General features: G+C 42.6%; 4 protein-coding genes across 5 annotated transcripts; 1 reads left to right on the forward strand and 3 right to left on the reverse strand.

The window, feature by feature from the left end:
- Nucleotides 1–23,500: 23,500 nt before the first annotated feature.
- LOC115388120 (putative leucine-rich repeat-containing protein DDB_G0290503) lies at nt 23,501–29,490 on the reverse strand. Its single transcript, XM_030091062.1, has 4 exons — nt 25,219–29,490; nt 24,695–25,153; nt 24,171–24,629; nt 23,501–24,076 (listed from the first exon to the last, which is right to left on the reverse strand). Exons 1-4 carry the CDS (start codon nt 29,488–29,490, stop codon nt 23,501–23,503), a joined length of 5,766 nt encoding a protein of 1,921 aa, XP_029946922.1.
- A 16,405-nt stretch (nt 29,491–45,895) lies between these two features.
- On the reverse strand, nt 45,896–59,015 carry inka2 (inka box actin regulator 2). Its single transcript, XM_030092191.1, has 2 exons — nt 58,594–59,015; nt 45,896–48,511 (listed from the first exon to the last, which is right to left on the reverse strand). The coding sequence occupies exons 1-2, from the start codon at nt 58,666–58,668 to the stop codon at nt 47,258–47,260; spliced, it is 1,329 nt and encodes a 442-aa protein (XP_029948051.1). The 5' UTR covers nt 58,669–59,015; the 3' UTR covers nt 45,896–47,257.
- A 9,779-nt stretch (nt 59,016–68,794) lies between these two features.
- Nucleotides 68,795–180,447, reverse strand: LOC115388790 (potassium voltage-gated channel subfamily D member 3-like). 2 transcript variants are annotated; one of them, XM_030092063.1, is made up of 7 exons: nt 180,255–180,441; nt 178,201–179,360; nt 94,031–94,193; nt 80,364–80,465; nt 74,346–74,438; nt 72,366–72,625; nt 68,795–69,346 (listed from the first exon to the last, which is right to left on the reverse strand). In XM_030092063.1, the coding sequence occupies exons 2-7, from the start codon at nt 179,301–179,303 to the stop codon at nt 69,109–69,111; spliced, it is 1,959 nt and encodes a 652-aa protein (XP_029947923.1). In that variant the 5' UTR covers nt 179,304–179,360; nt 180,255–180,441; the 3' UTR covers nt 68,795–69,108. The 2 variants fall into 2 exon arrangements, with proteins under 2 accessions (XP_029947923.1, XP_029947924.1); XM_030092064.1 differs by lacking the exon at nt 74,346–74,438 and having other exon boundaries at nt 180,255–180,447.
- Nucleotides 180,448–209,281: 28,834 nt separating this feature from the next.
- On the forward strand, nt 209,282–225,614 carry LOC115389243 (CTTNBP2 N-terminal-like protein). Its single transcript, XM_030092726.1, has 7 exons — nt 209,282–209,369; nt 213,712–213,816; nt 221,404–221,637; nt 222,131–222,238; nt 222,426–222,614; nt 222,732–222,902; nt 223,904–225,614. Exons 1-7 carry the CDS (start codon nt 209,331–209,333, stop codon nt 224,843–224,845), a joined length of 1,788 nt encoding a protein of 595 aa, XP_029948586.1. The 5' UTR covers nt 209,282–209,330; the 3' UTR covers nt 224,846–225,614.
- Nucleotides 225,615–252,736: the final 27,122 nt, after the last annotated feature.

A 252,736-nucleotide genomic window follows, 5' to 3' on the forward strand; every position in this document is an offset into this window, starting at 1 on the left:
ATAAATAACACCGGTTTTGAGGCCTTTTGTGAGACATGACTGGAAAACTTCTGCTTTACTAATGTTTAACAGTAAAAATACAAATAAAAAAGCAGACGCAGTAACTTTTTTCACTGCTGTAAGCAGAATGCAACATTAAACATGTCGTGTTTTGAATGAGGACTTTGATTTTGATCTCCAACAGGGTATAATTTTATTTTTTACTGCGGCGGTTTTGCCTCTACATGAACTACAGTTAACATGTTTGGGCAACTTTTGTGACTTTTCATGACACATATTGTCAGAAATGTAGGAATTCACTCACAAATACAGACATCTGGATTCACCGCGAGATAAAACCACTGCAGCAGATGGAAAAACAGAAACCACAAATAACTGTGGTCACGACTGGAGCCCACAACAAGACTGGAGCTGTGTCAGCAGCTCTGCGAATACTCACAGAAACAGAGAAGCGTGAATGTCAGTGTGTCAACAAACTGATTTTTCACTTATCTGATGTTAAACAAGTAGTTTTTCATAATTTTTCTGAATTCAAACCTCAATTTTGGGTCTTAAATACAAATTTGTCACACCAGACTTACATCTTTATTGAAATTCTGGGAAATGAGGCATAGCGCTTAATGGTATGTACTAGTGGGAAATAAGAGGCATGCGTGAATGAATACTGATGGTGGGTCTCTCAACCATCAATTTGCCTGGATGAAGATATTGAGCGTAGTTACGATAATTCCAGTCTTATGTTTCAGGAGGTTTCAAAGGGATTCGTGTAAAATAGATCTTTTGGTAAACCTGAAAAAAAGAGAAGAAAAGCTTGAAGATGCCTCTTCATGCGTGGCTTTTTGTTTGATTTCCTGTCTTTCAGATGCCCTGCAGCAGAGCTGGGGAAAAAAGTAAAACAGTTATAACAGAACAACAAAATGCAAAGTTTGCATGGACAGCAAAAGCAGCCTTTTTACTATGGTTTTAACTGTTGACAGGAGTTTGCATGAACGTAAGTGTACCTCCTACACGGTTTATGATCTGTGGAAAACTCAACATGCATCAGAAAGCAGAGATTCACCAGTGTGTCACACTTCAGTGTCATCCTAAACACACCGTAACGCTGAACTGCTAGATGATTAAAGTTACAGTTATCTTAGTTATCTAAAGGTGGGCTGATGCTCTCACTCACTTTGACAGTGCTGCAGCCACAAAATCTAAATAAATCATGTCCATCCGGTCCTGCACAGGGGATGAGAAACTCAGCAGCATCTAGTGGCTATGCTGCAAATTGCAGCTACATAAATAACGAACACACACTCCGTATCAGTGTGTAGGAGAACCGCTGGCGTTTAGCATTAGAAAAAGTTAAGCAGATTTGTGTTTGATTGATAAATGTTCCTCACGGCATCATTTAAGCATCAATCAGGCTCTACAGAGTTACAACATCTGTTACCAAGAAGCAGAGTCGCAACAGCAAAATAAATAATTAAAAAAATATCAACCAAACCTTTTCAATCAATTAAAGAAAACCCACAAAACAAAAACAAAAAAATAAGACAGGATCACTGTAAAGTTAGCTGGATTTGTTCTCTGTGGAGCACAAATGTCAAAGGTGTTGAGCTTTCATCAGGAGATGGTTGTATTGTTTAAAAAGACAAGAAAATCAGATTCTAATTTCAAATAAAGAACATATCCCACAAAGCAACTCCTTCATATTTGCACCAAAACCCAATGTAGATTATTGCTGCTTTGCTCTGTTCACAAATGTCTCACTGCCTTTTGATCCTCCTCAGTCGTCTATATTTGTTCGAGCGTGTTTTTATTTAAAAGCCATTGAACTGTTTCCTCTGTGTTTTCATATCGTCTTTGCAGTTCTAAAGTCAAATCCTTGTTATTGTTTTCCAGGCCTGTGTTTATTGCGTCCAGCAGCTGAGTGCGTCTCCTTCTAAATCATCATTTCAAAAAGTCAATAGCTCATTAGAGGAGGCTCTCCTCCTCGCTCCCGTCTCCCCTCCTCTGGCTTTTTCATCATTACCTCATTCTCTCCCTCCTGCACAACAACTCCCACGTGTGTGTCGGTGAGTGTGTGCGCGCTGTCTATTAGCCCGGCCATTAGAGGCGAGGTGATGGCTGCCGAGGCGTTAGTGAGATTTCAATATCAATTCGCTCGGAGGCCCAAGTGTGTGAGGCTCCCTCTCTCTGCTAACCTAACCTTGTCCTCGCCCCCCGTGATATAGTAGCAGGTCAATGGCCCGCTCTGTTTTTCATGTAGCAGGAGAAGAGGAGGAGGAGGTAATGCAAAGGCTTTTATCCAGCAATGCTTCTTCTTTTGTGTGTGTGTGTGTGTGTGTGTGTGTGTGTGTGTGTGTGTGTGTGTGTGTGTGTGTGTATGTGTGTGTGCATATTTATCAGCTGGAGTGAGAGACTGACAATGGAACTGCTATATGGCCCTTAATAAATTAATCACATATTTATTTTCTCTAACCTCCTTTATATACTTTTTATTGAGGTTAAAATGGGCAATATGGCCGTGGCAGGATATACGATAATTGAGGGAAACATAATGATCTGCGGCTTTCACCAATATTTATTGGCTTCATTGTACGTGTGTATGTTTGTGTGTGTGTGTTCGTTCTTCGGGCACTCTGGGTTCCTCCCACAGATCAAACGCAAACCTCCCACAGACGAGTGTGTGAAGTTGTCTTGCAGCATGTGAAGGACTGGCGACCGGTACAAGGTTCATTGAGCCGCAGTGATCTGGGTCCGCCGCCAGCATCGATCACTGAGGGACAGAAGTACAGCAGATGGATGGATGGACGGACATTCAACTGCAGCTGCACAGTTTTTGTGAACTGATAAAATGAAAGTCCATTCACCTTTTATTGTAATTTTTTGCCAATGTACTATATTTTGCAAACAAATACACATGGAAGTTTAAAAAAACAGAGAGGACGATGCACACTACCGCACTACTGTTGGAGAGTAGACTCTGTTCATCGACTCTCGGTGTCATTATCCACCCTGAACTGGAGTCAGGGCTGCGGAGCACTCTGCGCTGATTTGAAAACCTCCCAGATGAGCTGAGGGGAGCTCATATTATCACACCGCTTTACATTACAGCGATAGAGGAGCATTTTCCCTCATGGATGAAAACACATTAAGGGCGAGAGCGAGCCGGCAAATAGCGCTCCCGTCTTCTGATGAGACAATAACCCTCCCTTCGCGGGCGTCTCGTGGAGTAGAGGTTCACCCTCCGCCGCTCGATGGCCGCTTCCCGGCCTGCAGTCACGTCCGCGGGCCGACATTAAGGAGAAAAATGGTGGGACAATGGGAAAAACGGGTGGGGGCGGGGAGGTGTGGGCTTCTGCAAGCAGCGGCATGAAATCAGAGCCACTGGAGACGGCTGCTCGCCCATTGTCTTCTCCTCCTGTTGTGCTGACTTGGAGGTTTTGTGGCTGTAATGAATATCTTGACTGGGATTGTGGAGGCTTCCCCAGGCCGCTCGGTTCCCCGACCGAGCCGCCTTTGGCTCTTCAGACGGATGGTTCGGTCTGTTTCTTCTCTCTTCCTCTTCTGTTACCTGATGGGACTCATTGCTTGTGTAAAACGGGTTTTATTGTGCGGCGGCGGGGGGTGCATAATCCACACTCAGTGCAGATAAATCAGCCCCCAGAACATAATTTCAAGGTATAATTGCTCACACCTCCAGTTCTCACCTGGCGTTTTCCATTTAGCTGCATGGCGCCTTTGGCAGGAAAAGAACAGAAACAGTGGTGAATGCGTGTCGCCATGAGGGATTATCTATTAACACTGGCTGTTATTAACTCTGCCTTTGTCCTTCCGGTCGGGAAGGGCGCTTCGAAAATTGAATTCCTTTTATGACGCTAACCAACAAAAGGTGTTTTACATCAATGCCTCCTTCTACTCATCATCGCTGTAATCTGATTACTTCAGGTAAATACAATGGCCACCACATCATATCGCTGAGCTGCATAGAAGGTGAAGCAAACTCAAAGTCTCACAGTTTTTGACTTATTAAGAAGCATTTCTTCCAAATTACATAATAAAGTCTTTCTTGCTTTTTTTTTTTTTAAATGAAATTTTCCAGTGAAGGTAACATTTAGCCAATTGTTTTTAACATTAACTTCTTCACAACTCCCTCTTTCTGCTATAACTGCAATAACTACACTCCAGTGCACATGTTTTCCTCCTCACCCCGAGATAGCTGTGTTTAATACTCTGCAGATTATTGGAGCATGCTCGCACACTGAAGGACCTGCAGCTAGATATCGCCCAGATGAACAGACCATGTCCTCACAACAAAGGCCGATTGAACACAGCGGCTCTCCCTTCAAATGCCGTGCTGGGGCCCGCCGAAGCAGCGCAGGTTAATATTTCCCTCAAAAAAAGAAACTGAATAACTGAGCGTTCGCAGCTGCCATCTGCGGTAAGAGGCCCGAGCGGCCCTAATTTCCTGCAGCTCAAAGACGACTGGATGAAACGCTGCCGGTTCGTCCCCGAGAACCTTTGAGGAGGAAGAGATTTTGATAGACGATCCTGCGGAGTCACATCAGAACGGAAAGACGTGAAACTGCAAAGCACATGTGAGGAAAATCACCACCAGGTGCTGCAAAGGAAGCGCTGCATCATTTTAACGGCAAAGTCCCGCAAAGGCAGAAAAAATTCTAGATAGAAACTCCAAAAAACAGGACTTTAGGACAGTGAATGAAAAAACTACCGTATTGACCAATTTATAGTATAAAAAATTGCTGAAGGAAAGGCTCAGTGCATGTGTTCAGGGCATTTCGTAAATTAAATGCAATTTAATTGTTTGTTTTTAAGAGTTGAGTGCATTAGTTGTGCCACACTAAAGGCATAGAGGCATCTGTCTAAGTGTTTAGCGTAAATGTTTAATCTTTTAATCGATCACTGATTTGTTTTTATTTTGTGCGTTCATTAATTATGAATTTCAAAGAAATCGAGAAAAAGGAGACGTTACTAAAACATGGTCATTCGCCTGATAAATGGTTAAATCTAAGCTGGGATGAACGTATGTGTCTGTTAAATAAATCTGATTTATCCAAACTGCTTTGCAGCAGTTTTTCAGAGCCAATCCCAGCTGATTTGTGGTGAAATGTAAACGACTCTCCAGACGTTTCATTCAATTTAGTTTTATTGTTTTTCGTCTGTCTACAGGCGTCCTGGAGTCCAACATTAGGTCAAGGCAGCTTCTGGTGAAGGGAGTGAAAATTAACCCACCTGTAATATTTATTATTTGAAGTGCAAAACACACATCCCTGTCTCTGAAATCTCCATCACACTCTGAAACAATGAAACTTCACCGTGAAAAGTCTGCTTTTCGCAGCAGGCACTTGTAGCAGCAGAGTTGCACTGGATTGCATAACTCCATTGATGCTGTTGTTGCGTCCCGCTGTGCTCCTGCAGCTCTCAGTCAGTAATGGCTGCCCAGCTCTGATATGGGAGCTCAGTGTGGCATCGGAATGTTTGGCCTTGTCGCGCCAAAGTGTGGAAAATCTGCTTCCATGGAGCCGACCTGGAAGCATCAGACTGTCTGGAGTAACTCTGGAAATCCCCGCTGTATGTGTACGCGTGCACGTACGTGCATGCCCGTATTTGTGTGTGTGTGACAGATAAGCAGGAGCGGAGTGCCACCGCCTTTCCACTGCACACATGTGCATCTCAGTACGAAGCCATTAATGGCTGCAGTGTGCAGTCATGCATAATGATGAGTGTATTTTGGGTGTGTGCACGCGTGTGTGTGTATAGATAGATAGATAGATAGATAGATAGATAGATAGATAATAGTGCACTGGTTCAGGTGAGCTTGCGGTTCCCCCTGAGTGGCGTGAAGGTCGATGGCGGCTGATTTAAGCCTCCAGGGGTTTCTGTCAATCTGCCTCCTCCCATCATGTCTTTATCTTCATAATGAGGAGACATGGCTCCTGTTCAGGCAGTGTGGACTTTAATGCATTCACTCATTTTTGCAGCCACACACACACACACACACACACACACACACACACACACACACACACACACACACACACTTGCACAGTTATATCTGATGGCTGTTTTTGCTCGTTCGGTTCCCCTGGCTTCACAGTGATACTTTAATATTACATTTATGGGAGGAAGCGTGTTTTGTTTCACCCGCCTTGATTCCCCATCAGTGTGTACATTTTGTCTCTAAAGGTCATGCTGATGTTGGTCTTCTCAGTTCGGTTGTAAAGACTCAGTTAAGCGGAGGTGAGCAACATATTCAGGATGTATATCTGAGACGCGGGCACGGAGCTCATTAAACACTAATTATTTTTAAATGCTAGATTCTGACATGTTGGTAAACACAGACATTAACCATCTGGGATGGAGCTGATTAGTCTTTCAGTATCTGAGACGCTGTGATTGGTTGAATGAGATCCATTCATTTTTAAAATGCCACTCTTCTACTCCAAAGGTTACCCAGAAATAGATTGCATTGCACATTTATAGATTCTTTATCCTGTGTTAGATTTGCAGACAGACCAAAGTGACGGTTCAACAGGGCCAACAGTATGTCATTTTGGCAAAACATGTAGTTTAAACTATTTTGTCTTTCATGGCTAATGTAATTACTATATTTACAGTGGTAAATTGAAAATAGCTGCATACTCACTTTGGACATACTGGAGAGCCATGTATGTATCATTTAGCATGATGGATTTAAGGCCCTTTTCTCACCCTGATGGCTTTAAGATCATAAAAATAAGATTCACTTCAGTTATGTTTCACTTCAATGATGCAAAAGTGAGATGAAATGCAACATACCCTTTCAGACTGAAGTGCTGAAAAACACCTTAAATGTTTCATCAATTCAGCGCCACGGCCTTTGATCTGATTTTGAAAAAAAATAAAAAGATGTGTGTTGTTAGGAGGGTCATGAAAAATCAGAAAATGGTCACAAACGGACAGAAAAAGACGGATTTGAGCCACATGTAGTGTGAACGCAGCCTCGGAGTCAGACTGCAACAAAACGCACTGATGTTTAAAACTGTGTCGTCTGGTAGAATCATCACAGCAGAGAGAAGCACCACAGGGAGCATGTGAACCACCGACGCAGTGCGTGACGGAGAGCAAAACACCATCCGGCTCCTCTTAAAAAAACCCAGCCTGTGCTTGACTCACCACCTTCGTTTGGTGTTTTCCTCGTTAGAGACTCGACGGAGGGAACTTAAAAGAGTTTTTTAATGGAAGAAACAAAGCGGTGCACAGACCCCTCTTCATATTCTCCCTGAGTTTATGGCCTGGGCTCCTGCTTCGTAAATAACACCAAACAGCCGCTGCTCTGCTTTTACTCCACCGGAGGGAATATTTCGGGCGTGTCTGATGAATGCAAATTCGTGTTTGCACATGTGTATGTGACTTTTCCCCTAATTAGTGTTTTAGTTGGCTTTTGTGTCTATTAGAGTGCATGTAAACACTGTGTGAGTGTGTATATATATTTTTATACGTGTGTGTGCTTCTCTTGTAGCATAATAGCAGTCTTTTCTGCAGACAGGCTCCAAAATACTTTCTTGTCATGTGTTTTAAAAGACTTGTCATGTTTAGCACGTCAAGTCCCTTCTTTTGAAAACACAAGATGTTAATGACAACACTTGCATCCATCAGCGCTTCCTTATTATTAGCCCGCACCGCTAAGTCATTGTTTTTGGAGCTGAAAAAAATGACAAAATGACACAACATTTTTGCATACACGCCTGCACAATAAGCAGGAGGAACAATAAATCCGCCTGTCAGTCATTTCTTTAGAGTTACAGCTCAGCTACAGCTGCGAGGAAGAAAGACAGGCCCCGTTTATTTGAGGCTGGTGGAGCTCGGTGGGGGGATGGGGAACAGCTACTGGGGTTTTTTTTTTTTATGCACACTGACTGTCACATGTCCTCCCTGCACCCCGTGCCGCCGCCGTCGCCTCGCTCTCCTCCGGAGCTGCCGGAGACACGACGAGAACCGAGAGCTCTCCATCTGCCGCCGCGTCCAAATGCAACGCGAGCGAATGCCATCAGACAGCTGGATCAATGATGAATTTGGTATTTAAGGCACGCTGACAAACAGAGGCGTAATCAGTCAGTCAGCAGGAAACAGTAATGAGGGCATTTGATAAATAAGAAGCGGGTATTGACAGTGGAGACTCAGTTTTAAATAAAGCAAGACAAAAAAGGCAGTATGAAATATTTTTCCTGTTTGAGCAAAAAAAAAAAAACAAAACAAAAAAACTTGTATTTTCTAGAAAAAGAGAAGGCCTACTGCAAAATGAATCTAAACATTAAAAACAATGAACAAAAAAGATCCTTTGTTATGAGACTGCTTCATTTTTCTTGCAAAGAAATGCATTTGGGAGCAAAATTTGAGCGTTTGAACAAAGGAAATATAATGTATTTACTTTTTTTGCTTATTTTCATTCAGGGTCATACAATCACAGTCTGATCAGAAGAAGTCCAACCAATTAATCGCACACATCAGTGAATAGGAGTGGCACAGTGGTGTAGTGCTGAGCAGTCCGCTCGCACTGCATATGCTACGCCGACCCTTTGAATGTTTTCCCTGCTCTGAAAATGAGTGACTCCAGTTGTGTTAGTGTGATTTTGTGCGTCTGTGTTTGTCTTCAGGGACATTCTTTCATGAATGTGTACATTTTTGTTTTTGTATGGATGTAATTGAATTGACTTTAATTAAATTTGAATTAATTCAATGCACTTTTCATAGAAAGAAACAGTTAATATCATCCTATTTTTACGTATCGTAACTCAGAGGATGAATTGGACCTAATGATGGGCCAGTTGCTGCACATTTTATTATTGGTTCATGCGATATTCTTTTATGCAGAGTTGCTGTCTGACTGTCGCCTGGCTCAGAGGAAAGCAGTGCTGATAGGAGCACATTCCAGCGTCGACTGAGGGGACAGACGGAGACATGATTCAAAACCGGACGTCACCGCGTGACGCTCCGCCGGCCGAGAACAAGCTCAACTGTGTTTTCCAGTGGCTCCGAGCAGCAACTGGTTAATAAAATCAGTCGGACAGTCTGTAACTCTACGAGTCCCCTGAGGACACAGCCTGCACTGAACACACACACACACACGCACACACGCACACGCATGAAGACATATGGCTGCAGGCAAACTGGGTTCGTGTGTGTCACATGCAGGAGCAGCAGCTTGGTGCATTTCAGGCCAGGTGAGGTTAAAATGTTTATTTAAGCTCCGCTGGTTTAAGTGAAATAAGGAGAAAGGAAGGACTCCTGTGAGAGATTTTAACTTTCACATCCAAGCGTTTGACCCTTTGAAGACTGTCTCGTGCCCCCTAGAGATAAAAATGACCGTGAGCCATTTTTATGTAACAATATCAGTATTATTGTAACCTCATGCTGCTATTCTTAGTCCCTTCAGAGGCTTAGTGCTGCATAAAATTAGGAATTTCTTCTAATAAAGCATCTACTCCATATAAAACATTTACAGCTGAATAAAAGAGATAATTTTAACTCATGTTCTCTTTTGTATCAAGTTTGTTTAGTTTTTTCAAGAGTGTCATGCTGAATTTTCTATTTTAGAATTTTATTAAAGCACTTAAACTTCACGTTTAATGGTTTTATCTGTGTTTTTATTCTTTAATCTCTCTGTTTTATGTGTGTGCTACACTGCATTCATATGGAAAGAGCTATAAAAATATAAATATCATAGAGATTAATTTATTGATGGGTTATTTGATTGATTTCTGTGCGCAGATATATTAACAGTGATATGTATCAATGATAAATGCTCCTATCCCATCACAGCTTCATTCATTAATTCTTTCTATTCATGTTCAGATGTGCAGACTTCATTGACAGAGTCAACACTGCATTCTGCACACGAAGAAAACATTTTATTCATTTTGTAATACATTATTGTCTACAATAAAACATGCATTTCCTTCCTTCCTCGTAGTTTTGCTCAAAGGATTTCTAGAATTCTATCACAGGTGTCTCCGCCACGTTTCTGGCCCCTGCTTGTCTTTAGTATTGTGACTCACTTTTGCAGGGGTCGTCACTGTGACACTATGCTGGTCACCCTTCATTTAACAGATTCAAACACTTTTTTGCGTCTCCTCATTGAGCTTACCATCGTGTGTCTCTGTATCAGTGGCAGCACTTCACGTTGCACATGTTTAATTAAAAGCAGCCCTGAGGAAGCACGCAGATTTCCTGACTCCGTTTCATTTTCAAATAGGGCAGCGGGAGCCTACAGGTTAAAAACAAGAGTGTATGTGACGGATATTTATATACCGACTGGCAAAAACTGGGGGACATTATGAATGAGTAATACTGTGCCATGCAGAGTAGCACTGTGGTGCCTTTGAGCAAGTCACACAACAGCGGAGCATGTGGATGTTTCTGGGCAGCTCCCTTCGCTCTGCGTTTGGAACTGACCTCATTTTTTTTTTTTTTTCGCTGTGGGTTGTTGGATTTCTGCGTCACTTCTGTTTATCGCCATCTGGGGCACAGAAGAGCTCGCTCGTCCGTCCCGATACAGACGTTCTCGGCCGATGTTTGTAAAGCGACATCGGTCATAATATTGATTACAAGATTGTACAGTGAACGCATCGATCGGGGTTTTCAACTCCATTCAGAGCTGAGTGAGTCAGAGGTCAGAAGCATTAATCACTGCAGTCGGTGTGTCTTTGCTGTTTCGGCCTGTAAAGTCAAAGGTTCCCTCAGACACTGCGGCCCGGACTGAAGCGCCTCAATAACTAGTCTAATACAAAATATATCACAAACATGAGTGAATGATTTCCACAGAAGTTACCCTGGTGATCAGCTACTGTTAGCATTGATATGAGAGCTATGCGGTCCTCCTTTAACGCTAAAGATTAACACGTATTTCAGAATCTTTCCTGAATTACTTCGTTTTGCTAAATGACAACGTGCTGAAATGAGCTGTTGAACACAGAAACATGAGACCTCTGTGTCTAAGTATAACTTCACTCCACCATTAACTACACTCTTACCTTGTTCTTCTTACACGCCAACTGCACTTTAAGTCCCAGCTGCGCAGCGTGGATTAACTATTTAAACGGTTCCAGATATGTAAAAATTAATTAAGCGGAGAAGTCAAATATTTCTTGATGTCATTGTCAGTTTGGATTATTTTCCACATTATTGTTAGAAAACATGCTGATGCAAACTGCTGCACGAATGTGGCAATAACAGAAATGAAGAAAGACGTGCAGCCACTGTTATGGATGGAGAGTGTTGGGTCTCGCGAGCGTCCAGCAGCGGCAGAAAGAAAAAGCATCTCTGGGTCCTGAGTGGAGAGACCGGTCCATCTGGGGCCCGCCGCCGCACGACTTCCAGCTGATGACACAGAAAAGGAAAACGTGACACAGAAAGAAAAAAAAAAATAAAAAAAACCCGGCAGAGATTGTAGCCTAATGGGTTAGTGTGTCTTTCTGCACCAGGAGATGATGTGATGTAATGCTACACAACAGCGGCTTTCAGCCAGCAGTGTAACTGTGACCTGGCCTGCCTCCGCATCGCTCACGCAGTGACAGAGTCTTCCTGCATATTTATGCGCTGAGGGAAAAGGATTTTGTTGCACTGAGAAAATAGTAAAAGTCAGATGTTAAATCTTTAATCGCTGCTGCTGCGTTGAACTTTCGGGATGATGGGTGAGGAGAAGGAAGAAGAGGAACCCTCCCGGGGCAGAGGTTATCTCCGAGACATGACACACATATTGTTTGGAGGAGAACCAACAAACAGATAACAAAGATCAATTTGTTAAAAATAAGGCTGATTCAGTGAACATGACAAATGTGCTCATCTGTAGCTAAAATCACCTGCAAATGTGAAGAAACGGTTTAAATCTTCTTGCTTTCCCAGAGCAGTGAGCTTGATGACATTCTACATGATTATGGGTTCACCAAGTTCATCAAACCTTTAGAATTTTAAATCCACGTAGAACTCAATACAACACTGCCACCATGCAGAAAAGGTACAAAAAGTTCATATTTAGAGCTTTCTGTACCTCAGAAAAACTGTCCTGTAGTGGTCCGGTTTATCAGTTTATTCGATGAGGAAACTTAAAGTATTTTTTTTCTTCACAAGCGAAACTCAATTTTATACACAGAGGAAACATTAGCAGAGTAGTCTGTACGAGTCACTGAGAGAGTCGACAAAGTTAGACGTGGTGTACAGCGACAGTAAAACACACGTCACGCTGTGTCACCACGAGGAAAACTGGACTCACTGTTCTGGAAACTGCGCCAAGTTTGGAATGCCTCGTGGTATTGATGCAAAACAGACAAATCTCTTCTGACTTCCACGAAATGAACTTGACTTTACTTGAACAATGCATCCTCCTCAAACTTTGATATGTGACATTCAAGGCCATTCCTGCAGACCTCAGATCTGCCTCCTCTCTCAGCCTCAGGCTGGTATAACCAAAGTGGGGGTCCAGAACCTTCAGTCTCTCGGACCCACGGCTCTGGAACTCTCCTTTACCCGACATCCAAAACATTATATCCGAACTTACTATTTAATAAACATACAGTACATTTTCCTCAAAATCCTAAAAAAAAAAAAAAAAAAAAAAAAGCTAAAGTGAACCTGTTTGCTTACACTCCTCATCAGTGCGTTTTATGGTTATAAATGTCAATATTTCCCTCCAAGAACACTTTTTTAACATCATGGACGTCCTCGAAGCATTATTTGACCACATAATACAAGTCTAAACATGAAAACATCCTCAAACATCCCAAACCAGAACATCACAGGACAGATGCAGCCGCTCTCAGTGGGGAAGGTCACCCAGCGTCTAGTGATATTTTGGGGGTCCTGTCCAGCTGCATCTTTCTTTGACTTCATCCTGTATCGAATAGCAGTGCCCTATAATCGACGGGCCGCAGCAGCTGCGGCGGCTGTGGGCAGGGCCATCACGCTGCACAGTGCCGAGCTGAGCTGCTCAAACGGGGTTAAAGCTGAAATCCACATCTTTAATTTGGGATAAATGTGAGGGCCTTAATCACAGAGCTGGGAAAAGCTGAGGTAAAGAGGGAACCAGTCATTTCTCCACACACACACACACACACACACACACATACACACACACACACACACACACACACACACACACACACACACACACTGTCCTCTTTGGGGGCGCACATCAAAACACCCTACTTTCGGGAACACCACTTTCTGAATGGTTTAGAGAGATGCCGGTAAGTGGGATGTATCACCGGGAATACCCAGATGATGAAAATCACCTGGGATTTTAGTTTAAAACAACTTTTGTCCAACTAGAATTTTTACCTTGAGATTGGGGACAAATAAGTTTAATGTCAATTTGGGGACTTCAACTGTACACAGATACACAAACTCATAAAAGTCACTTTTAGGTGCCTCAAATTCCTTTGGGGACAAAAGTCTATTAAAGTAATTCTAGCATGTATTTTTGCTATGTTTGAATTATGAGAATATTCAACCCTCAAATTCAGTCTCAGCACTGCTCCTGAGTAGCTCTTGGCATCTAAAGAAATGCACGAACTTTTCTTATTTAACTTTTTCAATAGAAACCAAAACAACTGAAGGACGATGGCTTAACTAATGGCCAGTCCTTGCCATATTAGCAATTTTTTTTTTTTTTTTTTTTTTTCTCCCTTGTCCTGTTCGGCAGCTGGGGCGTGCAATATTGTATGATTGTAGCCTTTTACTATCCGAACAGATTTGATATTAGCAGCAGGACGAGACTGAGTCTCCTCCTGCTGCTGCCTTTATTTAAAGCTGGCATCCGGCATGGCTGCCGGACAGGACCGGGACGGAAATGCTCAGAGAGCAGGGACAGAAAGAGAGAAAGATAAAGAGAGGGAGAACGGAAGGGGGGGGGGGGGGGGGGGGGGGGTGGGGGGGGGGGGGGGGGGGGGGGGGGGGGGGGGGGGGGGCACAACCTATGTACAAAGTCACAATACAAAACAGTGTTGTCGACGCACCACACGCAACCTAGAACAATCCCAAACCCCCAATCTAGACAACACCAAAACAGAGCCGACAACCAACACAGAAAATTACAGAACCATACATACATTTTTTTTTTCTTCTTTTTTTCCGAACCATATTAGTGAACAGACCAGGCCACAAAAATAAAAGGAGGTGTAGGGGAGGAAGGAAATGCAAGGACACCACAAACCGTATTTTTTTTTTTTTTTGAATATAGCTAGTCGTAACTAGTAGTAAACTAGGGGCGTGCATCAAGAGAGGTCTGCTACAGATCACCATTATTCTAACCACCACAAGAAGACAAGGTAACCCCGTATGTAAAGAGTGATTAAAGATCAACGTGATCATGTGAATATGATGGTGACAGTGATGGTGATAGTGATCATGCATATATGACCTCTGACCTCTGAGAAGGCCAGAAGCAGGCCAGAGAGGCCCTCAGAGCCCAGACAGCCGGCGGACATCACAGAGCCCGGATCCAAGCCGCCCCCCCAGGCAGACGCCCACGCTCCAGTCCAGAAACGGGGCAGAGGAAAGCCCCGGCCGGGGACCCCGGCAGTCCCGGGGCCCGGGCCCCGCGGAGCCATGACCGGCAGGAGCCGGTCCACCCCGGGCGCCGGACGCCCGGGGCGGGCAGGGCCGAGAGCCCAATGCCCTAGAGCCCAGGAGCCAACCCCCCACCCCGGGCGGAGGGCCATGACCCACCCGGGAGAACCAGCCCACACGGGCGGCTACCCACCCCGGGCCAGTACACCCCCCAGCGCTCCGGCCACGCACCCCGAGATCCAGGGCATCACCCCCCCCCCCCCCCCCCCCCGCCCCCCCCCACCCCCCCCCACCCCACGACCCCCACCCGGAACCCACCCCCCCGTCCACCGCCCGGCCCACCCCTCCCACCCCCTGTCCTCTCCCGCCTCACTCCCCCCCGCCCCAACCCAACACTCATACCCACTCACTCATACTGACACACACACATGCACACACGCACACACACAACCACTCATCCCCAAACCAAACGCACACACACACACACTCACATTCCAACACACTCACACCCTCTCACGCACACGCTAACAAGCTCGCACACGCACGCACACACGCACGCACGCACGCACGCACGCACACACACACACACACACACACACACACACACACACACACACACACACACACACACACACACACACACACACAGTCCATCCTACCCCAAACACACTCACATTCCCGCGTCATCCAACTGTCACATCCTGTGGGAGACACCCCCGGAAGGCAAGGGAACACCGAACCCCACATCCAGGACCCCCCGCCACCCACAACTGCCGCCCCCACCCCCCCACCCCCCCGCCGCAGACAGGTATGCACCCCCCTGAGCCAGCAGCCCCCCAAACCACAGCCGCTCCAAACCCCCGGCCTGTGGGGAAAACAACAGCCCCCCCCGCCCCACCCCCCACCAGAAGGAATCTGGAAACGGGGGCGCAGAAAACCCCATTGCCCTCCCTCCCCCCCCCCCCCCTCCGTCTCGTGAGTGTTGATGGAGTATATGTTGTTTGCGATTAAAATTTGAGGGTCAGTAACCACACCGTGCCGCGAGTGAGGCCAAACGAGCAGTCTCATCCACCTGAACAGCCCCACCCCCGACACAGCGCGCCAAGACCCCCCGACGTGTGTGTTTGTATGTATTTGGTCGTGTTAGATGACTAAGTGCAATTAAGACTGAGAGGCGAGCCACTGAAGCGTGCAGTGATTGGGGCCACTTAGATGGCCCCCTCCACCACACCCAACTTGATAAGCCCGCCTCCCAAAGCCCTATGTGTGTGTGCATGAGAGCGGGGGGAGAGGGGGGTCCGGGGATGCCGCAGCACCCCCGTCACCCAGGAGCCCCCCGATGAAGGACAGGGCCAGGAGCGCCACCCCCCCCCCCCCAGGACCAGGGCGGACAGCGACCATGGCCAGAGAGCCACCGACCCAAGAAGCACACACCCATCATGCATCAGGAGGAGTGAAGGTGAGGACAGACAGGGGGCAGCAGAAGGACCCAGACCCAGGGCATATTAGCAATTTTTATGTTGTCAGGACTGTTAACAACAGTTGAGCCTCAGGTCATCTGATCAGAACTTTCTGAGAGTTCCCCGTACTTGTTTTAAAACCAGGGGTGAATGCTCTTTTACATCCAATGTGCCTCGCCTCTGGAACAAGCTTCCTCCGGACCTGCTCCCTGGACTCAGTGGATGCTTTCAAGAAACTCTTAAAACATATATGTTTCAGAAGGCTTTCTAGACCTCTGGTCAGCACCGTCTCGGCAGTAACACATACTGCCTATATGATTTCTAATCTCTTTGTTTTTATGTACTGTGTAATGTCTTTGATCTCTTTGTGATTTTTACACTGTGAAGCACTTTGTGATGGATGATCTGTGAAAAGCGCTATATAAATAAAATATACCTACTGACTTACTTGAGATTCAATAAAATTCTATAAGAAACACTTCGTTCTAAATAAGATTTAGACTGAATATCTTAGCCACATTGGCACCAGAATCAAATTTGGATGAAAATAAACATCACCCAAAAAACTAAGGTATGCTGTCAAAATGCGTTTTACTAAAACAATGTGTAAACATCAAAGCTCAGAACAACAATTTATGTGGTTCCAAACATACAGGTAGCGTGTAACAAGATAAAACGATGATATGATAAATTACTGAAAACTAACAAAAACTGGGTCTTATTTTTGTGGGTAGAAACACATAGGTAACAGGTAAGAAGTGTATTTATTCCAAAAGACAAAAGGATGATTTGATGAATGATCTGAAAAGTACCAAATACTGGCTCTTATTGTTTAGCACAAGCCTTTTTCTTCATAGCAGTGATTTGATTTCTGACATAATTTTTTACACCAGTCCAGTTGCGGTCTCTCAGTGCGTCGGGCTCTGCCCTGATACACTGCAGACAGTCCATCTTTCGTGGTACCTTGCAAGTATGTATGAAGCCCATCATTTGTCGTTCGACAGCACATACCTCAATGTCATCCCACTTATGTTTAGAGTTGACTCTTTTAAGACGTATCTGTGAAATCTCTATAAAGAAAAGAGAAAAGGTGATGTCAAGTTACTCTTCTGTCAGTACCAATGTTAAATGTACAAGGAAAACAGCAATGAAGTGACAAATAATGGAAGCCCATGAGCAGCAGGTTTTACTCCACTAGTTTTTAATTTTTAAACACTCCTAAAAAGGTGGCATAGTTTTTGATTCATCCTTTGTTCAGAGTTTGAGCGATCTAAAAAGTCACTCTGAGGAGCCCTCCTCAGAACAGGCTGTTTCTGAGCCTGCTTTCCGGTATGCACTTGAACAGTGGAGTTATATCCGCTCATTTCAGGATAAGCAGACCAAACTAAAACTCAACTGTTTCAGAATGCATTTTCAAAAAAAAAATGTGATGTGGCAAGACAGGGAGGAAACAGACAGTTTTCATAATGAGGCTATGGCAACCCAAACTCTTCATAAAGTGAAAAAAGCATAATATGTCCCCTTTAAAGGTGCTGTAGGCAGGATTCAGCATCTCCGCCATCTTGCTTAGGGTTACCTAAGCAAGATGGCGATTTGACCCATCTAAGATGGCCATTTGAAACCCAGCACAGCCAATCCTGTCCTGTTTTCTCTGACATCACGCCCTTATGCAAGTTAAGCCCCTCCCACAAGAACGTGCGACGAACGCCCCTCGACCAATTGCGGTTAGAGCCTCAGGCTCTTCTGATTGGTCAAAGATACCTGGAGCTGTCAAGATTCCTTTTCAGCTCAGAACAGAGACAGATGGAAATGCTGTGCCCTCGTGGTAGTGCAATTATGCTACACTCCTAAAGGATTATCAATGGATACTCTAACATTTAATCCAAAGAAAACACAGAAAAATTAGCATTGACTAGCAAAATCCTGCCTACTGCACCTTTAACTACTTTTACTAACTAGAAATTGGCACTCAGAGAGCGCAGACCTCCGCCACAGCTCAAATCAGTCACCAACAACCATAAGAACACCATATATAATCGCACAACATTGTGATTGGGGGTGTGATCGGAGCAGAGCGCTGCAGCGTGCGGTGCCTCTCTCTGTCGCCCTGTCGCCCTCTCTCCCTGTGTGTGTGTGTGTGTTTATCTGAAAAGGAAAACCGAAAAGCGACATAATTTATGTTATTTTACTTCATTTTAATTCAAAAATTGACCGGATTCTCTCGTATTTTCCGTTCCCGACTTCCTCTGTGGTGCGATCTGCTCTGTCCAGCTTTACAACTGGCAGTGCACAGCGCGCAGCTCACGGAGAAAATAGAGAGGAGCAGGGCGGCCGCAGTCCACGGTGCGAGTTGCTTCGGACACCGCGGTCCCCCGCGTCTCCTGTATGAACCGGCGCTTCCCACTTCCGCGTCGGAGGCGCTGCGTCCTGTGTGAACCAGACGATTGTCGCCCCCTGTCGGCGGGCCTGCCCAACCATGTGAAAGACTCCCTATCTCTCAGTGATAAAGAATCCTTTAAAAAAATCCTGGATCCAGACAGTGATCCGGATCATCACCAAAATTTAATCAATTCTAAGTTAGCCCAAGACCCACCTTTCCACAAAGTTTCATTGCAATCCGTCAATGACTTTTTCCGGGATCTTGCTAACAAACCAACCAACAAACCAACAAACCGACATGATTACATAACCTCCTGGCAGAGGTAATAATAATTACAGTTCTGTATTGCCAACAACTTAGGACCATTTCAGTGTTGTTGATGATCGCTTTTCCTTAGAAACGAACATATTTAAGCACCGTTTGTGACTATTTAGATAATGAACAAGTCCATTTTGGCCTGGAGTTTAACAATGACATGTAAGTTAGCAGATACACACCTTAGACTTTACAGGAACGTTGTCCGTGTTGCCGATTCGATACTGTCCCAGCGCTCCACAAAGCCAGGAAAAAAAATACTTGTATGAATCCAGGCTCTTGTACGCAGAAGAACTGTCGATTAGAAAACAGTAAATATCCGCGTCCTGCAGACGGGGAGTTCTGGAGTCTCAGCCGTGGATACGGGTCCTGCTGCAGTCTGAAATCCGTAGTTTCTCCTGGTACCGGTCTTTGTGTGTTACGTCACTTGATCTGACAACACAACAACATCCCTACTCTCCTTATCAGTCGACATTTTCAACGTTAAAGAACACCGAGTGTGCACTACTCTCTATGGATGACAGCGCGTATCGCTGTTTGTTTTCCTTCCAACATGGCGGCGGTCCCCCGGTTGCCAACTTCCGAGTCACGTGACTGCAAATACTCTATAGAACACTTCTGCCTATTTAACCCCACCACCCGTACAACACACCTCCAAACTTCACCAAACCCCGCCCCTTCTAATGCGAGGAGACTTGCTCTCAACAGACACCACAGTACAATAATTGTGAGTAAACTATTTTCAAACTCTTCTGTATCAATATTTGCGAACCCCACAATTCAGAATTGTTTTCTTTTACTTTGAAAGCCCTCACAGGACATCCTGCTGCATTCACGGGTTGCCATGTCTGATCCACTCCCACAATCCATGCAAACTCTCAACACTTTTTGCCTGGAAACAGAAAGCGTTGGACTTTTATCTACCAACGCACGTCACCCTTGTCCAAGCGCTGGAAGCGGCTGTGGAGATGCAGCAGTGGATGCTTCCATGGCTGTGCTGGGACAGGGAAAACATAGTAGATCTGTGTTCAGAGGACAACAACAATCCTCTCAAAACAGGTCAGGACACACTGGTGGATGTACGGTGTGTAGTCGGTGTAACACTGAACACACACGGACCAGAGTCCCGATGACCAACGGAGAAGTGTTCAGCTGGCTCTCATAAAAGTCTCTTCATATCATAATATGCTTATGACCATTTCAAAATAAAACACCACTTTGAGGCACTATTCCATGATTTTGAATGTAAAGTTTTATTGTGAAGGAGAATTCAGGGGTTTGCCCATTGTGTGTGTTATTTTTGATTTGTGCGTAGAGTTGTGTGAGTGTGAGGGAAGCTTTCAGAAACCCCCCCATCCTGGTCCTCACCTTCTCATCCTGGTCCTCACCCACCCATCCTAATCCTCACCCTCCCATCCTGGTCCCCTGGCCCCCATCCTGGTCCTCTGGCCGCCATTCTGGTCCTCAGTTCTCCCATCCTGGTCCTCAGCCCCGCCCAGCATGTTTTTGCCTGCTGTTTCTTTTTGCTTGTTTGTTTCTTAATGCCTGTTTCTGTTGGTTTGTTTCTTACTGCCTGTTTCTCCATCCATCTTCCACCGCTTATCCGGAACCGGGTCACGGGGGCAGCAGTCTCAGCAGGGATGACCAGACTTCCTGTCCCCAGACTCTCCTTCCAGCTCTTCCGGGAGGATACCAAGGCGTTCCCAGGCCAGCCCAGAGACATAGTCTCTCCAGCGTATCCTAGGTCTTCCCCGGGGTCTCCTCCCGGTGGGCCATGCCTGGAACACCTCCCCAGGAAGGCATCCAGGAGGCATCCTAAAGAGGTGCCGAGCCACCTCAGCTGTTCCTCTCGATGTGGAGGAGTAGTGACTCTACTCCGAGCTCCTCCCTTGTGACTGAGCTCCTCACCCTATCTCTAAGGGACCGCCCACCACCCTACGAAGGAAGCTCATTTCAGCCGCTTGTATCTGGGATCTGGTCCTTTCAGTCATGAACCAGACTCAGGACCAGAGGTGAGGGTGGGAACGTAGATTGATCGGTAAATCGAGAGCTTTGCCTTTCGGCTCAGCTCCTTCTTCACCACGACGGACCGATACAACGACTGCATCATTGCAGATGCTGCACCGATCCGCCAGTCAATCTCACGCTCTATCCGTCCCCTACTCGTGAACAAGACCCCAAGATACTTAAACTCACCCACTTGGACCAGAGTCTCTCTACCGACCTGGAGAGGGCAGGCCACCCTCTTCCGGTCGAGGACCATGGCCTCAGATTTGGAGGTGCTGATCCTCATCCCTGTCGCGTCACACTCGGCTGCGAACCACCCCAGTGCATGCTACAGGTCCGGGTTCGATGAAGTCAACAGGACAACATCATCTGCAAAAAGCAAAGATGAAATCCTGGGGTCCCCAAACTGGACCCCCTCCAGCCCCTGGCTGCACCTAGAAATTCCGTCCATAAAGATTATGAATAGAACCGGTGACAAAGGGCAGCCCTGCCAGAGTCCAACATGCACCGGGAACAGGTCAGACTTACTGCCCGCAATGTGGACCAGAGTCCTACTACAGTCCTGCAGAGACCAGACGGCCTTTAACAAGGGGGCCCGGACTCCGTATTCCCGGAGCACCCCCCACAAGACACCATGAGGGATGTGGTCGAATACCTTCTCCAAATCCACAAAAAACACGTGGACTGGTTGGGCGAACTCCCACGAACCCTTGAGCACCCTATGGAGGGTAAAGAGCTGGTCCAGTGTTCTATGACCAGGACGAAAACCGCATTGTTCCTCCTGAATCTGAGGTTCGGCTATCGGTCAAATTCTCCTCTCCAGTACCCTGGAATAGACTTTCCCAGGGAGGCTGAGGAGTGTGATTCCCCTATAGTTGGAGCACACCCTCTGGTCCCCCTTTTTAAAAAGGAGAACCACCACCCCAGTCTGCCAATCCAGAGGCACCATCCCCGACCGCCACGTGATGTTGCAGAGACGTGTCAACCAAGACAGTCCCTGCGCATCCAGAGACTTGAGGTAATCAGGGCGAATCTCATCCACCCCCGGTGCCTTGCCACCGAGGAGCTTACCAACCACCAGGGTGACTTCGGCTTGCGTGATGAACGAGTCCACCTCTGGGACCTCAGCCTCTGCTTCCTCCATGGAAGATGTGGCGATGGGATTGAGGAGGTCCTCGAAGTATTCCTTCCACTGTCCTATGATATCCCCAGTTGAGGTCAGCAACTCCCCACCTCCACTGTAAACAATGTTAATGGAGACCTGCTTTCCTCTCCTGAGGAGCCGGATGATTTGCCAGAATTTCATCGAGGCTGACCGGTAGTCATCCTCCATGGACTCTCCGAACTCCTCCCAGACCAGAGTTTTTGCCTCCACAATCGCTCGGGCTGCAGTTCGCTTGGCCAGCCGGTACCCGTCAGCTGCTTCTGGAGTCCCACAAGCCAACAAGACTCGATAGTAGGGCTGGGTACCATTAGATATTTTTCGGGTACAAGTACTTTTTCGATACCTCACGTACGGTACCGGTTCCTGAATGGTACTTTTTTCGGTACCTGCCTTCACGGCGCACAGACGACACCATGACTGCATTTGCACTTCATGCCACTAGGTGTGCTGTTTGCATGTTCAACCTTATTTTACACAGACACCACAGAGGAAGAAGGGCACTGCAGGTGCTGCAGGCTCTCTCTGCATGTTGTTAAAAAAAGAGTGAGAGCCGGCAAGATGTGGTAATATGTTCAATGATGCGATGCACCGCTTTTTCAGTAAAATAGAAGAACTGTACGATCATTTCCACGCATGTTTATTGACCGCGCAGCCACTTTAAGAACCGAAACTGATACCCGTACGCACGTCTCTTGTTCAGTAACAGTATATACCGAAGTTTTTCGGTCGGTACCACTGAGGTACCGTTAAACGGTACCCAGCCCTACTCGATAGGACTCCTTCTTCAGCTTGAAGGCAGCCCTTACTTCCGGTGTCCACCTCTGGGTTCGGGGGTTGCCGCCACGGCAGGCACCGGAGACCTTACAACCACAGCTCCGGGCAGCTGCTTCAACAATGGAGGTGGAGAACATGGTCCACTCGGACTCAATGTCCCCAGCCTCCCTCGGGATATGAGAGACGGTCTCCCGGAGGTGGGAGCTGAAAACCATGCTGACAGAGGGTTCATCCAGACGTTCCCAGTAGACCCTCACAACACGTTTGGGTCTGTCAAGTCTGTCCGGTTTCCTCCTCCGCCAGCGAATCCAACTCACCACCAGGTGGTGATCGGTCGACAGCTCTGCTCCTCTCTTCACTCGAGTGTCCAAGACAGGCGGCTGGAGGTCAGATGACACGACAACAAAGTCGATCATCGACCTCCAACCTAGGGTGTCCTGGTGCCAAGTGCACTTATGGACCCCCCTGTGCTCGAACATGGAAACTGCCTGTTTCTATTTGTTTGTTTCTCACTGCCTGTTTCTTTTTATTTGTTTCTTACTCCCTGTCTCTGTTTCTTACTGCCTGTTTTTACTTGTTTGTTTGTTTCTCACTGCCTGTTTGTTTCTTTTAGGTTCAACTCATGTTTGAAGTTTTCCACTTTCAGTTCAAGGTCGCTGGTGGTTGCTTGACAATGGATCAGGTGATCCTGGTGATCCGGTGATTGATTGTTCCAGGGAGTCAACAGCTGACGGATTTCATTGTGTCGTGTCTTCAACAGCTTCTTCTCTCTGTGACTCCTGACTGTTTCTTAAATTTTGAACCTGGTCTTCCTTGTCTCTCAAGTTCAGGTGTTTGTTCTGGAGCTCAGACATCAGGTCTGTTGAGTGTTTGAAATCTGGCCAGGTGTTCCTGGTACTCATTCCTCTCACACCTCTGGACTTTCAGCAGCTCGTCAACCTGGCTGTATAGAAGCTCCTTTTCCTTCAGCAGTTCACTGTACTGAGCCTTTCTGCGCTTCAAGTCTTCTGTGAGTGATTCTATTTTGGAGTTACGGTTGTCAGTGTCTTTCCCCCAGTCTTCCAGGCTCTTGTTGTGTTTCAGTATCTGATTACTCAAGCTACGGTAAAGCACATTGACTCGGTCAGACTGCTTTTGCAACGCCGTCTGACTTTTTTCAGCCTGTAACTTGAGACTGATTTTCAATTCCTGAACCTTATTCTGCTTGGCTGTCAGGTCTTGATCTATCTGTCGGAGCTCAGAGGTCAGCTTTCTGACCTGCACCATCAAACTCTCCTTTTCTGTGATGGCTGTGACCTCATCCACCTGTTCCTCGGCTTTCTTTGTCAGATTAGTGGACTCCGCCTCCAGGTCTGAGGTGCTTGCGAGGGATTTGGCTTGCGATTGAGGTCTGTTGGAGTCGAAGAGGGCCGAGTGCACCTCCTGCCAAGTGAGCTCAGTCATCCATTGAGAGCATTGCTTGTTGACTCTGTCAGACATCTCCTGCAACTCCCGCTGACTTTCTTGTCCCTTGTACCTTGTCCCCCTGTTCCTCGAGTTGCTTTTTCACGTATTCTGAATTTGCCTCCTCCATTTCTAATGTATTTCTGACTAAATGCACTTCTTCCTCTAGGGACTGAGTGTTTGTCTGACATCTGGCCAGGTGATCCTGGTATTCGTCCCTGTCACGCCTCTGGACTTTGAGTAGCTCATCGACGTGGCTGCATTTAAGCTCGTTGTCCTCCAGCAGTTCACCGTATTCATCTTCTTTGCGCCTCAAGGCACTTCTTATTGAGTCCACTTTTGATTCAAGGCTGCGAGTGTTTGAGTCACAGGAGATCAGGTGGTCTCGGTAGTCGTCCATCTGACCCATCCAGGCAGAGTGTAACTCATTCACTTGGTCACATTTCTTTTGCAGCTTCTTCTCACTTTCTTCTCTCTGTGACTTTAGCTCCTGAATCTCATTTTCCTTGTCTCTCAGGTTCTGGTTTTTTTTCTGGAGATCAGAGGTCAGATCTGTGACCTGAAGAATCAGATTGTCCTTTTCCGTGTTGATGGCACCTTGTCCCCCTGTTCCTCGAGTTGCTTTTTCAGGTATTCTGAATTTGCCTCCTCCATTTCTAATGCATTTCTGACTAAATGCACTTCTTCTTCTAGGGACTGAGTGTTTGTCTGACATCTGGCCAGGTGATCCTGGTATTCGTCCCTGTCACGCCTCTGGACTTTGAGTAGCTCATCGACGTGGCTGCATTTAAGCTCGTTGTCCTCCAGCAGTTCACCGTATTCATCTTCGTTGTGCCTCAAGGCACTTGTTAAGGAGTCTACTTTTGATTCAAGGCTGCGAGTGTTTGAGTCACAGGAGACCAGGTGGTCTCGGTAGTCATCCATCTGACCCATCCAGGCAGAGTGTAACTCATTCACTTGGTCACATTTCTTTTGCAGCTTCTTCTCACTTTCTTCTCTCTGTGACTTTAGCTCCTGAATCTCATTTTCCTTGTCTCTCAGGTTCTGGTTTTTTTTCTGGAGATCAGAGGTCAGATCTGTGACCTGAAGAATCAGATTGTCCTTTTCCGTGTTGATGGCACCTTGTCCCCCTGTTCCTCGAGTTGCTTTTTCAGGTATTCTGAATTTGCCTCCTCCATTTCTAATGCATTTCTGACTAAATGCACTTCTTCTTCTAGGGACTGAGTGTTTGTATGACATCTGGCCAGGTGATCCTGGTATTCGTCCCTGTCACGCCTCTGGACTTTGAGTAGCTCATCGACGTGGCTGCATTTAAGCTCGTTGTCCTTCAGCAGTTCACCGTATTCATCTTCTTTGTGCCTCAAGGCACTTGTTAAGGAGTCTACTTTTGATTCAAGGCTGCGAGTGTTTGAGTCACAGGAGACCAGGTGGTCTCGGTAGTCGTCCATCTGACCCATCCAGGCAGAGTGTAACTCATTCACTTGGTCACATTTCTTTTGCAGCTTCTTCTCACTTTCTTCTCTCTGTGACTTTAGCTCCTGAATCTCATTTTCCTTGTCTCTCAGGTTCTGGTCTTTGTTCTGGAGATCAGAGGTCAGATCTGTGACCTGAAGAATCAGATTGTCCTTTTCCGTGTTGATGACTGTCACCTTGTCCCCCTGTTCCTCGAGTTGCTTTTTCAGGTATTCTGAATTTGCCTCCTCCATTTCTAATGCATTTCTGACTAAATGCACTTCTTCTTCTAGGGACTGAGTGTTTGTCTGACATCTGGCCAGGTGATCCTGGTATTCGTCCCTGTCACGCCTCTGGACTTTGAGTAGCTCATCGACGTGGCTGCATTTAAGCTCGTTGTCCTCCAGCAGTTCACCGTATTCATCTTCTTTGCGCCTCAAGGCACTTCTTATTGAGTCCACTTTTGATTCAAGGCTGCGAGTGTTTGAGTCACAGGAGATCAGGTGGTCTCGGTAGTCGTCCATCTGACCCATCCAGGCAGAGTGTAACTCATTCACTTGGTCACATTTCTTTTGCAGCTTCTTCTCACTTTCTTCTCTCTGTGACTTTAGCTCCTGAATCTCATTTTCCTTGTCTCTCAGGTTCTGGTCTTTGTTCTGGAGATCAGAGGTCAGATCTGTGACCTGAAGAATCAGATTGTCCTTTTCCGTGTTGATGGCTGTCACCTTGTCCCCCTGTTCCTCGAGTTGCTTTTTCAGGTATTCTGAATTTGCCTCCTCCATTTCTAATGCATTTCTGACTAAATGCACTTCTTCTTCTAGGGACTGAGTGTTTGTCTGACATCTGGCCAGGTGATCCTGGTATTCGTCCCTGTCACGCCTCTGGACTTTGAGTAGCTCATCGACGTGGCTGCATTTAAGCTCGTTGTCCTCCAGCAGTTCACCGTATTCATCTTCTTTGCGCCTCAAGGCACTTCTTATTGAGTCCACTTTTGATTCAAGGCTGCGAGTGTTTGAGTCACAGGAGATCAGGTGGTCTCGGTAGTCGTCCATCTGACCCATCCAGGCAGAGTGTAACTCATTCACTTGGTCACATTTCTTTTGCAGCTTCTTCTCACTTTCTTCTCTCTGTGACTTTAGCTCCTGAATCTCATTTTCCTTGTCTCTCAGGTTCTGGTCTTTGTTCTGGAGATCAGAGGTCAGATCTGTGACCTGAAGAATCAGATTGTCCTTTTCCGTGTTGATGGCTGTCACCTTGTCCCCCTGTTCCTCGAGTTGCTTTTTCAGGTATTCTGAATTTGCCTCCTCCATTTCTAATGCATTTCTGACTAAATGCACTTCTTCTTCTAGGGACTGAGTGTTTGTATGACATCTGGCCAGGTGATCCTGGTATTCGTCCCTGTCACGCCTCTGGACTTTGAGTAGCTCATCGACGTGGCTGCATTTAAGCTCGTTGTCCTTCAGCAGTTCACCGTATTCATCTTCTTTGTGCCTCAAGGCACTTGTTAAGGAGTCTACTTTTGATTCAAGGCTGCGAGTGTTTGAGTCACAGGAGACCAGGTGGTCTCGGTAGTCGTCCATCTGACCCATCCAGGCAGAGTGTAACTCATTCACTTGGTCACATTTCTTTTGCAGCTTCTTCTCACTTTCTTCTCTCTGTGACTTTAGCTCCTGAATCTCATTTTCCTTGTCTCTCAGGTTCTGGTCTTTGTTCTGGAGATCAGAGGTCAGATCTGTGACCTGAAGAATCAGATTGTCCTTTTCCGTGTTGATGACTGTCACCTTGTCCCCCTGTTCCTCGAGTTGCTTTTTCAGGTATTCTGAATTTGCCTCCTCCATTTCTAATGCATTTCTGACTAAATGCACTTCTTCTTCTAGGGACTGAGTGTTTGTCTGACATCTGGCCAGGTGATCCTGGTATTCGTCCCTGTCACGCCTCTGGACTTTGAGTAGCTCATCGACGTGGCTGCATTTAAGCTCGTTGTCCTCCAGCAGTTCACCGTATTCATCTTCTTTGCGCCTCAAGGCACTTCTTATTGAGTCCACTTTTGATTCAAGGCTGCGAGTGTTTGAGTCACAGGAGATCAGGTGGTCTCGGTAGTCGTCCATCTGACCCATCCAGGCAGAGTGTAACTCATTCACTTGGTCACATTTCTTTTGCAGCTTCTTCTCACTTTCTTCTCTCTGTGACTTTAGCTCCTGAATCTCATTTTCCTTGTCTCTCAGGTTCTGGTCTTTGTTCTGGAGATCAGAGGTCAGATCTGTGACCTGAAGAATCAGATTGTCCTTTTCCGTGTTGATGGCTGTCACCTTGTCCCCCTGTTCCTCGAGTTGCTTTTTCAGGTATTCTGAATTTGCCTCCTCCATTTCTAATGCATTTCTGACTAAATGCACTTCTTCTTCTAGGGACTGAGTGTTTGTCTGACATCTGGCCAGGTGATCCTGGTATTCGTCCCTGTCACGCCTCTGGACTTTGAGTAGCTCATCGACGTGGCTGCATTTAAGCTCGTTGTCCTCCAGCAGTTCACCGTATTCATCTTCTTTGCGCCTCAAGGCACTTCTTATTGAGTCCACTTTTGATTCAAGGCTGCGAGTGTTTGAGTCACAGGAGATCAGGTGGTCTCGGTAGTCGTCCATCTGACCCATCCAGGCAGAGTGTAACTCATTCACTTGGTCACATTTCTTTTGCAGCTTCTTCTCACTTTCTTCTCTCTGTGACTTTAGCTCCTGAATCTCATTTTCCTTGTCTCTCAGGTTCTGGTCTTTGTTCTGGAGATCAGAGGTCAGATCTGTGACCTGAAGAATCAGATTGTCCTTTTCCGTGTTGATGGCTGTCACCTTGTCCCCCTGTTCCTCGAGTTGCTTTTTCAGGTATTCTGAATTTGCCTCCTCCATTTCTAATGCATTTCTGACTAAATGCACTTCTTCTTCTAGGGACTGAGTGTTTGTCTGACATCTGGCCAGGTGATCCTGGTATTCGTCCCTGTCACGCCTCTGGACTTTGAGTAGCTCATCGACGTGGCTGCATTTAAGCTCGTTGTCCTCCAGCAGTTCACCGTATTCATCTTCTTTGCGCCTCAAGGCACTTCTTATTGAGTCCACTTTTGATTCAAGGCTGCGAGTGTTTGAGTCACAGGAGATCAGGTGGTCTCGGTAGTCGTCCATCTGACCCATCCAGGCAGAGTGTAACTCATTCACTTGGTCACATTTCTTTTGCAGCTTCTTCTCACTTTCTTCTCTCTGTGACTTTAGCTCCTGAATCTCATTTTCCTTGTCTCTCAGGTTCTGGTTTTTTTTCTGGAGATCAGAGGTCAGATCTGTGACCTGAAGAATCAGATTGTCCTTTTCCGTGTTGATGGCTGTCACCTTGTCCCCCTGTTCCTCGAGTTGCTTTTTCAGGTATTCTGAATTTGCCTCCTCCATTTCTAATGCATTTCTGACTAAATGCACTTCTTCTTCTAGGGACTGAGTGTTTGTCTGACATCTGGCCAGGTGATCCTGGTATTCGTCCCTGTCACGCCTCTGGACTTTGAGTAGCTCATCGACGTGGCTGCATTTAAGCTCGTTGTCCTCCAGCAGTTCACCGTATTCATCTTCTTTGCGCCTCAAGGCACTTGTTAAGGAGTCTACTTTTGATTCAAGGCTGCGAGTGTTTGAGACCAGGTGGTCTCGGTAGTCGTCGATCTGACCCATCCAGGCAGAGTGTAACTCATTCACTTGGTCACATTTCTTTTGCAGCTTCATCTCACTTTCTTCTCTCTGTGACTTTAGCTCCTGAATCTCATTTTCCTTGTCTCTCAGGTTCTGGTCTTTGTTCTGGAGATCAGAGGTCAGATCTGTGACCTGAAGAATCAGATTGTCCTTTTCCGTGTTGATGGCTGTCACCTTGTCCCGCTGTTCCTCGAGTTGCTTTTTCAGGTATTCTGAATTTGCCTCCTCCATTTCTAATGCATTTCTGACTAAATGCACTTCTTCTTCTAGGGACTGAGTGTTTGTCTGACATCTGCCAGTTGATCCTGGTATTCGTCCCTGTCACACCTCTGGACTTTGAGTAGCTCATCGACGTGGCCGCATTTAAGCTCGTTGTCCTTCAGCAGTTCACCGTATTCATCTTCTTTGTGCCTCAAGGCACTTGTTAAGGAGTCTACTTTTGATTCAAGGCTGCGAGTGTTTGAGTCACAGGAGACGAGGTGGTCTCGGTAATCGTCCATCTGACCCATCCAGGCAGAGTGTAACTCATTCACTTGGTCACATTTCTTTTGCAGCTTCTTCTCACTTTCTTCTCTCTGTGACTTTAGCTCCTGAATCTCATTTTCCTTGTCTCTCAGGTTCTGGTCTTTGTTCTGGAGATCAGAGGTCAGATCTGTGACCTGAAGAATCAGATTGTCCTTTTCCGTGTTGATGGCTGTCACCTTGTCCCCCTGTTCCTCGAGTTGCTTTTTCAGGTATTCTGAATTTGCCTCCTCCATTTCTAATGCATTTCTGACTAAATGCACTTCTTCTTCTAGGGACTGAGTGTTTGTCTGACATCTGGCCAGGTGATCCTGGTATTCGTCCCTGTCACGCCTCTGGACTTTGAGTAGCTCATCGACGTGGCTGCATTTAAGCTCGTTGTCCTTCAGCAGTTCACCGTATTCATCTTCTTTGTGCCTCAAGGCACTTGTTAAGGAGTCTACTTTTGATTCAAGGCTGCGAGTGTTTGAGTCACAGGAGATCAGGTGGTCTCGGTAGTCGTCCATCTGACCCATCCAGGCAGAGTGTAACTCATTCACTTGGTCACATTTCTATCCTAACTAAACACTAGTTTAAACAGTTAAGTATCCACAAAGCTGCCCTTGGAGCTGGAATGCTGTGGGAAGTACGGTGCACTGAGCCCTATCCTCTAATATCTGAATGTTATTCCCTTTAGTCCGTTCATTGCTTTTCACCTGTTTTCCCCGCCTTCGAGGGGGAGTCTTCTCCAGTTTCAGTTGCTGACTCCATTACTACGAGGGCCTACGAACAAGCTCTGGCCGGACCGGGAGGACACTCCTGTCGGTCCTGCCCGTAGACTGGCTTCGGTTCTACTGCTGGGATCTGTGGTTCTTGTGCTGGACCGTCCAACGGACTGTACTCAACATTGTCCTCGGCTTTACTTCTTATTGTCTCATGCTAGCTGTTGCCAAAGCTGTCCGTCCCTGGGAGAGGGATCCCTCCATACTGTGGTTCTCCCCAAGATTTCTTCTTTTCCCACTGGGTTTTTGGAGTTTTTTCTTGCCGGATGTGAGGGTCGAAGGCGGTGGTTGCTTCGTTCTGTCTCGTTACTGTGAATATTGACATATTACCATTATGCTTATTCATTGTTTTTACTTTTACCGACCAATGTAACATCTTGAAGCCTTCTGAGGCAACTGTTGTTGTGATACTGGGCTATACAAAAATAAATTGATTGATTGATTGATCTTTTGCAGCTTCTTCTCACTTTCTTCTCTCTGTGACTTTAGCTCCTGAATCTCATTTTCCTTGTCTCTCAGGTTCTGGTCTTTGTTCTGGAGATCAGAGGTCAGATCTGTGACCTGAAGAATCAGATTGTCCTTTTCTCTGTTGATGGCTGTCACCTTGTCCCCCTGTTCCTCGAGTTGCTTTTTCAAGTATTCTGAATTTGCTTCCTCCATTTCTAATGCATTTCTGACTAAATGCACTTCTTCTTCTAGGGACTGAGTGTTTGTCTGACATCTGGCCAGGTGATCCTGGTATTCGTCCCTGTCACGCCTCTGGACTTTGAGTAGCTCATCAACCTGACTGGATTTTAACTCATTTGCCTTCAGCAGTTGACCGTACTCAGCCTCTCTGTGCTTCAAGTCTTTTCTGAGGGATGCTACTTTGGAGTTAAGGTTGTCAGTGATTGTCCGGTACTCATCCAGGATCTTGCTGTCTTTCAGTACCTGCTTCCTCCAGGCATGGGACATCTCACTGGCTCTGCCAGACTCTTCTTGCAGTTCTCTCTGACTTTCTTCTCTCTGGGACTGGAGACTGTCCTTTAAGGCCTGAATCTCATTCTGCTTGGCTGTCAGGTCTTGATCTTTCTGTCGGAGCTCAGAGGTCAGCTCTCTCACCTGCACCATCAAACTCTCATTTTCTGTGATGGCCGTGACCTCGGCCGCTCGTTCCTCTGCTTTCTTTGTCAGATTAGTGGACTCTGCCTCCAGGTCTGAGGTGCTTGTGAGGGATTCGGCTTTTGGTTGTGGTCTGTTGGAGTCACAAAGGGCCAAGTACACCCCCTACCAAGTGACCTCCTCCATCCACTGAGAGCATTGCTTGTTGACTCTGTCAGAAATCTCCTGCAACTCCCTCTGACTTGCCTCTCTCTGGGACTGGAGACTGTCCTTCAAGACCTGAATCTCATTCTGCATGGCTGTCAGGGTTTGATCTTTCTTTTGGAGCCCAGAGGTCAGCTCTCTGACCTGCACAATCAAACTCTCCTTTTCTCTTTTGATGTCTGCGACCTCGTCTGTTTTTTCCAGGAGTTCCTCTTTCAGGTGCTTGGACTCGCTATCCTTCAGGCTCAAAGCACTTCTCAGTGAATCCACTTGTGACTGAAGGTTGTGTTTGATCAAACATTCAGATAGGTCCTCGTGGTGCTCATCGAACTCATCCTCGGAAGAACACTGCAACTCACTGACTGGCTCATCTGTTTTCTGCAACATCCCATCAGTTTGTTCAGTTTGTGAGTGCAGACTATTCTCCAAGTCCTTAAGCTGGTTCTCCAGGTCTCTCAGTCATGCATCCTTTAGGTGGAGCTGACGTTTCAACTCTTGTTGTTCATCTTTCAAAGCTCTGGCCTCGATGGACAAACCCTGATTTTCTGTCATGGAGGCTTTCACTTCGTCACTCTTCCCCTGCAGATCCATTCTCAATGTTGCACATTTGCTCTCCATCAAGTCCAAGGCCTTAATGAGGGATTTCACGTTCTCTTCAATGTCACCCATCATTGTGGAACAGAGGGTCAGGTATTTCTGTGCTTGTTCATATTCCTTCTCTTCTCTTCTTGCCATCTTCTGTTCTTTTCTGATCTTGTCCTCTGCGTTTTGGATCTTCACTTGATGCATTGTGATCTTGGGATTCCCGTTGCCAGCCAAGGACACATTCTATGCAATCTTTCGATTTCCGTTAAAAGACCCAGAATGGCTTGATATGTGGAGTTAATGTATTCCATCCATTCCTCCTCCTTGGCCATCAGGCCCAGCTCTGCCTGTTTGTGCCGTTCCTGCAGCTTCTTCTTGTACTTGATCTCACCCTGCAGCTCTTTGTTTAGAGCTTTACGTGACCTTCTCCAACTGGCCTCTTTCTCCATCAGTTCTGCCCTTAACCTTCTAATAACTGCCTCACAGTCACAGCTGTTCTCCGTCATGGCCGTGACACTGGAGACTCTGTCCTGGTGGCTCAGATCCTCCACTTCTCCCTGCAGGTCTATCATGTTTTCTTCAACTGCTGAAATGACGCTCTGACTAGAAGAATTCCTCAATCTGCTCATATTAAATCAAACGCTGGACTTAAATTGCTCTGCTGTGTCACCTTCTGCCAGTCAATAAATGACTGACACTGAAACTGCAGGTTCCTGATTAAACCCTCCCAGATAAAAGGCACAGAGATAAGCTTTCATCTGTGCACCCATCAGAGATTGGCTGTTGAGGTTCCTGATTAAACCCTCCCAGATAAAAGGCACAGAGATAAGCTTTCATCTGTGCACCAGTCAACGATTGGCTGTTGGTTACCACGGCAACGGCACATTTTTTCCCCCCCATATATTCCAGATGAGAGTCACCCGAAAAACACAAAAAAAATAATCTCCGAACAACTCCATCGTGCTTTGCCATACTTTCAGGTAGAGACGTCATTAACATCTCAAAACGTAGCCATTTTTGTCCTCTATCCACATGTGAAAACCTAATTTCAATATCTTTTACCAAATTTAAACTCTGAGCCTTCACGTATGGAGAGTGCTTCAGCTGTTTCATGGAGTTTATAATGGGTGTGTATTGGAGAGGCACAGAGTGGGAGCTGGGCAGTTAGAGTGTGGGAGGCTCTCGATTCAAACCTCCAAAAACTTCTCTCTCTCGTCCCAGAGGCCACACTTCTGGCTCAATCTGCACAAATCATACCTCAAAACGTAGGGATTTTTGTTGTGGCATCCTCAATCAGGTCATTTTCTCTCTATCTCAAACGGTTCTCTGTGCAGATGCATTTGTTTGAGGAGAGTGCAGAATTTTCTCCCATCCACTCCAATGCATTTTGGAGAGAGATTTTCTTGCCTGAATCCAAAACTTCACACATCTTTACACACTCGCCGAGGCTGAATGGATGATCCTACAGACATGAAATTTTCACCATAAATCCATGAAAGGCTTGTGATGCTCAGAGTGAAAAATAATTTTTAGAATGATCATTCTTGGTTCCTGATAAGCGGCATTTCTTCAACCATGGGCAATGCATGAAAAACTGCTGACTCACTGTCATGGTTAGTGTGTGGAGCTTGTTTCCATGGCAACAGTGGCGCAGCTGCACACACAGAAGGAGTGTGGAGGAGTTACACACAAACACACACACACACACACACACACACACACACACACACACACACGCGCGCACGCGCACACACATACTTTTGCATTCACATCTTATCAGGCCTCCCCATGCACTGCTGCTCCTCCTCAGGGGCTATAGTGAATGTCTCATCTCATCCCATCACCCTCCTCTTGCTCCTCCTCCTTCTCCTCCTTTCACCCCGTCTTCATATTCAGACTAAAATAAAGTGCAGCGATGCCGATCCTATGCTTTTTCTTGAACCTATGCATTTTTTTTACATTCACTATATGAAAACAATGAAAACATGTCTGAAGCAAAAGATGCTGAAAATCAATTAATCTCCTTTATGGATGGAGCTCAGGAGTTACTGTATCGATCATCTGCACTGATCAGTTGTTTCACAGATATGCAATTAAGATCCTAATTTGTCACAGATGTTTAGGGAACGTACAGGAAAACACAAAGATTTATTGCTCGGATGAAATATATTATATTTTGACAAATATTCCTACTGGCAGGGTAATGTTTCTAAGGAGATCCCACTGTTTATAGATTTGTCATATCACCACTCTGGCTTGTCACATTTAATCTTTCCAGTCAAACAAAAACTTTTTTTCTCTCTTCCCCTACTTGAGATAGTTTTCTTTTTAATCATCATCATGCAGCGGTTCTCACAACTCCTCCTCATTTCCCCTGTAGCTCGCTGTGCCCCAAACCTGCACTCTGCTTGAACCTCCTGAAGTCAGAGCGCCAAAAGTCCCAGTGATCTCTTCCAGATTCACAACTTAAAAAAAAGTTCTGTTCAACAGATTTTTTGCATTTTCAACAGATAGCTTCACCAAAATATTTTAATATAGCACTGAATAATAGAAACAATGTACAAAAATAATAAAGAATGGACCTCTGAGAAACTGATATGACCTCACTGTTATTCAAATCCAGTCCACAGTCACATCAACACACACAGAAACAAACAAAAACACTAATGAACAGAAATATCCAAAAGCATTTTGCTTGTTTGTTATTTTGTATTCTGCATTCATGCAGGGAGCTTGAGTCACACACAACCACAGGTTTTATCCAGATGCCGACCTCTGCTATGGATGATCGCACTGCACAGTTGTTTCTGTCCATCTGTTGGCAAACTTTATCTCTCTGTAGGTTTATTAGCTTGTAGCTAAAGAACAGCTTCTCCCTTGAAAAACAACAGAATCCTTCTATTCAAACATGCCTAATGTGTATTCATCATCGTTTGCATACGGAGCCTTTGATTCAGCACCGAGCTGGATTCTCCAGAACATAAAAGACTTTTTTTAAGTCAATCTTTGCAGTTTTCTGCAAGCTGCTCTAATTTAGCTCACCATCATTTACATGAAAATAGTGGGCTGTAACAGAGCCAGAAGTTGACCGGGCAGCGATGCCACGTCATCCTGCAGCACATTCATTCTCTTTAGTCAGATTTTGGCTTTCCATTGGAAGAGGAGTGTGGGGGAACGGATGTGCTCGTAGTTAAAGCAGCCAGCTCCGGCGTGACATTTCAGCCGTGACTATCAGCATTCATCAGACCGCTGTGAGACATTTTTAATGTGCTTTGTTTTCACTTGAGGCAACTGTGTTAGCAAGCACAATGGCTTGTCTCAGAAGAGGCAAACAGAGGAGATAGAGGAGCGGACAAGTGTGGAAACTCAACAAGCTTCGGATGGAAGAGGAAATAATCAAAAATGCAATGAAAGTTCCTGCATGAGCAGTACAACAATCAAACAAAGTGAGCAATACGGAAATAGATCCCAATTATTTCAACTCAGACTTTAAAATAATCAAAATCACAAAACCCCTGTGATCTTCTTGCTTCTGGTGTTGTTGTGTACGTGGCATCATCCTTTCTTCATCAGGGGCAGCATGTGCACGGTCACTTTGTGATACACAAATCAGATTGTCCTGTTTACATGAAAACTGGATAAAATGATCTGCTTGATGTGCATTTGTGTGAAAAATCAAGCTCTCTGACCAGAGAGAAGTGTTTAGATGATGTAAGTTGAATTGACTTGGTCTGAGGTTAAAAAAGACTCAGAATACTTCTGAGGCAAAAATACGAAAACAATGTTGAAGCTGATGATAGTTTCTAGCCTCGAAGAAAGGAATTGGTGGAAATGAAAGGTGTATATAGGTCACCTGAAAGGCTAAAGACCTGCAGAGCGACACTGAGGATACTGTACTTCTGCGTGTGATGTTGAAATCAGGGCACTCTTTTGTTGTTAATCCAGAAGAGAGTTGAAACTTTAAAACTTTTATTTGATCTTCTTCTATCAATAATTTAACCCTCCATCTGCCTCTCCTCCAGAGGCCACGAGAGAATGTGGTGTAAAAGGTTAGGATGTGGGTCACTGCTGAGTCACACGAGTAGGAAGAGACAATGTGAATACTGAACCAGAGAGCCGATCCCCTCTAAATAAAATTCATAAACTCTACCTCCATTTATTTTTCAGTGGGTTTTAGACACTGCGTGTCCATCTTAAAAAAAAAAAAAGTGGGATTGCAAAAAACTAAATCCATCCAATGCATCTTGTGTTAGTCATCTGTCTGGGCTCTCTCTGCGGGGAGGCAGCGATGCAGAACCAATGTTCCAGCATGCATGATGAGGACGGCTCTGGATTTAGTGGGCCACACGTCCCCGGGAACAGGAGGCGCTTGTGATACCAGACAGAATTAGGCTTGTGTTTCGTGAGTTCCTCCCTCCAGGCCACACGCTGGTGGAGGGAGAGACGATGGGAGGAAACGGTGGAAAACATGCTCTCCTCGTTTAGCCCTCTTTGATACACATTATACACGTTCAACACTTTCACTTTAGCGATTTATGATCACTCGTGAAGTTTTCTGTCGGTGCATAAAGTGCTTTGAAGTTCAGAAGGCGGTCTGGCAGGTGCTTTCCTGCAGCAGGGCGTTTATTTCATATGAGCCTCTTTTTTCAGAATCACAGTGAGACATATTCCAGACGTATTCCAGTAGTGAAACAAATTTCAGAATTTGGGCTCTGCATGCCACCATATTAAAGTTAAATTCAAACAACTGAGATGCAAGAGAATTACAGACTTTCTTTTAAGAATTGCAACAATTTTTAATACAAAATCTCCAGATTTTAGGGGCTTAACTGTAATTGGACAAAACAGTATAACCAAAAAGAAGTGACCGTGTATTAAAGAACTGGAAAATAGAGATTGGTTATATGACTTTATCATGAATGTGTTTTGGTAAACAGCTAAAATGAGTGAAATTGTATCAGCATCTCAAAATGTAGCTTGAATTAAATGGATGTTGAAAAACTGAAAGAAAATATAATTGAAAATTTAGTATGTTGATAACAAATTAGTATGTTTACTTCCTGCATACTTCCTGCATGACTTACATTCAGGCATATCTGCAGCCCTGAATGTGATCCAGGTATGTGCTAACTCCAGGAATGTAGGTCTGTGGTTCATAGAAACATTAAAAATGAAAAACCAAATCAACATAAACCCAGTGAATGAAGTAAAATGTTTTCATGAATAGCTATAAAAAAAAAACCTTGTGAAGGTGACAGCGTCCTTCTTCCTGGCCCATGACATATGCGATGAGAATATGCTCTTTTTTCTGAAATGATTGAAGCCATGTTGATCTGAGATAGAGTCAGGAGGTGACACAGACCAGTGAGCCTGACAGAGGTGAAGAAATGAGACATTTTGCTCCACATATCAGATTTTCCATTTCTTGATAATCTTAGTTTTATTGCTACTAAAGTCAAATATCTCCTTGAAACACAAACACAAATTTCCCCAGCAAGCACAATTTTATTCTTTTGATAAAGTGTGTCTCCATATGTGTTTTATATATTTGTAGAATCCAGATGTGTAACTGCTAACCTTTGTGAAATTATTCTAGAGATATCATGGGGATTATTCGTCACTCTGGTGCATGCTTTTCTTTCTTCTGATTCTTTTTTTGTTTTACTGTGGTGGAGAATAAAATCTATATTTGCTGTATTTGTGACAAATATCGAAGCTGTAAAGGTTACTTCAGCTCTGTTGATTATTTCATCTGTCCATTACTTTTATCCTTTTGATAAAGGATAATTTAACTAAATTTGTTGGATCCAGTTGGTTTCACTGCAGCACACATTATTTTCTACTTTACTGAGATCCACACTCTGTGTGTGTGCGTGTGTGCATGTGCATATGTGTGTGTACGAGAGATTGTGTGTGTGTGTGTGTGTGTGTGTGTGTGTGTGTGTGTTTCCTGTGAGACCCACGCTTCAGTCCTACAACTTAATAAAAAGTCCATAAAGCAGATTGCTGTTATTGATGCTCACGTCTACCTCCTGAAAACGTTTTGACTGCTGGAGTATATAAACCACAGGTATCTCTCGCTTTCATATATGATACATTGATTTCTTGAAAAAAGAAAAAACAAACTCCCCTATCAGTGAGGCAGACATGCTGTAAAATGAAGGGAGACAGCAGGGAGGGTCTTGTTGGCCGGTTCGGAGGGGGGCCTTCTTATTGAGTCTCATTCGGCGTAGCTCAGTGAAAGGAGCTGATGAAGCTCAGAACACTTTGTTGTCCCACTTATAGATGTTTGAAATAGCTTCTGATTTAGGTTGAGTAACAGGATCCAGCGTTAAATAACACTCCGTGGGTGTGAGTCAGAACTGGAGATTTATGTTTAATCTGGATTAATGATGACGATGAACCGCCTTTGGTCTGCAATTTATGACTTAATGAAAGCAGGACCTCCTGGGGTGGTGTGTGATATCTGTGATATCTGTGTGTGTGTTTGCCAGAATGACAGAAATCTAGGAGTGAATGTGGATGGAGGATCACATGCATGTATGTGTGTGAGTGTGTGTGAGCAGGCAGCCACTTCATGAGCGAAACACCCTGCAGAGATAAGACCGGCTAAGTACAAGGCTCAATTATTCACCGTTTGAAAGGTTTAGGAGAATTGTGAAGGATTGTTGGGGCCTCATGAAAATTGATGCTTTTGTTGTTAAGCGGGTGGTTGGAGTTTAAACGGCGGCCGCTGTGCCATTAGTGAGGGTCACCTCCGATCTGAGTGCACGGCGGTCCTGGAGATGTTGGAGATGTGCTTCCCTCTGACTGGGGGCCGACCGCAGCGTCTGACGGGAGGAAGCCGGCTCCTGTTTAATGATGACGAGTGATTAGGGCACACTGACGAGAAAATACAGAGAGCTGCAGGCCGCGGCTCCGCAGGTGCTCAGATCGGTGAGGCGATCTCCCACATTCTGGCTGAGAAGTGCTGAATGGAAGCAGCACTTAATGATATGTTGTGATGTGCTCAGTGTGGGAGGCGGTGGGCTTCCTGCAGCTTCTGTTGACAGAAATAGAACAAACAGAAACAAATTAATCGTCATCTTTTCCCACACGCTCACTGTGACTAATGTGAGGCTGGATGCTGTACATTAGAGCTCCATGTGAAAAGCTCCACGCCTTGTATAGTTTTTGGGATATAATGTGGATTCATAAGTGATGTTCAACATCTCTGAAGTTCTTCTAACATCTTGACAGCTGCCGTCCACACTGAGTGTACACAGATGTGTTCATTTTGGGAAAAGTCAAAGATATTTTCATTCATTATCAACCATCCCAGATTGACTGAGCCAGTGTGAGTGAATTACATAACATTGTGTAGTGCTTTAGGGGCTGACCAATCATTTGCACCATATTCAGCAATCATATATGACTGATTAAGGAGGATGCTGTGTTAACAAGACAGTTAAAACAGTAACACCCTCAGACTGGAACTGTTATCAGGCTGAAAGTAAAGCAGTTCACAGTCATTTTCTTTAATTTTTCTAAACTATTTTCTGTATTGAACAAACATTGATCTTTTGAGCAAATTGGGGGCAAATATGTGATACAGGCTAAATGTAAATGTATGTTCAGTGCAGATAAAAATCTCCATATTTCATACTCTTATTTCTTTTCATTCCAAGAATGCAAATAGTTTGACATTTGAATGATTTAAGAACTATAAAAGCCTATAAAATATAAAAGATTCAGAAATTTTGAAACTTTAGCATCTGAAAACTACTCAAGAAAGCATTTATTGTAATATTGGTGAGTTTATGAACAGGCAGTTCCAGTTCATCATGCATATAAAGAAATCATGGAGTATTTTGACAGTTCCTTCAAGCTTTTGCTGCTTTCTTTATGTTTTCTTTTAAAATAGTTATAATTTCTTGATACAGAACATTTCAAAACTCTAAAGTGATATTTTAGAGGTGTTGCAACACACATTTTACTAAATGAGCTGCTTCTGTGCTTCAACGACGTCAACTTAGAATTTGTTGTGGAATTGTTTCCCAACTTTGTACCAATTTTGAAAATAAGCTCTAATTTATTGTAAAATTTTGACTATTCTTTTCATCATAAACATTTTTCTTGAACTAGTGTTCCACTGTGGAATAAATCCCTGCTACATTGTCAGGGCTCAAACCATCTGTGTGTCAGAGCTCACCCCCCCCCCCATGCAGACGACATGGGGAGGACACAGCAGGAGTCAGACAGCCTACAGTCCTGAAACAACAGCAGACGGTCGGAGGTACTTAGAGCAACATCAGCCTTCATTTGTACCGCGATACTTGAATTCCTCGGGTTCAGACTTGCAGGCTGGATGAGATCAAAGCGTGGAGACACGCCCCTGCCAGGTTCACCTGCCAGACACTTCAGAGCTGCAGAGGAGGCTGGTCTGCAGGGAGCTTCCTGCTGCAGTCCGACCAGAAACTAAAGAGAGAAACAAAAAAGTTGTTTCTTATGTAGAGTTAAATTATTCAAGACTGCTGGGATAAAGCATCAGAAATCCTAGTTTTGCTTTAAGACATTTTAGGAAGGTCAAACTGTGAATTTAGCTCTTATACATCAGCCCAGCAAGACACACGGTAGACGGCTTGAATACCCGCTTATTAAACATTCTATAATGATGTATTTAGCATTATCAGTTGATGGCACAAATTCATCCGTCTGCCCTCTTTACTGATTTATCCCATTTGATTTAGTGAACACTGGAGCCAATCCAATGTTCACCAATTCACCTTGAACACATGTGAATTATTATATTCAAAAAATAATCAAACAATTTAAAACAGTCAGAAAGATTTTTTTCACTGTTGAAAATAATGGTTTAAAAGTTTCTGTTTTACTCGATCATGCAGTCCTAATCTAAACATGTTTCAGTACTTAAAACTCTGAAACAACGTTCATATATCTGCAGAGGGGAGAGGTCAGTGCACAATGGAGTCAGCTCTGACTCCAACTATGCAGTCGCTATTAAGTGCTTTATTGCTTTCATCTAAACTATCACATGCAATTTTTAGGTACTGCTTCTGCAAGTGTGCACAATATTTAGCTCTTTAAATGCATCCAAAAAAAAGAAGAAGAAGGAAGAGTAAGTATATCTATGCTCATAAGCATATGAATAGTGGTTATTAGAGTGTCTAAAGCATTATGGATGCTTTTAATGCAGTTCTCCTTTCACCTCATTACAGCACTGGGTCAATAATGTTTAATGCATCATTTTATGTGTGTGAAGTTCCACTTTGCATGCATTAGCCGAACAAGAGAGTGTGAGACTTATCTCCCACGATAAGCGTCGCACCATAAAGCAGCCAGATGTTAAATCCCAAATAATTCGGTCTGGATTTAACTCTTGCATTTATCTCGCTGCCAAATCTGGCTTTGCTTTGTGGCTTTAAGACGCGGCCTTTCATTTCCAGAAGTGGGGGTGTTTATGTGCTACTACAAATGACCTATGATTTCTGCCGGCTTTAGCATGTGTGAGAGTGTATCCGCAGAGGGCTCACGTTTCTGGTGGGAACCTCCAGAAAGCCGCGCTGAGTGACGATGCTGGACTTTTTAGCTGCTGACGATGATAAAAAGTGAAATGTGAGCGCATTCCTGAAGGCCGAGGTGGAGCTGTTCGCCTGCACAGCTGAGGGCTTATTGAAAGATGAGCCGCTGAGCAGGAAATTAGCCGACGGCCGGATCCGGAGGGGTCACAGATAGAAACGATGCATTCCTTATTACCCTTCCCCCCTACTCATAAAATGGTCCTCTTTCCTTTTTATCATCATCACGCATCTCTTCATTATACCCAGGCAATAAGTCACAGTCGGCTGCTGCACTGAAACAGGACTCGCTGACTTGTAAAGTTGTGCGACTGCGCTGTGCTCGGGCACCGAGTGCCCCAGATCTGGGGAGGGAGTCGTGTTGTGAGGCTGTGAGAGAACGACAGCTGACTATCCGGGGCCGGGGAGGGGAGGGAGGGAGGGAGGGAGAGTGGCGGAGGCGGTCAGACAGTCAGCGTCCACTGCTGGGATCCCTGGGGAAACTGAACCACGGGAGAAGGGACTACAGCTGCAGCTGTTGCTGCACACATGGAGCCATGTCTGCATGTTTTCTGCTAACATTACATGAGTCTACACCGCTATTCCAGAGAGTCGCTCCAATCTTCCCCATTTTCTTCTCCTCTCCATTATTCATTAACTGTAACCCTAACTCCCTTGTTTTTTAACCCAAATACTGAATGATGCTGCAGTATAAGGACTTTGAACTGAACAGATTATTCATATAATATCTCATTTCCCTCTTTTTAATCTGACATGCTTTCTGACCTGTTAACTTAGTGTTGTATAAAGTTCTGATGTGTTCTGGGAGTTGGTGTTAAACGTTAGTTTATTTCAGAGTGGTGCACAATTGTACTCTTGAGTATGATAGGTTTACATAAAGATTGACATAAAGGAGAGGCTGCAACATTTCTCAGACAAACTGATACGAAAATCTGAAATAATGGGTGCGTTCGACGTGAGAAAGCCAGAGGCAGACTTTTAAGACTTTTGAGCCGCCCCGCCCAGATTATGCCCGGTGTCACTGATACGTAGGACCTACGTAGGGCATTGAAAACTCGTGAGACCCAAACGAGATCGGTCACAGAGGTAGCCGCTGTGAGCTGCTCGAGAGCAACTCACCGCGGCTACCTGGCCCACCTCTCTGTTTCATACAGGTAGGGGATTGGACCCGAGCCCACTCGTCATGAATGATAACACGCTTCATTTACATAAATAAACACCTCCCACGGTGGGAGTCATGAGAAACACAAACATGGAGAACCATAGGGCTGTCCGAGTTGGAGGCAGACTTATAACTCCGCCCCACGGCTGCGCCATCTACTTCGCCTAGCTCCAACTACCTCTGGCTTTGCCATCGTGAACGCACCTAGTGACATACAAATATGACTAAATTGAGTCTGGGGGTCAAATGGATCCCTTTAACTGGCAGGTTTTTATTTTTTGAGGAACTCAGGATAAAAATTTTTTGGCATAGGTTGAATTTCTTGGACGTTATACACAAATTAAAATGACGAAATGAGCTTCAGTGTAAAACTATAATAATTGTTGCAGACCATATTTATGAAGGCTTATCAAAAATAGGAAAGCCTTTAATCAGCTTGAGAACAGCTTTTATTGAGAATGACAACTAACAGCAATGATATCTATATCGATATCTAGCATCTAAACTATAGGTTACAACTCGGCATGAGAGAAAGGATATGATAAGAGAGTTTGAACTTTTAAAAACAAACACATCAATATTTGATTGTGAAAAATAGAGAGGAATTCTCCATCCATCTTTGATCAATAGATGTGCTCTCAGAGTATCATGCTCGGAGGTTATTTCTGCTCCTTTAAGTGGAGCAGTCTGGCAGAAGCTGAGGGTTCCAGCTGTAGGTGCTGCGAAGTGCTGAGGGACAGATAGATGAACGGACTGATGTGGTCGGATACGTATCTCCTGAAATGTGTCTCCTGAATCGAGTGTCATGAAGAGCCTGTGATGAAATGCAGAGCCGCGGATTTCATGTTGGCTTTTTATTTATTTATTGAAGACCCTGATGGAGCAGTGGTACATTTTTAGAATCGTTTTAGTGCACGCTCGCAGCGCCGGCTGCGATTGACTGACTGGCTTTACCCTCGATGAACCTGTTAGTCATGCAGCAGCACTTTACTGTAGTGAGGATGCTGAGCAGAAACAAATCAGTGTGAGAGCAGCAGCTGAAAGCTTCACATTGATGCCAGAAGTGCTTTGATACGGGCCCTTTAGATTCTGATATCAGGGAAAAGTGGATATGCTAAATACTGTACCTTCTTCACAATGCAGCCATAACAAAAACATGAAAGTCGACAATGATGGCTGTCTGCAGAGATCTGATGGTAACCATAGAGATCACCCCTGAAAACATTTTTCAAAAAATGATCATGCTAACCTTCTAAAAAGCATGTGCTTCAAACACCATCAAACATTATTCAGCAGGACCAAGCAGGACTGAAAAAAAAAAAAAAAAAAACGAACAAAAAGCCCTGCCAGATTATATCCTGTTCATGATTAACTGGGAAGTCAGGATATTTTGTGTGAGAAATACATCTAAATACATCTAAATGCAGTCAAAAAGCTAATTAGAAATCAGTCAACACGATTCATGGTGCTGCATCAGAAATAGATTTTTTTAAATTCATGCACTCTATAATGTACCGACGTTTTTGTGGTTAAATTAAAAGCAGCCCGATTTCCTGAGCCCGGTTTAAGCAGATTTGATTGCTCAGTCTGATGTTATTTGCTTTGCAGATTATAAATTATAGAAAATTTTCATTGACATGAACAGGATATGGTGATTAATGGTTAAAGCCATCTGAGCATTTACTCTGTCTCTGATATCTCCTATCAGTATCCTGCACTATTGCTGTCATTTTTACTACGTGGACATTTGGTCACACTAGCAATTATTAATATTGACTTTTTTACACACCAGTAAACATAAAAGAACAAAAACCAAGCCCTGCTTGTGATGCCAAACAATACCCTGACCTTTTCTTCATTTTTAATACAGTAGTGTATTGAACTGAAAATTTTCTGGCATGTTAAACTACTTAAGATTAGTACAAGAGAAGATACAGTGTGACACAATAAGAGATAAAGAAACTGGTTTTATGTAGTGATGCATGAAATTAAAATCAGGAAACAATGTAATGATGTTTTTTTCTGGAAACAAGTTTAATTTACAAATAGTCAGTGACAGTTTTACAGTGCACATGACACATAATAACCACTACTGAGGGTTCGCAGAACCTCAATGAAAAATATCAACAATGGTGCTGAAAAGTACATCCGGACAGCTTGAATAGAAAGAAATCAAGTTTACATTTACATACACATACTGCGAGATACGACATCCCAGACTGCGCCTTATGGCAGGACTATCTCGGCAGAAACTGTGTGAGTGTGTGTTTGTGTGTGTGAGTTGGACCCTCTGAATGTGCAGTATGTATTGACCTGAATATTGAGACAACACCATATGGATCGGCTGGCCAAGACGCTCGCAAGACCTCTGAGGCTTAATCCCTGCTGGCTGAGTTGATTGGTCTGGAATCACATTTAAAACTGAGAGAAATGTGGGGTTTTTTTCAACGTTAGAGCATCAGATTGTCCTTTGCATAACAGTGGTCCTCTTCAAAAAGTGTTTTGGGTTCAAAGCGGGCAGTGAAATCTGGAATCCTGAGAGAATTTATGAAGGAAATTGTAGTTTAGGATGAAATGTGGTTCAGTTTCAAACAGAAGAAAAACACTGAAACAAGTTTTTGAGATACAAGATAATAAATACTGCAGGTCAAAGATTAATTAATGAGTTTGTGATTTAAATACAAGTGCTGTGGTATCGTTTGCTTTGATAAAAAGAGCCGTTCTGTGGTATTATTCAGTGCAGAGTAGTGAAATGATGCCATGGGAAATCACAATGAATGCTTCTTATTGCTGCTTTTTGTTCGATGACAGATATGTACAATGGTCTGTACATTTAGTCAGCCTGTCCAACACAGATTATGGGTTTTACTTCCACTCTCATCCATCCCATTTCTGCTAAAGCCCCGTAATCTATTCTCTCGTGTATATACAATATGTAACACCATCGTTTCCATGAATCCGTTCAAAACATTTTTTGGGATTAGACAGGCCCACGGAGCATGTCCTTACAGATGCATGCTTTGCAAAATGTCTGCGTACCAGATGGATGACAGTTAGTCAGCACTCGGCAACAGGCGGTGCCCTCTCTGCCTCCTCCTCCCTCACAGCAACCCAAGAGGACTTTCAGTTGGTTTGACATTCGCCACGTGCACGTGGCATGACAGCAAACACATCGTGCTAAGTTTAATATTCAACCTGTGAACGAGTTACTATTGCTGTGATATGTTTCTGGGCAAGAAAATCTCTGGCAAGACAAGATATGAAGTCCATCGAAATGCGGCAGTGTCTCGTTTTTTTATTACCTTCAATCATTCCCTGAGCAAGGTGAATGAGATGAGTCCTGTTAAACCTGAGTTTCCAATGAGTTAAAACCTTTTGGAAACAAAAAGGAAGCTTAGGACTTTGAGTGGCAGTGCGTTCGATAACAGCTGTTGGTAGCTTCACTTACTAAAAAAAGAAAAAAAAACAGTAACCATGCAGTTCAACACCTGGTGTTACAATTCAGAGATGCAAAAAAGTGAGACATTAGATATGTCCGGGTGGAGTGATGTGGAAAAAATGTGTTTTTCAGAAAGATCTTCATTGGTGGAGGAATTCTGAGAAAGATGTACCGTCTTTTAAGACAACCACACAATCCACTCATTCGTGCAGACACGTAGAGACGACAGAATACAAAAGAGTCAGCGTACATACAGGAAAAGTCTCCGACGCTCTTCACCACACAGACACACACACACACACACACACACACACACACACACACACACACACACACACACACACACACACACACAAACACACACACAAACACACACACAAACACATGCAGAAAACGAGGTTCAGGTTTTCGGATTGTCAGAGAAAACGTTGCCCTGATAATCTCTCTGTCGCAGGAGGAACATGGCGGATGAGAAGTTTATCAGTTCATTTTTGGAAGATAACGGCATCCGAGCATCTTGTTTGTTCATCCGTCATTCATTCATTTATTCATTCACTCAGTCCCCTCTCTCGCAGCCCAAATCCCCTTGCACCTGTCATACGCTCAATCTGGCATCCTTGGCAGTCTGTTGGCTCGAGACTCACTGTCAAACCCACACAGCTGTGTTGTAGTCAAACAAGGGAGGCATTTTCTGCAGGCCCGTCTCTGGCTGCCTCCTGTCTAAATAGATCCCTGCAAACGGCTGCTGGTGGAATTGGGGCAATTGTTGATGGTGTTGCTGATGATGGTGATGGAGGTTCTTCTCGGTCTCAGCCAGGTGCAGGCCCGGCCTGCCTTTGCCCTGCTGTCCGTTTGCCCAGAAGGGCAAGTAAAAGCTGCCTTTCGAACTTTTCGGGGCCACTTTTTTGGGCCTCTTGAAGAGGTCGCCCTCTGACAGTTCCGGAGCCATCCAGCCGGGCCTCTCCTTGAGCAGCTTGTCCCTGTCGGGCCGCACACTGCGCAGGAACTTTTTGAAGATGTTTGTGGTGAGAGAGAATTTCCTGCAGATCTCTTGTGAGCGGCTGAGGCGAAGAGGATGAGCTGGAGTGTCCGGTCTGTCCATACCACTGTCTCCTGTCCTATCCTCTCTCCTTCTCTCGTCTTCCTCTCCTTCCTCCCTCTCCACCTCGGGCAGATCCAGCCAGTTTCCCACCAGGTCCGCAAACACATTGTCACCCAGCACTAAGGGCTGACGGTTGCGGCTGCGGCTCATGAGTGAAGACGTCCAGTCGCTGGCATCGTCTGCGCTGTCCTGGGAGTAGTCGCTGTCCATGGAGGGCCCCTCCCTGGACAGACTGTACAGGATCCCTGGCAGGTCAACGACCTGTGCACGAGGAGGAGCCTGCGGGTGAGGGTAAGGCTCCGGTGGAGGGTTCCCCACCACTGGTCCACAGAAATCCACCTGCGGGGCCATGTATCCGGACCACCTCCTGGGGATAGATTCGAGATCGTTCTCACTTCTTGCACTCTTTGCGCTTCGTTCACTTTCACTCTCACTCTCCAGACTGGACGTTGAGGAAGAGGAGGTTCCCAGACTGCTCCTGTTCCTGGATGCGCTGCAGTCATCTTGACTGAAGGAGCTTCTGCTTCCCAGCGACAGCCTTGGACTTGGCGCTGGACTTGACTCTTGAGGCATAGTTTGTCTGAACTCGTGGGCGCTTCCTGAGGCCGACGCCGCGGCAGCAGTTGGTTCGGGAGGAGCCGCTGCAGCGGGATGTGGGATTCCTCGGTTAATAGGCCGCCCGGAAATGTCGAGGCTTTCTAACGCAGTCTGGACCTGAAGGAGCTTGAGCTCTTGGAGGGCGCCCATCATCGAATTCATCTGGGCGTGGAGGCCATCTCCAGCTTCCTTCATACACAGCTGCGGAGAGAAGAAAAAGATAGAGAAAAATTAACTCACAAAAAGCTCAACAGCTTCAGTTCAATCATCCGATCTCTCTCTCTTCATAAGGACCCTGCTGATCATTCATGACTCATCATATAGTGATGATCGCAGAGACATTGGGTTGGTATTAATAAATAAAACTGCCTCTCAGTTACTCTGTGCTCTTCTCTTGTGGGTTTCAGGCTCTGCACCTTGTTTAATTATCTGATCATGTGACCCAGTTTTGGACGGCAGGCCAGGGTCCCATATGGCCTGCGTACGGGGAGAGAGGATCCAACCAGTGACAGCTGTAAAACACACTAGCTTTCCGTTTTACCCCCCCTCACTCATCTCTCCTTTCTCTCTCCGTTTTTCCTTTTTTGCTTATCTTCTTTATCACATATTTTCTTTTACCTTTGAGCCCTTTGTGTGTGAGTGAACTCCCCTCTCTGAAGCAGTAATCATACACTCTACTATTCACTTCCTCTGTCTCCTCTTTTTTTCTCTTTCTGTTCTCATTTGTTTAAGGGCTTCTGTCATGTGACCTGGACCAACCGTCTTCTCCTGAAGGCAGACAGAAAGCCCAGAGGCAGCATCCTGTCCCGTGTCTTGACTTGCAGGCTTCAGTCTCTGCCCTGAACTCAAACTATGAATAACTTATTTCCTGTAGCTGCAAAAAGGATTACTTTCTGTCATCTTGGCCTCAGCACAAATGGCAAAGGTATCAACAGACTGATGAGCAAAACCTGCTGGGAGCCCTGCCCTATATGTTTTTCTTTCATCAATGGGCAGGCGAGAGACGGCATGCAAGGTATTTAGAAAAACGTGCCGGTGTGAGAACCCTGCATCGCACCTTCCCAGAGGAGACTGAAGTTTGTTCAGCATATAAATAAAACTATCAGTCAGGTTTAAAAAGTTCAACTACAGCCAACAAAAACTGAGATTTCAAATAAACAGAACTGAATTGAAACCAGAGGATTTCCATTCTTTTGCATTTAAAAAAAAAAACTCATAAATAAGACAGCTCATTCTATGACACAAATATAAATCTTGGACAGTTGAGACCTCCTTACCTCCTGTGAACCTATAAAGCAGCAGGTTTATCTATCTCCTGTCTGTCTCCTGTGGTTGTTGGTCAGCACCTCCTGCAGCCTGCCGCCGTCTCTCACCTTTCAAACGGATCAGTCTGACTGCTGCTATATGTGACACTCTCCAATGGAGGGACACCGCTGGGCGTGACAGCCAATCAGCGCTGGCCCGCTACACTATAATCCCCGAATGGCGGGGAGGAGGGGTTTGGGCCACTCAGGCGGAAACGAAGTGACAATGAGAGGAGTAAGAGGGGTGGTGAGAGTCAGCCGGATGAGCGGGGCTGGAGGGAGGAGGAGGGATCCCCCACCATATGTTTATATGTTGAAGAGAAAACTGTTGATGGATTCAATTATGGATGACACCATAAGAACATGTGAAGGAAGGGGGGGCAGCTGAGTGTCGGGGCAACAGCACCAGACGGTCATTTTTAATTTTGGTGGAGGGATGATTGTGTTGACCCCGGGTGGGAAAAGTGTCAGTCGGAACAACTGACAGCAAAGCATCATCAACAAAGAGATGCATAAGCACTGTGGGAGATGGGATCGTTGTTACAGGATGAAAGTTTTATGGGAAAATGGACAAATGTAGATGATAAACACTGCTGCACCACGTCCAAAAAGATTACACTAATCACAAAATGATCTGCAAATATCTCACGATTGCTGCTGCGGCAGACATTGTCAGACTCACAGTGAATTCTGACCTTAGATATTGACTTTGATCGTCATTGTAGCAGAATTGTCCTCAAGTCAGGGACATCTTTGGTTATTCCTAGTTACCTTTGAGGCAATAATTAAATTGTATTTTTTATCGGTCAAGTGAGCACTCTTACTGTACTGGGTAATATTGCCTTTTACTTCATCTCAGGTTGGAATTAGCGACTCCTGACATTCCTGCATGTTGAGTTATACTGTTCACCTCATAAACGTTGAACAATCACCATACTTTTACTGACAACTGGTCAACATGCAGCATCTACTAAAAAGTGCAGTAAAAACAGCAAATGTTTACACAAATTTATACTGCAAAGGTCTACAAGGGTCCCCATAATGGTAACTCCATCATCAAACAAAGCTTGTGGACTTAAATGTGACCAATCTGAAGCTAAAAAGTTATTTGTATGTACAGTGTTTTCACTTTGTGCAGATTCTCATCATATTTTCCAATCATACCTTCTATGGTAGGACCCAGTTGTACTCTATAATGAAGTTGGCTAACTTTTCTGGTTAAATGGTCTGTTGTGGACTATTACTGGGGTGTTCAGTCATCTGTTCCTAAAATAAATGTTTGACTCAAAAATGTTCTTAAACGGAGACAATAAGCCACCTTGTATAAGAATGCCACAACTAAACAACACCTTAACATCCCTATCCCCAATTTCTGCTTTTTAATGAACTTTATAAATGAAAAAAGTAAGGTCAGTTAGATTTTGTAGAGGATTTTGATTATTTTTTTAAAAAATAAGCTTTGAGACTTTAACTGAGTTTATCTCTTTTGCGCATTATTTTGATGATTTTCTTTCAACTTGATCAAATATCACTTCCTTTCAAAAATGAAGAGAAATATCAACTGATTAAATATCCTGCATAAATAAATAGTACATCACTTAAAGGTTTGCAAGAGATAAACTGCAACTATGATCGTCTTCATTCCTTTAAGTACTCCCTAACAAGTCCTTACAGAAGAACCAGCGGCACTCATTCCCTAACCATCAACCCTAAACCTTTGGGTTAAAACAGCTTTCTCCTTGCTAACATGTGTTTGAGTGGGTGCACGGGGGCGTGCATAACCTCCGAGATCAGATAATAAGCCTATCGATGCACATGGTGGGAACAAAAGGCTTTGAGTTCCCCGCTGGCTCGCCAAATTAGGCAGCGAAGGTACGTGTAATTAGCACAATCAGGTTGTCTCTTGTCTCTGCGCCTTCCACATATGGCTGACTTCATTAGCTTTAATTGTCTGCGTCCTGGGAGAGGCAGAAAAGGAGCATATAATTATGGTTTACTTTCTTCCACATCAAAGGTCAACAAGGCTGGAGATACGCTGACATCCGGAGTTATTCATTGTTCTTCGGAGACGAGCACGCAGCTTCGGTGAAGTTTCTGCGGGGGATCAACGGAGGGATTACTGCACTCTGAGCTGCTGGTGAAATCGGGAGCACTTAAACGTATTAATTTGGTTTCTGGAATATTATCTCCTAAGTACACAAATCTCATACTCTGAAAAAGCTGCACCTGTTTGCACAAGCAAACCAAAACCGCCTCAGTTTCACGATCACATGCAAACTTTTCCTTTATCCTGCATGATGCAGGCACTCCTTACATTTTTTTTGAAAACACATTTGCTTATTGGCATTTTCTATTTAAGGCGGTATTAATAATTCATAATGTGCTCTGGGAAGAAAATAGGAAAACCAAACACTGTTGTTCTACCTATGCCATGCTGACTAACTCCAGGCGCTCCACTGCTGCCATTTCAAGGGTGAACTTTATGGCCCAGATATGTCAGCCTTTCAACTTTTATTCTGCCATTTTCCCTGGATGTGAAAAGTGGCTTCAAAACAATATCTTAAGGCATTTCCTTCTTTAGATGCAGATGGAACAAAAGTCCTGAGATGTCTCACTTTTACAACGTGCGAATCGGCCGAGGGCCTCATTAGGAAGCGTGGCGCAAACCCGAGAGGCTCTACTGCTGCACTTCCAGGTCTTAAGTTAAAAAATTAAGATGAGAAATAATGTCTGTCACATTTAATAAGAGAACTGGGATGAAACTGAGGCTGGAGGGGATCGGCGTGCTGCCCAGAAACACCAGCATCATTAACATTTGGTTTGCTTAAGTCTTTTGAATCAAAGCCTTTGAGTATTTCAGCCACTTAATCCATCAGGCGTGTATTTCTACAAAAAAAGATAATCTTAAAAAGGCAAAGAGAAAAAGAAAAAAAGAAATCTGAATGGATGAATGAATGAAAGGCAAGCATGGACGGTCCAAACTCTCTCGTCCCTGAATCCCCCATATTTTCTTTGGGCTGCAGTGATGCCAGCCAACCAGACATAATTGCCAATCAAGGGCTGAATGCTTCAAAGTTTAAGAACAAAAGACACTGGCAGCCTTGAATTAATGCTGAATGGAAGCTTATTAAAAAGTTCTCGGTATTTTAATTAACCAGAAAAAAATGTGATTGGCGACTCTTTTTGATCCTTGTTTCAGGATCCATCTTCTGCACAGATGCATTCAGAAAAGCTTTCAGGATGCAAGTGAATCAAAACCACAGGGTATAAATAAATCAACGCTCCTCCTCTCCTGTCGGCCTCAATATTACCTCCGTCAGTTATGGAGGGAAAATAAATTCACTGTGTACATGTTCAGACATGCCCAGACACGTCCCACCTGAATGCATCCAGTGTTTCACGCAAGTTGCGTTCGCTGACTTACATTAACTGGATTATTAGGTGAAAAATAAACACGACAACAAGAAATTAAAAACAACCGTGTTCTCTATTCATGCAAGCCATTCACTTTTGTTTATATGGAACTGGCTGGAGGGGGAGGAAAAAAACAGTGGGGGCAAGGTTATCAGGCCAATAGGGCTTCCTGTTTAGAAGGAGTGGTGCAGCACCAACAGCAACAGCAGCAACAGTGTGCTCCACCCTCCCTCCACCTCTAATTAAAAATGAATGTAGGCCTGTGTGGGTCAAGGACACAAACGGGGGTCTCTGTCCAGGGGGACACAGAGCCGGTCTCTGTGGCTGGACTGCTGCGGACAGCCCGGAGGTCAGGATTAAGAGAGCAATAAAGCTGTGCAACATTCCCCCAAAGAAATAAATGAGTGTGTACACCGCGATGAATGGCCCTTTGACGAGATACGCTTACATGGTGACTCTGTTTGGTCCGAATGTCCTCGGGGGTCACTCTCCAGGGACGAGTAAGTGTGAGTAATGTTCACCAGGAGAACACAGGACACAAGTGGATAGCTGTAAGTGAACACCTCCGTTCTGGATGTAACATGTGATGAAAAAGACCGTAAATTTAAATGTTTTTTGTGCTTCTTTTAATGAATCTTTACAGAAAGCAGGATTTATAGCTGAGGGAATTCTTTTTCAACGACCGGTATTAATCTTGTGTGACCCTGTGGAGCTGTAGGTAGTCACACCTTTTAATGTAGCTGTTGTGTTTTCTTTTTAATATCTGATGACAACCCTTTCTGCACATGTTCCATATGGTTAGGAACATATACCTATCAGCTCAAATAAGCTATATTTGACGTATGGTAACAGTTATGCAATTGTATTTGCATAAATCAGCTCTGGGACTCGCTCCTTGCTTTCATTCACACTGTCTATAAATCTTTAGGCGTGGAGTAGCCTATTAGGATTGCAATTCCTTGCATACAGCACAGAATTTGATGTGCCTCCGCAACTAATCAGATTAAAAGGAAAAATCAACATTTAGTTGCAGGAAAATGCACTTCTACTGAGAACAAATTGACAACCCCTTACTTCAGTGGCTAATACACACTGGAAACATTATTGATGATACGAGGCCCACAAATGCAATCAGTCACTTCAAATTGTATTTAGAGTAGTGGCAGAAATATCTAAACATGTAAACCAACAGATTGAAAGGAAATAGAAGACTGGGTGAAGTGTTCCTTTAAAATTAATTGAATAAAGACCCAGTCTATCACTGTTCCTGAGACCTGCTGCCCAGCAAAGACTCCCTGGCGACCTCTTCAGAGACGGGAGGTGGTTTAATCACTTGTTTCCTGCTCAAGCTCATTTATGCTGTCACAAACGATGCTGCTGTGGGAGAAACCGGATGATTACTGTCCGTATCGTCTTTGGCAGATGATATGTGGAGACAGTCTGGGAACAAATCTGCTGTATTCCTGGCTGCAGATCTTCACCGGAAGCAATAACGGTTACACGAATGCCTGATAGCGCTGCAGTTGACGTCAGCGCCCAGTGCGTGGGCAACGTAGGTGCTCAGCTAATTCTCCAGCTCACATCTTAAATGGTGATTATGATGCTGCTTTTTACAGAGACTCCAGATCCTGCTGCCTCAAACATCAAATGAAGGCTAAATTCACACTCATTCAATTCTTTTAGTTTACCACAACAGCCTTACTGTTGATTTCTGACTCATTGATTCTTCTCAATCACAGCATGCAGACTTTTCCGTCCCTAAAGCTCCAATAAGCCGACTATGCCAAATAGGAGGCTAATTCATTGACTTGTTAGTGAACACGTGGGATCATTTAGCGGCTAAAAGGGACAAACCCCCGAGGATATGATGAAGCTCAAACCAGAGCTGAAAGGAGAGTGAACTCGGTTTTAACAGAGGTCAGGCATGGCTACTACTGCTACTACTGATAGTACTGCTTTGCTGGATGTGTAAGTAAATAAATTAAATGTTTTTAATCAATCAATTACCCATCGATGTTTTATCCAATTTAGTGTTGTGGGATTGTGGAGCCGATCCCGGCTGACTTTTAGAGGAGCACACGTGAGAAATAACGTATTTATTTTGCTTTGAAAACAAACAGATGAGACAATGGGCAGGAGTCGATTTGACACCAGTGGGAACTCATGCATGGCCACAAAAGTACTACATAAATCTGAAATACTGGATCGTAATTTCACATCTCATTCTGCAGGCCATGAAAACACAGGTTACATGCACTGACCTGCAATGATACGCGGGCTTTGTTGAAGGTTTGTGGACCTTAAACACAATGATCGTACTCGACACAGCTGCCACTTACAGTTTGGCCATTTTTAGCCTGGGGGAAGGAAGGGCTGCTCGGAGAACAGGAGCCATGAGGGGGCTCAAAACAAGCCATACTACAGTTCAACCACTGCCATGCATTGTGTGTACTTTTCTGATTCAACGCCCAACAAGGTAACAAAGCTTGTGGAACTTTCCAGAAGACACGAAAGGCTGAGTGCAATTCTCTCAGATTTCATGACTACTTGTTTGCGGGCTTTACTGCTGAATTCCAAGGTGACAGTCATGCTTGAAATGTGCCTCAGGTGTGTGAAGCGGATAAAAGAGCATGATGTATGTGAAATCAACTCCAGCAGCAACGATATCAGAAGCTCTGATTTATGTTTTAGTGTTAGAAGTGACGCTGCTGAGCAGTGGCGAACCCTGCATTTAGAAAACGTGAGTCAAAGGCATGTCAGTGTTTGTATTTTCAACTCCAAGTAGGCAGGAAGGGCTTATGTTGTCTTTTTCTTGACTCTTTGTCTGTCTACTGCATGAATAGTGACTCACGCACAAGCTTAAAATAATTCATTGTTGCCTCTCAGGATTTCAGTGGATCGTCGTCGTGCCTGTTTTGAGAATGAATTGAGAGCCGCAACCTCTTGACAACCTATTAGTTATAGCAGCAAGACCAGAAATGTTTTACATTAGTCTTAATGTCCGAAGTTACACAACAGCGAAAGCAGAACTCCACAAACTCGTCTCCTTACACCACGTGAAACTCCAGATTTTGAGCCACAGCGACAGATATTATCAGTTTTGTTAATCTGAAAAGGCAGAGTGCGCAGCCAGCATTCAAAGGTGTGTGGAGTTTGGTAAAAGAAAAAAACCAAAAACACTCCAGACATTATCAGGCTTCGGGTCAAATGTTCCTGACCTGACTCTGACCTAACGCAGATTGATACCCATGACCCCTGACACAGTGCTCACCCTCTTCCTCTTTTAGAGCTGAGAGGATCTGAGATCTTGAGTTTCGCAGCGTCTAGTGCTAAATATTGACTTCACACTTGTAATTCACATGACTTTAACACGGATTTTGAATGCCGTGTTCCAGTTTCATTTTGATGTGTCATATAACGGTATATTAAGGGCCGAAATAAAGCAATATCAGAGTTTATTCAGGTGATAACTGCAAATGATATAATATATAATATCCATATAGTCTATCTGATGTATAGTTGTGGTCATTCTAATTTCTCTACTCATGTACCTTATAACATTTAGGAGTTTGCTTTTTCATTTTTCCTATTCATGTTGGCTGTCTTAGTGATCTAAAGTTATCTTGCTATAGATAATACTCTGCACACAAGTGGATTTTGTGCACATTTGTCTTTGAAAGTTGATCTATAAATGGGAACGCCATCTTCTTAATTAAGGACTGAAAACAAAGAGCATGGACAGGAAAAAAAAAAGTCACATAGTTGCTGCAGCTGTCCATGTATTTAAAGGTCACTCAGCAAGAGCCACATTCGAAAGTGACATACTCCTTTGACTTGTGTAAAAGCCGCCCTCAACACTCCAGATACTGTGGGGACTGAGAGCGCCTGCAGAGCGATGGGTATGTTGCACCCTGCTGATGAGTTGTGGTAAAATGACTGACCCCTCCCAGCAGTAAATGGTTTACATAACCACGGGGTCAGTAATTAAGTGATGGCAAACGGCTTCTCAGTCTGATTATCAGGCTTCTTGACACGGTTCCAATTGCACAATCAGGCAATTGACGGTCAAGTGTTTACATTAACGTTGAAATGCAATTCAGACAAATCAATCTGCCATTGAGTTGCATTGCAGCATAAAAATGATTGCATTGATTGTGATGAATTGTTCAATTCATTCAACGTCCAAGACTTTAACAAATCCATGACAAGCATGAAACACTGCAGCAGTGATTTCAGATAATTGCAAAAAAAAATTAGTAAATGGTTAAAAATTTTGCAGAGCAACTAGTTTGGTTCTAAGAGCGACTTGACGTGGCATCACAGCTGTAAGTGTGATCTCTGTGTTGCAGATGGAGCGGGTTTACCACTCTCCAGTGGGCACTGGATGAAAATCAGACACAGTAGAAGGAAAAGTGACAACCTTGGCTTGGGGCACCTCTCGCTTTCTGAACAACAGATTGCATCCCACATGGTTCCTGTGCAGGAGGAGACGGAGTCGGCTTTTTAAGGGGGCATCTGCTCTCTGTTCCTCCTGTTTGATCCTCGGCGTGGCGTGACACTTTATCTACTATGTTACCAAACTGTTATGTGGCAACTGCAACACAACATGCCCTTCTGGCATAGACCCCCCCCCCCCCCCCCCCCCCCCCCCCAAACCCCTAAAAATCTCAAATGCCACTTCACAGACGTGTGGCTAATTTGGAGCGGCAAACCAGGAGGTCACGGAGCAGATTATGTTGCAAAACATGCAGCCATGCGAGGCCGATCCACAGGCCAGTGGCTGCACAGAAAGAGCAGAAATGATCAGTCTTTGCTTTGAAGATGATTCCAAATGAAATCTCTGCCAGTTAAGGCTTCTTTGAAATTGGGTCTAGAGCGTGTCACTGCCAGATGATGGGGGCGTCAGGGTGCTGCCCGCAGATTGTGTTTTTACATGTCAAAGATGGGGGAGAAGGAGATGACACTCTAAAATTGCAGCTATCAAATCAAAGTGTTTATTAGAGAAGAGGATATTAAACATTGGAGCAATTTAAGGTCCAAAAAATGTGATGAAACTCAACGTGCCTGCCAGTTCCTCTCACTCCCATGCGATAGTGGAGCTCACACACTCTGTTGCAACACATGATTGAATTTACTACAACAGCACACACTGATAACAGAGGGAGTCTTACATCCATTTAACCTACAATCCAGCTCAGAGTGGGGAACAATCCTGCTTGTAGGAGACCTTCTTGAGCTTGTTAAGCCTAAAACATCTGTCCCAGATGTGAGGACGGAGAGGAAGGATGTGTACACATTTCTCTGGTGGGCTCAGAGCTTTTAATCCCACATAGATTAATGCGATTTTAAAATACACACATATTCCAGGCTGAAAAACTAAATGAATGAAACAGTTGGATGGACAAAAATCTGTGCAAAAACCTTTTTTTTTTTAATATTCATATTGATAATATTCCGAATAAATAGGCTACATTTGTTTTCTTTTCATGCTCAAATTAGACTAAGTGTCTACATTTAAATAATAATATAGAACACTACAACAGAAGTAAACAGAGCGCAACCCACCAGTTCTTGCTTCAGTCGCCTCAGACACGCATCCATGTTCCTGCATTCTGGTTTGGAGAGCTGCTGCTGTTCCATCGTCTTTCTTTCTCTCGAAATACACGAAAAAGACAATATCAGATGAAAAGCGTCGCCACCAGTCGCTCGGTCATGACTGTGAAGGCTTTCCCTGAGCCAAAAAAATTAAATAAAAAACAACAAATCTAGGAAACAGCGCTCTTTATTATGAGCGCAAGCAAGAGGCAATTTTTTTGGAATTGGAGATGCGCAAATCCTGCTGAGGAATGCGCGCTCGGCTCGAAATGACGCGGATCTTCTAATCTGGTGAAGAAAAAAGAAAAACTCCGGATGACGAAAATGTGTTTACTCCAAGAAATGATAATGAGGTCCTCCTTCTTGTGGCTGCATCAAAAGCCTGAGTCCAGCCTCTCTCTCTCTCTCTCCTCTCTCTCTCTCTCTCTCTCTCTCTCTCTCTCTCTCTCTCTCTCTCTCTCTCTCTCTCTCTGCCGGTGGCCGCCTGGCTGCTGTCACACTCGGTGTGTGTTGCTCAGTCTGTTTTCCCTCTCTTGCTATTTTCCCATTCAAGAGGAGCGCTTCGGTTTCCTCCAATGAGCGAGCCTGCGAGGACTGACTCAGTCTTATTCAAATGAGGATGAAAAGTGGATCCCTCATCTAATAGAGGCGGGAAAGATCTGCCCACTCATAATGACCTCACAGAGATAGGAAGAAAAAATAATAATAAGGATGATTAAAACACCTGGAAAGAAAAAAAGCATGAACTACCTGATAGAGTTTGCAGCTGATGTTGCAGCTCTGTGACTGAAGGAGGAAGTTGAAGGAGGATGTGTCTAAAAGAAACCATATGTGTCATGAAAGGGGCCGCAGGGACCCGCTTCCTGGCCACCTTCACTGGAGGCACAGAGGAAACACCTGAGCTGGACCTTTTGTTGCCCGATGCTCAAACTATTAGCATAGAGAGAGGAAGGAAGAACTTCATACAAAGCAGCCAGTCTGGAAGTGGTTTTGGTTTTCTTGCTATTTTTCCTCACATTTCAGGATTTGACTTTTGCTAAAGGGGGGTCATGCATTGCAGAAAACATGCGGTGCCTCCTGCAGAGTGGGGAGACAGTATGAGGTCTATTTTAACATGGAAATTGTGCTGGTGAAAGAGAAACAAAGGTTAATGTGAAGCCGAGCTGCAGATCCTGGGTGGTGGGCCCATTTCGGCCATATAGCTGTATGTTTGGTGCTCGTCTGGAACATGAACACCAGCAGCCGCCAGGCGGTGACTGCCAGCAGAACTGGGACATGATTGCTTTTGGATGTAGTGTTTTTGGATGTGTCTTTGTGGGTCTTCCCTCTCTACCTGTCTTCTGTGAGTGATCCTATTTGCAGACAATTACAACTCCACATACCCTTATTTGTTTTCTTTAGCTCAAAGTTGTCGTTGAACTAACTTTGTGTTTTACAGAAAAATGAAAAGGAGAGTTCTTTGTTTCCAGAAGCGACATCCCAATTTTTTTGTTCATTTTGATCAAGTCTTGTCATTGTTTTTTGTTTCCAATTTCTGGACACATTGTCAGAAGAGGACTCTCGGGATTATCAAGTGTTTTGGACATTAAGAGACACGCTGTTATCCAAAGAAAGCAGTTAATCACATTCCGTAAATTTAAATAGACACATGCTTTTATTTCAGAATGAAGTATTAAGATTCTACAATAAAGATTACCAATAAGATTCCACTGAAAGTGAGTCAAATCTTAGTTCAATGAGAGACTATACATTTTGTTTTTTAAATTGCTAGAATGGTAGAATAAGAAGGTTCTGCGAGACTGCTTAGTTTCATTAAAACCCTAAAATTTAACGGTATATAAAAGTAAGGAAATTAATATGTTGAAGTGGCTGAACAAACAGTTCTACTCAAAAAATAACTATTACTATCAATTGACTTAAAAAAGCTATCATTATCTACTAATAAATATAAATAAATAATTAGTTTGACCAGTTGTCAGGATGATAGAAATCACATTTCCACATCAGCCAAGAGTGTTTTTTGTGACAGTTGTGGCATTTGTTTAGTTAAATCTCATCAACCTTACATTGATTGTCTCAGGTTTCTGTCTGTCTACCTCCTCATGAGTCGGCCTTGACTCTGTAATCAGTGCTCAGACAGCCAGCTCATCAGTTCACACCAGCAGCTCGCGGCTATGAATGCTTCTCAGGTGAGTTTTGAACCAGCTCATCTTTACAGTGGGCGCGCTGTCGTCTGGGCCTCTATAAATCAAGACCGAGATGATGACACGTGGGTCTATTTAACCTATTTAACGTTCAGTTTCATCCCTAACGTGACCCCAGCCTGCAGCTGCTCCTTGCCCGAGAGCCTGCTTCCTCCCAGCTGTCAGCACAGGCACACGGGGAAGTCTCTCCTCGGATCACTCAGCACTGAAACAGCAACTGTCCAACAATGCGTCAACACAGACAGAAAGTTTTCTAATCCATCATGTGACTCACTCAGTATTATGGCTTGTTTGAATTTTGTCTTCACACGGAAAAAAAAAATGAATCAACCCACAAAGAAATGACAGCGCATCGTTGTGTCTGGAGTGAAATCACACTGTGAGGTATTAGAGCTACATCAGCTTGTCTGTGTTTTGGTTATAAACAGAAACTACAATAAATGCATATGGATGAGGAAAAGCTGTGAGGGAGATCATCTCTGTGAGGCTGGAATGCGTTGTACGGAAGCTCCACTTTTGTTAGGTTGATGTGGCAAATGGTTCATCAATTTTAAAGTTTAAAAAATGACATTAGACTGGAGGAACTCTCCCTGCAGTCCTCTATCCCACTGCTGTTTTGACATTTCCACCTTCATTATTATTTCCTGACCTTTCATAGTCATTAATTTCCACATATGTTTTTCACCCAGAGGGAAAACCTAATACCCAACATTCATCCTCCAGTTCTTCTACTGTTTGAAATCTGCGACCATTTATCTTTATGGAATGATTAATTCAGACTTAAATATACACTCGGGCCGGAAGCGTTAGTCAAAGGGTTTCTCATTTGTGGCACATCTATCGTTATAATCTCAGTGTCTCATTTTTATCATCATTAATCCTACTTAGCTTCTCGGGTTGCTGGACCGCCCCTGACTATCGGTAAAGGCAGAGTTACACCCTGAACAGGTCTGCAGCTCAAAACCACGAGAGAAACAGCCACACTACAGGCAATTTTACAGTCACCAATTGAACTCAGACAAGTTTATAGCTGGAGAAGCCCAAAGAAAACCTACAGGGAGAACATGCAATCCCTGGAGAAAGGATATTTTTTCACTGCAAGGGGAAAGTGCAAACCACTGCCACTGCATGGCTACAGGGTTCTCAGTCATGTTGACAGTTCTTGTATCTAATGAAAACCTATCGCACTTGGGTTCAAACCCCAACCCAATTGTGTGTGAGTTTTTTTTTCCTTTGTTGTCCTTGAACCTGAGAGCTACAAAAGAGAAACACATAAATAGGTCCTGAAGCAAATTATTCTTCAGAGATGTTGTGCTGTGTGTGTTCAAGACACTAACTAATGGAAGGTATTGTTTTCCAGCAGACAAATTTACATAGATACTGCAAGATTGTACATAAACTACATATGACTCCAGCTCGTTTGTCTCAGGCAGTTGCTTCAAAAGCGATGGACCTGGGAACTTTGAACCTTTCAAAACTGGGCCCAGACAGCCCCTTTCAAAGTTCACATAAATGATGCATTAGGTATATTATCAGTCTTCCTTTGCGTGTGAGAGTGGTTATCTCTCTGTGTTAAGTCATCTCTCTTCACTGTGCCAGCGAGAGTAATTAAAACAGATGTCATGCTTTCATGTAGGAACAAGACTAAACAACGCCATGATGTCACGTCGTCCTGTCAGTGTCATATCCAGAAAAAAATGTAATAGCCGTCATCTCCACGCTGTTAAAATATGGAACAAAACCACAACATAGCTTCAGACTGGCAACTGCTTTCTTACATTTACTCACCTGTAAGAAGACAGACAGGAGCTTTAAGTCTGTTAGGCATATCAAATGGCAAATATGCCTTTTTTTTTGCTACCATTTGTTTTACTACGGCTACTACACCACCTCATTTAGTCAACCATTTTTTAAGCATGTATGTCAATATTTGGTTGGTATTTCATATTTTCACTATTATCTTGACCAAAATCTGACCTTCTTTAGAGGTGAATTGTGTTTAGTCTTGACCTTAGGTGTGGGGGTTTTGGCTTGGTATCCCAGTGGGTATGAGAGCGCATCTGACTAGACACTTTTTTAAAGAAAAAGAAAACATCAGGATTTAAAAGCTGTGAGATACTGAACCTGAAATTCATAAACACAAAAAATGTATTAAAAATGAAAAACAAAAACATGTTTGTGTTTCCCATTTATTTTGGTGGTACTAGATATAATATCGCATTTTTGATGAACAGTTTGACCATTGGACAAGAACCACACACACACACACACACACACACACACACACACACACACACACACACACACACACACACACACACACACACACACATTGAATTTCAATAAAATAAAAAAGAAATGTCTGTGCAATCACACACATATACAGGTTGATAAAAAAAATCCCTGCCTTCTTCAATATGATGACTGTGATAATTGTGTGGTATATTGAGGCTCTCATGTAATGACCAACATGCATTATTGATTATTGGCCTTTGTTACAGTGTACAATATCTATAAAATATGTTACCACACTACCATCTAAAGGCCTGAGTGTGCAACTGCAACATTCACAGAAATCACTCTGGACTGATGCTGAGCTGACACTTTCACAATCATGATAGAGTCCATCACAGTCTCTGTCGATGTGAATATCTAAAGAATCTGACTGGAAAAAGCAGGAAGAAGTAGTCAAAGAGCGGCATTTAATATCTCACCCAATTTTGCAAGAAATGATATCCAAATTACGCTGGCACAGAAGGGCCAACAGCACAAAGCAGTAGTGAACATTCCCAACAGCAAAAAGCGCGTAGCAGTCGGAGAACAGGCTTTGTTTCCGAGGGACAATATTTTCTGAGGGAACCACAGTCCGTCAGAAAATATTGTCCCGTAGAAACAAAGACAGTCAACACAAGTAAAACATTGCTGCACGATGATTAATGATTAAAGTGATGTATGGTTTCAGAAGTCAGCAGTGTTGGTCACCGTGTTGAAATGGTCACAATTTTATGTATGTGTTCTGCTGTCAGTTGCTTGGACCCACTTTGGTTCTGCCAGAAATGAAAAAAAAAAAAAAAAGAAAAAAAAAAAACTGTCAGAGACAAAGCCAACCACTCGACCTGCTGTTGTGGACTTTTTGCTGTTGCGCTGAGGCGTTTTGCTGTTACGTTGTGGCTTTGGTCCTTCTGGGCTACTGTAGCTGAGCACTGACAACAGCACAGCTATTTAACAGAATTAGAAACAAACAACAACAAAAATTTGAGAAAAAAAGAGAAAAAAATGTTTGGAGTATACAATGGAATGTGCTTTCCAGTCTTCTGCTCATAGCAACGTTGTCTGACTTTAAATATGGATTAAATATTTAATTATTTGATATTTAAATATGCCATTATATTACCATTCTATTGTAGTCTGTGTAGCACTGTAAAGAATGCCTCTCTTTGACTGATGAAGTATTTTTTGTGAAGAATGCTGATATGACATCTGAAACATAACACGGTAACTTGTGAATCTGATTCTGCTTCGCCAGCAATGAACAGACGGAATGCAGAATAACACTGAATTTCACCCTGTATGAACAGTTTTGATGTTTTCTGATAGAATTATGTATTTGTACACATTTTATTGTTATGATTATTTATCATAATACCAAATTCAAATACAAAATTGAAATTGCAAACTTTGAATTATTGTATTTTTTGTAAATGTTCTCGCTCAGCCTATTTGCAATACCTCCTAATGAGGGAGATGAATATAGACTTTGACATGAGTTTGACAGATTTTTCTTTACTGTATATTGAATTACAATGAACAAAAATTATAATGCATTGTGAATTCAAAACCTTAGTTTCAAAAATGTTCTCCTGAATGGCACGCAGGTTTGTGGTGCAGCTGCAGAGCAGAGTTAGTCATAGTGTTTCACTCATCGTGCCTTTCTTCTGTGTGATGCTGTGTGTCAGTCGACCACTAATGACAGGTATTAAAACATGCTCAGGACCACAGGTGAAGGTGAGAGTGGGACAGAAACACCTGGTTTCACACATGAAAGTGGAGCATCAGTCACATCGCGTGCCTTGTATTGTGTTACGGCATTTAGTCTTTTTTTTATGTCCTGGGGCCTCCAAGTTCTACACTGCTGCATCTTTAATGTTTGAATGCTGCTGAACTGTATACCAGTGTCTCATTGCTTCATTCCATCATACATTTTGACTTTGAAAATTTACAGCAATAAATGTAGCTCTGACTTTTCTTTTATTAAAAAAAATGAAAACTTCACTTTCTGAGTTATTCAAGGTTTCTGTGAGATAAACAAAACAAAAAACAAAACAAAAATGTTATGGAGGAGAATAATTGCCACAAAACTATAATTAGAAACTCTTTGAATGGTGTGATGATTTGCAACATGGGCAGCATGGTGCTGAAATGTATAGCACTGGTGCCACAAAGTAAACATTTGACATGTTCCTTACTAGGCTACAGAGCCTCCCTGTGTGGAGTTTGCATGTTCATCCTGTGTCTGTGTGGATTCTATGGTGCTTTTCCCATGGATATGTGATATGGGATGTCTTCCACTCCCAGAGTCGAATATCACTTGTTAATACCATAGTTCTTTTCTTTTTCTGAAGCACTCTTCAACCAACTGCAACATGAAAAATGTCTGAGCAAAGCTTAAAATAACATCAGTCAATAGATCTATTTTAGGCCTTCAAAAACCCCCATGGCCTTACAGTCTTCAGAACTGTCTGCTGTTATCTGTATGTTTATTTAAGCTTTTCTGTAATTATGTTACAACAAATGTTTGTTTAAAAGCATTTCCCAACCTTGTTTTGTATTTTCAGCTTTCTTATACATGTATAAACCTTTTAGTGAAGCACGTTGAATTATACCAGCCTCCATGATAGTGTTATATAAAATAATTTTTTTTATTTAAAAAATAACCATTAATAAAAATAAACCACTCATTTTAAGTGCATTGCTTGATACTTTGACATCTTTTTTTCATATAATATGAAGCTTACAAACAGAAAAGCTTTCTTTTCACTTTTCTGACTTTTATATTTTTTTTCTCTTCTCTGACCAGCTTTAGTCTGTAGTTGATTTTTGTGAGAAAAAGAAGTCATGTAAAGGTTTTGTTCTCCAAAACATCTTTACTCTTTATGTTGTTTTATACAGTACATACAGACCTGATGGTGTTTGACAGTGAGATAGACAGTTGACAGTGGGTGATCTGACGACCTTTCAGTCATATTTGAACATACTAGAGTTTAAAAACAGAAAGTGAAATTAAATACAGATGTCTGTGCAACTATTCCACGTGCCAACAGAAGAGAAGAAAGATCAGACTTGATTGCTGTGACAGATTTTAATTTTTATCTGACACTTCATAGTCGTGATAACAAACAAACGGACAGAGTATACACAGCAGAAAGACAAAAAAATAAAATATAAAAAAGCTCAGTTCGAAAGGATGGAAAGAGGAAACAACACAAACAGCAATGCCAAGACTTTTAAAAAAGTGACCCCCAACCATGCCTCTGAAGTCAGGTCCATCATATAATGACAGCACTTCATACATTAGTCACTCTGAGGTGAGTGATGTGCTTTGTCTTAAAAAAATGAAACAGCTGAAACATAATGCTGGTCTATGATGCTGCAAAAGTACCTAAAATAAAGAGATTCCTCCATTGGCAACCAGGATTCAGTTTATGAAAACCATGACTGAGGCAGTGCATGATGATTTAACTGCGGGAAGAAAAGAATATCTGAAGGGTCTGCAGATTTATTTAATTTAGTAAAGCAGCATAAAGAGAACAAGTGCTGTTGCTGTTCTTAAAAAAAGATGGGAACTTCACCGTTTTGGCACAAAACTTTCACGTGGGATTAAAAACATGGCAAAATACAAAAGTGCAACACAGTATACCAACACAGAAAAAAACATTTCCACTTGTACCTGAATGAATCAATTTAAATAAATCTCTACTATGGCAATAATAAAAACCAAATGACAAATAAACACAGATATAACAAAAGCACAATAGGCGAGAAGTCACAAACTACTTGAGATGAGCATCAATGTCAATATATTCAGCAGGAGTGATACTGGAGGACCATGGCTCAGTTCATCTGTGTAACAATGCATCTTTGCTGCCCTCTTGTGAGCATCTCTGAGATCGTTTAGTCAATTTCAAAACCAGCCTTTATTTATGCACACTCAAAACGTTAAATAACAGCTTGTAGGAAATCATAAAATACTGCTTCAGTAAAGCTTGTTTAAGTAGAAGGTAGCTTTCCGTGTATGGAATCTATGCTTATTTATAATGACACTTTATACTCATTTATTCCCAAGTAGATCTGTTGTAAACAAACCATGCAGATAGCTTGAACCCCTGAAGTGTGACTGTTCTGCCAATGCAGTTTATTCATTTGTTCATTTATCATTTCTTTTAGGAATATTGTAAAACATACTTGAAGTTTGTTTTCACCTTTCACTTTAGTGTGAAAAGCATCTTTTTTTTCCCGATTCATCAGTGAAATCACTTCATTTCAGAAATACTAACATCAACTTGGGGCACAAAATCTTTTTTGCAAAAAGACTGATCAGGGTGCCAAATGAAGCACTAATACTTTCTTTTTTTACAACCATCAATGATTTTTTTATCGAAGTGAGACAAGAGTTGCACGTTGGAGAGATAGAATTACATTTATCTGGACTGGACCTTTTTTTTTCGCATTTTGAAAGGAAAAAACAAAAACAAAACAAACCCGAACATGACTAATAATAACATTGTTCTGTGAAACATGTTGTTGCAAAGGTAATCATAGCTATGGCCATACAGCGTTCAAAGCTATTAAAGCTTCTTCACCAGGAGATGGCGACCAAAAGTCTGCTAAGTCTTTATGTATGAACAGCGAATCTCACCCAATGAACTCTAAACCAACACACCGATCACATGTTGCCACTGTGCTTTTTAGCTAAATCCTTGTTTTCTTTTATTCAAACATGATATGTTTTATATATAGCTCTTTCTGTTCTATAATTTCAAGAATAGGGCACTGTTTACCTTCTTTAGAATTTTCCATTTTGATTTTATAATTGAAGATGAACACCTGTCGTCCACTAATGGACCAAGTGGTAATGTGCTCAATTTTATGTTTACTTTATCTTTATTTGAAGCACCTCTGTATAACACATTATAAGTACATTATAGCACTGTATAACTATAGTTATAAACACTCATAAATGATCACAATGCTTTATAACATCAGGACCTAACCCTAACCCTATGCTGTATAGTGGGCTATAAAGCAATATGATCATTTATGAGTGTTTATAACTACTTATAATGTGTTACACCGGGTGCTTCAAGTAAAGTGTTACCAAACTAATTATTTAATAAAAATTGATATAAAGAGAGACCTTGAGCCACCAAGACAAAGTAAGAATACATTGTTGGGCCTTTTATGTGATGTGTAGTACATAAAATAGAATCTCATGCTTTGATGGAGATTGAACGCCTTCAACTCAGAACTACTGTGACCTTCTGGTGGATTATTTACCTTCTGCTTTGTTTCACCTGTGTCTGAAAGGCCGTCGGCCTCAGTATGTGCACTCAGTCTCCTCTGAATCTTCAAACATGAAGCAACTAAAGAAAATCACATTTGGCTTTGAGTCGTCGACACGAGTAAACAAAAACACTCATCAACAAACAGAACAACACATACATCATTGATGATATTAGCAGCATCGGGTGCCGGGACTTTTTCAAATGATGCTGGAAAGAAAACTTAATTATTATAATTTTTTTTGCTTCTCAATAGTCAAGACAAGCAACACATGACACAAACAAGACCAATCAAATTTCAGTAAACACAGCCAACATCTTTCTTTAATATTTAAAGTCAACAAATATCCTTTTCACTGTTTAACTCTGAATTTGTGGTACGTTTCTGCTGAGTGCACAGTGTCTCTCTCTTTTCTTTTCCACAGTGCTCCCTGTAAAACATCTGTACTGCTGTTAGAAACTATTAGAAACGTAGCGGTTCTCTCCATATCTACAGTACATATACAGCAGGACTAGAGCGTGGTTCTCAGTTCACATATCTACAGTCCTCTACCTCGGGATTGTGTTCTTAAGGGGCGACTCCTCCGGAGAGCAGCTCTCTTCTCCCTCACTCTGTTAAGAGTGTGTCGGACAATACCGTGTTACCTGCTCCTTCCTCCTCCTCCTCTTCCTCCTCCTCCTCCTCCTCCTGCTGAGCTGAGGTACGCCTGGCAGTCGACGAGTCACAGAGCAGACACTTTGACGATGTTGCTGCCCGCCGAGCTGGTGGTGGTCTGGATGCTGGGAGCGGCAGGGTGACCCGGAGGAGGGGCCGGCCTCCGCTGGGGGGGCCCGTGGAGGCCGTCGCTGTCGGGGGTCAGAGCGGGCGGCGTCGGGAGGCTGATGATCGCCGTGGTGATGCGGCCGCTTTTACAGTTGATCCTGCTGCCGTCGTCGGTTTTCAGGTTGAGCTTAGAGCGGCTGTTACGAGACAAAAGGACACCGAGTGTGACTGTACATCTCTACCATCTCCTTCCTCTCTGATCTCAGGTCAGCCACGTTCTCTCCTGCTCTTCACAAGACACTCAGGAGCTTATCTACTACTCAGAACTAAAGGGCCCTTGGGATTTTTTTTCCCACTAGACTTCAGAAGGAGCTGGATTTTGAGAAGGCAGATGACAGCGTGCTGAGAGGAAGTGTGGTGCCGCATGAGGAACAGGTGCAGGGCAGCCATGAAGGGAGTCTGACAGCGGTAATGTGTGCCGTCAGTGTGACGGGCTTTCAAAGCGGAGGTGGGATTACACCAAGGATCACTCTGAGCCCCGTCTTGTTAACTGTGGTGATGGACATGCTCACATGTGAAGTCAGGGATACAGGTGTCTCCGTGTTCTAGTGGTCTGTAGTTACAGTTACACCGTGTGTGAGTTCATGAATCCATGAGGAGCATGGATCCATGCCTAGAGAAATATTCTATCTGTGAGGTGGGCCTTGAAGCAAACAGGTGTCTGAATCCATTTTAAAGGATTTGAACTAGGACTAAGATCTTACGTGTTGCTTGTTGGTAATTTGGTAAAAGATGCTTTGAAAAGGTAGGGAAGAGAAAGTCTTGCCCTGTCCTTCAAATCTCTGACAATGAAGAGATGTAAAAGATTTAGGTACTTGATTTAATAGAGCAACGTCAGGAAATGGACGATGAAAAGCGTAACCTTGCAAGGTGAAACGAGATCTTAGGAGAAGATGCTTTATATCCTATATCCTGTAAATAGCTGTGAGTCTTTCATGGGACCACATTCTCCTTCCTGAGATCACTTCTGACAAATACTGACCACTGCGTCCCACAGGAGTCATATTTTTGGAGATGCTCGGTCCTCGTCGCTCATCGGTCGCAATTTGACCCTTGTCAAAAAACTGCTCAAAATCTTACTCTTGCCCATTTATCCTGTTTGTAAAACAGCAATCTGCTTCAGTGTTGCCAAAATATGCCACTGCTGGGAGATATTATTCAAAGTCAGTGTTACAGCTGATGGTTAAAATATGAGTTATAGATGCTCTTTTATTGATGTTTCTCCTTCAGTGCACCAGACAACCGAAATAAGGTCAAAACAAATGTGTGTGACAAAAATATCAAACAGTAAACAGATTAACAGAGATACTTTATTCAGGTGATCTATAGAAGATGGTGTAACTCTGCTGCCCTATTTGGTTCTGTTAGCAAAATATTGCATTTAACATCACAATATGAATAGCATGAAGAAGTGTTATCTATCCTTCTGTAAAAAAAAGAAGAAAAAAAAAAGAAGAAGTTTGACATGCAGAACCTGGCTAGTCATCATAACATCCTGACTACTGATATTTTTCTTCTCAACAAAAAACACATTTTCTAGCATTAAAATATGATCCACGGTACCTAAAATGCATCAGTGTTTACGTGTTGGTGTGGTTATCACGGTGTTGGTATGTATATATGCATCTGCTGGTGCTGGAGATAAGAAATGTCACCACTGTGTATCCGAGAGGAGGAGGTGTACACCTTTATCTGTGCAAGGGTTCAGGGAATAACATGAGACTGAAAAATGTCATAAAAAAGATATTCCTGTCTGAAGACAAAATGAACAAAAAATATGTTATCCATTAAAATGAGCTTCATTAAAAAAGAAAAAAAGAGAACAAAAAAATTCTATCTTCTCAGAGGGCTACCCGGATGAAGTAACCTTCAGGAATTGTTTTTGTGTTAATTTCACAGAATTTGTTCAAACACTCTAATAACACACACACGTTGTATTCTAATGATCCCTGAGTGCCCTCTAGTACCTCTTTTAAAATTACAAACTTGAGAAGCCTTCACCAGAGACAGATGATTGAAAGACCTGGAGCAAAACAAACACAGTGCTCCTTTTGAAACTTGACAAACACATTTATATGATGACATTGTTTAAGGCATTATGCTCTGCAGAAATACATGGGTGAAAAATGAAGAAGCAAAACCACACCAGCTGGGGATGGAAGAGCCACACGAGCCATCATAAAGCCATAGACGTAAACGCTGCCTCCGGTCGAAAAGGGTTTAAGAGCCAATTTGACCAAAAATGGAAAGACATTATTCCACTCAGCCTTAATGGCTTCTACGCAGCCATTTATAATATTTGAGAATTTTAAAAAACCTCATAAAGAGCCGCTTTACATTTTAATTAAAGCACTTTCTTTGGAACAAATCGTGACTTTGAAACCGGTTGATTTTGCAGATGTTAATGCAGTTCAGCTTCAGCTGCAACTGTTACTGCATCACAGGAATAAAGAGAGAAACTAAAAAAAAAACACTTGTTCATGTTCAAAAAGGAGTGGGAAGAAGTAACTTTATATGCTTGATTATTTGTTGACCAAATGAACTTAAATATGTTGAAAATCAATATCCTTAAAAATGTGTAAGATCAGAGAGTTGAGTAAATTCTAACAATAGCACTCTCACTTGTAATTGGGCGCATTATTAAGTGACAGTTCTACTGGAGTATGAATGTTCAGTAGTTTTTCCACCTCAGTGAGCCTCTGTATATAAGAGAATTTATACAGTCGTACTTTTCTGGTGAGATGTGTGGTTCAAGACTTGATTAGTGAACCTGCTACAAGTTCATCCTGCTAATAACTGTTCTCTCATTGCAGAAAGCTTCTTTCTTTTATTTTCACCATCTACATATCCATGTGTCACCACTGCAATTTGGTTACATCGTGTCTCTCCTGCAGTCTGCGCTCTGTAGCGCCTGTGGATCTGCGACCTGTGACTCCTGCTTTCATCAGATCTACAGTTTGTTGATTTGTTTGCTGTCTGATGTCAGATTCTTGGTTGGTTTGCTTCTCCCTATCTCATCTGCCCTATCTTTTTCTCTCGTTTTTAATCTCCTTTCTATCTTTTTACCTGAACTGGGATATAGGCAGAAAGCCGCCACCTCTGATTCTGGATCTGCACAGGTTTATTTCCTGTAAAGGGAAGTTTTTCTTTCCTCACCTGGTGGGGTGCGACAGCGGATCGCCACACTGCATGTGGAGGGCGCTGAGCTCCTGCAGCGGGCCCTGGTGCGTCGGGACCGGGTGGGAGGAGGGCAGGCTGGTGTTGGGCAGGGCGGAGTTCCTCTTCCCCCGCCGGCCGCAGCAGGTCCCCGCGGGGCTGTCGTGGCTGGGTATGGAGGGGCTGCGCGAGCGGTAGGTCTGCAGAGCCATCTCCAAACAGTTCTGCTCGTACATCTGCTCGTCCACAAATTCATGAGCCTGATTGAGACGGTTTGGAAAGAAAATATACAGCAGTCATGGGACTTGATGCCCGCAGCACTCAGCCTTTATCATTTAAAATCAATCAGAATTCAAAGGAAATACATAAATAAAGTAATAGTTTTAACTTATTCTGCTTAAAATTGGATGCAGGGCTTGATTAGTATGTATAGCACAAACTCATCTCTTATTACTTTACTTCAATTTAAATTTCACATCAGTTGAGCTGAACTGATGTACTGGAAGCACATTAGCATAGCTCAGTTTTGAGGCTGTAAACTTTATTATGAGGTTATTTCCTCCGGAAGGCTGTGTTCATTTTCAACAATTCAGGAACTTTTTATCTGATTTGGAACCCTAATGCATCTCTATTCATATACAGCAGAGTTTCAGATGTGCAGCAGGATGAGTCTTGGCATTTACAGTGCTGAGTCTGAATAACTTTAATTCCCTTGAATGCAGTTCCTTTAGGTTTCCCTCCAAAAAAAAAAAAAAGTTACCACTTCTTTGCTGGAAGTGGTGCATCAGAACCAGTCCCCAAAATCCTATTTCCTCTGTTCTCCACTTATCTTCCAATATCTTCTGTCTTTTCTCTCACTGTTGATAGCAGACACAGTTTCACTGCTTGTTTCCCAGAGAATATTTCAAGTCAACTAATTGTGTGATTCCAGTTTGTTTTGTTGTTTTAGTGTAGATCTAGTTTTCCTTTTCAAGAGACGGTGCATTATTCACAATTTGAAAAGCACTGAAATACGCAAGAGCAAAACAGAAAGGAAAATATCAAATAAGGTGCTGTACTGTTGATCCAAGCATCAGAAACAATGCAAATTCATACTGACAACAACAGAGACAAATATACATGGGAATAATTTGCCAAATAGAGGAAAATAACTTAATTTAAGCTGAAGTGAAATTTTCAATTGATCCCTGAATGTGTGGAGAGAAGGTCACGCTTCAGTCACTCCCTTAGACCAATAGCATGTCTCATAATTGATCAAACCGTCCTGTGCTATTCTTATTATTTTTCTGATCTCATTCCGCCTCTGTTTTTCTCATTCAGTCATCCATTCATTCATTCATCTTCCTCCTTCCCCAAACTTTTCTTACTTCCTCCACACACTCCTCCATGACCCCACACCTTCATATTTCTCATTGCATTGATTCATCCTTCTACTACTCATTCCTTATTTCATCCATTCCTTCTTCTCCTCACATAACTCTGCTACCTATATCTCGTTTCATAAGTTCAGCCTCCCCTCTCACCCTCCTTCTACCCCAAATGGATTTGTTCACTCTCATTCCTCTCCCGCCGTTTTATCCATTCATCTGTCTTCTGCACTTCTCTCCAACTCATCTGACATTTCATCGATGCACACTCCTTATAAATACCTACTAACTTACCAGTGTACATACAGTAAGAATGAGGAGAACACAAAGAAAAACCCCAAAACTAATGCTTTCACTGGGAGAACATGCAAACCCCACACAGAAACAGAGTCCGGATTTGAACTCAGACATTCCCATTGTGAGGCGGTCGGGCAAACCACTGTTTCACAGCACTGCACAACACAAGATCTGCACATTTTTTGAAAGAAAATAATGTCAGCTTCAAAACTGTCGGAGTGAAAACTAACAAGAACCTTCAGACAGAGAACAAGGTTAATATGGATCGTGGCAACTTGAGGAGTTTCAAGGAAAAAGAAGCAAAAAGTGAACTCACAGTGGTTTTCTCCAGGCAGTGCAGTAGGTGGTGGTGTTGGCTCTCTAACAGAGATGTGGACTTTGTCAGCTTCTGCTCATCCTCCTCTGTACCCTGATTAATCACACATATAGACACGCACGCACGCACGCACCCACACGCACACACACGCACACACACGCACAGACACGCACAGACACGCACAGACAATTGGTTTGTGTTTACAGACTATTCAGGGTGTTTCCAGAGCAGCCTTGGACACATCGAGCTGAAACAAGGCTTTAATATTTACTGAGGAAAATGAACTCTGTCATCGGTAATGAAAAGTCAGTGATGTGACGCGTCCGTTCTGCTTCATGTCGCCCATTTACAGCTCAACTATCTCTATCATGATTGCTTCGCTCTCATTTCTATTATGTGCAGATAGCCACCAGCTCCTGCTGTTTGCTTTCAAATCATTTGCTAGCCAATTAGTTACATAATGGACCTCATTTCTGTCGGATGTGAATTGATCTCTCATCCTTAAGTCTTAGGTCTACCTTGGCAAGTGGTGTGTTGATATTCTGTTTTCGTATTGTGCAGGTTTTCTGTCGTCAGTACTGTTTTTTTCTCTCTCTTGTGGTTTGCAGAGAGAAGGAAAAACACACACACACTCAAACAACTTTTAATTTATTGAATAGATCACATAAATTCTGAAAAAAGCTGTTTTACTGCCAGTTTTTCTACTTAATTATCTAAGTAGGTGCCGCGGAGTGTTATTTGATGCTGCAGGCAGCTGAATAGTTTCTGATGCTTTAAGATTCAGAACGAGGAAAAGCAGCAGAGTTTCAGAGGAACAAAATGAGAAACTTATGGAAGCATTTGTTGGTATTTCTCCAAGCAGGACTTGGTTTCAAAGCTCAGCATCCAATATAGCTAAGTCTCAAAGTAATCACAATTGCCAAATAACATGAAAACTGAAAGCAAATTAATTCTCTCCCCACAGCGTGCATTTTCACTCAGAGGATTTGGGTCGGAGGAGATCCAGCCCAAGGACTCTCATTCAGATTCCAGGAACATGAACAATACAATGGAAAAAAAAAAAAAAAAGAAAAAAAAAAAAAGAACTGCATGTTTTTCTGAGGTCTTTCTGTGTGGATTTGCCCTCCACCAGAGGACCTATATACAAAGTAAATGAAGCCCTGGACTCAGATACAGATCAAGGTTTGATGGCTTTGGATCCATCAGTAACATCACAATGCACATGTTATCGCTGCTTCACGTTCACTTTCATATTTTTCCAAGCGAGTATCTCATGGACAGCAGCACATAATGAACCCTGGAGTCTGTTTGGATGCGAACTATGAAAAGAAAAGAAGCGAGAGAAGATGCAGTTTTCCACATGCTTACATCTGGGCTACTATGTGTGACAGAATGATTTGGGACTGGTAAGCTAGACAATATATTAGAAAAAAATAGCCTCATGGGATTGATTCTGTTGGGAGAATTGAGAGAATTAAATACACTGAAAAGTCCCGTGTTAGTACAATGTTCAAAAAAGACTTCAGGATTAAAGAAAATCTCCTGAAATGAGAGATAGTTGGCATTTCAAACACCCTTCTAGAACAAACATTAGGGCCATTTTTGAAGCCCAGATGTCAGGTACCTTTAGCTGTGATTTAGCTGTTGGACGGTGATTCATAGTTTTCAGATCACTCCTCATTTGTCTGATCCTATAAATGGCCACAATTAAACACCAGATTCCCTCAAACACCAGATTCCCTCAAATCAGTCAGCAATTTGCGATGATTTGTGTAAATATCTTCAGTTTGAATTTGCATATAATGGCTGACTGGATCCTTCAGGGGTCCACCTGCTCGACTTGTTGTTGATTTGACTTTTGTTTAATTGAGCTGAGACTCTGGTGGAAGTTGCGCGACAGTATCTTGACAGATGAACAGAAGTTACAGTGAGGCTGGCACTTCTGATGAACGGAGTGTAGCATAAAGTCTGCTGCAGGATCAGCCAATGTTAATCTGCTTTATTTGTTCATATACTGAGAGTCAAGAATACAGTTTCAGAGAGCGAGAACCTCAGACTCCCCCACTCCTGTGACCTGCGGTACACTTCCAAGGGTTCCGAATCCCCTCTGTTTTTCTTTAAAAAAATAATCCCATGATTTCATTCTTCCATGCTCGTATTAGTCACCGTTAATCCTTGTACATATTAATGCTTTGATATTTATTTATTGAATTTTTCTTCTGTCTGATTTGATATTTTTAACATTTGATTCTCTCTGTTATGTTCTATTCTGTGTGGAGCAACCCTGTAAAAGAAATTCCCTGTGGGATTAATTAAGTATGTTCTATTCTATTAACCGTGGGCTCTGAACAGTTCATTTTTCAAACAAATCAATTCACGATCAGCGTTTTCAGACCAAACGCAGCGGCGCGCGCGCGCGCGTTGCTCGGCAACAGCATCACGCCATAAGTACGTGTCTCAGTAAACCCGTCCTCCAAACTTTTACTGTGACTTTTTGGCAGTGCTTCCTGTGATATTTTCTTCCACAAGCCACCGAGGGACCCAGGGAAGTTTGTAAAAGCAGACAGGCGCAAAAGAAGATGATGAGAACAACAACTGAGGTAAAATGAAAATTATCACAGAAGCATGAAGACGGCGTGCGCATCCAGGCGCCGGCTTCCCAAACAATGACTTCCTCCCTGCTCTTCCACCTGTGTGCTCACCAGGAAGTCAGAATGAAACACACAAAAACTTTATACTTTTCTCATTTGGTCAGTTAAAATATAAAGCTCATATCAGATTCCCTCATGCTGTTATTTTAACTTTGGAAATATACTGCAGCAACAAAAATGCTAATCAGTTTAAATAAAAGTTACACTCAAATTCAGCAAACAATTATACTTGGATCTATTTTGTGACTTTTTGTTTCTAATTAACATTTGTTTGTGCTTTGTCGTTTCTCCCATTCAGGCTCAGGAACATGATGTTCTCATTGCTGATTCCTCTATTTTCCCCTCCAGTGATCAGATTAGTTGAAAGTGTTTTTTTTTTTTTTTTTTTTTTTCCACCCCCAAACAAGAAGACGTCTGTCAATAAACGTCACAACCCTCCAAACAATCTGACACATAAATAACTATTCAGACGTCGATGACTAGAGTGAGAAAACGTTAACGGCTAAAGAAGTCCTGTCACTGTCATACGAAAAGGGTAAATTAAGTGAACAGCATCTGAAAGCACGAGACTGTAAAACCTGACAGGATTACTGATAACCAGCGCTCCGTGACACTGAGCCTGTGATCTGCTTCGCAAATAAGTGACTGTCAAAGCCTTAAAAAGAAAAAAAAATACAATATGTAAACAGACTGGCAATGAACTTCTAATCTTACTATAGGCTGAGGGGGAACCAGCCAGTGACGTGCACTCATATCTCCACGCCGCGCGGCGCCACTGACTGAGTGTCGGCAGTGACACCGACGTAATTTGATGCGCAAGGACTCTGGCAGCCTCATCACAGACACACAGAGGGATGGGGGTCGCTCCGCACTCACAGATGGCATTTATATGATAATTCTAACCACTTCCAGACACCCATGAGCTTTCGCACTGGACTCGATTAGATCCAAATGGATTTTAGTAACCATCTGCAAGGAGGGGAGTGTGTCACTGCATGCAAGAGTGATGGACTGGATGGGAAGGATATAGGCAATTTGCTCATGCATTACCAAACACATTTTTCCATGGTGGTGACAGTTTTTTTTCTTTTTCCTTTTTTCCCCCCACCCAAAAGAGAAGATTAAAAGTTGAGTCAAACACAGTAGTGGCTGATTAGCAGGAGTAAAAATGTCAACAGGTGGTCAATGTATAGAAAAAAATGTACTTAATAGGAAACTAGTTTATATTTTGAAAAACATGGCTATGCCTGGGGTGCTGTTTGTGAGGAAATCATAGGGGATATGTTTTCTTCTATGTAATCGTGACAAAAAGCATGAACACCAGTAAAAATGAGTGCAATAAATAAAAAAAAACAAGTAGACGTGTCTATTTGGCTGCTCCCTTCCACAAAGTCGCCACGGCGAGTCATTAAAACCTGCACTGTATCCCAATGTGTTAATTATAAATGAGGACAAAATTGAAATATTTAATCACCCGTAATGTGTGTAACAGGTGTCACGGTTGCAGACATTTCATGAAAGCTTCTATTTTAAAAATGTAATTGATTGCCAAAGGATTCTGACAAGCACACAGTAATATCTTTAATTTAAGATGCACCTGGAAGCTTGCCGTTTGACTGAAAATGACTATTTGGACTTAGCTGTGCAATATCAGAGTAAAGGGCCGTTAAAATATTACCAGTTTTGATGATAACCAAGATATTAAAAAACTAACACTGTAAAATTATGTTAAAATGGTCATTTTGCCAATACGTCAGAGAGGGCAGAACGAAAACGTAACCACGCATGAGAACGCTGGTCTGTGTGGGCCAGGACTCGGACGGGCAGTCGTCGTCTCTCGCCAGTGAACAGGTCGCTCCAGCCGCCTTCGACTTGTAAACCAACAGTTTGCCACTGAGCCTATATTGACAGCGAGCCTCGATCGAGTCTGGATGTAGAAAGACAGACTGGTTGGAATCTGGTGGAGGACGAAGCGAAGTGGCCATCAGCTATAGGTCCCACTATAAAACCTCCTCTGAATCAGAAATACATTTCAGGCAGCATGCAGACAAAGTCGACTGGAGAAGTTGTAAAGTTTTTTTTTTCTTTTTTTCCAACTTTTAACAAGGGAGGCTCCTGCTTCTCGTAAACCTGAAATAAATATATTAAACAAGAGCACTGTGCCAACTGTGGACAAGCAGCCAATGGACAAACCTCAAAAGTCTTAAATTTTCTCAGCTGGAAATGTAAGAAGTAGGGCCACAAAAAAAAAAAAAAAAAAAATCAGAAAACACAATAAAAAAATGTTAAGATCAGGTTAATCATGATACAATGGTATACAATTTTATCTGTGTCATTAAAGTATCTTTTGATATTGTGGTACTGGATTGACTTTTCCTATGGACTCTATGGACAACTTCACCACTTCCTGGACTTCAGGAGGCTCCTTGTTTCCTGTCTTTCATGACAGGACGAGCTGATAAACCCAGGTGTCCCTGACCTCTGTAACCACAACAGTAATGATCAGACACACCTGCATTAATCAGCTCGTCCTACCATGAAAGACAGGAAACAAGGAGCCTCCTGAAGTTCAGGAAGTGGTTGAGTGATCAGCTGGTGAAGTTGCTTTGGTGCTGGGTTACATCTTGATAAAGACTAGCAGCTGGGAAATTCCAAGTAGCTTCCAGTCAATCCCATCCTGATAACATGTATAAAAGTACTGAAACATTTCCTGTTTTAGTACAGAGTTAAACTGAAGAGATCATTTGCTTGGCCGAGCCTAAAAACTGTCTTTGTCTGACCTAAGTTCAAAACTTGAACCCGAAAGTTAATTTCTAAACTCTCCACTGCTCTGTGCTGTTTTGAAGTTTATTTCAGCCTCTTTTAATGAACTAACCGGTTAATTATCACCAGGAGTGACTCGCCAGGCCAGTGGAAACAACCTCTGTTGTTGGCGCTTCATGAAAAGTATTTTGCGCGATCACACTCTGATAACTCCCGCAGAGGATTATTAGCATGACTCCTCCATCACCCCTGCCCTGCATAACGACAAGAAAAGTAATGACACCAACTTCTGCTGCTCCTTTATCGCCTCTAAATGACTTCTGAATCGTCCTTGGGCTAATTGTAGCGGTAATTGTTGTCGTTTTGTTTGTGTGTGCACCGCAGATGTGAGGTTGTTGCTTCCAAGCTATCGGGCTGCAGTGAACTGAAATAATTAGCAGAAGGGTGTCTGACAAGCAACAGTGTGATTAATGCTTGGTACTGAATTACAGTCTGCCGGCGCCGCACATCACTTTTAATGAACACGCTTGAAACGACTTCCCAGGAATCCTCGCTTTGCTGTTGATGGTTGTTAGTGTTCCGAGGGGTCAGGGGTCATTCTCACCGTCAGCTCCAGCAGTTCGTTGAGCAGTCCGTTGCGTTTGCTCTGAAGGAAGGCGTTGGCGCTGCCGGATTTGGCTATTCTTATCCTGGCCAGTCTCGCTTTCTGGGCGTGGGAAGAAGAAGAGGTCAGAACATCAGACAGGGTGGGCGGGAGGTCACGGGAGATGACTAATACCTGACTTAAAGCGGAGAATCTGCCAACTCATCACGCAAGTTCAATAGTAATTTTCACAGCTTCTACTCCAGCGCTTTTCTTACCTTCACACCTTCATATTTCTATCTTTAATAACCGAGGAGCATGTTTTTTCCCCGAGATGCGATGATCAACACAAAGTATGTGGACATCCATATTTATACATTTCAGCGGGAATTTACAAATAAATAGATCTTTCAACAGATAATTCCCAACATTTAAGGCACAAGAGCAGTTGTAAGGTGTTATGTTCAAGTTTGACACACAAGTACATTCAACTGTAACTCGGTGTAAGTCTGGAAAATCCTGCAATTTCTTTATGGATTTTGCTTCAAGGGTTTGTCAAGATGGAACAAAAAAAAGTTTTCCACCAACTCCTGCCATATGTCGGAAACTCTGTGACAGAAAAAATGCTGACAAGAAGATAGATAGATACTTCATTGATCCCTCATGGGAAATCGAGCGGTAACGGCAACAAACAACAAACAAGTGACACGCAAGAGGAAACTCAAAGTACTTCTTCATAACATGACAAGTGCCTAAAAAATGACTAAAAAATACTAAAAGATAAGCATTTCTGAAATGATATTTAAATAATCCAGAAAAACATGTCCAACTAATTGTACAGTGAATAAACAACACAATGAGACGAAATATCTCAAAATATTTAAAAAAGAAATACACAATAGGGTCAACTTTGATGTTTGTGAAAGTAAAAATTCTTTTCTTCTGCCAAAAGGGCAGAAGCTATAGGAAAGTTATGGTGATTTATTTGGTAAAAAGGCTGAATGACAGTGGATTCTGTTTAATGAAATAACAAAAGACATTCTACTGTTGGTTGTATATGTATATTTCTTAACAGATGCTGTCATCGAAGTCAACAAAGTTGTCCTCTTTGGGATTGACCTCTCAATGACCAAATAATTTCTTGTAATCAGTAACATTTTTACAGAGAAAACAATGAATAGAATAGATGACTGTAAATAAAATAAAATAAATACAATGTTGGAGTCTTTCTTGTTTTTTCTCCCTCTCATCTCTCTCTTGATGTTTAATTCAACCTTTTTTTTCATATTGAGTTCTATTTCTTCAATAAAATTCATCTTCTGGTCTCGTTTTATGCGGAACCCAAGAGACCAAAAGATTAAAATTTGTGCATATTTCTTTTGGAAAGTCAAAATATTGCAACATGTTGCACAGCTTCTCAGTGAACATTTCAGAATTCTCCTTTTAAAGGATCATTATGTTGCAGGCTCGGTCTAAACTGTACACCATTGTCATCATCATCAAAAAAAATAAGTGAAAGTGAAAACTCGTGAAAAAATGTGAAAAAATGCAAATCCAGCTTCAAGCCAAGCCGTCCTGCTAAGGTCGACTGTGATTGAGACACAACACTAATCATTAAAGGAAGCTTTATTGCTTTGGCGACGATCGTGCCTTTTACAGAGTAATACGTCCGCAACAAAGCACCAGTCTGGTGACCATTAAACGAGAGTCATTTATCTGTTCATTCTACACTTAAAAGGTTGAATTGGGAAAAAAAATCTTTTTTTTGTATACTTTTTGCATGTATATCTTCTTCTCTGTGCAGCAAAAAGATAAAACTCCTTTAATCCACAGATGTGATTAAAGGACAAAGCGACATCAATTGAAAGTCAGGCTTTTCTGATACTTGTTTTTAAATTCAGAGCAGATTAGGACGACTGCACTGCGCTGCCCGGGCTGCTGATGGACTCATGGGGGTGGGATGGTTCTTTAACCTGGTCCTGCTGCTCCTTCTTCATTCTCCTATAAACGCATTTTAAAAACAGGAGACAGACAGAGCAATATCTTCTTCCCAGACATGAATCAGAAGTAATGGGATTAGTTTGGATGCTTCTGAAATTGTAGAGACTTGTGAAGGTGCAAGAAATGCAGGAATGGGAGATGTAATAATGACGGCGCGTACGTGTGCGGGATGTGAAAGAGGAAGAAGACGACCATTCACTGCTTCTCTCCACGCAGGCCTCAGTTGAAGAATGAATGAATTTGAAAGTGAAATCGCTGTCGTTGGCTGCTCGCGTTTCTTATTGATCAAAAGCTTCACTTGACACAAGAAAGAGGAAAAAATATGAAAGAATAACTAACCCTGATCCTTGTTTAAGTGCAAGAGCGATGCAATTGGTTGCATAGATGTTCTGCTGAGCGTCCTGTCTTCTCTGATGCTCTGCCGAAAGCAAGCGGTTGTCTAAGAAACTTTTATTCCAAACACACTCGGAACTGATGAAATCTGGGCTGCTTTTGAAGTCCCGGGAAAGAGTCCGAGCTCAGTCTGACGGATTGAGACGGATCTTAAGTCAAACTGGCTTAAAAACAAGCTCCCAAATCGTTGATGGAAGTGTCACAGAAGGATCAATATTTGTCTCCCCGCAGTAAAAATGATTTATTTCCCAGCTGGGCACTGCAGTGTCCATTTTTATTTCCTGATAGATATCATCATGTATGTCTCTCGCTGAAAGTAAAGCGTTTCCTGGTCAAGCTGTTTCTCAAGACCCCCAAATATCAGGATTACTCCTATTTTTTATTGTGGATTTTTCTAAGATATCTAAATCACAAAGAAAACTGTCAATCCATAAACGGCACCGAACATGTTAAACAACACCGAAGATAAATTCTTGTCTTCCTGAAAACAAGAACAGAAAAAAGTTACAGAAAATAATCTCCTTGTTCTAAAAAATAGCTTTTCCTGTCATATGAAAACAGAAATAGTAATAACTTTCAGACACAAGCTGTTGCACATGGTGTAGTTCTGTCATCTCACAGTAAAAACAGCCTCGGAGGTCTTTCCGTGTGGAGTTTGTCCTGTTAATGCTTGGTTTTCTCTGGATACTCTGTTTTCCTCCCACGGCCCCAAAACAAACATGTATTTGAACCTAATTACTGCCTCTGAATTGTCTGTAAGTGTGCACATGAGTGTGTGTCTAATCGATGGTCTGTGATTGACCTGTTACACCCTTCACTCGCCCACGGTCAGCTGGGATCAGATCCAGAACCCCACGACTCCAAGTGAGTTGAAGTGCTGTCGGAGATGGATGGCTCTATTTGTGAGACTGACTCACAAAAAAACTGCAGTCAGATAAACGTATCGCAGAGTTCAGAGTGACTCACTGATGTCTCTGTATTTGAACGACAGGGCACTGAGGAATAACATGATGGATTTGTAGCTTTGGCTGCAGAGATACAAAGAGGAGAAAAGGGAGATGAAAAGGAATTTAGATATTTTAACTGTTTGTACATTAGCACCTGGATAAATGAGAATCTAAAATTGAAGACTACATGAATGGGACACTTGGATTGGTTGGTTAAAGAAACTGAAGGTTTCTCCAGCAGCTGCTGCTCCCTGACTGACAAAAACCCTATGAATTTAAATACGATCACTGGCGAAGAAAGTTTGGAGAATCCCAATTTATACCTTAAGATTTGAGATTTTATGGTCAGAATTCGGTGTAAGCCTTTTTAAATGCGTGTTACCTAACCGGTTCGTCACGTTTTCATCAGCATTTTGGCAGGGCCTTCCTCTGTTGAGTTTGTCTTTCTAGTGTCTGTGTGGCTCTCTCTTATAAGATGCCACTTTGATCTTACAATAGGCGTTCCTACCAGGAGTGTCAGACTTGTTATTCTCTCGCAGTTCCACTCGTTACGAACTTATCATACCTGAGAGAAGAGTGTGAGAGTTAGTTATAGTCCTGCAGCCTGTCATTGTTCCCCCTCCCACCTGCTGACTACAGGCACAACGCTTTGGGTAGGGGTGGTTTAAACGGTTCACTTTGCTATGCCGGTTAAATTTTGTATTTCTGATACATTTATTATCATATTGTCTCTATTCGGAGGTAATTGGTGTCCCTGAAGAGCCCATTTCTCTTCTATAAAGTTTTATGAAGCCCAGAGTATCCAGGTTGTTGTAATAAAGATAACAGTAAATTCATAGATATAAAATGGTGAAGCTTTATTGAAGAATTTGGCCATTTTAATAAACTGAGGTTCCCCCTATCGGTGGTTTGGATATGGACGAGAGGACAAACACACAGACATACAATCAAATCCATACCTACAGGCAATTTAAAGACTGCAATTAACCTCAAAACAGCAAAACCCACTTTGAATCTTCCGTATGTGGATAGATGGTGCTAGAAAACTTTACATCAAAGTTACAAACATCTCGTCAAACAAACTGGAAATCTTGGTCTAATATTCGTTCAGTTTGTGGTTCAAAACTGTTTTTCACAAAGCTTTATTGCAGGCAGTTTACTGCCTTTAACTGTTTTCATGGAGCTATGTCTGTCGCCCTACACCTACTCATTTTTTCATGTCAGAGGGTTCAGCAGTCTAATTTGGTAGCTTTGCTCCGATGATTTGATTTATTTCGTGAAAATGAACAAACTTTGACATCCTGTTATAAGAAAAAGCAAATAAATCCCATGGAATCTGCTGGCTTTAATACAAACAGAGCTTGCAGATAAGAATTCTCCAGTTCAACGACAGTTATTTCAATCTATTAGTGTGACTTAGTTCAGCGAAAAAAATCTTAAGCGGTGTAAAAAGTACAGTTTTGGTCTCAGAGCCAGCCTTGCCCTCTGCAGCAGAGGATACTACTTGTAGGCGTTTGGCATAATTTAAACAGGCAGTCAGAATTCAGTCTGTTTAAATATTTGTTTGCCATTCCTTTAAATAATCCTTCAATTGTGAGAAAAAATTCTTCCACGGTTTGTTTCACAATCTCACACAGCAGCCGAGAGGGACCGGAGCAGCTTTTCACTGCCCCGGGGGTTTTCTATACCCCGCCGTTCATTCTTTCTCAACTGTTTCTTGGTGGATTTGTAACAGTGGTTAGGATCATTATCCCGCTGAACGGCCCACTTCCAGTTCAGGTTCATCTTTTCGACAGATTCCCTCACATATTCTTCAAGGACTCTTTGATATGATACAGAATTCACGGCTGAATCAATGTCTACAAGCCGCTCGGTCCCCGAGGCCAGCGGACCAATTCAGAATCGGAAGATTTTCACCCCCGTGCTTCGCAGCTCGTTTGAGTTTCCTCAGCTGAGGAGTTATCTGTGTCTGTGTCAAACATTCCTATTGTTACTGTGGCCGAGCGATTCTCCCGTCAATTCACGTGTTAATAGTAGAATATTCCAAAAATATTATCAAGTGAGAATCACAGAAAACTAGGAGGGAGAGAAAAGAAGAGAGAGATAAAAAAAAAGCAGCAAAACTGAGAGTCTGTGAGTGAAAGATACGATCAATCAGTGTTCAGCCTGTTCAGTTATGCAGGTAATATAAAGTTAATATTTTCTTGTGATATGCAGCAAAATCTGTTTGTTTTACCTTCATCACTAAGGCTCTCAGATGAATGCAAAAAGTACTTTGCTTTTTTTGTTTATCACTTGACCTTCTGCAGTTTTATCTGACGTTGAGGCTTTCTCCTTTTGATTTGTGTTGCTGACTTCAAATAAAGCAGAGGTTGACACAATGACAATAACGCTTCAATAAATATCAGGGTAATTAACTGAAATGTGCAAATAAATTATAATTCCGTTTAAGAGATGTGACGGAGAAGTGTTGGTGAGGAATATTCCTCCGTCTGCACATCACTAACCTCTGCAGTCCAGGAAACGCACAAAGACTGAAGGCCAAATGCAAACAAGTTAGAAAAAACTGTAAAAAAAAAAAAAATCAGTCAGCATAGATAAAGAGAGGAACATCGACGTCAGAGTCTGCTGCCCCATGAAAAATATTCTGGATTTGAGGGACGATCTCATCGCTGCTCCTTTCAGAAACATTCCGGTGTCGAACAGGGTGAACCTCTGCAGCTCTGAACTGACTCGAAAACTCAGAGTTCTTATAAAACAAAGCAAAAGGACGTGTCAGTAAAGCAATCTTTTGTTTTATCCATCAGTGTGTCTTTCATTTTGTTAATAAGTTTACTTTAATTCTTGCAAATTATTCTTTTATTCCTCTTTTCTCAAACAATTATTATTATATTTCTATTTTTTATTGTTTTATTTTTATTCCAAATTCTTATAATCATTCTGCATTGCACTGCTTTTCATTTTCAATGTCCTTGTTGTTGCAATATCAAATAAATAATGTTATATCAATAAAGCTGAAAAGTCAGACCCTTCAGTAGAAACATCCTCCAACCATAATATAATGAAGGTGACCAAAACCAAGCGTTTGAGTATTTTTCCTGATACAATCCTGCCAGTTATCTGTAGATGTCAATGTGGGTGTTTTTTTTGATAAAGCAAATCTTATCAGTGTTAAAACAGCACCGCTTCCAAGAGTTATGATAAAAAAAAAAGGTCCAAAATCTAGACTGATTAAGGAAAAAGAACCAGGTTTATCAAAATCTTCTCTGAAAGTTAAAGCTGGAAAACTTGAGGAGTTTTTCAGCTAAATTGCCCAAAAGTTGAACTCTTCTCAGCCTTTTTTAACATTCTGACGAAAGTCCAAGTGATGATAAATTTGGGTGATTTCACTTCGCCGGCGGTCTTGGTTGATCGCACAAATCAAGCCCATATGCTCCAGCGCGAGCTCCCACAGCCCGACAGCCGGACGGCTGGCCTGCAGCAGAGAAAGGCTCCGAAATCTCACCTCCACGACAAGCGAGTCCTGAAACGATTGCAACGACCCCTTCCTCTTTCATTTCTTTCTTTCACCCCAATCACACTTCCGACTGTCTCCGTTTCTTCTTTCTCTCATCTTCTTCTCGTCCGGCCTCTGTCTCTCCTCTCTCTCTTTTCCTTTTCTCCAGCAATCTTTGTTTTGCCCTCACGTCTTCGGTCTTTTTTATTTTATTATTTTTTTTCCTCTTGACAACCTGCCATCTCTCAGGGTGGCTCCACTTGACTTTGCTGTCCCATTACCGGTGTGACCCTCAGTCCATTTACTGCCTCGACACTCACCGCCGCTCGGATGGTGACGATGCCGCGCTGCCGATTTGTGCAAGAATAGAAAGAGAAACCTGCCGTCTTCCTCTCCTGGAAGTTTCCTTTTCAACTTGTCAGGGAATTAAGAGCATTAGTATCAGGGGTTGTCTCTGGTGGCTTACTGAATCCGACAAAGAGACACCGCTACAATAGTTGGTAGGCAATAACTATCATTAAATCCAATTTGGATTCTCTACTTTCTATTTTCTGACTGAGGAGCTACGGAAGGTACATGAGAGGACCTTTTTGTAAAGGCAAATCCCCAGGTGACTGCATAATTGTAATGGGAGCCTGAAGCAGTGTGTTGTTATAGAAGAATGAAGACGAATGAGATCCGGAGGAGAAGGGGGAGGCCAGGAGAGAAGCAGTTATCCTGGGAGCGAGGCTGGAAGAGCGGGGTTAAATAAATAATAAAGAAGTTTCCATGTTTTGCCTTTTCTCTCCTTCTTGCTCTGTTTTCAAACTCACAAAACAAGGGAAGACAAAGAGTACATAGAGCTTTAAAACGGGTTGATTTCAGTTGAACCGGTGAATAAAAATAGGTGTAAAGATTGTGACTTTTGCCATTGTGAAGATTTATCAGTGTAGCAATGAGAGACACCTGCTCCACGTTCCCAACACCTCAGTGTGATATATGCTGCGTATTCAAGCATTACAACAGGTGGCTCTCTGGCCATGGTCGCTGTCTGCCCTGGTCCTGGGGGGGGTGGCGCTCCTGGCCCTGTCCTTCATCGGGGGGCTCCTGGGTGACGGGGGTGCTGCGGCATCCCCGGACCCCCCTCTCCCCCCGCTCTCATGCACACACAAGTAGGGCTTTGGGAGGCGGGCTTATCAAGTTGGGTGTGGTGGAGGGGGCCATCTAAGTGGCCCCAATCACTGCACGCTTCGGTGGCTCGCCTCTCAGTCTTAATTGCACTTAGTCATCTAACACGACCAAATACATACAAACACACACGTCGGGGGGTCTTGGCGCGCTGTGTCGGGGGTGGGGCTGTTCAGGTGGATGAGACTGCTCATTTGGCCTCACTCGCGGCACGGTGTGGTTACTGACCCTCAAATTTTAATCGCAAACAACATATACTCCATCAACACTCACGAGACGGAGGAGGGGGAGGGAGGGCAATGGGGTCTTCTGCGCCCCCGTTTCCGGATTCCTTCTGGTGGGGGGTGGGGCGGGGGGGGCTGTTGTTTTCCCCACAGGCCTGGGGTTTGTAGCGGCTGTGGTTTGGGGGGCTGCTGGCTCTGGGGGGTGCATATCTGTCTGTGGCGGTGGGGTGGGGGGGTGGGGGCGGCAGTTGTGGGTGGCGGGGGGTCCTGGATATGGGGTTCGGTGTTCCCTTGCCTTCCGGGGGTGTCTCCCACAGGATATGACAGTTGGGGGGGGGGGTGCCCTGGATCTCGGGGTGCGTGGCTGGAGCACTGGGGGGTGTACTGGCCTGGGGTGGGTAGCCGCCCGTGTGGGCTGGTTCTCCCGGGTGGGTCATGGCCCTCCGCCTGTGTGGGGGGTTGGCTCCTTGGCTCTTGGGCCTCGGGCTCTCAGCCCTGCCCGCCCCGGGCGTCCGGCGCCCGGGATGGACTGGCTCCTGCCGGTCGTGGCTCCTCGGGGCCCGGGCCCCGGGGCTGCCGGGGTCCCCGGCCGGGGCTTTCCTCTGCCCCGTTTCTGGACCGGAGCGTGGGCGTCTGCCTGGGGGGGCGGCTTGGATCCGGGCTCTGTGATGACCGCCGGCTGTCTGGGCTCTGAGGGCCTCTCTGGCCTGCTTCTGGCCTTCTCAGAGGTCAGAGGTCATATATGCATGATCACCATCACCATCACTGTCACCATCATATTCACACGATCACGTTGATCTTTAATCACTCTTCACATACTGGGTTACCTTGTCTTCTTGTGGTGGTTAGACTAATGGTGATCTGTAGCAGACCTCTCTTGATGCACGCCCCTAGTTTACTACTAGTTACGACTAGCTATATTCAAAAAAAAAAAAAAAAAAAAAAAAAAAAAAAAAAGGGTTTGTGGTGTCCTTGCATTTCCTTCCTCCCCTACACCTCCTTTTATTTTTGTGGCCTGGTCTGTTCACCAATATGGTTCGAAAAAAAAAAAAAAAAAAAAGTATGTATGGTTCTGTAATTTTCTGTGTTGGTTGTCGGCTCTGTTTTGGTGTTGTCTAGATTGGGGGTTTGGGATTGTTCTAGGTTGCGTGTGGTGCGTCGACAACACTGTTTTGTATTGTGACTTTGTACATAGGTTGTAAGGCAGCAGCAGGAGGAGACTCATTCTCGTCCTGCTGCTAATATTAAAATCTGTTCGGATAGTAAAAGGCTACAATCATACAATATTGCATGCCCCAGCTGCCGAACAGGACAAGGGAAAAAAAAAAAAAAAAAAAAAAAAAAAAAAGCATTACAACAGATGAAAGCTTATTTTTGCTGCTTATAACAATTGACTGAATAACTTTATCGAGATGTTCAGCCTTTCTTTGTTTCATTTTTAACAAGTATAGCTGACACGGGCTTGACATTTAGACGAATATGATTATTTTGAATCAACCGTCACATTGAATCACAGGCAATTTTCCATGTAAGAAATTTGCTCTGTGAACATTTGGATGCTTTTATTGATAAATGGTGTCAAATTAAATGCCAAACCTCAATTTTTTTTTAAACCATCATGTGTCTCCAAATTACCCCCGAGGTTGTGTGTTTGTCACTGATTCGAGATGTAACCTCATATCCGCCCGTACTCAGCTGGAATCTGGTCTTGTCTCAGATAAAGTGGGATAGAAAATGAATAGATGGGTGAGGACAAGTAATGTGCCCTAAAGTTCTTTTAAAAAAACAGAAAATGAAACAAAAATCTCATCACGTAGAAAGCTGAACCAAACAATTAAGGTGAATGTTTCATCCTAATAATTTTTAATCAGTGATATTGTGTGACTGTCCTGACCATTCATTAGTTTGGAGTACCCTTCCTATTCTTTTCTAAACGAATTTACAGCGAATCTCTCCTCTGAGGGCTCTAATGTGATGGGTGGGCCTATGCAGCTGCTAAGAAACTACTAGAAGAACTTCATTAGTGTGACTTTTACTGTCCCATCGAGGTCTGAAACGTGTTTTACAGCCTCTTCTCAGAAGCAAGCACATGCATTTCCTTCAGGAGAACTCGCTACAATTCAGAGGAAGTCTATTTATTAAAGCAGAATGTAATGATTTAGTTCATTGTGGATCAGCATTATGTCCTTCAACGCTGTTTGAATTGAGGTTCTGACTCCCGATGCACACTGGATGCGGTCCGGCTGCGGTCCGGACACCGCAGCTAATCTGTAGTCATTAAAATCAATGCTGTGGTGCACACCGGCCGCGGTCCGGCTGCGGAACCCTTGTGGAGCTCTGGTCTCTTTCTGCAAGGATCCTATTTTTCCGGATGCCGCAGCCCTACCGCATCAATTCAGACAGAAGCATTTCGGGCGCCGGAAGGAAACGCGATATGTATTCCAAAATAAGTGACTTCAAAATAAAATCTGTGTTGTGTTTTTGCCTTAATATTCTATTTTTTTACATCTTCTGGTACAATACAGAACAAACAACGTGATATAGGCATTAGACGCATTAGAAGAATGAACGGTTTTGTACTTCGTCACTGCAGGAAAGTCAAATGACTCCAAACGGGCACAAAACAGCTCTCTGACCGAGCGGCTCTGTCTTGCCAGATTGGGGGGGGTTTCTGCAAAATCAAGCTTCTTTTTTGAACACGTCGGACGGGTTGATGAAATGATTATTTGTTTATGACGTGTGCTTTACTATACAAATATGGTTTTAACGTGTATTTTCAACCAAGATGGCGGTTTGGGCTGCTTTCTATTGAGTTAAACAGGTTTCATATTGTCTACGGGGGATAACGACAGATCTGGCAACCTCTGCCAGCGGACTGCAGAGACACCGCAGGCGGTGTGAATCACAGTGCTGCGGTGATTCCGGACCGGAGACGGACTGCAGCCGGAACGCAGCTGGACCGCGTCCAGTGTGCATTGGCCGTTAATGTGTTGGAATAAAGATGAACTTTAAATGATGCTCTGTGTAGCTGCAAAGTTTTGCTGAAGCTTTGTTAAAAGTAAATTGAAAAAAAAAAAAAAAAAAAGAAAAAGAAAGAAAAACCCAAACCTGCAGATGCAGAAGCACAGTAAGAATACAATTTTGTAAACAACAAAAGACTGCCCCAGACTGTTCTGTATTATTCTGCTTATAAAATAAAACTTAGTAATCTAACAAAGGGCCCACATACCAGTATTTGTTAATTTTGTGGAGCACAAATAGCAGCAGTATTTGGGCGCCAGTGATATTTCTCTTTAATATTTAGACAGGATCTGGGCAAAGGGCAGCCAGTGGTCCACATGCAATCACTAGATTATTTTCAAAAATAGATGTACTCAGTCACAATCCGACCCTCTGATAGCATGGATATTTTCTCTAACCTAATAAGACTCTTACTTTGTACAGAAAGTGTCTGTAAAGTCATCGATTGACTCTTTCAACATTATTATCAGGTTGTATGCGTCTCCTTGGTCACATTGTTCTGTTCAACATCTGTTCCTTCAGGGAGGCAAATAAGCAATTCAACAGAATCACGAGAAGCTTGAGGAGAGCAACACTGTCAGCTGTCACATCGAGAAACATTTTCACTTCTCAGTAAAAACATCCTCAAAGTGAAATAAAAACAGTGTTTGTATCTATGTATTTTATGCTCTATTTACAGTGTACATATATATGTATGTAAATATACAGTGCATAGTGGATACATATATTTAATAATAATTATGGGATGATGGTTAAGAGGTTAGGAATACAAAAGTGTTAACGTCTTACTAGTTCTTTTCCCAACAGGGTACACTAGAATTTGTTTTATTCCAAACTGATTGTTTTATTTTTTTTGTTGTAAACTTCTTAGAAAATGACCAAACGGCCTTACTGCTGTGCTGTCAGAATAACATCTTTAAAACACCTTCACTATAGACTAAACACACAGATTTGCCGGTAATAAGGTATTGATTGAGTCTCTCTGTCATCAGCGGCCGTTTCCAGGCAACAGTTCACTCAGGCTGACATAAAGATGCTCATTTCTAAACATTCTTCACTTTGTCAGTGGCTAAATATATGTTAGATGTAAAGAGATAACTTTAGACTGACTGGCATCAGTTATGTGAGGAGAGGTGTTGAACGGTGTATCCGAGGTGCGATTTCTCAGTCATATCGAACTCGCATTTCTTTATTAGTCAGAGAAGGTAATTGAAAAATGTCCTCGTGTCTCATCTATCGGTTTCCATCCATCGCATGCAGGTGGGCTGACGTTCAAGCAGATTATTGCCAAACAATTAGTATAAATCAGCATGAATTATTTTCTTTTACATGGAAGACTTGATATCAGTAAATAATTCTCCCTCCTCAAACACGTTTCATCAAACACTGCCAAAGCCGCTGTGGGACTGAAGTTGTTTGATGTGATTTGCTTCTCAAACTGAATGAATAAATCCGGGTCCATCCCTCCTTGAAAATCCCTCCACATTCATACGTTTACTCCCTGATGTTGTTTCAGCTTGTGGTTGAACTCATTCCACTCAGAACTGAATGGAAGTTACACAGACCTGTGTGATGGTGTGAGAGTGCTGCAACCACTGTATTTCATTTTCTTTCTTTCTTTCTTTTTTTTTTTTTTAAGAAAAAAACAATGGAATCAGTATATCAATTATAAAAACCACCCATCCGGGATACTTACATTACTCTGGATTCAAATCAGACTTTACCGCCCTCAATTAGCTATCAGCAGCTGCTCTCTAACTTAATTGCACTCTTATCTGGCCCTGTTGAAAGGTCAAGCCCACTGGGAGATTGTGGTGAGTGCATGTCTAACATTTGGTCCTTGGAATTGAAGCGTGTGTCTATGTGTGTGTCAGAGAATGAGAAGGACCGGGGGTGTGTGTGCGTGTGTGTTTAAAAGGGCATTAAATTAATGTGTGTTTGAAAACGAATACATTTCCTGTGTGTGATAGAGAAAAAAAAAGACGTGGGCTGAAGTAGGTTGAAGGACGCTGATTTGCGATGCGGCGGTACCGCTCCTAACTGAGGTCGAATATCTTCACAATGGTCTGTTTTTTAGTGTTTATGAAATGCCTCCTCTGTATTTTTCATGAAAAAAGATACTCATCTCTCGTGAAGTTCTCTTCGCCCAGCGCCATCAATATAATGGTTTGACCATTAAAGGAGGACCTTCAAAGGCTTAAACATTAGTATCCACCCACCCAAATGTTTTTTATACGCCCATGCTCTCTCATTAACTTAATAATATCTCATAATCCTCTGCCACTCTGACCTCACGAAAATCAACAGCGTCTGCTGCTAATGGTCAGGTTGTATGTGTGTGTTCAGGCTGCATACACATCTGCACTTAGACATTTAACCCACGGATAAACCTCCACCTCCTTACTGCAGAAAACTGTTCCTATTTATTTATTTATTTACCTTCTGAGCGCGGCGCTTGTCTGCTCTCTGATTCTGGTGGTAGATGCGGCTGAAGTTGGACACGATGACGGGGACGGGCAGAGCGATCACCAGCACGCCGCTCAGGGAGCAGATGGAGCCAAAGATCTTTCCCGCAATCGTTTTTGGTACCATGTCTCCGTATCTAGAAATGAAACAAATGAAAAGTTTTAGGAAAAAACTCAGACCTGTATCTACTACTGCGGGAGGCTACAATGCCTTTATTGTCAACCACCAGAGTACGGACATAGAGTGACAGCGCAGTTAGTATTTTAAAGAGCATAAACATAAACCCAATAGATCACAACAGAATGCAGTGAAGAGACCTTAATGCGTTGCTCGGGGGAAAAAAAGCCATTTTGAAGTCTGATAGTTTTCATGTCAATGCTCTTACGATGCTGCTCTGAGGGCTGGAGACCAAACAGTTTATGACTGCAACTGAATTTTAAACAAATCTAATAATAACCCCAACAAAATTCATGTGAATTTGACCCCCCCCATCAAAAAAAAAAAAAAAAAAGAATAAAAAAGCTATTATGTACGCGCACATACAGGGGCTGTAATATTCATGAGTCATTCAGTAGCATTTTCAAATATGAAGGAACTTTGTGACACTCTAATCTCTTTAAACTGGATTTTGTTTCACCAAAATGTCACCGTTAGCCTGAACCAGCATTTTTGTGATAGTAGCAGGAGATTTGGAGCTGGAGGCTTCAGGCCCTCTTCTGGAAGCTCCAGCTCAAGTTATCTCGACACGTCTCTGAATGACTTCCAAAGGACACTCAGCCGGCATTGAATGTGAGCGCTTTTTAACTCTAAAATTATAATTTGAAATTACACTTGTGAGACACTACAGTTGTCAGAGAGGATGGTAAGTAGTCAAATTTAATGCCCCCCCCCCCCCCCCCCCCCCCCCCCCCCCCCCCCTCCACAGCTTATTCTAGCAGTAAAAACAAGCTTTAAAACACCACTTCATGCTGATGAGGTGATCATGTTGGCAAAATGCTGCATAGTTACACATCTGGCAGAGATGGAAAATAAAAACAATGTCTATTTAGATATTCATTTGCCATAATTTGATTTGTCTTTTGGATATTTTTAGTCTCCATCAACCCTTGAGAGAACAAATATTGTATTTCCTGAGGAGTCAGTTCTGAAAGCCTCTAATTTGGGAAGTTTTCTTTTACAAAGTCAATAACTGCAGAGATGCCAGCGGCTACTTTTTGTTCTTGTCCTGCATCAGTGAGGTGGTTTTTAGAGTCTGCATAAGTCTAAACTAGATTTTTTGCTTCAGGTTTCAAAATAAAGTAATGGTTTTGACTTGTGACAGCTTTGTCTAAAAAACTTAAAGCTAGGGTAGACGATGTTGTCCAAAAGCACTTTTTGTCATACTGAGTGAAATGCTCCTTGCCCCCTGGGAGAAGTCGATACATATGTGTACGGAAAAAGGTGCGGAAAAAATCTGACAACTGTAGCAGCCAAAGGACAGTAAAAACTCCGACCAATCCTAAGGCGCGGACCGCTCTTAAAGGGATACTTCAACATTTTGGCAAATTGGCCCATTTAGCGCAATTCCTTAGTCATTTCGAACAGCATACTTACTTTTTTTGTGAGGGCGAGCTGTTGTTTATTCAGAGGTGAGTCGGGGAAGGTTTTTGGGACGGACACAATGGAAGTGAATGGTATTTTTGGTTCCCCCCATCAAACTCATCAAATACACAATCCAACAACCTGAAAACACTTTGGTGGACAAGTTATAATCCGCACATTCACTACGCTGTGAAATATTAATGCAAAATTACCACATTGAGTTGTTTATGCGAAGATTGCTAAGACGGAACTACTTACTAAACATGGCGTCTGGGCGTAGTGATTTCAAAGGAAAAAGTAGTTCCCAGTATTTGCTTCAGTGTCATAATGCTACAATATTATTTGTTGGTGTTTCACAGCGTAGTGAATGTGCGGATTATAACGTGTCCACCAAAGTGTTTTGGGGTCGTTGGATTGTGTATTTGATGAGTTTGACTAGGGGGAACAAAAATACCATCCACTTCCATTGTGTCCGTCCCGAAAACCTTCCCCAACTCACCTCTGAATAAACAATAGCTCACCCTCACAAAAAAAAGTAAGTATGCTGTTCGAAACGACTAAGGAATTGCGCTAAATGGGCCAATTTGCCAAAATGTTGAAGTATCCCTTTAAGAAACCAATCAGATGCCGTGCTCTGCTGTCTGAACAGCCCTGTCTGCTCCGCGCTGTGTGTGTGTGTGTGTGTGTGTGTGTGTGTGTGTGCGCGCGGCTCACGCACACACACAGACACCTCTGTGTGTGTGCGTGTGAGCGCGTGGCGCAGATCGGCTCACAAGACCGCCTCTTGGTAATTACGTAGTGCAACAAAGTATCATAGTATTGTGTGCAAAGCGCTGGTCAATTTACGTTTATGTGCTATGAGAAACAGTGAATCTCGGACATTTCCTTGAATTTAAAAAACCCGCCCGGACGCCCCGGACAGGACGTAAAAAGTGGACATGTCCGGGTAAAAGAGGACGTATGGTCACCCTAGGCTTGGAGCGGGGTCCCATTGAAAACATTAGTTGAGATGCGCGGTCATGTTCGGGGGGGGTGTGGCGTTGGGCCAAGCACTGATTGGAGTAGGAGGAGCTTAGGGGGGATGGCTTGAGGTGTGCGACTTTCAAATCTTGCAGGCTCTTCAACATCGTCTACCCTAGCTTTAAGTTTAAATTTCATGAATTTAATAATATAAACAACAGTCTTCAGGTCATCTCATTGAAAATTTTTATGTTTGATGAAGCTGTAACTGCAAAAAAAGCAAGAAAAAATTACACAAGGCTAAAAACATCTAATACATAAACTACAATAATTAATACATTTGCAAGTTGTGTCAGTTTTTAGAGCATTCACTGTAGTGCCCGCTGCTGTCTGTTTCTCTCGCTCCTCTTGTAATTTGATTACACGGGGCTGCTGTTAACAGGTGGACGGAAGCAGAGAGATAGAGCCACTGCTATCTATGCGGCCCAGACCGGGCATAACAAAGCGTTGCCGGTGGGATTCAGGGCCAAGAAGAAGCCGAAGCCCAGTGGCTGGTGGGAGCTACTCGCCATGATGGCATGCGGTGGAACAAATTGATTTAAAAGCACACGTCTGGGACAAGTTTGCAAGGTGGCGAAAGCGGGCCTTGAAATTGTCTCATGGAGAGTCAAGTTTAAAGACTGTGAAATGACTTGATGGGGAACAATGTTTTGTCACACACATCAGGTAACATTTAGAGAGAAACATGCGGGAATGCAGAAAGAAGTAAGACAGCGAGGGGAATACTGTGAATGTGGGATTTTTTTCTTGGCACACGAGTCCTTGACAAACCTATTTGCTAAAAAAGCCACTTTAAAGAAACTGATCAAGCATGGAGGGTTGACTTTAATCCTCTAGGCTTTACTAAAACACTTGCACATGTCAAAAGACCTTTCTTCCCCTCTTAGTTTCTCACTGCTTGGCCTTTTTGGCTCCGCGGAGTTTCTCCTCCGCTGCTTTCTCGACACAATGAGACTCCTGACAGGTAAGACCCATGCACTGCTGACCGCCGCGCCTCCCGAGGGCCGCTCTCCACTCAGACGTGGGTGTGTTCTGGCTTTTCACTTTTCCCGAGCATTGTTTTTTTTTTTTTTTTTGAAGGGGGGTCTAGACCTCCTACTCTGGCTTCCTCTCCTGCTGAAAGAGCTCCATAATCACACTCCTTACCTCCCTCCTGTTTACTACTGAAGAATGAAGAGTTGAGGGATTATCATGGACCCAGCCTTCTGCTCTGCCTGAGTAAATATGTGCCAGAGGGAGGAAGACGATGTCGCTCAAATCCTCTCAGTTTTTATTTTTTTTATTATTCAAACACTGGAAACAAGTAGGTTATGTGAAGCACAATTACAGACAAAAACAAGTTAAACAGTCTACGAATACATGCTATAACAGATATATTTTTGTCTCTGAGTTCATGTAAATAATTGTGTGATTAAATTGAAATAAGCAGGTGAAAGTTCATTAGTTTTCCCTCTGAAATTGTTGATCAGTTTAACGTTGAATGAAGGCCTGATTTACTGATTTACAGATCCTTCTGTTTGTCTCCGTGTTGAAGTGTCCTTGAGCAAGACAAAAAATGCCTCCATTCGAAGGAAACTAAATGTTTTCGACCTGAACAACATTTATTACCATGAAGTACCACAACAACAAAGGAATATTCCACTAACACAAACATTTTTTGTGCTAAATAATAATAATTTAGTAGAATATTGATAGACCTATTTTTTCGGTCTATTAAAAATCTAACTTGTGGCACAACCACGAAACCAAAGATAAGTGTGTGTGATTCATCATGATATTCCCTAAATGCTGCTTGTAAATGAAAAGTAGCAACACAAGATAAGATTGCGTGTTAGGAAATTTTAACGATGATGTATCTCAGCTTCATCATTCTTGTTTCTCTTCCTACACTAAACTGAAAGTCAGACTGAGTTTTTCTGTGAGCAAAAGTTTTTCCCCATGTTGTCCGACAGAGGACAGGCAGCCTGATGTGGACTGCAAGCTGAGAAGAGTCAGAAATCTGAAGGATTATTAACAAGCGCTGGAGATTTGACCACAGGGCTTGTTGTGATTGTTGCTCAGTGCTACTCCCGGCTGCCAGACGAGCAGACAAATGATTTCACAGCTTGCTCCACTTGTTGTCCGTCAGCCGATGAGAGATGACGTTCTCCTGGCGGCGCCTCTGACTGCTCCGCTGTAAAAATGTTTGACACTTCATGCACATTACGGTACGTCAAACATCATTACAACTGCAATGTCGCGGATTATTCCGAGCCCTGCTCTGTGCAATGCATTAGTTCACAACAGGAGGCCTGCTTCAAGGAAAAAAAAAAAAAAAAGGGCGCCGGAATACTTGATGATGATGAATAGATAGCTGTGATTACTTTAGTGGAGGCACAAAAGGGGTTTTGACTGTGTGGAGTCACCCCTTCCCTCAAAGCAGTGATTACCTGCTGTGTAAAATATAAATGCGCTTTTAATCAAAACTCCAGTTTCCAGACTGTCCTTTCTGTATTTAACATGTTTCTGTGGGCTCTTTTCAAATAATTGGAGACGATTTGATTAAATCAATCTTAGTAGCCTTCAACGTTGCAGCTGTATTCACTAAAACTGGACTGGATTATATTCAGTAGTCTCACTGTCCCCACTGGAGCATCGCTTTTGGAAAAAAAACAAGGCTGTTTTCTTTCTGTGTGTCCGTTTATCCCCACTGCAGCGACAGTAATTGCATGAACTTTTAACAGACTTCTTTGTCAAGTTTACAGTATAAAAAAAAAGGCAAGGCCAAACAGGCTTTTTGTCTTCCTTGAACCTCCTGCTGCAGCCCCAGCTGTGATTCTCCCTTGAACTCAGTTTGGAGTTTTGTGTTACAGCAGGATAGCAAAGAACAGCAGCTACTTATAGGACTGTGCTGCAGAAAACCATAACTGAATGGAGCATGATGCACATGTCCAGTGGTAATGTGTTTATTTTTTTACTCAAAAAGCGCTCTCTATACACTCAGAAGTGCACAAAACTGGAGTATGTGCTAATGTGATGGTCAGCATGCGAATATACAGCATTGTGTAGCATGCTCTGTTGAGGCATTTAACTATTCCCTTGGTTGGACTTTGCACTGGCAAGTGTATAAATTTGCATCATTTGGGAAAGTAGACTTGAAATCGGAGGAAGGATGACAGCTGCAGTGTGAAATGTCATGAGTTTGAAACGTACCCACACAAACAACTGATTAATTATGGAGTCAATGAGTCACTGACAATCAGAAAAATAAACGTTTGTGCTCAACTATTGCAATACACTGAAGGTCAGACAGGTGCTTGCATTTCAGATATGGTCAATATGTTATTTTTCTCACTGTAATTTCATTATCTTTTTTTTTGTTGTTGTTGCTGTTCAAATCAATAAGAAGATAAATAAGAGATGCAACAACAGAAATCAATTAATTATTCAGGCTGCAGGAGCAATTAAACAACACAAAACAGACCACAACAGTCTGGTCATTTCTCTAATAAACTGACTCACACTTTTTTCCTCTTCTGCTATTATATATAAAACAGACAGCCAAACAGGTGGGAAAATCATTTACTGAGGTGAAAAATTATTTCTCAAACAATTACTTGTTTTGGTCTTCATTTAAAAAGCTTATCCACCGTTTCTGCCGTGTATTTAAGGAACGGCGAGCACCTGATAGACCTGTGATGGCCAGAAAGGAGCCATGAAACCAAACCCATCAGTGCGGCTGAATGATTTCCATTTAATCTAGGGCAGAATCGAAGGCAGCAACGTACAACCACCGTCTAACTTTATCGAAGCCCCAATGAGGAACGTTTAAACCATTAGAACAGAAGCAACCACAAGACAGAGCTGGTTTTCAATCACAGAGTACCCGTGTTGCTCTCAGGTGCTTGTGAGGCTTGTAATTTGTCATTTTATATATTTCATGAAGACTGAGAACCTGGATGGGGGTTTCTGAAAAATACCCTGTAAACCCAGAAAATGACCACGGTTACTGGTCATCAATCAACACCTAAACACTCCTGGCTACAGTTCTGTCTTTGCGAGGCCCTTTCTCCTGACCTCAGCCATTACAACTGCGCTGAACAAAAACATTAATGCAACACTTCTGCTTTTTTGCTCCCATTTTTCATGAGCTGCACTCAAAGACGTAAGAGTTTTCCTATGTACACAAAAGCCCCATTTCTCTCAAATACTTGTCACAAATGTGCCTAAATCTGTATTAGCGAGCACTTCTCCTTTGCCGGGATAATCCATCCACCTCACAGGTGTGGCATATCACGGTGCCGATTAGACAGCAGGATTATTGCACAGGTGTGTCTCAGGAAAGTGCAGTTTCATCACATCATCTGAGACCAGCAACCCGCACAACTGCTGCAACAATCTGTTTGCATCAACAAAGAATTTCTGCACAAATGTGGAAAAATGCTCACATTTGACAGCGTCAGGCAGTTCTCTCTGTACAGGGGAGATGGCAGACAGCGTGGCTATGGGGTTACAGTATGGGCAGGCGTGTGCTATGATCAGTGAGTGCTTTTCATCGATGGCATTGTGAATGCACAGTGAAACTGTGACCAGACCCGGAGGCCCGTTGTTTTTCCAGTCATCCACGGCCAAACCCCTCATGTTGCAGCATGATAACGTAAGCCATGTTGTAAGGATCTGAACACAACTCCTGAAAGCACATCCTGTTTCTTGATTGGTCAGCACACTAACCTGGACATGTCACCGAGAAAGCATGTTTGGGATGCTCTGGATCAGCATTTACAACTGACAGTTCCAGTTTTTGCCGATATCCGGCAACTTTGCACAGCCATTAAGGAGGAGTGAACCAACATTCAACAGGTCACAATCAACCTGATCAACTCTCTGTGAAGGAGATGTGTTGTACTGCGTGAAGCAAATGGTGATCACACCAGATACTGACTTTGAAAACGAATATTTCACTTGAGCTTAACTGTTTTCATCAACTTTTACACTCAAATTTTAGTTGGACTAATGTAATATTTAGCTTTTTTTAGGTGTCTTGTAAATGTAGTGACTGAGTCTTGTTTTGTGTGGTCATATTTCTTATGTTTTATCTTGTGCTTGATGCTTTGTGACATTGATTCTCCTCTCGTGTCAGGTACTCGTCTGTCCCTGCCCTTGTGATGTCCTCTGAGTGTTTTGCAGCACCCTTAATCCCTTGATTGTTGTCATGAATGCCTTGCAAGCTCCACACTCCCTGCTGTGCATATGTGTGTCGTATGTCTCTTTATGTCTTGTGTGAGCTCCTTCCAACCTTCTTTTTCCTCATCTTGTCGACATTCATGTTGAATTTATTTATTTAGTTCAGGTTTGGACCCTCACCTGCTTCACAATCTGCTTCACTCTCTCAGATGGACGTCCTTCCTGCTCACTGAATAACACATGTCCCTGAACTGAGAATAAACTTTCAAACCAGAGCTGTCTCTCAGTCAATCGTGTGGATCTTTGTCACATAAGAACATCTACAAAGTGTCTGTTAATGTTTTCTTGAGGGTTTTTTTTTTTGTCTACACCACGCTGAATATACATTACGCAGCATCGCCACTTCAAGCTGTTATCATTATCGCGAGGCAGCGTTGTTGGTGCAGAGCAGACACTTGCAAAGCTACTGATGCATTTCTATTAGTGGCAGGTTTAGTGAGCAAACACCCTCAAGACAAGGGTGAGTCTGTAAAAGTTTGAAACTGTTTTACAGTGAGAAAAAAAAACTGGGAATTTGATATCAATACTCCATTTCAATTTTTTATTGCAGCTCCATTACTTCCTGAAGTTGAGACAGCACCTTTATTTCCTGTCTTTCATGATAGGATGAACTGATTAATCCAGGTGTGTCTGACCTCAGTAAACGGCCAGACACACCTGGATTAATCAGTTCATCCTATCATGACAGACAAGAAATAAAGGTGCTGTCTGAACTTCTGGAAGTGATGGAGCTGCGCATATAGCCCATTAGTCCAAACACAAAGATAGCGATTGCATATATATATATCTATTTAAGAGGGTATTCCAGTACGAATATGAAGTTTAGTTTAGTTTAGTTATGCACAGATTCAGTTCATTATTTTTCACATTCATTGTCATCGTCATCAAGCAAACATGAAAGAACTAAACAGTTCTTTTGTGTCCCTACTCTGGTTCATAAACTAAGAAATTAAATAGAAAAATCAAGAGAAGATGGACCAGTATAATCATGAACAAAAAAACTATATATAGGATTTTAACATACATAGTCATGGCAGAAAAACAACCAATAAATACTAATAATCATACATTATCATTCAATGTGTAACTTAATGACATTTAGAAAATAGTCAATCGCTTCTGTGACTCATTTGGTTTGATTCAGACTCTGAAAGGCAGCACGAGAGCAGAAATTTCTACATTAGCTTTAAAATGTTTTTGACTAAATGCGATAGTGAATATACAGTAGACTAAAGTGATATTTGAAGAGACTGCGGCAAATCTTTTCATGAAAATGCTGAGAGAAGAAGTAAACGATAGCTAATGAAGCTCCGGCAACACCATCACAAAAGGAGCAGTGAGACATGGAGACACTTTTTCTAACGAAGTTCAATTTATGCCACAAATTTAATTAGTATTTCATCAAACAGCAAGCCTCAAAGACAGGGTAATAATACCGAGGCGAGGGGAATGATTCACCTTGTTTATAACGTGACACACGTACATGTAAAGTTTTGAAAATAGCCATTTGCTAAACGAGGCTGGATCGGCCTTTCGCGTCCTTAAAGGATTAAGAATAACACATTTATATTAATCTCTTGCTCCGTTTTGCTAAGCTGCCGAAACTTGATTGCTTTTTTTGTCACGCGCGCGTTTCCTGTGTGACAGTGCAGGTTAATAGAAGATCTCTTTGTGTGATGTTTACATAATCTGCCTGGAACCTGAATGGCCCTGATGGCACGCCGCTCGAATCAGCCCCCGGATAATCCCACTGCAGACACGAGTGCAGAGTCTGGAGAATGTCAATCCACTTTGGCAGGCGCTCCAACAATCACCACAACAAAGGCACAAAGAGCAGGTGCTACTTCTGATGCGAACAGCTAAAATTCATGCATTCATGAAGCATGCAATACTCGTGTGACAGAAGTGTAAAAACCTCCGATGTTGTGTATTTGGATAAATCTGCTTCAGTGTGCTCACTGAATTCAAAGATAAGTAGCATTTAATACCACGACAACACTGGACATCATAAAACAAACTAAAGCCGTGAGGTTTAGCATGAGCTCCTTCGACCTGCTCCAACTTGGCACATTTGTTATTGTGATTTTTGGGCCAGTATTAAGAGTGAAAACAAATATTTTCAATGACTTCAGCAGATGAAACGCAACGGTTCATTTTATCTAAGCCAGACACACTCAAACTTTTTCCTGTGAAAATTGCCTTTGATTTTCTAGTATTTTCATTTTTTTCCCCCCAAGTACACTCTGACCACTCTGACTTTTTTTTAATTAAATGAAATCACAGTGGGAATATTGATTATAAATGTGTAATTTGGTTTGGTTCATTGTTGCTTTTATAGTGGTTTGACCTATCACCTCACACTGAGAAGACCCTCAGTCTGAGTTTGAGGTTCGTGGACATGCTCGGGACCTGAACCTGTGAGTGTGAGTGTGTGTGTGTGTGTGTGTGTGTGTGTGTGTGTGTGTGTGTGTGTGTGTGTGTGTGTGTGTGTGACTGCCGAAAACTACGGTTTATGGCTTAAACTGCAGTTACTTACAAATAAAAGTGATTCTTAAGAAATCTTCAAGTTAAAAAAAACAAACAGATAAAGCTGCATGCTACCTGTTGTTCACACAATCTCGAGAAGAAGGCTCTCCATCTGATTGGCCAAATGTATTGATATTTTCACTAGCACAGAACACTGAAACACAATCTACTGCATTGTCAGTCTTTTAAATGTATTGTGCAAATAAACAAACCTTTACATTTGCTCTGAAAATTACACATTTTTGTGCAAACTCACACGATGAAGTGATGGGAAATGCTGCTGAAAGCCGAGCTGACACCTTATTTTCACAGAGAAGTGAATCAAACAGAACTTCAGCAGAGTTTGGGATGCCTGCAGAGGTGAAGCAGCATTTGCAGGTCAAACACCTCCCTGCAGCATCAGCAGCACAGCCTTGTTTGTTGTTCCCTTTCACATCGCGGGACACATTCACCGCCCCTTCCTTTTTCTCTCAGCCCACTCTGAACCCAATCTGATCCACTAATCTCCAGAAAGCAAATATGAAAAATGGCTGACTTGACCATCCATCCGGGAGGACGGCGAGCCGTATTGATATTCACACGCGATCTCACCTCTGTTTCCAACCGAAGAGACGGAAAAGACAGGGTGATAACAAGGAGGACGCACGGCAGACAGGGAGGTGAGGCGGGATTAAAGAGGCGGAGAGAAAAAAAAAAAAAACCTGATGTCTGTTATTACACACGAGGGCATGTGAGCGATGTGGGATATTAGCGCACGTGACCCGCTGCCACGGGAAAGAAAGCACCATCCATCATGACCTGTGTGAGCTCCTGTTTAAATTAGAGGCCGGTGTGTCTGAACAGGAGGAGTTAACATCAAGGGCACGGCGGACCGATGAACGCAGCGCAAACAAAGGTGTGTTTAAATAAAAAAATGCACAAATAAAGCAGGTTCAACTGTGGTTCATTGCAGACTGCAGGATGATGTATGAGAGGACCGCCCGCGGCACAAAAGCTTAAAATAAAAACTGTGAATTAGGCCATTTTTCTTAACCTTTATTTACTCAGGGAAAACTTCCTAACCATGCAACGTCCATTTAAACTCCCTGCTTAATATTCATACCCCCTGTGTGCAGAAACTGCCCAGTAATGCCACTGAGCTCTTCTGAGTTACTCATTTGTTTTGTTTCCTTCAGTTTTTTTCCAGATGGTCTGCGGTTTTCCGGCCTCAGAGCAGATTCTTATTCAGCATTGCACATGTACAGCGATATTGCCTTCATGATGTACAGTTTGGGAAAAAGGCCCAAAACTGATGCAGCATAACCTGTGATACCATTGCCTTTGAAACTTTTTAACTTCTCTGATCATTCCTTATTGCAATATTGCAAATAAAGTGGGTCACAAACTCTTAAAGGGATACTTCAACATTTTGGCAAATTGACCCATTTTGCGCAATTCCTTCGTCATTTCGAACAGCATACTTACTTTTTTTGTGAGGGCGAGCTGTTGTTTATTCAGAGGTGAGTCGGGGAAGGTTTTCGGGACGGTCACAATGGAAGTGGATGGTATTTTTGGTTCCCCTCGTCAAACTCATCAAATACACAATCCAACAACCCAAAACACTTTGGTGGACACGTTATAATCCGCACATTCACTACGCTGTGGAACACCAACAAATAATATTGTAGCGTTACGACACTGAAGCAAATACTGGGAACTACTTTTTCTTTTGAAATCACTACGCCCAGACGCCATATTTAGTAGTTCCGTCTTAGCAATCTTCACAAAAAAAACTCAATCTGGTAATTTTGCATTAATATTTCACAGCGTCGTGAATGTGCGGATTATAACGTGTCCACCAAAGTGTTTTGGGGTTGTTGGATTGTGTATTTGATGAGTTTGACGAGGGGAACCAAAAATACCATTCACTTCCATTGTGTCCGTCCCAAAAACCTTCTCCACTGCAGAGCAAATTATGAGGGACAGACATACAGTATTTTCACCCTGCTTTAACCTCAAATGCAGGTTTCTGAACTGTAACAAACCAGAGATGTCCTGAGAAATCACACACATGCACAGAGAGAACATGCAAACTACTGAACTCGGTGTCTTCTCACTGTGAGGCGAGCTACCACCACAGTGTGTTCTCATAACCTCTTATAATGATGAATTTTTGTATTTTATTTGTGACTCTTGTGTTTAACTGGGAAATAAATTCAATTTCTGTTTCAACTATAAATGTTATTTTTTTCAAAAAGGAATAATTTGTAACAAACTTTTATTTCCAACAATTACAGAATGAAAAGGAAATCAAGTCCTTGACTTTAACTTCACGTTTGGAGGCCCTGCTGCCACAGAGCGCTAACTATAATATATGCAGCTTCGTGTCGGCGCAGCAGTTGCAGGAGTCACAAAGATGTACAAACAAAGCCATTGTGGGGAGAACATAGTCTGGGTTAAAGTTTCCTCTTGAGGTCAGATGTTTCATCACTGCCATTGTTTGTATTTCTGTCACTTGACTGAAGGACTCCCAGTGCCTCAGCTGTCAGAAGCAAGAAAAAAAGCATTTGTATGTAGCAGCAGCTCAGAGCAGCGACATTCAGTGAAGCTGTGCTGGCAAAGTAAAAACTGGAGAGTTTTCAACTCTTTAAATCTGGATAAAAAGCCATTACACAATGACTGGAAAAGAATCAGGCATGAATCAGTGAGAACGGCTCCAGATTCCTCACATTGTGTTGGTTTACACGTCCTTTTGTTCTCCATATGTTTAGAGTCCATCACTCCGTCAGCATGAACTCATTTTTTGTGCCATCAGTTAAATGACACTGCAATAGATATTAGACTTGAGATAAAATAAGATTAACAAATTAGGTTGCTGAATAGGTTGAGACATTATATAAACAATAATTTGGGAAAATAAAGAGTAGATTACAATTTGAAAGTGAATTTATTCATGACACAAACAACAGTTTCGCTCTTTTATGAAGGCTGTGGGAATCGATATACTGTATGTACGATGTTTGGGAGTGGGTTTACTGAATCTGACACTCGTAAAACAAATCTCACAGAAACAAGTGAAGGATTTACACCAACAAGATGTAGACCTGATCCGCATAAATTCCAGACTTCTTTAAATTAGCAGAGTGCAGAATGTATTGCCAGTTTCCACTCCACCCTGATGGATCATAACTCTGAGTCATCATTATCTGTCCTTTGCCTCCTGTTCATAAACGCTGCGCGGGCTTATATCATGGAGCTCTCCGCGCTGCCTGATAGATTTCATTGACAATTTCAGCCACACAATCATCACAAGTAATGAAGCATAGTGTCCCGAGGATGTGACAGGAAATTCATATTTGTCTTTTGTGCCTCGCTCTGCTGCAGAGCAGAGGCAGCTGAGGGCAGCAGAAGGTTCAGGAGCAATTGTGTATCAGTGGTGGGCAAGGTAAGAGGATCAGTGTCGACTTTTATTTATTGTGATAAAAAGACTTCATGAAAAACAACATTAAGCCCTGTAAACCCCCGGACTTTCATTTGGGTCTGTTATAGACACAATTCCAAAGTACAGTTTCTTTTGCAGGCTTTATTTTAAAACCACGCTTTTCCTCTGTGTGAATACAGGGTTTAAAGTATTATATGTACTATAGGACTGCAGTGAGTGGTTTTCATCCAGAGAGAATAATTAAAATTTCAGCATGCTTGGAATGATGATGAAATACTTGGTAAAAAAAAAAAAAACAAAAAAAAACTAAGAATTGTACAGACTAATTCTAATCAAGGACTTATGAGCATGAATTTAAAATACTAAATATCTGCACTAAACACTGTAACCTTGCTCGATAAATAGGAATATTTTTTCTCAATCATTCCAATAAAAAGTTCACTGCAACTCATGACTATTCATCTTTTCTGGGTCAACAGCAGGAATCCAATCCCCACTGAAGAACATGTGTACCTTGAAGGATGCAAGCAGCCGAGCCTGTTTTCATATCCCGACATGAAGATCTTTCCCTAAGAGACGATACAACACTTCTACCTTAGGAACGACACTCGCTTTCAACTTTCTAAAGTTGGAATATGTAGCATCTGGTGAATCTAATGTTGAACAAGAAGAGTCATAATTGCAGCCAGCGCGATAACCCACAACCAATTAGTTTCTCATTTCTGTTTGAGTTGAGCGTCTCGTCCCTCTGGCCTTAATCACCATTACCACGGCTGTATTCAGCGCAAGGAGGCTATAGCTCTTGATCAATGGCAGTACTTGAATTTCCTACACCATGATGTGATGGAATGCCTCACAATTAGCTGTGGATCTGGGGAACTTGCCTCCTGTGTCGTATCAGGGGCAAGGAAATGAAAATGTGGCAATTAATAAGCAGGAAGTGCCGTCCTGCCATTCCCTCCCTAATGGGCCAATCTGGTAATTCAGTGACTGAGCTCCATCACTGAGGCTATAACAAACTCTGCACTCTGCACTGGCTGTGTGGGAGCCAGCCTGGATTGACATAATATCAAAGGACAGCTGGATGCATCGTGCTGACCAACTCTGTTACACATTTTATTTGCATATAGTTTGCATTGTGCTGTGTGTGTGTGTGTGTGTGTGTGTGTGTGTGTGTGTGTGTGTGTGTGTGTGTGTGTGTGTGTTTGGAAACCTTACACCAGCCAGTTTTCTGTTTTGTAGCAAAATATAGGCATAACTAGCTTTGTGTTTCCAATAAACATTTGTCATATTGAGTTTTCTTTTTTTTCTTTTCTTTCTCATTGAATCTGAAAACCAACATTTTCTGGCTTCTGGCTACAATAACTGATTACAAACTGATTTACGAATAAAGTCAAAATTTGTTTTCTGGAAATGTACCGTTGGCTTAGAGATATGAGAATGGCCATGAGATATGTGAATATGATAACAGCTAAGTTTTATAGTCATCATCTGCAGCTGTCTTTTCCACTGAACTGTGAATAAGAGTGGTAAATTTAAGGTGAAACAGTATGTGGACATTTAAGAGTAAAAAACTTATTTATGCACAGAACCAGTGTATTTCACTATCAAACCTCCAGTAACATTAGACCAGGACCCTCCAAAATAGCTCAGCACATTTTTAGTGCACCTTTTTAAAGCTTCCAGTTTGACAGTTTTTAGATTAATTTTTCCCACCAGGAAGTTGGAACCTTTCCCACATCCCATTTTGAGAGGAGAAGCACAACATTCATGCTGACATTTAACCATGTGGAAATATACTTTCAATTTAACTTAATGCAGAGTGGCCAGAACAACTCAGTTTGAGGAAGTCAATCTATCGGTAAAAATCAACTTGTCACACCAATCAAAAGATATATAAAATGATCAGCTGCGGATTTGTCAGATAGATTAAATTAGCAGAAACAGGTAGAGAGGCAAAGAAAAAGAAAAAGAAACCCAACTTACAATGTGGCCTCCATGAATTAGATTACAGGAAAAAAGAAGTTGGATGAGTGAAAATACCTTACAAGCATACGGGCATAAATAATAGAGAGAAATGAGGCTCATAGAATTAAACAGTCATATATTAATGCAAATATTAACACATTAACGTGGACATAATGAAAAACCTCTAAATTAAAGGAAGTAATTACTGATTCACTCCGTCCTTTTCATTTCATGTTTTGAGATTCAAAACAGCAAGGATCGTCTTTCCTCTGAGACAGACCGCAATGATTGTCTTCAAAGAAAATCCTATTATCTACTGTCGAGATAACACGTTTTTACAGCACTTCTCCAATTTCATTATTACCGAATTGGATTTCCTTTCAAAAGACTACTTTTTTTTTCCAGCGGCTTCCAGAGTAATGACACACAGGAACTGCAGCAGAATTACTGTAACACGGACACCAGGCAGACAGCATAATGAGCAGGACGAGAGTGGGGGGGGGAAAGCTCCCCAAAAAGCTGGATGAGGAAGTCACAGACTAAGAACCTGTTATCCATCCAGATGGTCAAGCAGACGCAACTGATCACGAGCAAGTGACAGTGCCAGGCGGGAAAACGGTTGCTCTTCTCCACAAAACTTTCCAAACAGCTGTTCAATACGTTTCGTCCAGGATTCTCGTGCGTTTCAACAAACCCAGACAAATTATAAAAGGAAGGTCGAAAGAGATACAGCCAATTCATATGATCAGCGCCTCTTAAACTGCAGTGAAAATTTGTTGGAATCACAAAATTTAGGAAAAGTAAAGTGTGTATCACACCATGCCAGGACGTAGTGACGGCAAGCAGTTTCACAGAGGAAACATCTGCTTTAATGAGTAAGAAATTGCATAGTGATCAACATAATGACGACTTGCTGCGGAGGTGTGATTCAGCATCTGGATTACTGATCACTGTCATGAAGCAGCACATCACTTTTTATTTTTCCTTTTGTTTTTTCTGTAATGCAAACATTTACAAAAGGCCATTCATTGATAATTATTACTCTAAACCCTTGATGTTATGATGGCTGAAAAGCTCCCCGATGTTGAAGCAATGCTATTTGCTTTTCATTTTTCTCCCCTCCGCTCACACATTTCCACCGAGCGCCGTCCCACGTGTCTACCTTCACTTAAGGTATATCCCTCCTCACGTTCAGCCTCCCATCAGCTACCTCTCGATCTGGCTCCATTAGAGAGCGTGAGATGAGAACAGAAATGAAAAAGCTTTCTTTGGGATCTTTTTAAAAAGCCTCCTAAGTAGGTTACATGAGAAAGTAGGCTGCCAGATAGGCTCAAGAGACCCAAGGAGCTACTGTTGTATCACTCGAGAGGAGTGGCATCCCACTTCAGGAGTCCACAGAAAGAGACGGGGAGAAAGGAACAAGAGAGGTGGTATTTGTTATGCTGCATGTCGAGTGTAAACGGCCTCAGATGTATATGTGAGAACAGGGATCAGCTAAAGAGAGATGACAAAAAAATCCAAGGCATGTAGAAAATCTGATGAAGCAGCCCAAATTTCTTCAAAACGGCAAATGATTATGATCAATTGTTGAAGATTAAAATGACTGTCGTAATTCCTCACGCTCAATCACGTTGGTAATGCACAGATTAAAAACAGTAATATTAAGGCAAGTTCAATAACAAAGAGCTTGAAACCACATTAAATCAAAAACAAACAAAAAACATCCTCCAGAAGCTTTTAACTTTACAACTTTTCATTTCAGCTGTGGGTAATTTCACTTAACCAATTTAATTCTCCTGTTATATAATAGGGATAATCCTCACTAATTAAATTATAATTAAGCATGAAATTTATAATAGACAACTGGGTTTCTTTGTGGGGCAGCAGATGCAGGCTATTATGCAGCAGGGCAGTGATAAAAAGGTAATTTTACTCACCATTAGTAACCCAAGGCCTGTTTGAACTGCCACCCACCCACGATATGAAGAAAGGCTTTTTTTTTTTTTATCTTTATTTAATCGTGACTGTAGCGATATACAGGGATGAAAGAGAAAAAGAAAGATATGTTGGACATGCAACAAAGGCTTCCTGGCTGAAGCTCGACCTGTGCAGATCTGATGTAGTGCTGAAGTACATCTTTGTGTGAGCTCTCAACCTTCAGGCTATTCTGTACTTCACATAACTGGTATTTGAAATTAGAAAAAAAAAAAAAAAATGTTATAAATCCCATAGAGGTAGTGTAAGCTATCTGAAACCAATCATCACTGAGCGTAAAGGGAGTATGGTCTGTGTTGACAAGCAGCAGAGGTCTGGCTGATTTATTTCATTTACAAAAAACAAAGATGGAAACTGTTGAAGGGATTTCGACTAATGTTTAATGACAATCATCAAGACCAAAAAAAGTGGCGATGGTGTGTGATAGTTAGTGAGCACACAGCCGACAACTCCTAATTTTATGCTACATCTTGAAAATTTGACAGTGAAGATTTGCTCCACTGTAAAATGAATTAATCAGTGTAACTTTCAAAAAGAGTCTGACGTTATTTTAGCAACGGTCAATATTATGGAGAGATCACCCGCTCATCACCAACAAAGGTTAAAAAAATGGAATAAAATTAAAAAAAAATTAAGCAGAGATAGAAAAGAGATAGAAAAGATTATGTAAATCTGCAGCAATGTTGTGTAAACAAAGCTGGCTAACAGGAATTTTGTATTGTTAAGAGAACAGAATGCGACAGCGTTATTACTGTTGACCAGGTGAATTTAGCAATTTGTCAAGATAACACTTCCTGGAACAATGCAAACACACTTTTTTTTCACTCAAGAAAATAATATTTTTCCCATTTGGTGTTTGTGTCAATTATCTGTACAAGGCGTTTTGATTGGTAGCACTATGGAAAATGTAGGTCTGTTGGAAATACTGTTGGACCAACGGTTTGTTGACTCGTTAGGCCCTTTGGTTCATTTTGATCTTTGGTTCATTCATTGATGGCCGGTTGGTCAATCAGTTTGACTGTTAATGAGTTATACTGTTGATTTCTTAATTAAAGAAATACGACAAATGATGAACATCTGGTTCTTCAGATGGTCGGTCAGTTTATTGAATGTTGGATGTTGGTTCATTGGTGGTACTGTTTGGCCTGGAATTGTATTCACAGTGGAAATGATTAAAAGGCTTAAAGAGGGCAATTACAGCCAGGAGCATCAAAAACAAAACAGAACATTTATAGAAGAGATGACAATGAACTGCATTTAATAACACAACAGGCCATTTAAAGGACTGATCATCTAAGCATCTGGTGTCTGGGTCAAAAAGGAAGCGAATGGAGCTGGTGTTGGAGTGTTGCAGTGGTCTGCTAAGATCAGGCTGGACTCATTCACACATTCACTTGATGCAGGTCAGCGAGGTCGTGAGCCTCTGCAACATCCTGTCTGCAATTTTCATGCACATTTCATCGGTGTATTGTTGCTCTTGTATGATGAAAAGCCCAAGTCAGCAAATGAAATTAAATGTTCAAAAGACTCAATAAAATAAGTGCAAAGCATTTTCATAGAAGTAGAATGAACCTTCGATTAAAACCAATCTGCTGATGAGTCTTCTGACAAAGTGGTTCCAGAAGTCAGTTTTCCATTGAGAATAGTTCCCTTGTGTTGTACTGGTTTATAATTTCCACACTTTCCTTAGAAATAGCCGCAAGTAAGACGACTGAAAGATTTTATTCTCCTGATATCAATAACCATCTGTTTCATTTTAGTCACACTTAAAAACACTGCTCACGCCAGTGAAAGTGGTTTTTTTAGACGATTTCCAGATGGTTGGTTGACCACGTATGTTGGTGAATTTAGAATTTATTCATTTAATTTATTTCAAAGCCAAACAAGAAAACAATCCAAAGAAAATCCTACAGTGAGGAGTCCAGGGGAAATTTAAGCACCAAAAACCAAGGCTCATAAACCTGAAAGACAACTTTTTAATTTCACAAGTTATTTTAAGTAAATTCAGCAAAACAGAGGTGAATTAATGAGGCACGATAATTACAGTCCAGAGACACGACGATAGGATCTAATTAAATGATAATAGCACAAGTCGCATAGTTATTGTTTTATGAGGGACAAAACTAATGAAGGAAGTGCTTGTAAACAAAGAAATGAGAACATGAACTGCGCAAACAACGAAGGCTTTTCTAAATGGAAGAAAAAAAAAAATATTACTTCTTAAAATCTTATTCATTCCATCAAAACTTAATTAAAGTGAAAAGCAAACAAACTCCAAAGAAGGGATATAAAAGAGCTGGCCTTTGGGTCTGCTAATGGAGGTATCATTTTTATCAGGCGAGAAAGCAAAATACCACCAAATAAGCTCCTCCACAGCGGACGAAAGGCAGGACAAAAAAAAGAAGAAATGGGTTTCTGGAGATTTCATCAGCATGTCAACCTTGACCAAGCTTCCAGAGAATCTCAGGGTTTTTCCATTCATTCACATTAATTTGAGTTTGAATTACTTCCCACCAGGGATTCAAATGTATTTGTATAAATTTGCGATACTAAGGCCAAAAAGATCTGTACAGTGTGACAGTAGTTACACACGGACGCAGACGGATCATGAGAGCATGAAATTCATTAGAATCTGAGCATAATCTTGTGTGATGAGTATAAACCAGACCTTTTTCTTCTGATCACTGCTTCTTCTATGCAGCTCATTTGCATCGACTCCACTACTTCTGATGTTTCTAATTAGGAAATCGTCGCTACAGGTGCTTTGTTTTTTCATGTTGGTTCAGTAAACTTTGGCCTCTGGCTCTCTGAACACAAACCAAGATGAAAAATGAAGCGCTGGGCTGACTTGCTCGTGTCGTCCATCTGAACTGACAAAAGCAACAACATATTAGGAGCAGCCATGTTCCACCTGCCACTTAAATGCAGCATTTCCTGATTTGATCGCCACATTTTATGTTGCATATAGCCGGATATAATCTGTTTTTTTCTGAGGAGAAAACCACATTTTAAGTATTTATTGCACCCGGAGGTAGAAGCAGTCGATGTAAACAAACCAAAATGAGGGGGTGATGAAATGAGCTATTCTGGTTATTTACCACATCGGTGTGAGGAGACTTAGTGATGGTTTTATAAAAAAATAAAATAAAATAAAATAAATATTGAGAACTGGGGAAGGCTTCCAGCTCTGCTCTACGCTATGGAGTCACCATTGACACAACACTCGTTAACAGAGTTTCCACCACCAAACTGAGCTGCAGGCTTCATCAAAACCCACGTTGATTTAAAGAAAACTAATCGATGCTTGAAGTAAAGGGATGTGATAGCATGATGATTGGCAAGATATGTAAAACCACCAGGAGGAAAAGTGATGAATTTGATATAATCGCATACGTTGACAGACAGGTTGCAGAGATAAGACTTTTTTTTTTTTTTAAATGCTCGAAGTCCGTGAATGAAAATTTCTTAAAGAGAATTAAAACAGTCCGTTCCACAATTCTGTCTAGAGTTAAACTCTGGAACAGAGTGCAGGAATATAAATATATTTAAAGCCCACTACAGACAAGTAATGAATACACACGGGTAATAAAAATACAGAGATATATTTATTCCAGTTGTTCTGAAATAATGTGAAAAAATATATAAATATATGCACATAATTTTTTTATTCTTTTTCTTCTGTTTTTCTTTTGCCTGGAGAAAGGATGGGAAATGACTGAACAAAGACATTTTACTATGAATCAATTTTACAATGACTGACTGATTGAATGAATGAATGACTGACTGAATGAATGAGTGGTTGTTTTTTATTTGCTGGGGTAAACAAATAAGATATGAATCATGACAGTGTACAGTATGGTTTTTTATATACAATGACACTTTGAAGTATCTTTATAGCAAGTATTTCACTCCTACTTAAAGCTATAGTGCGTAACTTTAAATGTCTATGAATGTCCGTTTTAGCCAAGCCACTACTAGTGGAGATGACAAAATGCAGATTAAGCCGATCGGCTCCTCTAACATCTTGGTGGATAAACAGCAGAAGACAGCTGTGGTGATAGATGTAGCAATCCCAAGTGATGGCAACATCAGGAAAAAGGAGCACGAGAAGCTGGAGAAGTACCAAGGGTCGAGGGAAGAGATAGAGAGAGTGTGGGGCGTGAAGACAACAGTGATACCAGTAGTGATCGGGGCACTGGGAGCAGTAACCCCCAAGCTGGGAGGATGGCTCCAGCAGATACCAGGAACAACATCTGAGAGCTCTGTTCAAAAGAGCGCAATCCTAGGAACAGCTAAGATCCTGCGCAGAACCCTCAAGCTCCCAGGCCTCTGGTAGAGGACCCGAGCTTGAAGGAGACAGACACAATACCGCCGGGGTGGCGAGAACACAGTTTTTTTTTTCAGTTTTATATATATATATATATATATATATATATATATATATATATATATATATATATATGTTCAATTTGCTTTCCACGTCTTTACATTTCAAATAAATGTGGCTGTTAGCACTATATAATCATATTTCAATCAGAGAAGTACAGAAACCTGGTTCTCGGCCCGTTCATGGCCTCGACGTAACAAAAGATCTGCGACTGATAAAACCTCAGCAGAAAGAAGACATTTTAATTGTGTTCTTTCTGAAAAGTATTAAATCCTTCTTTAAGATGTATTGCTTGCTATATTGTCACCTTGACTGTGTGAACTCAGCAGGTGAGACAGATGAATGGAACAAGGCTACGCTGCTCATCGGTACTTAAAATGAAGATGTAGTTTCATTATGTTTGCACAAACGACACATCAGGTGTGAAAAAACAGCCTGAAAGTATATTTATAGAACATATAGCACTTGATTTTTAAACTATTCACCCTACAGTTTTTTGTGCTGATTGAATCTCATCATTATGTTTCTTTATTATTATTTTTTTCTAAAAAAAAAAAAAAGCAACTGGACAAAACCCATTGTATGTCACAGCAGCACTGGGTTTTAGCAACAGGAGAATTTAGCAGCTAAAAACTCCCTTCGGGTGTTGGTAGAAAACGAAACCAAGGTGAAACACATTAAACCCACTAATGAATTCCAAACAAATACCCCTGGATACTTACATTTTAAAATAAATCAAACATGCATCTTGACACAGAAAGTTTCTCCTTGTCAGTTAGTTGTATCAGGCTGATTTGTTTGTAATATTTTGTTGTATTATCACTTTTGTTCATGTGATAATCTCATTCGCCCACAGGCACCAAATAGATTCCACCTTATCTCAGAAAAACACACTCAGCAATAATTAGCTAAAGCAAGAATCTGTAGTCAAACTGGAGCCGCCACGAGGCTCAATTAACACTCAGCAAACAAAACTGTGCAATTGAAAACAAGGTGATGGAATAAACAACTTTTTAGATGAAATTCATTACTTGGAGGCATAACAGATTTTCATCTTGCGGATGAATTCAGGATTACTCAACAGATGTTTGGACGCTGCGCTGCTCTTGACGTGGGACGTCGGGTTAAAATCAGGACAGGAGCCTTCATCAGATTCCAGGTTTAGTGTCATAAAAAACATCCTGGGGAACTCAAGTTTGGTTAGACTCTCATAGATGAAAGATATTTAGATTTAAGTGGCAACTGCGGTTTTTTGACACCTGGACCTTATTTATAGGTGTGTGCATGCTCATATACTCACTCAGACAAACATGGTGCAGCTTGGAGTCCTTCAGAAGTTATCTAGATCCAACCGATTCAGCCGCACTTAGCGGGGGCCACGGCAAGGGAGCTTCAGCGCAGGACATAATCTCTGCAAAATCGCTCATTTCGGCTATATTTTTTCATCCATCGCCAGTGTTATCATAAAGTCAGCTCATCTACCGTCTTCAGGTGGGTCAGCTGATCTGGATCCGGAGCCTACAGGTGAGGAAAGGGCTCCAGGAGGAATGCGGCGGGAGTGCATCTCCACCTGGGAGCGGAGATCCGGAGCTCTCCCGCTGACGAGAGAACTCCAGCAGCCGCGTCGCGGCCGTGCGCGCACCCCTCGGCCCGCGCACAGCACTCCTCCGCCGGCTTGGAGATCTCCGGGGCCTCCGTGGACCAGCTCCGGACCGTTTTCCAACTCGGCCCCAACTCAACCCCTGGAAGTCAGACGCCCGGGCGCCGTGACAGCCAAGGCTGACTCAAAGTGCTTCTCTGCTGGGGAGAGGAGCTCCAACGTTCCCATCCGAGCTAATTGTGGCTAAGTTAGCGAAAACTGTCAGCTTGTCTGCCGTCTTCAGGTAGGTCAGCTGACCCACTTGAAGACGGTAGACGAGCTGACTTTATGATAACACTGGAGATGGATGAAGAAATATAGCCGAAATGAGTGATTCTGCAGAGATTATGTCCCACGCTGAAGCTCCCTTGCCGTGGCCCCCACTAAATCGGTTGGATCTAAATAACTTCTGAAGGACTCCGATCTGCACGATGTTTGTCTGAGTGAGTATATGAGCATGCACACACCTATAAATAAGGTCCAGGTGTCAAAAAACCGGAGTTGCCCTTTAAGGTGGTCAGCAGGGAAAAGGCTTGGGTGGGAGCGGCCCCTCTGATGTAGGGCAGGATGGTGAATGTGACTGGTGATGTTTTTTTAAAATCGTAATCAGTCGCAATGTCACATGTAAATTTCAATAATAAAATGTAGAAGTTGTATATTGTGTGATTTTGTTTTGAATATAAATAAAAGTGCGATGACATTTCGTTCTCCAGCAATGTCATCAAATAATGTGGTTACAAGAATATGTAAGGTATTTTTGCATGTGCCAATCACAACTCCAACAAAAAGAATTACGAAATTAAAAAAATGTTGTCATTTCTTCTAAGCATTTGACTCATTTTGGGTGATTACACTCTGCCACTGTACAGTCATGGCCAAAAGTTTTGAGAATGACACAACTATTATTTGTCACAAAGTCTGTGGTATTAATTTTTGTAATGGCAGTTTGCATATCCCCCAGAATGTTATGAGGAGTAATCAGCTCAACTGTAATTCATTGCAAAGTCCCTCTTCACTTTGAAAATGAACTTTATCACCAAAAAGCCATTTCCACTGCATGTCAGCCCTGCCACAAAGGACCAATTAACCTAATTTTAATGACAGACAGGTGTCACGCATATTAACACAAGTGTGGGTGTTGATGAGGACAAGGCTGGAGATCATTCTGTCATGACTGGACACTTTAAATGGAAGACAGTGCATGACACCATTGTTCCTCATCTGTTGCCATGGTTACCTGCAAAGAAACACGTGCAACCATCATTGCACTGCACAAAAAGGGCCTAACAGGGAAGTCCATAGCAGCAAGTAACATTGCACCTCTGTAAGCTGTCTTTCGCATTATCAAGAACTTCAAGGAGAGAGGTTCACTTGTTGCCACACAGGCTCCTGGGCACCCAAGAAAGTCCAGCAAGCACCAGGACCACCTCCTGAAGAAGCTTTAACTGCGGGATCAGACCACCACCAGTGCAGAGCTCGCTCAGGAATGGCAGCAAGCTGGTGTGAGTGCATCTGCACGCACAGTGAGGCGAAGACTTTTGGAGCAAGGCCTGGTGTCAAGGAGGGTGGCAAGGAAGCCACTTCTCTCCAAGAAAAACATCCGGGACAGACTGGCATTCTGCAGAAGATACAGAGACTGGACTGCTGAGGACTGGGGTAAAGTCATTTTCTCTGATGAATCCCCATTCCGATTGTTTGGGTCATCTGGAAGAAGGCTTGTTCAGAGAAGACGAGGTGAGTGCTACCATCAGTCCTGTGTCATGCCAACAGTGAAGCATCCTGAAACCATTCATGTGTGGGATTGCCTTTCAGTTAAGGGGTTGGGCTCTTTCACAATCTTGCCTAAAAACACAGCCATGAATAAAAAATGGTACCAGAACGTTCTCCAAGAGCAACTTCTCCCAACCATTCGAGGGCAGTTTGGTGACGAAGAATGCCTTTTCCAGCATGATGGACCACCTTGCCATAAAGCAAAAGTCATAACAAAATGGCTCGAGGAACATAACATTAAGATTTTGAGCCCTTGGCCAAGAAACTCCTCAGATCTTAATCCCATCGACAATTTGTGGTCAGTTCTCAAGAGGCAGGTGGACAACCGAAAACCCACAAATTCTGACAAACTCCAAACATTGATTATGCAAGAATGGACTGCCATCAGTCAGGATTTGGTCCAGAAGTTGATTGACAGCATGCCAGGGATAATTGCAGAGGTCTTAAAAAAGAAGGCTCACCACTGCAAATATTGACTTATTGCATGAATTCTGTTTAATTCTGAACAAAAGCTTTTGATACTCATAAAATGCTTCTATTTGTATTTCATAATACCATAGAAACATCTGACAAAATGCCTAGCAACCCTGAAGCAGCGGACTTTGTGTAAACTGAACAGTTGTGTCATTCTCAAAACTTTTGGCCATGACTGTACACCACACACAGCCTACAAGATAAATGAAAGCAGGGACTCCACAGATAATGACAATATTAGGATGTTTAAAGAATTTGATGAGAAGCATAAAACTTTGCTCACTTTCAAAGAGTTGATATTCAGATCTTGAAGTGAACAAGCCACAGCAACAGAAGGAACCAGACATGACTTCTGGCAGCGACGATCAAGTAACCCTGCACGGCTGAAGCACATTTGTTTTTATTTATGAAACAACATCCGCATGGTTTAGTGTAATGTCATGAAATCAACAGTCGGTTTTGCTGTGATGGTCTCGGGGGATGTTTTCTGAGCACACTGGAATAACTTGCCAATAATGTTATGAAACAGAAAGAAATAATTTGTTTTTCATAATTAAAAAACCGTGCTGCAGAGTATGCTTCCTCGTGAAGACTATGCCATCCATTAAACTCATTTTTGAAGCATAAATGCAGGTGAATTGTAACATTATTGGCTGTTAACATTTTTATTCTTTAGTTTCTTGTGACTTTAATAATATAATAATTTGTAAAATTATCAGTGAAATGTTTTCAGAATATTGCCTCCATTTTGACTGTTGCCAAGCTATCACATTATTGTATTTATTAAATTTAAAATGGACAAGATGATGTTATTGGTCATTACTGCTCACTACAGGCTCCACATGCGATTGGGTGGCCGACAATTTCTTTCACACTGAGCACATAGATTTCAAATTAGGAAGCGGTGGGAGGTGAAACTGATGGACATGCGGCAGCTGAGCAACTTTTGATGCCATCATGTCAATACGGACCAAAATCTGTGAAGAATATTTCCAGAATGTTATTGAGCCTGTGCCATTAAAAAAAAAAAAAAAAGGCATTCTGTAGCCAAAAAAAGAGGATCCAACTTGATGCAGGTAAAGAAAGATTGTGTGAAGCGAACAAACCAGTTTTAAAACAAGAGCTGACGCCTCAAACACAACAGCTCACGTTCATAATGAGACTGAGACGTTAAAAACAGCAATATCACCTGATTGCATTAAATTCTATAGATGATATTGATACCCCGAGACCTGGTGCTAAATTACAGCGATTGTATAGTTATGTTTGGTACATTTGTTCATGCTAGCAGGTCTCTGGGGGTCAGGAGTCATCCCCAGGCCAGCTGTGTGATACAATCCCTCCAGTGGGTCCTGAGCAGACTCCAGAGCTTCCCCGGGGGAGACGGCGGACATCTGGGCTTCAATTTCTTTCATATTACCACTCTAACACTGTGTTGGACAGAGCTTCAGCCTGAAACTTTAATGAATAATACGCAGCATATGTGAAAATACAGTGTTGTATGTACTTCACCGTCACACTGTATGTTATCATACCCGATGCCTGAAATCTGATCTGATGCAAACACCGGAGGGGGCAAATCAATATTAAAGACTGCGATATGAGAAATAAATCAGATTTTCCCCGCACATACCCAAACAGCACTGTGAATTGTAATAAGACAGTTGAGAAAACCAAATTAGACAGACTGAAAGGCAAAACTCCTTAATTATTCAATTTAGCAGAAAAAAGTATTGACTGCAGTACTGCAGCCATATATTCTTTGAAAATCCTTGAAATAATAATGAAGACTGTGCCACAAAACCGCTTGCTGAACTCAGGAATGCGGCACTGAAGGTCGGAACTGCACCATGCAGGTCGACCTTAAATATGACAGATAAAGTAACGGAGCTGAATCTGGCCGGTCGGCTGAGGTCGGTGTGCAACACGTTCCAGTTTAGCAACAAAAGCTGCATTAGCCGTCTATTTCGCTGGGCACAACTGCACCCCAGACGAGGACGCCGCCGCTGTGATGTCAGTTTTAGGTGCATTTTGAGGTAATTCCAAGACTATTACCATCTGTTTGTGCTTGTTGCCCCATGTACGATGCCTTTAACAAATACTATTTACTCTGCCATTTCCCAGAGCAAACATCTGCTCAGCCGCGATAGGTTTTAAATATTAGGCAGCAAAGCTTCCCCGAGCTATGTGGCAGTCACAGAATAAATTATATTTGACATTTTCCATGAGGGTGATAATGTTGGGATTCCGTGCCACTAAAAAACACTTTATTTTTTGTATTATTTATTCATATTCATTCTTTTTTTCCCACCCCTTTGCAGTGCTTAATGTGTATGCGTTACAAGTTATGAATGAATATACAAAATCTATGAATGCAGTCTAATAGGTTTCTGCTGCGTGCTCCGGTTATTTTTCTGATATTTCTTGACTTTGTTTCTCACCGTGTATTTCATTTCAGACTCTTCATCTCCCAACTTCATCTCTCAATCATCCTCTCCCTATGGGTTGCTCCCGCCGCAAGCAGAAGTGTGAGCAGTATGTAATAGCATGGAAATGTGAGCTCCCCAACAGGGAAGGGAGATGTAGATCTGATTCATGTGTAGAATAAAGATGGCTTCCAGCTGCTGCAGTCGGACCGGATGAGAGTCTCTTTATTTGTGGGCATCATGAAAGCACATCTCTTCATTGGTCTTCATTGTGGCTGATCTCTGTTGATGCTTATCGCTTTTTTGTTGTTAAAGTGCTCAGCGTGACCGAGTGAGTGTTTATTTACAGACGCGTTAACACACCTGTCGCTGTGACAGCGCTTTCGTTTTTTTTTTTTTTTTTTTTTTCTTTATTTGCTTCTTGAAAATGAGAAATGATGACGTTTCAGGAAGTGGGATTGGGAATAAGCATTAATCCCACACAATCAGGGTAACTCATTCAACTCATTCCGATTGAGAGGACGCACACAGGGAAAAATCTGCTGCTTCTCAAATTATAGGATTTCTGCAACCTTCAGAATGCTTTTTTTTCTCCTACAGTCGCTTTGATTCCAGTAACTACTCCACTAGAACTTCTTCTGTTCATCTGTAACTCAGAGCTGAAGAAGCGCTAAAACCTTCTTACAACCCCAGTGGACGAGTTAGGAATTGCAGGTGGCCAACACCAGCAGGCCATTTTGGGCCCACAGACCATATGTTTGATCTCCTTCTTGAACTAAAAGACATTCTGTAAGTTTAGGAAAAGGCTGTTTGTTCACACTTGTGGTGTTGTATTTTTTTTTAATACTTTAACCTGCTTTGAGGAGATTTACAAAACACAATGAACCTGAAAACGCTGATAATGGAGATGATTCAACGCAACATAACATCTAATTATATTTTACTAATGAGTCCCACTTTTTGCAAAGGCACTTTGAATGGAGGAAAAGCCACAATTTTGGATTTATTTTCTGAATGATTATTTGGGTCACAGATGGTTTGTTTTCCTAAGAATATTCGAGGCATATTCTTCACTGCCTCTGATGGACTTATCCTGAGTCTTCCGTCCTACCAGATCACTGCTCCACAAGCCAAAACTGAACAACTCACATCAGCAACAAACAAACAAAAAAAAGATTTTAATCTATACAGGGCTAGTGGATGTGGAAATGATCAGATTCAACATCAATCTCATGCATTTGTGCTCGGTGCATGTTGGCCACTGCTACTGCTGAAATCTGTTCTGTATATTCACAAAAACCAGGACTGATTAGTCTTCATGAAGTATGAGAGCCTCTTTTAATGAGTTACAAAAATTTGTGATTTGAATTTTTGCTCTTCCATTTTTTGGACTTATTTTATGCTATAAACTTTTTGTGCTGAGAACTAGAGTTTTTTTTTTTTTGCAATACATAAAAAAAAAAACACACACACACATTTCTTGGCGAATCAACATAAGGTTCATGGAACTGACTCACACTTATGCCAAGACTTAAGGTTTGTATTATTGTTAGTCACAGTCGATGCTGTCTGAATGCCAATAAAAAGATTAAGATGCTTTTAGGCTTTTTTTCCTCTGCAGTTTTGACATAAAACCACAGCATGAATAAACCATAAGTTAACGCTTTATCTGGCAAGTATTTATGGTCACGTCGGCATGTCTTCTCATTTAGTAAGGACACTCGTGTCATGTTGTTTGTGCAGAGAGACGATAGTGTCAGGGATTCAATAAGAAAATTCAATCCACATGAGAGCTTTTTTTGTGACGTTTCAGTCACTTTGCATTTGACAGCTACAAATATGTTTTAATGACATTCAAGCCTTCGATTCCATACCCCCTTCTCCTTGTTTTCCATCCACCTTAATGGATATTCAAGTAAAATACACACATCGAAACATATCATGCAAGTAAATCCACACTTTTTTTAAGGCAATTTTTTTCTGCTTCAAAATGATCAATTTCACATAATTAGCTGTAATGAGAAAAAAAGATGTCATTTTGAACCATCGGAAAACAGATTAACCTGATTTGACAATGCATATCTGATGCTGACAAGTCGACCGTGAAATGTGCTAAAATCCACTGCTCCGAGGAGATTTAAACCAAGCTATTAGCTACAGTTTACAGCCTGTGGAAATCATTTAAGAGAATGTCAAATATATTTGAAAATGAGCGGTCTGCATTGTTCTTATCACTAAATAGTTTTTTGGTTTTTTTTTCTCCCAAAGCCAGAGGTGTCGAAGTCATGTTGAGAAAGCCCAAAATGATCTCAACTGGACCAGAACAAGAAAATGATGCAAAGTTTTTCTTTAGTCTAAATGTAAAATATCCCCCCTAAAAAACAAAACAAGTTCATCCAGAAAATGTTCACAAATACTGTGAGTGACCTGAAATTTTCACTAGGACAAAAGTACTCAATGTCACGGTATAGGCTCCAAACTAATGCTATTTCATTATCAGCAACAACGAGAAGCTTTACTGCTGTTATCTTATATTCAGTTTTGCATCTCTGTGCGTTTTTTTTTTCTTTAAATCATTATCTTCACACTGACCGAGGTCATCTCAAAGACCTAAACCCTCTTCTGGGCCTGAATTGGACCCGAGCCACATGTTTGACACCTCCTGCTCTGAGCAATAACGAAGCATCAATCTTATAAATTCATACATTCCATTAGAAGCAGAGAAAGTGACTGAAAGTAGTAACTGCTAGGGAATCAAAATCAAGCAAATCTTAATAAACTGGCTATCTGATCATTGCCTCTTTCTCATCAAAAACAAAACCAATTAGATCTGTCAAACACAAACAGCAAAGATGTGCATGGATCAGATCTGATATGAGTCTTGATGCTAACAAACCAGTAATCGGGATATATCATACAATATGACAAAACCACGATACCCTGTGAGGGAATCATCCTAAACATGGTAAATAAGCTTTATCAATCAGCCAAGCCTTTTGGATACGAGATAAAAAAAAAAAAAAAAAAGCCAGCTCAGTAGCTGTCAAACACTGAAGGAGAGATACTCATCATACATACTGTGTCTGTGCACCTGTGCCTCTCACTGATTATATCCAATAATCTCACCGTGTAGAGGTCGCACCTCATGATGCGTTTGCGGGCTGCTGTTAAAGTCTGGACTCCTGGAGGACCGCAGGATAGGACAGGTGGGTACAAACAGGCGGAGGGGAGGGGGATCTATAAATGATGAAGGGCATGAGGATGAATAAGGACTGGCTGATGCTTGTAGAGGAGTTATTATGGATCCAGACACAGGTCAGGTAAGTAAAAGGACAAGTAAATTACTTATATTTCTGAACAGAGGGAATAACGCACTGAATTACTTCAGCCTACATACATTGTAAGAACCGAAGAGGGGGTTCACCAGTTAAAGCAGGACAATCAACTCAATATAGATCTGGATGTTCTGGACAGACGTTTATCTTAAATACAGTGAAAAATACTCATCAGTCAGACCTGCCTTACCAACTCACACAGCAGACGCTGCCCTTCCTAACTCAAGCGTTTTCCCTCCACACTGAAAGTCAGAACTTAATCCAATGTGCCACCCAGGTAGATTCACTTCCTCAAGAAAAAAAACAAAAAAAACAAAAATTAAACAAACCATACTGTCAAGTTTGTGTGCTACGGTTATTTTGCTCATGGTCAGGATGCAGGTCATCACTGAAGGTTCACAGAGAATGGCAAACAACACATTAATCAAAAGAAAAGCAGGGTGAACCATAGAAGTAGATCGATTATCAAATGTGTGCTTATTTGTTCATGTCTTGCCTTTAAAGAAATTCATTTTATAGAGCTTTATTTAATTTAGGAAGCAGAGAACCAATATCAGCTGACGATGCGTGAAGGTACAACATGGACAGGTGGTCTGTCATTCACACGACAAACTCTGACAGCCTCACACACTTGCAATCACACCTAAGGTCAACTTTAGGGTCATAAAGCAACCTGACGTGTGTTTTTGGACTGTGTGAGGAAATCAGACAACCTGAAAAAAACAGCACACACACCAAAACATAAAAACTCTGCATAGCGAAGACCTCAAGTCTGGAGTCGAACCAGGAAACTTCCCACTGTGAGACATGTGTGCTAACCACTTCTACCACCCCTGCTTGCCTCTGAATGTCTAATACAAAAAGTAAAAATGAATTTTCCCACAGTGATGTTTAAAATTACAACACAACTGAGATTTGAAATCAACTCAAGCAAAGAAAAAAAAGCACAGTTGTAGCTTTTCAGAAAACAATGTGTTTGTTCTTAAAGCCGATTTTTGTAGCAATTTAAAAAGATTAGACAGCGAAACATACTCACTCTTGAGTTTTCAGCCGGCTATCCAACGACTAGAATAACTACATAAAGGGTTGAATCTCTTCAAAAGTGCCTGCAGGCGCCTGAAAAGGAATTTAAAAGTTTTTTTTTTTTTTTTCCTTTTTTTGGGGTGGTGGTGGGGGGGCTGGCCTCCTGCCAGACTCCTGTTTCAAAGTGTGACAAGGAACAAAATGTCCATTCTCATCTCTTGAGATCAGTCCCAACTCTCAGACAAGGTGGGAGCCGGAGAGGTCTGCGGTTTGTGCTTCATGACGGAGCACAGCCGAAATGGAGAGCGAGTGTGAGATTGGATTTAATGAAATTTGTTCCATAATGGCTTGAGGCAGGGAGGATATCAAATGATAGAAATGACAAGCGGCGTATTTACATTTGGAGGAAAAGCGTATATACGTATTACGCTGCGTGAGAAGAGAGGTTACACGAGGGCGCGCGAAAGGTCCGGCTGACTGCCAGGAATAAAACAAACGGCAGAGAACAACGGTGTGAAATACTGCGCGATCGATTCTTCTGAAGCTCCACGCTTCCTCTCACGCCGCACGTCTCTTCTATCATCCTCCTGCTTTCATCTGACAGAGGCCGGGCTCGGCGGGTCCGCCGTATTCAGGCCCGTCTGCCCACTGCGGTCCTCCGCAGGGGCGTCTAGAAGCCCGGAGTATGCCTGCCTCCGTCTCTCTCGGGCTTTGAGGCTTCACCTCGTGCACCTTTCAGTCTGACCTCAACCTTTATCGCAGTGCGCGAGAGACGGACTAATATATGGAGACCTTCTCCCTGTATCCAATTGTGTTCGGTGAGAAAGCATTAAATACTAAAAGATATATTTTTTTAGAGCAGTCGGTGAAAGCAGGGTTTCTATCATTGTGTCAAAGGTTTGAAAGGTTACAGTCTGTGTTCTGTGTGAAGTGGGCAAGTTGAAGAAATTATGTATGACTCAGTGAGTCTTTCTGGAGAGGGACGGCTATCAAATGAAAATTGAAAAGTGCTGAAACTTGCTGATAGCATTTAATTTAGATTAAAAATAACACCTGGTCGTCACTGGGATCTTTGAGCAAAACAAGTCTCAAGCGGTTCAAAGGCTCTAGTGGGAATGTGGCAGCGATTCTGAGCACAGAGGGACTCAACTCAAAGAAAGAGGGGAAAACAGAGGGGTCTCTGTAGCACTTCCCAATCAGGCCCAGTAGATAAAACAATCCATTAACTGTCACTAAATTTACCAAAATCTGTAACAACACACACTAAAAAAAGGCACAAATAACATTTAATATTTTAAAGCAAGGGTGTCAAACATAAGGCCTGTGGTCCCAAATCAGCTCATGTACAGTGACGTAATAGGAAAAAAAAAACAAAACAAAAAACACTAGAATGTCACAAAAACCATTTATTTTATGAATTCCATACAGAAACATTTTTCAAAACAGTTCCTTGGTGCTAAGAACAGCGCAAACCTTTCAGTTAAAGAATAGGTGAAACCAAAAACTTTCTGGATCCTGCAGAATAAATCCTACAGCTGAATGCACACTCAAGTTTTTCTAAAAATTCACGAATCCTTTAAAGCCAAAGAGTGTTATGACTGGCAGTAAAATGTTGATTATTTCCGTACTTAATTGTCAAATGGAGTTGTTAAGCTATGCATTACCGCACCGCTAGCCATGCTGAAGTTAACCCACGCACAAACTACAGTGGAAATGCTCATAAACCACAGGGGGGGGATTTTTATTTGATTTTTGGTAACCAGCTTAAAACAGCTGAAGCTCATTTTTCATCTCTTACAATGTGTATGCATATAATATTTAATGTTATGTTAAGGTGTGTTTTCATGTAAATGAGCTTCATGCATTTCCATATGGTAGTTACTCAAATAAGATACTGTCAAATGTGCAGTTTTCTCAGTTACCTGAAGCACGTTGTAATCAGCTATAATCCAGCCCTTCCAGGCATGCGCTTGTCTCTCTGTTTAACTTTTATCACTACGGACGTGTGAACTCATGTGAACTCATATATGTATGATTCCTTTCTCGGCTTTCAGAGCACTTTGAATTACACTGAATTCTCAGAAACAAACCGAATTTAACAATAACATCCAGTACAGTTTTGTGGGGGGTGTGGGCAGGTGGGGGTGTGTGATCGGAGCTGATGGAGAAAAGATTTTTATGAGTGTAATCATGAAGGTACGGCACACAGGAGAAGCAGCCCGGCTGTTGGGAATTACTGATTTATCTGGCTTCAAGTCGAAGCACAGCAATTACAATAAACAATGGGGAGAGCCTCACACAGCCACCAGACATGAAGGAAAAAAAATGGCTGTGTGAAGTCTGGATCAAACATAGATAGCTACTGAGCTGCTGACAGAAGGAAAAACCAGAGAAAAAGCCAGCGTTGACGTATATTTAAAACTAAAAAGCCAAACGTTATCCTCAACTATAACTGAGCTTAATAGTTTCATAGAAAATGAGTGTTAAAGTAACAAGGCTCTAAAATCACACTTACTGTTTATGTTTGCGGCTTGTATAGCTTATATACAGCCTGTATAATTCCAAAAGTCTTTATCGCCGTTTGCATTCCCAGAAAACAAACAAGTATGAAAGTGTTGACAGTGTCAGTTTTTCAAGCTGTTAGAGGCCTGATCTGAGCACCGCCACCCTTGATGGAGAATGCCTTCTAGAGAGGAGAGGCAGACAGTCACACCTAATTGCCTAATGTGCCTCGGTTTATTTTTTCAGATACCAGACTGGATCAAACCACTGGTGTGGCGTGACGGGTTGTGTTTGCCTCATTACTACATTTATCCATAACAAACATCTATATGACAAACAGCTTCAACGTGCCATCAGTTTTCTATAACAAAAGAAAGAGGGTTTTCCTAAAGAAATATAATTACCAACAATTACGTTATTCCAACACAAAAGCCACATCACAACTGCAAAAGCTTTAAAAGACATGAATGAGCGGTGGGCGGGTTGAGTGGAACCAATCACAGGGGCGTTGTTTCCGCTGAAGAAGGGACAAAGTGTGGTGTTGGAGAAGTTTGAGAGATTGTGAAGTTACTGAACCAGATAAGGGGATGTGATGTGTCAGCTCTGGAGCCACATGGGACTCTTTAGCCCCTCGGTAGAGGCTCCCTGTAGATTTCACAACTTTTCCAAAGTAGTTTTATCGCCTGGTTGAAAATGTCTTGAAAAGGTGAAACAGTTGAAAATGCTAATGCAAACAGCGATGCTGGCTAGAAACCGGTAAAACAAGTGAACTTGGCAAACAGCTATAATTACTTAAAAAAAACATATACTGTACATAAAAAACTAAAATTGCAAAAACAGATGAAACAGTTTCAGATACTGAAAAATGTGGGGAAAAAAGCACCAAGATGGCAACAACTTCCAAAAAACAAACAAACTACAAATCAAAGATATTATAAAAATCTAATAAAACGTTAACTTTTTTCATGAAACTTGGTAACATATCACTTTTCTGTATATGACAAAAACATTTTTTGTGGCTCCAGACAAATGTTTGTGGGTAGAAAGACATAAAAATGACTCTTTTGCTCATGAAGGCTATAAATCTCTCGCCTAGAGTTTTTAGAAAAGTCTGCTCAGAATTGGAGGTCTGAATTCTAATGTGTTGCATGAGATTGTTTGACACAGTGAAATAATTTCCCAAAGGAGAATTTAAGTAGATTGAGCATATACATATCACAAATCAATAAAGTTATTTGGTTTGTACTTGTTGTTTCTGTTCACTATAAGATTAATGTTTTTTTCTTTCTGGTGACTCACTTCAAAAAAATCCTCAAAAATAAATAAATCAAGCTAATCATCCCGGAAATGCAGAAACCCCCAATAAATTGTCTAGATTTTAGGACTCATTTCTACAGCATTGAGCTGAAATGTTATTTTCCACCCAAATCACGACTGTAACCTTTGCGCGAGGAGGACCTGAATGGCTGATTTTCAGTTGTGTTCTCCTTTCAATGAGTGGCAAAAATAAAGCTGTTTATCTGTGAATGGTCAAAAACGGAGAGGCCCTTTCAGGCTGGCGACACAATACGAAGGCCTGAGTATTGTTGCGACGCAGACGTGGACGTCCAATAAAAGCATTTGAACTTTAAGTTTGTTCACTTCTGCTCCCCGGAGAGGCAAGCGGCTATGACTGAAATCAAATAACTCAGTCAACCTTTGCCACCACTCACAGGTACTGAGCGCAATTCACCCAGAACAAGGCCCCATAATTTACAAATCACCTTTGTTTTGCTGTCTGGGGGCGTCTTTTTGGTGTCCAGCTGTCAGCGGCTGAAAGAGACGTTTGTTTATCACAATCAGCCAGAGCGAGCAGACGCGCAGCAGATCCCACAAATTACATCCAGCCACTTGGTGGCACCTCGCCGTCCGCCGGGCCGGAGAAAACCCAGGAAACACGGGGGTTCCGCTGGACGGAGAGCTGCGAAGATGAACTTATTTTCTCTTGTTTACATGAGGATTCCAAAGACAAACCTCCTGACACACTGCACGGAGAACACAGAAGTCAGAGGGGAAATAACCTTTTTCTATTTTTTCCCCCACCTGCCCTTCTTTTGCCAGAATACAACTCATTCATTTTTTTCAATACAACACATGGCCCCAGAGGAAACTGCTGGTCGAAAGCATTCGCTCTAAAAATGAAATAACAGTCTTCAATATCTGTAGCTTCATAGCTTTAAGTCTATGTACAGAACATAAGCGACAGAACTACACGCCCCCTCCAACAAAATAGTACAATATAAGCCACTAAGAAAAATCTTTTGTTCTTCTTTAGAACTTAAAAAGCTGAACAATGAATTAAAGAATTGTAAAAAAAAAAAAAAAAAAAAAAAAAGGAATTAGATATGGTTTATTGTCTTTATTTATTTAGGATTGACTGATTACTAATGTATGGAAATGTAGAACTGCCAAAGTAAATAAATATATTGTTGAGCTGTTTCTTGTTATGAAAGGACAATTTCCTCTTTACAATTCACAGATTGAGACTTCTGGAATCAATAACTCTTTAACGAAACATTATCTACACACAAACGACACTTCTTTCAAATCGGTGTAAGGTGGACAGTATGCTACAAGTCATCTTTTTTTTTTTAAATTTTATCGAAGCAGCTGTCTCTCAGCAGCACAAATGCTACTGATGTCTATGAGCAGCTGGTCATGTGACCAGTGTGCAGGAACCGTCTGCAAATTGCAAAAACGCTGCAACACTGAAAAATAATACTACTAAAATTTCGATTTTTGGAAAATGTGGATACTTGTCTGCTGCTGATCATACTGCAAAACTTAGTTTGATAAAGACTTTATTTATTCTTTTAATCATTTATCGGTGTGCAGTAGATTAGAGTGAAAATACTGTCCAAAATGTTTTGGTATCCTGAAACATTCAAAGTTCCCTTCATTGGAACTGAAGGGCCAAGCCCAAATCCTGAAAAACAACCCCACACCATGATTCCTCCCCCACCAACTTTTACAATTAGCACAACACAGTTTGAAATGTACCAACCTCCTGGCAACCTCCAAACCCAGACTCGTCCATCAGATTGACAGATGGAAAAGTGTGATTCATCACACCAGAGAACGCGTCTCCACTGTTCTATAGTCCAGCGACGGCGTGCTTTACACCACTGCATCCGGCGCTTTGCATTGCTCTTGGTGATGTGTGGCTTGGATGCAGTTGCTATGGAAACCCGTTCCATGAAGCTCTCTGCGTACTGTACTTGGGCTAATCTGAAGGTCACATGAACTTTGGAGCTTTGTCGCAACTGACTGTGCAGAAAGTCGGCGACCTCTTTGCTCTGTGCGCCTCAGCAACTGCTGACCCCTCTCCGTCAGTTTACATGGCCGACCACTTCGTGGCTGAGTTGCGGTCGCTGCCAAACTCTTCCATTGTCTTATAATAAAGCTGACACTTGACTGTGGAATATTTAGAGTGAGGAAATTTCACGACTGGATTTTTTGCACAGATGGCATCCTATGATTTTATACACCTGTGGCCTGTGATTAGAACACCTGATTCTGATCATTTGGATAGGCGAGCAAATACTTTTGGTCATATAGCGTATATGGTTTTTATTTTGTTTGTTTTTTCACAGTAGCAGTTCCACATTTCAGTGGTAATGCAGTTGGAAATGCATTTTGAAGTGCTGTGCTGCAGGGAGTTTCATAGGCTTAACATTACCGATACGTCATATCTGACAGTTCTGAGGCTTTTAGTGCAACAAGCACAGATGTAGAGTCACAGTCAACCTGCAACATGCCAACAACAAATGGTACGTATGGTACATCACTTTGTAGTGTGGACGCTGTGTTTCTGCTATTTACAGAGACTGTGATGAAAGACACTTTCATCGTTTGTTTTATAGAGTTTTATAACCTGAAGCCATGTTTGGATAAAGATGAAAAACCTGCTTTAAAGCAGATTTGTTTGTTTAGTGCAAGGCTGACAGATTTGACAGCGTAGATCAATAAAAATGTATTATTAAATGTAATTACTGTAAATGAACAGTTTGTTGTGATACTGGATCATGCCTTCACTCGCCCAAAAAGCTATTTATTTGTCCATCCACCAAGGGAAACATGCAAACTCTTATGGCGACAACCACCACTAAGTAGCACCATTCATTTATTTATTCATTTATTCTGATTGGCTGGTGCAGTGTTATTTCTCCGTTTCATTGGCCGCTCACTCTCTGAGAGTCCACAGCCTTCACCACACAGAGCAGCAGTTTATGGCTATACACCACAGTCAGAGTCTGCCAGAAATATTAGTTCCGGACATTTCAGTTGAGAAATCGGTGGCTAACTACATTTCTGTCCCTCCGTCGACCATGTGTCCTTGTCATTTCTTCAGCAAGTTCTTTTCCATCACTGTTTAGCACCTTTGGATGAGACATTATGGCACCTAATCAGAGTTTGTCCTTACCGCCACGACCTCAGCGCTCATTTTATTTCACAGCAATTTTCCTAATTGTCTGTCTGTCCGGAACACATGTGTAAAATACAGAACGTGGCAATGTAGTTAGGGAAACTGGCAGCGATGAGGCACACATATTTAACGGTTATTGTCCAGTTTCCACTACAACACTGTTCATTTGCAAACTGATTTAAGCAGCTGGATAATTTACAATTCAGGCTGCCGGCTGCCCACAAATAGAGCAACAAAACTGATTTTACATTTTGAAGTTGGAGCTTGGGATATTTATTATTCAGAAGCTGGGCATAACTTCCCCCAGCCTGCAGCGTACAGTGGATTCACTATCCGGCTATACAGCAATTTAGAGACGTTATAGTATTGCTTTTAGTTTTCATTTTTTTCCATCTGAACTCTCGAGTGTATTCGCATGCTGGTCATATGCAACATTTGAAGGATGTGCGGTTGCGTGAACTCAGTAGGAAGCATGAGAGCACATGATTAGAAAGCTAATTTCACGTCTGGTGTGGAGCTCCGGAGCAGTCACAGCTCTCAGTCGAGGCAGTCGAGGATGAATGCACATTTAAACTCAGCCCGCATTGAACTCGGCGGTCGTGGCGGTCTCCGGGGGATCACTGAGCAGCGCGATCAGGCACTCATCTGGCTCAGCCTCTGTCTGCAGCCCAGGGGACCGAAGCCTTGTGTTAACACTAGATAGCGTATGTACACTGCCCCACCACACAGTTAAACTCACTTTAACAGATGGCCTATTTGGCCAGAGCGCTTTAATTAATACCAATGCGGCTTTCCGCTGCTTCAGGTTCTACCCTCAAATCTGTGAACTGCATTTTTTTGTGGTTAACTGTCATGTAGGGGTGATTTTGCTTCTGTTTACGACTAATTCCACAAATGGCCCCCTGAGAGTGTGTGTCTGTTTCGACCAATGGGATTCGAGATAAGATTCGACTGGCTGTGGTAAAAACTGCACTGCCGTGTTATGATGAAATTTAGGCCACATGTGACATTTTTCCTCAAACAATGAGACACAAGCCACAGAAAGAGCAGCAGAGCTCAAGTAAAGTGAGGTTCACTGACTTCTAAATGCTATAATTGTTTTTAAATCATTGTTTTACACACTTCAAAAAGTGCTAACTGTCATTGAAAGAAAAAATAACACAATATAATCTGAAGGGCATTTTGCTGCATGTGTGAAATAATCTAAAGCCCCAAACATGTTGTCGAGTTTCTGATCAGTGTTTACGCCTCATTTTGTATCATTTTATGAGTTTTATGAGGCAAGTTAATCAACTTTCCATTAATCCATCCATCTTTTAGACCACTCTTTCTAAGCTAAGGCTTGGCTAGCAGAGTGAGGTTGCTTGTTTGTGATCAACTATCTCCCCCTGTCCAGAAGCCAAAGTGTCCTTGAGCAAGGCACTGAGGCTAAATGCTCCCAATGGAAGGACTGAGTATCTTGCACGGCGGCCGTCACCATCAGTGTGTGGCAGTGTGTGTCAATTTGTGAATGAGATTAACAACATAAAGTGCTCTGGGGGTTGCAACAGCAGTGGGAAAGCTTTATATAAGATAAATCCATTTACCATCAACCGGAACCAATCCCTACTGACTATGAGTGACGGCAGAGTAGACTCTGGAAAACCCAACACAGGTTGAACACAGAGACACACACTCACAGGTAGGCAATTCTAGAACCACCAATAAACTCCAAAAACATGTTAGTGGACTGTGGGACGAAACTACATGGGAAACCAGAAGCATGCACAGGGAGATCATGCAAACTCCAAACACAACGGTCCCAAACGTGGTACAAACAAATCAAAACAAATTGGTGTAATGATATTATTAATTTCTTAAAATGTATTTTTGACCTTGCTTGATGAGAAAACAGTCTTGCACATTATTAAATGTGTTTGGTCAATCAGAGAAACGCTGTATTCGCACGGCCCAGTGATCAAAGAGCATTTCTGACACTCATAACTGAATGAATGCTGCTCGTACAATTGAAATCAAACTCTTCTAATTGTCTCTGCCTGGAAGAAGTAATGAATATATAATGATGTTTTTACACTTCACACTACCAGAAGCATATTTTTGTAATTTGATTAAGTTTGATTGACTTAGGTATGAATTTTTGTCAGGTTCTGAGACTTTATTTGTCTCTCAGCTTTGTGTATGTGTTTCTAGGCTCTTCTTGTACTTGTTATAACACAGACTTGGACAACTGTGTTTATTTCGTTCAATGGTGGAAATTGGAAAATGGTAGGGAAAAAATAGTGAGCCTTAAACCTTTGGATTGCTTTCAACAATATGAATTACAAAGTCAAATGACACACAGTATGCCAAGGATGAAAGACCCTGACGGTATGACGTGTAGCAAGAATGAAAACTAAACAGGAGAGAAGGTAGTTGTGAAGAACGTATCTGAAACAGAGGGTTTGCGTCTTTGTCCACTGCATGTCAAAAGCCATTAATTTTTTTAATAAATGTATTTTAAAACAAATATTTACCATGCAAAGTTTTTTATTGAAATGTAATATGAACAGAATAAATTCCAAAAATTAAAATTTAAAAATAAGATACACTGAACCATGAACGTGAATCATATAATTCCTGTTTATTCCAAAAGAATTCACTGGAAACTGCATCACTTTAATATTTCTTTGCTTACATTTGCCATGCAGTGGTCAAATGTAGTGCTGAACACCCAAAAACACAAAATGAAGTGTGATTCAATGGAGCTGTACTGTAATTGAATCTATCAGTGTACAGTTTTTTGCAGGATTTTGGAAGCCCTATCTGACACATCCTATTTCTTAAACACCCAAATCTTCTCTGTGTGAGATCTCAGAGTGTACTATTTGGCTTTCTCACTTCTCATATGTGGACAGCTCCACTTTACTTGAATTGTAAAACATGTTTATTTGATGTGTTTTGCTTTGTTTGGACTGCTGGTGAAGCAGCTTTAAAGATGAGGCCACTGTGGTAAAATAAATTCAGCAGAAGAGGGGATATGTGACCCAGAGAAAGACCTGACCTGGCAAACTGCTCCCTGCTTACTGCTCGGATGTGCTGGGTGAGCGCAGCGTCCGCGTGGCATTCTCAAATATGCACTTTCATATTTTAGGTGTTGTTAGATTCTCAAAAAGTTGAAACAAGGATGGAAAAACTATGTTTTTTGTTTTTCAATATGAAGTCATAAATTCCCTTTTCTTTCATACTAACTGTGACCCAAGATGTTTCCCTATGGCAGCTTTATAATCAGCTTTTCTAGTTTCTTTCAGTACCATTAGATACCTACTATGTAAATGTTATGGATTCATCAGTGATGTTTCTTGTTGGGCACTGTTGCCTTGCTAAAGTAGTGAACAGGAAGCGTTTCCAGTATCGATTTCAAGCTGAGCTGATGTTGTTCTCATATCTCATCTTTAAACTGTAGTTGATCAATAAAGGGCAGATGGTCCGTCCAAGTTCTGAATTGAATCATCAGGTACGCTTCAGTGTCTGATCCTCAACATGATTGAAATGATTGTGTAGACTTCCATCTGGTTTTGTATTTTTCTTTAATCCCTGGACAAAGGCGAAAAAACAGTAGAAACACATTTTTCTGTCTCTTGCAATCATTAAAAAGCATCAGGTGCCTATTTGAACTTTTAAAAACCAGCATACAGCTCCCACATGAAGTAAATGAATCAGGACACACTGATTTTCTCTCTTGACTGATGTCGATAGATCATTATTTGTTCCAACTGCTGTACAGTAAATAAAAGACGACCTTCAAGACTGATGAGCTACTACTGAGCTGAAAGCAAAGAGACTGTGATGAGCATGAGAAATGAACAGACGTCAAGCTCAGAGGCGCTATGCTCAGCCGCTGCCTCTCCCTATGAAATATGGCGAGGGTTCACTCTGTTGAGTCAAGGTGCGTTTTGATGAAAAGCCGGTGAACGGCAGGATGGACCAGAAGCTGATTGGAGTGTTTCTTTCAGATGGGGAAAGAGAGATTGAGTTTATGAACAGATTACAATGCACTTGTATTTATAAAGACAGAACAAAATAACCCACTGGGCTTGAACTCAGCTCTCAGCTTTAGTCGTTTTGGTTTATTTGCCCCTTGTTCTTTTACTGGGCCTATTAACTTGTTGTGTTGTGTTTTAAAGCCTGAGCAAAACACCAAATTAGCTCAAATTGCTGTTGCAGTGGTGTTTTTGATCTGTCATTAGTTTTAAGCCCTAATTGCACTTTATTTTCTTATTTGCTTTCATTATGTTTTAAGGCCTCAATTGCACTGTTTATTTTTTTTTTCTTTGATTTTGTGAAATAAAATGGAATAGGTGGTATGTTTTCCAATGTGCAGCCCTTGATGACTACACAGAAATGGGAAACCCTGAGGCTCGAACCGCTCCTATATATTTTATGCTGAAAATAACTCCACACTAAAAACTTCCAGGATACAAAAAAGTGAAGGCCCTCTGAAATCAAAAGAAACAGAACAGGAACAACAAAGGGCACACACTAAGCCCCGCACTGCCCCGGTGGCCGAACGCCATGCAACAAATCTGTACAAAGGTCACAGAATTCATCTCCGCTGCTGTGTGTCTGGTCTGTTAATGACCCGTGATAGTCTTTAGGATCTCGGCCTGCATAGTTATAGTGGAGAAGTCTGACTGCAATCCAAATTTAGTTTCATTTTATATTATTACCTCCATTATGTGCGTATCTGTATGCTTGACTTGTGCATTTTTGCATATCTCAATTAGTGGGAATGTACAAACAACAAACAGAACGTCTAAAAGCGAACGTGTTATTGATGAGGTTGTGATCGCAGCGCCTACAGGATGCCACCTGTTTGGATGTGGGTGGACATCCATCATAGAGGCTGACTTACAGAGTCATAATCATTACAGTCCTTCACTCTGGACTGATATTGGTTTTAGGGGATAAAATCATTCATGTGCAACATCTTGAAATAAGAAGCCATCACGAGCTTCGGGACAACAGTTCATACAGTATCATAGTGTTGTCTTGTGACACAATACATTCACCAAACGGCACAAATAAGACTACAAATGCTGCAGTGATTTTTATGCATCTGCCACAGTGGCTACAAAAGACGCTGGTGTCAGTTACCATCAGTGTTGTTTGCTTGTTGTTTGAAATTGCATCTCTGGAGCCTTGTGAAAAGCTGAATGTCAGAGTGAATGTGTTTTTAAAATCTGTTTTTCTCTCTCGCTTTTTCTTTTTTTTTTACCTGCACATGTGCAAAGAGGCCAGGTTGTAGCACTGACTCATCCCGTTAACTGAGTCTTCTCAAAGGTGGCGCATTGTTCGGCGGAGTAAATTGAGTCTAAATGTAGATTTGAAAGAGGAAGAGAGTGAGACACACTGAAAGACAGATGAAGAAAGAGTTTGAGTCTGTGAGAGCAATTAGTTCATTTGAAAGCCTGGAACAGTCATTGTGCTCGAGTGGTCATCTTGTGGCTCATTTATAAAAGGGCCAAGCCATCATCATCATCAGCCACTCAACCATTAACACAATACCGTCTCTCTGTTTCACATCCCCGGCCGCTGATACTTCGCAGTGTGTGAATTAGGGTTGTTTTGCAACACAGAAAAAAAATCATGGTCTGGTAAACAACGCAACAGAATTAGTTTGGAACATTTTACGCAGCACAAGCTGTAGGTGGAAGTGAGATGAGATCTTTGATTAAGGACATAAAGCATTTTAAAAGTCTAAAATTTTACTCCGCCAACAAGCAGTCGAGGGGATTCGGCTGCAGTGTCCTCGACACTACTTTGACACTACTTTAACTAAGGGTATGTTATATCACTGCAATAAATTCTCAATGGTTAAAATGTCTCCAGTGTCTGTCTTTAAAAAGTGATGATGAGCATCACGCCACAGTTTAACAACTCTGCTCATCCAGTAAGTGCACTGAGCCTTTGAGTCTCTTATTAGGCAGATTTGTTGAAACTTGGTCCAGAAAGGCTGCTGTCCTGTTTGCAAATTGTCCATGCTCGAGCGCACATTCCTCTAATGACTGTGCAACCACTCGGTTTTACGGAGATCGGGATAATGAACCGCTCACTGCAGTCAGGTGGGCTGGAGCGGGGGGGGGGGGGGGCATGTTGAACAGCATGCAGTTTTCCTCCAGGAACAGGGTCCTGTATCTTTATCAGCTTAACCCCGCAGCATGTATGAGAACTGAGAAGGCTGGATGCTAATGAGAATGTGACACTGATATTCAGAAACTGTCTTCAGAGAAAAGCAGCAGTATGTAAATATGTGAGGGAACTGGAGTAGTGGTTACCACTCTCATTTCACAGTAAGTGGTAATAGGTTGGGTCATGTGTGCACAGCGTTTCTAATATTTTCCTGCAAATTTGCTTCAATTTATTCCAACATTTAAGGTTTAATCTAAAATTATTCTCATGAATATGAAAATATGTGACTGTCTGTGTTTTTTACATTCGATGAACTGGTGACATGTCCAGTCTCCCCTGTTTATTGAGATCAGCTTCAGAGACCTGCGACTCTGAGTTGGATGAAGAAGTAAAGAAGATGAATGAGTGGAGATAAGAAAAGGACAAAAACAATGACAAGATCCCAGCTGAGTTTATCAGACAAAACCTCTCTGTTCTCCTGTCAATGTGAGATGGTATAACCGGAGTACTTTCTGAAATTCTTTGATGACATTGTGTAGAAACTGTGCACAACTTGGGATTGGACTAATGCGAAAGCCTCCATCTGCATTTCAACACAAATCTCGACAACACATACAAAAACACTAATATTAGTTTGTTAACATGAAGCTGAATCACGATCAGTTTATACTCTTTTCTGGAATCAACAGCCTCTTTACTTTATCTATGAAGTGTCATGAACTCTGTTTTGTGTGTACAGATTTGAAGTGAAACTGACAGTTTTATGGGCGGCATATTCACACACACACAACGTCCTCTTTGCCTGTGCCATCCTCACCAGATGACACATTAATATATCAGTGATTAGATTCTGAAAGCTCATGCTCTTTCAAAATGGGTCAATCTGTGTGTGGGAAACAGCTTTCGCTTCCACAGCTGTCATTTGTTCAATCGTTAATTACGCTGCTTATTCCATACCTCCCTAATTTGTCATAGCTGAGCTATTCCAAATAGAAATTAGAAAAATTTAGATCCATCATGTCGACATTGAATAGTATACGGTTGGTGTGTGTGTTCTAAATGACCGTGGTGAAATGTTGCAGATGAAAGACAGAGTGTCTTGTGTGTATTTCAAGGTGTAAACATGAGAGGCGGCCATTAAGCAAACTGCATCTGATTTATCAATGCTGGTCACCGCAGCAGAGGAAATTGCATCTGAAACTCAACACAATCACGCTGAAACAATATGAGAGGCAGCAAAAGACAGAAATGGCGAGATAACATCAGACAGCGAAAACACTTGACTGCAGAATGAATACTGCAGGAAAATTAAAATGAGCTCTTTGGGGCCAGTTTATAGCACCACAGCTCCACAATACAAGACAGCACATTTTAATTGTGCTTTTCTGTTTTATTCGGTGGCCTTATGTGTATTTTTCCTGTATCTCAACAATATAACTGGAGCGCAGATGGTTGCTAGTTTTCTTGTGCAACAGTTAGTGGAGGCTATTTTAGAAGTTTTGTTATCATAGTACCGGTCTCGTTCTCCGGTGGTGGCCCACTAGGTTCGTCATTGTGGGCCCCTGAGCAAGGACCCCAACTCCCAATAGCTCAGGTTGTGTTAGGAAAGCGATTTAATGTAAGAATTGTGCCAAATCTAACATGTGGCACTGGAACACTGAAGGGAGCAACTGAAACCAACAAAACCCTGCTCAACCCTGATCTCAATTATTAGACCTGGACACAAGTCTATATTTGAAGGACAAGTTTAGATGGATGACTTTTCCTGAAATTTACCAAGCCATTGCCAATTTTTGGTGAAAATGTGATGTCTGGCAGGGTAATTTTTACGGTGGTGATATTTCGCGTAAGCCACAGTTACAGTGCTTTCCAGGAAGAGCACCAAACAAGACAGCTCATCTATTGTGTCGGGGACAGCGGAGGAACACATTCCTGACAGCTCAAGGGAATGAAGCATTGTGCTGCTGCTGCTTCGTCTGAAGAGACAATGACAGAAGAGAAAAGGCCAAAACAGACAATTTAAACCGAGTCAGTCGGTCTCCATGGCGACTTTGAAAAGTTAGCCTAATTCTTACAGTCTGACTCTGGGCTAACAAGACACATCTACCTTCTACATCACTTCATATTGATGAGTACTGATAGAGATCAATGTGAAACACTGGAACTTGAGGAATCTTATTTTTGGGTAAGTATGTTTGAACACCAGAGTAAACCTTGGCAATTGTGGCACTGTGTGGGTCGGTGCAGGATATGCTCTATTGATGTTAGAGAGGCAGCTGTGGCTCAGGTGATAAATCCTGTAATTGCAAGGCCGGTGGTTCGATCACTGTCCCTGCCTGTCCATGTGCCACAGTGTCCTTGGACAAGACAATGAAGTCCACGTTGCTCCCGGTGGAGGGGAAATATTGCGTTTGTGTCAACTGTGAATGTGTTGGTGCTTTCAGACTGCTCACACAGTAAAAATGTGCTCCAAAGTTTTCATAAGCTTTGTCTTTAGAAATAATTATTGGAGTATGGCTCGGGGATAAAGCTAAGAACACCAAAGTTTAAGCTTCTCACGCTTGCTGATCTCAACACTATGGTTGTGTCTAAAGTGAAGATATCTCCACATTCAAGCAGTGAAGTCATGAGACAAAACACACAATATAGACGGTCAATCCATTCAACTATCTTCTATACCATCCATCGAGGCATCTTCTATAGCACTTTATCCAATTCAGGGTCCCAGGAGTTAATCTCAGTTGATAAAAGGTGGACCCATCACAGAGACAAACCACACGCTCACACAGCTACAGCCAATTCAGGGTCATCAATTAACCTCAGATAGTTGGACCATAGGAGAAACCTGCACAGTTTCCACAGCAGAGGATGCACAGGGAGAACAAACAAACCACAGACAGAAAGATCCCATCTGGATGTCAACACACATTCTTCTCGTTTTGAGACGAAGGAGTGATAACCAGCGATCAATGGAGCTCATTGATGATAGATAACCCACAAATATGTCTTCTCTTGAAAGACAATAACACAACTTCTAAAGAGATCACTGCAGATATACATGAACATGATATCCCGATTGTGATCAATGCAACTTCCTCATCCCATTTCTTTGTTTGACCCTCATCACCTCAGACTAACTCCAGCATTCAATACAGCAAAAATGAATGTGCAACACCAAATTATTCCACTTTACCTAACCTAAGACAGGAAGGCAGGATACATTCCAAGCAAGTAGCCACAAATTTTTACAATTCATCTTCAGTTATTTTCTCACTAATTAAGACTTTTACTGTACACGTAGTTCGTCTTCACACTCGTTCTCTCAAATCTGTGTCCTCCGCACTCATGGGATACATCGGGTTTTGAGATTTATCACTGAACATGAAAAAGAAAAAAAGGTACACTATTGTGAAGTTCAGTCAATAAAATAGGATAAACTGTAAAATTTATATATGTTGGGTTTTCCAAGATGGCGGCGCGCACAGTCGCAGCGGCTCGAGGCTCCAAGCTACTCTTGCACCTTTTTATATCTTGCTTTTTGTTAACTCTTTTTGGGACACAGCCGTGTCACAGCGACCACTTATACAGCCGCCAAGATCTGATAGACATCGGCCTTTGGGCTAAAACGGATATTACAAGTGACTTCTCACGGACACACAACATCCCACTGGAGATAGCAAGACCACCGGGCACCCCGTGGATTGTTGTCGGGACCAACAGGCGTCGGAGACGGCGCAGGGAGAGGAAGCAGAAACGCGGACGCCGGGCAGGCCTGCAAGCCCAGCTCAGGAGACGACCGCACAGACCACCGCTTCCCTCCATATTCCTGACAAACGCAAGATCCCTCGTAAATAAGATGGATGATCTACAATCACAGATCGCCTACAACTGCTACATCCGTGAGTGCTGTCTTCTGATTGTCAGCGAATCCTGGCTGCGCCCGCACATCCCTGATGCTACTGTCCAGCTAGCAGGCCGCACCATCCACCGCCACGACCGGACCAAAGCCTCCGGTAAGAGCATAGGTGGAGGGCTCTGTGTTTATGTGCTTGAGGACTGGTGCTCGGACAGCAGAGTGACAGACACCTACTGCTCACCGGATCTAGAGGCCATGTCCGTGCAGTGTCGTCCCTTCCAGTTGCCACGGGAGATAACGGTAGCCACCATCACCGCGGTATATATACCCCCCGATGCTAACGTTAGCACGGCACTCGGCCAGCTTCAGCTCATGATCTCCGAACAACAGAGGGCTCATCCAGATGGTGTACATATCGTTGCTGGGGATTTCAATAAAGCACAGCTCAAGACTGTACTCCCCAAATTCCACCAGCACGTCAAGTGTGCAACTAGAGGAGAAAACACTCTGGATCATGTTTATTCGAACATTAAACATGCATACAGGGCGACCCCCCTCCCCCACCTCGGACAATCTGACCACCTCTCTCTGCTTCTCTTCCCTGCCTACACCCCCCTCAGAAGGCAAACTAAACCGTCCACAGTGACCATTAAAGCCTGGCCCGGAAATGCTCTAGACCAACTGAGGGACTGTTTTGAACACACAGACTGGAATATTTTTGAAGATCAGGACTTGGACACATATACCGAGTCTGTTCTCTTCTACATCAGGTGTTGTGTAGAGAACGTCACAGAGGACAGACGCATCCGGGTCTTTCCAAACAGGAAACCCTGGATGACAACGGAAGTCCAGACCCTGATCAGAGCTCGTGACTCAGCCTACAGGGCGGGGGACAGAGCTCTCTACAGCATCGCAAGAGCCGATCTGAGGAGGGGCATCAAACAGGCCAAGGAGTCCTACAGGAGGAAAATGGAGGGTTATCTGACGGACAACAACCCGCGTCAGATGTGGAGGGGCATCCAGGCCCTAACCAACTACAAAGGTAACCCCCCTTCTACATCCTCCAGCAGCAACAGCAGCACACTGGCAGAGGAGCTAAACAGTTTCTTTGCTCGGTTCGAGACCACCAACTCCTCCCATCAGCAGTCACTGACCCCTCTCCCCCCCGGTTCCAGCAATCCTCCTCTCTCTCTCCAGGAGCATGAGGTGAGGAATAACCTGAGAGCGGTGAACCCCAGAAAAGCTGCTGGTCCTGATGGGATCCCTGGGGCAGTGATCAAGGCATGTGCAGACCAACTGACAGAGGTACTCACCAGACTTTTCAATCTCTCTCTGACACATGCCACTGTCCCCACATGTCTGAAGGCCTCCATTATTGTTCCCATCCCCAAAAAACCGGTCATAGCCAACCTAAATGATTATAGACCCATCGCTCTGACGTCTGTAGTCATGAAGTGCTTCGAGCGATCAGTCTCCCAGCATATTAGAGACTGCCTCCCCCCCTCGCTCGACCCTCACCAGTTTGCCTACAGGTCAAACAGGTCTACTGAGGATGCCATCGCCATCACACTCCACACAGCGCTGAGCCACCTGGAGAACAAGAACAGCTACGTGAGGATGCTCTTCGTGGACTATAGCTCAGCATTTAACACCATCATCCCAGACATCCTCACCACCAAACTGCTCAAACTACAAGTCCCCCTCCTCACCTGTCACTGGATTAAAAACTTTCTGACTGGACGCCCACAGTCTGTGAGACTCGGTCCCCACCACTCATCCACAATCACACTCAGCACTGGTTCCCCCCAAGGCTGTGTTCTGAGCCCTCTTCTGTACGCCCTGTACACCCACGACTGCTCTCCCACCCACCCAACCAACCGCATCATCAAGTATGCGGATGACACCACTGTGGTCGGACTCATCCGAGGTGAGGACGAGACAGCGTACAGGGCCGAGGTGGAGGAGCTCTCACGCTGGTGCTCAGTAAATAACCTGACCCTGAATGTCCTAAAAACTAAAGAACTGATCATGGACTTCAGGAGGACGAGACAGGTCCACACACCCCTCCTCATAAATGGAGAACAGGTGGAGACTGTCACCACCTTCAGGTTTCTGGGCACCCACATCTCCGCAGACCACTCCTGGTCTGACAACATCAGAGCCATGGTCAAAAAGGCACAGCAGCGGCTACATTTCCTCCGTGTGCTCAGGAAGAACAACCTGAGCACAAAGCTGCTGCTGGCCTTCTATCACTCCTCTGTGGAGAGCGTACTAACGTACTGTCTGAGTGTGTGGTATGCAGGCTCCACAGTTGGGGACAGGAAGGCGGTGCAGAGGGTCATAAACACTGCCCAAAAGATCATCGGCTGCACCCTGCCCACGCTGGAGCACATCTCCACATCCTGCTGCCTCAGGAGGACTAAAGCCATCACAGGAGACCCTACACACCCTGCCCACTCCCTGTTTGATCTTCTGCCCTCTGGCAGACGCTACAGGTCAATAAAATCACACACCAGCAGACTGACAAACAGCTTCTTCCCCTGGGCCATACGCATTGCAAACACCCACGGACACAGAAACGCACACTCACTTATGAACAGACTCCCATAACCCCCCCCCCATGGACTAAATCACCCAACTATCTCCTCGCACTTTAAGAGGTTGTGCCTCATGTAGCATGATCACCACTCTGTTACACTGTTATTTATTACTCTTGCATCTTGTGGATGCGTTATGCAATTATATCTGCCCTTGTATTTTTTCTGTTGTTACCTAATGTCCGTGTTGTTTTCTGTTTTGTCTCTGATGTCTTTCCTAAGTTTTCTTGTCCTTGACTTTTTAATCGAGGTAAATTGTAGCTTTATATGAGCTTCCATGTAATTTCGTTGTACCCCCCCGTGCAATGACAATAAAGTCTATTCTATTCTTTCTATTCTATTCTATTGAAGGAAATTCTCATTTTGTGTGTGTATGTGTGTGTGGTGCATGTGTGCAAGGATTTAGAGTAGACTGGTGAGCACAGACGAAGATGTGGGTTTTAAGCTGTTTAAAAGCAGTACACTCTGCGACTTCTACCACAATGAAGCCGACGTCCTTGTGCAGCAGGTGCTGCTACTGCTGCATGTACATCTTGAAAACAATGCCCTTGTGAGGGGGAAAAAAACCACATTTGGTTACCTTGTTACTTTAGTCCTCAGAGAGTCATTGCGGAGTGAAAGAAACAGTTCAGTGACATCCTGAAGGCCAAATAGAGCCAGCTGCAGCTTAAAGAGACAGCCTGACTGTGAGAATAAGGCTCAACAGCATTTAACATTTTCTACCATGCGGCCTTTGTTCGGATTCCCTGTGACATGAATGCCTGCAATACGGTGGCCGTCTGCGCTCAGTTGTTCTGTTGTGTCATATTAGATCTTTATTCGTGTCTCTGCTGCTGAGCTTTACAGTCTCGATTTCAATTGATAGCTTAACAACAAACAGGAAAGGTATAAGCTGGGGTTGCACCAATACCTGTAACTTTGAACATAGCGGAATTTAATGCATACTGAGTGAGTTTCGCCAAGTGTCAATTTCTTTGGAAATCAAAATATCATCCTACAATACATAAAACTCCAGAAGAGCAAGAGAAGCAATACTGTGATACTGTAATGCTGTAGAAGCAGACAATAACATAATACCAAGAAGCCTAATGAGATATCATGACTTCCCAAAAGCCTAATAAAAAAAGGAAAAAGTGCAATAAAATACTTCAGCAAACAACATAATAACAACAAGCTATTATTAAATTATTGAAGGAGCCTTAAACAAAAAAAAAATCATTTGATTATGAAACATCTGCAGTCAGTCATTTGATCATAGTTAAGTAAATCTGAATTTATGAGGAAAAACATATTTCATTTGCTGTTTTTGTGCAGTTTGCTTTTCCAGAACAGGCAGAGCACATGTCAAAGTCATCATATTTACTCACCGAGGATGCATACACTGACGCACTCTCTCTTAATTATGGTTGTCAGAGTCAATTTGAAAATCACTATTCAGAGTATTGTTCGTTTCATAGATGTGTAATTCCCCGTTTTGTGTCAGTTTCTTTTGAATGTCACATTGTCAAATCTATATTTTCTTGGAAAACATTAATTCAAACTTTAGTGTCTATTAAAACATTAGTCAAAGAAACTAAACGATTCATACTTCACCTAAAATTGTATTTAACTAACAGGACTGGCACTAAAATGGCACTAAACTGCAAGATATAACATGAATGAGCAACATGACTGAAGGTAGTAGTTCAAATATGTTAAAATTATTGCATCATATAATGATTTAACACCTTACTGGCAAATTATTATTAGGTTACTAGTCCAAGTAAGTCAACCTAAATGCGATTTAAAAGACAAAAAAACTCTCAAACAACAAATGACTTAAGCTAAAATGCTTCAGGACCTATTAAAAATAGCGAATATAGTGCGTTATAGTGAGTGAGTGAGTTACAGCACAGTGACACACTGCAAAGTTCACGACAGAAGTTGGTACTGAAGTTTTGTCTCCCTCAAGAAGCGAGCTAACTAGTCACCGAGGACCGCGCTGTGTGATCCTTTAAGGAAACTCAGCAGAGTTTAGGCAAAGCAAACTTTCAGTGCAAAGAAACCTCACTTATTAGTAGTAAAAGCTTCACGCCCCCACAAAAAGAAATCACTCCAGAGATAACGACACTTCTGAAAATGTTATGTTTATGTAATTGAGTTCTGTCAGCATAACAGATTTTCCATTACAGCATTAACTAAATATAGAGGTGAGAGCTCCCATGTAACCTCATGAAAGTGATCTCAAGGATTTCCTGGATGAAGGAAGAGAAGCTGCTGAGAAGAAGATGAGAAGGAGAGAGATATTTCAAGCAACAAGAAAAAAGGAAATCTTCACAGGGCACAGCTTCAACAGGTTTCAATTATATATATCATCCAGAATTTTAACTATGTTACAGTGTGCTCTAAAAAAAAATGGATTTATCAAATGCTTGTTAGCCCATCAGCAATAACCCATGCTATGAATATTTTAAAAGTAATTAGCTTGCACCTAAGAATAACTATTAAAACTGAAATTTGTAAATTGCTTCGTTAAAGCAGCCTTTACTCTTTCACATTATTTACGGGTTGCTCAGGTTCTGATGTCCCTCATTTGGGATGCGTTCTGCTCACTTCGTGTGCATTTTATCAAACACACACACCAGCCCGGGAGCACAGTTGGCGCGACATCTGAGGCGCACTTTGTGTATCAGTGAAGCGCACGTATCTGTTTTTGCATACGCATTTAAGGGAACGTTCCACAAACGATAGAAGTGCTTCATGAGTGTATTTAATTATAACACGGATTCCTCTATACTAGACTCAGTGCGGTTTAGTAAAAACAATCACTGTGTATGAAAGTAAAACTGTTTGCAGCAAAGTAATAGCGTGTTTCAGAACAGTAAAATAGCAAAATAGCACAAACAGTTATGATCTAAATGAATTCTATTAAAATACCTCTACAGTTTTCATTTTGTTCTTCACAATTATGCAGCTAAGAGTAATTTAATAGTCCATTTAAGACCCATAAGGACAAGAACTTTGAGCAACAATTGTAGATGAATGTTGAGTGTAAATGTTGCACATGATACACACCACTATCTCTAATTCTATGTCTTAACATATGATCTAGTAGACAACACAACTTAACACAAAAGTTTTAAAGTAATCAGTGGGAAGATATTGAGCCATGAAACCATGACTCCAAATATACTCATATTGCTGGTGACAGCTACTTTCTGGCCATAAAAGGCCTATTTAAATATAAATATGAACTATTGTGCTGGTTAATGGAAAAAATTGGCCCTGCAGCTGCAAACTGTTTTCACCGTAAGCTCTCTCAATGAGGTATTTCAGGTGGACGCAAGTGATAAACAGCGTGGAGTCTGACTTCCTGAACCATACTGCTGACTTCAAATGGTACTTTGTATGACTGAACTGAACTCATAGATGACTTTACTTCTGCGTACAAATGATCTACATTCACATAAGAATCCATATCAGAATGTGATAGTGAGCGCTGCACACTCTTTCATGGGATCTGTGATCATCTGAGTGAAATTGCAAAATTTCTTCCAGATGTTATCGCCTATGACTTTTATCTTTTCATACATCAAGAAAAAATGTATTCGCCGATGTCACATAGATATAACTTCCAAAAACCTTCTGGGCTCAAAATTCACCCAGAGTTTATTTGCAAATGTCTTGCTTAAGATTCATCAATCCTTACGTTTTCTAAGCCACTTCATCCTTTACAGGGTCGTGGGGGACTGGAGCCAATCCCAGCTACTTTTGGACTGTGGGAGGAAGCCAGAGTACCTGGAGGGAACCCACGCACACACGGGGAGAACATGCAAACTCCACACACACACAGAAAGGCCCTGAGGCCCCAGCCAGTACTTGAACCCAGGACTTCTTGCTGTTAGGCAAGAGCGCTAATCACTGCAGCCCTGTCTTGCTTAAAGGAATACTCCGAAGATTTTTGACCCACGCCCTATCCCTATCATTGACAAAGTTAGACAACCTCATAAATACCTTTTTGTGTCCGTGCGTCCAGTGGCTGGTTCCCAGCTGTTAGCATCATAGTTAGCTTAGCTCAATTGCTGGAAGTCAATAGGAAACAGAGCCGGACTGACGAAAGTGGACAAAATACTCCTTCCAGTGGTCCAGGGGACGGCGTATTAGCACGTGAAGTAAATCCGAATGGTTATAAAACATTTTAAAAGACGTGTTATCTTTTCAATCCTTTAATATAATGTTTTGATGCACACAGACCTGCGCATGGCAGTGCTCCGCGGAAGGATATACTGGAGCACAGCAATAGAAGCCATAGACTCAGCCGCTGTGCGTCGGTATATCCTTCTGCGGAGCACTATGCTTGTGCAGATCTGTGTGTATCAAAAAGTTATTTTAACGGATTGAAAAAATAACACGTCTTTTACAATGTTTCATAACCATTCGGATTTACTTCACGTGCTAATACACCATCCCCTGGACCACTGGAAGGAGTATTTTGTCCACTTTCGTCAGTCCGGCTCTGTTTCCTATTTACTTCCAGCAATTGAGCTAAGCTAACTACGATGCTAACAGCTGGGAACCAGCCACTGGACGCAGAGACACAAAAAATGTATTTATGAGCTTGTCTAACTTTGTCAATGATGGTAAAATGGTAAATGGTCTACACTTATATAGCGCTTTTACACTGCATTGACAGAGCCCAAAGCGCTTTACACTGCATTAACACATTCACCCATTCACACACACATTCACACACCAGTGGAGGCGGCTGCCATGCAAGGCGCTCAGTCCATCCACAATGATAGGGATAGGGCGTGGGCCAAAAATCTTCGGAGTATTCTTTTAAGATTAAAGTATTAATTCTTATGACTGCAATGAACATACAGATGTTGGGCAACAGTTTGGCAAGATAATGAAAAATTTTTGACTAAATAAATGAGAACTCTCTCCACAATAGGGTAATCATTTTTCAATCAAACCTCAAGAAAAATTTGGACAGTAAAATACGGAAAGAAGCGTCTGAATGAAAACCCCAGTCAGAATAAAGACCAGACTGGCACACTGGGTCTTCATTTCTTGCACTTTTGAGTCCATTTTCTGCCATGACTGTTTATCGTCAGCTAAAAAAATGCAGGTGTCTGCAGTTTTTTTGTTTTTTTTTTTTTTCTTTGTGAATTCTGTATGTAACTCACTGCAGCTGCTTTGGATCTGAGCTCAGAAGTTTTTATCAAGTATCCTGATTTTAAAGCGACACTAAGGAACTTTTCAACCTTAATAAAACATTTTAATATCTTTTGTGATGATACATCGACTTACAACTAGTTGAATGACCCCTCTGTCACGGGCTGAGGGCGTCAGTATTGCTTTCACTTGGACTAAGCAACTGTGAGGAGGGTGGTAGGAACCCTGCACACTAAAAAACTCCAAATGTGCGGACTGCTTTACGGCATGCATCACATCATGATATAACATTGTTTAGCCACCATTAGATTCATTACCTCATCGCTATCCGTCCTTCACACAGCCACTGGAAACAAATGTAGACGAGTTCAGTCCGACAGCATGCCACCGGGAGCAGCATTTTACGACGACACGCGCTAGGCCTCATGGGAACTGTAGTATTCGGTCAGGCAAAACACTACCGCTTTTGTCCACTGGCGCCGCCAAAATCAACGAAAACTGAAAGTTCCTTAGTGTTGCTTTAACTGGATAGCATAATCTTGATTCTCGAATGATTCAAAGAACCCATTTTATGAATCAGAACAAATTACTAGCATACTTGACTTAAACTGAACATTCCATTGAATAGTTTTGTTATAGTTGTCTACACTTTCAGTTACAGATCTACAGGTTTCATAATGAATTTATGATTTGTATTTGAATTATCTCATATTTTGTTCTAATGATAGATCATTGGTGGGTTTTTTTCATGACTTAAGAGTTTAATCAAACTTTCTGCTTATAAAAAATAAACATTTCCTCATCCCGTTTTTCTTTTTTTTTTTTCCGAAAAAGAAAACGCTATATACAAACCACAGGGCCACTATCATTGTTCAAAGGTAAGAGGAATGCTTTCATGACCAAGAAAAACCTTAATCTCATAGTTTTTTCCTTTTTTCCGACAGTTAAAAAAGTGTAATCTAAGAATTTACTTCATATAGCTTCATCTGCCCGAGTGACATCTGCCTGTGAGCACAAACATTACTCTTCCATATCGTAAATCCTTTTAAAACTATTATTACAAAAAAAAAAAGGCTCAGGCACAACAAGCTGAGATGTGCTCTCCTGCGGCTGGAAACAGAGAAAATCAATAGTGGCAATCACAGTTAGATGTGAGGTGACAGCAGTGTGGGAAAACAAATCTATGCAATCTCCCAAAGAGTTTTTTTTTAAAGAATTGACAAACAGTTATTCACAAGTGTAGAATGAATGGAGGCAAAATGGGCATGTTTGGCTCACCCACACACAAAGTCATGGGCAGGGGCGGCAGCGGGGAGACTGGGCGCGCTCTCCGTGCTTGACCCTTTGCTACTAAGAGTTGCCTTTAAATTAAGCCAAAAGTGCAGCTGACATTGGTGCCCCATTATGGACCACTCAACAATTCAGAACCCACAGCAGTGTCCAAACAAGCAAATCAAAAATGCACCATAAAATAATGAGCTTAATGGTCCAGAAAGCCCAAGACTAATACTGGAGTCACATCACATTTGCTCTGTATTTCAGTCAGATACTAAAACTCTCTCATGCAGTCTGATGAGACCAAAGTGTGTTGCAAAAGTTTTTAGAAGGCACAAAGTGGTGGGTACACTTTTTTTTAATGTCTATTGCTGATTCACAGAGTTTCATAAAGGGATGTGATCCTAAGCTGCTGTAAAAGAAAGATTAGAGGCTCGCTTAGTTAAATGTGCATATAAAAGTGAAGGAAACTCATTCAGTCGATTGTGAAGATTTTCCACGGTCAAAACTTCTCGACGATACAAATCTACTCAAGAGAACAAACACAAAGATATAGGAATGTGATAATAGTCAGAGGATGCTTTGCAATTCCTTTGTAGCACTGAAAATGAGCGACTGACCCAGCATCAGCATCTCAGCTCAGCTCAGTCACGCAGAAGTGGAACAGCAGCACCCACCGCTAAAAAAAAAAAAAAATCACTGCACAATCACAGCCACAAAGGAGCTTCTGAATCAAAACTTGCTCGAGTAATTATTGGGGGGAAAAAGTAAAACTTAATTATAGATATCGTGAAGGTGCAATGATGTGATTACTATATAACTAATTAGTTTAGCACGGACATAAATAATGATTAATAAAACCGGTTATGATGCTGAGCCGCATGGTTGATGCGTCAGGAAAAACACTTCTCTCTCTCTCTCTCTACTTTTGACCAATGTAACATTTTGACATCTGTCTTTTCAAAGGTAAACCTTTCCAGGACCACTTTAATTTGAAGCAAATCATTTTGATAGTCCCAATACCTCTGGCAGTCACTGAAAAGAACAAATCCTATCCACTGAACCCCACTCCTCGTTTTTAACTCCAATAGTGTGGCTGGTTTGAGAGTGCTGACTCTGAGGTCAAGATAAGAAGGTCCTCTCTTTTTCTTTTTTAAGTCTGAAGCGTGACTTTTAGTATGAAACCACTTGGTGCCAACTTTTTATGAGGTTATACTTTAATTCTTGTAGCCAAATTTATTAAAATGTCAGTGCCTGCCTGTGACCAATACCAGAGGGTCGTGTCGCACCGCAGCGGATCAGGGGCACATGGTGGTTTCATGTGTGTGCATGCGTGCGTGTGTGTGTGGTTGGGAGGGTGTTGGGGCCATTAAGGGCGGTAAAACTTTTCCAGCAGAGGTGGATGGAGTTCGTCCCTCCTCAGCGTTCTCATAAAAAAAGAGAGGCTGCTGAGCCTTTTTAATGACGTGTGTGTTGTTCACAGTCCAGCCCAGCTCCTCTGAGATGTGAAATCTCAGGAATCTGAAGCTTGTGACCCACTCTACTCCCTCCCCAGTGATGAACAGGACCCAGTGTGTTGTAGTCCTCAGCTTCTGGAAGTCATTGGCGACTTCTTCAGTCTTCCTGGTGTTGTGTTTGAGGTGGTTGTCATGACGCCAGGCGGCCGGCGCTTCGACCCTTGGATTATTCAGCCTGATGATGGTGGAGGATTTAGTGGCAGTCTTCAGACAGGTGGGGGACTGTGGCTTGCGAGGTGGAGAGAGGCGTTGGTGTTTTGGATGGGTTTTCAGATGGAGCAGGGCTGCCAACTACAGCTCCTGCATCTACACGCACCACCATCGGTCTTTTGTGCGTGATAATGCAGCTTTCAAAGCCAAAACCCAATTATTTAGCACTCAACCACGGTCACATCGAGTATAACAGATAATAACCAACTACAATAATAGTTAATAGATTGCATCAGGCACTGGGTGTTGCAGCACATCAATCAAGATCGTGACACTCTGCAGCCAAACACTGGTCCATCAGTGTGACATAATGCGTAGCAACCTGCTGCATTATATTTTTGGCTTCAGATATTCAATTTAATACACTGGACAGTCATGGCACATGATTATTCTGTTACTCAAAGGAAAACCAATCTGCCCGCCCAAGCTGTTATGCATTATAAAGTGCTCAGAAATGGAGGCAGCTCTTTGAAATTCAAATTTGATATGCAATTCATTTGGTCATTTCACTCCACAGTTGGCTCCAGTTGGTCATTACGTCCTGTTGGCCACTCTGCTATATATGAGTGGCTTTGAAAACCTGCTTATGCTTTTAGTTTTTCCCTTTCTTTTTTTCTTTTATCCAAAATGTAGCTTCAGTGCTAAATTAAGGTGATTGAAAATACAAAGCCGCAGGGTAACAAAAAATGAATTTTGTTTTAATTTCTGGAAACGATTGCAGGGCTACCTTGTGCTCGAAAACCCTTCAGTGTTTGTTGTGTTAAGCAGAATCTGCTCATGGTACTTCAGACTATAAGAGCCAACATTATGCCAAATTAAGTATAATTGAGGTTATTTGAATAAATTAACAGAGTCCTTGAGTGATGCCATACTAAGAAACTGTATTGTTTGGCTTAATAATGCATTTTTTATCTGCTTCAAATCTGAAACAAAATCTGGATTTGCAATTTCTTCCGCTTTCTAACCACTTGACACACCTACTGCAATGCTATTGGCTTCCTTCCTGAACCCAATCAATAATTGTTATGGCTTGCCCTTCAAGAGGAGATGGGGGGTTCATCAACAAAGGAGCAAGGTTGGTTGATATTGAGAATTGATAATTGGCTGTGAGGTTTCTTCTTCATACACTTTAGAAGGCCAACGAAAAATCGAAAACACAAACACAAAGGAACGGTTTCAAAAAAGACAGTGAAACTAGTGGAAAACTACTGAGTCGCTAAAAAGTTAATCGATCGCCCATGGGTGAAGAAAAGACCAACATGACCGTATATATCCACGTGAAGACATTAAAAGGATAAAAAAAAAAATCGTAACATGTTCACTTTCAACCTCATTTAAATGCTTCTAGGTTAAAGCTAGGGTTGGCGATTTTGGAAAACTAGCATGTAGCATGAATGTAGCATCTCCCCAAGGCTCCGCCTAGCTCCGCCCAGCTCCCACCCCATTGGAGGAGCTCCCGTTGGGAGCTCGGACGCACCTGCTTACATGCACGAGCACCGCTGTCCTCAGAGCTTCGTTTCTTCGTTTTTCTTTATTTGAATACGCCAAGTTATGGTGCACTCAACGGTAAGTAAACCCCCAAACATTCTTCTCCGCCATTCTGCAACGACGCTCCGTCTTTCTATGCGCGCACTGAACCAGGGTCAGTGCACGCCATCGACATGTACGCACAGGGAGCAGATCGAACGGCGAAGGGATTTGATTGGTTTAAAAAAAGGTGTCCCCTCAAGACTACTGGTTGCTGTTTTTCCTGTTTTACTCCGGCTGTAGATAGCAGATATTTTCTAAACTACTTTCAAAACACGCTATGAATTGCTTCCCATCGGGTAATAAAGATCATTTTAACCAGTATTTAAAAAAATGTATCTCATTCAGATCGCCAACCCTAGCTTTAACAAAGGTATGATTGAACAGTTTAAGTGGTTAAAAAAAAAGAGAATAAAGCTTTTGTCATGAAGATGGAAAAGAAACAATTCAGTATAGTCACTGAAAACTGTTATTCTTAAAGGACATTTAATGTTTGAGACAGAAAAACGCAAAAACAAAAAATATTTACCCACATCGTTCCCTGATCAGTTCAACAGATGTAAATTGTGGTGTGTTATTCACTGCTTCAGCATTCTCAACATTTGTCACATTCACACACACCAGTGGCTACAGCTGCCCTGCAAGGTGCTCAACCGGCGACCAACTGATCGCTCATCAACTGTAAAAAGAAATCACAACAGGAAGAAAAAATTTCTTGATGACACACACACACACACACACACACACACACACACACACACACACACACACACACACACACACACACAGTCTCGTATTTCTATCCTTGTGGGGACCTTCCATTGACTCCCATTCATGTCTAGCCCCTAACCCTGACCCTTACCCTAACCCTAACCCACACCACAACAAAGCCTAACCCTAAATAAATGTTTTTGCACTTTTAGTTTTTTCAGTAACAACAACATGGTCAAGAAAACACTGTTTCTCCTACTTAGGACCGGAAAGGCACGTCGTTCCACGTTTTGCTATCCTTGTGGGGACATTTGGCCCCGACAAGGATAGAAATACAAGAACACACACACACACACACACACACACACACACACACACACACACACACACACACACACACACACACACACACACACACACACACACACACACACACACACACACACACACACACACACACACACACAGTGAAGATCTGCTGCTAGCTGATAGCGGGTTGGTCGGTGCTGCTTTCAGCTGAACCGCGTCACTGAAGCTTGTGTGTTTAAAGCGTTTCCTGCAGGGTCTGTGGGGCAGAGTTCATATTTTCACGAATAATCCCAACGAGCACAACTATCGGCGATAGAGTCAATTTCAAGGAAACAAATGTGAGCGTGGAAACGGCCTCAAACCCTCGGTGGACACTTCAGCTTTCAGACTGCGGGTGCAGAACTGAGTGACTCGTTTTATCAGGACGTTTTTCGCTTCTGGTATCACTGACCTGAACAATTTGTAACCTTGTGGCAATCATTTGAGCAAATTAATGGTGATTGGGCATTATGTGACTTATGTAATATCTTACATGTTATGACAGGCTATAAAAACACATTTTCCCTTGGGACAATAATGGCTTTATATCTTCCTATTTAGTGTTCTTTGTTTTGAACAGCAGAAACATCTTTTAGGCAGCGTGAAGAAACTAAATCCGCACAATATCACGCTCATATTGTCTCCTTCCACAATAACCATTTGATTTATTTTGACGATGCTAATGTCTTTTGTGCCTTGAAACTTGTTCTTCCAAATAGCAGAGCTCTTTCTCTGTCAGTCTCTGTCAGAAATCTTTTCACAAGTTAATCACACATTTTTCTAAATTAATGAAGATGATTCCTATTTTTCTTTCATATTAGTCCTGTCATTTTTTGAATTTTCAGAGCATAGATGCAATTTATTTCAGTTCAGTAGGTATTTAACAGCGTGTATTTTGTGCATGTTGATGTAGTGATACACATACAGACGAAACAGTTGTTTTTCACCGCTTGAGACTCAAAACATTTGCATTTTCCCATGTTGGATGTGTTTTCCTTGTGTAACTTCCATAGCAATAGCCCTAATATTGTGTGCCCTCTTCGGACTGTGGTGTTTTATATTTCTTTTAATAATAGCTAATGACTCATGTAACACACAAATAAGTCAAAGCTGCAACAGGAATGCCTCACTTACACACTCCAGTGAAGATCGGCTGAGAGCTAATAGCAGGCTGGTCTGTTCTGAGCCGAACCACCTCACTGGAGCTTGTTTAAAATGTTTCGTCCATGGTCTATAAGGCAGAGTTCATACTTTCACAAATAACTCTCGCAAACACAACAATTAGGAGTAGGATTAATTCTAATTGAGCCAAGCGTAGCATGAATGCAGACGAAAACCCTCTGTGGATTCTCAACACGTCAAAAATTCCTTGAAGCAGAAAGAAGAAACTGAACAAATGAAAAGCATTTCCACCGCCTTAGACTCTGACCTTTGACCTCTCATGCAGTTTCATCATCACACACATTAAACTGGGTTAAGAATTGAACTACTTCGTGCACAGACAGCTACGCATCGAGAAGGACTGTTAAAAGACAGCTAAACACGAGTAAATGAGAGATGTTAGATCTCTGAAAAAATGATAAACTGTAAGCTTAGTGCTGATTTTACTTACAGGTCAAGGCTGCAGAGAAGAGATGCATTTTCACAGTTTCACTAAATCTGCATTTTACAGACGTTTAGCAGTGTTGTGTCACACTGAAGCTGTTCAAATACACAAAAACACATAACCTGTGTTCTCTGTTTCACCTCCCTGAGCGGATCCCGCTTTCCCAGATCAGTTTTGGGATTCACAAACAAGTTCAGCTCAGTCAAAGGACTCAGAACAAGGACTAGAGGTGCACTCAAGGCAGGAATAAAGGACACTTTGCTGATGTGCACTGCTGCAAATTCAAGTCACTTGCTGTGAAGACACACCATTTGGTCTCATCTGTGGGCCGTGCCGGGGCTGGACGGACTGCCTGCGGGGGATTTTATTTCCATCAGGCTACATATTTCAAGCCTTTCAGCTTGACATTTTAAACTATCTAAATGGATTTAATAAAGCTGCCAGGCTGAATTCAATACACGAAATTCAATACTTGCCAAAAGTGTGCTTGTCAGAGAAATTTAAGGACGTGGCAATACGTTTAAGTATCTTTACTACAGCGGGATGCCGCAGCCAACAACAAACTCCTGTCATTAACAGAGCGGCGCTAAACGAGTAAAAGATGCCCACAATCACTCAGCGCGTGACAGTAATGACCACAGTGACTCTCGCTGTTAGAAAACCTTGTAAAAATGTTGTACCCGTCGATGACAGGCGAACCTGCTGTTAACGTGTCTTTTATCAGGGCAGTTTATTTCACTTCATAGTGATTTAAACTGGGCTTGTAGGTGTAGCCAGTCGGGGCAGGGAGCCATTCCTGATGAAGGCCGAGGGCTGATGTGGGAGGGATGGGGATGAGGGTCATGAAGATATAAAAACAATCAGTGGATGAAGGGTAAAAATTCCACCAAAACTGAACTTCATACATTTGTATGTTTTATTACATTTAATTTAGGCTCAACAAAAAAAACCATAATTAATGCTGCAGCTGCACAAGTTCACACAATCTCGCGAGTGAAAAAAAAAAAAAGTAACAATCAGTCATCAACAATTATCAATCATTACTTATGGGTTTATTGATTGTGTGAGTTTCACCTTCAATGTATGATAAGTGACAGCTGCGCTCTACGCTATTTATTTCATTTGATGTTTTACTTTTGCTCCAGCCTGCTGCCGAGGCAGCTTTCATCACTATTCAGGGAGATACTCTTGATCCGTCCGCAGTAAAATAATCCTGCAGAAGTTGGGACACGTCAACCAGACAGAGGATCTACTTCCCCATTCCACGCAGCTCACTGCACGCTCAGTATAAGGGAAAAGTTATAGGAAAAGACAACAATCTCATCGCAGCATGCAACGAGTGAAAAAAAAAAGGGGGGGAAACAAAAAATCATGCAAAAAAGAGAAAGATTTTTCTGCACAACTTGCAATGTAAACCTGTCTCATATAAATGTTGTGGTTTTTGCTGTTTTTGTTTATATATCATTAGCGTCAATAAATGTCAATTTTGCCAACACGGCACTGAAATTATCCTCGAGCAGCCAAACACGCGGCGACCGCCATAAACGATGAACGGGCGTTTCCTTCACGCAAGACCTAAGATTTTATCCCACTGGCAGAAGTTTAACAGAGGAGTGAGTGAACAGCAAGAAAACTCTTGCATACTCCTGCTATTATTTTGGAAAACAAACCCTGACAACTGAACATTTTCACAGTGAATCAAACGTAAAGTGGAGCACAATCTTAAAGCCTAATAACGGCCTGGGAGAAACAATCATCCGGAGATGAATGGCTGCGCGTTTCACTTCGCCAGCACCTGAACTCCAAGCACAAATGCAGTGGTGGAGAAAGTAAATCGCCAGTGAGGGAATAACAAGGCTTTCGAGAGGCTTCTTTATACCGCAAGGACACGGGGAGGTCATCTTAGCCTCGGGATGTCTACATAATTGGCATCGAGAGCAGCTGAATCACTTGAAGAGAGATGTGTCATGTTGGCGCGTCCACAAATGGAGGCGCATTCCTGTTTGACAGAGCATAACGATTCTGAATGGAGCCTCTCAACAAGGCTCTGAGCCCGTTAGAACCGTAATTGAAAAATACTTGAGGTTCTCGTTTATCTGTTTATTTATACTTTGAATCGCATTATAGCTGCAGGCAACACTTGACAGGACTGTCACTCAAAGTGCACAAACGAAGCGAAAAGAAAAGTCAGCAAAGTGTGACTTTTTCTAAAGCAGATTTTATTCTCTTGAGTAAGGTCTGATTATACTGTTGTTCTTAAAAATCTCTTGATTTAAATGTGTTTTTAAAAGTGAAAAGCACACATTTATTCTGTATTTTGTGAATGGTTTTGACAACTGTAAGTTTAGTAAAATGTTGAATTTGCATCCCTGGACACGGTGGAGATGTGATTAGGACTCATCCATGTTCAGTGAGAATATCTGGCATTGAAACTCGGCTTGGGGGTCTTTCTGAGAGTGTCTCCATGTTGTCACAGTATGGTTTTCTCCAGTTGGAGGTTCCTCAGTAGCTCTAATGTTCAGCTGACAAGTCCTTTAAAGACTTCGGACACATTTTTGGCCGTGCTTCTGCGTTAATTCAACGCAGTGTCCATCAACAGTCTGAAGCGCTCTATCACAACACGGGGGGGGGGTGCTTTCTGAAGGGTCTCTCATGAAACGGTCTGAAACCTGCTGGAAGAGAATTTACTTTCCACTTTCAGATGTTGTGTCGTGACACCTTTGTACAGTGACTGAAGCATTTGCAATTTGATTATGAACAATTTGAAATAAATAAACATCCAACTGCGTTATTCCTTGTGGAATCAGAACAAAATGGAAAAGCGTATCGATGAAGTGTGGACCAGATCAATCACAGCATCATTGATCCGTCTCGCTTCGATGAGTAGTCACACATTTTCTGCGTCGCTCGGCACTGATGTGAACCATTACCATAAACTGACCTTAAAGTTCATTATGATGCACCAGCAGCAGTCGTACATGGGCGCACAGCCATCACCAGTCAAACCCCTCTCATTAGCGCTCATCATGCTTTTCTTGATGTTTCAGTGGCGAGCACTCCGCTCTCACATCAGGCAGACCAAGGGTTTGAACCTTTCTGTGTGGAGTTTGCATGTTCTGTCTGTGGCTAAAGGTGCTTTTCTCTAGATATGCTGTTCGAATAAAACCCAATGTCATGCTTTTAATGAGATTTTGGTCATAATCGTTTCCTTACGGATGAATTAATAAGACAAAAACTCATACAGCTATATTCCTTTCTTAGATGTCAAGCTTCTATCGTGAATGTCATTTTGTTGCAACTCAAGTTCAATTTCTGATAAAAAACAAAAAGCAAAAAAAAACAAATAATATCAAACTCATTAAAGTGTCAGAGCCTCATTGAGTTACATAAAGTACAGCTCTATTATAAGTTGCAAGCGCACCCAAACACTCAGCTGAACTAATCAACAAGCACTTGCTGCCAAGTGTGACATTGTTTCCATCATTGACACATCTGTTTAATTCTTCATACCTTTTCTGTTTTTTTGTTGTTTTTCCAGCACTGATATCACGGCTCCCCATTCAGCTAACAGACAGAAAAAAAAAGTCTGTCCAAAAAAAAAAACAAAACAAAACAAAAAAAGCTGAAACGGACAAAAAGGGGAGAAACATCAGCAATGACTCAAAAGTTTTTCAACCGTCAAAATAAAACTGCTGCTTCCTGTGTGGAGATAAAGCAAACCGTTTATGTATTTTATACAATCTTCAATGTCTACGCGGCTGTTTTTCAGAGAGAAGTGTATTTGATGTCTAAATGACTGTCTTTACTCTCTCTCTCTCTCTCTCAATATCCCTCTCACACAAGGGCAGCGATATTGCTTTGCAGTCGTCGTGGCACATATTGTAAATGATGAGTTGGTGTTGACTTAGATTGTGAGGTGTTTGCCAAGGACTCGTGCAGAGTGAACCATAAAGAACAAGAGAATTTCAAAGGCATGTAGGGGTAAAAATAATCATATCACTGGCAATTTATAAAATTTGTTGAGTGTCTGAGGAGATATTATAGCTAAATTACCCCAATACTGTTTTGCCCTCAAGTTGCCACTGTTTAAAGCACCAATGTGTGATATTTATGGGGGAAAAAAACTCACACAAACAGAAGGCTGTGCTTTGTATTCATCAGTGTTTTTTTTTTTTACCTTCAAGTAAGAACCGTGGATTTACTGCGTTATGAGCTTTCTATAGCAAGTACATAAGGAGCAAAAAAAAAAAAAAAAACAACTGTCCACCTATTCTGGGTACCTTTCTCAACTTTATAAAGTTTTTTTGACTGCACACACATTTGAAAAAGTAAGATCAATACTGAAAAGTACAGTAAAGGTTTAGAGCAGGATGTGCCCCCATGATTTAAACATAGGTGTAATATTAATATTTCATGTTGAAGTACTGATATGAATGCGATGAACTGGGAATCAAGTTCAATGGATGTGAATCATACAGGAGGCAGGCAAATGCTTTATACAAGAAAAATGTGACTTTCAGGGAGCCTGCATATTCCAGCAAGGTATAACAAAAAATTATCACACAACAAACAATAATTAAATAAATACGGGCAAAACAAGTTCTGCATCCATCCCAGTGGGAGCTGACCTGCCTGCTGTCCAGGCGGTAAAACGGTTGAACTGCGAGAATGAGACAACACTCCTTTCCAAAACTCCTGCAGCTGGTCGTCTCACTTCCCAGACAATTACAGAAAGTTGTTAAAAGAAGGTGGAACGTTACGTGTTGATATGTCCCTGTTTCAACTTTCCTGAGGCGTAAAGCTGCATTTAAATTAAAAAAAAAAACTATCATGTTTTCCACTTCATTGACTGTTTTTTGATGTGCATCTGGGAAGAAAATATAAGAAAATAATTATTGAATATATATTCTGTTTTTATTTAATTTTAACACAACAAAGTTTAGATTTAAGGTTTTGCAAAGCCAATGCTTCCCTTCAAATTGAATATACTGCATGTCTTGGTTGTGAGAAACGATGATGGATTACCGTTGATGTTCAGCTGAATGGCTCAGTTTGCTTGAAGCAACTCAGCTACCTCACGACTTTCAATTGTGATTCTAAAGAATTATTTACAGGATTTAAAAAAAATATGTGATCTTACAATGTCCTCTTTTTTCTTTTTTTTTTTTTAAAGTCTGACTGCATATAAATTGATATTTAAAGGCACACAGGAGGGGAAGCATACGACTATATTCAGGAAGTGTATTTGGGGCCGTAATGGAAAGCATAAATAAACATGTGGGGTTGATTTACAATGTCAGGTATAGGCATATGCATCTCAAGCACAGACAGGATTGACATACAAAGGTCATAAAGCATTCACTAACATGCAATTTAAATTTGATTTAGCTGAGAGGCAAAATCAAATATCTTTCTTATCTCTCCTCTGGTATGATGCATCGACACGTCCGTCTTCTATACTGCTCTGCTTTATTCAATTCAGGGTCGCGTGGGGCCGAAGGCTGGACAGGTCAACAGACAGACAACCACACACACTCACGTTCACATATCATCCACCAAGTGGCTTCAACTGCATGCTTTTGGAAAATCTTTGAGCACTACTAGGAAAAACATGCAAACTACGCCTCTCAATGAGACTCAAGTTGCAGATTTTTCTCACTTTGAAGCAAGACGGCTTGAATTTCAACTCAGTTCAATGCACTTCATTTAATTTCTAACTTACAATTAACCTTCGCGGGCCTGTCAGACCATACCACTCCCGCCCTCACCCTCCTTCACGGCACCTTCAAGGTTATTAATACGTTTCTGTTACCTGTTCTGTGAGCCAAACTCTTGCCAGCTGTGTGGTGAGATAAGGGCCATGCATCTAAAAATAAGACACTCATTCGGGGTCCGGAGCATGTCGTGTCATTCAAGGTTCCTCTTTGTGCCCCGATGCAAACATCTTGAGATAGCATGTCGGAAACTATACCCGATAGCATCGCACCCTCTCTCCTGCTCGCAGCTGGCCTTTCTGTCTTCCCTTTTTTTAATTTGACGTTCCATTCACTCCCTTGTCCTTTTCCCCTTCCTCCTGCGACTCGCTGCTTTCTCCTCACCCTCTCTAATCTAACTCTTACCTTCTCCTTCCCTGTCACTTTGCCAAGATACTTTTCATACCATGAAATTGTACATTTTTCCATTCTCCTCTCACCATCTTACACTTTTACCCTTTTTCCTGACCTAATTTTCTTCCTTCACTCCTCCGCACTCTCCTGACCTCAGCGATTCAAATTCAATCACAGACAACTCACTTTTGAAAATGTGCATGACTCCACTCCACCGTCACAGAGCGAACTGAGCACAAGACGCCGCAAACAGGCTCAGGAAACATGTTATGACCACTTCTTCAGTATTATAAAGCAGAAAAGCCGAACACTTGTGACTTTACATTTGCAGACGCGACAACTCAAACTTGTTTAAAGGCACAAACACGAAACCAAATTGCTTGTTGGTTCTTGTCACACAAAAAAATTGATTTCTCCTTCCAAGCATGCACACAACAGCAGCCGCCTCCGTGTTTGATGCGGAAGGTGGGAACAAAGATCAGAGACGCTGACAGCTCTTGATTACAGCAGAAAGACTTTTGTAAAGCAAGCTGACACAAAGCGAAGCCCGACGTATTTGCAAAACGCAGATCTGCCAGTCTCCTCGCCACTTGTGTTGTTTCCATGACATACTAATGACAATTAGAGTGAGGAACTATGTACATAATGAGCCTGTCTATACAAGAAAGGTCCTGGATCTTGCTGTTTGCATGCAGTTATGTTTACTGGTTCATCCAGACGACACACAGGAGAACATACTGTACCGATTTCAAAACTATTGCTTTCACTGCATGGTCTGCAGTGAGCTCAGTGCTTTGTTACTGCAAGACAAATATATATATATATATATATAAAAAAAAAACAATCATTATACTTAACTGGCAGCAGGGGAGTCCTGAACATTAAGGGCTACAAAGAGAAAAATAGATAAAAGAAAAGAGATGAAAGAGAAAAAAATTGGAGTCCAGTGACAGCAGAAAATAAGAGTGAACAGTTCGGCTTTTTCAAGCTGGATTGCTCTGAAGGTGGATGAAGGACTGTTCAACGAGGCCAAATTGTTTTCAGATGAGCACAGTCATAGACGAATTAACAACCGTCATCAGAAAAATTAATAATTATTACAGACTCTGTCAGTGGCTGGTTTGAAATATCTGATGATTTTACGTTATAAATTTGTTTTCACAAAACATTAATTTTGCATTAATTACTCCTTTTATATCATCATTGCATGACTTCATGATAAATTAGCATACACCTTAGTGTATCTTCTGTATCTCAGAATCATTCAAGTAAATCATAACAAGAGGAGAGTTTTTCAAAGCCCTGGTCACTCATCCAACCATCCATAAATCCAAGTTCACAAATAAATGATTCTCTTTAAATATTCACTAGTTGAAAGATTATATGATTTACATTTCAATCCTTAGACTTTTATTATATCAATAATAATACTACACATCGAGTAATCAATAATGGATCAATAAAGCAACACCCACCAATAACAATAATGCTGTACATTTTAAATGCAATCAAGCTAATAAAGCAGTAACTTGCCATTAGTGTAATAAAACCTATTATCGAGGTAGCATTAAAAAATCTTTGAGACTACTTGAAATACTAGCTAAAAATCTTATATTTTTGCTTTGGTATCATTACTGAAAATACAGATACATGGTTGAATATCACAAATGTATAACAGGGAAAAATGGAAGCGAGAACACAAAGGGACATAATAGATAAGAAATTATAATTCTAGTAATATTTCACTAAATTATTTAGTTAATTATTACAATATTGCCAGGTAGTACATTGCTGGCCATTGCTACACTACTGGTTCACGCCTGTTAGTCTTGCAGTCTGCAGCTTTTCATTCTCACGGTCTGTTAGCTTCACTGAAACACACCTGACCAGTTAATAACCCCCAGCACACATGAAAACAACATTATTTCACTCAGTGTGTGTTTTTCCATACCCAGGAGGCCTGGATAATTGAAGATTGTTGCTAAGTTTCTACAAAAACAAAGCCACAAGTGCCTGACATGTAGGGCAGCGTCCATCCATCTTTACCAGATGAGGTTGTGAGGAGGTGGAGTCAATTCCAGCATCGGGTAAATCAGGGTACAAACTGGAGGAGGCACAAATTAATCAGTAATGAACGCAACAACACATTTTAGGGTGAGATTTTAGGGTCGAAATAAGGGATTTTCTTTTTTTTTTTTTTTTAATCTGAAGTCTGTTTTTGTTTTTTTGAGATGAGTGCAAACCACTTAACCGACACACACCATGTATTGCCCATTACTTTCAGTTTTATAAATAAACTAAATTGGAGTATTTATGTTATCAGAGCTTCAGTTAGAGCTTGCCAATCTAACTACCAATCTCATAATACGGTTCGTGCAGAAGCAACACAATTCAATAATCAGTGGATTTTTTTTTTTTTTTTTTTTTTGTTCCCAGGCTGCACTGCTGCTGCACCCTGATGGAGAAGTGATGGGAGTACTGTAGCAGGTTAAATGCAGTGCGAATGAAAACACAGCGCTGTGGCGTTATCAGCCAATTTCTCTTGTTTACTGCTGTAAAAACCAGAGGTCAGCACGTGCGCGCGTGCGAGTGTTAAGGGCAAACCGTGTGGTACGACGGGATAAGGGCTTTGGTCATTTTGCCACAGCAGCGAGTGGAAGAGAGAGGAATAGCTTCGGAGGCGAGAGGTCGTTAAGCTTGCCAGACTCCACTATCCTTTGCGAGTTTAATTCCTTTTAAATGAGTTTAGGTGTTAAATGAACCCATGTTGGAGCTAAATTAAATTCTACAGCTATCATTAGAAAGGTTTCTATTAAAGAGCCTTGTGTTGGGAAATTGGCTCCAAGAGCATCTTGGCCCGATAAAGGCAGAAATATTTCTAATTTCCTACAAGCTGCACTCGTTTTGACCCCAGGGGTTCAGCAAGGCAACAAAATAGCCCATTAATTCTATCTGAAAGCAGACTGCCACAGAAAACCACCACAATCTGTAACCTCTGATGATTTGTGTGAAAGAACATTACCACTTACAAACTATGCAGCACTACATCCCCGCTCTGTTTCAGCTCGGCGCAGGGATCCTGAATTATTAACAATACAATGTATGTCATTCCAGACTTAATTAGCGTTTGTTTTTTTCCCTAAATGCAATCCAACTCCATTATTAACTGGACACAAAATGCACACACTGCATAAATACTAGGAACATACAGATTTACTTACACTCAAACTACAGACAGCACCCCGGACCGACGCAAATACACAAGAAAAAATATTTTGGTATAACAAGAAATTGCAAACATCAAATATATGTCTTAAAAATGTTTGAAGAGACCCCTATTTGAGCCTAAAGGGGAAAGTCTGGGTTCAACTCATTTTTAATGAACCTCGTTACACAGAACTGGGATTCAAGGGAAGAAAACCATTTTCTTTTGCCTCTTTTCCAGTCACCAAACTCACTGCTCCAGACTTGCTTACTACAGTTCCACAGCAGCGCGGACAGCACAGGGATCACTGGTCAAGTGAGACAATTAACCTCATTTACATGTTGTGAAATATTCATGGGGAGCACAAACTTGGAGATAAAGAATGGCCTTGCTTGTCAGCTGCTGAATGATGCAAATTTCATTAGGATGACACTAAAAGCAGCTGTGCTGATCTGCTAAAACAGATAAAAAGGCTCTCTCTCTCTCTCTCTCTCTCTCTCACACACACACACATACTCTCTGGGTTCACAAAACATGTCATGAAGCACTAAACACAATCTGTCTATTGCTAAAACTTTTGACAGGCATTATTTCACTCAGTATTCCCGTCACTACACTGTGATCTAATTTGTCAAACGTGAAGTTTTGATGGTTTCACTGGTGAAAGTCATTTTAAACTGACCGCCTATTAGAGCAGCATCTGCTGGGATGGAACAGGACATTGGATGGAGTCATTCCTCTAAGGGCAAAATCACGGTCCGAAATCTAAGCTTTACGTTACGGTCTCAGCAAATGTTCCAGAAAAATATCAACTAAGTATTACCAACTCATCTGATCTGACCCATAAATGATAAAACCAAATAATTAGTTTCTTCAAAACTAATTACAAGTCCAAACAGGAAAAACTGAGGCAGTTACTTGAATAAAAGAGCTGTGATTATCATGTAATTTTCTTTCCTGAGCAGAAATTATGGGATGTTTATCCTAATGATTGTGACGAGGGAACAGAATCACAAACAAACCTCAAATGCATGCTTTTTGGACAGGGAAATGGAAATACCTGGAGATAATCCCACACATGCACAGGGAAAACGTGCAACTCCACACATAAAAGCCCCCGGACTGAGACTCAAGCAGGAATATGCTCAGTGTGAGCAGACTGTTATAACTTCTACATCACTGTGATCGATACCCCGGCATCTTCCACGTCGTCTTAATATCAACAGGAAAACACCGGAGACATTTGGAAAACAATTGACCGAGATGTTTTATGAATTGTATCGTGGTTGTAGTAATTCTGACAGCAGTTATATCCTCGGTCTGGTGCCGGGCTGTAAAATGTGACAAAGTCATGCGTGAAAAGTGGTACATGACTGATAAAGAGAGGCGGCGTGGCTGGTGGGATGGCGTTAACTAATTCAAGAATTTCAGGAAAAGACTATTGCTGTAGCACAAATCGAAGTCGACTTTTACACGAATTAAAATAGATGCACAGTGGTGCAGTGGTTAGCACTCTCATGGTGAGAAGGTCATGGGTTCAAATACCTCCTGGGCCTTTCCATGAGGAGTTTGCATGTTCTCTCCAAAGGTTAAAGTGCTGATGACACCAAAATAAGAACACAAATAAAGTATCATCATAAAAAAAACATTTTTTCAGTCCCTCTAAAAGGTCTGTTCAAAGAAATTCTGTGAAACATTTATTTGGTAGATGTCTCGGCATTTGAGCATTCTTTCCGGGCTGCCCTAGCGCACCTGCTAACATTTGGATGTTCAGGCCGCTTTAGAGGCTCATGGTGGGTAATTAATCATTACTGCAGATTTTTTTTTTTTTTTTTTAATCAGATCATTATAGGCTACTGTCTCCAACTTGTGCCTCTTCTCCAGCACCTTTGATTCTTCCTTCAAGTCAGGGATAAAAACAAAACAGGCTAGTTCCAACTGATCCAAGCACAAAACAGAGCGAGCAGTGGCTGTCCACGAGTCCCTTGGTCCATCCACGTCTTGACTGTTTTTCAGGAACCTGAACTAACTAAGCCTACCTCAGAGTGTGTTAGAGCAAAATCCAGCCACACATCACTCCAAATTTTGATAAAAATTAACAACACTGTAACTCTGTAGATTACAATGAATGTGAAAGCTAACAAGCGAGAAGCTTGTACAGGTCGGTTCCAGCACGTACCCTAACCTCTGTCTCTGTGTTTGACCCCTGTCCAGGGTGTATCCTGACCACGCCCACAGTTAGCTGAGACTGGCTCCAACGGTCCACGTCATCCAATACCAAAATCCCCATGTACTGATAAATCAGTGAAGAAGAGCTGACATGTTGGGACGAAAGGTCGCAGTTAAAAGAAACCAGATTCATCACGTTGATCCATGTTGTACTCCCACTTCTCAATTCATGGCTCTGTAAAATCAGGATGCTTTATTCTTACAAGATACAAGCCATAAACCTGACATTGATTGGCGACTGAGGGTGGATTTTAATCGTCACTGTCTCCGTTTATGCCACAACAAGTGTGGCGTAAATCCACTGATTATAATGCTGGGTCATACAATCCAGGCAAACTTTTCCAGACACAGACAGGCAACAGTATTTCCATCTGGAGGGCCTTCGCAGCTGCACAGACTTTCACTCTGTAATTTAGGCTTAATGGATTCAAGAAAAAAAATGAACTCATAGATTGATCATAAAACTAATCAGTGCTTCAGCATGCAGGGAGGAGACTCGGAGGTCTAGGGCTGTGGTCAGCGCAGCAAGGCTCGTCTTCGTTTCAGTGTTTCATTGAACCTGAGGCCTGACTCAATGAACTCTCCCATCCTTTGCTTCGGGCCCCAGGCCCGGTCCACCTTCTCTAATAGAGACGTCGAGCAGAGAACACAGATGGGAGTGAGCTGAAAGTCTCTCTGAAGAAAGAAGCAGATTATATATAGCCACTGATTAAGGCAGAGATGGGAACATGACCTACATGCATAACAACATTTCCTCTCACTTTCAGCTACAGAACAAGCCTCCGTCCAGGACCAGGACTCCACAACTGGGAGAATCACTCTAATTATAACACCAGAGTCAGATTTCAATGCACACCTCATTAATATTTCTCTCATTATTGGGTTAATCATGTTTTTAGAGGCGTGGGAGACTCGGGAGAACCGGTGGCGTTGGCAGTGAACCTTCGCTTTCACTGCACCTGTCAGGCTGCTCTCATCCATTGTGTCTGGATCGTGTATCAGATTATAGTTGAAACTGCTAACTCCCCTTCACACGTCGCGCCTGTGTTCTCAAAATAGCTGCTCCGCTGGGAGACTCACGGGGGATGAAGGGAGGAATGGGGAGCGCAAGACAGTCGGAGGGAGAAAAAAGAGCGAGAGAAAGGGTTTTCTCCTTCCTCATCAATCTTTTTTGGATCCCGTCCCGCAGATGCCCGTGGCCACGTATCCACCCGGCTCCGGCAGCGTCGGCGGGTCGGCGGGAGGCCGCCGGGAGCGGACCTCGCCGAGATTCAATCCAGATCCTTTTATCAGCCACCTGAGGTTGATTTAACACCCCTGGCCGCGGACAGTGAAAGCGGCTGATTATACAGCCAGTCAGTGACTTTCCCCCCTCATCTCCCTCAGCTCCAGCCCATTACCCAGAACTGCTGCGCTGTGCTGTCTGGGCTCATGCAGACACAGAGAGGACGCACGGCGGCAGGTCATAAAGCCCAGACAAGATCAAAGGCAATAACTATTCATGTGTGCAAATGAATCAGCATCTAAATGTGTGAATCTGCTCCCCGGGGGATATACCTCACGCTCGTCTGATAAAGAGTTGACAGACGCGATTGTCGACTGTCAACATTAAAAGTGTGGAGCTTTTTTTCCACAGTGTTGCTGAAGAAAACATCATTTGTGTGTGTGTATCCTGGACGTGTAAAGTACACTGATCATGATAGGATGATAACTTTAAAATGTACGACAACTCCAAATGTTTGTCTTTGGTTTACTGGGAAAAACTTTGGAAAAAAACTCAAATTTAATTACATTTAAGTAAATAACATTTTAGAAACCTGTGCAAGTTTTCCTATAAGAAAATGAGTGCAATTTCAACATAATGTGGTTTTTATAGATGCCCATTACACTGAAATGTCAAATAAGATGTCTTCCATTTGCAGCTCCTATTTTGTCTTTGAAATCCATTCCAACCAAAAATACGAAAAAAACGGCTTGAGGTTTTGCTTCATTTGGCAAATGCATTGAAACACCTGATCTGAGGTGCAGTGTTTCTCTTCAGTTCTTTGCAGCGTCGTGCGACAGGCCAGACTGGACCTTTGAGAAACCAGATCTGACTGCAGGCCTCATGTTTGACACTCAGGAGCTTTAAGAGAGACCGAATATTTTGAGAAATATTATGCCTTTGAACCTAGATGCATTATGCATTTCATCTTAAAATCAATTTAAAGGACACTTCACCAACATTACAGACTCGCCACAGGAATCACACATATTCAAGTATTTCACTGTGTCCAGGCTGCGGTACTTGAAAAGCTGCATCATAATGCGCGCCTGTGGAGTTTTAAAGACTTTAGTGTTTTCCAGGCAGCAAAAGGAAATATCACAATTATGTGGTCAAGATGCTGACAGAGCCTGAGGGCAAAAAGAAAACAAGAAAATCTACTGTTCATGTGTCTATCGGCAACAAATACACTATGTTTTATAGTGCGGTTAATGTTTGAATAGAGTTGCACCAGCTATGAGGTAAAGGATACTTTACTGCAATAAGTCAATAACTAGAGTTAGGATTACCTGAAAATGACAATAAAAGCTACACAGTGCGATGGATTAAAACTCCAGGCTGTGATTAGTTGTGTGCCAGTTAAAGCTACACTCATGAGACATTAGACTTGTACAAACAGACTCACACGGCAGGGCATTAATATGCATGGCAGTTATGCGTGAATGCACAAGTGCCTTGTATCAATATTTTATTGTAAAAATAAATAAATATATTTGTCAGGTAATTGCGAAACAGATGGCAGATTTTTATGACAGCGTTGGTCTGTCGGCTTGACAACCCCCATTCCGCCGCAATAAAAATGAGTGAAGTGTGATGAACAGACTGAAAACTATTTCGTTTGGTGAGACAAATGTTGACAAACTTTCTCTTTGGGGACATAATTTGCTGTAGAGCAAAGAATAAATTATATACTGCATGTTATAGCAATAATCAGCATATAACAAGGTGATGAGAATCATATTGCAGCTAAGTAAGTAGGTGGTCCGGTGACGAAGACCGTAGCCTGAAGATCTGGGTCTGACTGTGCTCCAGGGCCGATCGGTGGGGAGCTTGCATGTTCTCCCTTCATGGCACATTAGCCATCTGTGTAAATGTGTGCGTGTCCCCGTGTCAGATTGGAAGAGCTCCATTCCCAGTGAGCGTAGTTTGAAGAATGTTTGATGGTTTTATGGATCTTCCACTTATTATTCTGGTTCATTTGGGTCAGAATTTACTTCGGAGGTCAGTATTTCCGGTCATGGAATCAGTGTAGCACAAACTTATTTTTGTTCACAGGAAAACTTGATTTCAAGTGGGCTTGAGCGATAAAATGATTTCATAAAAACCGATGAATACTGACAATTATTCAGTGCAAAGAGGGACAAATTCATTTCACAATACCCGATCAAGTTGACCTTTTCAAGAAAAAGGTGTGAAGTTTTAACATTAGGTTGAAGAAAAGTAAGACGATAAAAAAAAGTAAAAAATTACACCTTCCAAAGTCTGCCTAAAGGCTTGGTCAGACCTCTGAATGGACAGTTTTGACACACCTAAAGGTAAAAAAATAAATAAATAAAATACAGTGAAGTTCTGCAGAAAGCCTGATAAGGATCCCCTCATTTTAATGAAATCTGTTAGAGCAGGAAGACAATGAAACCTGTGACTGAGCCCCTCCAGAACCAACCACCCCCAGCAGAATGGCATCAGTTTGAAGAAACATGGAACAACAATTAACTAATTACATTTTGAGCTCCGCAGCATCTGAGACATGACGAACACTGAAGGTGATCTGGAAATAAACATGATTGTGAATGAAGTTAAGAAAAGCTTAGATAAAGTTGATCTAATGCACAGAAAAAAACCAAGAGAGGAGGTAAATGACAGCATGAAAGCAACGAGAGAGAAACCATCGGCATTACTTAAATAAGTTTCCCTCCCTCGCTGCTCTTTATGTGCATTGACAGGTGGGTTACTGGTGACCCCCATCGCCTGAGCATATGTCTGTTCTGCAGGTGAGCAGATCGACAGGCGATGGTAAGGAAGAAGAAGTACCCAGCTTTATAAAAGCCTGCTGGCAGTTCACCTGCCGTTGTAATTACACAAACATTAACCCCTTTTACTGCACATTAAAGAAGCTTGAGCGGATCAATGGCCATATACTGTGACAGCAGATGCACAGTTATATATTCACCTGCTGGCTTCTATTCTCAAAGTGATAAAAGAAAGAGCAGATTTGTGTTTTGTTCTCAACAGGCAAATGAGGGATGCTTGTTTTGGTTGTTTTCATCACAGAAGGTTAAAGTGCAATGTGCTGTTAACACAAAAATGCTTCACACATAATATTTAAAGTCATGCTGTGCAGTAAAAAACAAAGCTTAACATAAGAAAGTTTAAAAATACATCTTATTTCAAGCAATCACTTTAACAGGGAGTGTTTTCAAAAACACACTATTAAACTTTGGGTTTCATTTCCTTGTGACTTTCCTGATCTGTGGGCAATCAGCCCTTCTGGCTATGTACGAATTTCCAATTTCACACTGACTCATGCAAAATGAACTGATTTCTCGCAAGACCAAATAAAATGTGAACAAACTGAATTCACCCCATAAAGCTGGACAAATGAATGGACTTTTGATTAGAAATAGATTATTATTAAAAGTATCCGACCTCACATTTCAAATGCAGTTTAAAGATATTTGGAAATTGAACATGAAACACTGAGTGGCAGCAATCGCAAAAAAAGACTGCATGAGATTGGTTTATGTGTCAATTGATCATTTTCCTGATTACAAATTATCGTCCTTGGCCAGTGATGAGGATCGCTGTTGCAGGGGAGCGGAGGTAGACTCTCAGTGCTGCTGGTTATTGTGTGTCGAACATAATGGCTGCACACTCAAACACATTGTTCAGGTTCACAATTTACATAATGCTTTCACCCTGGCATTTCTGGCCTTTTGTGTGTGTGACACAAAAGATAACACTTATAATACACACTTTTGCACAAAGCCAGACACACACACACGCGCGCGCACACACTTGCACAGGTGAGGTCAGCCTGTCTGTTCAGCTTTTACACAGCAGCGAGAGTAATAGAGCTATTCTGGTCTTGAGATTCATGCTTGGCTTTTCATCGGGTCTCTGTTTGTCCGTTTTCCAAAGACAGACCTCTGACACACTGACCGTAACCTGAGGAATAAAGAAGCAGTTTTCCACAAGTCATGGTTCTGAAATAAGTGCTGCAGTGTCACCTCTCAAGGACGGAAAGTTTAGGGACGGCCAGCGGAACGTGTGACTCTTCAACAAGGAGGCTTGATACACTTTGTGAGAAACATAAAAGCCACAAGGTCACATCATTAAGCCTTTCGCTGTAAGGGTCAAATAAGGTGCTGCCTGTACATCGTCCTGTCCAGTATTTATAGCCTCTGAGAAGATCATTTTCAATGACGAACATAAGAAAAGTACAAGCCCTCTGGAGGTTTTAGAGTTGTACATCTAAGTGCCAATGGTCAATGATAAAGGACAGATTTTTTTTTTCAGAAGTGAGAAGATACATGCTGAGGACTTAATTGTAATGTGAGGATTATTAAAACTGAATCAACTGTAATGCTTTGAATATCATCGGAACAGTTAATCCAAGTTTTACTTTGATTCATGTTTCATTTTCTGTAACTGTATAAACACATCTGTGTAAGTTGAAATTGAATTACACTCGGGATTGGTTCGCATGCAAAGGATTTAGGAAGATTTGTTAAATGAAATCACAAAATAAAAGGTGGGTTTTACTTTAACCCTCACAGGATGAATCTCTGCAGCTCAGTCACACTGTGTTACACACTCCCACAAATAATCTAACAATACATAAGAGGAAGTGGGTTCAATGATAATCGTACAAATAGTGTGTTACTTTTTTCTGATAGATTTTTCTTCATCTATCTTAATTAGATTAATGGAGAAATACATATTTTATTGCTTTTTAAAAAAAACTCTTTTTGAGGTCCACATGTGTTTAATTTGAACTGAAGCTGATGAAGCAGTTACTGTCCACACTGCGTCACAAGTAGCAGCAGCATGGACGATGATCACGTTCCTCTTTTGGAAACTTTCCTCTACACTTCAACTGAAGCAACTGTAAGACTCGTGCAATCCAAAGTTAAGTATTTGAATTTTTCAGTTTTCCTGCAACTTCGGTTGAGCATACACTGAAATTGAATTTTTCAGTTTTCAAACTGTGAGTAATGTTAAAGTGCAGTGATCTGAAGACAATGCAAAGAACATTTTTTTTAAAGTATTAATCTAAATCAGAATGGGACTGAGGTGATGAGCAGATGAGCTGTTCAGCTGTTTCCATTATCAGTGAGTCATTTTCAGTGTTAAAAAAGCAAACAATAACAGGTTGAATCCTCTATTGCTGCTTTCATATTAAAGATTCATATTTTCGTTTATTGGTTTTAGGTCAAAAATAGCAAATCGTGGCAACATCTTCAGTTTTCTGAAAGGAAAATGGCACAGTGGCTGCTTTTCTTTATTTTTAAGTGTTTTGAACGTCACACCATCAATAAATGGCAAATAGAATTAGCAGATTTTTACTGGAGTTAAATGCTGGTTTAGTCTCAGTCTGTTACTATGGCAAACATAAACACATATTCAATACTGTTTGCAAAGTGGGAATGCTTTTCCTCTCTGTGAATCACGCCATTTGTTTTCACATAGAAATTTATGTATTTTTCTCCTGAGTCACTGAAATAACCTAAATTAATTTTCTGTCTTGGCATTTTTGTACCGCCTGAATGGCACATTTTTCATTAACATCCACCTTATTATCTACAGTGACAGCCAGAGTGAGGAACTGATTTTTAGTAACTCATAATTATTCCTGACTTCGCCTTCATAAAAGAGCATTAAACTTGAGGAACACTTTTAAGTTCACCTTGCCATTCATGGCAATGAAACCTCAGCAAGCTTGAAGGAAAGATTAAGAACAGAGGGGAATCATAATAAAGGTGACACAGGATGTCTCGTGGGACACATTGCCTTCGGGCATACAGAGAAGAGATCTCGCTTTATAACGCAGAGAAATTTTTTCCTCGCAAAGCATTTATCCACTGGATGCTGGGGCAATATTTATGATACACACAGTGAGGAAATCTGCCTTAAACACACATCAGATTGGATAAATATTTATTTAAGTGAAATAAGGACATGTATGCATTATCCTCACTGATGTAACAAAATTAATATATTAGAAAAATGTATTATTTAAATGGATGAATATGAATTGGCTGACACATAATAACCGCTTGTTCCTAATATCAGAATGAACTTGATATTTATGGAGCCCACGTTTATGATTCAGGTCAGGCAACATGAGAAATGGAGTACAAAAGGTATCACTTGAGTTTGAGCCAAAAACAGAAAGCAGAAGTAAATAAAAAAAGGACACACTAAATTTAGCTTTACATCAATCAAATGCTGAGTCCAAACATAAATCTGTGTAGCATCTGGACATCCATTCACCGCGCGGATGTATTGTATGTATTCACACACTATCTTGTTATTTGGCGAGCTCTCAGCGAGGCACACAAAATGCCACGAGTGTTTGTGCTGATAGATAAATGCTACACTGCCCACCATTACTCACCCTGGCAGTCTCAACTAAGCTGTAGTGTACAAAAGTATGGGGGGGGCGGGTGAGGAAGGGGAGTTTAATGCTTATTTGAAATGCAAAGCAGTTTTCATACACAAATGCATCTGGAGTATTTATTAAAATATTGCAGAAAAAAAGGCTTTAGTCTTTTAACAAAAAAGAAAAAGTATATTAAGTGCAGATTCGCTTATAGTTAGACGTTACTCACCCCAGAGTGGTCATGGTGACAATAGTGTACCAGAAGGAAGCCGGGATGCTGGTGAATTTGCTGGAGCTGGAGCCCTTCTCCGCGTAGAACATGACCGTGGCGAAGATGATGATGGCCATGGTGAGCGAGAAGAGGAGGAAGCCCAGCTCCGACGCGCAGCTCTTGAGCGTGTAACCCAGGATCCGCAGGCCTTGCGAGTGGCGGGAGAACTTGAAGATGCGAAACACTCGGAAGACGCGCAGCGTCACGAAGGCGCCGCTGACGTCCTCGTTGTTGGTCATCACCAGGCCGATGTAGTACGGCAAGATGGCCACCACGTCGATAATGCTCATCACGGAGCGCATGAAGCGGTAGCGGCTCGGCGCGGCAAACAAGCGCATCAGGTACTCCACCGTGAATATCATGACGCAGGCGGTGTCCATGCAGAAGAACGCCACCGTGTAGCGTTCGCCACAAGGCATGTCTTTCTGGTTGGCCGTCGAACCGCAGGGAACCGTCTCAACCACATTGGTGATGACCGAGACGGCGATGAAGAAACCGGTGACGTAGTAGAAGACAAGAGCCATGGTGGAGGTGTGGGGATTCTCGAAGGCCCGCCACATGGTTTCTCTGAAATTCAAGTTGGGCAGCTTCAGGTCTTTGTTTTCTTCCTGGTCATCCTGCAGCCGCTCTAAGTTCTCCCTCTTCCTATCCTTGTACTCTTCGTAGCAGCAATCGCCGATGATCTCAGGGATAATGCCGAAGAAAGTCAACTCCTCGTCGTAGGCCGAGATGCACTCGTGACGAGGGTAGTGCAGCTTCCCAGTTCGGTAGAAGTTGAGGATACTTCTAAAGGCATCAGGATCTCGGTCAAAAAAGTACTCCTTGGTCTCCTCGTTGTAAAAGAAATCTTTCTCAGAGCTGCCCAGCAGGGTGTCGGGGTAGCGGTCCAAAGTGGTTCTCCAGGTCTGAAAACGACGGCCGCTGACATTGAGGATGATCAGTTCATCTTGTCTCTTGGTGTTGTCGCGCGGTGCAACGGGCATGGGGCAGTTGGCTACGGGCATCCAGCCGATGGCTGCAGCCCTGGCAAAAGGGAGCCACGCCGCTACTCCTGCCGCCATGATGAAGCAGAGACTTCCTGTCCTTCAGATTCGACTGTCCTCAAACTGAACTGGCATCTGAAGTACATAAACAATAAGAAGAATGAGGTGAAAACGACCAGTTGCACATGCAATGACCAACCAAACTAGCACTGTTTGGCAGAATGTTGCTATTGAAGCTTGTTACATTTCAGGCTCCAAAATAGTTTCAGCTACTTTAAATCTTCTGTCACTCTGTGCAGCTCTTTTCCAAATCCAACGGTGTCTGCTCAAAATGCCATCCAATTTAAAGGAGCAAATGGATAAATGGCAACGACTAAAGCACAAATGTCAACCAACCGTGAGACATGGGCAACACACAGGAACAGAAACTCTACATAATTTAAATCCACTTGTAACGAAAATCCATTGTCTGAAACAGTTTGTGCGGCTGAAACTCATTTGTTGTGCTGCATTTGTGAATCAAATTACCCGTTTGTGACTCAGTGCACGTTTGCATCAAGTACAGTTTGCTTTACAGTGCATGAAAAGCTCTGAATCAGCGTCCATTCTCCTAATAAAGAAACCTCTATGGCCACACTGTCCGATGGCAGATCAATAGTTGAGCGTTATTGAGAATCACTGTCAAGGGGGGAGACAAACCTGTTGAATGGAAACAAGCTCGAGATTCATCTGATGTTGTAATATTACTGTATGATCCTGACACACAGACATATATAATTTTCATCCTAATCCTATCATATTTGGCATTGAGCATCTCATCAGGTTGTCATTTGAAGCAAACAATCTTTGGCAATTCTTACTGCATTCAGAAGAACAGCGGTCCTGTTTTTCCCACTGAAAATCCCTCTGCCATCAAAGTCGCTCAAGACATCTGGTTACTTGACACATGCCAATTTCGAAGCCAATTTAACATTTCCAAACAATGAAACTGAGTTGGAAAAAAATAATAACATGTATCAACGCACTCACCGAAAAGCAGACGGAGTGGAGAAGGGAACAAAATCCCAACTCTACCAAAGAAAGACCAAAGAGTTTGCACGAGGTCCTCAGTTACAAGTGAGAGAAGGGAGCGCGGATCCATCCAGCGAGCAGCGCCTCTCCGCCGCGCGAGCCAAGCCGAGCCGAGCCGATCCGAGCCGAGCACTCCCGAACCGCCGAGGCACGGCCGCTCAGCGGGACCCGCGGCACTCACTGGAACCTGCAGCGGGAATCGAGGGCTTCTTCCCCGCCCTGACGGATCATTACATCCTGGCTCGTTTGTTTCCACCCCGTCAGTGTTTGGAAAGTGAAATGTGGCGAGGAGCCGCTCGCGCCTCCTTTTTCTCCTGCTCAAAGTACAGCGCGCGCCTCTCTCTCCGCGCTGCTCCCTGTCGTCCGTCCTCCTCCCCTCCGCCTCACTTTACCAGCGTTTTGTGACAGACGAGACTCACCTGCCACTCCGGCTCCATCCAATACCGTGCGGCTATGCCAGGTCGATTATGCTGAAAACGCCGCAATTTATGGGAAATAACTTAAAGGAACGCTAATAGGCTTAAGTAGTATTAAAATAAGCTCAAATATAGCAATAACGCGGCTTGTTAAATCCCAAATAGATTTGGTTGCCTTTAATTAAAGCTGCTGGACGATTCAGAGCTGCTGAAAAGTACGGGAACCTTTGCTGATTTCTTTGTTCTAACAGTGCACCTCATGCATTTGGGAAATCTTTTTTGTTTACGTGTTAAATTGAGCCATTTTTTTGTGTACAAATGTGAGCAATCCCTCTCCAAAGAACTTTCTCTGATATTGTCCATTCTTCTTGTTTTGAGCTCAAGGTGCAGGCAATCTGATTGACACGTCTGTATGTAGAGAGAGATCAAGATGAGATTCTTCAACCAGTAGCAGTCCAATTTCTCCACAGCCTGAGCTCAAACTCTATCCAGGTCACCCCACAGAGTGGGCTTTATCGGAGACTAGACTACCTCCGAAATCAGGGAGTGGAGAGGATGAAATTGCAATCCTGACCTCTACCTCAATGATCTTGGTAGGATCAGCTTTGGTGTTTGCCATTTGTGAGAAAGAAAAAAAACTCTTTAGACAAAATAAAGTTTAGTCAAGAACTTCATAATATAAACAATTTTAAGACAAAAGTTGAGCTGTTGCAAGACAATAAGCCTACAACACAACAAGGCAGAACAAGCCTACAGTGTGAATTTGATTGAATTTTAAGGTTACTGTTTTTGCAGAAATTTAGTATTCCTCAATAATTACAATCATCTGTCTGTCTGTCAATAGTCTGTGTAATGCACCCCAGTGCCATACTTCCAAACAGAAATTAAGTGTCTTAAGTAGTGTGGCAGCCTGCGGGTGGGCCTGGTGATATTCTGCCTTCATCTCTTGTGTTTCTGTTGCAGGTATCTGTGGGCGGACTTACCTGAGAATTGCAATGATGCAGCACACCTGAGCATGCTGGGAACATGAAGGCTTTAAAACCCAGCTGCACAGCATTCTCTCTTTCCTCCCTGACCTGCAGACTGGCTTCTTTTGGTTATTTCTTTTTGTGTTACGGGACTCATGCACATTTACACTTACTCATTCACACTTGACACTGCACACACATTTATTGATCTTCACTCCGGCATGATTTGTCTATTTAATTCAACTTTATGTTAATCGCTGCAGATTGTGTGGTCTCCCTCTTTTGTCACACAGTGTTGAGCCAGGTTGTGATAATAGTGTGAGTAATGTTTTACTTGTCAAGAAAGGACTTTGCTCCTCCTAACACTTTAATGCATCATGGTACTTTTGCACTTCCATATTTCTAGTTTCCTACAGACCTTAGTCTAATTTCACACCCAAAAATGTATATTTTTACACAATCCTACTATTTTAACTTGGTTAATGATTAAATTTGGCAACATAAATCTATCTTTATTCAAATTTATTGATGATGTACGATTTAGATCAAACTATGTTTCTAATTTGGTCCTGTCGTGGTTGTCTGGTTCTTGCTTGCACCCTGTGGACGATTTAGTTTGTAGTTTTTCATGCTCTCAGAATAAGCAGGGATCGTCTTCTCATACATGAACAGGTTAGAGAGCACTGGTTACATACAAGCAATATTCAAACTATAGTGTGGCCCCCTTTAGGACAAAGTCTTCATTAAAATGACGAATCACTGCATGAAACTAGTGTTGTTGGGACATTTCCACATGGATTCCATCTGAAGATACTGTATTCATCCTAGAAGCTTTTTTACTCAGAAGAAGGAAACAGAGCAGATAAATATTTCTGTTCCTATGAATCCTCAGCAACTGCCTGCTGACACTCAGAGCTGACTCTCCAAGACGCATGATGAACAATGCACATGGGCACACAAGAATACAAATTTTGGACATTTCTGAATACTAATTTAGCTAAATGTCTCATTTAAACTGGCGTGTGTGCATTGGAATAAAATGGTTGGCACCAAACGGTGGTTGGTTGCAGATCTGCAGGGACTGCTGCTTGAAGGTTGTTGGCCTGTACCAGTAGTCCTACTTCCCACTTATCCTCATTTGGACACACGGGCCAGAGCTCTCCAGGTGATTGGCAAATACTGAAAGCGAGATGGGATGGGATGCATGCTGGGACAGCAGGCTGAGGGTGGCGGACATCAACAGAACTCATCAGAAAGGCCAGTGACGTGGTGCAGGCGGAGACGGGCTTTACAGGTGGTCTCAGAGAGGATCTGGTCCAAACTGAAGTCCATTCTGGACAATTATTCTCATCCCTTCCTTGATGTCCTGGTCAGAATCAGGAGAAGCTTCGGTAAGAGACTCAAACCACCAAAGAGTAGCACAAAGCACCACAGGAGAGCCTTCATTCCTGTGGCAATAAGACTCTAAACTCTTCTCTCTAAATATCATTTGTTGTGTTTTTCCTGTTGATTTCCTTCCTCTTTGCTGATATCAGTCATATCTTTGCCCCGTTTTTATATAGATATTTATTCAACTTCATCCTATCGTCTTGATATTTCATCCTGATGCTATTCATTCTGTGTTCATCATAAAGGAGGAAAAATCCCCCCAAAAAATCTTTGAATCAAATATTCATCAACAGACAAATTACTCTGGATTCAAATGAAAGCAGAACATTATTGGCATTAATAAAGCTAAGTCAGTTGTGAATAGATCATAAACTTCACAATTGGAATTGACATCGAGTGAAAAAGATTGCCATTTTTATGCACAAGTATTGGAATTTCTAATACACAAGTAAGGAGGCTCCAGGGTAAAAAAAAAAAAAGAAAAAAAAAAAAAAAGAGAACCACTGATTTTATGGAACAGACAGCTTGCAAAGCATGTAAAACAAAACTTGGACATTGCTTGCGGTGTCCCCCAGGGGTCAGTGTTGGGTCCAAAACACTTCCTCTTATGTATAAATGAGGTGTGAAGTTTCCAACATTTTAAAAGGAATTCCCATGTAGTAATAGAGATCACATGCCTGCAAATGGACAATAAAACCATTGTTTATGCTGCAAAAACAGTCAAGAAGAATAACTCACGACACCGATTACAAACACTCATATTCACTGATTATGGTCCATTTTCGGACGGCACAAATCACGTCCACAGCATCAGATAACTTAATCCCAGTGAAGCTCTTTCAAAGAGATGGAAGGTGTAAAGTAAAGGGAAACAAAATGAAACCACACAACCTGAGAAACATTCAGTTCTTCCATTTGTGGAGTGAAACTGTGGAACAGACTGACAATGGAGCTGAGGCGGCGTCCAAGTATGAGACAGCGGCACAAACAAATGGCGTTCACAGAGTACGGGAAAGGAGAACGAAGCGGCGTGCACTATTGTGTTCAATTACCTGTTTATTTACTTGTTTATTGTAATATTTTCTGCTTATTTGGTTGAGGATGTGATTGAAAAAGGAAGCGAAGGAAAAACAAAAACAGTCACAGCTCAAACAGGCTGACTGGAGGAGGAGGATTTGATCAACTTTTTTTGAGCATGTTAAGTTTCGTTGTCACGGTTTCTCTGTGTTGTTTTTATATGTTAGAAAAAAAAACCTAATTCATTTATTCTAAATGATAAACACATACCACAAGATGTGCCAGTTTAAGTGTGAAAGAAAGGACAACTTTTAAATCTTACAAATCCAATAAGCAAAGAACTTCAGGGAAAATAGTTGAATAAAACAAGGAAATGCTGTTAACAAATCCAAGCAGGCATCTTGATGCATACACAGAAATCAAGGTGAGAACATTTTCAGCCATGAACTTGATATTAATGATTTGGTAACTCATGAAACTTTAATATGGCAAAAGCTAATCCTCTCATGTTCAGGCATCCGCTCTTTGAGCAGGGTTCTGCTCAAATCATCTGGAGCTGCCGTCATTACAAATCTGTCTCTAACAACGTATCACTGTGAGCCGGGACACAATGTGCTCTGCTTTTTTTTTTTTCCGCATTTTTACAGACGCAAAAACGAAAGAACTCAAAATGTGATTGTGTGATTTTGAAAACTTTACTTCAGTCTTTTCTCTTTTTGGTCTGCATCCTTGTCGTGGTGGAGGCGCTCGAGTGGTCGAGTGATTGTCAGCGCAGCAGTAGATCAACAATTGTTGCATTTGTACTGACTGTAGGTTGTGTGTGTAAATTATGTTTAGGCAGGAAACCTTGTTGACGTTTTCAGCATGGCTAGTTGCACACATGCACACGCACACACACATACACACACACACACACACACACACACACACACGCACACAGACGAATGTCATGCAGTCTACGCTGGGAGCAATTTGAGCTTCATTGTCTTGATCAAGGACACTTTGACATACGAAAACATGGAAATGTGGGACTGAACTTGCAACCTTGCTACTAAAGAATGATGCACTCGACTAAGTGAGCCACAGCTCCAAATAAATCAACACAATTAAACAAATACACATTGTTTTTTCTAAATGTAATATATCACTATAGGCCATTATAACACTATAAGCCCCAACCTTTTGAGTCTTACTTTGAAAACACATCTTTTTTGAGTTAAATCAAATCATAAGCATTGAAAAAATAAAAAGATTAAATGCAAATACTACAAAATTCCAAACGTGATTGTTGCACATTATTCAACTCATTTAAAATTAAATCCCCGCCCAGTGTTGAGGGTCATCCATCCTCTGGTTTTAATCTCAGTGCGTCCTGAATTTGCAGTATGTGTATTGAGTAGTAGTTAACATAACAGCACGCTCTCTCTCCTAATGGAGTTCTGCACACAGCTGTGGTGACAACAAAAACAAATCCAACCAGACTGTATGCAGCAGCACAGCTCTTAGTAGCGTTTGTGTCTGTTCATGCTTTCAACTTCTTTCTCTGATACAATACATGTATAAACGTTAAAGGCATCTTTCGAGCGAGCGTCAAAGAAAGCCCTGTAGAGCCTCGTCGCCAGTGCAGAAGAAGCAACGAGCCCCACTGGCTCCTTCCATCTCGAGCTTCAATCCCGGGCAGCGCGGTCCGTGCAGAGACACCTCAGGGGGCTGCTGCGGCTGCACGGAGAGCCTTTGAATGGGCGGCCTTGTGTGTGGCCGTTGGAAAGGAGAGGCAGAGGGGAGGGAAAGAAAGGAAGAAAGAAAAAAAAAAAGAAGGAGAGGCAAGAAGGTGGCGTGACGTCAGTCTCAAGACAGATAGGCTATTGATGGAGTCCAGTACATTGGAATATTCAGATCAAGTAAAATATTCATGAATTGAGTCTTTGAACATTTTTTTTAAGTTGCATGGTTGATCATGCAAAGAGACTTATTTGTTTTATCTGCGCTCTTCTCCAGAGTGTCACATTTTAATATTTTTAGGTATGTTTTGCTTTTTTTTTTTTTACACTTTTCTCTGCAGCACAACCACACGGACTTTCTTCAGCACTATCATTAAAGCAGAAGCTGGAGAAAAGATTCAGACAATACCAACATTCACAGTTACATCACCACCATCTTTGCTTCATAGAGATAGAGAAAGAAATATTAGTGCATACAGGCTAAAAAAAAAAAAAACTAAAGATGAAACAATGAAGTTAGAGTTTCTGACATTGTCGTCATTTTCTGCAGAAGAATAATTCTTTTATTTTCCACTTATCACCTCAATCTGCCAAATGCCAATATGCTGCTGTCTATGCTGTGGATCATTTTTCCCACTCTCGCTCCGTTCTCTGACACGTTCAAACCTCTGGGGTGGCAGTTGAACTTTAGAGAAGAACATTTACTTGCAATTTTTCACGGTTCTTTGCGTGCGATAGTGACAGTAAAGGCTTTCAAATATTCAAAAAAGAGGAATATCTGAGGAGAATGAAGGACAAAAAAGGGAAAGTCAGAAGAGAATACATCGCAGGGAGAGAAACTGATGTGCAAATGACTCAATGAAAATAATGATGTCAACAATATTGGAAAGTAGTGTTGAGTTAAAGCAGCATTGTTTACTGCAGCATATTGTCTTGTTTCCCTGCTAATCCATCAGGATTGTCTATTTTTTTACTGTTCCTTACCAACAAGTCAATAAACAAGTTGCTTGTTGGTGCTGATTTGTCATGAATTGTCGTGAGGATATTTTAAGGGAATTTTATTGTTGAGAGTAAATCATATGATCGCCAGGGGGAATCTGTACGTCACCGCAGCACCGTCATAAACAACACGAAGAGGAAGAAAAGAAATGGTGCGAAAGTGCATGCGTGCGAGTGTGTACACGTTAAATCTCGCTGACTGTGGTTGCCACTGAAAACATGAACGCATTGTCATGTTCAAGAAACCAGGTAGAATAAGACTGTTGACATGGAGGCATGAACTTGGGGCACATCAGTGATACTCAGATGGTAATAAGGGGGACAAGCTGTTCCCAGAAAGACCACAGAGCACGACTCCGCCAAAAACAGGCTGAACTGTTGATGTCCTTGAGAACTGCAGGGCATCCCCAAATCTGAGTTCTTTTACAACAACTCCAAAGACCTTCAGCAAAACAAGTATTTATTTTATGTTGCACTGCATCTTGTACCCTTGTATTTTTTATGTTTCCTCTTTTAGTTGCTTTTTTTTGATTCACTGTAATCTGTTCATGTTCTTATCTTTCCTTGTTTTTGTTCACCTTTCTCATTGCTTTTGCTCTTTCCAACTGTTTCTTCAGGTGAAGCACTTTGAAATTAACTGCTGACGGCGTGAACTTTATACATAATGCAGTCTTTCATTGTGCGGTGGGATGGATTCATCCTTTTATGTCAGTTCAGATGTACCTAATGAAGTGTCGACAGGGTGTATTTTGCATACATATTTAGGAAAATACAGATTATGCACACTTCAGGTCAGGCTTATGCTCAAAGATTTATTGATGATATGATATGATATACCAGTGTTTGTCATTGAGCTGTGCATTTACAAAGCTATTATTTTATCATGCATGTCATGTAAATCCTAAATGGAATTGTTCACTGAATTTCTATTGATCTGAGCAAATGAAGTTGAAGCTTTTTTTTTTTCTGGTTCTCCTGCTCCAGGCTGAAGTTTAATATCATATATAGCTGTCAAGCCGACTGCTCAACATCACAAGAGTACTCAACCTGATAAAACCTGCACGCTGTCTTTTATCTGAACCCTCCCCTCAGTTTGATTGAAGCAGCCAAATTCAATTTTACAAAAGGATTTTACATTCAGATGTTTGATCACCATTATGTTGAAAGTGCCATTCAGTCTTATTTCTCCGGTCCACATATTTTTCATGGCTGCATGAACAAACATTTGTATCGCCACACTTCAGTTGCACCGAAGCCCACTGGGAAAAATACAATATTTGGAAAGTCTGAAAAGCATGTTGTCTTGTGTGCAGAACTTGTCATGAACAACAATGTTCACACACAATTCTCACTTAACTCAGAACTTTTGTTCAGCTCTTACCTTGACTTCACCTCCTCAGTGAGAATAAAACTGTACTGAATGGTTATTAACGCCTCCTTTCACGAGCGACTGACTGCGACATTTTCCTCACTCAGCATTACACTTCAGCTAAACAAGTGAAGTTTATAGCGACACGTCGAATCATCACCACAGAGAAGCCCTGGTTGTATGAATTATATGGGATAAAAAAGCTAGACTTTTGTTCACACAAAGAAAAACTGTGTGGAGTATTAAAGGAGTTTTGCTTTTTGACTGTGCTGTGTTGACCTCAACTGAATTGTGAGAGATAAAAACAGCAAGTGCATGAATAGGATTACATGTACTAATTTTGAAGTTGGTGAACATAAAAGAAAAATTGAGAAATTAAATTTTTTATAAATCCTATGATATATATTAGTTTCTAGTCAAGTTTTTTTTTCCTTTAATTTAGTTTTAAGTTTAAGTTACTATTATTCAGTTATTGTGATTGTAACTTCCCAGGGACTGATTCCTATCTTTTGCCCACTTTTCCAAGCTACTACATTATTCAGTATCTTGTTAATTCCCCAGTGATTCCTGTTTTCCTCTGAGCACCTTTAAGATGACTGTACACTGTGAAATTTTGGCCATCCAAGGCAACAAAGAAAAACAGAAAAAGAATAAAAGAGAAAAAAAAGACATAGAATCTAGATGATGGGGAAAATATCTGTTCTTGCTTTGTACAAAGCGAGGGTGAAGTGTACTGCCGTTCTCAAGGTCGTGTGGTGCGGCTGTAGAGAGCCTGAGATAATCATCGAACAGCGTCAGAAACTTCATGATTCATCTCACTACACCTGGGACTGCTGCAATGAGCAATGGTCACCTACAACCAGCAGAAAAGCTGAAGAGATGCTCAAAGGAACAACAGCAGTGCACTATAATAATAGTCTGTAGAATATAGAGAGAGATGGACCATGCTTACCCCACATTTTCCTTAAGAAATATGAAGCATTGTGCGTCGTTGCATTCAGTATGAAAAGTCATTTCCTCAGCTGGCCCTCCTGAACTTCTGCTTGCTGACTTTTATTATGACACATTTTATGTGACGTGCCTTACATTTGGACTTTCTGACCAGTCATTTTTTTCTTTTGACACAAATTTTGAGCAATCTCTTTTTGGTTGTGCGTGTGCAGCTCTTTGAAGATCAGCAGTTACAAAAACATAATTCAGAGTGCCAGTAATAAACTTTCAGGGTTCTTTACTTTTGAGCCATATTTTTCCATCAAGGACTCTTCTGCTGGGCTGGATCTGCTGAGACAGCCAGATCTGAACAAACTGGCAGTCATTCAAAATCTGAAAACACAGATCCTTGTTCTCACAGTGGAATCATTTAAATGTTTTGCCGTCTTTCATAAATCCTCCTGAGACTCAAAAGCATCCCCAACCTCATTCTTCTGACGGCTTGATTGGTCAGAGTTCAGATTTACAGAAAAGTTCCAGTCACCTTCCCCTCCACCACCGCCACCTGGACCTTGGGCCCTGCTACAAGATTGAGTTTGATAGATAACATCTAAGCCCTGTTTTAGATTTTAGAACGATGACCTTTTTTATGTGATCAAGCATAAAGAAAATGCCATCAGCAGCGTGGGCAGCCAACAGCTGGGTGTTCATGGCAAAATGAGTATTCATTCTCTATCTCCAGAGACTTGCTGAGTTTATTGTGTAATGAAAACTTTCTCTCCTCGAAAATGGGAAATGTCGAACCATCTAAATGGAGAAAAGCAGCTGCTTTTAACATCAGAGAAACATTTCGCGCCAGCTAAATAAACAGCACCCTGATCACAGTCATTCATTGTTTAAAGTCTTTGGTTTGAAAATTAAAACCAAAAGGATCCTATATTTTCATAATTTACTGTGCGCTGTCTTGCGCCACACAACTCATATATAAAACATGCCTCATATGACCCGTGATAATCACGAATGCTTTCATGCAATCTTTTAGCCGAAGCCCCAGTCTATTGAATATTCATCATAAGTGGAAATGTTGTAAATATAGATGATTTGATGTATTTTTTTTATTCGGTAGGAGTCTGTGTACATCTATTATCCATCACCCTGCCATTTGCTGAAAAAAAAAAACCCTGCAACACTGTGGTTTGGGATATAAAGGGTGGATGATAAATGGATCTAAATACAACGCTTTAATGCTTGGTCAGTCCCAGTCCACTTTATATCCATCACATTCATCCATCGGCTCACACATTTATACAGACACTCAGCCAGCAGCTGTTTTCTTTCAAGCTGTTTGTGGAGGTGGGGATCGAACCATCAACCACTGATGTGAAGGATAACCAACTCTACCTATTTAACAGTTTTCAATGCTCCTATTTGATAACTTCCTTCCAAATTAAGTCCACGCATGTCGGCTCTAAGATATACATCCAAAGCATCTCAGAAGTCAGATTTTCACTCCTTTGTGAAATGTGTGCAGCTTTGGTCGATTTTAGGCTTTCAAATTGATACTTGTATTAATAAATTGTCTGAACTATTGAGCGAGAACTCAAATTCACTGGCAGGATAAACTAAAGCAATGTTTATTGAAGAAAAAAAAGTAACCAGGGAAAAAAAAAAAACTACAGAGCTCCAGAGCATGCAGGATAAAGTGAATGGACTAAGAAGAAGCTGAAAGCACAAGACAAATCACAAGAGATCAGAAAAGAGGAAATGCCCAAACACAAAGACACCAGACATGAACTGGACCAAAATAAATGAATACACAACTGAATGCATAGAAAGGATTATAAAACAAGGATCATGGAAAAAAAGCATCTAAAGAAAATGATTTAAGTTTCAAAAGTGGAAAAGTCTCAAGAACTACTTATGCAGCTCTTCAGTGTTGAAATTACCAAGTTTTTCAATGAATACCTTATAGAGGTTAAAAATCATGTAAAGAAGCTGCGGCGTAACAACTTGATGGGAAAAGGAAGGAGTCAGAGTGTGGATTTGGCCCACAGGTGTCTTTTAAACAATTACAAAGCCACGGACAGCCAGAGAGGCATTAGAGCAAAGTGGGGAAATAAAACAGGAAAGAGATTATAGAACGACGCCTGAGCCAAGTGTGAACTGTGAGCCTGAACATGCAGAGTGATATCGTAAGGAGAGAGTTTGAGTCAGAGCGGCAGGCTGACAGGCTATGAGGCTGAATAGACGGAGGTGGGTGCGGATAAATGAGTTCACATGAAAGCCAGAAAGCGCCGATTGAGTTTAAACAGTCATTTGATGACTCATTTATAAAACAACTGTGCCAAGCCTGCATTGTACACAAGCCATAATACAGCGCCAGCACATATTTTGTAAATCCCATTCATCCAACCTGAAGGTATTCAAAATCAAAGACAAAAAGATGGATCGGCTGCAAGGTTGACCAACATCACCGGGCTGGCTGCTGTGCTGCAGCTGCTCATGAAAGCTCACCCACTTGAAATGAAATGATTTTGACTGCGGGAACCTCTTAAGCTGCAAAGCAAATAAACAGCGTATAAAGTCCTATGTGTAATTCATAGCAGCCTAAATTGCACGCGTTCGTATCAGACGAATACTGATTAGCATGCATACATTTTATCCTGCTATAAAGTCCACTGAATAGATAGAAAGTATTAATGCAAAGTTTTAAAACCTGTTAGTCAACAACAAATGGATGCAGGTGCATTTGAGATGTAAATATAAGTAATTTAAAACTAAAGTGGATGTAAATGCAAATGTTTGTTACTTATGTGATATTTGTGATTCTGATGATGTTTTTCTTTTTAAATGAAGGAACACATTAGACTAGCTTACATTAAGGTTGATGTTAGTTGCTATGGCTCACTTTGAAGTAATTTTAGAGAAAATTTGTAAAACTTACTGCCTACTAAACGACAAAGTGTCTTTTAAAACTGACAATAGGTTTCATACGATCTTTTTATCCTGAGTTAAAAAATAAATATACTGCAAGCACACAGGCTTGTCGACTTAATGAAAAAGCATCACTTTGTCCAGTGTGGTAATTCCCTGTAATGCAAAACAGAAAACAATGACCACCAAGATATACGTGGGTATGCATATACATGTATATTTTTTCCTCCATTAGTTTTAATTTCCTTCAGGAATTTGCAATGTTATCGTTGTTCAATGTTTTAATTAAAAATTTAATGAGCACAGTCCAAGGACTCCTTCTCTGATTTATGACAAAGTAATAAATTACATATGATAATGAATAATTTCTATTATAGAAGTCCTGGCTGACAAAATCCTCACCCACCATGGGTTCAAAGGCCACAACCTTTGACCTGCTCGGCAGCTTCAACTGGATCTCATGTAAGAGTCTGATTTTTTTCCTTTTTTTTTGGTGGGAGTTTGCTTTCTTCATTTTTTCCACTCGTACAATTTTTTTTTTTTTTTTTTTTTTTTTTAATAGATGCATGTTTGGCCTTCCTAATGAATAGAAAACCCACAAGCTGCGCCGGCGGATGGTAAAGCGACAGCGGGAGGTCGTAACAGTCCAACCGGGTCTCCGCTGCCTTGACCTAGTTACTAATTGTTTGCATCATTATGTCAACAGTCATTCAGAGACATCAAAGCATTAAACAGCCTCAAGATCAGATCAGGATGGAGGCAAGCTGTGCAACAAGTGCTGACAGGGGCAATTGATTAATTGACAGCTCCTATTGGGCTATGAAGGAAATGGATGTGGTTTTGGCGTGAGACAAAATGTCCACGAACAGGCACAACGGATCATCAAAAATAGAAGTGTGTATACGGAATCTGTGGACACAGCTGGACCTGCGGGGGTGGACCTCACATCGGCATGGGTCGTCTTTAAATCATGAAAGTCTCCTCATAATGTATGTGTTGGAGAACTGCTGCGGTGATTAGCATTCCTCTTCTGGGCACCGTGTACATCAGTGCCACAGTTCGTGTTAATCCGTCCAAGAGCTGTTGAGATATTTAAGTCTGGATCAAAGTGTGGAGCCGCCCGGTTGAGAGACCAACTTTGTAATCCCCAGAGCCATGTCGCTACTGATGTTTTCCTCTTCCACTTTCAATGACGCGAGGAACTGTTGATTTCATTTTCTCACTTTTACATCATTTGAAATCTCTGACTTTTAAGTTGTGGAACTTTTGCAAAGTAATGACAAGGTGGGAGCCGACCATGCTAAAGCAGAAATATGTGAGAAGAATTCTACTAATTAGGCTGTCTTCAACACAGCTTTTAAACTTCAGGAAATGAACATAATATTTATTTTGACACTAGTTGTGAATATTTGCAGGTAGACTTATTATTTTCTCTTAGGTTATCATATTAAAATACCCGTTGAACCTTCAGTTAAAACAGATGCATTTGGTCCAAAATGCTTGGAAAGGGCTTCATGAATTGTTTTTATTAACAGACGAGAAAACAACAAAGAAAAATACTGAAACACAAAATATGGATGAGCACCATTTCAACTCATCTTCAGAAGTTTCTTCACCCAGACTGGTGTTACAGTTGCTGAATTTCACTAAAATGCAGAAAGCACACCTTTACAGGGTAAACAGAGAGACAGACAACCAAAGTACCCAGAAAAAAACCCCACATAGGCACAAGAAGAACATGCAAACTGAACACAGAATATTCCCAACCGGTATTGAACTAGGAACAGCAAATACAAAAAGTATCTACAGCTCAAATATGCAACTGTATCTTTATTTATCATCTGAAAAATGGTGAGGAGGTAGTTGAAAGTGATGGAGATCTAAAAGGATTAAAAGCAGCCTTCAATCAAATCTGTGCAGCTGCGGTTGACATAGAAATATATGCAAGTGTCAGTGTGTCTCTATCTAAATGTAGATGAGAAAGCCGACGTTTAAAGGACTAATAAGACATTACGTTGGCTATATACAGTACTGCATGCAAAAACCTGCAGAAACATGTGCGAGTGGGCTTTCAGGGTCAGGCCTCACGTTGAACTGACCGAGGCTTCAAAATACAAACGAGGAAATCAAAGGGAAGGACTCAGTCACACCAGTGTGCGAACACTGTGGCCCAATCAGCCACAGGTCGCTGGCTGCACTCTCACAAAGACATGTAAGGTACGGTGTTGTGGTGACATTTAGATGATATTTTCACCGACAATGTTGATAGTAGCTTGAAAGCTTACATGCATGCTATGAACCCAATAGGCTTTAAAAGTCAAACACAGAAACAACTTAAACAGGCTGCTTTGATGAGAGCAGAGCAAGTTTCCAATATTATGCTTGTAACAAACAAAAAAAAACCAGTAATGATAACTGGTATTAAAATAATGGTTCAAATATCTCATTGAAATATTGGCATGTTATTGCATTATAGGTTTAATTTATAATCTGACGGTTTGTTCAATCCTTTCTTCAGTTAAAGCACCAGTTGTTACACATCATTCTGTCAGGAGCTGCATTTTTGTTTGGCCAGTTTAGTTTTATAAACCTGTCCTGTAAAGCACGTCGTCTGCAGGTACTTTACCTTCTATACAATGTCATAATCCTAAAACTGACCTGATGATATCATTACATCCAATCATCCAATTTTCCTCGGCTATTATTATACCTCATTTATAAAAGCTCTGTCACTAACCTTATTCTGGAGCTTTAATTTCCAACTCAATTAGATTAGAGTGAAGTATGACTGAAGACTTAAAGTTTTTGGGCAGCAGCAGGATTCATTTTTGGCTTTGTCCAATTTCCTCCTAGCTGTGTGTGTGTGTTTGTGTGTGTGTGTGTGTGTGTGTGTGTGTGTGTGTGTTCTCGTATTTCTATCCTTGTTGGGGCCAAATGTCCCTACAAGGATAGCAAAACGTGGAACGACGTGCCTTGTGGGGACCTTTTTCCGGTCCTAAGTAGGAGAAACAGTGTTTTCTTGACCATGTTGTTGTTACTGAAAAAAGTAAAAGTGCAAAAAACATTTCTTTAGGGTTAGGCTTTGTTTTAGTGTGGGTTAGGGTTAGGGTAAGGGTCAGGGTTAGGGGCTAGACATGAATGGGAGTCAATGGACGGTCCCCACAAGGATAGAAATACGAGACTGAGCGTGTGTGTGTGTGTGTGTGTGTGTGTGTGTGTGAGTGAGTGTATGTGATATGCAGGAAACACATTCTCTGAATCCCTACATCCATTTGGCACTTCCATTTAAAACCGATTTCTTTAAAGTTGTGTGATATCCGCCTGCCGCTACGACACTTCAGTTCAACTCAATTTGAATTAAAGAAAACAACAAAACCTTTGCGGGAAACTTCAATGTGCCCATCATCACAGTGTCCCCAATGATTGATTACTAAATTTAAGAAAAAAAATATAAATATATAAATATATATATATATATATATATATATATATATATATATATATATATATATATATATATATATATATATAGATTACAAGAAAGCTTATGACTCAATGCCACACATGTGGATACTGGAGTGCTTGAAACTGTACAACATCAACAGGACTCTAAGGAGCTTCATTCAGAACTCAATGGGGCTGTGGAAGACAAGTCTAGAGGCCAACTCAAAGCCAGTGGCACAGGTGAGCATCAAATGCGGCATATACCAAGGAGATGCCCTGTCCCCCCTGCTGTTCTGCATAGGCCTGAACCCCTTCAGCCAGATCATTACCAAGAGCGGCTTTGGATACCGGTTCAAGAGCGGAACAACTGTCAGCCACCTCCTCTTCATGGATGACATCAAACTGTATGCCAAGAATGAGCGTGACGTCGACTCCCTGATTCACCTCACCAGGATATACAGCAATGACATTGGGATGTCATTCAGACTAGATAAGTGTGGACAAATGGTATCTAGAAGAGGGAAGGTGATCACAACTGAAGGAGTTAAATTACCTGAAGGGAGCATAACAGACGTGCAGGACAGCTACAAGTACCTGGGGATCCCACAGGTAAATGGTAACCATGAGGAGGCCGCTCGAAAGTCAGCCACAGTCAAATACCTACAGAGAGTAAGACAAGTCCTGAAGAGCCAGCTGAATAGCAAAAATAAGATCCAGGCCATAAACACCTACGCCCTACCAGTAATCAGATACCCTGCTGGCATAATATCCTGGCCACTGGAAGAAATGCAAGCCACTGATATCAAGACAAGAAAGCTCCTTACAATGCATGGAGGGTTCCACCCTAAGTCCAGCATACTGAGGCTATACAGCAAGAGAAAGGAGGGAGGCCGAGGACTAGTGAGCATCAGAGCCACTATCCAGGAGGAAACCAAGAGCCTCCATGAGTATACCAAGAAGATGGCCCCCAGTGATGATCTGCTAAGTGAATGCCTCAGACATCAAAAGCCCAGTAAGGAGGAGCCAGAGGAGCTATCATGGACAGACAAAGTCCTGCATGGCATGTACCACCGAAAAATTGAAGAAGTGGCTGACATTGGGAAAATATACCAGTGGCTGGAAAAGGCCGGACTGAAGGACAGCACAGAGGTACATGGCTGCCAAATCATGGCTGCCAAAGAACAGGCCCTTAACACAAGATCAATAGAGACCGGGATCTACCACACCAAACAAGACCTCAGGTGCAGACTGTGCAAAGAAGCCCCAGAGACAGTACAGCACATCACAGCAGGGTGTAAGATGCTGGCAGGCAAGGCATACATGGAACGGCACAACCAGGAAGCGGACATCGTGTACAGGAACATATGTACCGAGTATGGACTGGAGATCTCAGGGTCAAGACGGGAGACACCTCCAAAGGTGGTCGAGAACAATCGAGGGAAGATCCTGTGGGACTTCCAGATCCAGACTGACAAGCAAGTGATGGCCAGTCAACCTGACATGGTGGTGGTGGATAAACAGCAGGAGACAGCTGCGGTGATAGATGTAGCAATCCCAAGTGAACTGTTTTTTTTTTATAGAAAAAATAAAGTCTGTGTTAAGCAAAAAAATACATATGTCGGTGCTGTATTTTTAGACCTAAAAAAAGTGTTTGACACAGTTAACCATCATATTCTAATAAACAAATTAACAAACTTCAATTTCTCAGCAGATTCACTTGCTTGGTTTCAATCTTATCTTTCAAACAGGAAGCAGAGTGTACATTTAAAGGGAGTACAGTCGCAGTGCCTCAGCAGTGAAGCTGGTGTCCCTCAAGGTTCCATATTAGGTCCTTTGCTCTTCTCATTATACATCAATGACTTACCAGATGTTTGTCCTGAACTTGATATGCTTATGTATGCTGACGATGCTGTGTTGTTCACTTACGGTACAAATATCCAGACCATCACTGCCAATCTTACAGAAGGACTTACTAGAGTACACCATTGGCTTAGACAAAATTGCCTTCTGCTTAACTTCAAAAAGACAGTCTGCATGATATTCAGTAAACAAAAAGTAAAACAAGACAGATCTAATGTATTTCTGAATGGAGAGGAGTTGAAATTGGTAACCCACTTTAAATATCTTGGGCTTATCTTATATTTCAACCTCACGTTCAAAAAACATGTAAAAAAAAGTTGCAAATACCATCAGATTTAATCTACAAAACTTTAAACAAATCCGGCCGTTCATTACTACAGAGGCAGCTAAGTCTTATCTTCATTGCATGATATTCTCTCACATTGAATACTGCTTCACAGTTTGGTCCTTTGCTGGTGTCACTGCACTAAAACCAATAGAGCAGCTTTTCAAAAAAGTGATTAAGATAATTGATCAAAAACCTCAGTCATTCCATATATGTGCTCTACTAGAGAAATTCAAATTTTTATCATTTGAAAGTTTTAAAACCTGTAAGAATAATTTTCTTGTATATAGAGTTCTGAATGGCTTGGCCCTGCCACCACTTAATGGCAAAATCACTTAAACACTTAATCAAACAAAAGTTCAGCTTAAAGAACACTCGCTCCACAGTAAAGGGGTACTGTGAAGTGCAATATCGTGATTGCGAATTCTCAAAGAATGTGCTATCGATTAAGTGCTGTTCCAGTTGGAACGTTCTACCAATGACAGTAAGAGAAAGTTCCACCTATGTCTCCTTCAAGAGACAACTTAAAGAATGGCTATTACAGCAACACTCATGTGACCATTAGAGAGTCACCCTGAAATAATACAAGGGGATATCAATTTTAACTATAGGATGGTGTGAGCATGAATGAGAGTGAAAGGTTTGGACTGTGTGAATGGTATTCTTTGTTTTTATATTGTATAATTTTGTATTGTCTTGTTCTTTGTCTTTTTCCTTTTGTTCCATGTGTCATATATTTTTTCTTCATATTGTTTCAACTGTTAAATTTTAATGTAAATGTTTGTTTCTTTTATGCATTGTAATCCCTGACCCCAGCCCGTTGGGACTACAGATGGAAATTAGCCTCCTGGCTACAATCTGGCATGTTTACTTTTATGTTCATTAACATGCACTGTCCCAAACAAATAAATAAATAAATGAAAAAAGTGATGGCAACATCAGGAAAAAGGAGCACGAGAAGCTGGAGAAATACCAAGGGTTGAGGGAAGAGATAGAGAGAGTGTGGGGCGTGAAGACAACAGTGATACCAGTAGTGATCAGGACACTGGGAGCAGTAACCGCCAAGCTGGGAGGATGGCTCCAGCAGATACCAGGAACAACATCTGAGATCTCTGTTCAAAAGAGCGCAATCCTAGGAACAGCTAAGATCCTGTGCAGAACCCTCAAGCTCCCAGGCCTCTGGTAGAGAACCCGAGCTTGAAGGAGACAGACACAATACCGCCAGGTGGTGAGAACACAGTTCATATACATATATATATATATATATATATATATATATATATATATATATATATATATATATATATATATATATATATATATATATATATATATATATATATATATATATATATATATATACATGTGTGTGTGTGTGTGTGTGTGTGTGTGTAAACAGTATATTCTAATTAAAATGAGTGAATTGGAGATTCTAAGGATCTTTGCAATAGTGAACACTAAAATTGTGGGTTGTTTCCAAGACTGAAGAAGGAGGGCACTGAACAAAAAAAAGATACCTGCAGCCAGAGAGACATAAACAACCTTCTTCAACTGGTCTGATTGTGCCTGGGAGCCAATCTGTCTGGTGAGTGATAATGACAACGCTGGAGGTAAACACTGCACTATATGAGCAGTCACAGTCTGCCATTTCACATCAGAGACAGAAATTACACACCTAAAAACTCAAATGCCGTTTTCTCGGGGATCCAGCCAAAGATGAGCCTGATTGAGTTCAATATGTAAACTTTGATGAGATCAAAAATATCTCACCATGAAATTGATACGGAAGCAACAAACCTGTTTCTGTTGTAACATGCTGACTTTGTTCTGTTTCAAGGAATCACATTTTCTTTGGCGTTTGCTCCCTGCTGCTCATCATTTAAACACAAGAAGAAACATTTGTCATTCATTGATTTCTTGGAGCGTTTGTTCAGATTTCGGGGGGTTTTCTTTTAGTCGCACACCTGTAAATCCCCTCAAACACATTTCTGATACCAAGGGGGATTGAGAGACTCTCTGAAAGCCCTCATGCTTTGTGTCAATGAATCAATAGTGCTATCATTTTAACATAAGAGCAAAATGCGAATGACTTTCAGAGCCACACACTGCCATGCTTTTTCCTGTGGGATACTTCCACCTGCTCAACCCCAAATCTGTCCTTTGGCTATTGATTTTTTTTTTTTTTTAGATCCAAGTGAATCCAAGGGAATTATTTCATATAACTGACAAGTATGAGAAAAGTTCGACATTTTCCTGTAACTGAAGGTCCCTCAGAACTTCTAAAATAAATAAGGTTACAAGGCAGATTTTTTTTTTCAGTTAATACCACTCGGTTTACCGGAGAATTGACAGATAAATAATATCTGAAGCGCTGATCCCTCCATGCACAAAATGAAATGTGATGCCATTGAGTTGGACATGTTGGTGGAAAAAGGCTACCCACAACACCGATTGGTACAACAGATAAATCATACTGAGAATCAGGCAAAAAGAAAGAGAAAGAAGGAAAGAGTGAAACGCAGAGTAACAGATGAGATTCAAAAAAGACTTCAGGAATAAAGGAAAGCATAGCACAAAGAAAACTAAGAGTCCCCCTGTACTCTGCATTTATTGTGTCTGCCGTTCCGTCCATCTCCTGGAACCTTATGGATATGGACTAAATGGAACACTAGCTCCAGCAGTCCTGGAGGCAGGAGTGAGATTAGAAGAAAATGACAGATGGCAAAAGTGGCTGTGTGACACAAAGTGTTTAAAAGCCTTACGAAGCACCACCACCACCTGCAGCACTGCCTCTGATTGCAGCTGTTTCTCCATACCGATATTATTGCTGCATCTCTGCCATCACCATTGTCCTTAATGCTGATTTCCTTCTTTTATTCTTGAGAAAAAGATTCCGCTCCTGCTCTTGATATTTGGCCAGATCATTGATTTAGAGGAGGTGGATTGAATCCAAAATGTTTCTTCCAACTCTTTGGTTGCATGGAAGAATAAATGCAGGTTGAAGTGCCCACATCTGCTTTTTTTTTTTTTTTTTAATAAGCCTTCAAAGCCTTTTTTCTTAAAGTAAAAGCTCCAGTAAGTATTTGACTAAGGGTATTTATTATGGTCTGTGTTTGTTGTAACTTGTGAGACCATCAGACTATGGGCATACGTCCTTGATGATAATGTTAAGTAAATCATTTTAGCCTCAAACCCACGAGCTCATGAAACAAATAGACACTGTAAAGCATGCTTTTTAAAGCATGTTTATGTGGGATGCTACAGTAACCGTTTTTCATATGGAATGTTTTATTCATTACCAGTTTAAAGCCGTAGACCGTTCCATTACAGTAAATTTCATACATGTAGTGTAAAAATGGAGAGGCTGATAGGCTCCGCTGCAGTAATTAGGGTGGGTTGGACTGGGCAAATTGTCAATTACTGTGTGCTATATGTTAAGGGAGCTGAAGGAAAGGACGTGGAGGTCAAGTAACTGAATGGAAAATAACATGTTCGACTGGAAATGCGGGAAACTTTCCTCCTTTCACAGACATGTAAGCTTCCGCCGTTGTCAGTTGTAACCACAACTGCAATATTTTCTGAACCCACACCATATTACTGTAACCATATGCATATATTTTGAAATGTTGTCACTCTCTATAAATTTAGCAGAATAACTCAAGAAAAATGTATTTCCCTGACAGCACGTTTGAATATCAGAGTTCAAGTTACGGCTGCTGCGCAGACAGCTGGTGACTTACAGGCGTCACAGATGGACTAAATTCTTATTAAGCTTTCAAACAACAGCCAATATAGCACAGATAATAATAAAGGCTTGAAAACGTTGATGTATAGATTCTATAACAAATCCTCAAATCTCATCAGCTGTCTCCTAAATATTCCAGAACTGTGCGGATAAATAGTTGATTGTGCTTTGTGAAGTAGGAGAAGAAAGCATAAAGAGCCATTTTTTGAGTTATTATAGCTTTTGATTCTTCTAGTGAAGATAATAATCTAATTCACTTTTATAACAGTGCTCATATTCCATGATGCTCTCCTTTGGATTATTATATTCAATCTGATAAAGACCATTTTCCATCAGTCACGAATGGAACAGTTTAAAATGGAATAAAACAATAGTCCTGGATACTCGTCATTAAAATTCACACCGCATACTTGTTACAGAGGAGCAGACACAAAGAATTAGACTTTTGGAGCGCGTAGGAGCCATTATGTGATTAAATTACCATTCATATCTTTGCTATGTGGTGCTTTTAGCCTGGATGCTTGCCTGGATAAACAGTCTCTTTGAACAGAGATGTGTGTGTTCTATATCGATCCATTATGTATTCAAATGACATTTCTAGACACTCCTGTGAGTATCATTTGTAACCAGACAAGAGTAGGATATCGGCACATTTCATCTGGTCTCATATTTTTGCTATTAATAATAATAGTAACAATTATTTAGAGCACCCATTAACTGTCTAATAATATGAGAAAGGTTAGAAAATCTTGCATTCAGGTCTTTGTAAGATAAAATCATGAGATTTGACGGGCTTGCAGTTCACTGTGTGGTTTCTTCTCTGTGAAGGGGATTCATCCTCAACCTCACATACCTGAAATCCCCCCTGCTGTGAGGGATCGCTCATCTCTCTGTGTTAACCGTGTCGAGCATGGGGGTCCCGTCCAGGATCAGGTAAAGGTGATGGATGGAAAAGATAAAGGTGATGGATGGAAAACATGAAGACCACAACCAATCAACACATCAGAGATGATGCTCTTGGATTTGAGAATTATTTTAGGTTATGAAAGAGTCCTTTCTTGTTTACATAAATCAAACTTTTTTGGCCCCAAAGGTGCCAAAATGCCACAAAATTCAGTACATTTATTTCTTGAAACACAATTTGCAAAAACGGCTCAACCTTGAGGAAAATGAGCGGAGATGGATTGAGCTCAGAGAGGGTCATAAAACAAACACCACGCCGAACAAAATAATTTCACTTCAGAAATCACAGGTCTGAATAACAAGGACTGCAATAAGCATCCAAATCAATGCTGTGTATTTTGAGAGAGAAGAACTTTGTTAAAAAGTTGGATGAAATATTAAAAGATGCTGGTAAATCGCTCCTGACATGTCGAGGTTATGTTTCTCTCTCTGCTCTTATAAGCCTTATATTTATACTGGGCTCCAGTTTTGTCGGCTCGTACTCAAGAGGACCATAGTTGTGTCTGAGCTGAGAGACTTCTTGTCCCGACCGTACATCAGACTGGTTCTGTCTTTCTCACTTAATCCCTCCACAGATCATGCGTCTCCTTTAGTTATTGAAGTCAACATACACGTGCACAGCAGAGCTGACGGGGGACGCGCCTCCGGTTTTGCGGACTTTGAAGGATCCAGTGAATGCCACACATCAAAACATTGTAAGCAATCAAGTTGCCTACGTACACAGTGAATACATAAATAACAAAGCATTCATTAAATAATAAATCTCGCGTCGGAGCTGCCTCCACATGATTAGAGAAGAAACACTCAGTGACAGGGATCTGCTGCTTGAAGACGCATCAGCCGGGCTGGAGATATGCAAATGAGCGGGACGGCTTCAAGGTCAGGCGCTCAGGCAATTTGCATTTGCCATGGCCACTGGCACAACAAATCAATTTCCAAACCTTAGCCTCTTCATGCAATCAGGTGAGCAGAACAATGAAGACACGTGTGTATTACTGACTCACTCACTGGGGGGTATTGAAAGGCTACATCCTCCCACACTCTCGAATACATCCTCCGTAGGCATATTCAGATGCGCAAATAAATAAATAAATAAATAAAGTAAAGTGACAGATATGGAGCAATAGATGAATAACTAAAACCCCCACAGAACTGGGTGCCAGGCAACAGATGCTGATAACTGCCTCAGATTAGGTCCTAGATTGTCGTCGGCTCCCGCCAAGACTCTGATGCTATATTTGCGGCTCTCTCTTTCCATCCCTCCTCAGATCGTGTGTGTGTGCCACATCGTGGTGTGTCATCGCCGCATTATGTCTGGCAACTACGACGGAGTGCCAGGTGTGAAATGGAGATGAAATATTCATTTTGAATACCCCAACACTTTTCGCTTAAGAAGGAAAATAATACCGCAGGAGTGAGAGGGATTGAAGTTTCCCAGTATATCCATTCATGGATTAGATTAGGGCCCCAGGTGTCAGGGGTTAAACACGGCTTCTGCAGTTTTAGAGGAACTTTCAAAACATTTTTCCGATGATGGAACCTGGGTGTATCACAGCTGGGGAATGGATAACCTTCAGAGAAAGTATTCTTCATCTTTCATTAAAGCGTGTGTGTGTGTGTGTGTGTGTGTGTGTGTGTGTGTGTGTGTGTGTGTGTGTGTGTGTGTGCGTGTGTGTATTTTTATACTTTTTTCATGCTGTTCCTTCAGTGCTGAGCAAAATGTCAATGTTCTGTTTGGACTTGGATTCAGAAACTCACCAAAAGCCAGGGCACCTTTGAAAAAAGTGAGCTCTGGACTTTACAGAAACACTTCAGTCAGCGATTATGTCAGAGGAGATAAAAAAGAAAGAGTGGTGGAAAATTGGGGTGAAAAAGTACAAAAGAGCAAAATGAAAATTGTGCTGACTTGACGGAATTTTGACTTGTACTTCTTTAACTTTGAAGAGGATTTATAAGACTGCAGGGTCTGGGAATTAATTTATTTCAACATTTTTGTTAGCAGTGGGAATTACTTACTGAATATACACAGATCTGAAGGAATCAAGGAAAAGACACCATCAATACTTGCCAAGTGCGTGTGTGTGTGTGTGTGTGTGTGTGTGTGTTAAAAAAAGCAATATTGTAAAATGAAAGCCCACATGTAAAAGCGAAGGCTAACTCACAAACAAGTTGTCAGAAAACAAACTTAAACTTTCATACATATTTCATTAATTTCAGTGTGTATTTCCCAAACATCGTTTTTTTTAACACTGTATTTTTATTACTCCTCCATCCATACATCTCCTGTATCACATTGTCCAACAAACAACTGTCTCATGTCAAGTAGTACAGTAAATATACTGTTGAAAACAGCAAAACAATGGGCAATCAATGAGAATACTTGATGGATGTGAATTCCAGTTTTATTTGTTTTTTTAAAACATCCATCCGCCCATCCATCCATGATCATCTGTTTACCAGGGACAGGGTTGTGGGGGCAGCAGTCTAAGCAGGGATGCCCAGGGAGGCGTCCTAAACAGACGCCTGAGCCACCTCAGCTGGCTCCTCTCGATGTGGAGGAGTAGCGGCTCTACTCCGAGCTCCTCCCTGGTGACTGAGCTCCTCACCCTATCTCTAAGGGACCGCCCAGCCACCCCATGGAGGAAGCTCATTTCGGCCACTTGTATCTGATATCTTGTCTTTTCGGAAATGACCCAAACCCTGTGGTCCCCAAACCAAACCCCCTCCGGCCCCTGGCTGCACCTAGAAATTCTGTTCATAAAAATTATGAACAGAACCGATGACCAAGGGTGGCCCTGCCTGACTCCAAACAGCACACACCAAAAACAACATGCACTGGGAACAGGTCCAACTCAAGCCTGGGTCATGCTTTCTGTCCCGCAGTGTGCTTTAGAGCGCACACAGATCACCGATGCCCATGTGCTTTCTTCCATGTTACGTTTTAGGTTCAAGATGGTTCGTGTTCCACACATGCGCACTGATCCATGCATCCTTCCTTGGAGATAAACAAGCTGCATGCACTGCAGCTGCTAGAAAATTTTTTAGGTGGAGGGCTTCATCATTCTTCAATATCAGTGCGTTTATAGCGATCATGGTGATGCTGTTGGCAGGCCTCCTCATCCCTACCGACAGGCTTTGCTATCTCAGTCCACAAATTTTTCACCATCTGGATGTTTTTGTGATTCTTCAAACCTGAATTATAAAGCTGGGGTTCCACCTGATGGCTTCCACAGAGTCGCTCTTCAAAGCTGGCGTCCATCTTTGTTCGCTTGCTGTGGCGCTCTGACACATGTGCAACCGGCGCGTTGAGGAGGACTGTACAGGTTTTCAACCCATCACAGGGCAACCACAGAAACACGCGAACGATCACATGCACACATAATTTAGATTAACCTTCCATCCATCTTTGACACCGCTTTATCCTGTGGGTCATGGGTCTGCCGGAGAAAATCACGGATCAATCCTTACAACGGGTGAGAACAGAATACACTGTCGACAGTCCATGACAGGACACACACACAGACGATCACACACACTAACATTCATGCCTATGGGCAATTTAGGGTCACCAATTAACCTCATGTGCACATTTTTCGATTGTGGGAGGGAACTGTAACGCTCAAAATAATAACACTGCAAGTCAAGGCATGGCAAGGCACATTTGTTATTGCACCATTAATCCACAAGGCAATTCAAAGTGCTTCACAAAGGCAAAGAAATACACAACTTTACTTCGAGATCCTCAAAATAAAACATGATGTTAAGAAAATACAACAATATCTAAAAGACAAAAGGGAAATAATTAAAGATAATAAATAGTTAATAAGTTTAGAATGAAGCCAATAGAAATGCATTTAGAATAGCGGACTTCATGCTTTTCCCATACTGATATTTTGTGTCCCAAATCACACACAATTGTTAGGTTCTCTTTTCAGAAAACCCTGCATATCAAGCAGTTCCTGGTACTTTTACAAACAATGTAATCACTCTGCGCGTCCAGCAAAGAAATAGTACATTTCTACACGACTGGAGGAAGTGCTTCACTACATCGCTTCAAAAACTGATCCGCGATAAATTCCAAGGAGCAATTTTCAACTCGTTCACACTTCTCTCCTGCAGGTGTAGAAAGAACATGTGAAGTTCACACAAAAAGGCCTTGAAGACCATAATAAAATCTTCTTCTTTTTTTTTTTTTTTTTTTTTGTAGAACAGTATGTGGGACCAAGAATCTAAAAAACAGATTCTCCACCAGACAATCAGCAGGCTGCACAGAGCAGCTTAATTGAGGAGCCTGAAATAGAGACTTTCTATTCAGGCTGGGGAAGCTTCCTCCCCCAGCAGCCTATCAGGGAAGACCAAGCCCTCACTTTGTTTGATGAACACTCTCACGGCAGTGAGGGAAAAAAAGGGACGCTATCACCAAATATCACAGAGATGCTGCATACTCATAGATAAGATGTCCGTGTGTGTGTGTGTGTTTGGACAGTTTTAATGCTGACACAAAGGAGTATGTCTTCCTTCAAGCCAAAATGTACTACAGCACCTGGGCTTTTCTGCTCCCCGCCAGCATCAGACTGCAGTTTTATATCTTAAATCTCAGTTTGAGGTGATGATCATGACCATGAGTGCATCTGGGAAATGGTGTTTTGAAAGCAATACAAGAGCTTTATTGTTTGTGATGCTCATTGCCAGTTATGGGGAGGAGATTATGTTTTCTGTACTATTGCGTGTGCGTGCGTGTGGTGTGTGTGTGTGTGTGTGTGTGTGTGTGTGTGTGTGTGTGTCTGTGTGTGTAGGTGGTCATTGAAAGTTTGTCTTGTGTTGTGTGAGCATTGCACTCTACTGGCAGCTGTTGGTATTACAAAAAAGGCTCCAGCTTGCGTTTGAGACAACCTTGGCTTTTCAGGTCTGCAGCACAATGAATAACCTCAACTCACTTTAGTGACATGACATCTGGTGCTCTGTGCTGCACAGTGAAAATAAATAAATAGATAGAAATAAACAGTAACACAGCTGCATCCCCCTCCAAAAGATCTGGATCTCCACAGACAAATACATTTTGTTGTTGGCAGCTGCTTATAGATAGAGACGATGTAGAAACTCAGTCTTGTAAATCAGAGAAAAACAGAGTTGTGGTGTAATATCTCCAATCACTCTTACTCTGGGTACTGTCGATTCTTTTAGCTGGAAGCTGGCTGTTATATTAGCTCATCTAGCGTCTGGAAACCCTTTGATTTCCCGGGTGACCCCAGCAGCTCAGTGACATTTCTATCACTTTCTCCAAAAAGCGCAGACTGACTGCAGCTCTGCTCAGCCCTATAGTGACTGTGCCACCAGATGGCACTCAGTAATGCCGTAATACCGCAAAGCCAGGAATCAGTGGGAGAGATGCTTTTGCTGGAATAATTAATCACAAGTGTTCAACTGGTGTTTTATTTGGTGACATTTAAAACACATATTTTTTTTTGTAATGCCACTATGTGAGAAAAATGACCTGAAGTGACCTCTTGGGATTTTCATTTTCTCTTGTACAATGTCTCTTTTTTAATCATATACTTTTTCTATGTGGCATTTGTGTAAGACTTGCTTTGTTGTTTCGGCAATGCAACTTCCCAATGTTTCCCTGTTTCTCTCAAACTACCAACAACAAAGAGTTAATGACAAGACAAGCACAGAATACATGAGGACATAGTTGTGCAACAGTTAAGAAGTTTGTGATTGTCATGAAATAGAGAAATCCCTCCAAAATTACACACAAAACATGCTTCTTCTGCTTTGAACTCCATATAAATTATCAAACACTGATGGTAGTTTTCCTCTTTGTCTTGAAGAAGGAGCTCTTCCTATCAATTCATATAAACATTCGTGACACAATTTCTGAACATAATAGACCGATTTAGAAAATTACACTGTGATAGTGATCGTGAATGAAATGGGTCAACCAGCTATAACAACCTCTTACAGAAATCCCTGTGAGAAATATATTCATTTGAAACACATATATTCAAGCTGTGATTCATGAATCATATGAAACAAATGACTGGTGTAAAAACTAGCCTGGCCTTCAAATGATCTTTTAACTGTTTTACTTCCATGTATTTCGTGAGTACTTTATAATGTAATATCATACAGAAGATATCAAGTCTAATTTTTTTTAAATTTCAATAAAAAATAGCAAAATAACTAAAAATTAGTTATTAATTATTAAATAAGTTTTTTTTAAGAAATAACAAGGTGACTATCTTATAACTTTTTAAGGATATTAGGAAATAATTGAATAAAAGAATCAGAATATTTAAATTTAATATTAACTCTACAGTTTATGAAAAATATCTTTATCATGAGTAAATAATAAACACGTGGTGATCATGCCAGCTGGTTGTGCAGATTAGCGCCCTCTATAGTGCTTTGTGAATATGGCACCACTTTTGAGTTTAAGTGTGATGTTGCTCTTAGATTTGAATGTTAGATTTATTTCACACTTTGCTTCTCTCAATATGATGCCGGTGGTATTATACATGGCACTTCATCTTGTCCGTAATCATCCTGTTTATTTGGGGGAAAAACTAGATGATCACAAGTTAATACTGGCATTATTACGGTGAAATAGGCAAAAACTTTCACGGTGTGGAGTTATGCGAGGCAAACACTTCATATATTGAATAGTTTTCCCTGTGAAACTTGTGAAGTCGTCGAAACGTGTGTAAAAGACACTCTTAAAGAACAAGCAGCAGGAGGAACTTCAGAAACACTAAACAAAGAAACCGGGACGCACAGGCTCCGCCCACCCAGCTTTAATCTCCGCTCTGATTGGTTCAGACGCACAGCTCCTTCTCTGCTATTGGTCGGTCAGCCTGTCACTCCGCGCTGTGCTCGGCCGTCCAGTGTTTCTCTCCCTTGGCATCAGCGGACTCAAATCAAGTGAAGGAAATCTTCTGACAGGAGAAAAAGTTCATGCTGGAGTTTCCAAAGACCTCGGAGGGCCACATGAAGGTAAGGCGACCCGCTGACAACTGTTTTCTGTCGGTTGCGCGAAGCTGTGTGCAGTCCGGAGCGGTTCGCCGCTTCTTTTGGTCCAAAGTGGAGGAAAAAAGAGAGAAAAAAAGATGTAGCAGTGGTGGTCCAGGCTGCAGGCCGAACCGGACTAACAATCTTAACATGTGTCTGATTTGTGCAGAAATACATGTACTCTCTGTTTAATATTTTTAACATAAAAACTTTCCTGCTGGTTAAAGAGAGTCAGATGACTCTGTTGGGTCTATATGGGAATGCTGGCTGATTTCACATGCTCCACTTATAGAATAACTTCTTAATTACACAACAAACACGTGAAGGTTGAAGACTTGCAGTTTCTTTTACTTGCATTTTCTTCTGCCGACGTTAAAGATCAGGCGTCAGAGGAAAGGGGGCTCAGTGAGGAAGTCACTCTGCAAGAAATTAGGTTGGCGAACAAATCCAATTTAGAGTCCAGACATGCTGCATCTGCTCCCGCTGCTGCTTAGCAGAACCAGGAGATCCAGCAGACCTGTACCCTCAGCTGACCCCGGCGGGCTGGGTTTGTGGGTCAAACAGGTTCCTCAGTCCCGCACCAGAGCTTCTGAAGGGGTGCAGAGTCAGTGACTTGTAAACCAACTTTTATAGAGTGGTTTCTGTAAAGCGCTTTAGGGGGATTTGGGGGATCTAAAGATTGCGCTGCGCATTTTACAGATACAAACGATTGAATGGTGGCAATCTGTCCATTGTGTCACTTTTTTAATTTGATGTAATGTGAGCAATCTAACATTTCCATTTGAAGCTGTTTGTTTACGCCCCTTCATTTTATCATTTAGTTTGCTTTACTAGTAATATATTTCACATTATTGTATTTTGATGTACAGTATTTGTTGTGAATATTATGGTTTTGTATCTTAAAAAAAAAAAAAAAAAACCTTAGTCGTTTTCTTCTGTTATCCAGCTTTTATTGAAGCTGGGGTGAAAGAGGTTCTGCAGTCTGTGGCCTGAATTAGTTCTTTTATTAGGGAACAGATTCAATGATTTTAAAACCTGCTTTTACACAGTTTCTTTGATCTGATGTTGTTCTTTTGATATTATTCTTTTTCATCAATATTCCCCATCTTCTATAAATTTGTTTATATTATTCTTTGGTATTTTAATTGCATCAAGTTTTTTGCCTTTTGTTGTAATAAATTGTCCATATTTTCAATTACATATATTAATAAAGATTATCTTCTTGGTTTTTTTTTCATTTAGATTCTATATGAGGTGGTTTGTTTCACTCTCTGTGTCTGAGTTTTCACTTATTCCTTATTAACTACCTTCTAAAACATACTTTTATAACTTTCTCAGACAAAGTTTTCACGTGACATTCTTTTGCCATTATTTTCCCCCACTTTTCATGTTTTTTTCCATAACATTTTGCTGTTTTTTTTATGTTTAAAACCTAATTATTTCCTTTTCTTCACTTGAATGTCAGTGTATTACTTCTTTCAAAGAAACCCAATGTGTTCCTGCTGTCACTCAGTTTGTTTACGCTGGCTTGATGTATTCTGATGACCCTGATTTGCCTGTTGAAGCATTCCATAAACATGGTTGTTAAATGTGTTTTCTTTATTGCCTGTTTTCTGTCAGTAAAACCAAGTAGAAGACAGGCTCGCTAAATCTAAGCAGATTTAATTTCTTTTCAGCAATTAAAACATATGAAATGGCAGCATGACTTATCTCTGGAAATTGCCTGGGTGACATTTGCTGTGATTCAACAAGAATTAACAGCTCAGACGCTCCTCTGGGATTTAAAAAAAAAGGGGGGAATATATCTAATTGTGCTTGATGGGATTACAGTAAGGGAGAAGTTTTTATTTACAGGGAGTCACAAGCAGCTACTCTGACCGAGGGCCTATCCACTGTGGAGTACAGCGTGTGTTTTCGAGGTAAACTCCGCTGTGTGTTTTTAATGAGTTTACAGTGTTGCAGACGAGGCACACGGCTGACCGGGCTTAAAACAAACATGGATAAAAGGATTACGGACACGGGCTTTTTCGTCATCGGATGTGGGGCTCGGAAAACGTGTGGGAATATTTGTGTTTCCCATGCTATCGCTCCATGTTTGTGTACCCTCCTGATAACCAACTCTAACTGGAGGGGTGGGGGGGGGCGGATTAGGTGTAATAATATTAAAATGATGAGGATCTAAGCAAAGTGACACATGTTGGCTCCTGCTGGTCCAGACCGTTCTCATAACACAACGCACACTCTTCTCTCAGTACGGTGGCCTGTGAAATTAGCGAGCAAGGCTGTAAACTGAAACCGGAGGGAGGTGTGCACACTAGTTTAATTAGCATTTTACCCCTGTGGTTAAGCCGCAGACCGTGAGCGCCGGTAGGGGCAGAACTAAAACGCTGTAAGCCCTCTTTGTGAGGAGACGCTGCTGTAGGCTGAGGGTTCGGGCCACCGGGGTCTCGACTTATTCCTCTTTCCACTTCTGCATTTCCACACTCAGTCATGTGAATGCAGTTAGTCACCGCACTGTTCAGCCACCAGATGATGCTTATTGAGAACGACGGTAAGATGCTGTAGACTTTTTTTTTTTGCTCACGTGTGAAAGGCCAGGAGCTTCTGTCTCTCATTATGCAACCAGAGCTCAGAGACATCAGCCCACCCGCTCCAGATGACTTCACGATGTGGAAAGTTGTGGCGACCACAGAGCGCTCAGAGCAGAGCGTGAGTCTGCTTAATGAACGCTCAGGTGTGGATCGCAGTCCAGTAACCAGGAGGTGGGGCCTGAAACACTGACTGGCTTGATGGCAGACTGTGGTGAAGTGTCTGGCCCGCTTCTACGATCTATTAAAGTGTTTGCACTGTTCTAACAGAGTTTCTTTACTGCATTTTGAAAGATTAACGGCGTGCACCAGCCAGTATCAACCAAACTTAGCAGCCAGACGTGTTTCTTTAGGGTCAGTTAAAAATGGCGGAAGGCTTGATGTAATTTTCCACTTTATGTGAGGTCTGACATGATGATATTTCGAGTGAAGCAGACCACATGATCAATTATCTGTTGAACAAGACGACATAAAAGTAACTATAACTTTTTTAATCTCTCTTTAGTCTCGTGCTATGCTGATACTCGGAGTACAGCTTTGTTTGACTTCTTGTTGCACTGACAGAAGAAACTCACAAAATGTGTTTACACATTATAATAGAGCGTGATGAAACAGAGGAACTTTGCAGAATGTGAATCAAGATATTAGCAAATGATAAATAATGTAGCCATCATAACGGAAGCAGAATTTTAGACTTGCATTTATTTGTGCAATGAAAACATGGTTGAGTATGTTCCTGATGAATACGATGAATATCTTTACCAAGCTATGAAATTTTTAGACAACAACATTCGTTTGGTTCAGGCGTCAAGCCGAACGTACTTTTGTTACGAAGAAGCCAGTCGTCGCCGCGCTCATCTACCGTGCACGTCCCTCCCGACGACTCTCATCTGAGAGACGTGCTTATAGCGCAGCAACATCAGCAGCTTTGATCCGATTTCAAAGGGAGGCCCGCATACGTTTTCCACGGGCAGAGTGCGGCTGGATGTTTGAGACAGAGACACCACAGGGCCTGTCAACAGAATCAACACAGCTGTGAGATTAGAGCCTCCAGGCTCTACAAAGAAACCACATCACACTTCTGACACTCAGTGAGCGACTGTCGCGGCAGCCATTACGAGGACGACACGCAGCGGGGAGACGAAACAAAGCGGTGTTACGTCGAGCGTTAGAAAGTTACGCTCGTGTCATCAGTCTTCTATACCGATGGAGCACTTTTCACATTCAAGTTTCCAAACTGCTCCGTTTGACGCCCGCTCTGTCAACATGTCCACTTGTTTATGAGCAACAGTGGGAAAAATATTGACCTCGTGTCTCAGTTGTCACTTGAGCTGCTCCTAACCACTTTCCTGAAGACAAGTCGGTGTGTGTTCAACGTAAACAAGTCCGCCGCCTCTTTTATTGAAAGACAGAAAATTGTTTCAACGTATTATTCACGCAGACTTTGTCTTGCAGAAAGACTCTTTCCTGAGATAATAACCACATGCCCACAGAAAGCTCATAAATCAGTGGACTGGATCAGATGTCTGTCTGGATGTCTGATTTGGGAGAATTACGGGGCTTTGCTGAAAGACTAAATGAAATAACAGAGGATTTTCAGTGTCTTGGGAAAACACGAAATGATGAATATTTTTTCCACTGTGTCTTATGGAGATGAACAATAATCTGAATAAACAAAGAGGAAAAAAAATTTGTTCTAAAAGGTAAATCTTCTCTCTTTTCATCCTGTTGTCTCACAGTCCAAACTGAACATGGAGAGTTTGACCAAGCCGGAGCTGCTGATGCTGTTCAGCATCCTGGAGGGAGAGCTCGAGGCCCGCGATCTCGTCATTGAGGCCTTAAAGGTACGTAGCCACAAATGATAACATTCCTCTAACATCAAACACTCAGGCAGGGTCCATTCAAAGCTGGTAGTTATTAAACAGCAGCTGCAATCGCATTAAAATATTAAGAGATGGCAGGTTTACTCTGCAGTGATAAAGTCTTGATGGAAGTGAGCAGCCACAAAAGAAGCCACATCTGCAGGCGTCACTGCTTGTTGAAGATAATTTCAGCTTTGTGTTATTTTCACTGCAGCATCAGTGAATTGTGTGTTGCTGAAGGCAGAAATAGTCTGCCAGGAATAATCATTTCGTCAACTGTATGAAAAAAAATGTACATCTTCAGATTCTTGCTTGATATGTTAACACGAGTGCATAAGAATCCGTATATGGCCGTCTGGTCTTGTAACAAATCGATATAAATTTAGTCAAATAAAGCTGAGATAAATAGTTAAAGAAAGAACTATTTGGCAGATTGTAATATTGTACTATGTAGGTTGGTTCAAATTGGTATGTCACACATTTTGTTTGTTGCATAAGAGAAATCCTTTGAAAAGCCTCTGAGACTATTTATATTACTACCAATGATGGCTGTAGATGTCTCGTTTGAGGAGATGCCCTCTGTGGCTGTGTTTACACTTGTTAGATTTGTGCTGAATAAACCATTTTAGGATGCGACTGCTGTGTTAGTCCATCTGAACTCTGATCATCACCAAATAAGTGAACAGGGACCATTTGAAAAGCAGAAATGTGAGCACGACGTGAACCAAAGACCGCTTAACAAACCAGATAATGGAAAGATCATAACTGGTGTGCGCTGTGAGGGAATCCCTGAGCTGTTCAGACGCTGGAGTCAGTACCTCACAGTCATACAAACACAATCACGCTTATGGGCAATTTGAAGTAACCACTGAATGAGTTCCCAGATGAAACCTCGGCATGCGAAGGGTGATCATGTAAACTCTAACTGAAAGCCTGGACTTGAACCTCAACCTAGTAACGCTTGCTGAGGCAAAAGCACTAACCACTACTGAGTATTCAAGGAACAAGATCATGCAAGAGCAAGCCGCCTCATCTCCTCCAAGCTTTGACTTCATTGTTTGTGCTAAATAATTAAAATGAACTGAAACGTCGTCCTACTGGAAAACTGTTCCAGAGCTTTTTGGACCACCTGTCTCTCCCACGTTGTACAAAGTATCTTTGTTTTGCCCAAAGTATTTCCCGGCAGAGTTTTGGAACGTTGTAGCGAGAAACCCAAACTAACAAATAGAGGAAATGAATAAAATTATTTGAATAAAAGATTTATCACCTTGAGACACATGAGAAAACACTTCCATAGAGTTGCATTATGTCTTGATAATCTCAGTTCTCACTTCGATGTAGGGCAACCCCATCATGAACCTTTTTTATTGTGTTTCATTCAAAATAATGTCTCCAGTCTTTGTACAGGAGCGCTCTGTGTTCGCCGCAACTTTGCACGAGGAGGAAATGGCATTCAACCAAAGTGACTGATGAAGTGATGGAAGCTCTTTGTCATAAAAAGAAGACTTTTATAATGTGCAGACCCATCTGTCTGCGACTGTAAAGCTGAAATTCCTTTGGGCTTCTTCAATTTACTCTCAGCAAAATGCTGTCTGTGCCTCCAGAGAATTGAGTGAATCTATTCAGGCATTTTTCCTCATGTTGATGTAAGTCATCCTTTTCATGGGCTGGAATGAGTCGGTGCACCAGTGACCTTGCATGTATCAGAAATAACTGCAGTGTGCAGCAGACATTGTCAGTTCGACCAGCTTCAGCGTTAAGATGTCTTACTCTGCAGGATTAATGCTGCACTTCAATTAAAGGATTGCGAGGCTATTTTCCCGTGCTGTGTCCTTTGCTATGTCACGTCCTGCAGGCCCACTCACCAAGGCTCTCTTCCACTATCGAAGATGCATTTCCACGTAGTGCAATGAAGTAAATGATTGCATTCCTAAGACTTGCACGTGTAATGTTCTATAGCTGTACAGCCGTCACATACTTGGGAGTACATTTCACCGTTTTTGTGTCAAATGCACCGTTGAAAAACCAAACCAGAGTGGTTAGAAAAGCAGCCCCTGTCAGAGATCCCGCTGCTGAATGTTCATGTGTTGTGTCTGGACCACATTCCTGCATCTCCCCCTGGGATCTGACCATCTAAGGCAAGAAGAGTTGCAGCACTCCGAGTGCCTGGTGACTCAAAGTGAGCGAGAGTAGGAGTGAACAAATAAACACTGGCCTTAACTGGAGCTGGAGGGGAATATTGCTGTGCTCCTTTCATAGTTCCTCCTGTTAACCCATTCAGGACTGCAGTGCTGCAGCGTCACATCTTCCCAGCTTTCATTGCAAAGGAAATTACAGATCTGCAGGAGAGTGAATTAGATGGAGACGGGTGAAAACTGAAAGTTAGACTTACATTACCAGTACTCAGAATACTTCATTTGTCTTTTGTGCAAAAGTTAAAAACAGCCTCATACCTTTCTATTCTGTTGTGGTGTTAAGGAATTTACTGTGTGCTCTATGGTCTTGCCCTCACAGGAAAGATTGTTATCACTAAAACACTGCCTGCCGATGCTTCTGTTTAGAGAAGAACTAATTGGGCCATGGTGTTTAATACAGAGTAAAACAAAGACATTCATGGTCATCAGGGGGACAGATGATCATTTGTTAACCTACTGATGTAGGTATATAGATATGCAACTTCAGGAAGATCTGTTAAAGTTCCTCTAACGGAAAATCCATAGAAAATGCACAAACTGCAGTGTACACTGACGTCCTCCTGGAACTGTAAAAAGCAATCACACTTGATGACGGCGTGTTTGGTGTTGTTGCCGTTTGCTGTTTGAGGCAACATCCATTGTCTGTACCAGTCATAAAAGCTGAAGTCCAAATAAGGTAAATGAGGGGAAAAAAGCATATGTTGTGATTGTTGTCAACAATTTGTTGATCTTTCATATTGCACCACATTAAAATGCCCTCTACTGGACGATCACCAAATCAACGTATAGTTTCTCCAGTTTCCTCCCAAAGCGAGCGTGTGTAGCTGGCTGTGGTCATTCTGTGACGGACCGGTGACATGTCCGTGCTGCGGCCTGCTTTTCCTCATCGTTAGCTGGATTGGCTCCAGTGTCTCACGACCTCATGCTGGATGAAGTGGTATATAAGATGGATATATGACTGGTCTCCTGGTTTATGACTTCTTGCCCGCAAAATGAAGGACTTTAACATCGTTTTCAGCTATGATTTGCTTCATTTTAGTACGGAGGGACTTAAAAAGCAATTATAGAAGTTAGTTGAGTCATGTTGCTTTTGTCTGTCGACACTAATGAGTCATGGCTACCGACAGTGGCGTGGGATTAACGTTCATCTCCAACAGAAATCCCCCTCCTAATAACAAAGCGCACGTTTGGATTCCTTTTGATGAACTGTCATGTGTGATGAAGCGTTTACGACTTGGCTTTGATGTCTTTCCCGAGTGGTTTGAAGTGGAAGAGGCCAGCTGTTTTCATCTGCACTCTTTTTCTCTGTTTTTTTTTTTTTTTTTTTTAACTCCCTGAGATTCTTATTAGTGATTTTCTACCAGATGTAGCGTGAGTGCAGGATGTGAGGTTGGTGGTGTGGGTGTTTTTTTTTTTTTTTTTTTTTTTTATTGGTACGCTATATGTAATTACGCTGAACTATCAATGGCATTCTAACTATCCGCTGCATTTTTTTTCCTCCTTGTGACTCACTCCTGCAGCTGCTCACACTGGCTTTTTCAAAAGGAAGTGAGTCGCTGGCAACGCTTACATTTGGCACACAGATTTCTGCAGCCGTCCAGGACTCCTTTTTGGTTTGAGGAAGAAGTGAGAGTCTTCAGTTTAAGTTAAAAGGAGACTCAGATATGGAAATGAGTCTTTAATTAGCTGTCAAATTCGTGGGATGTGGTCAAGTAAAACTTCCACATTTTCATCTGCTTTAAACAGCCTTCCCTTGTGCACAGAAATAGACTTTGTTTTTCCCAAATCCGAGATGCATCAGCTGATAGGATTCAGTCTCGGTTAATGTAGCATTTTATTATTATTCTGGGTAGTGTTTTCCCAATATCCTCTTGCCTTAGCAGAGAATATTAATTACATGCATGAGGATTTGAGACTCTTGAGCGGTTTGCCAAAGCAGCTTTGAAATATATAGGACTCCTGGGATAGAAGTTCACACATCACCTTCGCTTTGTCTTAAAAAAGATCTTGTTGCCAACATCGCACAGATGAAAGACTCCAGGCATGTGTCAGATGAAGATAAGCTGGATTTGAATCAGTGTAGCCATGGCACAAAGACGGCTTCCCAAGCAAACGCACACGATTTGCCAAGAACTGTATCCAACAGACAAAGGCATGAATAATGAAGTGAGACTGTGATGCATAACAGCCATTCACCAAACAGTTATGGGTTTTGCACACATCCAGTATGATGTAATGAATGAGCTCTGGTAGATTTGGGTGCTAAGTATTAAGTAACGTTTGCTGTAATCCCCCATTTCAGTCACAGAGCGCTCTTTGCAACAGTGAAGGATTGATGCGGAGGAAAACAGCCTCCCTTTGTGGTGCAGAAGTGCACATCATTCTGTCCACTGAAGGGCCGGGGAGGAGTCGGGGGGGGGGGGGGGGGGGGGGCAGCACTGAGAAAGAGAATAAGAGGAGCTCAGTCTGTGTATGAGTGAACTTTTGTGTAACGGGGGTCTTTTGGATTTGGAAGAGGGGGAAAATCCTGACAATTTAAAGACCAATTATCTACTTATGGTAATGTGAGCAGTGTGTAGAGTGAATAGATATAAAACAAGAAGAAGAGGAAGAGGAACAAAAAAAAAAAAAATCATAAGTTTCATAACAAGTTCCCCTTCTTTTAAATAGGTAATTATAAACGATGTGTTTCTTAGGCCAATGGCAGCTCTGCCAGAGCTTACATCCATTACGTTGGCACCAAAAGAGGGAACTCTGATCCAAATCTGATATCTTTGACCGTGAAGTGACACTTCAGTGGACGCAGCCATTGATGGGAACAGCAGTGGATTCGAGGCCAAGACTGTAGGTAAAGCGAGGTAAAAGCAGTATCAAAGCAATGATTCTCAGCCCAGGGTGACCCCCTTAGTGGGGGTGCCAGAAAAAAACCCAAACAACACAGTTTCTATATTTAAAATATAGAGCAACAATGAAAAATAAAATATATACAGAAAAATAGCATGAAAGCATAATCTCTAAACTATCACAGCAGTCAGCTCAATTAAAGTAGTATCAAAAAATGTAACGTTAACATGTGGTGTGTGTGCAGACTCATTCACACCCTCAGCCAAATATTGTTTGCACAATATGGTATTATAGCAGCAGAACAAACTATCATCAAGTACGTTCATCCGTCAATTTATTTGTGTCTTGAAAACCAGCTTTGTATATGTAGTTAATGATCTCAGCCGTGGTGTAAATGAGCATCTGCGTGTAGATAAATATGTGCTCTACCCACATGGAGAATTGCACGGCCTGCAGTCACAAGATATCAGTCAGTGACTGATGTGTTGACTTGTGATGGGGCTTTTGACAACACACACATTCGAGGCGCATTTCTGAACTCTCCCGGGCGCCCCGCGTTTTCCTGTTTCACCCCTGCGCGCCGTTTGATCCGCCTTTGCACCATCCTCAGCAGACTGGATCAAATATCAGCGGCGAAGCCTCGCGGCCGTGCCCTCCTCTCTTTGTGCCAGATGAAGCTGAAGATGTAGAAAATGACAATCGCAAAGCCTCTGATGCCTCGCGAAACATTGTTTGAACCGGGCTTTTCTATCCGAAGCCCTTCATCAGTGCGTCCTGCGTTTTTCTCCTGACAATTGCATAGAGTTAGCCTCGACCTTAACTTCATGAGGAGGATTTTAATCGGATTTGGGAAGCCGTTTTTCCACCGCCACACAATCACAGTTGCTATATTTAAGGATATTTTCCCGTGTTGGGAACAAATCTGCTTTTGCATGTGAGCGCCATTGTTTCAGTTCTCACTGCAATTGTGACTTGTGAGCTAAATATACATTTTTCCACTTCATTAGAGGTGCACTGATATGCTATGCACATTGTGTGTAGTAGCTGGCATTTGTCATGTTGACCGATAGACATTATATTAATCATGCTGTCCGTCAGTGTATCGGTGCGGCAACATATTGACTTAAGTTACTCCGTAATAAATCATTTGAATTGGTTTTAGACGTTTCACATGAGGGGGAAACGTGTGCTGTGTTTGACCGAGCTCCCCTGAACCGAGGTACCAGAATAAATATAAAAAGATAAAAACACGTGGATCCGATTAAAAATGGTGCTTTTTGGGAGTAGACATGCTGTATGTGGGTGCTCAGCTGGAGCAGGAACCCACACAGGCTGTGTGAGAACAGGGAAACGAAATGCCTGCATGTTGCTCTGCGGGCCTGTCCACACTCCTCACTACACTTTAAACTTCTCACGTAATCTTGGTATCAGTCTTCAGGAGCTCTGTCCTCACCCTGCCAGAGAGGATACTGTTCTCTCTAATCTCCTGATCCTCTTTTGTTGAAACCTCACTAAGACATGCTGCCAGCTTTGCTACAGCTCCCTCTCTCTCTCTCTCTTGCTCTCTCTCTCTCTCTCTCTCTCTCTCTCCTTTTCTCACAGCCAGCCTGAAGGCATCTGCTGAACCTGAAAAGTCTCGCTGCCATTATCCCTCCTTTGTCATGAGTTTAACACAGACCAGGTCTGCATTGGCAAAGGAACAGTCCAGAGCAGCTGTCCTGCTAAAGATAGACAGATTCACACACACACACACACACACACACACACACACACACACACACACACACACACACACACACACACACACACACACACACACACACACACACACACACACACACACACACACACACGCACCATCTGTTGCTCCTTCCTCTAACAACTCCAATTTCCCCCTTTCTTTAAAACATTTCCCCTCTCTATATTCCCCTTTCTCTATCTGCTGATAAATTTACTGTCTCAGTATCAGAGATACTGATTCTATTGTTTCCTGATAAAACAGGAGCGAAATAACAGCTTGCTCCAAATAAAGTGTCAGTACTGCCTGGGATTTATCACAATAACTGAAAAACTGTCACAGTCAGCGCTGTGGACTTCTGTCTGTTAGTTTTTGAAAACGACACTTATTTGAATTAGTTCAGCTGGGAGGAGATAAATACACTCTGTTATTTAAAAAAAAACCACATTTGTTATTTTTGTATCCACTTTTTTTCTGAAAGTTTTTCCAAATTATAAACTTCAAAGAATTTGTCACAGATCAAATGGAAGAAAGTTTCATGTTGTGAGAAAAGTCTGACTGCATGATTTTTCTTAGTTCCAGTTTCAATTGGAACCTAGAACATTTTGCCAAATTAAAAGAACTCCATTGAAAAATAATAATTTGATATAATTCTTGTAATTTTTGGCTATAAACAAAGAAACGGAAAGAACACCAGGTCAAAACCTGAAGTGTCTTCCACAAAGTTGAAAACTAACTTTTCATTTCATACAGATACAGTAGTTAAAATTAATTTCCTTGCCTCCTCCACAGGGTCAGCGCAAAGAGCTGTTCATCCAGGAGCGCTATGGAAAGTACAACCTCAGCGACCCCTTCCAGGCCCTGCAGAGGGACAGTGAAGCTGTCGGGGGTCAAACCAAGGACCCCGGCTGCTCCCCGTCCACCTCCAACCCTCTGGTGGTTCTCAAGCTGGTGGTGAGCCACTGCCGGAGGATGCAGGAGAAGATGCTGGCGCAGCTGGCTGCTGCCGAGAGCAGACACCGGAGGGTGAGGCCGTACGCCTGGCGCTTAATTAACTCGTACAGTTTAAGAAAGCAGTGTTTTAAGAAGAAAACTGATAAAGAAGCTTTGGTCCAAAAAATTAATTAGTTGGATCACTGCTCTATATCAGAACCTTTTGCTCTCAGTTTTATTTTTTTTTTCTCATTACTTGAAGTTAAAAACATTTAAATGAGCCGTTTCCAAGTTTCACATGGATGTACAATTAGTTTACAGGTGTAAGGCAACGGACATGAATGAAGAAAGATAAAACTGAGCTTTTTCAGATGTAACAGACAAACCCAAATCCTGTTTTTATGGTGTTTTTAGTCAGTTGACTATAATCGAAGTGATATTATGCAATAACTAACCATCTTAACAAGCAAAAGCTTAAACTTGGCGATACTACAGATTTAAAATGACATTTATTTTGTACTGCCTTGAACATTAAGAAGATAAAAGTTGTTCCTGTATCTCTGTGTCCCTGCCGTGTTTGTCGCAGGTTATTGCAGACCTGGAGGAGGAGCGGCGGCGGCACGCCGAGGACACGGCGGAGGGAGACGACGTCACTTACATCCTGGAGAAAGAGAGGGAGCGCTTACAGCAGCAGGTACCCCGTTAATTAACCACTGCCGAGCAAACTCTCCTAATATTTGTCCAAAAGTGGGTTTTTAATTAATGGCTTACTGAGGAATTTGGTGTGAACTCTAATCTTCTGTTTGTGGAAAGCAGGTGAGGTAATGCGTTCAAGTTAATTAGCAGCGTGTTGATTTTGCGTCTGGTCTCTGTAAATTTAGCTGGAGTTTGAGCGGAGCCAGGTCCGCCGGCTGGAAAAAGAACAGCGGCGGATTACCGACCAGCTTGAAGAGGAACGGGCTCAGCACAAACAGCTTTCCTGTGCTCTTGCCAAAGAGTGCAAGTGGGCGAGTGCCAGGGCTCTGGAGGAGGGTCACCGGCTCACCGAAATGAGCCGCAAACTTGACAAGGTATTATTACCCTCCTCGGTCCAACTGGGGAAGTTTTATTTTTTAGCGCCTCAGCGTTTGCAGACGTTCCTTGCCGAAGTTCAGAAGTCTTCAGGAAGACTTTTGTTTCTCTTTCAGGAAAAGGAGGCTTGTCAGGCTCTGAGAAAAGAGCTGGAGGATGAGAGGAACAGAGCCCTGAGGATGGAGGCGAGGGTGGAGGAGCAGCTGGCCGAGTTCGACACGGAGCGGGAACAGCTCCGCTCCCGCTTAAAGAAAGAAGAGGCTCACTGCTGTCAGCTGCAGCAACAGGTGATCATTTTGACACAGTTACAGCTACTTTGGTGATTACTACAGATCAGAATTTAACCATTAATTTAAACATGACAGAATACATCCATCCTTCCCCTGTACTGCTCTGTTTGATTGTTTGGTTCTCGTCACTTGGTTAGAACGTCAGTGAACTGACCGTCTTCGTCAAATCTGTCCAACTCAAGGTTGCAGGGGTCACCACTTCATCGCAGGGCAAACACACAGAAGCAATCACACACTATTTACACCAAATTGCAAATTTAGAGTGCAAAAAAATACATAGAAAGGTGCCTCATTCATGACTCGAAACAGAGATTCTCTCACTGTGAGGTGAAAAAGTCCTGGAGTTTCCAGATAATAACCCGCTTGTACCCTGCCTGGCCCACCACCACCATTACATTTCCCTGCTGTTCTCGCACAGGAAACTCATCAACAGTATCTTTGAAATGCAGAAAACAGACATAAAATCAATTTATTAGTCTCTGAAAAATGAGTCTGCTTGTTTTCCCTGTGCTCTATTGTAATGTGAATTGATGAATTATCAGTGGAGCGACATTTAGACATAATAAATTTTTTTCTTTTAATTAAAAGAAAGCACAGGAAGGAAATCTCCATCTGTAAACATTTCCTTCATGTTATTGAAGTTTAAAAGAAGTAATTAAATGAGAAACGAGAACAACAACATTTGACTTCACATCTGAATATCTTTATTGTTTCTGTTGATGGTTATTATGCTTTACATTGATATTACATACATGTTATGCTCGGGATTCCTCTCTCAGCCCAAAAACATTCATTTGAATGTGATTGGTGTCTCTAAAACTGTCTGTAATGGACTGGAGACCTTTTTATTAAGCGGTGTGGAAGACAGATGAAGGGTTACAGTGATGATCCCAAAAAAAGAGAGAAAAACATTCAAAATCAAATCATTAGATTGTCCTCGGAGGATATTTCATTGTGCTGCTAATAAAAAACCTTTTTCTTTTTTCATTTTGTACCAGGTGGAGGAGCTGAAGAGGAATTTGGACGAGGTGACCGTGATGGAAGAAACCAGAGGAGCTACGACGGCTCCTGTGGAGGCAGCAGGGCAGGAGTGGGCAACTAAAGTTGTTCGTGGAAAGACACTGATGGACTCGATGGAGGTGGAGGACACTGAAGCAGACGAAGCGCAGCCGAAGGTCAACGGCCATCATTGTCTGGCGGAGGCAAACAGGCATCACAGCTCGCCCGGCGGCCTCTCAGAGAAATGTCTACAGAACGGAAGTGAAACTCCACCAGTTCATCACACGTCGTCTGTCTCCCCCGCCGCGCTTCCCTCCTCCCCCTGCGCCTCCCCCGTCCTCGCCAAGCACTCACCCGGCAGCCCGAGCCCCGGGGGCTACCCGTCCCCCTACCAGGCCGGGATCCACCAGCGCTTCCACGCCGCGCGCCACAAGTTCCAGGGTGCGGCCGAGCCCGAGCCGCAGCCTCAGCCCGTGCAGCCCGCCCTCCTCCCCCCGCCGGCGAAGGAGGGCCCCCCCGCGGGCTGCGGCCCCTCGCAGGAGGCCAGCCCGGTCAAGCAGATGGCCCGCAGCACCGTCACTCAGGTCCTGTCCCGCTTCACCTCCGTCCAGCAGAGCATCGCCCCGAAGCTGGCCGCGGCCAACAACTCGCCCTTCGGCACGGACTACCGCAGCCTCGCGGCGCCCCTATCTCCCGTCATCGCACGAGCCGCCGGGGCGATTCCCCAGGGCGTCCGATCGCCCACCGTCTCCCGGGCGGACAGAGGGAACCCCCCGCCGATCCCCCCCAAGAAGCCCGGGCTGGCGCAGGCCCCCCCGTCGCCGGCCGCGGTGCCCAGGTCCGCCAGCCACTACTCCGACGGCCCGTTGTCGGGCAGCTGCGGCCTCACGTCCGGCCAGGACGGGGTTAAAGAACTGGACATGGTGGTCTCATCCAATTAAGAGATTGGTGTGTAAATCAGTCAGCTGCTGCTCCGCTCGCCACGTCATGACCGTCTTTGTACATAACAGGATTTATACCGTTTTCTTATCCGAGCAAAGGTCCCTTCAAACACTGTTGTACTATTTGTATTTATTAGATTTCTATTAAATATGTGCAGAGGCAGTATTTCAGGTAGTGATTAAAGGGCTGGTACTAATAAGTATTTTAGTCTTCAGAAGGTGCCAACCGTGTGTCTTCGGCACGCTGTACTGTTACTTTATGTCTGTTTAATGGAGTCATTCCAAAGAAACCTCTTATTACCTGAAGAGATATTTTATTCCTGTATGTATTCCAGTAGGTTCCTCACTGTTTCTATCAAATAATCATCTTTGAAACAATTTATACTATAAGGTGTTTGTTGTATCTGATACTGTTCAGTTACTTTTTAATCAATGTTTTTTTTTTTTTGTTATTCATTTAAGATGATTTTACACAAAAGATAATATGATCTATGCCGTCCAGATTGTTTGTATGACTATCCTGTTTTTCCTAAATGCTGAATAGTTATGAGAATCTAATAGGCTGAGATTAAATGCAGGCGGTGATGGACACTTAGCTTCAGATTGTTCTGCCTTTGTCATCTGGAAGAAACTTAAACACATCAGTTTCTTATTGTCCACTGAAGCTTTGATTGAGATCATAAACCAGGATTGGTAATCAGATCATTTACGGTACTCCATAGATTGGAATGTGATGTATTTAATAAATTTATCCTGGACATTGTCTGATTTTCATCTCTTTATTTATTACTGTCACAGCAGTCACAGAGATCTGGGTATTAGTGCAAATAGTGGTAATCCGATGAGATAAAGCTGCTAATGTCTGTGGATACAAAAGATTCAGTGGCTGGCACAAACAGACATCCGTTTATCTGTATAAACTTTATCTGGGGGAGGACCGTGGGGGGCCAAAGCCCATCACAGCTGGCGAGAGACGAGATGCAGAGCGAAGTCCCAGAGAGAAGGCCGTCACATATTTACACTGTTAAAATTTCACAAACACAAATCGGCTCAACATCTGTGCCCCGATCAGCCCTGCTGGATACACATTCTGACAGGATGTGACATGAACACACAGTAATATTTAAATATTGTTCAATTACTGAGAGAATTACTTATTCTGAAAAATGCAGTCGAATCTTTTATGTTATGTTTTATGTTGAGGTTTTTTTTTTTCATTTTGTTTTTGGAGACAATTGTGCAGTTAAAATCAAAATAAATCCATACATCCAACTTGAAAATGGCTATGTTAGAAAAAAGACAGAAGGATGGCTTATGCTAAGGAAGAACACGTAACCAGCAATAGTTCACTTAGGGAGAACATGCAAACAACATACGGACAAGTAAATCTATCACAGGGATCCTTGGTGAAAGGAGAGCACTAGACCTCCTCAAATGCCTTTTGTCATTTTGGATTTTTTTTTTTTTTTTAAGAAGAAAATCATGAATACAAATCAATATTTTAGTTCAACAGATGGGTGAAATTCTATATTAGAAAAAAAAAAAAAAAACCCACCGACTTTACGACTTTACGTTTGATTGATGCATGGATAATTGTTTTGTTTTTTTCTAAAATCCCAACTACAAATAGCCCTGAACGACCAGCGCTGTGCTTCTCAAAACTGTCCACCAGAGGTCAATGTTTGACAACTCGAAGCATCAAGCTGCCTCCATTCTGCCAGTCTCCCATTAATCCATTCATTCAGTCGTTTAAGTCAGTCATTCATTCATTACACATTGTTTACAGACTTGGGATGCATGTTGCTGTTGATCTGAGTAAATGTTGGGCGATAAGGGCAGAACCATCACAGAGATGATACACCAACTCAGAGCAATTCAGAAACAGGCACGGTTGTTTCTCACTTTGTGCAGTCAGAGTAAACTGTGAAAACCCACTTAGCGTGAATGAAGTTTGCATGTTCTTCCTGTCCCTGAGCTGGCAGTGCTTACCACTCGCTTTCTTTTCCACTCATGAGTCTGTCATGCATGCAATAAATTAGATGTAAACATTTAAAAATCGACTTTATTCATCCAGAAAACTCAATAATTATACAAAGTAGTTCAATATGTTCCACTGCTGGGGTTCTTCACTACAGTCCTGGAGGACCTTGCCCTGTCATCAACAAGTACCTAAGAAAACCCAAAAAGGAGTCAATCAGTGGACTCAGGTGTGCCTCAGCAGGGAGACATATAAATACAGAACAGGGACTCTCTTGTACCAGAGTTGGACACTGCATCTTCTATGTCAAGTTCACATGACTACAAGCGCCAGTCATTCACAAAACAAACAGTAAAGACAGAAAAGCACACACACTCATATTCACACATGTGTGTTTAGAGTCACCAATTAACTCAAATGCATGTTTCTGGATGATGGGAGGGAAACAAAGTGCACAGAGGAAGCCTATGCATGCAAGGCAAGAATGGGGCAGAGAAGTGGGCCTACGATAGGAAGTTCAGAGGCTTCAAATCCACTGTGGGTTCCTGAGTCAGGCTTTTAACCCTCACCACCTCCCTGCACGGTAACCCACAACTAATCAGATCGTTTAATACCTCCATGAGGAAAACTTAATTAATTTAGCAGAAAATCCTACTTGAAACTCCCAGTATTCTTGCTGTGAGAGATGAGTGCGAGTTGCTCAGTGTTGGGCAAGTTATTTTTAAAAAATAATTATAGCTACTAGTTACTTCTTCAGAAAATTAGTAACTAAGTTAATAATTAAGTTGCAATATTTTAAAAGTAACTAATTACTGGGCAAAGTAACAATAGCGTTACTTTAAAAGAATTTGTCAAAAAATGTGGAAACTAAGATGCATGTTCAATTATTTGTTATAAAACCGAATATATGATAAAAGAATAAATGAACACTTGACAGAATCAAGCTGCTCAGGGCTCTATGGCTGTATCTTTGTGTAAGCCAGATTGGAAAAACTGTGTTTAAAGATAATGTACTTGTTAAATAGCACAGATTTTATTCATTATTATTATTATTTATATAAAATAAAAAAATAACAGTTTAAAAATATTATTTTCTTTTAAAACACCTCCCTGTTGTAGAATAAAATTTTATTTATTCTTAAAAAGATTAGATTTAGGATTTTCACCCGGCAGTCGTGAGCCAATCACAAGCTCTGTGGGTCACATGCAGGCCGTCACTGCCTGCTTCTCAGGAAGATGCAGCAGAAATGCCTTGTGTAGTGTTTGCACTGGAGAGATTAATCCGTGATCATCAGCAGGAACCGTGTGTATGACCAGATGTTCAAGCCGAACATGTAAAGAAGTCATTAGAACCAGGAGTGTAGGAACTGACTCAGCGGTCAGGTTTTATTTTTATTTTTTCGTTTTTCTTTTAGAACATTCAAATTTTATTCAAATTTTATTCATACTGCAATGTTCTGCAATCTGCGAAGCACCAGATGTCTCCAGGTCATTCCACACGGCTTTTTATTGCACTTAGGCAAAGCAATCAATGCATCAACACAGGGCTACTGTTGCGGCCGTAACCCACGCCAGTCTTTCAAACTCTAACTCTCTCCAACAGTCCATGAACATAACACAAACAGGCTGGCTTCCGCCACCTATCTAATTTTAGAGTGTCTCCCTCAGGAACAATGGTGTAACTGCACATTTAACTGACTAATGTCGACTCAAGAGTCATTACACCGTCCCAAAGTTTGTTCTCCCCGAGGGAACAACACAGTCTTGGAGGCACAGTGGCAACCGCCGATGCCTTCTCGCCCGCCGGGGTTCACCATGGGACTGAGAAGCAGGTGAAGAGGTGTGAAAAGTGAAAAGTGAAAAGGTGAAGTGTCTGGGGTGGGGGGTGGGGGGTGGGGGGGTGGGGGGGGGGGGGGGGGGGTGGGGGGGGGGGGGGGGTGGGGGCTCCATCCCTCGGTCAGGAAGAGCAGGTGATGTAGGGGGAGAAACACTGTCAAGTGTGATGTGAGAGCTGTGGAGGCGTGAACAGGTCCTCGGGGAAAACAGGGAAGTGAGTGTCCTCTATAAGGGGCCTGCCTGTCCCTTTGTGAGACCACCTTCCTGCCCTTGGGTGGTATCTGGACTCTGTAAACCACTTCACCCACCCACTCAAAAACCCAGCAGGGTCCATCCTAGTGACTGTCCAATTTGGGGCAGCACCCCTTCTTTGTCTTTGGATTGTAGACCCAGACTAGTGCTCCTGTCTGGAAGTTTCTCCCTTTCGATGTGACATCATAGTTTCTCTTCTGCCTCATGCCTGCTTTCTCCTGCCTCATGCCTGCTTTCTCCAGGTGGTTTTGGGCAAAAGCATGCGCTGTCTCAATGCGATCTTGCAGCGTCTCAGCCAGGTGGTGCATCTGGGGAATCTGGCGGCTGCCCAAAAGCCAGAGTCCTAAGCTCCCTCCCCAGCATGAGGAGTGCAGGTGTGTACATGATGGAGTCCTGTACGGCGGATCAGTATGCCATGAGAATGAGAGGGATGTAGATGTCCCAATAACACTGGTGATCTGCAGTGAGGATGGCTAGCTGCTGAGCCAGCGCTCTGTTGAATCTTTCCACCAAGCCATCACTCTGGGGCCGTAGTGGTGTTATGCGGGTTTCCAGCCGTTCACACATAGCAGCAAACACCTTTGACTCAAAATTTCGCCCCTGGTCACTGTGTAGTGTGCTCGTTGTGCCAAACCTGCTGAACATGGACCAAAGTCCCTTAGTGGCAGTGGAGAGGCCAGTAATCTCCCAGAGTGGCCTCTGCCCTCCCTCGAACCACTGCAGCACTAGTTCCAGGTCACTGTCATGTAGTTGCTGTGAACTCCACCCTGCTGCATCCACAACCTTCTGTGCGCTACAGGTGACTTCAGCTGCATCATCCCATTGAGCTCCCTTTCTCTCACTTCCCTTTTTTCACAATAGCAGCAGCCCTCAGCAGTACATGGTTGGCGGGACAGAGCATCAGCATTAGAATGCTGGGTCCCAGCTCTGTGGGCAATTGTGAAGTTGAAGGACTGGAGCTCTTCCAGCCAGCGAGTCACTTGGCCTTCTGGTTCTCTGAATGACATCAGCCACTGCAGGACAGCATGATTTGTTCTGATTGTGAAAGGCGTGCTCCACAGGTAGTATTTGAAATGTCTTATAGTGGCCACCACAGCAAGAAGTTCCCTTCTCGTCACGCAGTATCAACTTTCACTCTTATTTAGTACTCGGCTGAAATATGCCACCACCTTCTCTCCCTTAGGCCCTACCTGTGATAGCACCGTCCCCAGTCCAACGTTACTAGCATCAGTATCCAGGACAAATGGCAGGGCAGTATCAGGGGGCGCAAGAAGAGGGGCTGCAATCAGTGCTGCTTTCAGAGTGTCAAACGCGTTTTGACACTCCTGTGTCCAATCAAAGACACTATCTTTTTGATGAAGGATGAAGAGGGGTGCAGCAATAGAGGAGATGCCCCTCACAAACTTCTGAAAAAACTTTTGAGCTTGGTCTGATCAGTGGGGGTGGGCCAATCCTTGATGGCATAGGTTTTCTCCTCCAATGTGCTGATGGCCCCTTCCCCCAGCTTGTGACCCAGGAACTCCACTTCTCTCCTAAGAAAGTGCCACTTCTCTGGATGCAGCTAATCACCTTAACACCAGATGCAATGAATCCAGGGCTTCCTTAAAGGAGTTGCCATGGACCAGGAGGTCATCAAGACACACTAGGCCCTTTTGACGAGGAATGCGAGCCAGCACATTGTCCATGATTCTCTCAAATGTGGCTGGGTCATTACAGAGACCAAAACTTAGGACTTTCAATTGCCACAGTCCCCTGGCTGTGCAGAAAGCAGTTTTGGGTTTGGACTCTGCAGACAATGGCACCTGCCAGTACCCACTCCGGGGGTCCAGAGATGAGAACCATGAGGAGCCAGACACCAGGTCTAAGGATTCATCAGTCCTAGGGAGGGGGTAAGAGTCCTTTTTAGTGACTTTATTCAGCTGCCTGTAATCCACACAGAACCGCATCCTGGAACTTTTCTTCTTAGGCACCATGACCACTGCAGAGGCCCATGGACTGTCTGAGGGTACCACTAGTCCTGCCCTCAGCATCTCATCTGGCTCTCTGTCTGTAGTGTCCTGGTGTGCCAGAGGGAGGTGTCATGGGTGCACTTTCACCGGCTGGGCATCACCAGTGTTAATCTCGTGCTGCACCAGGTGTGTTAGGCTCACTTCACCATTATTGAGAGCAAAAATGTCCTTAAACTCAGGCAGCACTTGCCACAAACCCTCTCTCTGTAGATCACTCAGTCCCTCACTGTTCTTGGACCAAATGTCCTGTAATGCAGAAAGCCTCTCCTCCTCCCCTGTTGGCTGGTGTTGGGAAGGTTCAGGAGGCTTGCCGTGCATCAAGGGGGGGTTGACAGGGGGAAGTTGTGGGTCATAGCTGCCAGTTTGGCGGGCACAGGTCAGGGAGGGAACATTAGTTGTTTTGGACAGCCGTGTATGTTCTGGAGCTACAGCAGCTACTGTCGTGGCTGGGGGGTTTGTGTTGGAAGGGGGATTAGCTGCACATTGTGCCCTCCAGGGAGAATGAACAAGCCTCTGCCTGGGTCCAGCGTACCACCAATGGTCCAAAGAAAGTCCAGCCCGAGGATGCATGGGTCTTGCACCTCAGCCACCCAGGCAGCAAAAGACACAGAGAGGCTCCCCACAGTGAACAGAAACTCCCCTCTGCCTCTTATTAGAGCCAGGTCACCAGTCACTGTCTTCAGCTGAACAGCGGTTGGTTCTACTGTAACCCCCACTGGGATGATGTCAGGACACACCAAGGTTGCATTCGACCCCATGTCCAGTAGGGCTGTACATCCAACTCCTGCCACTGTCACAGGGATGTGACAGAAGCTCCCAACATGTGTCCAGCCAACAACTATTTCGGTCAGAATTGATGGTGATGATGCCAGGCAGTGGGTTTCTGCTTAATGGGCCTGCGTTCCACCACCTACACGGGCCCGCGGTCGTTTTCCTGTAGAGGTGTAATTTGGGGCACTGCCTGAGCAGGTCATCCAACTAGTTACATCCCCAACAAAGCTTGGAGTGGCGTCGTGGTTGCATGTCCTGAAAAGGAGTGAGTAACTGGGGAGGGGTTACTTGAACTGCATCCTGCATGTCTGCTGGTCCCTTCAAGCTTGTTGTCGTTGCTACTCTCACCACTGGCATGTCATCACACCTTACAGCCTCGCTGTTCACCATTTCCCTCTCCGCAGCCAGCTCTAGTGCCTCACTGAGTGTGGATGGGTGAGCTAATGGTGTCTGTCATGCTTTGGGACTGAGGGCCTGTATGAATTGGTCTCTGGCAAGCTCTTTCCTCACTGATGGTGGCATGTCAGCATAGGCATGTCATTAGCAAGGACGTGAAGGGGGCTCACCGGGTTGTCTGAGTCTACTGTTGAATTCAAAGCGCAGCAGTGCAGGCTGATTGAACTGCCCAAAGCACCTCTGAAGAGCTCCAGTCAATGTACCATAATCCATCTGCTCCTCGAGGCTCACCAGCAGGAGACAGTTGGCCACTTCATCGGTGAGACACAGAGCCAGCTGCAGCACTTTATGCTTCTCTGACCAGCCAGCAGCCACGGCCAACAGTTTAAACTGAGCCTTGAAAACCTCCCACGCTGTCTTACCAGAGAACTTAGGTGTTTTTATGGTCCCTGGTGCCTCCGGTCCAAATGCGCCGCCATCTTTGTTTACATCACGTGACTTGCAACATGCTGTTTTGGACCTGTCATGGCCAGGCAGAGTGCACAAAGCTTCCCCGCGGCATCTAGCGTGTCCATGGGAAAACCCGGCTTCAGCCGCAAGCAGCATAGCAGTCTTTCTGATAGTGGATATTGGCGGAGGTGGAGGATAGTGGATATTGGTGGATTCTGCATCACTGTCTGGCCGCTCCATTTTAATCTTGATGGACATACCGGGTTTCTGTGCACTGTCTGATGGCTGGCCGCTCACCCCGGTGTCGGCTACTCAGGCTAGCCTGTAGCATCGTGCGTCGGTCCATCATTTACTTCTGACACCAGTGCAACATTCTGCAATCTGTGAAGCACCAGACATCTCCAGGTCGTTCTACATGGCTTTTTATTGCAATTAGGCAAAACAATCAATGCATCAAGACAGGGCTACTGTTGCGACCATAACCCACGCCAAACTCTCAAACTCTAACTCTCTCCAACAGTCCGTGAACATAACACAAACAGACGGGCTTCCACCTATATAATCTTAGAGTGCCTCCCTTAGGAACAATGGTGCAACTGAACAATTAACTGACTAATGTTGATTCAAAAGCAATCGATAAGGAAGTAGAGGAAAGAGAGAGAGTGTGTTTAATTTGTCACTATTACCCTGAGCTAGCTTGGCTAATGCGAGCAACCAACTAACACTATGTTGGGGTTTACGATTGGTAAATGGGAATAAATTACTAAAGTATTGATTACTGAGAATAATTGATTACTTTAAGTAATTTAGTTACTTGTTAATTTGAGTAAATTGTTATTATACCACTTAATAATTGCAGGTCATTAACAGTGGATCACCAATAACAATCAATTACGGCGTAATTAACAGTTTAAAGTGAAGCACCACATAATTTAACCCAACATCAATTATTATTAATCAAAATAAACTGTTATTTGTCAGTTAGTACTGTCTACTATCATCAAATCATTGATTAACAAGGTGTTAATAATAAATCAACAATGCCACAAACGACCAATCACTGCGAATGGGTAAATTACAGAAAATGAGCTGAGACAAATTGTGAATTATGCATGAAATACTTGTGGGTTATTTAATTCCGGGACACCACCTCATTTGCCTCGTAAACCAGCCCCACCCACTCCTCATCCGTTTGGATTTTGGAGATGAGCTCAGTCTGGGTAGGAGCCCATAGAAGGGGATTTCATGCAGTCCCGAAATGGCCGAGCCAATCAGCGTTGCCGCTTTTTGTTTTCAAATTTTTTTGGCGAATTCCGGTGGCTAAACCGGAAGTGACGCTATCACTGCGCATATCGGAGATGACGGACTTTAACTTTAACCATTGTCTGAAAGCTGCAATAAGTAAAGTTATAGCCGAAATACCAAGAATTACAACAATCAAGCAAGAGCAAGAGACTGCGCTTGGTGAGTTTCTAACAGGAAAAGACGTTTTCGCGTGTCTTTGTGTTTAAGGAAGCTAGGGCTAATGAGCTAATGCTAATCCTTAGAGAAGCGAACGCATTTTGATGACGTATTTGTTTTGAAGCGCTGATTGGCTGAGGTGCGCTGTCAGTCAAAGGAGTAACCGACACCCCCTGCAAGAAGTTTCAATGGGCTCCTATCCAGACTAAGCTTAACTCCAAATCCAAATGTGGATGAGGAGTGGGCGGGTCTGGTTTATGAGGCTACCACCTCATTAGAGGAACATTCATTTCCAATTTTCAGTCTCAGAAATGGAAAATTAATTTAAGCAGGTTATTGATCTTTGGATAAACAACTTTTAAATTATCAGAGAAGCCCTAACAAAGCCAAGAACCAAAATGAATCGTCCAGTTCAGTTAATGAGCCGTTTACTAAAAATGTCTACTTCTAATCAACACATCTAATAACAAAATTGAACCGATTCAAAGCATGCAAGCATCAGTGTGTCTGCGTGTGTTTGTGTGTGTCAGGTATGCAGGTGTCCAGTTACTGTTGGTGTGACAGAGCAGTGAGTGTGTGTGTGTGTGTGTGTGTGTGTGTGTGTGTGTGTGTGTGTGTGTGTGTGTGTGTGTGTGTGTGTGTGTTTATTTTTTAAAATTTGGTTTGCGGTGCCTTTTCAAATAAAAGCATTTGTGAAAATGCATTCTCTGTGTCGTCTTATGTGCGTTTGCTTTCCCTCACAAAAAAACTTTGTGTGTGTGTGTGTGTGTGTGTTTCTTCCCGAAGGAAGAGGAGGGGGTGTTAACCCTGTCTAAGGCGACACCCCATGGGGGTGTGTCTGTGTTTGGTGTGTGTGTGTGTGTGTGTAAGTGGGCATGTGTGGCGTGAGTGCCCGGTAGGTGGGATACAGTCAAGTCGGCACCAATCCAAGTCGGAGCCGCCCAACTCGGCACCGGCCCAGGAATACAGTAAAGTCGGTATCAAATTAAGCTAGCACCTAGATAAGTCGGCACCTAGCCGTGGGGGATGGGGTGGGGTGGGGGGGGGGGGGGGGGGGGGGGGGGGGCTCTCAAGCGGCCGAGTTGGTTGGTGCCGACTTGACTGTAAGCTGCTCACCAACTCGGCCAAAAGCCTCTTTTTTATCATGATGCGGGTGGGGGGACGGCCGGCTGGGCTGTGCAGCAAGCCTCTTTTTATCACGATTTGCACAGTTTTTTCGTGCCGGCTGCGCCGCTTCTCCTCATGTAGTAGGCGGGAGACTGGAGGACAAACTGTGTGATTATGGTGACTGACAGGTAGGGCTGGGTACCGTTTAACGGTACCTCAGTGGTACCGACGGAAAAACTTCGGTATATACTGGTACCGAACGAGAGACGTGCGTACGGGTATCAGTTTCGGTTCTTAAAGTGGCTGCGCGGTCAATAAACATGCGTGGAAACGATCGTTCAGTTCTTCTCTTTTACTGAAAAAATGCCGCATTGCATCATTGAACATGTTACTGCGTCTTACCAGCTCACACTCTTTCTAACAAGAGAGCGACAAAACAGAGAGAGCCTCAGAGAGAGCCTGCAGCGGCTGCAGCGCCCTTCTTCCTCTGTGGTGTCTGTGTAATAAGGTTGAACATGCAAACAGCACACCTAGTGGCATGAAGTGCAAATGCAGTCATGGCGTCGTCTGTGCGCCATGAAGGCAGGTACAAAAAAAAGTACCATTCAGGAACTGGTACCATACGTGAGCTATCGAAAAAGTACTTGTACCCAAAAAATATCTAACGGTACCCAGCCCTACTGACAGGTTAGAGGTGGATAATGTACCTGGAGCTTCATGTTTGACGTTCTGTTTGAACCGAGTAGTTTAGCTACGAGCACGCAGCGCTAGTGGCTGTCTGGTCATGTGATCGGTCCCCAAGGCATTCTGGGAATCGTAGTGCAAAAGTGGTCAGATATGCACAATAACCCGCCGCGTGCCTCTCATATGCATGGGCAGCCAATGTGATAAAAAATACGGCGTCAGAAACGGCGTTTAAAGCAGCGTATATATGGGCAGACGAAATTCGCTGAATGGCATCACGTGACCAGGTGGCATTCGCGGAACGCCGCCTGGTCAAACCAGACGCCTGCATTATAATTTTATTCTAATGGTCTCTACCCCTGAAGTTTGGTCAGCCAGTACAATTATTATATTTTTACCCAATCAGTGGAAACCTAGGAAGACTGAAGAAGCTGCATGATGAACTCCATCACTCGCTGTGGCTCCAGGACAGGAAGGAATCTGGACTTCACAACCACAACATAATACTTGTATTGCATTATGCTTATGCTGCTTTGTTCATTTCTGATCAACATTGTTCATTTATCAATCATTATTCTTAAACAATCATTTTAATTTGCAAAAACATGTATTTTGGTGGCGGTGGGATCGTCCGCGACACTACCACGGGGCGCTCGTGTCGGTCTTGCCCGGGGCGTCTGAGAACTGCTTGGCTTCGCTCGTTCGCTCGCAACCCCCCCCCCCCCCGACAACTATCGCCGACTCTGCTCCCCCACCCCAACTCTCGCGGCGGGATTCTCCGCAACACTAGACACTACCACGGGGCGCTCGTGTCGGTCTTTCCCGGGGCGTCTGAGAAGCCAGCGCCGGCTCTGATTACCAGTAGTACATGTTTAGCTGTTCATATGGTTTAGTGGCATTCATAAACTCATAAACGTAACCCTACATTCAAACCCCAGAGAGAACTACAAAATCCAAGACGTCATCAATGGATTTCCATCGTGCCATCATGGGAGTTCAGTTCTATCTTCAAAATACCCCTCCTCCCTAAATAGAAGAGTGAAATATACAAAATAAGTACATTTAGATTTTTAGAGTGGTGAGGATCATGCTCCTTTGGATAATTGTGTGTGTGTGTGTGTGTGTGTGTGTGTGTGTGTGTGTGTGTGTGTGTGTGTGTGTGTGTGTGTGTGTGTGTGTGTTCTTGTATTTCTATCCTTGTTGGGGCCAAATGTCCCCACAAGGATAGCAAAACGTGGAACGACGTGCCTTGTGGGGACCTTTTTCCGGTCCTAAGTAGGAGAAACAGTGTTTTCTTGACCATGTTGTTACTGAAAAAAGTAAAAGTGCAAAAACATTTCTTTAGGGTTAGGCTTTGTTGTGGTGTGGGTTAGGGTTAGGGTAAGGGTCAGGGTTAGGGGCTAGACATGAATGGGAGTCAATGGACGGTCCCCACAAGGATAGAAATACAAGACTCTGTGTGTGTGTGTGTGTGTGTGTGTGTGTGTGTGTGTTCTTGTATTTCTATCCTTGTTGGGGCCAAATGTCCCCACAAGGATAGCAAAACGTGGAACGACGTGCCTTGTGGGGACCTTTTTCCGGTCCTAAGTAGGAGAAACAGTGTTTTCTTGACCATGTTGTTGTTACTGAAAAAAGTAAAAGTGCAAAAACATTTCTTTAGGGTTAGGCTTTGTTGTGGTGTGGGTTAGGGTTAGGGTAAGGGTCAGGGTTAGGGGCTAGACATGAATGGGAGTCAATGGACGGTCCCCACAAGGATAGAAATACAAGACCGTGTGTGTGTGTGTGTGTGTGTGTGTGTGTGTGTGTTCAGTTTTTTAAATTTGGTTTGCGGTGCCTTTTCAAATAAAAGCATTTGTGAAAATGCATTCTCTGTGTCGTCTTATGTGCTTTTGCTTTCCCTCACAAAAAGCTTTGTCAACAACACGAGCTCCATAAGGCCACTGGATAATCTGTGTTCTTAGAGTAGATGGTGGTTTTTTGATCCTGGTTGATATTTTTGGATGCAACAATCTCAACCAGAAAACAATATGTTCTCTGTGGTGACAATGACCACAGATCTATATAATAGCCACCCCATTTAAAATGTACTATTAACTACTGATGTATAATTAAAGATTCTAACATAACATTCTACAGAGATAGATGGGGATACCTGGAATGTAGAGGTACACCAGATTTCAATGTCAAATCGGGAGTTACTAACTCCAGTAGATTACACAAGCACAACACATGAGTGGCTCAGGGAACTGTTTTCACTTTAAGGGATTTTGTTTACATTCCGATTTGACCACTAGATGTCAATATAACAACATTACCAATGCAATCCCACAGTCTGCAATTATGCCTTATAATCCATTGCAAATAAATGTAAACCCAATTCTCCCTGCATTCTCCCTGAACGGTGACAATGCCACTAGTTCAACACTGGCATATATTTCGATCAAACAAGCCCTTATGAGAGGACACCATCCATCTATCTCCAGTGGAAATTCAATCCTGCAGTTCTTCTCAAAAAACGAAGCTGTGAAGCTGAGGTCCTTCTCCCTTTAAATGTTCCAATTCAACAAAGGCGAAATAAGTTCCTCTTGAAAACAATGACTGACATTTATCCCTCTGCTGAGTTCTTAAGACACCGGTTTTCAATAGATCCTAAAAACTGTCTGTTTTGTTATACACACATTGAAACAAGAGAACATCTGTGTTTTGACCATATTGTCTGCAATGCCTAATGCGAAGACTTGATTGTCTGGTTGTGTCCTACATTAAACAGTGTCTCTGGGCCCTCAAAAGTAAATATTGCAATTGGGCTTACCTGTGAAAAATAAGACACATGACACGGCCATTAACACCGTTACTGTTCTCGGTGGATTTCTCCAACATAGAAATTCATTTAGGCACACCAAACTGAATTTCAGTGTTTACCTTGAAGAGCTTTATCAGTGTTTTTCATAACAGAAATATCTAAAGAGGAAGTTTAGTGGTTTCCCATCCCATACCACATGAGAACATGTACAGGATTTTATGTATTTATGTTGTACGCTCCTTCTTCATCCCATTTGTTTTGGTGTCTATCTTCTTTGTTTGGTGTCTGTCTTCTTCGTTTCATGTAAGGTCCATATTATTTCATGTTTTGGGGGAGGGGGTTAACTGAATGTACAGGGATTCTGTACTGGCTGGTTTGTTGTCTGTACAGCTTGTTCTTCAATGTACCATGCCACACTGTTTGTTCACACATTTGTTAATCACAAAAAAAAAAGAACATCTTGACATCGGGGTCACCGATATTGTAATCTCAAAGGTATATAATTACGTGTACACAACTGCTGTAGTGCAAGGTGCAATATTGTTGTGCTGTGGGTTCTTGGAGTGTTGTGGCCTCTTCTGGCCGTGCGTGGGTTTGACGCAGTGAGCACAACAAGGATCGTCTTTTCCAAACACTTTATCTACTTCGGTAGAAAAACAAGGCAAAAACAGGCTTTTACAACGGCATCCATGGACTGGGTTGGGTTGTGGTGTCTGGCTCAGGTACAGAACGGCAGATCAGCCCGTCCATGCAGGGAACCATCAGCACCGTACAACAACCAACAACAGACTGAACAGTTACGTCACAACACGGACAACATCTACGTGCGCGCTCATGCGACATGCACTAACAGTAACAAAGAAACAATAATAAAGGATAACACATTCACAAAAACACAGAAGGGCAACTTATTAATTATTAATCTGCCTCACAATATTACACTTTCAGTCTGTTGGTGACAAGTGGCTTTCAATGCATCTTTATGCCTACCTCACTGGAGTACAACACAGAAGCACACAATTCAGATTTGGTCTTTGTCATTTTTTATTTGAAGCGGTTGCGGCGGGTCAACAGTGGTAATACAAATGTCACTCACATCACAGTGAAAAACATCAAGTCACCCGTCAGTCATCACCATGACTGAAGTACTCCATCAGAGCTGCCCTGAAGTCGGACCCAGCTGAATGTACATTTTCTGGCAGTGGTTGGATGGCGGGCTGCCAGTTCTCATGGCGCCCAGGGTGCTCCTCGACAAAATTGTCCCCATGCTTCTCACAAATGTTGTGGCGCACACAGCAGACCAACACCATCCGCTTCACCAACTCAAGCTTGCAGTCGTTTCTTTTCAGGAGGCACCTCCATCGCCCCTTCAGCCTCCCAAACGCCATCTCCACCACAGAGCGTGCACTGCTCGTCGGTAGTTATACGTGTGTTATGGGCGCCAAGCTAGGCTGGGTACCGCATAGCAATAAGATTAAGTTAAAGTGTTGGGTTCAATGCCTGAAAAACAGGGTAAAATTGCATGAAAATGAGGCACATTGAACCGCGTTGTTCTGCTGCAAAACCCATCTGAAGATGGAGGGGCGGTCTCACACCTTAAGAGGAGCGTCCAGAAACAACGACCACACCCAAAGGTTCCTACCCTCAATTTAAATGCTATAGTGGCCCTCACTGTTATTCTTCTGGTTTTAAAAACCTTTTCAACATCTAACACTGGCAATAATAGTGCAAATAAAGCTAATAAGGCACTTGCCTATTTTCAAAATATGAAATAAATCAGATTTGTGATGGGATCACACGTACCCTGTGCAGGTGTCAGTCTCCCAGTGTCTGAAAATGGCTTAATGAGCCACTCCAGCATGGGGTATGCTGGGTAACCAATGATGTAATGGCCCACCTGGCAACCTGAGATGGTCGCTTTCTGCTGCCCCAGTAGCTGCCCATCACACAAAAGCGCCCACAGACTGGACAGTCGGAGGACTCTGGCGTCATGCATGTTTCCTGGGAAACCAACGCACACATCCCCGAAAAGTCCTTCTCCGTCCACCACAGCCTGCAACACAACTGAATGCCAGCCCTTCCAGTTGAAGTAGTCCTTGGGGAACTCCTCCGGCGCCATTATAGGGATGTGGCTGCCATCAATGGCACCCACACACTGGGGAGCTCGCCAGCGACTTTTTAAAAAGGTCATTTCCAGCAGCTTCGCGGCATCGGGGGTCTTCACGTGCACAGGCAGAAGCACCCGGATGACTGCGTCGCAAAACTCCTGCACACAGTTATACACAGTGCATAGTCCGACCCTGAAAAGATGGCTGATGGTACTATATTCGCTGCCGGTTGCCAGTTTCCAGTTTCCAGATGGTGATAGCAACCCGCTTCTGGACAGGGATACACAGGTGGTAGTTCGTGTCCTTTTTCGCCAGAAGACCCTGTGTCTGTTCGCAGATGTAGTGGAAGAACTACCAGGAGACACTGAAGTTCTGCACGAACTGCTGCACGGTGAAACAGGGGACAATAGTATCCCACAAGTACGTGACCGCGGGTGTACCCAGGCAGTAGGTGGATTCCGTGACGCATACCTTCGGGTCATCTGTGAAAACAAAGGCAGACATCCTTACAAACTGATTGCTTTTATGCAACTGCGCAGCCGGTAGCAGCATTTTCGGAGCTTCCGCTGCAGCTACGAGCTACAAGCTGCATTCACTGTAGTGAAAAACAATGTAAACACAAACACTCACCTCCCTCCTTCGGCGCTGGCGCTGCATGGCACATCGGCGATGGTGTGCCATCACCAACAGCTGCCTCGTGCATTCGACCGTGGCTCCTGCAACTTGCATAGCCAACATAAACACGGCGTCCTCCATTTCTGCTCTGTATGCTTGAGGTGGCTTTCGCGGGCTTGTAAAATGGTGCAACGCTGACGGGGCGGCGCTTACGCAGTGATGTACTGACGTTCTGCGGTGACGCTGTGACGTTGCTCCACCTCTGCCTCCGTGACTTCCGAGGGGGTGGAAAAGCAAAGTCTGTGTTCAGGAAGTCTGGGGCTAGCACAGCTGTGGCCCTGGCCCCGATTTGGCCCTGGAGCCAGTGCGGTCGAAAAGGGGTATTAGTGGCACCCAAGTTGTGAGTTTAACCTCAGCGGTAACAGAGGTGAACCCTACCATGGATACGATATCCCCTCAAGTGGTCAACAGTTAGAATTCGGGTGTAGTCCCACAAGTAGACCTGTCCATGTTGACAGAAGAAGAGCAGCGGAAGGTGAGGTCTCTGCTGCAGGAGTACAGTTCCGTCTTTGCAGCCCATGATGGAGACTTGGGTTGTACTAACCTCACCTGCCATGATGTCCCGCTCCTCTATGATGTTCCAGTATGACAGAGGTATCGTCGCGTTCCTCCCTCAGGCAGGACAAGCTCACATCAACCAGCTTCTGGAGGCACAAGTTATTAAGAAGAGCAGTAGCCCTTACGCCTCACCCATTGTCCTTGTCTGGAAAAAGGATGGGAGCCTTTGCTTGTGTGTTGACTACTGCCTTCTAAACAGTAAAACCATAAAGTATCCTTTCCCGCTACCTCGCACCGAGGAGAGCCTGGATGCTCTTTGTGGTGCCCATTGGTTCTCGACAATTGACCTTGTGAGTGGGTACAATCAGGTGCCAGTGTCTGAACCAGACCGGCCCAAAACAGCCCTTTGCACCCCTTTTGGGCTGTTTGAGTTTAATCGAATGCCTTTTTGGCTTTATAATGCCCCGAGTACATTTCAGCACCTGATGCAAAGGATGTTTGGAGATCAGCAGGGACGGTCCCTCCTCCTGTATCTGGATGAATATTGCCATCTTCTCCTCCTGTTTCTCAACATCTGCAGCAGCTGGAAGTAGTACTTGGTCGGCTCCAGAAGGAGGGTCTAAAGGCCAAACTGAAGAAATGCCCCTTCTTCCAGAAGAAAGTTAAGTATTTGGGCCACGTCGTTTTGAACGAGGGAGTCTCTAAAGATCCCGAGAAGATCACGGCTGTTTCTAAATGGCCACGGCCCAGTCATGTTTCAGAGCTGCGCTCTTTTTTGGGTTTTGCCAGCTACTATCGGCATTTTGTAGAGGGTTTTGCACACTTGGATGGTCCCCTGCATACATTTGTGGGTGAGCTTCAGAGTAAGAAGTCCGGAAAAGCTTCTGGGCAGGTCCTGGATGCTACCTTGATACCACAATGTGAAACTAGTTTTGAGACCTTGAAGTCAAGGTTGGTTTCAGCTCCCATGCTGACTTATACTGACTTCTCGTGCCCATTTATTTTGGAAGTGGATGCCAGTCATAGCGGTCTGGGCGCAGTGCTCTCCAAGAGACAGACATAGGTGTTCAGCCGATAGCCTACATCAGTCGGGACCTCAGGCCTACAGAGTGCAACATGGAAAATTACAGCTACATGAAAATTGAGTTTCCGGCACTTACATGAGCTATGACTGAGAAGAATATCTGTTGGGGCACAAGTGCGTTTTATTAACAGACAATAATCCATTGAGCTACCTGCAGTCTGCCAAGCTTGGGGAGACTGAGCACCTTTGGGCTGCACAGCTACGTTTGCTGTTGAGATCAAATACCAATCAGGTTGCAGTAATCGAAATGCTGACGCCTCTCCCGGCAGTGTCACTCTGGTTCTGGCTTGGCCGGAAGTCCATCCATCCATCCATTTTCTACCGCTTATCCGGGGCCGGGTCGCGGGGGCAGCAGTCTCAGCAGGGATGCCCAGACTTCCCTGTCCACAGACACTTCCTCCAGCTCCTCTGGGAGGATCCCAAGGCGTTCCCAGGCCAGCCGAGAGACATAGTATCTCCAGCATGTCCTGGGTCTTCCCCGGGGTCTCCTCCCAGTGGGACATGCCCGGAACACCTCCCTAGGGAGGCGTCCAGGAGGCATCCTAAACAGATGTCCGAGCCACTTCAGCTGGCTCCTCTCGATGTAGAGGAGTAGCGGCTCTACTCCAAGCTCCTCCCTGGTGACTGAGCTCCTCACCCTATCTCTAAGGGAGCGCCCAGCCACCCTACGGAGGAAGCTCATTTCGGCCGCTTGTATCCGGGATCTTGTCCTTTCGGTCATGACCCAAAGCTCATGACCATAGGTGAGGGTGGGAACGTAGATTGACCGGTAAATCGAGAGCTTCGCCTTTCGGCTCAGCTCCTTCTTCACCACGACGGACCGATACAACGACTGCATCACTGCAGCCGCTGCACCGATCCGCCTGTCAATCTCACGCTCCATCCGTCCCCCCACTCGTGAACAAGACCCCAAGATACTTGAACTCCTCCACTTGGGCTAGGGTCTCTCCACCAACCTGGAGGGGGCAAGCCACCTTCCTCCGGTCGAGGACCATGGCCTCGGATTTGGAGGTGCTGATCCTCATCCCTGCCGCTTCACACTCGGCTGCGAACCGCCCCAGTGCATGCTGTAGGTCCGGGTTCGATGAAGCCAACAGGACAACATCATCTGCAAAAAGCAGAGATGAAATCCTGTGGTTCCCGAACCGGACCCCCTCCGGCCCCTGGCTGCACCTAGAAATTCTGTCCATGAAGATTATGAACAGAACCGGTGACAAAGGGCAGCCCTGCCGGAGTCCAACATGCACCGGGAACAGGTCCGACTTACTGCCGGCAATGCGGACCAGACTCCTACTCCGGTCATACAAAGACCGGACGGCCCTTAACAAGGGGCCCCGGACTCCGTATTCCTGGAGCACCCCCCACAAGACACCACGAGGGACACGGTCGAATGCCTTCTCCAAATCCACAAAACACATGTGGACTGGTTGGGCAAACTCCCACGAACCCTCGAGCACCCTATGGAGGGTATAGAGCTGGTCCACTGTTCCACGACCAGGACGAAAACCGCATTGTTCCTCCTGGATCCGAGGTTCGACTATCGGTCGGATCCTCCTCTCCAGTACCCTGGAATAGACTTTCCCGGGGAGGCTGAGGAGTGTAATCCCCCTATAGTTGGAGCACACCCTCCGGTCCCCCTTTTTAAACAGGGGGACCACCACCCCGGTCTGCCAGTCCAGAGGCACCGTCCCCGACCGCCACGCGATGTTGCAGAGACGTGTCAACCAAGACAGTCCCTGCACATCCAGAGACTTAAGGTACTCAGGCCGAATCTCGTCCACCCCCGGTGCCTTGCCACCGAGGAGCTTGCCAACCACCTCAGTGACTTCAGCTTGGGTGATGGACGAGTCCACCTCTGAGACCTCAGCCTCTGTTTCCTCCACGGAAGACGTGGCGACGGGATTGAGGAGGTCCTCAAAGTATTCCTTCCACCGTCCAACAATATCCCCAGTTGAGGTCAGCAGCTCCCCACCTCCACTGTAAACAGTGTTGGCGGAGACCTGCTTTCCCCTCCTGAGGCGCCGGACGGTTTGCCAGAATTTCTTCGAGGCCGACCGATAGTCCTCCTCCATGGCCTCCCCGAACTCCTCCCAGACCCGAGTTTTTGCCTCCACAACTGCTCGGGCTGCAGTTCGCTTGGCCTGCCGGTACCCGTCAGCTGCTTCGGGAGTCCCATGAGCCAGCAAGGCTTGATAGGACTCCTTCGTCAGCTTGACGGCAGCCCTTACTTTCGGTGTCCACCACCGGGTTCGGGGGTTGCCGCCACGACAGGCACCGGAGACCTTACGACCACAGCTCCGAGCAGCTGCTTCAACAATGGAGGTGGAGAACATGGTCCACTCGGACTCAATGTCCCCAGCCTCCCTCGGGACATGAGAGAAGCTCTCCCGGAGGTGGGAGTTGAAAGCCATGCTGACAGAGGGTTCCGCCAGACGTTCCCAGCAGACCCTCACAACACGTTTGGGTCTGCCAAGTCTGTCCGGTTTCCTCCTCCGCCAGCGAATCCAACTCACCACCAGGTGGTGATCGGTCGACAGCTCTGCCCCTCTCTTCACCCGAGTGTCCAAAACACGCAGCCGGAGGTCAGATGACACGACAACAAAGTCGATCATCGACCTCCGACCTAGGGTGTCCTGGTGCCAAGTGCACTTATGGACACTCCTGTGCTCGAACATGGTGTTCGTTATGGACAAACTGTGACTAGCACAGAAGTCCAATAACAGAACACCACTCGGGTTCAGATCGGGGAGGCCGTGCGATCCAATCACCCCCTTCCAGGTCTCACTGTTGCTGCCCACGTGGGCGTTGAAGTCCCCCAGTAGAACAATAGAGTCCCCAGTCGGAGCACTGTCCAGCACCCCTCCCAGGGACTCCAAGAAGGCCGGGTACTCTGCACTGCTGTTCGGCCCGTAAGCCGAGACAACAGTGAGGCACCTATCCCCGACCCGAAGGCGCAGGGATGCAACCCTCTCGTTCACTGGGGTGAACTCCAACACATGGCGGCTGAGCTGTGGGGCTATAAGCAAACCCACACCAGCCCGCCGCCTCTCACCGCAGGCAACGCCAGAAAAGTGGAGAGTCCAGTCCTTCTCGAGAGGTTGGGTTCCAGAGCCCAGGCTATGTGTGGAGGTGAGCCCGACTATATCTAGCCGGTACCTCTCAACCTCCCTCACAAGCTCAGGCTCCTTCCCCGCCAACGAGGTGACATTCCATGTCCCTAGAGCCAGTCTCTGTGTCCGGGGATCGGGTCGCCGGGCACCCTGCCGTCGGCTGCCACCCAATCCACACTGCACCCGTTGGCCGGAAGTATTGTGCCAATTACACCAGTCCCCAATGTCCTCCAGGGTGCAGCAGATCCAGATCTCAGAGTTGTGGCAACCCAGGGGATGGTTTCTGCCATGCTGTCTTCGTCTCCTGTTGACATTCATGCCTTTCAGGAGGCAGACCCCCCTTTCAAAGAGGTCCTGGTGTTTTGGAGGAGACGGGCCCGGCCGATGCCCACTGAGAGGCTTCAGGTTTCTAAGCCAGCCTTGGCGCTGTTGCGTCAGTGGGATCGGTTGGTCGGAAGAGGGGGTGTACTTCAACAAGCGGGCTTTCCAGCCTGATGGTGAGGGTGAAGTCCTACAGCTGGTTCTGCCGGCGGTTCTTAAGCAAGAAACCATGCATCGTTTACATCAGGTGCATGGTCACCAGGGCATTAACCAGACCACTGACCTGCTGGGTCAGTACCCCACAGCTTTATAAGTCACTTGCTTGCTTCAGAACCAAACGAAATCTTGGCCATTGACTTCACCATGCTGGAGCCTTCCAGCAGTGGCTTTGAAAACGTCCTGAAGAAGCCTCAGTTACAAGCCTGTTGTGAGTCTGTTAGGGTGTGCGACTTTAAAAAACTGAAAATAAAAGAACTTCCAAAGAACCTCTCAACCTCCACCTCGTTTCTCTGCAAAACCTCTTCCAACTCGGTCCAGGCAAGCTGATCCCAAGTCGGGGTGACCACTTGGTCCCTCACAATGTGCAATACTCAGGGACATGGCCAAGGTAAGGAAGGCTGAAAAATGACAACCACTGAACAAGACACACAAGATAAAACGTCAACACTGGGCCAAGAAATATCATACGACTGATTTTTCTAAGGTTTTATAGACTGATGAAATGAGAATGAGTCTTGATGGGCCCGATGGATGAGCCCGTCTCTGGATGAGTAAAGGGCAGGGAGCTCCACTCCAACTCACACTCCAGCAAGGTGGAGGTGGGGTACTGGTATGGGCTGGAAACATCATAGCTGAGCTTGTGGGACCTTTTCGAGATCAGGATGGAGTCAAGCTGAACTCCCAGTCCTACTGCCAGTTTCTGGAAGACACCTTCTTCAAGCAGTGGTACAGGAAGAAGTCAGCATCGTTCAAGGAAAACCTGATTTTCATGCAGGACAATGCTCCATGACACGCATCCAATTACTCCACTGTGTGGCTGGCCAGAAAAGGTCTAAAAGAAGAAGAAATAATGGCATGGTCTCCTTGTTCACCTGATCTGAACCCCATTGAGAACCTGTGGTCCCTCATCAAATTTGAGATCTACAAGGAGAGAAAACAGTACACCTCTCTGAACAGTATCTGTTGGGCTGTGGTTGCTGCTGCGCACAATGTTGATCGTGAACAGATCAAGACACTGACAGAATCCATGGATGGCAGGCTTTTGAGTGTCCTCGCAAAGAAGGGTGGCTATATTGGTCACTGATTTGTTTTTGTTTTGCTTTGTTTTTGAATGCCAGAAATGTATATTTGTAAATTTTGAGTTGCTATATTGGTTTCCCTGGTGAAAACAAATGAGTGAAATGGGTATATATTTGTTTTTTGTTAAGTTGCCTAATAATTATGCACAGTAATAGTCACTTGGGGTGACAGTAACTCAGTTGGTAGAGCAGGTCGTCTTATAACCGGAAGGTTGGAGGTTCGATCCCCGCTCCTGCAGGCGTAAAACTGTCGTTGTGTCCTTGGGCAAGACACTTCATCCACGTTGCCTAGTATGAAAGTTGTAAGAGTGAATGGTTGGTGGTGGTCGGAGGGGCCGATGGCGCAGACTGGCAGCCAATGCGCAGACAGCCATGTTTAGGCCCTGGTCCTAGCCTCTATCCTTTGGTCAGTCGTCTGAGCGACCGGGGGTAGATGTGGCAAGATGGGAAGTTGCATTCCATTCCACTAAAGTCAGTGTGGCTGTTAATCATCATATATAAATCTATATATTCAGCATCTATAAATACACCTGCTCCGCCCTCCCTCTTCCTCTTCCTCCGTCACGGCTAGCAAACGTGCGAGTGCTATCCTGACGGCGTGTCTGTGTGGTGTAGTGTTGGGTCTTCCTGAAAGGTACGCATGTTCTGTTTCCCTTAACCCACTTCATAGCCTAAAGCTAGGTTTACACTTGCATGACTTTTTGCCACGATGTTGTCGTGGCAAGGCGTGCCAATCTGGAGTCACGAACCGGCAGGCTCCCGCACTGTTCACGACTAGTTCAGGCACAGTTCACGACCAGTTCACGAATGCGCCCGTCAGTGTTGCGAACTGTCACAACACATTCACGACGCATTCATGCATAGTTTGTGCATAGTTTACGAGCTTCCCGCATTGGCACGACGTGGTTGCGCGTGCAATTACGCACGTCATATAAAAAAGGGGCTTCCCCAACCCCGGGTCATTTTTAGATTTGCTGTAGAACAGACAACATGCTAAATGCCAGAGACACCATCATTGCAGAGAAGAAAAATTCCTGTACCTGGCAGCTGCTCTGTGTTGAAGAGCAGCAGAAAAGGCGCTGCCTGGGGCCCCCAGCTGAAGGGAGCCCCGACGGATGACTGACATCAGTCAATTTCAATGACAAATTAAAGGCACTACACTTGATGCTGCAACGACAGTGTGTCGAAAATCCCACGCATGGGGCCCTTTTCCGGGTACTCGCTGGTGGCCACGACTGGCACCCATCCTCCCACATTGTCCCGACGAGTTCACGCAGTTGGCGCATAGTTCACGGCCCGTTTGCGATATTTTGTCGTGACCAAAATTTTTAACATTTCAAAATTCTCGTCCCGACATGGCACGCAGTCACGACGGGTTTACGCACATGTGACACAGAATCGTTCAAGTGTAAACCTAGCTTCAGAATTGCATTTATCACAGCCCTGCACTTTCCAGCTGTGCGGTGTGACTGGAGCTGGGCTGCTTTGGATTCTGTGTGGGCGTGGTGTGTTTTCCTTCAGCCGGTGACACCACTGCTGAGTCTGGGCTGCGTGTGCTCTTCCTCCTGCTGCCAGGTGTGTCAATCCTGCTCCTCAGTAGGAAATTGCGATTTGTTGTTTTGGATTAATTTCATTATCTTTCTTATCAGACCCCGATTTCTTGATTTGTTTTACAGTGTGCAGCCATCAGCTGCGGTTGCTTCTGGGTCTGCACTGCTGTTTTGGCTACCTTTTTGGGCTTGCTTGGCGCTTCAATTGTCATGCCTCTGGCTCCGCAGCGCATCCGGTTGCCCCTGTGTCCTGACAGACGGTCCGGGCTCCTTAATGAGTGTTGCCCACCAGTGTAGAGCCTAGGAGCCTGCTCAGGTGCCCAGTTCTGGTGTTTTTATAAATGGAGACGCATGCAGTTTCTTTTGATTTCCTTTTTTTTGTGTGTTTGTTTTGTTGGATTGAGTTTACTAGTGACGACGTTTTTCTCACTGATTTCAATTCCTTTTGTTTCTTTATTTTGTTAAGTATTTCTGTCTTTGTTATTGTGTATAAATGGCTTTGTTCTCTTTTCTCTGAATATTGTTTAGGTACGGGATTCTTTTGGGGTATGAGGGCTGCCATCGTTGCATGAGTTTAAGTGGTGCAAACCGCGTTTTTTTTCTCTCCCCTTTCTGTTGCACCGCACCTCCCCTGAAACCCTCTGGCGCCCCCCAGGGGAGGCACACCTCACACTTTGAAAACCGCTGTCCTCCAACATCAAAGCAGGGCTCCCTGACCTCCTGGACTATTCGCTGTTCAGTGCTTGAAACAGACAAAGACTTGGTTGAGTCCAGTCAGTCTCTGGGCTTGGTTTATTTGATTCTGGCATCTCTATTATTTTGTGTTTGTGTTTTAATAGTATGAATAAAATTTGAATAAAATTTGAGCGTTCTAAAAGAAAAATAAATAAATAAAAATTAAACCTGACCGCTGAGTCAGATTCTGCACTCCTGGTTCCAATCACTTCTCCACATGTTTGGCTTGAACATTTGGTCATACTCACGGTTCCTGCAGTTGATCACGGATCAATCTTTCCAGGTGCAAACACTACATGAGGCGTTTCTGCCACATCTCCCAAGAAGCAAGAAGTGACGCCCTACCTACCACGTGACCCACAGAGCTCATGATTGGCTCACGGCTGCTGGGTGAAAATCCTAAATCTAATCTTTTTAAGAATAAATAAAGTTTTATTCTACAACAGCGCAGTGTTTTAAATGAAAATAATACTTTAACTATTATTTATTTTATATAAATATTTAAATGAATAAAATCAGTGCTATTTAACAAGTATATTGTCTTTTAACTAGGGCTGAGCACATTAATGTTTAACGTGTTAACACACTGCTTCCTTAACACCAACAATTACTTTATCAGGTATAAAAGCTTTTTTTTTTCTTGTTATTTTGAAAGTTCATATCTCACTGGCTCTATGATGATCATCCTGCCCCCAGCCTGGGACAGGGAATACACGGTCCTTCCCGGGCCGGAGCGCCTCCCCCCAGTAACAGAAGTGTGCCTCGTATTATTGTCAGTAACAGTTACGGTGTTGTAACATTGTAAAAAGCAATTAGATCACTCACTACGAAAAAATAGTTTTCTTTAAAATAAGTTACTCCCATCACTGTTCTTGAAGACAATGCTGAAATTTACCTAAATATGGAAATCAGCAGCTTTGCAAATTAGGTGATGAACTTTCCTGACTGAGGAGTTGGCAACAATGTATCAGTTTTAAATGATGTCATCATCTAATTTAATGTAGATATGCAAATGAGCAGCTATGCCTAATTTGACGATGACATTTAAAACTTTCCTGAATAAGTATATGGCAACAATGTATCGATTTTAAAGCAACATTGTTTTTTTGCTTGTTTATCTTTTACAGGAGAGCGAGTGAACACAGACTAGAAGAGAGACACAAGGTCATACCTGATTAACTTTGGAATCAAGAAAAATTTGTTATAAAAACATGTATGGCTTACATGCAAAATCTGCTAAATAATGTTGAATATAACACATTTTCAATAGATTTGCTGGTGGATACAAGACTGTGCTGAAGGAAACATTCTTGAGTTGGACAGATAAATAATAAAGAGTTTAAATGAACCGAACAGTTTATTTTCCCTTTCGTGTTGCTTCAGCTGTAAACAGCCTGCTTGTTGTTTCAATGATGCAACTTCAGAAAGAAATTGCCTGAGTGATGTTTGCAGTTGCAAAAGTTCACTCAAAATACAGAAGGGTTGTTAACTTGATGGATATGCTTTTCAGCGCAGTGTGTCTGTCTCTTTAACACACATGCGTGTGCGCACACACACACACACACTAAGTCAGCCAGTGTGGAGTGACATTGAGGGGCTTGTTGAGGAGGCTTTTCCGTCACACTAACTTCCCCTCCTGGTTGTTGGGGAAGGGTTGGCCGGTTAACGGGATGGGTCACCTCTCCTTTGCTCAGCTCACCTAATTAACATTCCAGTGTAGGACAGCAGAGCTGCATCCCAAATCCAGCACGGACACGCCTGCTCCTCCGGCAAAGCCTCATCTTTCTCAGCCTCCATAAACACAGGCTCAGGTTGATGAGCTGCGAGGGGCCACGTCTGAGCTGAAGCTGCTGCAGACATGCCCCCCCTGCACTGGACGCTACTGTCATCCTCTGCAGGGAGACACAGAAGAAAAGATAACAAATCCATTGTGTAAAAATTAGTTATTATGCATATATCTGTTTAGGTTTATGCTAAGCAATGCCAGTGGCATGCAGTGGTCCCAGCTTTGATCTTGAGATGGATCTCCCCCTTCAGTAACCCTGTGTGTGTAAAACAAATTAAAATATATAAATGCAGACATTATTGCAGTCTGTCTGAGCCAGTTTGCTGCTGTACTTTAATATAACAGCAGAGACGACACGTGTCTGCAGTGTCATGTCCTGTGAATGATATGATGAAACCGAGGTCAAGGAGGGAGCACATAACCTGTCAAGTGTTAAACCACAAATTTACAGCTTTCTCACTGAACCCACTGTCCATTCAAAGCACAACATGCCCACCCACCCATTCATTCATTCCCTTTTATGTCTTTCTAATGACAGCCGTTTGTGTTTCTGACCCACTACAATGTTTGCATATGTGACCCAGATTTTATCTGCCCAGCAGCAGCAGCAGCTTGAACAGACCCCAATCACTTTCTTATTCTCTTCTTTTCCTCTTGCGTCTCCCTTCTCTCCATCCAAAATTAGCCCCGACCATGAGAGGGACCCAGAATAGGAGCTCAGGCCCCCACACTGAGCCTCCCAAAGACCACAGCTGGAGCTGGCTCAAAGCGAGACAGAAGGAGAGGGAGGGCTGGATGATGAGTGTTATCGCCACCATCACCTGCTCCTTGTAAAGCAATTTGTTATTGAGTTGTCACTGTAAAATCCAATGCTTGTCCTGGGGTAAAGAAAGACAGGGTCACATGTAATGAGGATCTGAGCGTGGCTCCAAATCCAGATATGACATAACTGAAGGACAAACAGCTGGGTTGTATTTAT

This window comes from Salarias fasciatus, chromosome 5 (genome assembly GCF_902148845.1).
Source record: "Salarias fasciatus chromosome 5, fSalaFa1.1, whole genome shotgun sequence".
In the NCBI taxonomy this organism is placed as follows: domain Eukaryota; kingdom Metazoa; phylum Chordata; class Actinopteri; order Blenniiformes; family Blenniidae; genus Salarias; species Salarias fasciatus.

Coding starts and splice junctions, on each gene's coding strand:
- LOC115388120 (XM_030091062.1), bottom strand. CDS start 29,490: ATGGAGGAGGCAAATTCAGAATACCTGAAAAAGCAACTCGAGGAACAG. Junction 25,154..25,218: donor TCGAGGAACAGGGGGACAAG/GTGCCATCAACA, acceptor TCTGATCTCCAG/AAAAAAAACCAGAACCTGAG. Junction 24,630..24,694: donor TCGAGGAACAGGGGGACAAG/GTGCCATCAACA, acceptor TCTGATCTCCAG/AAAAAAAACCAGAACCTGAG.
- inka2 (XM_030092191.1), bottom strand. CDS start 58,668: ATGGAACAGCAGCAGCTCTCCAAACCAGAATGCAGGAACATGGATGCG. Junction 48,512..58,593: donor GGCGACTGAAGCAAGAACTG/GTGGGTTGCGCT, acceptor TTCTCTCCGCAG/CTGTGTATGAAGGAAGCTGG.
- LOC115388790 (XM_030092063.1), bottom strand. CDS start 179,303: ATGGCGGCAGGAGTAGCGGCGTGGCTCCCTTTTGCCAGGGCTGCAGCC. Junction 74,439..80,363: donor ACGAACTGCTGGAGCTGACG/GTGAGAATGACC, acceptor GTGATTAATCAG/GGTACAGAGGAGGATGAGCA. Junction 69,347..72,365: donor CCGCTGTCGCACCCCACCAG/GTGAGGAAAGAA, acceptor GTCTCGTAACAG/CCGCTCTAAGCTCAACCTGA.
- LOC115389243 (XM_030092726.1), top strand. CDS start 209,331: ATGCTGGAGTTTCCAAAGACCTCGGAGGGCCACATGAAG. Junction 221,638..222,130: donor CCGAGAGCAGACACCGGAGG/GTGAGGCCGTAC, acceptor TGTTTGTCGCAG/GTTATTGCAGACCTGGAGGA. Junction 222,903..223,903: donor GCTGTCAGCTGCAGCAACAG/GTGATCATTTTG, acceptor ATTTTGTACCAG/GTGGAGGAGCTGAAGAGGAA.